General features: G+C 38.0%; 1 protein-coding gene and 2 long non-coding RNA genes across 3 annotated transcripts; 1 reads left to right on the forward strand and 2 right to left on the reverse strand.

Annotated features, from left to right (window-relative positions):
• Positions 1 to 17,309: 17,309 nt before the first annotated feature.
• LOC128137842 (uncharacterized) lies at positions 17,310 to 22,257 on the reverse strand. The gene is made up of 3 exons (XR_008233873.1): positions 22,203 to 22,257; positions 21,466 to 21,567; positions 17,310 to 20,157 (listed from the first exon to the last, which is right to left on the reverse strand). It is a non-coding gene; the product is annotated as an uncharacterized LOC128137842 (long non-coding RNA).
• Positions 22,258 to 22,617: 360 nt separating this feature from the next.
• Positions 22,618 to 228,084, forward strand: HCN1 (hyperpolarization activated cyclic nucleotide gated potassium channel 1). The gene is made up of 8 exons (XM_052777989.1): positions 22,618 to 23,227; positions 50,608 to 51,031; positions 134,464 to 134,625; positions 154,079 to 154,297; positions 180,760 to 180,906; positions 204,328 to 204,568; positions 222,497 to 222,661; positions 224,556 to 228,084. Exons 1-8 carry the CDS (start codon positions 22,845 to 22,847, stop codon positions 225,362 to 225,364), a joined length of 2,550 nt encoding a protein of 849 aa, XP_052633949.1. The 5' UTR covers positions 22,618 to 22,844; the 3' UTR covers positions 225,365 to 228,084.
• Positions 26,847 to 30,788, reverse strand: LOC128137230 (uncharacterized). Its single transcript, XR_008233618.1, has 2 exons — positions 30,749 to 30,788; positions 26,847 to 27,197 (listed from the first exon to the last, which is right to left on the reverse strand). It is a non-coding gene; the product is annotated as an uncharacterized LOC128137230 (long non-coding RNA).
• Positions 228,085 to 288,358: the final 60,274 nt, after the last annotated feature.

Raw genomic sequence — 288,358 nt, forward strand, 5'->3', positions numbered from 1 at the left:
AATGATTTTACATGACTAAGAATCCAATTAAGTAACAAAATGTAGTACTAAGAGTAAATTAATTAATCCCATATTTAAATGCATGAATGCCAGGTGCATGTCTATACTCTGATTTAGAAATACAGATTTAAAAATCAACATATAGACATTTAAATTAAAACCTCAGAACCTAGAACCCAAAAATAAGTCTTAAGTTTTATTAAATATCCCCATTTGTAAACTGACCTCTAAGTCATATTCACAACTTTGAATTTTGTAGTATTTCACCGATTTACACTTATCTTTGGGTCCTCATAAAGATCATGTTCAACATCTTCATTCTGCTAGCACAGTGGGGTGCGAGAAATAGACAGAGCTTGCCTTTTCAGAAGATAATTTACTCCCACAGACTGGCCCAAGACTATGGAGGAGACGACCACAGAAACTATGAACCGTCACAAACATCACCATTTCCTACTCCAACTGCAAAATGTGTTACCGCAATCTGGCTTTACATCAGATGGACTGACATATAGATCAGTCAGATTGATATATCTATTCGTGCACATCAATAGTACATAAAAATACAGAATACGCTTTCCAACTGCATGCGCTTCCCTCTCAGGGGAAAAAAATGAAAGAATAAGCATGTAAGAGATAGTAATCAATTTACTTAATGCATTACTTTAAGGCACTCAGGCTTAAGTGATAAGAATAGCAAGAGTGGATGAAGCCAGCATTAGCAGAGTGGGATATCAAAGCAAATAATTGGTAGAGGTGTTACCATCCCACTAACACCTTCTCATAAAGAATATTCATTTCTGTGAAATTACCATTCTGAGCTCATGCAGTAAAAAAGTCTGTCTGTTGGTTTGTATTCCTTAAGTTAATTTGGTTTTTCGTGAGTTATTTCACTAATAGCATTTGCTTGACTCAGTGAAGTTCTGGCCAGCTGTCATACAAGCAATTAAACATTTCCCTCAGTTCTAAGGTTCAATGCTCTAGACCTTAATTTGCTCACTATTGTAGTCTACCATAATAGTTTTTATGATTGGGTTATGTTTTTATCCTCAAGTTGTAAAATGCTGACTTGTCAGGTACTATTCCAGCAAGTGTTTCAAGACTGTTTATTAATGATCTGTTAAGAATACTACTGTCATGCACAATACTTTCTAAGCACAGAAGGCAGATGAGGTTCTCCCTCTGGAAATTTGGATAAGCAAGTTCACAAATTATAGAAGCCTGGATGGTGGATAGGGGGGAGGTATTACAACAGAAACACACACGCGCAGTTCATGATATTCTGTTGCATTTGATGAATAACCATTCAGTTAAAAGAAGCTGTCATTTATATATCTTACATCCAGCTTCTAGTAGAGAGAAAGGTGGCAGACGGTGAGCATACCTACAGATTCATCCTCCAGTGTTTTCAGGACTGCAGCATGGGCATGAAAAAATCAGAAAATACTATTTTTTGTTCATTTATGTAACATTGTACTTCTTAGATTTAGCCTTTTGAATATCAGGCAGAGACCCACCATGAAAATATTTAGTGCAAGCAGTGTGAATGCAATGGTCTGCACAAGCAGAAATAACTTATTTTTTATTAAGTATTAAATTATTATTAAGTAGTCTTGCAGTTTATTTAGCCTGAAAAACTAAGTTTTGTTATCTTACTGTAATAAAGATAGCAAACTGAAGCTGTCTGTGACAGTTCTAAATTGTATCTCTTAATCTGAAATGGATTTGTAGCTTTCTAGACAAAAAAAAGGAAAAAAAAAAAAAGAAGTTGGCTCAGACAGAACTTATCTAAACATACGTACGTAGCCCCAGACCTTAACCCAAAGCCACACTGAAAGTTATCAGGCAATAACTTTTTCAAGCCAAAGGCGGAAATTAAAGGGACATTAAGAAGGAAGCATGTTATTTGAAGTATTCCACAACAGATGTAATTCATAACTATATTTCAAAGAATCATTTCAACTAAGCTAAATCCTGTATGGTTAGTATTCAGGAAGTTGACAGCAAAAGCAAAGTGGAATTTTGTTTATCCACGGTAACAATTGATGCATTATTTAAGTACTAAAATGATCAGCTATGCAAGACAGACTTGTTTATGCAGTATTATATGCTATCACTGGGAATTTACTTGATGCTGGGAAATCTTTTTGAGCATCTACCAATTGCATTTCAAGATTATGGAACACCTAAGTTTCAACAGCATAATGAAAAGGTTATTCTGGCTGCTATGGAACTGTATGATGAGAAAATAAGTTCATATTGAACATGGGCATTTCCATTTATTTATTAATCATGACATTTTGCTTTCTGCATCCGGATACTCAGTTCCCACTTTGGCAAAGTAAACATCGAGCACACCTTGGTAAACATCTCAGTCCTACTCATGACCCTGAATACCTCACTACAATTTATAAAAAACCCAGAAGAGAGGTGGATGTCCAATCCAGCAATTACAAGAGTCATCGGTTTCAACACTTCTAACTGCTTTGATGATCCCAGACTCATTCAGGCATTGAAATCCCAGTGATTTCAGTAGAGGCTGAAGTGCATTCGAGGACCTCAGCCAGAGTGCAAAATATCAGTGCTAAATTTGCAGGCAACCTTCATTAACCAAAGGCCAGTAGACAAGTTGCCTTTAGTTATGTGCCTTTCTGGTCTTTTTAACAGACAGAAACATTTAATTTGTACTGATATATCTTGGCATAACAACTAATTCCCACCCTCATATCTTCAAGTCCAATCAATTACAGTAAACATAAAAATAGTGATTTTTTAATATTATCAAGTTCAAATCGTTTGTTAGCCTTTGCTTTTAAAGTGTAACCATGTCAGTGCTCGTAAGTGGGACAATTCCCATCTCTGGCCACTGGGAGGTAGCAGATGTACTATGCATTCATTATTTAGGGCTCTCTAGAACTGTGCTTGGTACATCACCTAATATATAACCCTGTTGATCCATGCTGCCTAAGGATGTTTCTGTTCTCCTTAGATTTACTTAGTTTTGTTGAAAATGGTACATTAGATGCAGTACAGTTAAAAAAGATCCTAAAATATTGTATATATAAAAACTTAGATATGGTGGTCAACATTTCTACAAGAAAGCTTTGAACAGCTATTACTGAAAATGTTAGTAAACAAGTTGCTTTTTGAATAAAAAACCAATACTGCTGTAACATTAATTACTGTTTACCAGGTGAATAAACACCTTAATCAGAGAAATTAGTCTAAACATATCACAAGAAAGGGCTACTGTAAACATTTCAACACTTCTTTGTTGTTCTGCAAATATCATGAGAATAGCTCTTTCTTTCATATTGTTCATTAAAATGTAAAAAAGCCCACTTGCACAAATGAATTATGGATAAGAACAGAAAAAATGTGTCATACTAAAAATGTAGCTGCGTTTTATTATCCCTTGAATAAGGTCATGTGAGCAGCTCCACTAACTTAATTTACTCTGTTCAGTAAGGACAGCAAGATGAACAAGGGATGCTACAACCTGACTGTAATTTAGGGTTATATCCTGAGCTGGTAATGCCCAAGACTTGAATTACACATTAATGTATAGGAGTAAGGGAGAGTTACAAATAAGAATGTGCAATTCTCTTTCAACATGCTAATTCTTATCAACTTAAAACAGCAACATAGCCTGTCTTTATAATTTCTCCTTTCCCCTAAGAAAATCTGTAATTATTTTCCCTACTCAATGTATTTTTTAAATAAATCTAAAGTTAATCACATGGTATATTTTACTATTCCTAACTTGTCCACAATATATATTGCTTCCCAAACAAAGCAAGGCTGGACAACAGCTGAGTAAAATGAAAGTTCACAGCAAAATTTTAGAAGGGCATTTCTTCCTGCTTGATTTTATATATATTCTCTCATTTCAAACTGAGCTTACAAGAAACTGGTTTTTGCTTCGAAAAAATACTTTGAAGTTCTGTTGTCCTCCTCCTACCAAGACTTTGGTGTGGTTCACATTGCACTTTGAGTTACCACTCACACTGTCGGTTGTTTAAGTGATTTCATTATTATTGTATGCAATTTGTTTTTATTGTATGCAATTGTTTCTAGTGTATGCAATATTGTTTTTATTGTATGCAATTTTGACTATCAACAAAATAGTGACCTTGAATTAAAATCTGCTTATGCTTACGCTGATACTCAGTAATAAAGACTGCACCAAAAGCCAAATACCTAGTCTGAATTTTAATCAGACTAGTTTTATTTGATTTCAGACACTACTACTTACAAATCTCATACTTCTTTATTGCTCAAATAGGTGTAAAGTTATTGTTCAACATAAACAAATGTTTTTAGAACAATATTACTTTGCTCAGCTAGATGCTTATGCACAATTTATTTAAATTTATCTAAAATGTTTTGGTGATGAGATAGAACTAGAATTACAGAATAATTTCAGAGATTCCTGAGTTCACAAAGAAACAACACAAAAATATAGTTCCAAAGTATTTTATGGATTTAATTTTGTAATTTCCATTTTCAATTCTAGGCAAACCTGGGAAACAAATAAACACAATATCTTCTAAGAGCTTTACTTTAGAGGTTTGATGATTATTTTTTAGTCTCATAATTTTAACTTAATCAGATTAAAAATGCAAAGTCTTGTTGTTTTAATAGACTCCAACACTGGGAAATGCTCTGGAAAATACTTCTCCCTCTGTAATTTGGCTCTCCCTTAACTCTTATTTTCACTTGATATTCTATTTTGAAGTGTTGAACTCTAAGTAATACCTCAGAAGTGTTCTGTATTCTTGGTGACAATCAGTCTTGCTATGATATCAGACAAAATACACGGCTATACAATACAATAAACCCCTTTACTTATTTTAGTAGTCTTTCTAAAGTCTATTTATTTATTTATTTACTTATTTTATTTAGGGGTGTGGAAATGTCAATAACAACACTGTTTAATAATGCCAAATTCTAAAAATCCAGAAATGTCAAATAGATTTCAGAAGTTCCTCTACAATTCTCAAATCAAAAGCTTCAACAGACTATATTCATTCTTGAAAAACAATCAGTTTTCATCAACCAATCTTTTTTCTAAGCATGGCTGGTTAGTAAATGTGCAATGTCCACTTTTTGTAATAAAATGAGATCGGAGTCAAATTATTTTCTTAGCTTGATGAGGTTTTTAACCCCTTAAGCTCTGCCACCTGCCTGGAAAGTAGGATAGCAGCACCTATTTTCCAAATAAGAAATTTAAGATTTGTTAAGCCAGAAGGCAGGAAGCTGGAGGTCAGTGATTAGGGCTGTCATTCCTGAAGGAGAAAAGAATTCTGTGTTCTATTATTATTCACAGAATTAGCCCTTTATTTCATTCACTGACCTTCTAGTATTTTACTTCCAAGAAGACCTCGCTAATTTTCCACTGAAGGGAAGTGACGAAGGTAAAGGGTGGAAGTGCAAGCCTTTCTTTAAATTCATTTAATCTCTGTATCATCAACTGTTTTATAACTACCTTGCCTGTGGATTTTTACAACTCAATTAATTTCATACCTAGGAAATCCAAAAAGCTTTCTTGACAGTAGTGCAAGATGTGCACAGAAATCACTTCATCATTGAAGATCTCATCACAGGGTGAAGTTGCCTTCAGTGAGGTAGTTCTGAGGACAATACCTTAATTAGGGCAATGACAGAGGAAGAGACTATTTGATTTGGGAAAAAGTAAGTAAGTCTTACTTTTTTTGGTGAACAGCTATGATGGTGAATTCAACCCTTCTGCAGAGGAATCTGTGGTAGAATGCAGATGACACTGCAATTTTGTTATGTTTCAAAAAATATTTGTGGTAATTATGCAATCAATATTGAAAACTTCTTGCCATAAGAAGAGTGCACGTTTTATTGAAAAATAGTATGTCTATAAATAATTTTTTTCTATACTTAGATTTTAGAAAGGTGCTGACATTCACTTTCTGTGAGTTTTATGATTTGCTTAAGATTTAGAAAGCAGTAATGCCAAAAAGGCTTTGAAAACAACCATCAGCATTATTTCTTATTGGTATAATCTTCAAATAGGAAATACTGGCAAGTGAGGACAAAGCAAGTAAATGAATTATTACTGTTATGTGGTGGACTTTTCTCACAGAGTTCTAGTGCTGAATTTCATTTATAATATATTTTTTGTTTGGCCCTATGAGACACCAAAACCACTCACTTTGATCTATTGATTTTTCAAATAATATGTTACATTATTTAGCCTAATACACTGTGTTTGAGAGAATTTGTCTCTCAGCTGTCTATAGAATGTGACACAATAATTTGAAAATTTGCTAGGAGATGATAAAACAGACTAGAAGATGTTAAAAAATACCAGGTAGTGTTTTATTAATTTCAGAATCTCGGTGCCAACTGGCACATCAGGTTCCATTTATCCTCAAGGAAATGTTTTGCAAGAGAGGCCCAGGAAAAGCTGAATGATTTATTCAGTCTATGAGAGTACCAAGCCACACAGCCCTGGTCAGTCCCTTTCAGAGTTCATTCTTAAGCCAATGCCCTCAGCTACATCCAGTTTTATTATGTTGAAGAGAAAGTTTGTGGAACATATAAAAAGCTGTTTTAAGGCTGTGAACTCTGTACCATGAGCCCTTTACCGATCCTGTAACAATCATACATATTCTGCTATCACTGATGTGAGGACAAGACACACACTGAGCTGTGATTTGACATTTACCAAACAGGACAGAAGAAAGATTTTAGGGGCATTTCTTCATACTTTGGCATAGCTTTACTCAAGTAGGAGTGAAAATTACAGTCTTGTTACAGAAACTTCCATGTGGCAACCCTAAAAGGAAGGTCTATTGATGCTACTGCAACTGAACCATACAGATGTTATCATTATCCATAACTCAAAAAATGCAGTGACATTTAAATTATTTTCTGGGGGGAAGGGGGAAAAGCAGCTTTTAATGTTATTAGAGAAGACTGAAACTCAAAGACCGCAATATTTCTCTAGATAATTTTTGGCAGTGCTATTCTGCCTAGATTGAATTCATTCTGCATGCAAGAGTACTAGCTCAAAGATTTTCATCCTCATAGTTTATATATAGAATTTACTATCCATTTGAATTTGACTCTGTACTTTGTAAAATTTAAGACATGTGCCTCAGAGACACAATGAAAATGTGTGTCAGAATTAGATTCTCCTGCCACTTTTATTGAAATGAGGCCATTAATTCAACTGATTTCAGTACAATAACTTCTGCTACATATATTTACATTTAAGACAAAACATTGCAGGTTTTATACTACAGACAGTGAAGAAGAAACCTCTGGATCTGTGGTTGATGTATTTAGCATAATCCTAAAGTCACACTTTACAGTACATAATTGTATGCAACCTTCAGATTAGCCAGTGTGGTGTGCTGAGTTAGTTGAGAAAAGTGGAAATTTAAAATCTCAACACTGAGTTAAAGAACTGATTGTTATCAACAGCTTTGGCAGCTTATTAGCTGCCTTTGGTAAGGTTACATGAGATGGGATATGTAACCTATATAGGTAACCCAGATCACCAAAGGGAATGTGCAATGTTCTTTTTCAAATATTTCTATCGGTCCTCTTAAAAAGTGGCTGGAATTTTATTTTATATAAAAATTGCAATTCAGCACACTTTGAAGGAAAGTTTGGAAAGAAAATGAAAGCAGAAGACCAAGGAGATGTCCATATAATGGGCATCAGGGTATACAAAGATGGTAACTATGATGAAAAGGCAAACGACTATATATTGATCTGAAATAACACTGAGATCAAATTCAGAAAACCGTAGCTCTCTTGTGCTGGAAAGCAGCTCTATGGAGAGTAGGATATTCTTCTGCTCATCATCCCATGTCTCAGTCTTCAGGAAAAAGAGTCTGAGGAACAGGAATGACTAGATGAATCCTCTGAACAATCAGAAAGGACAGACTGGCATTGGATATCCTGCTCAGATTTCACCATGTCCTTATGTGTCTCTAATCTACTGAAAAAGAGTACCTGAAAAATATTTTGGTTTGGTTTTCTTCCCTTTGTTGAATGGAAATTGTTAAACTGCCTTTTGGTATAATCTTTCTAAGATTAATTCTGTGCAGAAAAATATGCCAAAGTGTCTGTACTGAGAAGCCTAACCCAAATGCAAGATATATGTGGATGGATGCAATACTGTAGGATTAATATTTGGATCTCAGTTCCCCAAGTTATCGAGCTGTGTATCAAAACCTGAGCATGTGCACGCTCTCTGTGAAATCAACAAGACTACATAAGCTTAATCATTTTGCTGAATCACAGAGTAAATTACTAGAGGTAGGCAAAATTAAGTACATGATAGTCACCTAAAAATTTCAGGAAACAGCTTAGCAGTGCAGATAGATTAGGCTTTAATCATTTATTAGGCTGTAAATATTTGTTTTAAAATAACATGGATAAAATGTGCTTTATTGCTTATTTCTAAAAGTTACAGAAATAATCCTGCAAGCTCTGCAGTGTTACATGTTCCTGCTAGATGCCAATATAATATCTTTAAAAGTATGACCACAGTGACCTCCCTCTGAGGTTTGAATTGATTATCTTGTATAAGCAAGATAAATAATCTTGTGCAGTATGAGATTTTTTTTATTTTTGTTGCAGAACACTTTGTTTGATTTATGACTGAAAGTGAGGTGACCTGCATGACTGCATTCTCTTTCAGAGTTTCATGAAAAAAGATCACTTTTTATCTCAATGACCATGGATCAAGGCATTGTATGATAAAAGCTGAAGAACATTTACAATGTAAAAAGCACTACCAAACAGGTCAGTGGTCAAACAGTTGATTTGCTGCCCATCACACCCCACAAAGGCAATTTACATTCTGATGTGTTTGTCCTGTTGGATACTTGGGGTCAGGGAGCCATACAGATTTGCTTAGGAAAGATTAGCACATATGGAGGATTTAGACATGGTCTATCCTACAGAACTGAAACAAGTGGGATCTCACTTAAAGAGTAGAAATATATGAATTGCTATCATAACCGAATTCTTAAAGATGGTTAAAAGTGTTGCCAGGTTATTGTCCTTCATTAGATGACAGCCAGACCTGCTCTAACTTTTACAGTCAACCAAAGTCTTCACCTTGTTTACAGTGATCATTGGATCCCACAGGTAATACAGTGCAATGTCAACACTCAGTGCTTACACAACATAGCCTGCATGACTTCTGTATTAATAACATTCAGCCTTAAGGATTATCAATAGTCCATTTATCCATATTTACAAGTTAAAATAATGAATTTCTACTGTTTTCTGAGATACTAGCCGTTCACTCAGCATTTCTACATATGTAGTCTCAAACCAGCATCATTTCAAAATAAAAGCAGCATAGATGACTCACTGTACACGCAAGTATCCAAGCCTCTCTATGCAAAATGAAAAGACCTACATTTTTAAAGTCCCACTATTTTAAAGACAGCATTATATAAAATCCTTTAGGATGATTAACAGTAGAAGTACTGACCTGTTAGATTGCTTCTGTAGATTAAAATTCAAGCTGTGTATTTAACATTTGAACTCTAAAAGTCAGAAGAGAATTTTAATGAATGTTTTTTCCCTGTGAAAGATTTTTTCCACAGTCCTATGGGTATTGCTGGATTTCCACCAATGCTATTTGTATTTTCTCTTACAGTCTCCTTCTAAAAGTGTATGTTCCATGTTTTTCCTCCTCCTGTTTCCATGTGGTAGGCAAAGATATTCCATGACTCAAACAGCATTAGCAACTGAATGAGCCTTTGAGTGTACTGAGAAAAATGGAGAGATGGCAACAGCCACATTTCACAGCAGTAGAAAAAGTGCTTGTGTAGCATTCACTGGCATAGCTGAGCATATGCTCTCCATGGTTCTTTAGTCATTTGCTTGGAGTGGGCAGCACTGCTGAGGAAAAGACAATCTGTCTCTCTGTTAATGAAAAAGTATCTCTATAGAGTTGATTAGTATAAGGATAAACTGTTCAGTGACTCAGAAACAGAGAAACGTGAAGAAAAACGCACCATAACTGTAAAAATGTATTACCTTTTCCGCTTGAGCAGCTCAGATATTTATGGTATATGAAACACAAATACAGTAAAGCTTGTAGTACTTGAATACTTGAAGACAATACAAGAAATATAAAATATTTTTAACTAAGTACATTTGCAAAATTGAGCAAGTTATAATTTACTTAATTTCCTCTCAAGTATAATACCACCTCCTTTTAAAGTATGCCTGCAGTTCAGTACAGGGATGTACAAACCAAAAGAGATAGCAGAGGCAACGGGATAGGTCTAAAAGTGTTAGCACATAAGCTAGTCAACTCTTATTTCTCACCTGAAAACCTTGACTCACATAGGGCTCCATGCTGCTGCTACTAGATTGCTTCATATAAACAAGCTCAACTGTGCAGATAGCTTGACTATCTCTGTACTTTTCTGTTGGCTGCAGGGCAGGCATATTCCTTATATAGATCTGAAACGGCAGGTGGCTGAACAAATAAAAGTGAAGGTCCAATTCAGCAGTATTACCATCTTCTTTCTTACTTTTTTTTCTCACCAGAGAACATGCTGCTGGCATTTTATCAGACAACAATAGTGACAACATAATCACATTGTAGATGGGACTAACACCTCCTTCTTTTAATAAGATCCTCCAACAGTGAAATCCATTTGAATCACTGAAAAAAGGGGGGCAGAAATTGTGCCAGCTGCACAAACCCACAGATTTTAAATTTTATATTTTTCCTGTGCCAGGAATCTGCCTTAGGCTGAATTTTAGCAGATGGACAAAACAGCTCAGATATTTTTTTAAAACGGGTTAGACAAAACAAAGTATATTTCTCTTACATCCAGTTGTGGTAACTTTTTCTTTAGAATTTCCAAAATATCCAAGATTTTAAGAAAAATGTCACATTTGCTGAAGTGTCTTTTGAGCATGAAATAAGCCCTGGTCTTTATTTCAAATCCATATTCAATTTTTTCCAGTTTGAGTCCAGAGGCAGGAATGGAACCCACTGAACACACTGTTCTGTTGCCAGCAAATATTTATTAAATCCATTAGCAAAATACTTCTCCTTCCTGTCTAGCACCAACTCCACAGACGACACCAAGTTGGGAGGGAGGGTTGATCTGCTTGAGGGTAGGAAGGCTCTACAGAGGGATCTGGACAGGCTGGATCGATGGGCCGAGGCCAATTGTATGACGTTCTGTATGCCGGGTCCTGCACTTGGGTCACAGCAACCCCATGCAGCGCTACAGGCTTGGGGAAGAGTGGCTGGAAAGCTGCCCAGCAGAAAAGGACCTGGGGGTGCTGGTCGACAGCCGGCTGAATATGAGCCAGCAGTGTGCCCAGGTGGCCAAGAAGGCCAACGGCATCCTGGCCTGTATCAGAAATAGTGTGGCCAGCAGGAGCAGGGAGGTGGTTGTTCCCCTGTACTCGGCACTGGTGAGGCTGCACCTTGAGTACTGTGTTCAGTTTTGGGCCCCTCACTACAGGAAAGACATTGAGGTGCTGGAGTGTGTCCAGAGAAGGGCAACGAAGCTGGCGGAGGGTCTAGAGAATGAGTCTTATGAGGAGCGGCTGAGGGAGCTGGGTCTGTTTAGTCTGGAGAAAAGGAGGCTGAGGGGAGACCTTATCGCTCTCTACAACTACCCAGAAGGAGGTTGTAGTGAGGTGGATGCTGGTCTCCTCTCTCAGGTAACAAGTGATAGGACAGGAGGAAACATCCTGAAGTTGAGCCAGGGGAGGTTTAGATTGGATATTATGAAAAATTTCTTCACTGAAAGGGTTGTCAAGCATTAGGCCAGGCTGTCCAGGGAAGTGGTTGAGTCACCATCCCTAGAGGTATTTAAAAGATGTGTAGACGTGGCACTTCGGGACACGGTTTAGTGGGACTTGGCAGTACTAGGTTAACGGTTGGACTCAATGATCTTAAAGGGCTTTTCCATGATTCTACAAGTCTATGATTCTAACTCTACATAGGAGTTACCTCCCTCTCTTAGCTGGAGAGGTTTCAGAGTTACAGATGAACATAACTGTGAGGCAAAGAACAGAAAAGTGTTTGACTGAAAAAAACCCAACCCACATACTTCTACAAAACAACTGGCATTGTCAATCATGAATTTTAAAATTAGGGAGTGCCTAAAGTAATGTCTCCCATCCTCCTGTGTTTTTGTTAGTGAGATGTTTGCCACAGTTTTCAGACTACAAAGGATTATAGAGTACCTGAGTCCATCATTCCGAAACAGATCCTCATGGATGAATTCTTAGTATAAATATACATGGGTTTAAGATATTAGCTCATGTGTACTTTGATCATAGGCAATTTTTGAAATGTATACATATGAACAAACTCATGTCTACACTAAACACATCTCTCACAACACACAACATACAAAGCCTAGACAAAATCCTACATTTTGTTTATAAATGATGGCATAGTGTATTTTAAAGAATTATAGAGTGCTTACTGTGATTTTCAGAAGCCATAGTTCTTGCAAATTGCATGATGCTCTAGGAAGCCTCTCTCTCATGCAAACACAGATAAACATATCAGTGATACATGGACTTAAAATAATTCTATTAAGCTTATAATACTTAGAAGAATGAAACTCTGAACATAAAATATAAATTACAACATGATTTTAACTTCAATGTTTCAATGCATACAAGGTATCCATCACAAATGTCTAACAACTTTTAGATGGAGAAAGACAGACATGGGTAGCACTTTGGGGACTTTCTTATTCATGTTAAATAAAAAGTGCTCAAATACAGCAGTACTAAATAGCAGTAGAGAACTAAAAGAAGGGTTAGTGAATAGCCAATATGAATGAAGATATAGATTACAAATCTGTCCAAGTTGCTGAAAATACAGAATCCAAGAAGAAAATCTACCAAGACACTAACTTACAGAACGTTACAGATACTTCTTAAAGACAAGCAAAAAGGTGAGCCAGAAAACCAAACCCAAGTTTAGGACATAGTAACTCATCAGCAAAATCATTCATATCCTTTGCAACTTGCCACCTAGTGTTTAAAGACAGTTATTCAAGCATTTCAGAAAAAGCAAGTTTTAGATACACAGCTTTCCAGGCCTGTTTTCTATTGTTACCACTACCTAGTTTCAGGCTGTATTACAGTCTTCTACTTAGCAGATTTGACTTTGCAGCTTGAAATATTATACTCTGAAATTCCATGTCTTTCTTAAAAAAGGAACTGAGATAATGTTCTATCATCTAAGATCAACATCATCTACTATCTGTAGAGCATTACTGTCAGAGAAGGCTGTTGAGCTTTTTAATGCCATTACAAACAAGCAAGATAGGAGAACTCTCTATTAATAAAGTGTCAGATACCTGTTTCCTATGTTTATGTGTGATTGGTGCACAGGGCATGTATTTTCTCACAAGCTTTGTAAGTCTTTGAGGATATCCTTCGCCTTCAATTTATGCTCCTTCTATGTCACGTAGTATCTTGTTGCAACCACTTTGAAAGATCACATCTTGCACAGACTGCTTTCCCTACTTCTCTGAAGATATTTTCAATTTTTTATCCTTTTTATAATATCACGCTTCCCCTGATGCTTAACATTACCCGATAGATCTGTTAAAGTTCTTTTTAGTTCTTAAGTAAGATCCACAATTTTTCAGGTAAGGTTTGAAGGCAAATATGCATTCTTTCTTATTTTCCCCTTTTCTCTCTGTTGCATCATCTTGTTTTCAAATGGAGATTGTTCATTGTTGAAGATTTGCCCTCACCTTTCCCTACAAAAAACCCCCACACCCACACACAGAAAAAGCTGTATTACAATGTCCTCTGAGTTTTGCTAAAATAAATTAAATACTGTAGAAAGATTTCCCATGCAGTGTTTTTTTTTCTGGTTAACCTTTGAGTCCAATTCTTCCATCACTCACACAGATGAACACAGACACTTATACATGCACAACAATCTCCACTGTTCTGTGCATCAAACAAACACCTTTTCCTATCTCCATGTATGCATAAGCACAAAGATGAATGGTCGTCTGGCAATTCCATCCATAAGTGTTTGTGTCTATCTAACTTCTATGCAAGTAGTCTTTAGCAGTAATTTTTACTGGACTGAAAGTCACTTGGGAGAATGCAGTCATTTAAAAAAATTATTCTTAAAAAAAGAATAAATATCTAGAAAAGGCTATAGGAAATAAATACTGAAAGTGCCTTCATTTACTGAAACTTTATGTATACTTATCTTACTTTACTGTTGAGGATACCTTTCATAAAAGTTACAACTTCTATGCATTTTTCCACTTACGTTCCTTCTAAATTGACAAAATCTTCATATCTCTTCCTGATATCACTTAGAGGGAATGATCATATTCATCTTTCCCTGATTATTCCACAGTTGCGACCACTAGTTCAGCAATAGTTTGGTTACAAGTACATTTATAATTACTGCCAGGATTAAACTTTGAATTCCTCTGAGCTAGCTGGCATGTTATTGTGCTTAAGAACTCTTTACACTTCATGTTCCTAACACTTCCGTCACAACAGCCCTGAGGAAGTGACTTACATCACTCAGTTCATAAAGGTTAGGTTTTCTGTCCAGACTTACTCTTCCAGGAGACCTGAACATGCTACAGACACACATGGTCCCTTATAGCTCTGTGGAGTCTTGTGTCTGAAGGCTCCCATAGGCATGGAATTCACATCCAGTAGTTCATTTACAGGGCACCACAAAGACTGCCCGTGTTTCCTCTCCACAAGATTTATTGGCTATACAGCCATCTGTCACCAATCACCACAGTCCCACTATTATCAAAAAACAACTTCCCATCAGCTATCCAGCCATCTAATTATGGTGTATACCTAAGATCATGCATGTTTTCTCACAGCAGTGGCCCAGGGAAAGAAAAGAGCAACCACTTTTTATTTTCCATTCTTGCTGCTAATGATTTGCATTGTTGTTTTATTCATATTTCTCTTTAATAAAAGGACACTAAGCCTGTAACAGGCATGTCTCCATTATGGCACTTACCATTTCCTCATGTATTGATATCACAACTAGAAAAGGGAAAAATCATCTTAGAGATGGAACTTCATAATTAATTCACCTATTTTCCAAGTAGAAGTATGGGAATCTGCTTTTAAACCTAAACAGCCAGGATCTGCAGTAGCAGTACTTACCTCCAAGTATTTACGGCAATTCAGGTTACATTTGTTCAGCTGTGCATGTTGTACTGTTTGCTTCTGCCAGCTGTGATAGCTTACTCCCCTCCTCTGCAGCAGAGATGCCTTTAGCTGCAAGAAAGTTGCTGGTGTGAACTGGGGAACAGAAAGTCTGACAGCAAAAACTGGGACAATCCTTCTGGAGTTGTGTGTTCAGTGTCACCATTTAGACTGCATCTCTGAGGCACTGCAATCAACAGGGAATAGTGCTGTGTGTTTTTCTAATTACACACACTAGTAATTGAAATGCGCCTACCACCAGCACAGCTAGCTATGAGTAATATAAAGTACCTCTGAAAAATGATTACATAAATAGGTATCTCAAAGACAGCAAGTGAGATACAGCTCTAGATTAGTGCTGGGACTATCTCTGGGCTCCTCTGGACTCCTTTTTAGTTGCTGGTAAAACTGAAGATTTAAAGCAACATTGAAAAGATTTACACATTCACATTGTTTTCCCCAAAGTACTCATTAAAAGTACACACAATTTTCCACACTTTGAATTCAAAAAAATATTCTGGAAAATTGTAAAAAGCAGTGTAGATTTTAAGAATTATTTTGAAAGTCTTCAGTTTGTTTTTTGTTTTTTTTTTCTTTTTTTCCCATTGTTGGCTTAATAGCTGAAAGTTCTTGATTAGCAGTAACTTGAAGCTCTACCCACAACTTAGAAACAACTGGAGCAGGCCTTCTTTTTTGTAAACACTTAGCAACCATCAGCTTTCAAGATTTTAGGTTATTCCTTTAAGAAATATTCCAAGAATCTTTTCCAAAGCAGTATATTTAACTTCATGAATATTATACTGAAGACAGATGCTAGTCCTGCAAGCCATTGCTCTGTATAAGGAACTGAATACAAGACATACCCTATGCATATTGCTTGCCACTAGTGTCTACATCCATTAAAATATGATGGTGAGGTGATGGACCTTAAGTATGTAAACTGTCAATCAACACACAAGAGTAGGTTGCAGGATTAAAACTGACAACTACTAAAACCTTAACTAATGAACTTAAAGTCAACAAGATGGCGCTTTCCAGCTGTCTCTAAAAGCATCCTACCAGTTCTGATAACCTGAGCAAAGTTAGGATGAGGTGAACAAGATTGTTGATTTCTGGAAAATCAGGACTATGGAAAGAAAATTATTTAAAAGGTATGGCTTATGTCTGTCATAATACATGCATATTGCAGCCAAATATTTGACAACATATAGTTAGTCATTCTGTTTTATGCTGATATTCACACATTATTGAAATATACAAGTTTAATAAAGCATTTCTTTATTTGGTCCTGGAACTTCCAGAGGGAAGAGATTTTTAAATCACAAGAACTTGTTTTTGTGCAATGATTATACAATTATACAATTATGTAGGAACACTGTGTGCAACAGAAGGACAAAGCTATTGTTAATGTGAAGTTGCACTCCAGAGGAATTAAAGGTATTTGCATTTTTAGAGAAATGGTATATTTTTCTCATATTACAAAGAAGGGATCCAAGAAGCCTGAATATACCTGTTGCCCAGCATAGTATTTAGCACTCTCAATAGTATCATGGGACCTTTCACAGATGGATACACTAGTTTTAGAAATGTTCACAGGATTAGGCTTTGTATTAAACAGGTATGTTTTATATAGAAATTATTCAGAAATGTCTACATCTTTGTTGTGTCAAATTGTAGTTCTTCAAACCAATACAATCATAAGACAATCATTATCTTGAAGAAAGAGAAAAGTTTATATGGAGTCTACTTGCATATGAACTAAATAAAAAAAGAATTACTTTTAACATAGCAAAAATGTGAAGTACATCGTCAAAGCCATTTAGCTGGTCAGCTGAACACTTGTCAGGGAAAGTGATTTCTTAATGATTTCTAAAGCACTGCAAGCACCCAACAATGCAGACAGTAGCAAAGATTAATAAACAATTACCTATACACCTACAAATCCCCCCCCAAATCAAATTAGAATTTGTTTTCCAGCTTATACTTTCTTTTTGTAGCAGTGTTGTCTCCATAAAGATTGGATAAAGATCTGACAGGTTATTAAACATATAATGGACTATAGCATAGTATAGCATTAAGATACTGTTCTGCAAAAAAAGATAAGCACTCAGAGCATACAAATATTGTATCAAATTTAGAAGTGATTTGCATAAGTAAAAGACACGCCAGAGAGTTGGTAAAAAACAGTAGGAATTTTCTGTGCTTTAATTTCACCCTGGGACATGGGCAACAATAAAACCTTCCTGTCCCACCTTATCACTTGTTCCGAAGTACCACACACAGCTGCTGCAGTAGGGCTTCCAGCATTTAGCACCAGGCCAGAGTTCAACACCAAGATCTTCCAAGAGGTAAAATAAGGCTGTGGTACGTAGCAAATAAGTAAGCATGTATTTCTGTAGAGTAATTGTAAGCGAGTACACAACTTAGTTGATCTCAGTGCACTGTAATTATTCTTGGCTACCATATGACCCAGTAGATTATCCACAGGAAGACTATGCTTGTTCACACATACCATGGTGTGTTCCTACCTGTACACATGAGCATGTCTTGCACCCTAGGTCATGTCTCAGAGCCATTTCCTATTCACACCAGTGTTTACCCTAGTTTTTGTTCCACAGAACATAAATCACTGCCTGGAATTTCTTTTAAATCATGCTTTTAACTCCCTCTCTAAGAAATGTATTTCCCACAAAACATGTTACTGGAAAACATCAGATCACTACTTTTGAGAACTGGCTACAGGGAAGAAGCTGCCTTTCACACTTCAAAGCAAACTGAGGTGTCAGTTACCTGGTCAGGCAATTTTAGGACTTGAAAATTCTACAGGTTGAGCACATCTGCTCTTGTTGATCTTTACAGAAATCACCAAGATCATATTTACATCAGTCTTCACTGTGGATATTCAAACTTCACAACAGGGTAAAAAAATCACATAAATACATGGACGGCTACGACCTAACATACAAACTTGAAGGTGCCTTTGCCTTGTGATAGTTTTCTTCAAGAGATAGTAATGATTGCAAAACTAAGACTCTTCCTTCTTCATAAACACTACGCAATATAAAATTTATTGGCAAAGATTCGTTGCCAGTAAGTATGTATGGCTGAATATTCATGGAAAGTAACATAAGTAGGGTGGCACCAAATCAAAACTGTTTTATTATGAACATCAAGTGACTAGACACAGAAAACAGGACATATTATGAATTTGGATTAATCCTCAATTTAGCTCGCACAGCTAGTCCTATCATTATAACTATTATTTTCCTTCCTTGCTAATCCTGCTTTAGCATTTGACTGGATGGTGATCTTCTGTTGAGAAATAATCTTAAAAAAATCTCACAGGGCATGAAACTAAAATTTGAGAGACAAGAGCTTTTTTCCGCAGTCAGGTGCATCTTATTGTGTCATCTCATAGAAGTCCTGTTACTTCTCTGTGCCCCAGTTTCTTCACTGAACAAACTACATATGCTTCAATACATAGGCTGTTTTTTTTTTTTCATTTCTACAGTTGAGCTGTTCTGGGTATGTTCAGGTTTTATCAAAATGAGAAAATATGAGAAAATATGAGAAGTGGGACTGTATTTACTACAGGCATAAAAATTTGCTATGTTTGGCAAAAGAGAAGGAAATTCATTTTGAGGTATACATTAGTATTATAGTTATAGAGTTATATAAAGCACTGGAATTAATGATAATAGTTTGATGGAGTCCAGTAAGTATTCAAAATAATTCAATACAAATAAAAGAGTCTACTAAATTTTTAGTAGTGATGCATTAACCTAGGACATAGCAAAGAGATACAAAATGTTTTTTTTTTCTTGTTCTGCTAACACTGATTTCTTGGAAATTTCATTTATCAATTTCATTTTTTTCAGTGTCTCTCCTGACATAGTCACAAAATCAAAATCAAACTTAACAGAAAACAAGCTACATCTTTAGCTAAAGTAAGTCTGTGACCCTTCTGCCATATGTAGCCTTGGTGTGGTCTTCAGAAATATTCACACACACAATGCCCCATTACTTCTCTTTCTGTGAAACCAAAATTCCCTCAACTAAGCTAACATGTTGGCCTGTGCCTCCAGAGAGGTCAATTTCCTAGCTGAAAACAACCTAAGTTATTTTGACCTGGAGAAGAATCTATTTTCCCACATAAAAACTACAGATTATGAAAATCCTTTCTCATTCTTATGATCTCTGCATTACTATTAAAAATTGCAAGATGCTGAAATGTTGAGCCCATTTAGGCCACGCAAACATGTAAGACAAATAGCAATCGAACATGCACAAGTAAGCATACATTTCTTCTACATAGAATAAAAATTAAAATCTAGTATGTGATCACAGAAGCACAAAACACCAATTTTACAAAGACATTTGTACCTGTGTAATTTACACATATGCTGTGTTTGAGAAGCATGCAGACAACGTGTTACATATAATACAGGTTATTTTTTCTCATTAACAACTTCTCATAAATCATATGATATTTTGATGTAATAAACCACTTTCAGATCTATACAATGTCACCACAGGAAATAGTATATTTGCAGATTCTTGTACTGTAGAAAGAGGCAGAAGCTAGGGAGGGGCAGTCATTCTGGCAGGTCTGTAGCCCATGCTTAGTAAGGACAGAAAAGCATTGACAAGTGAGACAAATACAAGCAAAAGCAAAGTTTCATAAAATAAGAAATTGGATGTTCTTGCTGCGCACAGTTTTCAGCATCCAGAAATGAAGGACAATCACCATTATTAATTCAATGTTCACCGCTTCTCCAATTAAAGGAATGTACACCAGAATCTGCTCACTGCAGCTGTAAATGTCTCCATCCCACTGTTTTCATTTACTTCATTACAAGCCTATTTTCTCCTGTACATGACTAGTTGTTGTTTAGGTTATGCTGGGAGAGACCATTCAGGTCAAGGGCCGCATGCAAAAGTCCTCTGAAATGACAAGTGAAGAGGCAGGAAAATTGCCTGCTCTCAGAGAGAAAAGTTAAGGTTGCAATGTATACGTGATTGAAGTCTGGAAAGCGTCAGTTCCACTGACACTGATGTGGTAAACTCTGCGAGTATGGGGAACAGCACAGCATGATTTAGCCTTTTCATCCCTTGCCTTTGTGGGTTTCTGTCAAATATGATGTGAGCTAATTCTTTCACAAAGCTGCAAAACAGTAATAATTTCTTACTTTTTAATTATCATTTGGTCACAGCCATTGGATGAGGGAAGGAGGCGGACATCATCTGGGGATAAACCAGTAAGAGGGTTTTGTCTATCAGCAGCTGTGCATGAGCCATCAGCAGCTGTGCACACACTCTTCACTGTTTTAGGATAAAATCACACAGAAAAGTATCACTCCAGATGGGGAAGGTTTATGTATGTCAGCCCTTAACCAATCACACTGCAAGCATATTCCTTCCTATGCTAGTCACTGCCCAGCCTCCAGCAATCCATCCCAGTGCATCCACGCCTGCCATCTTCTTCCAGACTAACATCATGTTAATGTTAACATCGTCCACGCTTAACATGCTAACATCATCCAAACCTTGTGTGTTTGAGCGCACTAGGCATAAACATTCTGTTAGAGCTGGGATTGCTGAGAAAAGCCCTCAGATCCCGTTTTGAAACACAGCTCCCCAACACACCTGATTTGCACTGTGTGAATTGTGGTGTGCGGATTTGCACATCTGTTTCTCTGTCAGGTTTGTTTTAAGCATCTGTTTTGTAAAGGATGAAGTGGATAACAATATAGTGACAAATACCATTAAAAATACTGGCGCCAAGCTTGGGAGACTTTACTTACCCTTTCTTACGATATTTTTAATGTGCAAAATAAGAAGTGTGTTGAGAATGTGTGAAAAACAAACCTGTGTCAAGCCAAATGGAGTCTCAGGACCTATGCATATGTGCTGTAATATATGCCTTTATGCATTTGCAGGTACACATAATGCTATAGCTCCTGTGAAATCATCTGCAGGTACCGATTCTCCATCATTCTGTAACCCAAACAAACTCACCCCATTTAGGGGCAAATACCAGCACCTTTCAGTTTCCAGAGCAGAGACCAAGGCCTTCCTCCTCGCTCATGGCTTGTGAACAGCTGCTTACCATCGGCAGAACTGCTCTCTCATATCCCACCTCACCCCACAGCTCCTCAAATACTATACACAATCGTTAGGATAATGAGCAATATTATAGGCAATACATATTCCATTTCCTTTGAGTGTAATTAGATGGGGAGCTAGAAATACCTCCTGCTTCCTTGCTGTCCAACAGCCTTTTCTCTGTCTCCTGGAGGCCTCTTAACGGTAACTGACATACTTCAGCCTCAGGTGGAGCGAGCTGAACGCAGACTCCAGATCCTTGTTTACACACAAACAAAACCAAAATCACCTCTTGACATATGTGAAAAGCTTGTCTCCACACTTGGGTACACCTGCCATTTTACACCTCACAGTGAGACTGGCAGCACGGCCCTCCCGGCGGGCATCACACCCCGGCGCGCTCCAGCCGCGCGCGCAGCAGCCCACGCGTCACACACCCCTACGCTCGCACGCTCGGCCCCGTGTTGTCAGTCAGCGTAAGGCTCAGGAGCAGGGAATCAGCCGCTCGGAGGTAGCGAGATGCCATCTAACCCCAGCGAACTGTTTTGTGTGTGAAAACGAATGCCACTCAAAACCTGGCCTTCCCTCCTCACTCACACCCCCTCCTCCTTCCTCGCTGTCGCACATGCAGGGCAGCAGCGAAGAGCACGTTCTGACTTCATTTTCAGCAGTATGAACCCCGAACGCCTCTGCTACCTCCAGTGCTGTCACTCGGGTCCGTGACCGGGCAGACCCCCACCCCTTGCTCTCTTCCAGTCAGCCAGCTCCCCGAGACGCACCAGAGCGTCTTCGCAAGAGCCCGGCGAGCCTCTGGGACCCCCCCACAGCTTCCTGCCCTGGGGGTGGAGGCACGCCGCCGCCCCACGCCTCGCCCAAGGTGAAACCCAAACCCACTCGTGTTACTGGATGTCTGTCGGAAGCGCAGGCAGGGCCGCCGGGGAGCCCCGCTCTTCTCCCCCCCCACCTCTCCCCTCCCTTCCCCTCCGCCCGCCGCCTCAGGCCGCCCCGCGCGACAACCGCCGCCGCCATGTGGCCTCCGCCCGGCCCGCGCCCCCCGCCCCGCTCCGCTCCGCTCCGCTCCGCTCCACCCCGCCGGCCACCGCGACACGCGCTCCCCGCCCGCCGCCCCCCGTCTCGCCGCCGCCGGGCCCACGCGTGCCGCCGGCCCGAGAGCAGAGCAGAGCCCGCCTTCCCCCCGCCACCGCCCCGCCGGGTCCTTCCCTCCCCGCGGCCCGGGCGCCTCGGCCCCTCAAGGACTCCGGGGCGCTCAATGTCAGGCGGGCGGCGCGGCGCGGCCGCCGGCAGGGGGCGGGCGAGGGGAAGCGGTGCCAGCCCTGCGCGGAGCGCGGCTCAGAGTCGGCGGCGCTGGCCATGCCGGGCGGCGCGGCGGCGCGGAGCTGAGCCCAACCCAGCCCAGCCCAGCCCAGCCCAGGGCGGCCGAGCCCAGCCGCGCCGCTGAAGGGCACCGGCGGCGGCGAGGCTTCTCCGCGCTCTCTCCCGCGGCTGGGACGCGCCCGCCCCGCAGCATGGAGGCTGGGAAGCGCAGCTCCTCTGCCGGCAGCCGGGACGATGGCAGCGCTAACGCCTTCCCAGCCAAGCCGGCGGCCCCGGCGGAGAAAGCCCAGAGCAGCCCCGGCGGCGGGGGCAGCGGCGGCGTGAAGGAGCATGGCAACTCGGTGTGCTTCAAAGTGGACGGCAGCGGGGTCGAGGAGCCCGTGGTGGGCTTCGAGGATGCCGAGGGGCCCCGGCGGCAGTACGGCTTCATGCAGCGGCAGTTCACCTCCATGCTGCAGCCGGGGGTCAACAAATTCTCCCTCCGCATGTTCGGCAGCCAGAAGGCGGTGGAGAAGGAGCAGGAAAGGGTTAAAACTGCGGGGTTCTGGATCATCCACCCCTACAGCGACTTCAGGTGAGCGCGGGGCTCCCGCCGCCGCACGGTGGGGTGGCCCCGCCGCGGGAGGCAGGGCGGCTCTCCTGCCGCCTCGCACCTCGCCCGGCGCAAACTTCGGCGGGCTCCGGCCCGGGTTGGGGGGTGGTGGTGCTGGTGGAGAGGCGGGTGGGGAGGTCTCCTCGCCCCTTCCCTCCCTCTCTCCCTGCGGGCAGCCTCGCTGCCCCGCTCGGCGGCTAAAACTTTGCCTCTTCCCTTCCGCGTCCCCCACCCGGGCGGCGGGGAAGGAGCAGGAAACCGGCGCGGGGCGGCTGCCCTGCCTCTCTCCGCCGGCCGTGCGCCGTCGCTGGGCTGGCCGCGGGGCTTGGCCCGGCCCGGCGCTCTCCAGCGTGCTGCACCCGGGACGGACCCGCAGGCCCCGCTTCGGCCGGGCGCTGCCCGGAGGAGCAGCGCCCGGCCGAAGCGGGGCCTGCGGGTCCGTCCCGGGCCGGCCCCGCCGCGAAGGCCGCCGCGTTGGCCCTGCCCCGGGATGGGAAGAGTATTTGCAGCGGCAGCAACGTAAATAAAATCTCGGGGTCCGGGCTGGGCGCATGCCGGCCCCCTTCCTGAGCACCCGGCGTAAAGACTTGTTTGTTCAAGGGGTCGGGTGAAGGAAGCGCGTCTCGGTCAGAGTTGCAGGAAAATAACTTTATCCCAGCCAGCACTGTGTGGGAGACTGCGTTTTCGTAGGTAGGCAGGTAAACGTGATGCTAGATGAGCGTTGCTTTCACAATTAAGTTGAGCGTATGCAGAATTGGAATATTCATATGAAAAGCAGTGCAAATAAATCCCCGGGAAGAGATATTTCCCTTTAAAATTACATATTAAGTGAAGGATTATTTCATTGTATTCTCTATGCCAGCTGGCTGTACGCCTTTGTAAATTTAACACACTCTACAATATTTGCCGAAGAACTATTGGTGTCGTTATGCGTATTTAATCAATGGCTTGAATTGAACAGCCTGTGTCCATACAGTAAGTGAATTGCACCGGAGACCATGTTTAAAAAAGGAAAATCTAGAATGTTCAATAGTTACATGGATCTTCTAAAGAGAAAGTAGGTTGAATAGAACATGCTTCCTGTGGGAACAGGAGGAAATACTTGCAAAGTCCGAGTTTCTGCGGGACTATTCAGAGTGAGGTGTTACGCAGTGAGCTGTACTAGCACCTTGCGGTTGAGCCCAAGAGCAGTACAGCTACAAGAGCAGAGGAGCAGGTCAGCACTCAGTTATGACTCAAAATCATGTTTGAAATGCCTGCTTTTTTCCTGGCTCCCTGGAGGCAATAAGCTGCACTCGTTCTTTCCTGGAGTACCTTTTCCCCCTCGCATGCCAGCTCAGCTGCACTAGCAGGTGCATTAAGGGGGGAGAGAGCCAAGAGTCCACCTGCTCCCTTTCTGCCAGCCAGAGAGGGACATAGCAGGTCACATCTGGTGCTGTGGTAGCATGTATAGGGGATTGGGGGGGGTCTGGTAGCCTCTTACTTACCTGTGTGTGTACTTGGGTAACTTTATTCACGTGAGGATTCCACTAAAATGAATGACATTATTCTAGTGAGTAAATTCCCTTGTTTTGTTGTAAGTTTGGTTTCTCAATGAGGTGCGCAACCCAACGATGGTTTGGGCAATAGGAGGTTATGCACCATGTTGTGCAGCATGTAACTTTTTAAGCTGATATGTGAAGTAGGTGATAGGTATATTGGTCCTGTTTCATTACAGAAGTATCTTCTAATTCTGTCCTGATTCTTCCTGTGGGAAGGTTTAGAGATCGTAGCATTTGTTTACTTATTTTTGTCAGCATGAATAAACAATACTGCATCCTTTTCAGGCCTGTTGTCTGCATATTGTTAAATTAACTGTATTTTCTAGGGGTTTTATTATGTTTTTCTTTTATTAGAGTGGAGGTGTTTTTTAAATAAAGTTCATAGTCTTCCATTAGTCTTGGGATGATGTGGCCTGATCCGGACCCAATTTTTTAGCCAGTAGGACTGTTTCAGTGAGAAATATGAAATCTTTGTGTTGTTTCTACTGAAATAATTGCAACTGTATAATGGTACTACTCTTTTTGGGTGGCAGTGTTTATAGAAATGGGTGAAGAAGTTGTACGATGTAGTAGATTTATCTTCCTGTATGGGAATTGTGGCGATGCTAGTAAGTGCCTTCTAACAGGTCTCTGTACCAGAATAAATGCATATGTAAGGGTGGAATTGTTTTGATTTATTTTTGCATGTGATTTCATAACAATATAATGCTTGTATGTAGACAAGCCTTAAAGCATCCAAAGACACAGGGTTATTCTAATTTCACTGTGTTAATGTTGTTACCACCAAGGGAAAGAACTAAATTTTCTACCAAAATAACAAGAAAAAGGTTAAAAGCTGAGTATTTTATGGTATCCAAGTGAGAAGATTCAGAGTAAGTTTGTAAGTTTAGCTATTATTAGGGTGTTTGTGGCACATATGAAAACGGACATCACGGAGAGTTTTAAATATAGGCATACTTAGGAGAATACTGGGTTAACCACGTAAGACATGGGAAAATTCTGGTACAGGCTCCTGTGGATTCCCATTTATTTTTGCTTTTCTGGTTCTTGATGCTTGTATGCATTTGCTAGGATACTTTGATGCATTTGGTTACATTTCTTGACCTCATTCTCGCGATTTTTATAAAACTTTGTATGTTTATCTACACTGAACAATATCTTGCTGTGTGGTCTGGGGGGGTGGGCAGCATCCCTGTGCCCTCCTGCCCGCCTTTTTTGGTATGAACAGAGCGTGGAAGCTGTGTCTGTAAACTTGGTGCTCTGTGAATCAGTTACATCCTCACAGGGCTTGGTCTCTAGTTTTATGGTTCTCTGTCCTGCCTGTGTTTCAGGGAAGAATTGGCTTTTCATCAGGCAGATACACCCTTGGAGAATTAAATTCAATAAGTATTACATAATTTTTCCACAAGGGGACCATTTTGTTCCTAGTTGTCTTCTCCCAGTCTTCTGAGGTTAATGTCTAATTTGGAAGCTGTTATGTAAACCAAGCACCTAATGCACATCAAACCCAGCACAAGACCTCTGTTTATCTCCTCGCAGCTGTGATTACTGCATCTTAAACTTGGACAACAATTCTGTGTAGTTGTATGACTCACAAAAGTGAATTTATTGTCAGTGTTTTAGTTAGAGTTTATTGAAGTCCTGCACGCTTTCTGTGAGATACTGAGTGCTTCCAGCTGTCCCTGCTCACGTGCGGAAGAATGAGCCCATGGGAGAGCATCACCGGTCCAGCCCCGTGGCCCTGCAGCCGTCGTTTGAGAGCAGCATGAAGCCAGTGGGAGATGGGAGAAACTGCACATGGTTCTGCTGCTGCCATATGCGTTTCACTCATTTCATAGCAGACTTGTGGTGGGCTTTGGGTGACTTTTGTATGTTATGGCCTTCTGGCATTAGTGGAAATGTCTGTGGCTGATTTTTCAGATGATTAATTACTCGGTGTCCTTCAGCACGTCAGGAGTTTCTTTAATGCTCAGAAGGCTTGCTTGCATGCGCGCGGGCTGTTGGTCCAGCCCTGTAGGATCTCTGTCCCTGTCTATAGGTACACAGAGAAACTCACGCTGTCATGGAAATCTTGGTTTTATTACCATTTCAGCTGGGTCATCTGTAGTCAGCAATCTACAAAGAAAACAGAGTTACTACTTCCAGAGTCACACGGGAGAGGCATCTTTTGACCAGAAATAGCAACGTATGAGAAAGACCGAGAGGGAATAATACGTGTATGAGTAAACGTAGCCTTCACACTATGATGGTTACAGTTCTCAGTTTGATGTTTGGGAACAGCCTTTGACTGGAAGTGAGGACAAAAATTCTAACTGGCTTCAAGGTGAAGTGAAGTAAGATTGTGATGTGGAGTTGTCTGGCAGAGTAGTGGATAAGGAGGTGCAGTGCAGGCAGTGCTGAAGGTCTTTTTCCTGTGTAGATGAATACAAAGTATGAACTGATTTGCAACAATAGCAAAAAACTATTGACATTTTATGTGGCGAGAATCTCTCTGGGTAACTTCTCATCTATTCAAGGAGCGCAAAGCCTTATTTTCATGATAACAGAAAAGTAAAAGCAGAGTTTATTGTAAAACTTGAACAGAAAATTTCAGAGCATAGTGAATAGTAAAGGTATGCCAGATTTTTTTAACATGTGTGGCACTGCAGTTTCAAAACCCTTTTGTATACATATTTGAGGGTTATCATATAAATGTATGAAGTTTGTCATATAGATCTTTATAAATCATAGAAAGCTCTATTGACGCTACCTTGTAAGTAAAGTTAATGTCAGGTTTCAGTGGGTTTTAATCAGAGTGAAAGACACAATAATACTTGCACGTGTACATCTAGGTACTTACGGAAGAATATTTTTGTGTCTGTTGCTATTAAAAAACATTCTGTTACTTTGTGCAGTTTTATGCAACCCATCCATGTTGTCATGCACACGTGCAGCTTAATTTTTCAATTAAATATATGCCAAACTGTAAGTCGTAATTGCAATGTATTAGTGTGCCTCATGTTTTTTTATTATACTTCTCTCCATTTTGAACTTACATTTGCCTTATGAATCAATTTTCTTTTTAATTTGTACCTATCTTTTGGACCTGCCTTTGACCACCAGCAGTCACCCTAATGTGGTAGTCTGTGCATGTTATATATGCAGCTCACATACATATTTCTAAAATTTTTTTTATGTGCATGCATTGGTTTAAAACCTGTTCTTCTTTGGGACCGGTCTTCACTCTACATGTTATACCTATCATTTATATTTTAAGAAGCTTAGGGTAAGCACTTTGTCCCTCTCTTTTGTCACATGTCTCTAATGTCTCATTTGAAGCTAATGAGATTTATCTTTTTGTGAGCTGTTACATACTTAGGTTTATATAGAGCAGTGGAGTTGGAAGGTAATGCTGTATGGGATGAAGACAAAATGTGTTGAATCGTACCTAAATGTAATTGATATAGATAGAAGTATGCAAAATTAAGTATATAAATCATGTTGGTTTATATTAAATAGATCAGATAAAAATTAGTGTGGGTTTTAATGGATACATTATGTCACTGGTAGTGTTGGAGTATGAAATGTCTGTAGTTTTGGATTCTCAAGGTAGTAATTTCAGTCTTGTTGCTCAGGATTTGTCATGAGATTCTCTTACAGTGTTGAGACTTCTGAATTATTTGCTAATAAACTGATAATTAGGGATTTATAATTATGCTGTATACATTCCTTGCACAAAACATTTTTTTTTTTTTTAATTATTTTTTTATGACTTAAGCACAGTTTTAGCTAAGGCTATCTTTCATGTATCATTTTCAAATACTATTGTGGCAATTATAATTTTTATTTCTATTAAAGAAAAACTTCATACAGTTAAATTATTCCTATTACTTGAACATCTGCTCTTTGTACATGACTAAATTGAGAACTGTTTACTATTAAAAAGGTTATTAGTAGTGCTTGACTTTTTATTTGCGGCATTCCAGTAATTTTTGCATGTTACTTCTGTAAATGCCCCAGAGAATAAAATGACAAAATTGTAGCATTAATCTAAATAATGAATTTATAATGTCTGAAGATTCTTTCTGACAGTAAGTTACATATTAAGCTTTATAATAGTTCCCCAGGTAAAATGCAACTCCCATAAAGGTAGGCTGAAGAGAAGTATGATAACAGTCCTCAAATGCATAAATGGATATTATAAAGAGGAAAGAAATTACATAGAAGTAATGGGATGAAATGGCAGTAACAAATATCTAAATTAGACATTTAGGAAGCAGGACCAAAAATAAGCAACGAAATATTCTATTGGAAATGCTTTGATGTGGAATATGGGCCAGAAGTCCATTAGGTTGTTTTTCATCTTCAGTTCCTATTATTTTTAATATTGAATAGTGTCTTATCATTGGCTGTCACTGATTCATTTGTTATGAAATCTAGCTGACTAAAGCTAGCTATTGGCATTTCTTTTTGTATCAGTTGTAAGCATATATGAGTGAAAATGGATGTGTAGAGGTATATGTTGTGCTTTTGGGCTCATGAGGGCCATGTGCTCTTGCCCCTTTGAGATTTTCTTCAAGAACCACAAAAGCAAGCCAGCTGAGTCCACCTGAGTATGGTGCAGCAGCCACCCACCTTCTGGCCCTCTAGGGGATGTGGGAAGGATTATGCCTTTCTTTGTCCAAGGAAAGCAATCCATTTTATTGATAAGACATCCTTCTGTCTCTAGGTAATGTAGAACATTAATGCATAGTTTGAGCTCAGGTATATGCTGAACATTTCCCAATTTTCGTTATGTCCCTTCTAGTCCTGGAATAACAGTCCATTCATTGCATTTTCTTTCACACTTTTAACATGTTATATACTTGAACATAGAATAAAGTTTACAACAGAGAAAGAGCTCAATAAGTGTAACTCAAATAATTCCTCAGTGCTCTGAGGTACTTTTAATTTAGCTTGTGATGTTTTGAAGATCGCTGGCAGCACCTATGAAGAAGTACACAAGTACATTTTTTTTCTGCAAGATGCTGAATTTTAGAATACTCACCTTCTTCATAATCTAAATAAAGGCAAATATGTTCATCATGATTTTGAGATATGTTTAAAACCAAACCAAACCAAAATCAAACCAAAGTGTTACAGAATTCCTGTGAGTAATCTAAAAGATGATGTTCTGGAGAAGTTAAATGTGAGTCTTTAAACTTTGACCTGGGAGGCTCAATATCATGAGACTTCCTCTTCAGTTTTCTGATTTTTTGTTTTGACTGCAGTGAGAAAAAAAGCTCTTGATTAATATTTTATATATATATATACACTATCAAAATTTAAATCTTATAAGATCAGCATCATGCTTGGGCCTGTGGGGGAAAAAGTACTGATTCTGTTATTCCCATTGATTACTTTAGCAAGACTACACATTTTTGAATGTGTACTGGCACTTTATTTGTGAGGTCATCAAAATAAGCAATGCTTATAATTGAGTCAGTAAAAGTTTTTTTCTTTATATTAGGTTTCTTGGACTTGAGTATATGGAGGGAACTGTGAATTGGAATACTATGTAAAAGCGTGGAATAGTAAATAAAGGTCTGGATTTAGGATTTGGTTTGGCGGTTTTGGTGGCTACAAAGCTAAATAAAAAATGCATAACGTTTGTTAAGTTGCTTAGGCTTTTTTATGGTATATAATCAAGTTAAAATTTGAGTGGCTCAGTTTCTGATTGTTCAGCCTGGGGTAGCAGAAATAGAGATGTACGACATCAGGGGTCACTTAAAAAAGTATGAATCTTTACCTCTACGTTTCTGCCTACCTATCTAAGATCGGTGACATTGTAATATTTAATTAAGCTTTGTCAGCTTTTTTTTTCAGAGGCTCAGTTTGAAGGTACTAGAAGGCAAAATACTATTTTTAGAGAGGAGGATAGAATATGAAAATTAGTAGAGAAATTTACTTCATTTGGTTGTAAATAGGAGGTGTGCATTCTTACCTCTGCTTTCACTCAACAGCATGCCTGAGAGCTGTCTTCTATGTCAACATGCAATTTTTTTTGAGAGGAAACTTTTAACCTACTTTGCAATGTTTAATTTTTAACCTGACAGTACAGTTCTTGTTAATTGCTTGAAAGTCCTTTAGCTGTCTATTCCCCGATTCTTTCCCAGAGGCATGATTTAATTTTAAAAATCACAGTGTATTCAGCTCTAATTATTGGAGGGCTTGTTCTAGACACATAGTAAGGTATGTTAATGACCAAAAACTGTATCAGCTGGAGTCAATGTCAGTACTACCTCAAGGACACTGTCATTTAGCTTCCATAAAATCTCTGCTAATATCTTTTAATCTGATGATAGTCAGATTCAGGCAAGCTGCATGGTATTTTGCAATAATCTTATGGCCTTGGTTTGTAGTTCAACTGGAATAAGTCTGGAGTAGACTAGTGTTCAGAAAATGCTCATTTAATTACAAAAGAAATGCAGTCTGTTTCCATTATATATTTAAAAAAACTGAAAACAAACCCCAAACCCTTTTTTATTTATGCCAGTGAAGTTCCCACAACTGGAGTTGCATCATGTAGCTAAGAATAGGATTTTGTTCGTATTTTATTAACTTCTATGTTGTTTATGTGGATATCTTATCTAATGAAGCACGTTTTTTAACAAATAATTTGACACACTATTGGAATTTAGCATGCTGCTGATAATAAATTTTCTAACTCTAAAAATGTCATATTTATTAAAAACTCTTATTAATATATTTTGTTTTCAACTGAAAAAGCACAGGTTGCTTTATGCTCACAGTCAAAGCTAGGTGGGTTTTTTTTGTTTTGTTTTGGTTTTTTTTTGTTTGTTTGATTTGTTTTTCTAAATGATGTAATTTAAAATAGCCAATATACATAAAAATTGTTTTGACTGCAGGGTTATTTTTTCATCCAATTCTCAGTCTGAAATCCACTGAAGCTTACACTTGTGCCAAAGCTCCTGTATATAAAGAGCCCCACAGAAATAAAATGTACCCTCACAATATCAAATCTTCCAATTCTATATGTAGTGTACTCTGGTTGCGTCCAGTTTTTTTCTCTCCTGTCAGCAAAGTATGGAAGTATTGATGTTTCCTTGGCTGGTTCTGTTGTATCTTACAGTAACTTACCAGATCCTCCAAGAAGCACCTTTCTTTATGGCATGACTGCAGCAATAGGCAGTGTCATTCTGATATGATCAGAAGTTAAGCAAATCTGTCAACTGCAGTAAATTTAGGGTAGTATATCATAGGACCCTAATGATAAATGAGTATTCTAACTTGCTGTAGGTCAAAGCTATGGAAAATATACAGAACTTTTATAAGATACATAGAGTAAGATGTGTCCAACTCTACCCAGGAGATAGAATAAATGTATGGCTGCAAAACCATGGGGATGCAATCAAGCTTTCCCATGACTACTGAGAGGTTTTCCATCAGGCTCTTGAGTGACTTCTGTCCATCTGTTCACTCCAGGAGGACTTATGATTTCTGTCTGGTAGAGGAATTACTGTGAAACCAGTAGTAGGTAATACTACCCCCTAAAACATCATATTACTGCCTGACGGTACACACCTGCAAGCTTCTGGGTTTCCCAAACACATCCTAGGTTACAGGTTCCTTGGGGTGGCTGCATATGGCCTTGTTTGCACTTGATTTCTCAGTGAAGATAACAGCCAAGCTCGTCTGTCACTCTGGTTCACCTTGTCTTTAGTGCCAGACAAGCTCAGTAGTAACAAAGATTTCCTTTTCCCACTAGGGGTTAGTCTGCTAGACACAAACTTAAAATGTAAGTAGTAAAATAAATCAAGCATATACCTCAAGCTTCAGTTAATACTTGGGTACCTTTCTTGTTACCCACCTTACCAAGTATACTTCAGAGATGTCCTGTTTTTCAGAGCTGTGTGCCCAGTGATCATGGAAACTGTTATCTAGGTGACTCCCTAAATACTGAATCCTGCTTTTTCTGTCTTTTATTTGTAGCGTTTCTTACAGTCTAATTTTCAGGTAGTGAAATCCTGCTACAGACAACTTGCAGTTCTCATTTGAAAGTTAGCAAGAGCGCAGTGATGTAGACCCTGGCAGATTATTTTTTTTAAACAACGTCTCTTTTCCTCATTCTGTTTTTCTTTCTCCCTCCTGCATTTCTTCCTGAAGATATAATGAATTCCTTTATATAAATGGAAATGATGCATTGATTTTTATTATTTTAATTTGTTAGCTCTGCTATGTAGTTTTCCATTCTTACTGAGTCCGCTAGCTAGGAGATATTGAGCTGTTTGTTCAAACTAGCAGGGAGAAGTTAGCCTAGATATTCTTCATAGTGTCTTGGAGTTTGTAAATAAATATCTTGTAATAATTAAAATAAATATAATTGTATGCAAATTTTCTATTTCCCATGACTTGGGCAGGTTGACAGATCTCTGTTGAGAATTGCAACCTGATGCAATTGAACATGCTGTTACCATAGCCCTAGTAACAAGATACTTTGCTGAAATTGTCTCCTCAGCCCATTTGTTGCCAGCTTGGGAATTCTAGTGTTTCATACATCTATCACATTAAAGATATAATTATAAGAAACACACTTCTGTAATGCAAAGGGAATGTGGTATTAAGAGTACGCACTGCCAGATGGTAGGCAATCTAACCGAGCATTTAAAAAGGGTCAAAATCGAAAATGTCTGAAATCCAATGGCTTATTAAGCAATAGATGTTGCATGTGTGGGACAAGTGAGAGATAAGTAACCCAATTTAGGTGCCCACATGACCAAAACTGACTTTTAATTGCGTGCATTATGTCAGTAAATATCTGAAATACATGTTTTTACTAACTTAACGGTGTGTTGTGGTTTAACCCCAGGCAGCAACTAAGTACCACGCAGCTGCTTGCTCACTCCTCCCTGCTCCCAATGGGATGGGGAGGAGAATCAGAAAAAAACCCCCAAACTCATGGGTTGAGATAAGAACAGTTTAATAACTAAACTAAAATAAAATATAACAACAACAACAACAATAATAATAGTAGTAGTAATAATGAAAAGGAATATAACAAAAAGAGAGAGAAATGAAATCCCAGAAAAGACAAGTGATGCAAAATGCAGTTGCTTACCACCTGCTGACTGATGCCTGAGCAGCGATCCGCCCCTCCTGGCCAACTCCCCCCAGTTTTATATACTGAGCATGACATTCTATGGTATGGAATATCCCTTTGGCTAGTTTGGGTGAGCTGTCCTGGCCATGCTTCTTCCCAGCTTCTTGTGCACCTGCTCACTGGCAGATCATGGGAAACTGAAAAATCCTTAACTTAGGATAAGCTCTACTTAGCAACAACTAAAACATCAGTGTGTTATCAACATTGTTCTCACACTAAATCCAAAACATAGCACTGTACCAGCTACTGTAAGGAAGAAAATTAACTCTATCCCAGCTGAAACCAAGACAGTATCCACCCCTTGTTCTATACCATTTACATCATGCCCAGGTCCCACACTCTCCAGTACATCCCAATTAATCACCACCACCTTTCTTGTTTCTTAATCTATACCCACAGATATCATTCCCTCAGTCTATGGGCCATCCCTACAAAATGTTGAGTTCATTCAGTTCATGACTTTGGGCTTCATCTGGCATAAGTCTTTCTGGGCAGGAGGGATGATGCGAAGTCCACTCAGTTGGCAGAGCAGGATCAGGCTTTGGTGCGGTGTGGTGGGTGGGTGACATTGGATGCAGCAGAATGATGGCGGGTAGTGCGGGATTGTTGCATGCTGAAGTCAGTTTTGGTTCCATCGCTACTGCGCTTTGCTTGGTTTTATCAAAGTTCATTCTTCATTAATCTAAGTGATTCTTACTGTAATACCATTGATATAGCATATAACAATTGTAGTAATGATGACATACAGTGGCAGGGTTATATAGCAATTAACATCATACAATTTAATTTATTGGCTATTCTCACCTAAAATCAAACCCCCTTGAGGCACACATTGGAGTTCCCCATCCTTCCACAGCAGTCACCAAGTGCACCCAGGTCCTTGAGCAAACGTAATCGCATGAATGTGTTTGCCTCAGCCTGAGGCAGGAGTGACCCAGACTGTCTTCCCTAACATATTTTTTATGTGCACTACGGGGACTTTATCCCCTTCTACAGTAGGTAAAAGTTCTGACTGGGCAGGGCCACCCCGATTGTCAGGTCCTCTGGTGTTGACTAACCAGGGAGCTTTTGCTAAATGTGTATCCCAGTGTTCGAAGGTTCCACCCCCCATTGCTCTCAGTGTGGTCTTTAACAGTCCATTGTATCGTTCGATTTTCCTGGGGGCTGGTGCGTGATAGGGGATGTGATACACCCACTCAATGCCATGCTCTGTGGCCCAGGTGTCTATGAGGTTGTTTTGGAAATGAGTCCCGTTGTCCAACTCATTTCCTTCTGGGGTGCCGTGTCGCCACAAGACTTGCTTTTCAAGGCCCAGGATAGTGTTCCGGGCGGTGGCATGGGGCATGGGCTATGTTTCCAGCCACCCGGTGGAAATGTAGCGCTTGCCTTGGCGGCTTTGTGGGAGCGTGATATAATTGATTTGCCAGGCCTCGCCGTATTTATGTTTCAGCCATTGTCCTCCATACCACAGGAGCTTTAACTGCTTGGCTTGCTTGATTGCAGCATGTTTCACGTTCATGGATAACTTGTGCAACAGTGTCCATGGTCAAGTCCACCCCTCGATCACGAGTCCATCTATATGTTGCATCTCTTCCCTGATGGCCTGAGGTGTCATGGGCCCACCAAGCCATAAATAATTCACCCTTATGTTGCCAGTCCACATGCACCTGAGCCACTTCAATCTTAGTGGCCTGATCTACCTGCTGGTTGTTCTGATGTTCTTCAGTGGCCCAACTCTTGGGTACGTGAGCGTCTACGTGGCATACTTTTACAACCAGATTCTCTAGCCAGGACGCAATATCTTGCCACAGAGCGGCAGCCCAGATGGGTTTACCTGTGTGCTGCCAGTTGCTCTGCTTCCATTGCTGCAATCACCCCCACAGGGCACTTGCCACCATCCGTGAGTCAGTATAGAAATAGAGCGCTGGCCACTTTTCTCTTTCAGCAATGTCTAAAGCCAGCTGGATGGCTCTCACCTCTGCAAACTGACTTGATTCACCTTCTCCTTCAGCAGTTTCTGCAACTTGTTGTATAGGACTCCATACAGCAGGCTTCCACCTCTGATGTTTTCCCACAGTGCGACAGGACCTGTCAGTGAACAGAGCATATTGCCTCTCATTTTCTGGCAGGTTATTATACAGTCGGACCTCTTCAGCATGTGACACCTCCTCCTCTGGAGATATTCCAAAATCTTTGCCTTCTGGCAGTGATCACTTCCAAAATTCCTGGGCAATTGGGGTTTCCTGTGCAAGCCCGTTGTGTGAACAGTGCGACCCACTTACTCCACGTGGCATCAGTTGCACGATGTGTAGAGGAGACCCTCCCTTTGAACATCCAGCCCAGCACTGGCAGTCGGGGTGCTAAGAGGAGCTGTGTTTCAGTACCAACCACTTCTGAGGCAGCTTGAACTCCTTCATATGCTGCCAATATCTCTTTTTCAGTTGGGAGTACAGCGAGCCTCGGATCCTTGATATCCCCGACTCCAAAACCCCAGGGGTCGGCCTTGGGTCTCCCCGGGTGCTTTCTGCCAGAGGCTCCAGGTAGGGCCGTTCTCCCTGGCTGCGGTATAGAGCACATTTTTAACATCTTGTCCTGCCCAGGCTGGCCCAAGGGTTACTGCATGAACAATCTCCCATTTAATTTGTTCAAAGGCTTGTTGTTGCTCAGGACCCCATTTAAAATCATTCTTCTTCCAGGTCACTTGATAGAAAAAGCTTACAATCAAACTGTAATTTGGGATATGCATTCTCCAAAACCCCACAATGCCTAAGAAAGCCTGTATTTCCTTTTTATTAGTTGGTGGAGAAATAGCTGCTATTTTGTTGATCACAACCATTGGGATCTGACGACGTCCATCTTGCCATTTTATTCCTAAAAACTGGTTCCCCTGTGCAGGTCCCTGAACCTTATTTTGTTTTAACATGGTCTAGTCAGATCTGTTGTTATCTCAATGCTTTGGACCCCACATTGGGTGCCAAAAAAGACTATCGTGGTTTAACCACAGCCAGCAATTAAGTACCACATAGCCGTTTGCTCACTCCTCCTTGCTCCCAATGGGATGGGGAGGAGAATTGGATGAAAAAAATAAACTCATGGGTTGAGATAAGTACAGTTCAATAACTAAAATAAAATATAACAACAACAATAATAAAATACAATAATAATAGCAATAATAATAGGAATAATAATAATAATAATAATGATAACAACAACAACAACAATGAAGAAAAGAACTATAACAAGAAGAGAGAGAAATAAACCCCAAGAGAAGACAAGTGATGCACAGTGCAATTGCTCACCACCCACTGACCGATGCCTGAGCAGCGATCCGCCCCTCCTGGCCAACTCCCCCCAGTTTTATATACTGAGCATGACATTCTATGATGTGGAATAGCCCTTTGGCTAGTTTGGGTGAGCTGTCCTGGCCATGCTTCTTCCCAGCTTCTTGTGCACCTGCTCGCTGGCAGAGCATGGGAAACTGAAAAATCCTTAACTTAGGATAAGCTCTACTTAGCAACAACTAAAACATCAGTGTATTATCAACATTGTTCTCACACTAAATCCAAAACACAGCACTGTACCAGCTACTGTAAGGAAGAAAATTAACTCTATCCCAGCTGAAACCAGGACAAGGTGTTGTTTGAAATTTGGAACAGAATGTTAAATGCAGTGATATGCTGCTGGGTGTTGAAAAATTGAGTAGGATTTGTACATGTTCTTATTGTGTATTTATTGAAGTAGTGAATTTATTATGATGGCTGATCTCTCTGAAATGGAAGAAGAAATCTAAAAACAATTTGAAGGTTTTTGGTGTTGAAAAGAATTAAATCCAGGGCCTAATAATTGTATTATTTCATATGCATATTACTTAGCTAAATGTGAACTAAATATGACATAAATGATGACTGAATCCAATTAAATCTCCTTGGGTTTAGTTTGGTATTTAAAGGTATTAGCTATGAGTTTAAAATTCCTTGCTTCCCTTTAAACTGTCCTCTGTTCTTGTTTCCTGAAGATAGATTTTCCTGTAGTCCACCTGTATGCTGTGCTGTGTCATTCACATGCAGGCTAATTTTCTTCTGTCGAGAGATGATTCTCGTTAAGACAGGTCTGAGGAATGCTCCTTCAGTATGATATAACCTGTCAGTGTTCAGCAACTTCCACCACCACCCCCTTCATTCCCCAGGACTGTATGAACATTGCTTGATGTGACCATGGTTGTTTCTATCATTTCTAAGCTGCAGCCAACTTTACATTCTCCACAGGCTAGACCAAATTTATTTTTCTGTGGAAGGGATGGGAGAGCTCCAGTGAACTTCAACTCCCACACTTCTTCCTCACAGCATGACAGAGTTCAGACTTGCTTCAGGGAAGGAGAGCTAGCTTTATAGCCCAGGAATGCAGGTACCATGAATCCATGTAAAATGGTAGCAGATGTTCCTGCTGGGGCTACTGACTTGTAATTCCATAAAGTGTCACTGAATAGCAGCTCATCTTAACATTGAATATACATACTGATTTTATGCCATTGGCAAAATGAGCAAACGGAATATTATATTTAACTTGGTTTCATGCTTCCAGGACAAACTTTTCCATTTCTGGAATGGCTTTGAAAATGTCAGTTTTACCTAGTGCTCTGCACAGAGTGTGCAAATCTATAGGATGTTAGATGAAGATCTGAGATGGAAGTCAGGAGCGTATCTATATTTGGATTTCAGAATGAGCTAGGGACCTAGATACTTGTAAGCATCTGGACTCTGTGCCTGAACATCTTTCAGAATTCTAGGCATAAGGAACCATAAATGGTAAAACTGATTTTTAAAAAATGTCACCCATGGGTACTGTACATTTGCAGAACTAGTACATCAGAATAATATGAATATGCTTCATGTTCCATTTCTGCCATATTATATATTTTGATTTGCAGTTTACAGGTAAATATGTTTTCTAAGATTATGATGAAAAGTTCTATTAATTGTTTTCCACCCTCAATTTCTTGCTGTTCTCCACCAATGAATTATTAATATCTATTTGGCTGTTCTAATTATTACACATCTTTAGCTTAAACATGTTTGAATAGTTCACAACTCACTGTCCTCCAAAGATGAAACATAAATATTTGGCTAAATTAAATTTTGTCTTTCTGAGGAATATTGGCTTGTGGCTAAAACTTCTTCTGAGATCTCCAAAGTAAGATGTTTTCATTTGCTGAAAGCCAGAAACCTATTTATTATATTTAGACAACTTCATTTTGAGTGAATATGGATGGAAGATAAAGATGGACATCTGGTGTTTTATTCACCATGGTAAAGAGAAGCTCTTTTGTTTTGCTGTATGAGAGCAACAGTCTGTCTGTACATCTGTACATCTGTCTGTATGGGAGTAAATGGCTTCCTTGGTACTTTTGCTGTTGTTTATAGTTCAGGTCATAGGTCCCTGACCAAAGTTTCTTTGAGTGCTTATTTTAGAGCCGCTTATCAGTGGCTACGATTATAGGCAACTTTACTTGCAGGCAAACACTTTCCCCTGTCAACCTTAACATGTACTGTTTGGCTCATCTTGAGAGCAGCAAGGGGGCTGTGCCCCTGTTAAGGAATATGTCCTACTTTGTTCGAATGCCCAAAGATCGGAGAAAGAGCATTTTTGTACCAAGAGACTTCAAAGTCAATTGTGAAAAAACAAACACTCTACCAAAATATAAAGTGAAGTAGATTATTAAATAATTCCCTTTTATATTTTTTCTGATAAATATTATAGGTGAAGCATATAACAAAGGCTCCGGGTTAATTTGAATAAATTTTCAGATCTTGATATCTTTATCAATCTTTTATTTTTCAGGCTGAAAACTGACATGTTTTTCTGAAGCTTAAAGTGACTTCCCCTCTTTTTTTTTTAAAAGAAAATAAAGGCAACTGTGGAGGAAGAAACCTTTATCTAATATACATATTTTGTATAACAACTCTACTTTAGATGGTTCTGTCTCAATGAAGAGAGAATAGAATTTTAAATTAATCTATAATTGGTAATATCTTTCAGTGGCTCAACAACCGTTTCATATGACTAAATTAAAACAAAATTATTAACAAATGTATTTCAAGCCAATAATCTGCCATAATTCACTAAATACTTTCAACACATATTTTATAAATTTAATACATACTATTACTAGAAATGGATCTTGACCATCTGTTTCAGTGTTGTGTATTACCTGTGACAAAATGTAATGGAACTGCATATTTTAATTACAGCCAAGCGATGGATATGGCCTGCACTACTGCTGCTGGCAGAGGTGTACTGGAAGGAGAAAAGGCCTCATTGGATGTAAAGGCAATCTCTTGGAGTGCTTGATATTGCAGGTTATCTCCTGTTTTTCAGATCAAAAACCCCATTTTATAAATAAGTATATGTAGGTTGTTTTGTTGGTTTTTTTGGAAGGCATTTGATTGTTTGCTTTTTAAAGAATAACCAAAGCCATTTCATTGAAAAAACTTTCTTTGTTTCTTTATATTGAATTAAATTGCAAAAGGGCCATTCAGCAATCACATTCCATTACACTGACCAATGCTCATAAATGTCAGAGGCAGATTTTACATCCCCAGAAACTTGTTTTGTATTCCAAACTTCCACCTTTGCTGAGCTGGTTGCAATGGCAGTACATGAGGCTTTACTCAGGCCTGCTTGCCTGGAGCTTGCTGGAGCATTAGAGGGTAAAAAGACGATGAGGGGAGCAGAGGTAAAACTAACAAGATCACGGTTACTTAGGCCAATAACTAGAACATCTTTGAACATCATGTGTTCTCTTTCTTGTTTGCTTTGTTTGCTTTTCTGAGTTTTCCTTTTTGTTTTAAACAAGTGAATATCGGGTCTATCTGATCACTGCTCTGTCTAGCTACATAATTAGCTCATTTGTTTTGGCAATGCAGGCAGAACGCTATGCTGTCAAAAGGATGGCAAGACTGGAACGTGCAGTGTGTAAATTGGGAAATGTTAAAGAAATGTTAAAAATTACATTGCATCTGCTTAAATACTGTGGGAGGCAAATGGCTAGCAGAGAGATCTGGACGCAAGTTGAATAATGAAAAACATGGGGATTTCTGAATGTGGCTGGTACAAGGAGAGACCTGCAAGAGCTGCATTTTATTTCTGGTAGGGATAGGTGTTTTAGTGTGTGAATTATGAAATTATGGTAACGCTAATTTGTAAGTATGAAATAATGGTAAAACTGAATATTGAACTTCCTAGCTGAGCGTTCTCCTTCCTACCTGCTCATTAGTGCAGCGCTCCTAAGGTTCATCACCCTGTGAAAAGGGGTTCATATAAATACACATGGGGAAAGGTATAAGCAAGCTTGTGGAAGATTACTTCTTCCATTTTGTTTGCATTGCATTTTCAATTAGTTGATGTTTTAGATAAATTGATACAATGAATTCAGTGAATAGAAGTAATAAAATAACAATTCAATAATCATGCTAATACAATTTTCAGTGTGTATATTTGAGCATGTACCTGAACGTCTTCTGTATCTGCTCAGGAATCAAAACTGTTCAGCCCAGGTGTTGAAAGTGCAGAGTAATTTCTGTCCTCTGCTGGAGAGGATTTGAACTTGTACATTTACTTTGCATAGCACTTCTGGCATGGATATTTTCAATAACCATATCACCTCTCAGACTTGTTCTGCTTTGATGGAGCAAAAAAGTGAGAACACCTCTGCAGTCTAGTGGTTGCCTTCCCTGGGAGAAAGTTTTGGTTCCTGCTCTAGTTTATGTTTGTTTAGAGAAAGAGAACGTCAGCAGTGTACCTCACTTCAGAGACACAGTGTGGATTGGGGGTAACGAATTTCCCTGAGAGGCGGGAGATCCTGGGCTCAGCTGCCCACAGATATATGGCAGTCGAATGGATTTTCCAAGGCATTGGTGAGAGCTCTAGGTATTGAGCTGTTTTGCAAAAGGGGAATGCGCATGACATGACCCTAATTACTTACCATGTTGCTCAGTTGTGAATTTGATCTTTCTTTTTCCTTTGCTTTTCAAAAACTTTCTGAAATAGATTTTAATCCTTTTTCATCAAAGTATAAGTAAAAATGAAGAAAATGGTAATTTTGATTTGATTTGAACACCAATTCCTTAGTTTCTTATTTTCAGAATAAAAGTTACTAATATATGTTTCTAATACATAAATATTTTAATTAGATTTAATTATCTTTTGAAGCAAATTATTTACTGCAATGTGATATTCATGGATTACAATAAAACAACTTACTGATTCTTAAAATGGTACTTACAATTATATTAAAGGGGTTGAAATATCAGTACTATTTTTATATTTGAAGAAACAGGCTCTGGAGCCAAAGGTCAGCCATAAATAGTTGTAAAAGGGAATAATAATTTAATTTGATATATTTATGCTATCTCAATTACTTGTTCTTGAGTTAGAATCTTGTACATCTGTGTAGATACATAGGAGGTGTATAAATATTCAGTCATGTATATTTGTTTTCACTCATGGTGTAAGAGTACAAAGTTTACATGTATAATCCATCAGTTTGTTTCATACCCATCTATAGTTATTCTACACTTTTCTCATCTCTGATTTTTCCCTTCATGAATTTGAAGACTACCTCTTTTTTTTCAGTTTAAACATAGTGCCCAGTCTTGCCTTCAATGAACTTTTTCAAGAAATTATTCACCAAATTCTAATAAATGAAAATTTGTGTTTGAAGCTGCTTGTCCGAATGTACTGTATCTTTGTACAGTTATATTCACAAAGCCAGTTTTACCTCTCATTATCAGAATGAAATTGTTAGTAGTAGTATTTATGTCAAATACCACAAATCTCTGTGTCTTATGTGAACCAAGTTGACAGTCCTAGTCTTGGGTTTTTTGTCAGAGATGATAACTCACCTCAAAAAAGTAATTGTCCCAACTCATTTGGTGATCACAGGCCAGTCTCCTCACCAAACCCCATGACTGAGGTCTATCAATAGCTACTAAGCAATGTCTTCCCCATCATCTCCTTCTCTGAAAATAAGTAGAGAAAATGGACTTTTCCCCATGAGCAGACACTTTAAAGATTACACTGATAATTGAGAGATTGAATTGGTTAAAAAAATAAATCTATTGAAGAAGAATATTAGGTGATACTGTCTGGCTTTCTTGGTTTTGCCAGGGGATATGGGTTAAGTTACCTTCCTTTTCACATGACGCTTTCTTAAGAATTACAGAATGCTTCTCCCAATGTAAGCCTTTGAATTTTTACTTAGTATGGAGGCATCCTAAATGTCATGTTTCTAAATGGCACTCTTAAAATTACTGTCACTACAAAATTCTTAATTAAGGCAAGTGTTCCAACATGAGATATGAGATTATTTTGCAGCTGAAATATTTTTAGATCTGTCTCTTTCAAACTTTTTCTCATGCCTGTAGAGTGGTCATTTCTAATTTGAGAATGTGAATGGTATTTTATAGTGATCCACTACAGAAATTTGCTGACAGTTAAAGAATCAGTATGTGGCAATTTACAATTGGTTTAAGGGTTGGTAATATGAAACTGAAACAAATCAGTTGGAGTCCCTGCACAAAATGTTGCTTGACACTGAGAGGCTATGGTCTAACAGTTTGAACAGGGAGGGTGAATTTGAGGAAGGTATGTTACTTGTGTTTTGACGCATATTGATGCAGAAGCAGTCTTGATCTGAAATATATCTGTTTTGATCAGCATACAGGTCAGCATAGACAGATTCAACTTTTTCCAGGAGAAAACTCATTTGTGAGACCTGACTCTTCATCAGCTCTTCTTCCTAGCTGGTAGCTATTTGGACAGGAGCACTACCCTGCTTTTTCACCAAGGAATGGGGCTGAAGAAAGGAGGAACTGTGTAAAGATGGGGGATTGAAAAAGCAGCATCAAAACTCCAGTGACAGTGGTGCACTGTTCTTGCCCAAGATTGAGTGGAAGTCAGGCTTTAATTTTTTCTACTGTAGTTTAATATGTTTCTCTGGAGGAAAAGGCACTGCAAACATCAGATGTATTGAAGCACTTGCGGTAGGGGATTATTGGCTAAAACCAATGAGACTCATTATTAAATAATATTGCCATATTACATACATTTCTCTTTGTCCTCTCCTTCCTCCCCTCCCACATGCAATGAGGGCAACATTACTCCTGTACCTTTATTTCTCAGAAATCTGAGATTTAATTTATTAATGTGTGTAAAATACTATAAAAACTTTAGACAGAAGCTATTGCATGCACACCAAGAATTAAAAACCTTTTGATGAAATGTCCATTGCTTAAATATTAGTCAAATTTTTTGAAAATGTATATATTAGTGTAATGTTAATTAGTTAATTTTATAGTCGCTTTCTACGAACACTACTGTGATTTTCTTTTCTGGTAATCAAACCTTAGAAGCACTCAAGCTTTAAACCTAACCAAAGGCTGTAACCAAAGCCTTTTGAAAGTTGTAAATTGCTGATCATTGGCTTCACTAGACTCTGATCAGGTCTCCCAAGAGCTGCATTTATCTCATCATCTGCCTTGTGCATAGAATCACAACTGAGCAACAAATTGCAAATGTCCACTGCTAAGTGTGTTTAGTTATCAGATAAAACTCATGAAATCTGTTTGAAATTGTGCAAGTTTGTAATTTTTGGATAAGTTCTATGGCTATATGAAAAAGAAGACTCAGTATTGCTGAATTTTATTAATCTGTCTTTGAATTCCTTTTCTGCTACTAGGTAGGAAGTTGCATCAATATTTAAAAAATAACAGCAAGGCATATAAATTGGATCTGTAAGTATATATGGCTAACCTTGAAGTAAAGGATTTCAGTACTAGTCTGAAATCAAATGAAGATTTCTGGTGGTCTGAAAACTTCATTATTATTTTATTTTTTTGAATTGCTTTTAGTCTGAATCAGAATGAAACCGTAAAGCTGGAAGATTGCCAGGTCCAGCACTGCTCATAATTCAGGCAGGGGAACTGAGTTTTCAGAACACTAGCCTCTGCCTCATCCCAGACTGACCAGTCTCAGGTAGAGAATGCCTTTCTGCTGCTTCAGCAGGCTACCTGGCTAAGTCAATAAAAGTTCAATAAGCTTGATGTGTTTCAAATTAAAAAAGCATAGCAAATGTTGATGGAATTTTCACCTGAGAAGGTGTCACAGGCTTCTACTTAATAATACTTCTGCCCTTCAACCTCAGCACTTGAAGTATAGGAGATGCTGTTAGAACTCTACTGTAGTGTGTGCTTTACAATCAAAAGGGGTGAGCCATGAAAGGGACTCTCTTTCAGCCTTGCAAGATTCCTTGTTTGTGTTAACATAAGCTAAAAGCTGTCAGAGCAGAAATAGAAGAGAATAAAGAATATAAATCAACACTTTCAGGAGAACAGTTTGTCTTTTAAAAACAAACAACCAACCAAACCCAACCTTTTGTCTTCCTAAAGCTTTGCAAAATTAACTACATTCAGATGAGGAAAGCTTTATCCATGCAGAAGGACAACACAGCTGCAGAAGGAACCTGTTTGCTAGCGCAGAACTGGCTGATATAAAGAAGTGACACTTCACTAGTCATTTTAATGCATTTGTATTAATGTGATCTCACAGATAGGTTACAGCAAATTCTAAGTTTGGAAACTTTAAAGTAAAAAAATTGCTGCTGAGCCAACATCATGGAAGCACCCCACAAGAGATTTGCAACATTTAAACAGAATTTTTTCCATGGCAGATTTTTGAATGCAATATTTCTTGTTAAAATAGAAGAAGTTCATACTTAATTTGTGTGCCTTTTTCCCAGAAGCAGCATGTTTTCCTCTAGGTGTGTGTATGTTTAAGAGAGAGACAGACAGGCAGAATGAAAATGGATAGCTGGGCAGAAGGGAATATCCTCACTTTCAGGTTGTGGAAAAAAAAAAAAAAGGTGATGATTTCTGAGAAAGTTTTCAAGCACAGACACCTGTGCAGTCATGAAAAGAATTTGGTTCCCCTGAAGAAAACTCTCCCTTCTTCATGCTGCTGTTCTTACCAACACATCCCAGTAATTATCTGCAAGTTGCAGATGTTTTCAGGCATGTCTAGCTTTGCTCTCTCTTACTATAAGAATAATGTAGTTGCACAGTAAGAGAAATATGGCATGTCCTATGAGAATCGAATTCTGACATGGATAATATCAACTTCAGTGCTTGTTACAGTATGTTGTAGTAAAGTTTTAAGTTACTGTTATTTCTACTAAGATTGTTTTGTTCTGTATAGGACATTGATTTCTCTGTTAGGTGAACTGATGATCCATGAAAGCAAAAGAAATAAAGCTGTGTTTGAGGGTGAGATAAAAAAACAGTCAGTACTCATTTCATTGAGCATCTGCTAGTCAATCAAAATATTTAAGAAAAGAGGAGGTAAGTTTTCCATGGAAAGCTTGTGAAAATTTTTTACAGTTCTTGATCTCTGAATATGTAGAGTGAAATCATGTCTCTCATGCATCAGGCTTGGTTTGAAAGATACTTTACAAGCAATTTGGATGAATATCTTTTTCAAAGACCTTTCACTTTATAACATGACTGATGAGTATTTGTGACTGAATTTCATGAAGTTTTACTGGTATGTGTTGCTCTTTTTTATTAAATAATCAGACTTTTATGATCTTTCTGGAAACTTGGATAACTTAAGCAAAGCCCTGACTGCTCTGTAGCCTCAAGTTGCAGCACTCAGTGCCTTAGACATGCTGTTCACTCTGCCGTGTGGTTTGTGAGATCACTGACAACTTCTTCTGGGTCAATCTGGGTGTACCATAAGGATATTCATACACGAATACATATATAGTATATATATGCATATATATACTATATAATCAGTATATGTGAATATACTGATTCAAGGACATTGAGACTGCTGTGTCAATGGGCAGCAATCAGAAAATAATAAAGAAAGCAAATCTGAATGACTTTTTACACAGTTGTGTATACAGCAAATTATGCAGCAAATTAACTAACTTACAGCTGAAATTTCCTTCTTTAAGACTCAGTTTTCTGTGGGTTGGATATAGAAAGTGGAAAATAAAATGCCTGTTAGAATTCATAGTGCCTTCCTTACATTAAGCTTAGTACAAACATTGATTAATTAATACTAAGTAGTTTTTTATCGCTGCTTGAGTAGTCACTCATTTTGAACAGACTGTTCATCCTATCCAGGATAGCCTGTGGCAATAAATAAACCACCAAAGCTTCAGCACCATGTTCCAGAGCTGTAAAAAATACCTTGTTATTACCGTAAGTTTTGAAGTACAGATAAATTATGAGTGAAAAGATCACTGAAAGAGGGCTATGAATCCAACTAGTTTTATTTGACAATACCAAAGTAAAAATTAGAGTAATTTTTTTTGTTTCTGTATAAAATAATTCTTTAAAATTTAGAAAAAATATGCCTTAAAACTGATTTTTAAAACTTTTTTAATACTTGAAGACGTTTTTCACCTACAGATATTAAACCTCTGAGTCACTTTGAAGCATTTAAAAAGTTTCAGGAGTAGTTCAATGTGGTGTGGTGCTGATCTTTGTAGCTTCAGTTAAAGGCAACTAGGAGTAGCTGTATTGAGTTAGCTTCAGAGGAGCAGTAAGCTCTATAGGTGTTTGCTATGGGGCTAAGGTCAGGTCCTGCTTCTCATTATGAGCTCTCAAAGATCTCATTACCCCCAGGCTTTTATTTTTTTCTCCTCATTCTTGAAAAATTTGTGTCACAGGCCTATTTCTTCCTTGCTTTTTGTCAACATTTTATAATACCTTATGTAAATCTGGAACTCTGAGATTGTAAGTTTTCAATTTATAACCATCCTTGGGGGGGGTGGGGGAGGAAGTAGCAAAAAGAAATAAATAAGGCTAAAAATAGTTTGAAACAAAGGGCTATCTCTGTGTCTCAACAGCAGCTGCTTGCACTGTCTTGCGAAGCTTTTCAGCTCACTCTTGGTTACGTGAATAGTAGGATGTTCTGAACTGGTAGGCAAGGAACGCATTGTATTACTTTCAGTGCACAGGTCACAGAAGGGCAATGCAGGGAGTTGCATCTAGTTTTTCTCACCTGCAAGAAAAATATTGTGTAACATGGCCAACAGAATGGCTTTTGGAAACATTTTCCTAAAAGAAAATGGATGATTAATTTCTAAATAAAAAATAAATCATAATATAATAAGAGTTTTTCTTACTAACGAATCAGCTTATACTATATTGTGGGCTGAAATCAAAATACAAACCTGGTACAATCTCATAGTCCTTAGCATTCAATCTTATTTTATTACTGAAGCCCTAATGATACCACCTTTTCTGACATTCAACATCAGGAACTCTAGTGTGTTTTGCATCATTGCAGTACATAACGATCTTTGAAACTGTGGATTACTGTAGGATAAAAACACCTGGTTCTGTATTATATTTAATGTTGCCTGGTTGTTGTGCGGCTTTGGTTAGCCTTTGTTGCATAATTGCCCCCTGTGCTGGGGAATGTAAAGGTCAATCTGAAATCAAGCAATGCTTTGTTTAGGAGTGATCCACAAATATAAGTACACCTCTTGTGATTGTTTCTTAGTTGTTTTCCACACATTTTCAGGATTCCTTTGAGAGGTTTATTCTCCCAGAACAGTTTTGTGAGATATTTTGGTCAATAGCATTGTAAAAGTGTGTGTGGTAATTGTACCTGTAGATCATAGTAGCAGTGATATATGAATTTAGTGGTTCCTTCTGTGTAGTAATTCTAGATTATTGAAAAGGAATCTAGCACAGCAAGAAGCCTATTAGAGTAATTTAAAAAGATAAGAGAAATGGGGAAGTTTTTGCAGATAAGGTACAGATATGGTTAATACCATCACATGCTAAGCAAAAATACATACAGTCTGGATAAAACTGAATATTTATGGCACTTAATATTCACATTTATTATGAGATTGAAAAATATGTAAGACAACACATGTTGTGTTACACTGGGAATTACTTGTAAAGTCTATTTCATGCAATTTTTGAGTACCAGTTAAAGGTACTTTGCCATCTGCTCTCTCGGAAGATAGTCAAGCCTAATCTCTGTAGGTTTATCTATTCTTTATAAAGAATATTAAAACTGGGAATTCTCATGCCACTCTCAGTCCTATGCTACTCTTCCTTTAGTGTGTTCTACAGTTACAGTTAATTATTTATATTCTCAGATCAGCAATTTGTAAACTCAGAAGTATTTTCATGGAGAAATGTGAAACAAAGGGAATTTATAAACCTGGATCATTTGGCAAATACGAGAAGCCATCTCCAAAATCTAATGTAATCCATATGCTCTGTGCAAGTCTAGCAAAAACTAAACTCATGGTTCTGAAATGTTTTGTGGCCAGTTAAACTATTATTATTGTTGATCACCATGAACTTTTACTAAGATGAGGGTGTTTGTTGCATGCCAGGAGGCTGGTGCTAGTACAGAAGTGGCCTGGGAGTCAGTGCTGGAGTGGTGTGCTGGTGGCATGTCCATTATATGTCCACTGTGCAGTGCCCCACTGCGATGGAGGGCCAGAGCAGGGAGATAGTTGTGGAGCCATTGCTGCCTCTAGTCTTCTACGAAGTCTAATGAGTCCATGAGGAACTGTTGTTGACTGGTTTCTGTGGCTCTCCAAATCAAGTTTAGTTTAACAGATCATGTTCGCAAGCAGAACAAGAGGTCATGTATTGGGTTCAGGCTTTCTCAAGTTCAGTTTCAGTTCTTTTATTGAACAAGAATAACTTTCTTTGACAATTTAACATTTAGGAGTTACTGTAATTTTCTTAAAATCTGTTGGGTATATACTACCATCCCCTGGAAATCTTCCATCAGGATAGATGTATATTCTGTGTAACGGGTAGATTTACTCACCATTTCTATAATAGATACTGAAGCTATGAGTCTGGCTGTCTACCATTGGTATCAAGCACTGTTAGCAGCATTCTAACAGTGTGAAAGGGGAGCCTTTAGATGCTTCTGGAGCAAAATGGTGAAATGCAGTACCCATTTTATACTATGCAAATTGCAGCTATTATTGACCAGACTTCTTAGCTAGCTCTGAAAGAAGATAGACTATGAGATTATAAAAATGTATGAAAGTTCAAGTCAGGTTGTAGAAGTGGATGAAGGTTTTGATGTTATCTAATTTTTGTTTCTGTTTTTTGCTTCAGTGCTTTTTTTTCTCTTCCCGTAATTTTATTGCAGCACTGTAATGGTATGAGAACATTTGCAAAGAGGTACTTACATTTAATATGTTATCTGTTAGATATCTGGGTTTCCATTTGGACAGAAGCCTTAAAAAGCCATTGTGTTGCTGAAGCACTGCTGATTGGCACCAGACATCAGTTTTAGTTATATAAAGCCACTAATAAGTTTTGACAGGAGTCTGGATAAGTCTACTGAGTGCCACACATACACAGCTTTCAGATATGCCATGGAGTGATAAGCCATAGTACTGTCTTTATATTCCTGAGAAGGAAGGCACATAATGAAATGTATTAATTATTTTGTCTTCTTTACTGACTGTGAATATATTGAATGAGTTAAAACAATGAGAGTTTTCTTAGCATTAACAAAATGTTTAAGAATCTGGAGGTGAAGTTGGTGGCATGATAGAGACCATTTATCTAAGTGTGTTTTACCACATTACATCAACCATTCTGTTTCTTTCTTTTTTTTTTTAGGTTTTACTGGGACTTAATCATGCTCATAATGATGGTTGGAAACCTTGTCATTATACCAGTTGGAATCACATTCTTCACAGAACAAACAACAACACCATGGATTATTTTCAATGTGGCATCAGACACTGTTTTTCTATTGGACTTGATCATGAATTTTAGGACTGGGACTGTAAATGAAGACAGCTCTGAAATAATACTGGATCCTAAAATCATTAAGATGAATTACTTAAAAAGCTGGTTTGTGGTTGACTTCATCTCATCAATACCAGTGGATTATATCTTTCTCATTGTAGAAAAAGGAATGGATTCAGAAGTTTACAAGACAGCAAGAGCACTTCGTATTGTGAGATTTACAAAAATCCTCAGCCTGTTACGTTTATTACGCCTTTCAAGACTGATTAGATACATACACCAGTGGGAAGAGGTAAGATTTATACAGTTATAACATCATTCGTTAAGATCTTATTCCTACAAAAAACTAGTTGGGTCTCTCCGAAGAGCTACAGAAGAACCAGAATGGAATAAAGAGTTTTTACTCACAAATTAATGTAATTACATACAGGTGCTAGTAGAAAAGCCTTTCTGGAAAAAAAAGCATGGAGTAACTGTCTTCTCTCTGCTAACAACAGAGATCAAAAATATGTTTGGGACCGTCAGCACAATAAGCATGGATGGGCTCCTATTGAGAATATTAGAAATTTTAGCAACGACCAAAATCTGCATTTGAGTTTGGTGACTAGCACTTAAACTCATGAAGTTAATGCTCTTGTAATCACAGAGAACTTAAAATACCTGTTCATATTTTTCTATTTCAGGAGAAATTGAAACCATTTATAATTAAGTAGATTTCCTAGAATGCTCATTGTTTGAAGGTTCTATGTAGGCTGAATAAATACTGACCTTCTTTATAAAAATGGGTAGTTCAAGTTTTGAGTCATTGCCTTCTAAACTGTCAAGTCCACCATTTCCGGACGTGACCTTATGCTGCCTGCCAATTTGGCATGGTGACATTTCCAGGAAATTATGGCATTCCCCAATTTGGGATGCTCATGGCTAGGAAGTGTTTAATACTTTGGCACATACCACCATGATTCAGTCATTTCATTTCTTGCCTGTCCCCATTTCTGTAGTTCTAAATATCATAATATATTTTAAAAGGAAGTGCTAAAACCATGGGAAGAATAACTGCTGTTTTCTAAACCTTTCTTGCAGCAAGTGTAAAGAGAATTATCTTGTAAAGCATTTTCATGGAAGCACTATTAAAATAAGATTTGCATAATTTTATTTACCTACTTTGATAAAGATTTACTTAATTAAATGAATATTGAAGGATGATATGGTATGATTTCTGGTGCTTTTTTCTGCTGGTTATCTCCAGTATTACATTAACATTCCGGTTTAACAGAAACCTAAATGCAAAGCCATCTCACAAATAAAGTCAGAGTATATTTAAAAATGGCATGATGCTGGATGATACTAAGTATGAAGTATGATATTAAGTATGAATAGTCTAATAAATTTATAGTTGTTTCTCAAAAAGCTCCTGAAATAGGTCATTATTTTTTATTACTGTATTTTGTAAATTTTACTTCTTTTTGCCTCCCTGTAATGTGGTGTAACTATGTTTTTGACACAGAAAAAGAGCACTGCAGTTTTGTACTCAATTTCACTAAGGCAAATGATTAAGCATATTTTGCAGTTCTACCATAAAGCTGTGCTTTTGTCTTCTCTGTGCTTTACAGAGAGACAACCTTCTGAAATGCATTCAATGACATTATCTTCTGGCAGCTTCAGTTAATAGCTTGCTACTATAAAGCCCTACTAAGCAGAGAAATTAATAGCTTTTTTTTCTCCCTTTCCATCTGTTGTCAAAGATAAATCAGGTATTCTAAATCAAAAACTGTTGAATCGGCCACAGAGTGGGACTAGAAGTGACCAGAGGATGAGGTCCAAACCAGCAATAGCTGGTGTTTAATCTTTAGCTAGTGGCTGCTTGATTGCAACTTCACCTTTGATTCTACTAGTAAAACTTGTGAAATATTTCTTGTATGATACTTTATTTGACAAGTATTGAAAAATAAATGGAGTCCATCTTTTAGTGTTTGATAAGACATTATAGTCCTCCATGGATGTTGTCAGGAAGGTGAAAGAGGGTCTGAAGGGGCTTTTGGGGAGTTTTTTTTGAGCCTGCAATAAAGCAGCAAGAAGCTTGTTGGCTGCTTTTTAGAAAGATTTCTGATGACTGTGAAAACATGCAGGAACAGTGATAAATATGTACACTGAATCAGGTTCTGATAAATCCCCAAATGAAATGTGTGCAAGAAAAAAATGTTCAGGTTTTTTGGTTAGCATTTTACAGATACCAGAAATGAAGGCGGTCATGGATTTTCATATTTGGCTTTTGTTATCACAGTAGTTGATTATTACTTTAGGATGTAGTTTGTGAAACAGTTCTGCACAGTGATCCATTACCACTTTGGAGAAATTGTGTGTTACAGCATCGTAATGTTTTAAAACAAAAAAAACTGGATAGGGATGAACTTTGCTGAATTAGGAAACAATAGTTGGATGATCCCACAGGGGTAGTCAGTGAGACCTTTGCTGCAGATATTAATCTTTTCTGTATTGTGTGTGTTTGCACATGCACAACAGGGAGCAACTGGTAACTAATTTTTATGACACAGAACTGGAGCCTGTTTGTGTGTGGTCAAAAGGGTTTAATAGCTTTTGCATATGGGCTGACATGTTGGTTTTAAATGTAGTGCAGATAAATCTAAAACTCTATGTATTTGGATCCAGAATGATGAGCATTATGTCAGAAATATTGAGAGGACAGCCAGCAAATTCATTCTTCATAAACTGCCAAGAGGATACTTCACGGAAAACTGATCGATGAACAAACCAGGTTGTACAACAAGGCTGTTATCCCATTGAGGTATTTATAGGTCTTTCAACAGAAAAGGCAGGTTGAAATTGTTTGGCATTTTCCTCTTTTAGTATCACATACCTGGACTTCAGTTGGTCAGTATCCTGAACTTTAAGATGAGTAGGGAAAAATGTAAAAGATTTTTGTATGATACTGGTGAAACATGGTTTCTTTTCTTTATTTATTTCCACATCATTTAAATGAATTAAATCAAGATCAAGCTGCTAACAGCCACATAGAGTAATACTGAGATAAATAATGTATGCATTGCAGAAGCTTTCTCCTTAACTGTTAAGAGGGAATAGAGCTGTAGCCTGTGGTGCAATATATATGAAATCTGATTGATATATTCATATCAGTCTGATGTTAATAGCTTATCCAAATGAATGACTCCGTGGAAGTGGGAAGAAACACTTTAACAAAGGGACAGGAGATATGTTGGCAGGAATTAATTTACTGAATTTACAAATTCACACTGTCCTAAAACTGCTTTTTAGCTACAATATCTAATATTCTAGTCCTTTACAACTCAGATGTTGACAAATAGATCATATACTTACTTAAACAAAATTATATACTATAACGTGCAAGAAAAAATTTGTTATTTAAATTGGTGATTGCAGAAATTATACTTTTGCAGTAATTTCTGACACTGGGTTTGGATTTTTTTTTTTTTTTAGCATAGGTTCCTAAAAATACCAAACAGGACATACTGGATCTAATTCTTACTTACTTTAACTTATTCTATGAGACTGCCTAAGCTGCTGACCCCTGAACATTTTACATAGTTCGCATGCAACTAGTCAGTTATTCTTAGTTAAATATGGTCACAGATAACAGAACAATTAAAAATAAAAGATATGAACAATTATGAATAAATACATTGTTACAACATGTCAAATGATATGCCATGTGGCTTTACATTTATCTATGGTATAAATTTACTGATTCTTTCAAATAACCGTATTTACCAAAAGCTGCTTAAAAACCAGACTTTAACAGCTTTGATTACAGCTATTCTAACCACAGGACAAGGCCTAGTAGATGTATGAGTAAATAGAATTGGTACTTCTAAAACTGTAGCCTAAGACTTTCTCATTCTGAGTTGTCTGATTATGTAGAATTAGAACCAATTTTAAAGTTACTAAATGCTTATTGCAAGATGTGCAATAAAGGTTATGTTTTGCAACCAATCATCTAGTAAAATATGTGATAATTGTAAATTGCAGCGATGTCTTATTTTGGTTTGACTTGTGCTGAAATCTGGTTTTCAATTTGCCAAACCTTTTGAAGGTTCATAAACCTATGTTAAGTGTTTGTCACGACCCAGGCTGGACAGACCAGGGAGGGGTCATGGTGAATTCGGAATTCCCTCGGGCAGAACTTGCCCCACCACAATGTTTGAGACATTATCTCTTCCAATCTCTCACAGTGTTGATATCCATTCTAGCTGTTACTAAAGCTCAGGTGTTTAACAAAACATATTTTTAAGGATACCACACAGACATGTCTTATTCTACTTTTTACTGTTTTATTTCTAATAATCACAGTAATGATGTTGCAGAAAAGCTCATAAATACAAGCTTGCTTGAATGCTAAGTCTTACTAAAGTGCTTAAAAATTAAGTAAGTGTGTAAGAGCTTTGCTAAATGAGATCCTACATTAACAATTTTATCTGTTGCTTCCAAGCTACCAACCCTAATTATCACAGATCACCACTAGGTGTCCTCTCCTTGTTGTTCTCCTTGTTGCCAACAGTACAAAAATATGTATTATGTGTATATGATGTTGAGTCATTATTGTTGCGTAAATAAAAATACAGTAAAAGAACACTTGTGTTGTCCAGACAACAGAAGACAAATGTTACTTCAGTAGCTTGCTGTTTCTGTCGTAGGTATACAGATGACTTTTGTCCCCTATAGAAAATCAAACCATTTTTGCTATCCCCTACAGCCAGATGAGAAGTCAAGGGTTTTTGTCTCTCCTTTTGATGACTGACTGGGGAATTGTGTAGGAAGGGAGACATGATAAGTTAGGTGGGCATTTGGTAGTGCTGGATGAAAACACATATATTTACTGATTGGATTATTAATTTAATTTTATTTTAACAGGACCGTGTCTACAAGACATGGGGTTTTCCTGTCAATGATGGTATTATACAGTTTAACTTACTTTTTTAATTAATGGTCTTATAGAAATGGGAGGTGACATAATATATTTTACTTTCTTTTCATTCAGTTTTAATTCTTGTCCTCCAAGGAGGTAATTTAAAATATATTTTCTAGGCCCCATAAAGTTGTGTCAATTAATGAAGTACTGCACATAAGCATACCCGTATTGGTTGAGTGGCAATTTTGAAGTAAATTAGCTTAAAGTAGGACACACTTTTTTATGGCCTATTACAGATACATCAATCAAATATGAGTTGTCTACCTCACAGGGAGTGAGGCGAGGAAATATGTTAAATAACTCTGGGGGAAATAAGACATAGGAGAGTCCACCTTCTCTTACTGGCACAAAGTCTGTGAATTCTGCAACAAAGCCTCTGTATTGATGTTGCCTGCCTTCTTACCATTAAGAGATGGAAGTAGGACAAAATCCCTATTTCCTGCCAATTTCTACAGGAAGGAGACAAAAAAGCAAGTTGTGCATTCTTTTGGAAAGTCATGCTTGGAAAATGCCTGTTATGTATAAATTAGTGAATTTGTGTCCTCCCACAAAAAGTCTATGGCTGGGGTCGGGTTGTGTGGATCAATGAGAAATATCAAAAGCCCAAGCTGTTCAGCGCTTTTTTGTGGTTTTTTTTTTTTTTCCCCTAAGAAGTGTTCCCTAGCAGGACTAGGTAAATATGCAAACCATTGTGAATTATTCATATTTTTGTTTAGTGTGCAGATACTTGCTTGCGTATGTACACCTTACACAGCTGACCTCCATTTTGTGCTGGGCTGTATCTCAGACACCTGCGAGATTTGCTTGGGGCTTCCTCCTTGTTCTGCAGTCTTCCCTACAAGATGAAGCTGTTGTCATGTGTGCTTGACATGTGCTGACCAGCTCCACCTCTTGTGTCATCTAGAGAGGAAAAAAACGATGCTGTTTGCTTGCAGTTTGAATTACAAAATCTAAGAGGGCTCCTTGCTCAACATAGCTGTGGTAGAAGGTGAGCTCTCTAGGTTCATCAGAGCAGGGGGTTGCTCAGCCCAGTTCCCCGGAGGGAACGTGCCTGGGAGTTGTGCTGGCTGTCAGTTTGTGATTGGGTAGGACTCGCAGTGCTGGTATTTCTCCCTAACTCAACTGGGATGTTGGCTGATGGATAGTCTGTCTCTATGACAGCAGTTGAGAGCAAGGTATTTTATCTGCAGACTCTGATCCTATAGAGCCAGAACCTGAACTACCAGGCCTTTTCCTTCTCCACTTTAAAATTAGAGAGTATAAAGGCAGTTTCTTTGATACTGTTGAGGATGTCGATATTATGTCTTGATAGTGTAGTTCTAGTTTACTAAATATAATTTGCTTATATAGGTAGAACAGAAATGATAGATAAGATACATAAATAATACCTATTAAATTCCAAAATAAAGCATTATACAATATGAAAGAACATGTGAATTGAAACATTTTCTTAAGAGCAAAAATCAGTCTCATAATATAAACATATGCAAGCTCAGTGCTGTTAAATTTTTCTTTTCTGTCATGTAACTTACAAGCCTATTGTCCATTTTGCTAAACAGAGCACCTACTACAATCTTTACTAAATTGGCAGTGTTCCAAATGGGAAATTATAATGGATCTCATTTCATGTAAACCTTTTTGTTTACATGGAACTACCCATATTTTAACATTATATGGGTAAATTGTGCTCATTTGTGCCAGTGCTTTTTCATTTATTTCAATGAAAATTATTTATTTGAGAAAAGTATGGATCATTGCAGCTAAAGCATAAATCCATGAAATATCACTGACACAGATAATGGAGCATACTATCAAGTTTTTATTTTTCATTCTTTCAAATTCTGTACAACAGTAGCAAAATACACATAACCAATAGAGACGATTAGAAGGCATTATGATCCATGGTCTCCTAATAATAGAATACTAACTGCCCAAAAAGAACAGCACAGGCAATTACTGAAATGCAAGCAAGACATATTCTGTTTTTTAACTTCCTACTTTATGGTCTATGCATAATCACTTTCATGGAAAGAATAATCCATCCCCTACAGAGTAAATAGGAAGTGTTACAAGTGTAAAGTTTCTCGCTTCATCTCTTTACCCCCTTTTTAAGACTGTGCAAACTGAGCTGCCTTTCTTGTGTGCCTACGCCAAGAGAGTAATTGTGTGCCAATGATGTTTTCCCTGGGAGGTAAACCATGTAGAACAAAGCCTGAGATAAATTTCCCTGAACTCAAATGTTGGAAGGTAATGTTTTCTTCTTTATATGAGTTTTGTCTGGCTTCTATGGTAATAGGCCTGTTGCTGGGAGTCTTGGCTGCAGACCCAAGAAGGTGGGTTCACTCCTGCAGTAGCCTTTCTAGCTGATGCTAGTCAGTCAGTTTTGAAAATGATCAGAACTGCATCAGCCTTTGACATTGAAGTGTAACAGTTTTTTAGAAGAATTTTTAAAGTCTAATTTGTTGTTCATTATTTTTTAAGCCATTCTAGGGATAATTCCTTGTTTTGCACTTGCCAGAGCTTGCACACATTACTCCTGGCTGCAGATTTGGAAAAAAAGCCTCTTGTTCTTCCACCCTAAGCTTTTAACACAAGCAGAAAGGCCACATAGCTTTCACAGGGTAATGGCCCGATGGATACACCCCATGTCAGACAACTGGGGAGGTAGGGGATGTTCAGTCCTCTTGCGAGACATAGCTGCTGACTGCTCACCACGTCGTCCCGCTCCACCCTGGAGCTGAAGAGCCATCAGAGAAGGTGATGATGTCCAAAGAGCTGTTTGTGCAGCCCCTGGTCTGGATTGTGGTTCACCATTCAGATGCTGCGATACTGCAGAGTACTTACCCAGCAAGTGCATGTGTTAGAAGCTGCCTTTGGTTCCTGCAGTGATGAGACAGAAAGGGAACATGTGAATTGGATTTTCCATTTTTTTCCAATGTATTTTAACATGAATGACAATTTTAGGGTTTGTTCTTTGCAGGCTAATCACAATCCATTCAGGTATCTCTGCATTTTCAGCTTTGTATTAATAGTAACCAGTTCAGAACGACTGTTTACACTTCTAAATTACTCAGCAACAGCAATTTAACTAAAAGATATTCTCAGCTTGTCACTAATGTCTTGTAAGATCCTTCCCCTGTGTGTTTGTTTGCATAATACCAATAGATCTTTGCATGTAAAGAAGTCAGTTGAATAAATACCTTAGAATTGCACACAGATTTTAGTTTGTCTTGGTATTTTCTTTATGTAGCTGCTAGGGTGAGTGATCTCTAGAGATTGTTAGGGATATGTTATGGCCATTTTATGCTGTCTTAAATAGACTTACTTTTAAAATAAATTTTTAGAAGACAAATCTGAAGCTGTTTTGCTAGTCTACATGGTAAAATATGCTCAGTTATCAGTTGAAATGGGAGACTTTTAATCCGCTGTAATAAAATTTAATACATTATTTATTTATTTATTTATTAAAGAAAGCAACAAGATGTCCTTACAGGGCATCATTACTAATTGAAAGCTGAAGAACAAGTTATACAGGAAAAATAAATAAGAAAAGTGTATGGGTAGAAGCTGGATATGAACAATTTTAAACTTTTCCTAACATTTGACTACAAGGGGCATTTCATTTTTAAATTAAGTAATCATGTATTATAGGGTGGAAAGATAATTCATCAGATTTCAAATTGATATAATTCTGTGTTATACTTTAAGGAGAAAGTTGTCAGTTGCTGTGAACAGCTTTTTAAATAAAAAAAACCCAAGCCCACCACTGTATTCTCTTATTCTCTCATGTGGAGAACAGTGTGCTGGTGAATTTTGTGGGATTTTGTGGGAGAGCATTGCCTCAGTTATCTCAGAAGGGTCTGAGAGGTAGAAAAGGGAGATATCTGGAGAACGTGTGCTGGGCCGTGCTGGGTAGACCATCCATGGCGTTGTTGCCTTTATTTATTCTCCCAGTCTCATGTTCCTTAGCTCATCTGGGCATTTTATTGAATAAGACCAGGACTGAAATGATACAGAATTCACCACATGTCAGTGGGCTGAGGATCATGTTCTGATTTTGATCAAATTTGACTACCTTCTAATACAATAAAATACCTGGGACAATACTTGTTTAAGTAGGTTTCTCTTGTTATGGCTCCCATTGAGGACAATGGAATAAGTGGTTTAATAGTTAATTAGGAACAAGGTTCTGCTTTATAAGGATAAAATGTTCTGAATTAACCACTTAGGGAGTAAGATGCAACTGTATAAACCTATTTAGAGAGGGTCGAGGAACTGAGATGGCAGTGTAGAAATAGCTTTTCCAGCTGCAAGTTATATTTAATGAGTTATTTCTAACCTGAATCTCATGGAGTTTATTCCAAATAATCCTGACATTATCCCTCATGTGTAATGTACAATTTAAATAAAGTTGTGACCTGAAAAAACCAGAAAAACAACCTAATTCAGAGATTGTTGGAGCTGTGCTCCTTGCTTCCAAGCAGAAATGAACGCTGTGATTGAAGTGTTAGGCTCTCCTCACCATACTGCACTGGGAACATGCTCTATTTCTCACCATCTTCATTGTTCTTAATCCAGACATGTGCTTTGACATAGTCTTTCCACGTGTCTAGGCTCATAGTGTTTTCCTCTTTGTTACTTATGATCTTCTTGAAACAGCTCTTTTTTTCCAGCCTCTCTGCTTTGAGAACCAATAGCAACAAGGATAGCTACACCTTTACTTACCTTGGCAAGGTGCCTTGTAGTTGCTCTGGTTTTCTTTCCAGTAAATGTTGCAACTTGTTATTGATCTGGCAGGAGCTGCTGCCATGCAGTGTATTCAGTGTCATTTCAATCTTGGTTTTGTGTGACAAAATGGTATGCAAGATTGGAGATCCTGCTTTTCATCCAAGTGGGTGCTCGTAGGTGAGGAGCTGTGACAGTAGAGCCCTGTATAGCACATCTATATTTTCCCTGTATATGCATGGGAGAAACCATCTGTAAAATACTGAAAACAGCTGAATGGCTAATAACGGTGTAACTGCTGTAATCTTTGCCAGAGCCACTGGCCTTGTACAATTGGGCTGCCTGTAGAAGAGAGGAAAGATGTGACGGTCAAAAAAAAAAAAAAAAAAAAAAAGTAAGAAAATAACAGCAATTCAAACAAATATGCATGTACATATTTATATGAATATGTCTTCAAGTGTGAAGGTTCCTAACTGCATCTCTGTACCTCTGAATAGAAACCAAAGAAGATGGTCCTATCTACAATTTTTATCTCTCCAGGTTAATTCTTCATGCATCATATGCTCAGTTTACCTAAAGTGACTGGCAATATTCAAAGCCTCATGACAAACAATCCTTAATCTCCACTAGTTTCACTGCTGAGCTGATGCTTCTGCTCATACTTTTAAGATAGTGGCACACAAGATTTATGGCCAAAACCTGAACTTGGAGACCGAATATTGTTGTGTGTAATTTAAAATGAATCTGTTTTTAAGAGTACTTTCCTGTGGGATTTCCAAAGCACATTATTGAAAAAGGTGTAGTAGTTCTCTTGAGGATGATCAATTCTTCCCTCAACCAAAGACATGAATTACATCTTCATCTGTCTCAAAAATGGCTGGGCATCCCACCTGAGAATTGTTTTGCAGCTGGGGAAATTTAATGTCAGATATGGTTTAAGAAGGAAATGGGAAAAAAAAAGCAACTGAAATGTAATTTCAACAGGCAAGGGGTAACTTCTAGAACTGCTGTATTGTTTTGATCACGAAGAAGTTTTAAGATGTTGAACCCAAACAAGAAACTTACATTTTTCTTGCAGAGACTTTCTGATGAAGTAAGTGAAACACTGGTTTCCCTTCAGCATCAATCATATGAACACTCTTTTTTCCTATCACTTATTTATTTTGCCCATGACAAAACCCACCTATACCATACATGTGTTTTTCTCTCTGTCCTTTTTATTATGTGACAATTTTGGTAACTTAATACACTGCTTAGACCTATGTGGATTTTTATTTGTATTTCTGTTAATGTTTGCATATCACAAATATGTATATTTATTGATCTTCTAAAAATAGTTTAAAAAAAAAAATCAGTCTGTTTATTGGGGCTCTTAACTGGCATAGTAACTGCCAGGCACTGGAAATGAAAGCGTCAAAATACTTTGCATGAAGAACATTAATATCAACACTGTAACATTTTGTCAAAGTAAATCCATTAAGAGATAGCTTATTTTTAAAATAATTATAAAACAAATTCCAATAGAACTTTACATGCTTTCTTCCTTTTCATTTAACCTTCCATCGTTATTCCCATGGAAGCTAGTGAAAATAAAACTATCAGCACCAAGATTTTTACATATACTGTGTTTCTGTTTGTTAACATAATTGATTGACTCATTAGTTCTTGTCAGCTCTTATTTAATACTTAAGTAAGTTTATAACTGAGGTAGAAACACTTTTATTTTTACCTCAGGAGGGTGTTTAGGAGTGGTAGCATTTGACAGCAGCTATACTGGATGCTATCCTTGAGACACAGCAATTCCCATGCTGTCTGTTTCAGCCAATTACTCGTGCTCTGTAGGGTTAGAAAGTAAGTTTGACAACTTTGGATTTAGCTTTTGGGAAACTCTCTCTCCCCCTTTTTAGATGTGTATGGATCCTTTGTGTAAAGTGAATGTGGTCTGAAAACCAGCTGAAGACATGAACTCTTCAGCTACATTGTAATTTTAAAACTACATATGTTTGTGTTGAACAACCTAGTTAGAGCTAAGAAGTGAAAATTGTTGTGACAGTACACTAGCATAAAATTTGGGCATTATTTATAACAGATGTATGTGAACATCTTTTTGTTCGACCTCTCAGCTATTTTAAGATGCTTCATCTAGTGAAGCAGTTTCTTTCTCATATTTCTGAAGAGACGATGAAAGAAAGATGGCCAGTTAAATATTTGGTTTACAAATTCAGCACTAAAATGCAAAAGGAAGCATCTAAAATTAAGATTTTTAGTTCTTTATACATTCTGAGTACAGAATTTTGTTTCTCTCCTCATTTAAACAGCTTTGCATCTTACAGTCCCACATGAGTCATGACCATGGCCCTATGGATTTCCTTCCACTTTCTCTAAAAGTTTTTCTCTGATGTGAAGAATATCGTGATGCTCTTTAGAAGTAGTGATTATCTCATTCAGAATTAGAACATTTAGCCCAATAGTGAATTGTCATGTGAGCAGGCCAAAATAATTCTCCACCAATAAAAAACTATAAGTTTTTGCTAAGTCATGAAAGAGGTATAGCTTGAGATACTTAAAGCTTGAATTTCAGGATTATTATATATGTTTGAGGAGTCTCATTTTCCTTTAGTTCTCCTTTTTTTATCTTTTGACAGTAAGCTTTTTGCAGCAGCAGTGCACCTCTATCTCTATGTTCCAGTGCTAAATATACTCAAAAAATGTAATACTATATTAATCATTATACATGCTAAACCTAGGGGAGAGGAGAGGAGAGGAAGGGGGAGAAAAGAAAATCTGGCAAGAGAAGGGGCAAGCAACCTCATGCCCGTAAATGACTTTTTTTCTTTATAACTGGTGCTTCTTGTTAGCTGCTGCTGTCTAGAAAACCAGTATCAAAAAGTGCATGTGTGATATTTTCCTTGACTACTATCTTTTAGTTTAAGCTATGTGAAAATTATACAAGTGATACGGCTGGTGGTAACATAGACCTGTTTGAATCGTGTTCACTACCCTGACGTCCAGTTTGTGGCTGGAAGCTGAAAAAGCCATTCGTTTCTCCCCTGACTGTGTTCTTGTCATTGCAAATACCCATGAGAATCAGCCCGATGAAAAAGAAACAAGACTGGTGGCACCTCACAGGAAAGTGTCTCTCTGAATTCCCAAGAAAGAAAGTATATTCAATGTAACTTTTACTTAATCTGCTAAATAGTGCTTCTATTAATTTTATGTGTAAATATTTTTATTTTATTATATTTTCATATTTGTTGTTATGGAAAGAATGGCTGATCTTCACAGAAACCAGAACTATGTCTGGTCAGTTTAGCCAGTTTAGGACACTGAGGGAACTCATGTATGACAAGGCAATGTGCTCTCGCAGCCCAGAAAGCCAACCATATCCTGAGCTGCATCAAAAGAAGCATGACCAGCAGGTCGAGGGAGGTGATTCTACCCCTCTGCTCTGCTCTGCTCTGGTGAGACCCCACCTGGAGTACTGCATCCAGCTCTGGGGCCCCCAAAATAAGAAAGATGTGGACGTGCTGGAACGAGTCCAGAGGAGGGCCGCGAAGATGATCAGAGGGCTGGAGCATCTCTCCTGTGAAGACAGGCTGAGAGAGTTGGGGTTGTTCAGCCTGGAGAAGAGAAGGGTCCAGGCAGACCTTACAGCAGTCTTCTAGTACCTAACGAAGGCCTACAGGAAAGCCAGAGAAGGGCTTCTTAGAAGGGCATGTAGTGATAAGGCAAGGGGTAATGGCTTTAAACTGAAAGAGGGTAGATTTAGGTCAGATATTAGGAAGAGATTCTTTACTGTGAAGGCAGCGAGACCCTGGAACAGGTTGCCCAGGGTCGTTGTGGATGCCCCATCCCTGGAAGTGTTCAAGGCCAGGCTGGATGGGGCTTTGAGGAACCTGGTCAAGTGGAAGGTGTCCCTGCCCATGGCAGGGAGGTTAGAACTAGATGATCTTTAAGATCCTTTCCAACCCAAACCATTCTGTAATTCTATGATAATGCTGGAAATCACAATGAGTGGTATTCTCTCTCAAGACTTCTTGAAGACTTACTACCCTTCAACTAGCCTTAGCTTAGGTTTTTGTCCATTTTCTTTAGCAGTCACCATCTTGTAATCTGTGATTATGTTTTGGGACTCCAGTTTTGGCTGGCATGTCCAGGTTTTCAGTAATATTATTATCATGCAATAACTGAATTAATTAATAAATTACAAAGCAATATTCTTGCTGGTCATCAAGTGGGGTGAATTGCCTTGTTCTAATTCCTGGATGTCCATGGATCTTTGGTTGTCTGGGCTGCTTAGGGCAGCGTGGGACAGGTGTAGAAGCAAGTTTCTAGCTACCTAAGGAATTCAGTAAGGTCAGACACACGCAGACCCCATCAGGGCTAGGCAGCAGCTGAGCTGGACTGTTGTTAATCACTATACTTGGGACTGAAGTGTTGCAAGTGCAGTGTTTGCACCAGTTCCCCTCTCTGCGCGTATGTAACATTTTGCGTGTGCGGTTTTCCAGCTGGCTAGCAGAGTAGGTAGATACTATTTTGGGGCCTGACATTGTTCCTTCCACTGGATGATTTATACTTGAAAATCTGATTTAGGAATACAGAGATATAAATCTGTTAAATATTTTTTAGCATTTTGACATTTCTGATCTTTTACATGGATAAAGTTTATAAATCTGTAGTTTATTTTTAAACTGAGCTAAAATGTACTTGAGTGACCTCCAGGTGTTTTTTCACACTGAAAAATATGCCCCCAGACATTTATCCTCCAACGTCTTTTCAGTCCTCCACCTCTGCCTTTATGTTGTGTAAGTGTCTTGGGAAGACAGAAAGCCTGTGCTCTGTGCTCTGTGCTCACAGGCAGTGCTGTGGAAGGTCTCAGCCTGTTAACGAATCCGTAGCTCCAAGTCCCTCAAGTCTGTTTCCGTAGCTGAAGATGCAAAACACAAGAAGTTTTAGTGATAGTTTTTACTTAAACTAGTACAAATAAGCATACCAAGAAGACATATGCTTCAGTTTCTTTTCTTAGAGTTGGAAACAAAAGAGAGAAAACCAGTTTTCTAAACTTGTCATATTTGCTGAGTTAAATAGGGTATTTTTGCAAGCCATTCCAGATGAAAGCTACAGATTGTAGAGTTGTTCCAATCACCAAGTTTATTCCCCATTAAAAATTTTCCCCTAGAGTAGCAGTGCTTTATTTTATAAAAGGAAACAAAACCAAGAAAGTTGACCATATCGTCCACTAATGTCTTGAAGAAGGGGAGCAGGACACCAGGAATCCCTTTCCTCCTTGGTCTGAAGGGCTTCAGGCAGGATTGGCATAGGACAAGGATTGCATGTGATTCCTTGTGCCGAACCGAGCACCGAATGGAGCGCATGGCTCTGCCCTCATGGTGGGAGCACTTGTACTGATGGAGGGGCAGCGTGGGTATATATGGGTTTTGTGGAATGACTGTTTCATGACACACACAGGGCAATGCCTCAGCCCTGACATTTCCCATCGACTAGCTGTCAGCAGATCCGTGCTCCCCATTATGACTTTTAGCAGCACCATCTGAAGTGTCCATCTCTCTCCAAAAATTGGGCAGGGAGCCCAGACACCCATTAAGCACTGGAGAGCAAACACTTCAAAATATGCTACCTAGGGGCCTCCTTAGACTTGGCTATTAGAGCTACTCTCAAGCTCCTAGCCAGTGATAGCATTGAGAATTTACTTGTGTACGGAAGAAGTAAGGTGTGTGACCTGGAGAGAATGAAAAGGTGAAGCTCATTTAGTTTTGCCTTGTAATATTTTTAATTCAGTGATCCAGTCTGTTCATCTCAACTGAATGCGGTGAGGCTGCACCAGTGAAAATTAGAGAATTTTCCATGTTACTGATGCAAACTCTGGAGTCTCCTCAAGACTTACCTTGCTGACCCGTTTTGTTCATTTGCAAGAGGAAAAATAGATACATCTGCTGAAAAGCTCTTTTAAATGTGGAACAGTGGAACAAACCTAACCTTTTTGAACTTTTCAAGTTGCTCTTCAGTTCAAGTGTAAAGCATGTAACTGGCATAGTCTGTTCCAGTTCTCAGACTGTGCCAGAGCTTTGCAGGGATACTGCTAGCATTCAGTTACGTTAGATGATGTTCTCAGAATATTTCTCAAGTAGCAGGCAAAGAATGATTAAGTAGTATTCTACCTCTTTACAAAGTTTTCCATGGCAGATCAAGAGTTTGTACTTGAAAAGCAGAGTTCTTCTGTTTTGTGTGCTTTGAAAAAATTATCATAGATTTCTTGGATATGGAGAGAAGGGTTCATTATCCCACTAGTGTTAGTTGATGAACACTACTATGTAGGTAGAACAAAATCAATTATAATAACTCTTAAATGGATGGCGTTGTTTCAAAATCATCAGATCATTGGGCCCATGACTAGACTTTCAATCTTGTACTTACTATGTCTAGTTTAGAAAAAAATATTTCTACCAATGAAAAAAGCACATTCTAATAAGCCTTTTATCCTTAAGTGCTCAATGTGAAGTTTTATGATAATGCATAAAAAAGCATGTCTCTGTAGGAGCTTGGTGACTTAACCTACCTCCTGGTTGAAAGTGTGATGACATAAACTGCTAGTAACTGAAAAAATGATAAAAGGTAGTCTAACATTGACACAGATCTGCTGCCCCGATAACTAATCAGTATAAGAAGAAACAGTGAGCCAAAATGGCTCTGAAAAATGGAGTATTATATTAAAAAGGCTAAGGTAAAAATCTGAATACCTTCAGAACAATACCTGACATGGCATATCTTTTATTTTATTTAGAACATGTTTCTACCCTAAATAACAACTTTGTAATTCATAGTACTGTCTTTGCTGGCATGTAAAAATATTGTACTCTGCCTTTTAGTCATGTTAAGCACACCAGCATCAGTGCTATTCTGTTTTAAGTTAATGGTTCTTTCACTGTTCACAATTTCTTCCACTGAAATCCAGTTTCAAATGAAGTTTCTATAGCATTGGGATTACGCACTTATCCAATGACCTTGGGTGATTTTGCCTGTACCATGCACTATCAAAAACTTTTAAGGCTTTTTTTCCCCCCAAATGACATCTATTCAGGGCTCCCGATCTGCCACATCTTTCCTCATTCCTTGAAGGAGCGAGGTATGAGTTACCTCAAAGGGGGCTTCCAGATCTGAGATTCTTAACATCAGTAGGCAGCTGAAGATTCCCCTTCCTTCCCAGTTGCTTGTTTGCCATGGTGTCCTTGGCACATAAAAATGCATCGTAACGTACAAGGTTATATTGTTCCGTCTCAGCCAATTCCTAGACAGTCAGCACTTTTTAAATTGGGAACCAGTTGGGGTTTGGCATTCTCAGGGTAATGCAGATTGGCTTATAACCTTGACATAGTTGACAGCAATCCGGAATGATATTTAATATATACCAATGCTTACATTTAATTGTTGTCAGTGATTTCCCTGGTGCTATAGCAGCATTCTTCAACAGTGTGTTACAAATTTGCTTTATTCTATGCTTTTTAGGTATGCCATCGATAAGAGGTTGTGAGACTCAGCAGTGGCTAAAAAGGATTGCTAAAATGTTCTTTTTCTTTGTAGTGCAGATTAGCTATCACAGATGCTTGATCCATCAGTATTCACACGTCTGTATCCTTTTATCCTGTTTATTCCTGTAAGATCAATGGGGTTACAGCAATCTCTATACCTAACAGGGAGCAGGCCTTTAAGAACTTGAATAGGCTGTTAGAGATGAGCCCATTTTGATGCTCTGCTGGTCTCGCTCCCTTGTGCCCATGCCAAGCCCAGTGTTAAATGTACCCCGCATCTACTATGGATTTGAGATTGCTGCACTTCTTAGGTGAGTACATTTATACCCTGTTGCATTTGAGTGCATCTGGTAGGGAACTGCTGTATGCCTTGCAGATCACCTATTCCTTTCTATTAATGTTTCTGTAAGTTTCTCAAGCTACTTAGAACTGATTTCTTTGATTTTTTTTTTCTCCAGAAGTAGTATGTAACATGAATTGTCTTATTTTCTTATGGGTTCTTATTATTTGTTAAAAACTTTTTAAAGAAATGCAAGTTTTAGTGATGTGGAACAGTCAGTTCTGCTGGGGAGCATTGTTGTTTCCTACAGTCTTCATTTGACAGACTTTTAGGTTTCAGGGCTGAAATGTGGAACACTTTGAAGACAGTTGGAAGGCTTGATTTTGAATATAGCAAATTCTAAAGAGAAGATAGGCTTCATGTGCTTTTAATAACCTGTATTTCTGAGGAGACATATCACCCACCATTTACTATTTCAAAAGAGCTTTTTCAGAGTTTTCCAACACAACTGAAGTTTTTTTGGGTCTGAGTTCTTTTTTTCTTCATAGTATCTTAAATTCAGTGTTTCTCTATATTCAAGATACAATTATGAGGGAATCCCGTGAATAAGTGTATAGGGAAACTCCCAGCAGGTCTGCCTGTGGTAACACCTCCCACTAGAATCAGGGAACTCCAGGATTTCCTTGAAGATGCTTCATGATATGAATTTTTCTTTTCAATTCCATAAGTGATATTAAAAAAAAAAGAAAAATACAACTGTGCTGGGTGGCTATAAAGCCAATGAGCTTCAGTTTCTTGGAAAAAGCATACTCAAAATTAATAATATTTTCAGTCTGTTGTGAATGGCATGTTCCCCATATATAACTTGTTCAGGCCTGGATGTTATTTTGTCCACCTTTTTATTTTCTTTGGGAGAAGGCAGTTGGGAGTTTACTGTAATCAATGAAAGGAAAATTCCACTGTTAGACTGTTAAATATTCCTTACCCATTAGTAGGGATTTTCTTTTCTTGTTCTGCTATTTTTATGTACCACAGACAATTCTAGTAACAGCAGTAGCAATGTCTGACCTTGTGTTGTAACACACCCAAGTGGCATGCCAATCTTGCCTTCATTTTGGCAGTGACAAGTTAAGGCTCTAGAATAATTAGAGCTGGCATTTTCTGCAAATGTGAGCATTCACATGAGGATGCCAATTCATGGCATCAACAGAGGATGCCAATTCATGGTTGCCAAAAATAATAATAATAACTTTAAAAAAAGAAAGTGTGATGCTACCCATGACAGCTCTTTAGTGAGGAAAAAACTCAGAACTGAATACTTTTCATCAAAGCAGGCGGAGGGGGTGGGGCATGGAGATAGAGAGATGCCCAAAAGAATGATGTTCAGTAAATGAGATAAGTCATTTAGAGCACAGGAGAATCATATAAAGTCTGTACCTGGCTATGCTCCTATACTCCCTAGTAAGTGGTCCAAATAATCGGATGACTATCTACTCCCTTTTTGATCTGTTGAAGCAGTTCCATTTTGTTCACTAGGCAACTACTTAGGAAATAATTCATCTATTCCTTATCTCAGATAAACGGTCTGGCCTCTAGGCTGTGCAGTAAGAAATGCCTCCCTATTTGGTTTTTTTATATTGCAAAAATGTCTTGGGCTTGTTACAGTACACATAGAAATGTCTGTGTTTGTTTGATGTTGTAGAGGCTTTTGGGATAAGGAGAATCTTTCCTGCTCATTCCTAAAGATAAGCAGATGTTATGTCTGCATCTTATTCCAAAATTACAGTATCAAATTGAAACTAGTATGTTTTCTGCAATGGCATTTCCATCTTATTTCCATTGAAAATTAACTTTTCTCCATTTGCCTTACTGAGCCTTTCCAGTGGTCACATTACACTAACGTGTTTATAACCACCAGTGACAGAAAAGGTGGAAGCAGTTGAAGTAGTTGCTTTTAAAGTGTCAGCGCTGGCAGCGTATGAAAAGATAATATTAACAGTGCTACAAAATAGCTGCTCATTGCTGAGAAAATGGTCAATTGCAATGCACTGTAATAATTCTGTTTCTCTCTATTATTAGTGAAGTCTGTAAAGTGACCAGGCTTTTTGACATATGTTGTAATGGAATGTTTGCTTACTAATAGCCCTTCATATCTATGCAAATTGATGTCCAGATAAATTTAATTATGGTATTTTCAGAAGTGTTCTCAGTCCCATTGAGCTTGATATTATTTGATTGCTGGTACAAAAGAGATATAGAGTATATCTGTAACTTTGAAAAGTCAGAAAAGAGTCCATCTGCTTTCTTCAGCCTGCAGCTAGAAAAAAGAATTAGAGACTTGCTTCAAGTGCTATTATGGGGAAATATGTCTTTTGTCATAAAAATAACAGGACACAGAACTACCATTCTTACATCAGCTTTGACTGTTCTGTTTTCCTTTTTCTCCCCCCCTCCACTTTCCACCTATTGCCTTCTTTTCTCCCCCCGCACCCCCCCCCCAATAGGAGGCAATGTTACTTTGTTAGCTCAAAGCTGATTTTTGTCATTTATGTGCTCAAAGATCATTTTGTTAGCTTGGAAAAATAAATTAGTGGAATTTATTTATCTTCATTTATCTACACATAAGATGCCTATATGTGTGTATGTTCATGTAGATCTAGAGTGCAATCTAACCATGAGGAAAGACAATATAGGAGCATTTATTTATGACTCTTTAATAGTGTTTGATTTCCCACTGCAGATTTGTGATTATTTATTAGTTCAGTACACTCTGAAGTTACTCACTTTCACTTCTCAAAGCCATTGTTTTTTTTTATTTAGAGGATGATGGCAAAGAAACCTCAGTGAATGTAGGACCATAATTTTATATGTTCAGGATGTGACTTTAAGAAACAGCAGCTACTGTTCAATGACAATCTCTTGTTCAGCAATTCTGTTTTGTGAAGGATTTTATGATTTTGACATCTTTCTTTGCTTCAGTAAAGAACAAAATATGCTAATGACAAGTTTACTAACAGGAAGAATCAAGAAGAATATTCTTCAATTAAGCTAGAATATTTTAGCTTGACAAAATAAAAACATTTGATTTCACCTTTAGTTTTTATTTGCATTATTATATATATAGTTGTTACAATTTTAGTTTTAATTGAGAGACAGGCTATTTCAACATTGTCAACTCCTTAACTTCCTCCTCGTTCCTCTTCCTCCTTCCAAAATGTTGGAAGAAGTAGTGTTTTTTCATTTCCAAAGAAATGTGTTTCCCAATATGAAAATTTTTTTTAATTTTTTGTCAGATCCACTACTGAGTCACATAAAACCATAACAGATTTTTATGCAAACTAAGATTGGTGACCATGCATTTACTGAAATACAATGACTTGTTTTCAGGAATGGATAAAACCATTATACTGCCTGGAACACTTGCAATGCTGTCTGGCTTTTACTTTTCAATTACAGCATACATTATTTAATACTTTTTTCATCTTAAGGTCTATGTACCTTCTCTGCTTTTTGCAACAATAAAAAGCTAATAACATGGAAAGCACAAAAATTACCATGGAAATTATATTTAGGGAGAACTCATGGTACCTAATATTTATGCCATTAATTGTGCCAAGGAATTTGTTTCAGAACAGGATTCAAAACCATCCTAAAAGCTGTACCACCAAATGCATACATTCGCCTTGACCCAGATGAGATGTGGTTGGGTAAATAATATAAAACACAGAGGCCCCACTAGTGTAGGATTCTGCCATTCAATACAGTCCGTACCGTGGTGGTTCAGGCATACGTCCTGTGGGACAGAGGCAGGTCTTTCAGCATGAAACAGGGGCCCACCTCCATCATCATAAAGTAATCAATTTACTAAACTATTATATAAAAGCTAGTTGTATTGTTATTAAAACTAGTGCCACTAATGGTCTCTTATTAAATTTGTGAGGCATTGACTCCCAATGGTTTGTATTAGGCTGCTTTGAGAAGACCTAACAAAGTGGCCTTCAGAGAATTAGGAGAAGAAATGGATAGCATTTATTTAAAATACTCAAACGGTTTCAAGTTGAAAGTCAGCATTAAGCTGTATGGGCTGACGCAAAACATAACATATCTTGATGTTTTATTATCACCTTCAAAGAACTTAAGGAAATAGGCAGCAGCTTTGGTGGGACTTTATCCATCATAAATTTATACGGCAGTTTAGGTTTTATATCATGTCCGTAACCACACTGAATTTTATTTCATTTAAAGTGACAACAACCCTGCTACCCCATGACTGTGTGGTATTTCTGGAGTATGCTGGAGCCTGCTTTCTGCTCTGTTGTTAGTTTTGACTTGATGGCAAATAACACTGAAAATGATGTAAAGATGGAAAACTTCAGTATGTGTTTAGTTAAGGTTAAATTACGTATTTATTAACCCACCATGCTTTAAATTCAGTCAGTTTCTACTTTCCCGTGTTCTGCTTGACACTAGATATCATCATCTAGGTATTATTTTAGATTGTCCTTTAAATGGCATTTGAGTACACTTTATTTGCGTGGAACAGGAGGTCACACTATTGTGTGAGCAAAGTACGATTGTGTGGGAACTAAACTGGCTGGAAAAAAAAAGGCCTTAGGACATAAGTAGAGCTTCAGAGATGTACATACATAACCAGAGGTATTCCACAGGATCCTGTCCTGGGTCTATCCAGGTCAGGTAAATGCTGTAGGTGTAGATAATCCTACCTTCAGACAGTCTGATCTCTTGGAGTGCTTCCAGTCCATGCTTCCAGTGGTGTAATGAGAATTGTATCCTCAGCCTGAGCTTTCATTTTATGTCTTTATCTCTCTCTCTGCTGTTAATCCAAGGTTGGTTTTGCATCTTCATGCTTTTACTGTTTTAGATTTCGTTGTTTCATTATTATAGCAGGAATAAGAATTTTAGTTTAATTTAATTTAATTTAATTTATGCCATGCTGGTTTTTTTTCCATTTTCCTTTGTTCTCTCTACTCCTGTGTTCACTTTCACTGGGATGTCCATTGCATTGGAAGGTAGGAGCTACTGTTGGCTCATCTTCAGGCTATATTTTGCACAAGCTGTGCTGATGTGACATCTCTCTGCCGTTGGGCTGTGGGACAGTGTGGAAGCGTATGATCTTTGGCTTACAATTTATAAGAGTCAGTGAGAGAGCATAAGCCTATTTGTAACTGTAAAGAGTTTTTGTAAAATGGACCAGTTACTGGTTATAAGATCTTTTTTTAGTAGTTCAATATTCATTTAACATTGAGCTTCATTCACTTCTCTATTAAGCTGCTAAACTAATCCTGAAATGCAGTAACTAAAGATTGATATTTTCTAATTAATAAAATGGAGGCTGTTCATGAAGATAGCAACATGAAAGCTTTGGGGAAAATACGTTGTCCTGATTTCTCCACAGTAAGCAATTTGGTATTGTTAGACATTTGATATATAAGGCCAAATTTTGTCACATCCATTACTTGAGTTCATCATTGAACTTCATCATTCATAAATTTTCCAATAAATGGAATGAAATCTATATGTTTTGATCTTGTGGAGGAGCAAGTGAAATGGATATGAATAAACTGAACATACTCATCAGTATTTTCATAGAAGTAACTAAAAAAGTTACGTTAGCTCATTAAGAGACATTGGAGAGAATCATATTATGCAGTTTCACTATTGCCTGATTCAAACAGTTAAACAAAATCTAAGCCCCCAAATGATGATATTCTAGTCTAATAATTTATTTAAATACAGTATCACAAGACTGCAAGATGAAAAAACCTAATATCACAAGCAGTACAGTTAAATTGCAAGAGCAGGCAACAAAGCCTTGCTTCAGTTTTTGTATTATAATGGATAATGCAATCTATGCCCTTGTCTTGGCTAAGTAGGACACAGACTCACATGTTACACAATCCATTGACAAGTTCTTAAGAAATCTTGCATCAAATGGTGTTCTATATTTATTCATTAATTGCACTATAGCGCTACCTCAAATAATTCATCTGATGGTGGAAGTCACATTGTTTTCAGATGCAGCAGGAGTCTGCCCAAGGTTGTTAGCTGCGAGAGAGGCAAATGGAGGGTATCCTATTGGCCTGTTTAGTTCACTGAAAAGGAGTTTTTCAATACATCCAAACTTTTCCCCTAATATACTGATGATATTTCTATTTATATACAGTATTACAAGCTAGACTGAATGTATTCGGTCCAATAAAAAATACTAATTACAAGCAAAACTAAATAAACCAAGCATAATTATAAAGCAGTACAGAACAATTAACAGAAAACATATCCCAGTGTAGCATCAGCTGAAATACATGCTTCCTGATAATTTTACTTGTAGAGTCAATGGAATGGCACTGATAAGGCTTACTGCCTCTCAGTGGAAATAGAGAAATTATGTACTAATTGTATGTACATTTTTAATAAGGAATAAGAAACACAAGGTCAGGTTCTGGCAACAACTTTGAAGGAGCAGCACCAGTAATTTACTCTGTGTCAGAGTTATTTTTTTCCACCAATATTCTGCTCCACTAGCATGTCAAAAAAATGTAGACTTCTGTTCTTCTAGACTAACAACAGAAGAAACAGAAGGAATATGACTGTGACTGTTCACTTATTTTTAAGCCAGGAACTACTGTGGTTTTCTTAGAAGAGAGAAGAAAAGGGAAAAGTATCATTCTGTAGGCAAAAGATTTTTGTTAGATTAGTCTGACACATATCTAACCTATGGCACATTAGAATTTGCAAAATTAAGCTGCTGTTATTTTTTGTAACTTTTCAAATAGTATAAGCTCCATTTAGAATGCATAAATACATAAATTTTCTCTCGGAATTTTGCTGAATGCTCTCACTTTTTGCAGTGTATGCGCTGAGTTTGCGTTTAGTAATTAATAACTTCGAATCACATGTGAACTTAGACTATTGGTGTTTATTTTGCACTTACTACTTGCAAAGTTTTTGAACAACAAATATATGACTCTAAAATGCACACTATTCTATTCTGAGAAAGGATACTTGTTTTTATGATTTTGAAAATAGCCATAGGTAATTTTCTAAACAATGCTGAGTTTAACATTAAAAAAGACGAGGAATATACTTGTACATGTCATGGGAAAAAGCTGTACAAGATGTGGAGAGAGCCTCGTGGGGTGTCCATCTGCTTTCTTCTGCCTGAGACAAGCCAAGACTCCTCTGCCAGCCATACTTAGAGCATTCACAGTACCTTAGCAGCAGCAGTATAGATTTCAAGGTTACAGAGCTGGAAATTACTTTTCATCCCTACTGTTGTGTTGTTATATCATAGTCTGTTATTACCTTGGATACATGTTATTAGAAACTCTCTTTTCATGTAGAATGATTCATGGGTTCTTTATTGCTTCCTCAAGTAAATGTAGCTGATTGTAGAAATGCTAATTTCCTCATCTATAAATGATTCCAGAAATGCTACTTTCCTTATTTAATGCCTGACTGTACTTGCTTACACTACAGTGCAAATTTGGAGTTACTGAGATACTCAACTAATATACGAGATAAGACGTGCTGCTATTTGAACAATCTCGTTACAGTGTAAGCATGTCTGCTTGCTTAATGATTCTGACACAGAGATTAGTCGATTTTTCCTCTAGATTAATAATAAGCAGTCAAAAGTAATCTTCCCTGTTCACTATTTATGTGGCATTTTTCCAAATTTATTGAGTAGAAACTGTTTTCTGGATTATTTCTGAAAGCAATTATTCATCTGCTGGAATGGAGAGTGAAGCTGATCTTCAAATTTCAGCTGATTTTGACTGAACAAACGGGTCATGTGCTTTGTGTTCCCTGGCCAGAAAAAAATTAGTCATCTTTCTGGTACAAGTATTCCCGGCTATAAATAACAATTCTGTTTTCTAGTGTTCTCTAGTATGAAATTAAAATGCCCTGCTTTGGCAAATTATTCCTGCAATGCAAAGAGATGGCTGTGAATAGAAGTGAAATGGATTTGACGGAAAAGCAATGTTAATATTCCCTGAAATTATTTGTCACTATTCACCTGCTTATAGACATAATGTTCTTCCTGCAGCCATTCATTTGTACTTGTCTTTTTAATCCCTGTGACACCACATTAATGTAGTCACTTCACTAACCTTTTCAGAACCACTTCAGTTTTTGAAATAGTGAATAAAAAAATAAAACCTGCTTCCAATATCCCTATGCTGATGCCTCCTTCCCAAGGCGCTCTTTGAGGATGGTACTTAGAGGAATGCTATCACAATCCTTGCTTCTCTTGCTGCAGCATTGTGCCCTGAAAGCATGCAGGCTGTGGCACCGAGGAGGTTGTTGCAAGAATGTCACAAGGCAGTTGGGGCAAAACAAAGGCAATCTGTAAATCGAAGACTACTGGCACTACCAGAGGGCACCCAGGTTTTCAGGAACAGGATATTTCCTATCTTTTATTCTGGTTTGACTCCATTTCCCTGACAGTTTTCTTTTCTTTCTGATTCGTTTATGCAAGTAGAAACCTGAGTGTCCACTCACTCTGCTAAACTTCATGTTTTATTGCTGACTTATCATTCTGGCTCACCTTCGATCCAGCAAGTCTAGTTTGGCCATTTATTCTGCCTTGTCTAAATTTTGGATCTTGAATTCTATGGAGCAGGGACTGTTTTCTTTTGCTTTCTGTAAAATACCAGCACAGTTGTGTACTGGTGTTCAGCTGGGGTTTGCAGGGACTGCCATAATATAATTAATAACTGCTATTAATAACTTGATCTGCATTCCAATAGCTCACTCGCTGACATATCACTCCAAGGTTAGTAGTTGTTACTATTTATTTTCTATTTCTCTTAGTGCTTAGAGACTCAAGCCAAGATCAAAGTTGTATGGACACATGGAATGAAATTCATCTGATGAAATGTAAATGTCTACTTCTGGGAAACCTTCAGCATTCTGTAAAATTATCATAGGAAAATGATTGAGATTTTGCTGTTTGCCCATTGTCAAAGTCAGTCCTGTGCATCTACTGTGTGTTTTGGTTTTTTTAAAGCATAACTTTTATCTGCTTTTCTAAGAACATTTGCTTTAATTTAGTTATTTCTGAAAGAAAACTAATGAAGTTGCTATTTGAAATGGAAAATGGGAGTAGTGTAATCACTGAGCTTTTAAGGTAAAGATATTCTGTTTCAAAGCAATTTTTCATTGAAACTGTTATATTTAATTTTTTTCCTGTGTTGCTAATAGCAATCCAGTATTTTGTTTAGCAAGTCTGACTCTTCTGATTATGAATAACAGTGGACAACAGATGTTAGAAAGCAACTCTTGCTGAGTGCTGAGTACTCTGTCTCCAATGTAGGTAAAAATTTCTATTCAAGATGCAAGAAAGCCACAGGTTATACCACAGCACAGTAATTTTTAATTTGGTCTCTATTTCCTTCTCAATAACTTCCAACATATGATTTACTTTTTTGACCAGAGCTGAGCATTAAGCTGTTCTTTTCAAGGGACTATCATCAGCCAAGATCTTGCTCCTGATATAATGGTTAGCTCAGTGGTCATCCTGGGTATGAAATTAAGGGTGTTTTTTAACCTTGTGTGTTGCTTTACACTTAAATAGAAATTCTTCTGTCATTTTATTGCTCATTTCTATGTCTTTCTGCAGTTCTTCTCAACCAGTCCTTGGCCATATTAACATAACTAATTATTATCAGCAAACATAGTTACTCCCTTTTCAGGCTGTTCATGAGTATGGGGACCAGCACAGTCCCATCAGAGGCGGTGGCCCTTCTCCACTGTGAGAATTGAGCATTTCTCACAAGAACGGGCTGGTGTGGTGGGCAGTCCCCTCCTGACCCAGGGACTGTGCTTAAAATTAAGCATGTGAATTAGTTCCGTTCAGCTTCAAGGCACTGAAGCAAAAGCTGGGCATGCATATTAAGCGTTGGGTTACTTAGATGTTAGGTTTGGGCTTGATCCTGCAAAAACTTGTGTTTTGTTAAGATAAGACCATATAGCACTTTGAAGAGCAGAGCTAAATGTTAAAAGCATGGTGTAAACTGTTGTCTTGTTTTTCATACCAGTATGCTTTTTTCCTGTTAAGAGATGTTAAACATGCAAACTGCAGAAATAATCTGCAGTAGAATTCAGCAAGTACGTATTGCTTTGCATAAGCAGATCTTCAGTGTTGCTTAATTTTGATCTTACCTGTTCAGTGCACACTTAGATTCAGCCAACAGCAGTCAGAATTAAGTAATTGTTTATATTCTTTCAACATTGCCTCAGGGTTTATGAAGAACATAATACTGTAGTTACACATGCCTTAATGTTTTAGAAGACAAGCCATTAATGGCATACTTATGAAAGTGCTTGTCAAACCACAACCAATATTTTTACAGGACAAGTAAAGAGATTTGTTTAATCTGCCCTATTTTTAAAATCATACTGTCATGTGACATAGGGTATTATTGTTAGAGAACTAGATAAACACATTAGAGTAATTAACCTTCCTGGAAAGAGTGAGCTTCTGAAACTTAAACCTACTGTTCTAAAAAACAGTCACTGTTGAATTATCAACATCTGCTGGATAAAGACTAATGATCTCATTATCATTTCTTTTAAGAATATTGGACTGATTTCATTTGGAGGCAAGTGAATTGAACTCAGATGAAATCAAGGGAGCTGAGTCAGTCTTTTTACACCAGGACTTGATTTGGAACATTTTTTCCTTCCTGTACCTTTTATTAGCTCCATTACGAAGCAATAAGCTGTGAACAACTGAGTGTCAGAATTCAGTCTCAGACCTCTTAGCAAAAGGATAACATTGTGCAGTTAAGTTGTGATACTACATGTGTGACATTTCTGCTTTTTTATTTAATATAATAATATAGCTCTTTACAGCTTTTCTGGCTCAAGAATGCCTTGACATGAAATGGTTAACATGAAATGCTTTTATGATTGTTCCAGTGTCACCTTTCCCCAAAGCAATTGATTTGAAGCAATGTTGTTCTTGATGCCCATCAAAAGAATAAATATTGTTCTGCATATGAGTTTTATTTGGAATGTGACACAGTTAACAAGTATTTCAATAATTAAACTGAAGCATTTCCCTCTCATTTTTTGAGCGTGCTATACTTTACTTGAAGAGGTACCAGTCAGACAGAGTTTAAAGTAGTCTCTCTCAGCACACTCTCCAGTTCCTTAGAAAGTTGCTCAGTGGCTGCAGAGATTTTCCAGCTTCAGTGTCTCATTAATATACATCTCCGTCAAGGCTAAGTGAGCTTCTGATGAAAACTGAACTTGAAACTTGCTAATGTGACCACACTGCTGCTTATCTGGGTGTGAGTGCCACTATTCTGTTAAAACTGTGCCTGTAAAAACTAGCTGAGTGGGAAGTAACCTTTCCAAGAAAAGTGGAAAAAGAGCTCAACATCAGGTTGCATTTGATGGACTGATAGGGTTTTTTCCAAATAAAAAATAATATATTAAATTCATGTTTATTAATTCAGTTTTTGGAGGGATTTTTGGAGGGTTTTTTGGTAATTTTTGTATGATGAAGAATAATACCATGATATTATTTTAAGTTTGAGGAGCTGTCGTAGATTTTATAGAGATGAAATATAATTTTGTAGACTATTGATAAGCCAGAATGACCTTTTTTAAGCTGTCACCACAGCAAAACAGCTAGGTACTTTTTGAAATGCATGAATATTAATTGCTAAAATTGCTAATAATGGAGATATCCTGGGTTTTTTTAGTCTTGGAAACACCTGATAAAATGCGTCATCATAAACCTGAAAGTTTCCCAGAGTATATACAAACACTCCCTTTCCTTATCCAAGATTTAAGTGAAAAATAAAGATTCAAAAGGAGTTGATAAAAAATGGTGAGTCTTCCTTCCCAAATCATATGGAGATAGAGACTTTGTTCATATTTTATTTTGCATATGCAAATACATTCAAATAGATGAATGAACATTTTAATCATCCTTGCTTTGAATCTGTCAAATGAATGACACCTTCAAATGCAAAATGACTGCAATAATTTAATTGAAATTATTTCAGTTTTGGCTGCATGATTTACAGTAATAACAAGCATGAGGAAGATCCTAAGTATGAACTCATACGTTTCTCAGCAATGTGTTAAGGATATTACAGTTAGGCTTAAAGCACATTCCAGATGGTGATTACAGCTGATTCTTTTTGGCAATGAATTGGTATTAGACTCAGGCTTGACAGGAAAATATTTAAGGCTTTTGACCTAACATGTAGTACACCGTGTTCTGTCTATGTTACCATGGAGAAAATACATGCAAAAAAGTAAACATCACTTCAGGCATATTTGGAAGTAATTTTGCCATCCTTTGCTCAAAAAATATTTCCAGAACTTTTTATCTCAGTAAAGGGAGGACATGGCTGGAGTTTTTCTTGAATATGGGCAAGAGCAATTCTTTTCTACTTCCAGTCCAAACTTAGAATTAAGACAAATCTTGTACCCAGTCCAATTCAAGGTGTCACTGTAAAATTATGGCAAACCATTCCTCTCTGGCTGTCTGGCAGTTTGCCTCTGAACACGGTCTTGGAGACACACAGCAAGCTCCAGAGGGTCATTTGCCTGCTGGGTCTCATAACAGCTGGTACATTCTGAATAGTTAACATGCAAGTGTTTTACAAATGTAAAAGTAAAGGATGCCAGGAATAAAGGATGTACTCCCTCAATGTGTTCATTTAGGTAAACAAACCTGAAAACAATAAACCCTCAGCCATTCTGCTGAGTCTCGTGCTAGTCAGATTCTTCTCCCAACCCATGGCTGAGGACCACAGCTGGCAGTCATAGCTTCAAGAAGAGTGTTCTCTGTAAAAGGGGTTAATTGAGCACAAATGTTTGCTCTGTTTTACTCTTGGCACTTGCTTCATCAGCTCATAGGAGTAAATATTTGCTCTCCCCATTTATTGATCTTTGCTTCACTTCTCTCCAAAAATAACTTTCTTTTCAGTTGGGTCTGTTCATAAGCTGCAGTTTCACCTCTAATATTTTTAGTTGCCAATGCTGATACAGTTCTGATCTTTCAACTGCTGAATCTGTTAATTTTGAAATGGGGTGCTCCTCTGTTGAAAGTGTCTTTACGCATTGCACGATGTTCTCCCTCAGCTGTTTAATCTTGCCATTTAGAAGACACATGTTAATGCAATGATACCTAATTTTTCCCTGGTATTGCTAGGAAAAGTCCATGCTGGGCACTGCCTGTCTGGGCAGCAGCTCTGCAGAAATGGCCCTGAGGGACGTTGAGCTGCATGTGAGCCACCCTGGGGCTGGCAGCAGTGAAAGCCAGCAGCATCCGTCCCTGTAGGAGCAGGGGCACAACTAGGAGATGGAGGGAAGTAATACTTCTCCTCTATTTGACACCTGTGAGAGTGGATCTGGGGTGCTGGGTCCAATCTGGGGCTCCCCAGTAGCAGACAGACATTTACGTAGCGGGAGCAAGAGCAGAGGATAGCCATCAGGATGCTTGATGGTGTAGAGCACAGGATGTAAAAGAAGCAGGTGAGAGACCAGGGCTTATTTAAGGCTTTTTGGGGACCTTATTACTGTCTACAAGTGCCTAACTTTAGGTGGTCTTTGGGAAGATGGAGCTAGACCTTTCTCAGAGGTGCCAAATGAGAGGAGGTTTAGTGGACACAAATTGCAATAACAAACTTGGATTACGTATCACAGAATCATTTAGGTTGGAAAAGGCCCTTAAGATCATCAAGTCCAACCGTAAACCATAAACCTTGGTTTAAGTGCAAGTCCAGTTACTTAAACCTTACAGTTTCCTCCAGGGAGGGAAGATACATTGCTTTCAAAGGTATGGGACAAATGCTTAAGCAAAGCATGATATCCTGACAGCAGAACAAGGAAGGAAATCTAGGTGCCCTGATGTCCTGTATCTGTCTCCCCTGGTAACAAAATACTAATACACTGTAGAGAGGTTCATAGCAATAAGATCCACAATGGAATGGAGGTGCTTCTCAGAGGTCACATGCTTGATATATCTGTTTTTTACTGTGAGACTGGTGAAATACTGGGACAGGGGCCCAGGGAACTTGTGACATCTCCATCCCGGAGGTATTCAGAACTTTACCGGATGTGGACCTGAGTAACCTTATGGAGGGTGACCTTTCTTTGAGCAAGAAGTTGGACCGGATGACATCTAGAGGTACCTTCCAACTGACGTGATTTTATGAACTTTATTTTTCTAGTTTGTTTTTCATTTATAAGCCATTAGTACATTCTCACAGTTTCACCCCGTTACTGTCTTAGTATCCTGTTAAATTTGTCCTGGCAAGATACTTGCTTATACATCTTTGTCCAATTTAAATTTAAAAAATGTTTTGTGCTGTCAGACTGATAGCAATTTATCTTTACTAATGCAATGGATAACATTATGGCAGATGATGTAATTTGGACTTCTTGTCCCTGCTTGCAAATTCACAAAGCAGTGTTATTTGTTCCCGTTCTTGCATCTTTTCATGTAAGATAAGCATCGGGTTTTTTATACTGCGTTGGTTGCCACAACTGTGTATGCAGTTGTGTTGTTTTGGGTAGATTTCAGTTTTGGATTCCAGAGGCCTTTGTCTCTTGTTCTTTTGGACTCTTTAAAATGTGTATTTATGTCAGAACACTGCCCACACATCATAAGCCTCCTCTGCCCTACTCCCTCAAAAATATGCTGGACTTCTTCTTCAGCTTTTAACCAATCATAAACTCCTTTATGTTCCCATTCTTTTTGCATTCTCTTTTAAAGAGTGTATTGATCACATTTCATTTTTATGCTGAGTGCAGTGTATCTCAAATGTCTCCTTTATATTGGCTTGATATTGACCTCTTCTTCCCGAGTTAACTTAAAATTATAAAACGCATTATGCTCAGAAGTGGCTACTGAGAAATACTTTTCTGCATGTGTTACCTTCTGCTGGTATCTGTTGCAGTCAATTGTACTTTTAAAGATAAATTGTTTAGATAATTTTCTGAAGTCAGTGTTGAAGATGGATACAGCTCAAAATGGCTAACTCATCTGGTATCCATTACATTATTTATTTGCGTGTAGGTCTCTTGAGCTGCATGGACTCAGTTGTTTCTTTGTTATCACACAATAGATAGAAGAAGAATAGTGCTAGGATAATTAAACATTTCCTCAATATGCAGATACATGAAATAATGAAGAACAGTATATTAAAAGCTAAGTATATTTAAATAGAACTGTAACGGAAAGATGATGAAAACTGTTATTTTTGTTTGCAAGCTTCAGCTTAAACCCAGTCTTTCATACACCAATTGACTAACCTGATATTGGGCTGTTAATATTCCAGCCTCACGTACTCTCTCTGTTTGTATTTTCTTTTCAAAGTTTGTTGTGGTTTTTGTTGTTGTTTTTTTTTTTTTCTACAAAAGGTATAATTTTTCTTTCAAAGTAAAATGAAAATATTTTTTCAAATCTCAACATTTCTCATTAGATGTAATACTCTTCGTCATTGTTTCTGGCCAGACCAGATCTAGTCCATGCTATACCTCCTATTCAAGAATTAATCACTTTAACACAGTGTTTAATAAATTATCTTCAGACTTCCTGTTTCTGAGAGGATTGTACCAGATCTGAGTTCACATACCGGTTCATGTCTAGTGAATGATAAACTTTTTTTTGCATGTCCTTCCCACTTCTTTCATTATAGAAAAGTCAGGCTTAGTAGTCTGAAATAGCTTACAATGTTTAGTTCTGTAAGTTTAGTTCTGTTATGTTATGGAGTAATGTTCCTTGAGAGAAATGACAGTTGTGGCATTGTTAATGTCATTTCAACAGGCTACCAAAAAAACCTCAAATCAAGTCAACAAATGTTAATTAGCAAAGAAAAGGTCTTCACCATGAGTACGTTTTATTTTTCCACATTTCAGGCTTCTATTTGAAGGTGTTAACATCATGACAGCAAGCAAGCTTGAAACTTGGATGAAAGTTATTAATAAGCAGTAGCGTGCATTAAAGAGAAGATTTTTTTTTCCCTGACTATGATAAAAAATTTATATATGTCAGATTCATGTTGCAATAAAGGATTTACAACTATAAATAACTAGTTACTTGAGACCAGAACATGTGTAGCAAAGAAGAGTGTATGGTATATGATATGTCACTTTTGAACATGTCCAGTGTTTGGATACCTTCATTATGTTTCATTTTAAGCTGTGGCAAAAGATAATCATTGCAAACTGATACCTGTAAGATATTTCCACAACAGCAATTTAGCATTGGTATGCAGAACAGTCAGTACTCCCCCTGAACTCAGCTTTTTATACAAGTAGGACTTTGTTACTGTGGTGATGCCACAGCATTACTTTTGACTAAAACCAGAACTGATTAGACTGCATTATATTACCCATTCATATTTTACTACCACTGAGCAATATATTTCTTGAATTTCAGCAGCCACAAATCTTAATATTTAATGGGACAAGTTCTTTGTAAAGGTTGGCTGCAGAAAAAGAGAAGCCAATCTGTTTGTATCTTTTTTTGCTCTTCATTTTGTGCTCATTCAGTATATTTTGAACCCATGCTTTTCTAAAATAATTTAATATTCCATCTTTGTTAATTTCTGCTGTTCAAATAGATGTGCAACTGTCACCCTTACTGGCAGTTTGTCTGCCCTCTGTCTCTCATTCGCCATCCTGTATTTGTCCACTTCATTACTTTACCTAAGTCCTAGCAATTAAGAATTACCTTGTATTCACTGAGTGCGTCTAAGTGCCCACCCACTCCACATCCTTTCTATACCAAGATACTGTATATCAGGGAGGGGGACCCTTATTCTGTCAGTACCTCATTTGATCAGCCTGTGGTTCAGCATTTCTTAACTATGGTGACACGGGGCTTTAGGGAAGTAAAGATCCACTGAATTAGGTTTTCTATGGCAAAATACAGACCCATTAAAGCTATGTTATTAAATTCTGTACAGGGTTTGTTCTTTAAGACCATTTTCAACCACTTTAACTAAACAAGATAGAATTTAAGTTAATTATGGTAGCAGCTATGTGGTACTGGTCCAGATGTAGTGAATTGGAGAATATAATAATTAAAAATTATCTGCAATCAAGATAATATTATTTTAATAATTGATTAATATGAATAATATTATTTTAAAAATTGTTTTCAAGTGTTATTCCATTGTCATTCTTCATATAAGAATGTTCTGGGGACAAATAAGCATTAATTGTTTCAGAGACATGTCTACTGATTCCTTTCTGTTAATCTTCAGCTGTATTCTTTCATGCTTTTTATCGCATTTCACCATTTCAGAGTTTTAGTTTATACATTGCATGATTTTCTAAAATGAATTCCCTTTTTCTACAGTTATCATATAAAAAGTTCTTGAGCCTCCTGACACTACTTTGACCATTTAAAATGAAATATATTTACAAATCTGCAGTAACACTTCCAGTTGACAGTTGAAAGAAGTATCTAAACATCAAAGCACTGCAGTTTTGAGATGGGACTGCAATTAGAGTATCAGCTTTTCATACTGTAATAGATTCATGCATATACTATATCACTAAATTATATTCTTTCCTTATAGGAAGTTTTCTTGAGTCTGAAAAGCTCTGTGTATTTCATAAAAAACACATAAATATGTAGAAGAACTGCACTGAGAAATAGAGGATGATGATGGTCTTGGTGCTCATGAAGAAAAGATTAATTATTGAACAGTTACTCTTTCAGTTTTGATGCTATGAGAAAAGAAATGTCACTTAAGCTAGGCTTGGAGAAGGATTTTAGGGCTTTTCTCTAATTTTTTATGTTGCTACAAGTAACTGGGAAAAAAAAGTGAGCAGAATTTTGTATTTGCTCCTGGAAAGAAGCGCATCTGTGTCCTCAATCTGTAAGCTTCAGCTTTTGAGTATCAGGATGAGATAGCACTTTTCCTAAAATCCGTGCTGTTAACACGGTGCCCAGCCTCACTTAGGTACAGAAATTGTATGTTTGGTTGAGGACTAGCACCAAATGAAGTATCAAATAGAAATACCTGCCTTTAGCAGGATTTTTCAGAGCTGTGAAATTCCTCTTCCCTTATCCGCTGTTCTAGGAAAGAAATAGCAGAGGAAATGGCAAAGCAATCCACAACTGTTTTCCTTGCCTCCCATGAGTAGTTGCTTCAGAGACTTCTCATTCAGGATGCCTTCCTCCCCATTATCTCCCTCTGCGTTTGAGGGGTGTTGGAGACAGGACATCATCCACGAACAGCCAGCTGATGCAGCTTAGGTATTTCTTCATATGAGCACAAAATGTCCCTTTGAATTTTCAGGGATGTTCCCAGATGGGCTCTCATACAGTGCATAACAGTCATGGATCTGTATGTCCTCCCAGTTTTTCTTGCTTATTCAGCCTGAAGGAAGGGTCAATGAATTAGGGGCATTTTTTGCCCTTTGTTACTCTTGTAACTTGCATTTCACTTTTTCTACACAACACAGACTGTCTTTTCTTCAACTTTCTTCTGTGTAAAATACTGCTTAAGGGAAGGAAGGCTACTGTGTGTGTGAACTAATGCCTGAAGCACTAGGCTGTATTATCATACTGCCATTAAGATGCCAAAGCATAGTTTCACAATCTTACTAATGCCTATATATCTTAGTAATGTGGGAATCACATTTTTAAAAATGCAATTAATTAAAGGTTTGCATTCAGACTTATTGCTGATGAACTTTACTAGACTATGTTCTTTACCTGAACTCTCAAAATGAAATAACTAAGATAATTTATTCCACAAAGAAGAGAAAATAGCACATATACAGTACAAAAAAATTAAACATTTTAGTTAATTTTTTAATGAACTTATGACTTCTAAATTTACATTTCAAGTAAAATTGCATGTAAAATGTCTCCCAGCTGCAATGTACATTGAAGTTAACAAAAGCCGAACTGTTGATTTTAATGGACCCAGACGCAAACTGTATAGTTGACTGAAGGTTAATAAGAGCAGAAGATTGTTGGTTACTCTGACAGTAGAGCTCCTGCTGCTTCCTTTTTACTTTAACATTTTCTGTCTAGACCAGATAGAATAACCAAGTTTGAGAAATTAGAATAATTGTGGTATGGAATGATCCCTCCTTGCTATCTGAAACCACAAAGGGGAGATAGGACATGAATCAGGTTAGTGGACTGAATGGCATATTCTGAAGGAAAATAGATGTAAATTAGAAAGCAAGCTATACTTTTATACAGTAACAATCAGCAGATAATTCATGTCCAATATCTGAATACTGTAAAAAGTGCTTGTATTGTGAATGTAAAAAGCTGAAAGAATTTATATTTTCATTAATATTGTATTTTAACACTGAATGCTGTTGGCTTGAAATTTCCTAATGAATGTAGTGAAAGGATTTTAGTATTCTCCTAGAGTTCAGGATGGAAGCTGTTTCCTTCAAAATAAGAATAAGACTCTATGTTCTTTTAAATTGAGGTCAGAAGAGACTGGTCAGTGGCCAGTACTTTTGAGCAATAGCCTAGTGGTTGGAGATCTCACCTGGAATCAAGAAGACGAAACTTAAGGTCTGAAGAGGTTCATGTTGATGACTATCACTTCTCAAAACACTATTCACCTGGCCTACTGATGACTCGGGTATGAAGTACCGGCTATCAATTCTGCCTGATGCTCAATTTGATTTATTTTTTTGTTAGGTGGTTAACTTTTGGAATTCAAATCTGAAAATAATGACCATCACAATTTCTATGCCTGTCACTCACTGCTGGATAGTATAGGGAAACTGTAAGGTTTTTTATGAAAAAATTATTAAGTTCTCTGAGACTGCATCTGGATTTTTATATCATCCTCAATACCAAAGTATTTAAAATCTCTGTCTTCATATGCATGGCTGGGGTTGATTGGGGTTTGTCTTGTTTTTCTCAAGTACCAATTAACCCTTTCCACCACTGGTTTTTCTTTAAATAAGGTAATTTAGGTTAATTAAGTTTTCATTTTGTGAATGCTTATGTTAGGAGTGAGCATATGTCAAAATGCCATGAAATTTCTTCTCCATCCTCTCATGAGTATCACTTGCAGTTGGAGCTGATCCAGAATTGCAGAGCACTAAAATTTCACATTTTCTTGCTGCTTGTACACTGTTTTCCAACCATGAGTATCAGCAACATATTGTGCAATTGAAATCCTCAGAAGTGCTGCAAAATTTATCCATTGATTGCTCAGTTCTTTGGTTAGGCAGTATAAAAAGGTATCTATTTAGGATATTTGAGTACTTAAAAACCTCTAGATGCAGTATATGAAGGCTATTTGAAATGAAGGATAAAAGTGATAAGCAAAATGGTTCTGAACTGGGGATAGGCAAAGCTATTAGGAAATAATTAGCAAACAGTAGAATAACTGTTAGAGTGCCTTTTTATCTCTGCTTTTGTATTTGCACAGGATCTTACATTTGTGCTAATTAGCAGATCAAATATCTTTGTAAGTAGAGGTGTCTCTGGTCAGGATAATACCTTTCACCAGCTTCTGTCCCCATATTGCCACAAAATACCTCAAGCCCATTGGTAATTACTTACTTCTTTCCGATATACAGTATTAATTTAAGCTCTTATAAAAAGCTTTAAAAAGCATCCTCTTTTGAAAATACATCATAAATAAATAAGATGGGATTGAAAGAGTAGCTGATCCTCACTGATCCGATACAGATGCTGAAATACGTGAAAGTAGAGCTGACTTAAAACACTATTTGTTACAAAACATGAACTAATTTGTTAGTTGCATCCTTGCCAGGCTGCCCTCTGTAATCTTTCTCTCATTTTTGTCTTTTGTTCATCACTCTTAGAGGTTCCTTTGCACAAGTATTTACAGGATCTGCTTTAAATAATAATTTGTCATTGGTATTAACCTTTCTTGAGTTGGTTTGTTGCAAGATAGATGCTTTTCTGCTTTTCAGGCTTCTGAACTGCCACCGTTGTCTCGGCACAGAGCCAGCTTCTCCCCAACAGCCTGGAAAGCCTTGCCCCCAGCCGTTCTTTCTCATGCTGTTCCCTCTGGCTGGCACGACACATATCCATCATATAAAAGAGCATGCAACTTCAGTTTCTTTGGTCAGCAAGCGCTGTGCTCTCAAATACATTTCAGCCATATGCCAACGCCTGGTTCTTTATAGTTTGAATGCTACTTTTTCCACTAATAGACCCTTCTTTTAACTAGAAACATTCTGTAGTTATGGCTTCATTTTTTTTTCAGCTGTCAAGGATGCCAAATAAAAACTTAAAAATTCTGCAACTACAAAAAGTCATTGAGTATTGGGAATCTTCTGTCCTCCCCCTACCCCTAGCTTGAGGGCTGATTACTGTTTTGTAGCAGTCCATTAAAAAAAGCAACAACCCTCCTCTGATTTTTGAAAGCTTTACATGCTAGGTCATCTGATAGGTTTGACCTCATCAGTTCCAATTTTTAAATGTGTTGAAAAATTATTTGCTTTCATACATTCATATTTACAATGGTGAGAAAAGAGCTCTCTTTGTAGTATAATGTCATTTCTCAGGTAATTTAACAGAGTATGCATATGCATGTGCATGGCATGGAAAAGGCTATACTTGGAGGGTTTCACCTAATTACTTGCCTTACTCAAAGTTTTGTTTTATTTTCAATCAGGTTTTCGAGCTGGATTATAACATGCTGCTTAAAATGGAAAGCAGTAAATATATTTTGTGTTTATAAACAAATGTCTTAACAAACAAAGATGATTTCGCCCCCTTCTGCCCTCCTTATGCAAAACCATTTCAAAATGAGAATAAAGTATTCTAGGATATTACTTTTTTACCTATACTGCTTATCTAAATGTGGTAGAATTGAGATAAGATTGCAATAGATCATAACTTCTCTAGACTTGTTACAGTAAGTTAATGTATTTATTTTTATATACTGCCTTCCGCTAAAGAGTAAACTTGAAGATGACTACTATTGCATACATATACCATTAAAGTGTCAATCACTGCATCTGAGAGAGTGAAAGCAGGAGCGGACAGAAGTGATGACTTGCTGAGCCCAGAACTGAAATCGCTCTTCTCAGAAAGTCCCCACTGGTCTGTCAGTTATAACAGAAATCTTGTTCAAAATCACAAGAATTGAAATATTTGAATAGTTATAGTATTGTACGTGTACATTGTACAAAGTCTTACACATGATTGTGCTGAAACATAGTTCCACCAGAAGACTGAGGAGAGCAGTTTGTAGGTGAAATGATACAAATACCCCTGCATCTTTAAGATCCTTGAAAAAATTCTACAGTTCTTCAATATTCTTAAAACAAAAATAATTTTTTTGCTGTTTTTTTTTAGTATGATGGGAAGGGGTCATGTGACTGCTTTATAATTCAAAACTCTGTCAGTGCCAAAGATGCAAATCTCGAAGATGTAACTGAGGATATTTTAGCAAGCAGTCTACCATAAATCAAAGATCATTCAAGAGTGCCAGTGGAAGTGAGCAGTATTGCAGCACTGATAGTATTTCATAATTTCTAGCAAAATAACTTGAGATAAAGGAAAATATAATGTAGCCTGAATTGGAAATTAAACTGATTTAAGCTTTAATGAAATTTAGCTTTGTATGAGAATCCTGATGGAAAAAAATGCAACACATCCCCAGCTTGCATTTAGGCTGACCCTCAAATGTATTTGGAAAATGAGACTACACAACTAGGACAGATAGACTGATACTATATAAGCTGCTTTTGTGATAGGATCTTCTCTGAAAGAAGAAAGTTTTTATACTGTGCATTATATCTTACTTTATAGGGTAATTCTATCTGCACTGGGAACTCCACTATCTAATATTCAGCTGCCTTTTGATGTGCTATTTTCTTCCCTTGTGTTTTCAAGTAATGACACCAAGGGACAAGCTGGACTGCTCTTTGATCAATGTCTGGGCCAGGGGGGAAAGCATATTGACAGAAAAATTACTCAGGACCATATTGTAGAAGGTATTTAACAGTTTCTTATACATAGGAGAAAACCCAAATGTAGTTATAAAGGTAGTTTTAAAAGTCCTCTAGTCCCCACAAATCCATACAACTTTCTGGGTTGTCCTTTATTTTCCAAGAGTCTAACAGCAGCTTTAAGTGAACCTGCCACCTGTCCCATGTTTATTCAATACCAGGTCATCCTTTATTTCTTCTCTTGTGTTTCTTGCCCCAGATTAAATAATGTCCTACGTGTCTTATTTTAAAAGCAGAGTGGCTTTTGTAACCTTAGTATTTTCCAGAATTTTGAGAATGCACATTAATTTTCCTTATTCTTTGTGCAGCATACCGTGCATATACTGCTTAGATGATAACTAAAAAAGATCAAAGAATTTTGATTCCTTTTTAGATTGTCACTCAGTCTTGCAGACTGTCATTTTATGACACATACAAAGCGTATCACTATAATTTGATTAGAAATTGCTACATTTTCTTTTCATTTAAAATATTTATTAGTCTTTGTGTAAATTGGAGTGATTGGTTTAGACTTGGGCTCTTTTGTCCAGTGGTTATGGATATATGCATACACATGCACATAAAGAAAAACCAACATTTTCTAGTAACAACTGTTTATTTGAAGCTCATTCTGTTTAAAAATTTCTACTTTATAAAGGCTTCATAGTGGGGTTAATGAATTCTTGAATATTTCTTACCCTGTGTTGACATAATATAATTAACTCCCTAAAGTTCAAGCACTGTGAATCACTTGGCATATTCTTTATTTTTTTTTTTTAATGTGAGATTGTTACAGTCTAAAACTGAAGAATGCCACTGTTTTCCTCCTCGCTTGAATGCCCTTGTTACACTTCTCACCTCAGTTTTAAATTTGTATTCCTGTAGTGAAATTCTGGTCCTGCTGGAGTCAGTGGGTATTCTGCCAATGACTGATGAAGCCACGATGCAACCTTTTTTCTCCTGGGCGAGTATTCAGTCCCCCCTCAAGCCCCTGAAGCTATAAAATGACTTAGTGTTAATTACTTTTTACATTCCTTTACACAATGCCAACATAAATTCAGTTGCTAAACATGCAACTGTATAAAGATTTTTATAACTAATGATTAATTTAAAAACATATCCCAACTGATGCATGCATTTTCATTTTAAGCAATATTTATTGAAGCATCTTGAACAGTTGATGCTTGGATAAAATGCTAGTCTGATGTCAAACACTGTAGTCTAGCAATTCTATTAATGAGTTTTTACAAAAATAATATTCACGCTCCTTCCTAATGCCAAATATTTGTTTGGATTTATTTTGTGATAGTTGTCAAAATTAGTTAATAGAAAGAAATTTTGACAGGGGAGTATGTTGCATAGTTAGGACTGACAAATTTAAGGCCCTGATCCTGTCAGGCTGAGACATGTACAGCTTGAGTATGGATTTGGCTTCTTTCAGGTCCAACCTTTTAAATTATAATAGAGAAAATAAGACCAACAGTTTAGTGCTGAAGATGTGATATTGTCCTAAACTCTTCCACAAATGAAACATATGTTTCCTAGTGGATTTAATGGATCTCAATATGCAAACAAACTTACTAATTTAGTACTAACAACTAAACATGAAGAATAAAATCACAGCTCCACAGATGTTGCAAGTGACTTTGCTAATGATTTCAGTGAGGTCAGAATATAATTCAAGATTGAAAATGCAAGTGCAACAAGCACCATTAGACAACACAAATTTACAGATTAAAAACTTGCTCAACCAAGATTAAGGAAAGTTTATGGTCTAAATTCGTCAGAAGCTCAAAGATAAGAAATCAACATACGAAAAATGCTGAAGCAGCTAAAAAATTTTCCAACTGAGAAACACCATCACCATACCCCGTATTTGCCCATTTTATTCCTGCATGAATCATCTGTAGTCACTAGCTTGCTTCTCTAGAAAGTAGAAAAGTGAAGGAGGCATCTTGTGATTCATATCAGAAGAGGGAAAGTGAAAACAGCACTTTCTCCTGCTCTGCATTAGAAGAGCAGTGGTGTGGTGTCATGGAATTTCTTGTCATTCTCATTCTTTCATGGTTTGCTTATCCAAAGATAAATTATGCAAGAATTAGAATTTATGCATGCCCTGAAGAAAGGAAATGGAATAATCTTTGTCAGTCAAGTTCAAATCCTTATTTTAGACTCCCTAAAAATACAAAGTTTTGGAACAACAGGAGTTAAGATGGATTTCTTTGACCCAGCTGACCAATTTAAATTAAGTTTTAAGTTAACATTAAAATTTCTCAAACTTTAAGGTTGTCATACCTAGAATTTGTTCTAAGTGCAGTAGATATGTGGCAGTAAGATACTGGTTTGGTGATTTACAGGAAGGTAATTGAGAAGCATTTCCAAAATCTTAATTGATACGGAATTAATAACCTTTAAAGAGGATTTGTAAGAGTAAAGAATTACTAGTGTACCATTTTTATTACTTGAGTATTTTGGTAAGAATAAAATGACTCAATAATTCAATGATAAGAACTGTTCCACAACAGAATTAGGCATAATTTCAATTATTGTTGGAATGCATTCCAATACAGATTCAAAAACTGTTAGAAAATGCTGTAACGGTGCTGGTGAGATATCACGATAGGAATTTTTGGCTGAGAATTTGGGGGTTTTTTTGGTGTGGATTTTTTTGTTTTGCTTTTTAATTTTTTAACTTGCATGTTGTTTAATGTAAAGATCCCTGACTATTGATTTCTGATTTCTTCTATACTGTCTTCATCCTGCCTCAAACAAATTTCTCAGGGCACTAAACTTTTTTGTGTTTTTCAAATACAAATACTTCAAGACCAGGAATTTCCTGACCACATCTTTACTCCAGACTGAACCACACTATTTTCATCGCCAAAAACATAATAAAAGGAGTTTTCAGTGTAGCCACTTCTATAAGAAGTTTGAAACATGCAAAGGCCTCTTAGCCACTCCACAAGTTAATTTGGGTAACTTTGAAACAAACCTAATACTCGTATAGGACAGAGAAGTTAGCCAAATGAGACTGTCACTGACAGAAGTTGAAAAGTGAGGATGAAAGAAGTCTGTGCCAAAACAATGTACAAAATGGTTATAAAAAGAAGAAGGAGGTGGTAAGGGCCACAGAAGATTGTTGTCTCAGGGCTCTGGTCTATGTTAACAACTCGCATTTCTGAGATTGTGAGCTTGCATAGCAAAGACAACTTTTTCAGTGTTTTGTATTACTGTTGATGACTTTTGTTATCATAACAGTAGCACATAGCCATGCCAGTCCAAGAAATATGCCACGGGTTGACAAATAGTGAGGAAGACTGTCTAGGACCATCTCAGTTTGCAGTCTGCAAACTGAAGACTAGCAGAGGATAGAGACTAAAATGTTTCTGTACACTGAGCAGCATCTTAAACATTGCTGAAAGCAGTACTCAAAAAATAAAAATTCAGGCAACTGTCTGTTAACTAGACTTTCTGACCTAAAGGTTACATGGCCTGACCATGCTGCTCCCTGCCAGTGTGAGATACTGTAGCCAACTTCTATAGGAAGGGATAAAGCACAAAGACGAAAAGAAGATAAGCGCTAAAAAGTGAAGATTATCATTTTAGCCCAATGTCTATACAACAGTGGAGAACAGAATAGATACAACAAAACTGAAAAAAGCCCCAGACCTTTTTGCTGTCAGGGGCCAGAAGTGTCGTTTTATGTCTGGCTAAGTTATATGCTGATCTATACATTATAGTAAAGCTTTTCTAGAATTGGGATTTTAGGTCAGCCCAGGTCTCCTGGAGAAGGCAAGCAACACAGAGAGTAAAACCTTGGAAGATTAAAGGAAGATGAAAGTTTTAAACTTTAATTTCAGTGGAAAGCATCTGTTCACTGTAAGAGGATCTGACTACTTCAGAAGTCTGAAGTTTCTTTTTTTATGCTATTGAACAGGACAAACGGTTACTTCTCTGTGTGTAATGCCAGCATAATTATGTAAACATCTTTTTTTCTCCACTTTGTTCACAGAAAGACAGACAGTAAGTCAAGGACAGTTTAGAAAGCAAGTCACTGTTCCTTCAATGTGGGTTTATGTATTTGAAACCACGTTTTTTTCTCTAAGCATTGACAATTTGGCTGAATATATTCTCAAAGTGCTTGTATTTGTAAGTATATGGAAATACTGAGGAATTTGTCAGTATAAAATGGTGAAAAAGGAATTCCTTCTAAAATCAGTTAGAACTCCAAAATGGTAAATTAATCGACCTATGCTTTATATAGCTTGTGTATAAAGAGAAATATGTTTACAAATATTTGGGACCAGCTCAGCTACTTTAGTGATGATACCAAGGAAGTAGGCAGATTTCTATATCTGTATCTATATCTTCTGCTGACAGCTGTAGGCTGTTAAAATGCAAATCAATAAGAACAATGCTATGGAGAGCTGTTAGCATTAAAATCTGGTCTTGAAATGCACAGGTTGCATATCAGAGTTATTAACAGAGGCATGTGGCAAGATGGATGGTTTCTCCTTCTGCTTCTGGCTGGGTAGCATAATAGCAGTGAAAAAACCAACCTTGAACCTATGTTCCTCTCCTGAATGATTATGGTGCTTGTGGGGTAGGGAGAGTACTTAAAGGGAATACAGATTTCCTCCCCTGCCACTAAATGTCTTCTGCCTTGAGGCTGGACAAGGGAAATGCTGTGGGCAGCATCTCCGTTCTTAAATCTGTCATGAATCCAAATAATCCAGCAGGGGTTGTGATTTGGAGACCCCTCGTTATGGTAATGTTCTGAGTGGTCTCTACGTGTGTAGCTCTGGTGTGAAAAGTAAGACCTGGTTCATTACTCTTACTTGAGCTAGTAGACTCCTCCTGCAGAGACACGAATGAGCTTGATCAGTGAGGGTTCAAGCAAAAAGGAAAGTTCTGTGAACGATTTAAGAACAGATCAAGAGAGGAATAGATAACTGGGTCATGATGTAATGGAATTCTAGGGAAAATGCCTGAAGTGATAGGCCATCTTTGTAGTAAACTGCTGTAATGCCTGCAGCTTCTGCATCCATGGAAGACAAATATATTGAGGGCTGTGTAATTTTAACTGCAAGTATTTTGTACACTTTGGAAAGACTGGAGTAAGAGAGAGTTAGCTGATTTTTTTGCCTGCTTACAAAACTAACAAATTGTTAAATGGAGTGCTTGAAACAAAATACTTGGAAGCTTTCTGATGCTCAGGACATAGCCATATGGAGAAGTGGAAAGATCATTTACCGACACAGTCTCTTTCATTACTGGTTTGGTGGCAGATATAATAGTCTGTTCATCTGCAGACATAAAATATAAAATTGAGTATTCCTCTTTCATTTCTTTAAGGAAGACATAAAGAGAAAATAAAATTCCATTTTAGAAGAAGTCCTTATTTGTTCATTGTTGCTTCTGCTTAGCACTGTTATACATTCTTCATGGAGGGAAAGTGAGAAATAAAGAAAGCAACACCATATTTGAAAGTGTGCAGCACAGAATAATGTAGGACAAAAAAATTGGTAACATAGCTGCATTTATAAACTGGTGAATAGAAGTAAAAATGCATGGAAAAAATTATTGCAGATAAACAGGTCCTAAAACAGGCAGGGCAACTGGATACAATAATGTGAGCAAAGGTGCATCCTGATTTTAGAAGCAGCAACAAAATTTTACAGCTGGTTACCTTGCCTAAAACTGAGAACATTCAAGGCAGTAGTAACTGGTCTGTATTTCACTCTTTCTGTCTTGGATACCTGTCATTGGGGGCTGAGTTTGTAAATCCTTCTATACGCCATGCAAGTATCTCATGGAAGCCAATATGACTGCATGGCTCAACACACAGAAAGAAGTATTGGCAGGAGCTCAAAATTCAGGAGTTATGTCCCTCAGAGATCATGATATTTTCCTTGAGAAAAAATGGTTGTGTTTAGATTTTGAGCCTCTGAGACTGGTATTTTTAAAAGTTTTCCTAATCTTTATAGAAACAGAGACACTAAAAATGAGACACTTCCAGGGCATGCTGCTAGGATATGAGGTTTAAAAGGGCAGGAACCGTTAGACGCACAATGACTTTGTGAATTCTTGCAATGCAAAGGTTCCTTGGAAGAAGGTCTGCAGAATCAGGCCCTTAACAAGCTCGATGAACTTCACTAGTCTTGTTTTGAAAAGGCTCACCGTCTACTGAAGAGCAGTAAACTGCTGAAGTAACATGTTAGCATTAAGAATATAATAAAATTTAAACTTTGAATTAAAAAAATCTCTATCCCCTTGTTAAAACAAAGCCTATTTTGCTGAAAATCTAGGGTTCATGAAGTCCAGGATACTCTTATACAATGTTACATCTGTTAAATCCAAGTTGATAGTATTCCTTTAAGTCTCTTGTGGACAGCATTTGTATTGTCTGCAAGGTAAAGTAGCAGATCTGAGATAGAAGAGAGGAATTGTGCCACAGCTGGATATAATGGAGATGTCAGGTTTAATAATTTGACTTTGCAGGCTGAGAACGTGATAGATTTTGCGGGACTTATTTATAGAATCCAGTCTCACTGACGCAGAGTTGGGAGGGTTTCGGACATATTTTCCTTGGCAAGCAGGTTTTCTTTTGCATAGGAAGACTGCTAAGACTGTGAGCCTCAGGAGACACTAATTAAATTGAGGAAGAAATGTCAAAGAAAGGGGAATTAAACTCAAAATGAATGTCTTCTTATTTGATTTGGTAATCGCTTTTTCTTCTTTGCAGTCTCCCTTCTAGCTCCCTTCCCTTAAAGCATAAAACCTGCTTTATGGTTTTATGTGCCATCTCTTGAATAGTGTCAAATTTGGGAAAAAGCGTGGGGAGAAGGCAAATTTAGCAAGTCTCCACATTAAATATTGGCTGCTTTCTGATTTGTTTTCCATTTGAAATCTAAAAGACAAGCAGCTGTTAGCAAGCTTTTCAGAGTAAGCCTGAAGAGACGTTAGTTACAGCTTAAATCTGTAGTGGCCAACTTTCCTAATCATCTTTGAGTTACTGAATGGTACCAAAAGAAAATATAATTGTCAGTAATGTGCATTATGGCAGAGAATTATGCCATAAGAGCAAAAGAAGTGTGCTTTAGCAATCAGACTTAATGTTTCCTCATTTTGAGAGTACAAATAAATATTGATATTCATTTACCGAAGAAGAGTTCGGAGGCCTAGTTAAGCTTTTAAGGAAGGAGGTTTCAGTTTCTTGTTCTAATGGAAAATAAACAGTGATTTTTGAAGCCTTGTGGGAAAGACATATTTCATTACTACCTGTTCTGGGTGGTTGGGGGTACAAAGCATTATACTTGAACACCCTGACTAAACAAGTTCAACACTGAAGTCTAGATCTTTATTCTTACAAAGTCAATTGTAATTCCAGTTTATGTACCAAGGATTATCACCTGTTTGATTTAGTAGGTAGAGGTGAGTTATTTTTCAAAACTGTGGTTGTGATGGCAGTTAATAAACTCAGAGGAGCAGCAGCTTGTCTTTGTGTTCTGAGCCAAATTTTCACTTGGATTGATCCGATCCACCTCACATGGGTTGATGTTGGCTGAACTGAAATTCCACATCCTCTTAGGGTCCAAACCACTAAAATTTTTAGTTGGATTTTTGTTCCTGAAGAGTTGCTTTATACTATTCTCATCAAAATACCAAATTGGAATCTATCAGAAAATAAATGTCTTCTATCTCAGACTTAGCGATGAAAAAAGAAGGCTCCATGCACAGCTAGGTGCTGCAGATATTCATAACACAGTAACCTAATAATCTCAAACTCATCAGGTTACTCCAGAGTAAATAGCATATATTAATCTGTAGTTAGTCACTGATGTTGAATCTATAATCAATAGATCAGGTTGCCCAGAGAGGCAATGGTGTCTTCATCCTTGAAGATGCTGAAAACCTGATTGGACACAGCCCTGAGCAACCTGCTGTAGGTGACCCTGCTTTGAGCAAGGGGTTGACCTAGATGATCTCCAGAGGTGCCATCCCACCTTAGTGATTTTCTGATTAATACATAATCCAAGAAAACCCTCTCAGAAGTCAGAATAACTGTCTCAGACCAGAAAGTCCTGTGTGAAAAAACAGGTGAAACCCAATGTTGGACATTGTTCTGAACAGTGAATCATGGAAGCTGAAAAACAGCCACTGTGCAGATTGCAGTGATTATCATTTAGCTGTATTTTCCATACACAAATGAGATGATCAGATTTAGGCCTGTATGAGACTAGTCTTCCAAAACATGCTGTCACTATACTGAGCAGGACTATGCGTTTAAGTTAGGCTAAGTCTTACCAAAAACCAAAAAACTGTTCAAGGACATCCTCGGGAATGCCCAGAAAGCCATGGAGCCACATTTATTCAGGCCTGAACTGGTCAGAAACCATCCAGCTCAAAAGGAGATATGAAGTCAGTGATACATGTATATTTCTAATAAGTATGTAAATGAAAGGAAAATGGGAAGACATTGAATAAAAATGTCAAGTCAGGTAGCTGGGAACTGATAAGAAGGGCTAAAGAAACCAAGCTAATAGGGCTAAATATATTGAATACACACTGAAAATTAAGAAAAAGAAAACCAATATAACAGAAAATTAGCAGGTTATTAGAAGAATCTGCTCATTGTCCAGTGCTCCTTCATATATTTATCAGCAACTTCAATGAAAATATAAAACTTTTGCTTATAAAACTTAATCTTGAAAGAAAACTGATTAGTCATTTTAATCCAGCAGTAGGGAACACAACAGACCTGGAGACAAAGAGCACAGGCTATACCTCTGCATTATGGAAGGACTCCTTCTCAAAAGCTGTAGGTGACGGTGTAGTTCAGAGAATATGCTATGTTAGAAAAACTAGTCTGAAGTGCCTGTCTTGACCTCTTTTACCTGAATTCACCCTTTTTGTTGCACCAGTGTGGGTGTTTGTCAGGTCACTGTGTAAAGCAGATCAGGGAGAAGATGTAAGCTCAAAACCAAAATAGACTTTTTATCATTTTTTTTAACCCAATCATTTCCCCAATTCATTCTATGGCAATGCCTATCAGTTGTCTTGAAAAAAACTGCAGGAACATGTAAGTACTGTAAACAGCCCTCCACTTACTGTGTACAGCCCAGGACAGGAAAGGATGGGGAGACTCCATGAGCTATTGGGAAGTGTTTGGCTAATAGTGTACCTTTGCAATTATGTATGTCTTTCCTCCAATTTTTACTTAAACCCCATTATGTTCAGGGTAAAAGCATCTATAATACCTCTTTCTGACATATTTTTTTCTGACTCTGGTCGGAAAACATCCAGGTCAAATGGAGATATGAAATCAGTGATACATGTATATTAATCATAAGTATGTAAATGATAGGAAAAAAAGGGAAGGCATTGAATAAAGATGTCAAGTCAGATAGCTGTGAACTGATAAGAAGGTCTAAAGAAATCAGGTTTGATATGATAGATGGGTATTTTCTTGATATCAGCCTCATTTGTAGATAGTTGCATCATCTGTAATTTTTGTCTTATCCCATTATCTATGAACCACATTTCTTTCAGGACTCCAGGATCAGTCTCTCATTTTATTATTATATTTTGCCTTCTCAGACTTGGGAGTTTAGAATAATGTGATCGTGAGTTTCTTTGTGTATATATACATAACACAGAAATTATTTATAAGTAGAACAATCACAAAGGCAGCAATTTGTGCGAGTCAAAAGTGCAAGAGAGTCTCAAAATAGAAACATGATGCCACAGCCCTTTTCTAGGAGTATGTGAAATTGTGGTCAATTAGGCCTAACAAGGGAATATTTGTAACTAACAGTAGGGGAAAATGATGAACGGAATTACACAAGCTATACATTGTGCACAAAAAGGAAAAAAACCACAACTACTCCCCCAACAACTGTTAATCTGAATGGATTCACTGTTTTGTCTGGAGCTACTAAAATGCACTTTTTTTCTGGCACAATGCAAGAATATATATGTTTTGTACTCTTCTGGAAAGATTTCTGTATGTTCACGGACACTTAGTTCTGCTTCAGTGCAAGTCAGCAAGCTGTCTCAGCAGTTTGTATTTCAGTCTAGCCTCAAAGTAGAACCAGGCTACCAACACTCTTGCTGTTTAAATTTTGTACACTTTAGCTCTTTGTGCTTATGTACAGCATGTTCTGCATCTCAGTGAAACTTCTTTCCCTATAGCAGAGGGAAAGTATCGCTGGCACACTTTAACTTAGAATAAGAAATTACAGCATTATGAGGAGCAGTAGGGTCTCAGGTTGCAGAAGCTCCCTTGCCCTTTTTGGAATTGCTTATCACAGCATGAATTCAGTGAACAGGAGCAGATTGATTGGCCAACACAGATGCCTGGTTTTCTCCCCTGTTCATTCACAATGCAGTTACATCCAGCTTTTAACCACTCCTTTAATGTGTCTTTGAGGTATAATACTTTTCTGAGTTCTTAATGTAAACCTCCAAATCAGAGCTACAGGGCCACAAGACAACTTTTTTTGCTGCTGTTTCTGTGTCACTGTCACCTAAGTGACATTCATCCCAAAACACCTCCATAAAAAAGCAGCAGTGTCCATGCTAGCTGCCAGCTTGAAACAGAACAGCCTCACTCCTGAACCCTCTCCTTTTTCTCATTTTACAAGGCTGGTTTATTGCAAAAGCGTTAAGATTCACTGAGGTTGGGATTAAGGAAAACAAATGTTACAAAAAACTTGCTTCAACATATAAATATATAACTGTCCAAAAGAGAAGGCACCACAATATTCATGTCTTATGGTCAGGGAGAAAGAAACAGTTCGGGTACAAGCATCTCCCTGAAGTGGGGAGAGAGGAGTGTTGAAGGATACTCATCAAAGTCCCTGAAGAGCAAAGGCATATACAGACTGCTGTCGTGCCCCCATTGCTGTGGTTTAGGAGCAGTCCTTTAGGAGGTAAAGGGAGTGGTTGGTAATTTCTGTGCTGAGAGAGTTTGTATTTACAAACTTACATGTGAAACTTCTTACTGTGAGCTCACCACTAGCGGCTGTTTTCATACCCGTCTCACCTATCCTGATTGCAAGGCTATCAAATTGCACAGAGCCATGTTGGAATTAGTTTTGCTGAGGACAGTGATACAGAGGTGTCTGAGCTGGCTTTTCGCCTGCATCCATCAATGTGTCCCATGCCCCCTAGGCAACCACCCCCCTCAGTCAAAAGCTGTGGTAGTGTTGACTTGGCTCCATGTGTTTCATGCCTGGACATGGGGGCCGAGGCTCTTCTGGGGCAGCCCTGGCAGCAGCCTGGCAAGCCTGGCAAGGTATTATTTGGGCTTCTCCACCTCCATATCTCCCTCTCCCCCTACCCCGCCTTTGTCTCTCTGTGCTCCTTTGAGGTTGTACACTGTGCAGCTTTTATCACAGAACCTGACAGATAAGCCTTATAGGGATGTATGACGTTGGGTGCAGCATCACACAAACCTGTGTTGCTTCCAGATGTAAGCTTCTGTATTTGCATAACACAGCTCAGCATTGTGTGAATTCACTGGCTTGAGTCAATGCTACTGTGGAGATCTTTGCCACTGTGCCTTTATTAAGGTCTGTAGAAGAGTACCTTTAAAGAAACAGAAACTTTAAGGAGAGCAGTTTGCATCGCAGTATGTAATTTTTATGGTTTCTAAAGAAAATCTGACATTTTCTGTGAAATGAGAACGTTGCTCTTACTGCTTCTCTGTCCCTGAAATTGCACATAAAATTAATTTGTGTGTGGTCTCTTAATTCCCAACAATTATGATGTTTAAAAATTAATTTCATGCCTCTTGTTTGTTCAATTTATACTTTTTTTTTTTTTTTTGTGGAAACTGTCTAGTTCTGTTGAATAAAGGAGCAAATTCCTTACAGCTCAGCAAAGTGCATTTGCAACCTGCTGTCATTAAACAGCTAAAGCTGAAACATCATGGGGACTTAGCTGTCCCAGTCTCTGTCACTATTCTCTTATTCTGCAGCTACAAAGAGCATATTGTTACATAACTAACATAATTTTTAGTGTCACAGCAGGCAGCTAGCAAAATGGAAACTGAGAACTGGGTTATTTTAGTTAGGAAAGAAAAGGAATATATGAGATTATTCAGATCCACTTTATTTACAAATAGAAAATTTCCGTATTTCGAAGAGCTCTGAAGAGAAGTTGTTCTCAGCAGCAAAATTCTCATCAGCTCCCTTTGGGCAATAGGAAGTGTCACAGCTCAGGTGTCTCTGTTTAAACTCTTGTGCAGCTGTGAGTTCATTTGCAGATTACAATCTTTGTCTAAAAACTCTGTGGTAGAACTTTTGGTTATAGCTTTTAAACACGGATGCTCAAAGTGGTTCTGGTATAGTCACATGCCCACACCTAAGTAGAAATGGCCTGATTTGCAGAGGTGTGATCAATTCTAGGTCCTATTGAAATCAATGGGAACTGATGAGTGCTCAGTTCTTTTGAAAACCAGGCCATTTATATATAGGTGCCTAAATATGGCACCCAATTTTGAAAAGCCTGGCTTTAAGATCATATACCATCTTCCTCCTTTTGATATCTGGGTCCCTGCTGCAAGAAAGGGTAGGAAGGGTAATGAAGAAACAATTGTAATGCAAAGAAGACTTGCCAGAGCACCCAGGAATATTTCTGTGTAGTTAGTACCCTGTGACTATAAAAATACTTTTTAAAATCACTAAAAGCAAGTTTCCACTGGGTAAAATTTCAACTCCTGTATTTCCTCTGCTTTGTATTGAGAAGACAAAGCAAAGCAAATGACTACTCCTGTACATCACTGTCTGGTAATTATATTTGTTACAAAATAAAATTCAGATAGAAGATACAAACACAAAAAAACCCTTGATGCCAGAACAATCCCTTTGTACAGATCTATTTTTTCCTTCTCATTTCCAACAGAAAAATAGATGCTGAAATGCATTGGTGTACAAACATCCACTCACTGACTCTCCTACTTTCCACAGTATCATGAAATCAACTTTCCTTAAAAAATAGTTCAATTTTCCACCATTTTTTACAGAAGGTATAGCATTTTTACATTTTTCACTCAATATGCTGCAAAACAGAAAAGAATTATGATCTGTTATCACAATAAAAGCTCTGCCAGATAATATGGTTAGAGGCTTTTGTAAAGCTCACAGCATCCTGAGGAACTGATTTCAGCCATGCCATTAGCATCCTCCAGAGGAAAGTATTCAGAGCCTTCAGGACAGATTTTACTCACGGTTACACAACTGTATGAAACCACATATAACTGATTCAAGAAATGGAATACAAGCTGAAGCATTAGAAACAATTATTTTTCATGTTGTGATCATAAGATTACAAAAAGAAACTGTTTGGGGTTTATGTCAGGTTTATGAGTTCTCATGTTCTGCATTTCTGAGCTTCTCAGGGCAATCATGAGAGTGAGTGACTTGCATTTTTCAGGTTGTAGATTGGGAAATGGTGGTATTTATTAGCCTGTCTTCCTCTGGCTTTGTTCCATGTGGATCCTCCTACATTTAATAAGGTGTAATCTCTGAAACTCTTTTTGGGTGAGGACTTCTCCTTTATGGATTTGCTAGTATCTAATAATGTTTGAACTGACTTTGCGGCCTTCCTTTTGGATGGGGAGGAGACATGGTAGAGAAAAGGAGAACTCTCTTCTCTTTCCAGCTAGCTATTTTCCTGAAAGTTGTAGGAAAGGGATATACTAAAACATGCCCTTTTGTTCCCTTCTGTTGGATCTCATTTAAAAGTGTATTGACAAAGGGGCATTAGGAGATTCACAGAAAAAAAATACTCCCTTTTTTCCCTTAAGAAACCAAGCTAAAGTAAAATTTGATTATTATATTATCACACATTTCTTGAGTTGATGTTCTGAGAAAAAATGTTAAAACTAGATGAAGTTTTGGGCAAGGATGGAGAATGTTCCTTTCAAAGGCAGAAGTAATTTTTTTTTTCCTTATATGGCAGGAGTCAAATTTTGAGACTGAATCCCAAATCTTTTGTGAGCAGAATCAGTACTATCTATTTAAAGCTGAGCCTACGTGTAGGTCAGGTTAGTATGGGCTTACTTGCGACAGCGAAGTTGGATCATCTAATTAATGTCTCTGAAGTGCACTCAGATCTGAAACGAAACCTTTTCTCAGTTTAAGCAGCCCTTTGAAGTAAGGTCTAAAAGACAGCAATGAGGTTCACCTTAGTTTAAGGTGACAAATATTTTACTTTTGTCAGTGGTTGTGTCATGTTCAGTAATGTAAATGCATTTTAACCATGGCATCCCTTCTTTGACTGGTATAAATTTAGGAACTTCAATGAAGTAAATGGAAATTCTCTAGAAGTAAAGGCATGATTTGTTGTCCTTCAATATACTTTGGAACCTGGGAATATTCAGACACTATTTTAGGTATTTTTAATGGGTTACATGTTTTAATGGGTAAAATACAGAATACTTTCTAGAGAAGGTAAAGCCAACAGGGATAATTAATGTAAATTATGAATAATGAAACAATTAGGTAATAAATTTCACATAACCTACCTGGATTGTATTCAAAGACCTCAACATCTCCAAAGACTCTGGTGTTCCCAATAGCTGAGGGCTGTTCATGGAAGATGATGGGCTGTTACTCAATAAACTGAGTAGGTACATAAACTCTTTGCCTGTTTGAGACATATTTCCCCCTCCTCCTGCCCAAATCTTCTTGTTCTGAGCAAACGCTCCTTACTTATACAGAGCAGTAAGTGACCTTGTCATTTCAGTGACGAGAGGTGCTGATCTCGGTACAGACCCGCTAAGCAGATCTCGGCAGGTGGCGGGATGCTGCCACCCAAGCCCCGCTTTGGAGGGAGAAGTCTGGGGGATGCTGCCCCTGGGAAGGTAACAGCGGGCAGCCTGGGAAGTGAAGTAAGTGCCCTTGGGGGGGCCAGGTGGAGCTTAGAAATGCAATTGATTCAAGAACTGTCAACCGCACCGCTTCCATAATAAGGTCCTTTAGTTGGCAATTTTACTTACCTGTATGGAATTATCTTTTATTCACTAAGGTCAAGCAGCAGATCCACCGGCATAACAGTAAGTGGAATCGGGATAGAGACATTGGCACTTCTGCTCATTTAATGTAATCTCACTTACTGCTGCGATACACTGGTATCCCAAATCCTTTTTTGTGGGGTTAACTGAGAGAAAGGGAAGTATCTGCACAGTTGGGAGACCTTGGCAGTGGAGATTAATCTTAGGACATGTAACCATTTTTAGATTTAGAGATTGGTAATGGGGATTTATTGTCATTCCATAAAATCCTTCCAGACCACACAGATACTCAGTTCCTTTGGCTTTCTTGCAGAAAATCTGTCCTCTGTGCTTAGCATTCCTAAACATCTCTGTTGCTGCCATTGTCTTCAGCTGTAATACTGGCCACTGAACGCAATTAGTTTCCATGTCACATTGACAGCTTTACACGTTTAAGTATGTATTACCTGGAGAAGCAGGCTCTCTGTGCAGATAATAATTCTTTTAAGAATTACAAAAATACGTAATGACAGAACCACGTCCAAAAGGTTGTGCACCTTCTCAGCTGTATCAGATAGTCTGCAAGCCTACTAGTTCTTGTATCATTGTATGTTGTAGCACAGCTACAGCAACAGACATATTAAGCTCTCTTAATTCAATTGCAGTAGTGTGTAATACTGTTTTGAGAATCTGTATATGTGTCAGTGATGTTTATTAGAAATTGCCAAATCTGGTAGCCCAAAAAAGCCAAGGCTGTTGCAACTCCATGTACCCAGGTCCAGCCAGTAGCGACACTGAACATATTCCCAGTAGTTACGCATGCACACAATACATATACATATGCATATAGCCAGCCACACAGATCAACCCAGGCAGAAAACATAGTACTCAGACAAACACAAACGGCCCATTCCCATTTCTTGCAAAGCATACACATATATAAATATACCCATATACAACGTGGATCCCACCAGCAGCTGGGCTCAGACACTCAGTAGGCCTAGTAGCTGTCCCTAGGTCCTTGGTCTCCCCACTTGCTGACACCTGCACCTACAAACCCTGGGACCTACCGCCCTACACACACGCACACATGCAGACACACACAGACATACACACGCATGTGCAATGGTTCCCTGCACGAACTGGGCTTAGAAACTCTGTCTGCCCAGTAGCTGCCCCTGGATCTCCACCTCCTGGTTACCTTGTGCACAGACACGGAGATACATGCACATGTTTGCCCAGTAGCTGGTCCAGGCATATGACCTTACCACTAGCCAAAACCCAGACTCCATAGTGTCTCCAGTAGCTGGCTTGGAATGCTGGCACCTCCAGGAGCCAGCTGACAGACCCTCTGCTCTCTCCAGTGTCCAGCCCAGACTTATGGCTCTATTGATACTGGGCTCCCCAGCCTCTTATCCTGCTCACCGGCTGTTCCAGCTTGGTGTTTGCTAGCGATGACACACCAACATATGCACACACGCTGGCTCTCCTATTGCTGGTGCCATGGACACACCTGTGTTCCCACTCCAGTCGCTGGCACTTAGACCACCACACACACACATACACACATGCCTCTGAAGCCACTTACAAAAATTAGACATGTAGTTTAAAGAAACGAGTAGCTGGTTAGCAGTAGTGAAAGATTTATTCTTTCATAAAACTGCCACTGGTTTCCAAAAAATTATTTGGAATTTCCAACAGTAGTGGGAGAATCTTTACCTGCTTTCTCTCTTGGCCTCTTGGGACAAGACAGTGGGAAATTGCAAGAGTGAAACAGATTTCTCTACCCTCTTCACTTACCCTTGTGGTCACTCAATTATGAGAATGCTGCTTCCTTTTTCTCGCTTTACCCTCACAGTTACGTTTTCCACAAATACACAAATCCGAATGAAATGTGCCTGCGTGTGGCCTCATCGTCATGGTGTCCTCTGGAGCTTTCACAAGGATGGTAATGAATGGGGTGTCAAGAGGAATCTTCTTATCCTCTGGTCTGATGACTGAAAAGAGGAAGCAGGAGGTTGTGTAACTGAACTGAAAAATGCCAAGTAGCCACAGGGACACCCCCCCCCCCCCCCCCCCCCGCCTTGAAATACTCAACATTATTCATATGGTTGTTCCTGAGAAATTGGACTCCATTAGTTAATACCTTAATGTCAAGCATGAATAAATTACAGTCAAATTTTAGTGAAAAATTATCTCTCATGCACAAAAAGATGATAGCAATGTAACCATTTTGGTACCTTAACATGAGCTGATTGTGAATTCAGAATAATGAGACATCATAAAAAGTGTCTTTTTCAACTTTTGGAGGGAATTTAGAGGAAGGCAGAACATAAAATATCAGGCAGTGATTGTTCAAGTGAGAGTAATGGTGTATGTGATCTTGAATGCCATATAAACATTAACAAAATTTAGTATGTTTTACTATTTTTTTAAAATCTGAATTCCATTTTCCTGACAGTCTTAATTTCTGTAGGTTGGAATGCATATTCTCCTATCCTAGAAATGAACTTTACCCTGTAACTACAGCTTCTGATCCAGAAAATATGAGAGTCTAAAAAGTACCAGCAGATGTATAGGAATGTCTTAACCCAATCCCATCTCAAATGAGTTTGCTCTGCTGTGTCAGATGCATATGAATTTGCTTAAAAGCCATTAGCCATTAGGCTATTTTATAGCATCACAGTTATGAAAGGTGAGAAATAGGTCCAAAGGTCATTTTGTGCATAGCCCTGCCTGAAAAGCATTTTCTAGTGTCTCGCAGTCGTAGTACATCGTGTGAGAAGACACAGGCATGCACGCATACCCTCCATTGTAAGCTCTGTTGTGTTTCAGGGTGTGTGTTGGTATAGCTGCACCTTATAGCTGGAGCATACATGGTGAGTACAAGTTACCTAACATTTCATGTAGGTTTCTCTGCTGCCTCCCCCAATTTGCTCTTCTTCTCTCCTCCTTTTGGTTTGTTTGCTCACAGGAGAGCAGTAGACAGCACTGCTGCCTGCATGACTTGGCTGGGGATAGATTTGAGGGATTCTCTTGCTGGCAACTATTTCTCTGCATGATAAGAAAAGTCCTATTTTTGTCTCTGTTCTCCGCTCTAAAGATATTGTTTGTCCTGTCAAAGGATAAACCTTCTGGATCAAGAGTTTATTCTGATTAATGTATCGCAGTGGGGTTCTGTGATAATACAGATTGTAACAGCATCCTGTTTCAGTGAAACAGTGCTGATATCTTGTTTTCCATATTAGCAAAGGGAAAGTGAGGAGTGAATGAAGTATGCGATGAGCAACTTAGTAAGGTAATTTAGAATCTTATTGTGTTCTGTGAAAAATTTTATGTTTCCAAGTGCAAACTAAAAGTCTGTTTGAAAGATTTATGCTGGGGTTACAGTTGAGAAATATCCTTTTCTTTTTAGCTCTGTGTCTTGCAGCTGGAGTTTGAATTGCTTGGAGTCTACTAATCGGCTTTACTGGTAGACCTGCTGAGAAAGCACTGCAGTCGTCCAGGCAAGGCATAAGACAGAAACGCATGGATTAGATTTCTGAATAAGTTTTGGACACAGACAGTATGAATCTGTGAGGAATGTTTCATAAGCATTGACAGACAAATATAACTGTAGCAGTAATGAGCTAAGAACCAAAAGAAGTCAATTATTTTTCTTTTCCTATTTATTCTGAGATTTGTACTTTGTTAATTATCTTAGACCTGGATAGGAGGAACATCCACTATCATCTTCCACCATCTAATATCAGGGGTTGATATGTGAACTTAGCTGTACTGTATTTTCATGTGAAAACCTGCCAGAGCCTCCGTTGGATAGGTTCACCTTGGTGTGTTCACGTAAGCGTGTATGAGACCGTTCCATTAAAACCCTCAGGTGACCTACAAGTCCAAATTGAAGTGTCAAGGCTGTGTTAGATACTTTATTTGAAGTATAACTGATGGCAAAGCATTTGCCCTGGGTTTGAAAATGGAGCTGAGAATTGCAGTTCGCCGTGTATTTCAGATGTACCAGGAGCTTCTGCACAGGAGCATGGAGGTGAAGTGCTGGTCTGCAGTCCTGTTTCCTCTCCGTCTGGGGCTGGGTGAACTGGTGGTGGGAGGAGAGGAGCTGGCTTCTGGTGCCTTTCACTGTGTGAAAGAAGGGGACTCCTTGTAGCTTGCCAAGAGTGTGCGAAGTCCTTATTCTGTGTTGTGGCTGGCCAGGGACTGCCTGGATCTCTAAATGAGATATAGAAAAGCAGTATTTGGCTGAAACTTGGTGCTAGAGCTGTTATTTTGGACAGAGAATCCTAAAATTGTTACAGCTGGCTTCATGAAATAGCAAAATAGGCCTTTAGCTGCATATCAAATATGAAGTATTTTCACTTGCTCTGCTGTTACATCTCAGCAGATGACTAGGTACCTCTGGAGCAGTGAATCTAGATCTGGGATGTTGGCTGGCTCTCGGGTGGGACAATGTCCTGTTTTCAGCGCAGCTGGTAACAAAGCACCATGCAGCTGCTTGGTCACTCACCCCCCCCAGCCACGGTGGGATGAGGAGAAATACAAAGGCAGGCTCATGGGTCGAGACAAGGACTAGGAGGGATCACTCCCCACTTATGGTCATGGGCAAAAGACAGGCTCAACTTGGGGAAGAAAGAAAACCAGTTGAATTTAGTACCAATCAAATCAAAACAAGGAACATGGGAAGTAAAACCAATCCTCAGAACACCTTCCCCCCACCCCTCCCTCCTTCCCGCCTCAACTCCACTCCCGGTCCTCTCTCCCTCCTCCCCCGGCAGTGCAGGGGGACGGGGAATGGGGGTTGGGGTCAGTTCATCACACGTTGTCTCTGCCGCTCCTTCCTCCTCAGGGGAGGACTCCTCACTCAGCCTCTGCTCCAGCGTGGGGTCCCTCCCACAGAAGACAGTCCTTCACGAACTTCTCCAACATGGGTCCTTCCCACGGGCCGCAGTTCTTCACAAACTGCTTCAGCGTGGGTCCTTTCCGCGGTCCGCAATCCTTCAGGCACAGACTGCTCCAGCGTGGGCTCTCCCATGGAGTCATGGCCATCTTTGGGGGCATCCCCCTGCTCCGGCGCAGAGTCCTCCCCAGGCTGCAGGTGGGCATCTGCTCCCCCGCTCCCCTCTATGGGCTGGGGGGGGACAGCCTGCCGTCTCACCACGGGCTGCAGGGGCATCCGCCTCCTCTGGCACACCTCCTCCCCTCCTTCTTCACTGACCTCGGTATCTGCAGAGGGGTTCCTCTCACATCCCAATCTCCTGTTCCTCTCACATCCCAATCTCCTCCCCCGCTGCAGGTTTCCCCTCTTAACTCTGTTCTCCCAGAGGCGCTACCACCGTCACTGATGGGCTCGGCCTGGGCCAGCGGCAGGTCCGACTTGGAGCCAGGGGAGCTTCTAGCAGCTTCTTAAGGAGCCACCCCTGCAGCCCCTCCTCCCGCTACCAAAACCCAGCCACACAAATCCATAACAGACAACTTGCTCACTAACTCTTCATGTGCTCTGCAGGAAGAATTAAGAAAACCTTTGTTTATTTCTGTCCTCTCCTACTCCCTTTCCCAATCAGAATGTGTACTGATACTACTAAATGCCCCTGCCTACTATCACCAGTCCTTCAAAATCTTATTTGGAGGGGCTTATCTTGACTCCTCACATGTTTTACCCCATTCTGTCTTACTGTACTGGTGTTTTTACTAGGTTCTCCACAGTTGTTATTTATAGGCATTTGTTGGTTAGTCCATGCTGATTTGCAAGATTCAGACTCTAACTTTTGCCTTGCCTTCTGCTGGTTCTCAATTTGGTCGGAGTGTGGATCCCCTCGAGAGAGATAAGAGTTCATATACAAGAAAGCCCACAAAGCTTCTAAGAAAGTGGGTTTTTTCCTGGTTCTATGCAGAAGGAGAAATTCCAGTTTGAATTTCTGGTGTGATCAGCGCCATGTGGTCTCAGACGACAGGCGCTGAAGAACGAAACACATAAATGCATAAAGTGTCTCACATAATAGTCAAAAGGAAAAGCAAGGTGGCTAAAAGCACCGCTTCAGAAACCATTACTTGGTGTACTATGTTGCCTGTACAGAGCAGAAGGGCCAAACAGTGTACAAAGCAGATCTACCACAGAACACGGGATTTAACTGGGACCGTTTTATAACTTTCTGGGCAGACTGAAAAACATAACAGTTTGGGAATGTGGTGGAGATAGACTGGTGTAGTGTTGTGGTTTAACCCAGCCAGCAACTAAGCACCACACAGCTGCTCGCTCACTCCCCCCACACCAGTGGGATGGGTGGGAGAATAAAAAAAAAAAAAAAGTAAAACTTGTGGGTTGAGATAAAACCAGTTTAATAGGACAGAAAATGAAGGGAAAAAAATAAAAATTGTAATAATAGAATATGCAAAACAAGTGATGCACAATACAGTTGCTCACCACCTACTGAACAATGCCCAGCCAATCCCTGAGCCGTGGTGCCCCCCGGCCAACTCCCCCCCAGTTTATATACTGGGCATGACATCATATGGCATGGAATACTGCTTTGGGTTGTTTGGGACAGCTGTTCCAGCTGTGTCCCCTCCCAGCGTCTTGTGCACCCCCAGCCTCCACTGGCAGGGCAGTATGAAAAGCTGAAAAGTCCTTGACTTAGTGTAAGCACTACTTAGCAACAGCTAAAACATCAGTATGTTACCAACATTATTCTCATCCTAAGTCCAAAACACAGCCCTATACCAGCTACTAGGAAGAAAATAAACTTTATTCTAGACGAAACCAGGACACCTAGATTGTCCCTGACTCATAAAAAATTTCACTTTGGGTAAATGAAGGCAGTAATTCATAAGGGAAAAAAACCAACAACCTCTAAACACTTTTTTTGTAAAAACAAGAAAGTCAATAAGCAGTGTATCAAGGAGAGGTAATTGTTTGTTTTGTATTTTTAGGCCTTTCTGTAACTCAGAGAGGTCAGCTCAACAAACTCTTAGTTATTGAACATAATTTCAAATGTAATTTTCCCTTTATCACTTAGAGTAATTTTAATTGTCCATAACTGTTCTCTTTCCATGCGGGAAACAACAGAATACAGCAGACAAGGGTTATTTCCAAATAGATGATTAAACCATTCCACTAGAAAATCAAATTAGATTGGAATGAAATGCAATATGGAAATGGTATTACTTTGGTGATTGTATGCAAGGACCCCTATACAAGGGTGTAATAGCATTTGCAGGATCTAGGTGCAGCAGTACCAACTTCAGAGGAGAGGAATAATGTAATTGAGGAAGCTCTCAAGTCTGGTAGATGATGTAAAACAAATAGTCCTCCACTAGAATGTAACAGAGTGAGCTAAAACCAGAATGGATCTATGTTTTGACCGGTGACAAGGTAACTTTCCAGTGATGCCAGCTTAACTCTAAAGTTAAAAAGATGGACAGACCCCTGTTTGGTTGGGTTTAGGTTTTTTCCCATTGAGTCAAGACAACTGCTAATATGCTTAAAATAAGGTACTTGCTAAGTGCTTTCCTGGATTGGGACCAGGGAACCCACCCAGCATTTTGCAGGATTGATCTCCCATATTGCCAGGGACCATCAGTTTGCTACACTTTTTTTTTCTTTTCAGCATTATTGTGATTAATAGAATTTTGTTGCATTAATGTTGTTGTATCATCTGAATGCTTAATAATAGAATATGAAGATTCAACAGTCCACATATGCATTGACATTAGTGCTTTAAAGTAAGACTTAAATCCTCTCTCTTGTGCTTATATTTCTAGTTCCTGCAGATTTTAAGGGAAATGTTGAACAACTTCTTTGGAAAAATCCATTATAATACAGTGTTTCTGAACAGTGCTTTCTAAATAATCCATACAATTTCACAGATTCTTCAAACCTCACAGACGTTCTGGTAACATCTTTGAATTACTTGAGTGTGGAGATGAGTGGGTGTACTTGATAGAGGAGGAAGCTGTGAAAAAAAACCCTGCTAGGTGGAACATAGATGCTTTGTTAAATAACTTGTCTGGTTTTCTTACAGTTTGCAATGAATAGACTCTGCCACTTCTGCACTTAGGTGGTGGATTTTTTAGGGTATATGCAGTAAAACTGAATGATTACAATGACACTGTGATCCAATATGACTGAAAAATCAGGTACACTGAAAGTCAATGATAAATTAATTCAGAATATTAAAACCAGCCTTTCTTGCTCCTGTGGTATTTGTGAAAGTGATATCAGCGTATTTCGTAGGGGCTGTGGCAGGTTGGACCAAGAGCGGCACTGCACTGTTTGGTGTCTGACAAAAGAGGCAGGGTTGAGAGAGACCAATAACTGCACACTTTCCAGTAAAGCCAACCTTCCTGTACAAAGTTAAAATGATGGACAGACCTCTGTTTTGTTGGTTAATTTTTTCCCACTGAATCAAGACAACTGCTCATGTGCTTAAAATAGGGTACTTGCTAAGTGCTTTGCTGGGTTAGGCAGAAAAAGCTCATGCCGCATCACCTGCAAATGCATATTTTGATATTAAACAAGTTAATATATGAAGTTCTGGCCTGGTGAAGTGCTGGGGTACTGTTGTGGGGTGGGTCCATACCATGTTCACAGTAGGTGGTTAGGCATTTCCATTGCTAAGGCAGCCTGATTCAAATGTTTTCCCAAGTGTGGTCAGTTTGGTCATTCTGAGTTTGCCATGAAAAACAATAGCAAGGATTCGTCCTCTGCCTATATTCTATTTGCCGTAGTATTTTCTGTACGAAATCTGCCTGAAAAATGAAGCAATCTTTATCTGTAATCAGTACGGTACGTTCAAGGCTCCTTTTGGTGGCAGTGCACTTTTGATCAATTAACTATGTGTGTCTGAAAATATTCTCTAATAGATTAATCCACTTTTCTACCCACAGTCTTTCCCGAGTAACACCAATATATCCCTCATTGACAAAAACTAACCAGCAGGGGGGAAGACAAAACAAAAGAAAACAAAACAACCCAAGAAATAAAAACTGGAGTGAGTAAGCAGATGCTGTGGCTGACTTCCCTGTCGGCTTCACACCACTGCCGAGGAATCCTCCCACCTGGCTCATGTTTTGTTGGACTGGAGGAAATAAATGCAAACTCAAGCATGTGAAATGGAGTTTCACACATCTGATACAGCCAATTAATGTGCTGCTTAATTTTCCACTGTTTTGGTAAGGTGGGAGTTTGGAGGCAGGAGAAGAAGGGGCTTTTTTCCTGATCATTCATTTCCTTCTAATATACAGATTATTTATTTTGTAATTTTCTGTGAGAGCCAGGTAGTTTAGAGTTACTGGCTGAAACAGAGAAAAAGCTTAATTTCGTGCTGTTTCTGGAGTTAGCATATGCCCTACTGTCAGGCTGGCAAAACTAAATTGCATAAAACTCCTTTAATACATATTTTTATTCCTAGGAATGCAGTTATGAATAATAAACCTAATTCAGAATATCTGAGCTGTCAAAAATTCAAATTCATAAGCTTATGAATACCCCTAGGTGGCACTATATGCTTTTTTTGTTCAAAAGTAATCAAATACTTTATATGTAAATAAAAGCAAACTCATAACAACTTAATACATATGATGATCTCTAAAATGTCAATTGTATAATAGATTCCATATTTTCTCTAATAAAGGTGGCTCACAAGTCTTTTTATAACTCACAGAATAAAATAATTCTTGTGTGAGGATTGCCTGATATTATACTAGAGTTTATTCAGAATTTTGTTGTGAAAAATATGTACAAGGACTTGAATACAGATTTTCCTTTAAAAAAGTATAAACACTTCACTAAAATTTGTTTGTGTTTTTTATTTAGATTTTAACATGTTTAAAATTTTCCCAGTAAAGCCATGCCAACAACGAGAGACAGGACAAACAAGAGTGGACTGGGTCTGAGTGGTTGACCTGTTTGATAGGAATACAGGCTCTACAATAAAACTCAGATACAACGAATTGAAAAAGTTATACAGAAATATTGGTTTTTTTCTACATCAGGTGACAGCCATGTGTCTCAAGACACTAATGATTTAACACATTCAGCAGGATTTGAAGAAATTTAGACTTTTTAAAGGTAGCCAACAGGAGTTATGTAAGACAAGGTTAGTCATACTGCATTAAAATCAATAGGAAATCGGCAAACCCTTAAACTGTTAATCTAGAATAAATTATCCCAGTTTTGTTTTTATTTGCTTATGTATTACTTTACATCCATATTTAGGCTTTTTTGATGGAAATTAGCACATCGTATGTGGATTAATCCTTTCTGGTGACCAGTTAGGGTTGCAGTATGGTAATTATTATATTCTTCTTTTTCATCTGTTGACAACTTTTAGTGAGTAACTATCCTAAAATACAAAATCTGGGCAAGACTGCCCCGTGGGTTTCTGTAGAGATAGATGAGTGCCACGAGCCTGCATCAGCTTTTCATGCAGTGCAAACACAGGGCAGTGCAGCACTGGGGCATCACTGCGTGAGTACCCGGGCTGGCTCATCACTCCCATCCTCGTTGCATAGAGTCTAGGTGTCAGAAGAGTCTGTCAAGGGAGCACAGGAGCTACATATGTTATTTCCTACCCTCTTCATCCCCCACAACCAGGAAGAAATGCCCTTGCAGGTTGATCCAGCCATCTTCCAAGTTTCTTACTCCAGGGAACAAAGATCTTGCTGGCCCTTGGAGAGCAGAGAGCAATAAGCCCAACTACTGCAGTAAAATAACCTAGAAAAACCTCTGTAAGGCTATTTAGGTGCTAAGATTAGAATGGAGTCTTCTCAGGTGTCTTTTAAATTCAGTGGAACAGAGAGACTCTTCCAGAGGGCAGTTTCCATCATGCCAGTTTCCTTCTCTGGCAACACTGGAAGATTTTTCCATTGAGGGTGCCCAGCTGGCTCATTCAGTGAGAAAGACAGGAGGCTTAGGGTTGGTCTGCATGTGTGGTACGAGAGGAGAAACAGATGAGAGAGGTCTTCTCTGCTTCTTTCTCTTGGCTTTTTATACAGAAGTGTCCTCCATGTGAATCACCATTATCGCTGTGCTCCAACTGGTAAATGATATATACAGGTATAGGTCTGTATATATTTACATGTAGACTTTTCAGTGTGATCACAAATATCAACTATATTAATAAGCCTCAAAAGGTAAAGCGTGACAGCTGAGCTGCTAGTGATACCAAAGAGGAGTCTCTGTGATAGCATTTCTTAGCAGTCATTAGTAGTGGTGACACCTGGGCCATTGCTGAAGTAGCACTGGGGAAGGTGGCTTCAGTCCTGTTGTCTTGGGGACAATCCTTTCTGTGACATCTTGTGTAGAAGAACTGAAGTAACCAAAGCTGAAAAACACAGAAAACCTTTAACTGTGTCCTGAAATGGTTAATATTAGTCACAAGGCACTTTTACAACTAATGCAGTGTTTCAAAATGGTGTATGTGGGACCTTTGTCACACCAAATGCAGTAATGGAAAAATAAGTCCGAAAGCTGAAGTGATTGGGGAAAAAAAAATAAAAAAAGGCATCCAGCAGCCTAGTGGCTTAAAATGAAATAGGCTATGTGTTGGAGAAGAACAAAATGTTCAGACATCCTGGGTATTCATTTTATACATTAAGCTGCATGGCATTTTTTCTGAATCATTAATTAGCCAGGTCTAGGTGATGTTGCAAGTCACTTAGCAGGGCAGGTTTTTTACCTTTTTTAAAGCTGGTGTAAAATGAGTAATAATAATAATAGGAATAGCAAGGAAACTTTGTAATAGGGTTGTGCATGTTCTCCGTGCTGGTTTTCGGTGTTTCATGATTTGGGCTGTAGTTTGTATTTCTGTACACAAATTTAACAGACAGTGATGTCCCTTTCCTTTCAGTTTCCTGCTAAATAGTGTTTAAGTCCACAGCACATATAAAACAGTATCAGTCTATTTTCTCTTAAGTCATCAGGTGAAGATACAAGAGTGGTAAATACCCATAAGACAGTAGTCTTCAGTTGGTTAGATAAGATTCAGTCTCCATATGAATCCTCTGTAAACTGCAAAAGATGCAAAATCTAGTAATTTGTCTCTAGCTTGCTTTTGAGAAAAGAGCGTGTTCATCATCATGGCCAATTTTACTGCTACAGATAAATGCAAGAACATGTAATACAGACTGGTATAATGTTGCTGTTTGTTGATAAAGACACGTGCATGTTCTCAGTGCCAGGAGTACAGAGACACAAACAAAACTTGAACTTATATTTATTTTGATGTAGAAGATATATGAGGAAATATTAATGGAGACTTTTGCTATTTCAGGCATAAACATAAAACGTGCAACGTGATAAAACAGGGAATAATACTTGAAACGAACTGAAATCCATATGAGCCGCACCTCTTATGTTTCTGCTGTCTTTACCACACAGTTGTCTCTCCCCCTTGGCTGCTGGATTCATGCCTCCCAAATCCTTTCTCATTTTATGGTTGGGACATACTAACTCTGTTTAATTTAATTCAGCCACAAGAAGACAGGGAAAATTCAGTGAAATGCTGGATCCACTGAAGGCAATACCAAACTCCTACTGACTTGCGGGAGAAAAGGATTTTCCCTAGGATACTTGAAGGTATATATATCCTCCAAAGGACCTCTGTACATTCTTAAGTAAAGAGCTTTTTGAAAGTGAAGAAGAAATGGGGCAGGTGGAAAAGAACTGTGAGTTGAGCATGGCATCTGTTGGTGGAGAGTGTGGCTAAGGTAGAATATGGGGTTTTGATTGCTTAAGAGCTTTAGGCATGTATCAAAAGCCCAGTGTTGCTTCTGCATATATCACTGTCATGTGTCATGTATGTATATTTATGTATGCATATATATATAGACACATATACAGTTGATATCACATATATGTTAGTACATTATATCCAGCATCAGAAAACAAATTGTACACTTTTTCCCATTATAACAGTTGTACTTGAATGAATAGAAAAGATCTAACAGTACACTAACAGAATAACATTCTGCTTGTAGCTGACAGAGAAATACTGAGAGAGCAGATAATTGTTTTATAATTGTGCTCCTTCAGAAGGGAAGAATCAATAATCACTGAAGTGCAAAGGGAAGACATATCACTTGAGAGGAAAACTAAAAAGTTTGAAAGGAAGATGTTGGAGAGACCTGACTGATTTAAAAAGGACTTAGTCTGTGATTATAAAACCTTTTCCATCTTTTGAAAATAATGATGTACTTTGTTAGTTGTTTTGTTTTGACTTTCAGAGCTAACATTCACTTTGTTGTTACCATGATGCAATGAACTCGTTGGTTCATGAAAAAAAAAAGAGTGTAATTAATTATTTAAGCTGTTTTAAATATAAATAATATTTATCACCGTTTCTGCTCATGGAGATACACTGAGTGCTCTCACTCCATAATCTCAGGGGAGTAAAGGGGATGAGCATTGTATGTGTGAAATTATATGTGGGAAATAGATGACCTCTTTGTGCTGGGTGCACAAGAAAGGGTGTAGCATCCCCAGAGAGGTCATCTGTCTGCTGTGCAGCCGCTCTTCATCCAGATGGGTGGTAGGGAGCCAGGGACAAGCCGTGGTATCCGTGTCTCCTGCTTCTGAACAATAAGCCATTCTGCAGTTAGTATTGTAAAGATGCGCAAGTAAGCAGAGTAAATGGAGGTCTTGTGCGGAGCACAGTTTGAATATCGACCCTGAGGTGTGTTAAAAAAGTAAGACAACCTCTTTATTTAGCATTTTTATTCCAGAAATAAAAGTCAGATGGTAGCAGGTCAAACTGTAAAGGATTTCCCAGAATGATTGTGGGTTGGTTTCTTTTTTCCTTCTTCTATTTAGCAGTGAAAATTATGACATTTTATTGTCTAGAAAACATGTGGGTGACCCAGGAATGACTATTACTTGTTCTGGCTATCAGACAGGGAAGAAAAAACTGTATTTGGCAGGTTGATTTATAAAAAATGGCAGTTGTTTATTGTTGCTTCTGGGGCTGGGAATATTAGAGGAAGTTCCAGGCAGATGGACTAGCCAAGTGACAGGGTCATTTGGGCAGGTGATAAATTGTCCAGAGTAATTTCAGAATTGTACTTCAGGGAATACTGCCTGGTAGAGAATTGAGTAAGTGCTACTCCACATTCAGCAGTCTTTCAGAAAGCTCCCTGAAGCCTGTTTTCGTTGCTTATAGCCTGTCTCTGCAGGGCAAGGACAGGGTAGGCAAATAGTTTTCACAGTTCTGTAAAACAACAGCTTCTCCTTCCTCCTCTCCTGCCCTTTTCCCTTCCTTGAGTTGATGCCACACGCACGCACTCCCCACAGGCACACAACAGTCATGCAGCTGGAAAAGTATTCAGAGATAAAACAGTATCTGGCTTGTGGGATGGGTTGCTTTAGAGCTCCTCATATTTTATTTTCACCGCCTCATTAGAAATAAGAGGGGCTGATAATTAAGAGGGTCTGCCACCATCCCCACACAAATGCTTCAGGACACCCTGACTCCCTCTGTAAAGGGCTCAGCTTACATGCCCGATCGTGGCATGTGGGCAAACCTAGGCAACTGGAAAAAAATGACAAAAACTGAATGTCCTGGCATTATTACCATATTAGACGTTGTCAGAAGAAGTGGATGGGGAAGGGGCAGGCTGCAGCCCCAACGGCAGCAGGCCGGTGCTCCTCCCAGCACTCACCACCTTTGTTGCTCAGGGCTGCGCTTCAGTGCTGCTGGTTTTTCCATCCTTGTTGACCATGTGTGAGAGGCTGTCACTCAGTGCTTCTGATGGCACTACCTGAACAGTGTGCAATCTTACTGACCCCATTTCCATGCATGCTGAGTTGATTTTTGCGCGTACTGGTTACAGTTACCCTCCTCCCTCTCGCCACCTCTGTGTTTTTTATTGTTCTCTTCCTGGGCTATTAGGTCTACCATGTGCAAACTAGGCCTTTTGAAACACTCGAAGCACCTAGTGCTTGGCTGGTGCTGCCAAACTCAATGATAAAAATAACTGTCCATTTCACCATCGCTCTGCAATTGCGTAAATACTGTTCTTGCTATTCAGTCTCCGTCACAGCACTGTCCCAGAGATGCAAACTGCAGCACTGAGAGCACACAGGATAAACATTTCCAGGATTTAGCCTTCTGGAAACAAAGGATTTCTGTAATTTAGGCCTAAGTTAGTAACAGTAGGATGATTGAAATATCATTGCAAACTTGCAAACTCTTCCAGTTTTATCGTAGGCCTTAGAGTATTGCTTTTCTCTCTATGTCCCAGTTCCTGGAGTTGTGTGATTTTGTAAATGTCTCAGATTTATTACTGTTTTCTTTTTTTATAGCTATTTTTAGCCTCCCACCAATTTCTGAGGGAAAGGCAGATAGGCCTTGATAGGCACGCAAATAGGAACAACCCAAAGCATATTTTAAAATTAATCTCAAGTTTTGTGGCGTCACCTAAACCACCATTACATTGGCTTGGAGTTGGCAATATTGCCACGATGTGGTAGTTGAAATACTAACCTTTTAATGGCAGCCATTGGATACAATCACTCTGAAAAAGGATGGACAGAGTTACTTGTTCTAAATCAGAGAACCTTTTCTGGATGTTTTTTGGATGCTATGTTCATGTTCTCTGTGGGAGTGTATGAAAAAAATGAAAAACAAAAGAGGCTATGACACAGGAACAGGATATAGAAAAGTTAGAACATTTGGGATGGATGGACTGAAAATCTGCTGCAGGGATGCTCTGGGGCACAAGAGTAAGAGAAAGCACAGAAACCGGAGAGAAATTCTGGTCTACTTACTGAAAGTAAATACTTTTCTTCTAGGTGTTTAGTAATAGAAGAGCCTACCTTTAAAAATACAAGTGAGTCAAAATCTCAACACCGATTTGGAATTGCTTATAATCCACAAAGAGAAAGTAAGGATGCTCTTTTCTTTAAAAAAATGTACATGATACTATAGCAATCTTTTGCTTTAAACGTGAACTACATATAGAAAGCAGAAAAGGAAAATATCAGGAGGTTAGAGCTGTACAAAATAAGGGCTGGAGAGGAACAGACTGATGGAGAAGGAAAGCAGTAGGTTGCAGCCTGTATTGTAGAGGAATGCACTCAAACAGCAACAAGAAAAATCTCCATCTTTTAACAGCGATGTAAAGGGAATGGAAGATAAAACTATTAAATATCCCAAAGGAAATGTCCCAAAGTTTTCCTTCTGTTCAAAGAAGAATTAAAAAAGGCAGGTGTACCTGGGTTAATTCAAAGAAGAGCATGTTTGCTTCAAGTTCGTAGCCTCAAGTTTTGCTTCACTATGTGTCCTGTTCATTGGCTGTCAGATATGAGTTATGTTGTTGCTCAATAGCCAGTTTGATTCCAGCTGGACAGTGGTGTCAGCTTCAGTGTCAGCACACAGAGAAAGCAGAAACAGGAGACTGGAAAAAGACTGTGTGGGGGCTAGTGTATACTAAACCCACTCAGAAGCCAACAAGTGAATGCTGTCTGTTCATAATAAAATGTGAAACGAGATGTTTTTGCTTTGCACTGTTGACAAACGTATTGCTGTGTTATGCATTATTGCAACACAGCATTGAACCATAGTCTGTGATGTCAAAAAGGTAATGCTAGCACCCGCCTGCACTGACTAATGTACTGTAAGAGTGCTTTAATTGCTGGTGTGCTTGTTAACTCGTAGGGTCTAGAGATGGGAGTCAGGCAGTAAAAGGCTGCATGAAGTGCTCTTGAGAACAGACAAAATTCTGTCACTTCTGCTTTTGTAAATAATAAGCTGTAAGGAAACAACCTAAATTACTGAGCCTTTAGCAATGTGGTCTGAGAGTAGGATATTGCCTAGAAAAGCTCACTGCTGGTTGCTAAACCTGTAATTAAGGCCCTTTGCAGAACACAGGATGGATTAGCTCTGTGGAGCAACATGCAGTTGATTTTTTTTACATACATTTGCATCCATAGGAAAAGGCTGCAGACAATCCCACAGGCAAAACCCTGGCAGTAAATCAGTGCAAGACTGCAAGGAATGAACACACAGAAGATTGTTCCTGTTACCAGGTACAGGATGGACTGAGATACTGCTCTGAAGGAGATCTGGCAATAGCATCTAACTAGCAGAAATGTTGATGCACTAAACTAAAATACATGAGGAAAGAGGCTTTCCTGGGACAAATAAGGAGATATATTGTCTACCACAACATGAATGGCCAATTGAGAGCACACACAGAAATAGAAGTAATTGTGCAAAAGGTGTTTACTTGTATAGTGTTCAACAACAGATCACTCAAGAATCAATAGTCTCATAAAATCTGAATGTGATCATAAAATTTCAAGCTCAAACCTCTGAAGGCAGACCACAGATGATCACCTGGGGTGACTCCAATGTGAGCAAGAGCTGCAGTAGGGAACCAGAGCTAGCCTTTGCAAAGTGCAACCTGGTGGATATTCAGTACTTAGAAAATGGGGCAAAATATTATGCAGCAAAGTTTAAGTGATTTATAGCTGAAGGGCTATTTGAAAACAAGACATGTTCATCAGATCAGCTAGGAAAACAGTAGAATGCCACTGCTAAGACATCCAGGAAAGTAAAGGCAGGGAAAGTAAAGGCTGGGCCATCACCCCTCAGCAGGAATAAACCTGATGCGATGATTGCTAAGATGGGGGCAACCTCCCCAGGAGAGATGGTGTGCTGCGGCCCAACAGAGACACTGGGCAAGGCTGGTTCAGTGAGCAGCTCACTGTGCAAATGGGCCAGGACGAGGAGCGTGCAGGAGCTCCTCTGTGCGCAGCGGTCAAGCGGCGTGGAACACATTGACCAAATTAATGTGTGGGAGAGCATGAGGCGAGAGGAGGGGTGTCACGCTGGGGTGGCCAGGGGCTTGGTGCACATCCTGCACTTCTCTTACCAGTGTGCTAGAAAAAGTGCAAGAATGATACAAAAGAAAGCCAAAAACCCTGGGGGTAGGAATGTAAGAATGTTTAATTTAGAGTAAAAAGTAATTACATGGTATTGTTATTTTTCAGTGCAGCTTTCTGTGTTCAGATGGTGAACTACAGCTAGACATTGTGTTTAACGAGGTACTAGTTAAAAAAAAACCCAATTACTAAATGTAAACTCTTCTTGGAGAGAACATATAATAGTAAGTACTGTGAGTGATACCATGATTTTACACATTAGGCTTGCTGTGCACTGACAGTTTTCTTTTTCAAAATACCTTAGCGTAGTAAAATAACCATGTTAAAATATAATTAATTAATTAATTAGTTAATATTAATTTATTTGCTAAAAAAAGGGGGAGGGGGAACAGTCCAGGCACAATGTCCCCTTATCAGCTCTTCGTCATTATAACTGATAGCATTAAAGCACAAAGTCTAAATAGATCATGTATTGAATCCTGACAAATTTTACCCATCAGAAGCAAGAGTTATTTAAATAATATTTTGGAAGTAAGCAAAAACCAAAGAATCCAAATAGGACCATAAAAGAACACTTCCTTCTTCTTACTGTAGTTCCTCTTTTCTGATATTACTTGTATGCCTTTTTTTATCTTTTTTTTCAATATCTCACTTTTTCATAGACTATCCTTAGAGATCTGTAGAGATTTTTGAGTATCCAGAACTGTATGCAAATAGTGTTTGTGGGTATGCAAGCATACACTCACCTTTTATAATAATGATAGTGATTTATTTACCAAATGTTGAACACGGTTACTAAAATAGAATAATTTACTGTCTGAAATTTCTGCTTAAGGTAGTTTTATGTAATAAACCAAGTAAACATAATACTTTACAAGAGAGGGTATTGTATGCAAATCTCCAGAGTAATTTCTTTAAACTGGTAATATTTTTCTTCCTGCATTAAGTTTTTATCAAGCAACTGAATTCTTAATTTCTGCTGGCAATTTTTGAGGCAAATTATTAAGACTACAATTCTGGCATGTTCTTTCTACATGCCCAGGCATCAGTTCTTTTTTGGTATTTAACTTTTAAAACCCCAAAAGGGTTTATATGATTTTGAATGACAGTAAAATTTTAACTGTAGACTTCATTTGCACTTTCCAGAAAAAAGTCTTCTATAATGCAATTCAATTAGCCATATAATTTTAAAAATCATTTGTCAATATTGTGAAACATTGACTTAGACCTCAAATCATTTTTTTATATATATATATATATATATATGTATGTATGTATGTATATTAGGACAATAATTTATTCACATCTATACTTTTAGATGCTATTTCTTTGATTTTTATGTGCATGTGTGATTCTGAAATATGAGTGACTTTATCATATTTGCTATTACCAAGATTTTCAAAGGAATAAATGGATTTTCTGTGTTTTGGGCTTTAAGCATCCAGCTGATGATGAGTTCTGGCTTTCACACAGTGTTGTGCACTAATCATGTGCCTTGACTTCTACTGATGGTCTTGGTTTTTTTATAAGGATTGGCCTACGAACTCTTCTTTTAGATTACTATAAAAAGCAAAATTTACATTCTAATACAGTATGGAATTTTACATATTTTATTCACAGCTTATATTTAATCTTAACAACCCAAATATATAAACATTAAAATGTAACAATTGTGCCTCATAAAACAACATTTGGGGGCTTTTTGAAATGAAGGTATCACATGCTATTAAAAGAAAGCATTGTGAATCAGTTTGGTCTCAGAACTTTTATTCCACAGGAAATTTAACATAATGACTTTCATTGTCAATTTCTTGCCCATTATTTCCATCTTTGGAAGATTAACCTCAACAGCTTCGGTAAGACACCAACTTAAATTCCCCAGGAGAAATATTCCTCATTATTTCAGTTGTTTGCTGTTAGATCATTGTGTTGTTGTATTATACTTAGGACAATTAGTTTGAACCTCAGATATGCAGCAGTGTGGTAGTAGGGGTAGGCATCATGTAAAAAGAACTGGTGATTTAATAACGTTAATGAACCATCCCCTTAAATCTCAAACTGTTTCTTTTGGGGGTGTAGGATGATGAAAGAGAAAACTTTTCCTTATTCACACACTTTCATTTGCTTTCTGAGCCTTGGTCTGGCTAAGACAAGAGAAGCTCCTTGAAGTATTTTCAGCCTGTCATGACATAATAATCTAGTGAAAAGAAAAAAACCACCAAGATAATTGTTTTACAGAAACAATAGTTTCAGATACAATTTTTTAAACATGCAAACTTTCAAGTTTCTGTGTACATGCAATTTTGTAGCGCTTCTCCTACTATCAGAAAAGATCTGATTTTATTTCTTACTCACAGAGGTTGGAAGTTAAAGCATGACTGCCTTAAAAAAAAAAAAAAAGGATGAAGTTTAGGAAAATGCTGAGGTTGAAAGATTGGTTACATGTGTCCTGTTTCTAAAATGTTGATTGTAAAGATATATTGTTCTGGGATATGCCGTTACTTTCTATGTATTTATAAATACTTCCTGCAGTGTATCCACTTTGTGTTTATTCGTTTTTATTGACTTTCACTGTTGGATCCGGGAGTCTGTCGTGTCCTGCTGTTTTCAATGGCAAGTGAAGCCAGGGCACTGCCCTGTTCCTCTCTTTTAAATACATGGCTCAGAGAAAAAGATCTAGCATGCCGGGGGTAGAGTGTGATTATCTCCAAACTTATGCTTTAAAAATGGAAATCAAAAGGGTTCAGGGTTTGTGAGACTTGAGTGATCAATAAAGTTGTAAAATAATTTTATCAGGCATGGCACTTTCTGTGACGACTTTGGTACTTCTTAAGGTTCTCCCTAAATTGTCTCAGCATTTTTGACATATTTTATGGCAGATTTCTTTACAAATATATGTCTGGTACTTACTGGTTTGGTTCACATTCATTACGGATGAAAACTGCCTGTGTATGTATATGAAAACTGGGGAACATAGGCTTCAAAAGCTGATATTAATTGCTAAAAATGCAGACAGGTATCTGACTTTATGCCTTTATGTTTGAAATGTTGTAGGCAGTGATACTTTTTAGGATTCGTGTTGCTTGCTCTGCTGCCCTTTTCAGTGCTGTGGGAGTCCCTGCCTTGGCCTTTCTGTGGGCAGATGAGTGATGGTGAATAACTTATTTCTTTTCTCTTGTTGCCATCAGAGTACATCTGCACATTAATATGAGAAACAGTTTGTCTCACTCAGCTAGTAAGAAAAATCATAAATTTCAGGCTGTTTAGAGACTGGCTGTATCTTCAAGCTGCCTTCTTTGTAAGATATAAATAATTGTAAAAGATAATAAATGAAATGTTCCTTCTAGCTCAGGCCTACTCACAAAGGTCTCCAGCTTGATTTCAGTGATGCTGTCACTTGAGATACTTGGCCCATCAAGAAGCTTGAGCTGAAGGTCAGGCAATGCTGATGCTTGAAGTAATGCTGAAATGGGAACAGAGCTATACTTCAAGCTGACAAAACCCTCAATCTCTGTGCTCATGTGCATACAGTTCAAGTATTTTTTGCCATATGGTCACTCTCAGTTTGGTACTATGACTTAAGGAGAAGAGCTTCAACTAAATTTTGTCACAGAGGCAGGCTGTTAGCATTGCATGTTTGTGTCTTTCTGACAGCTGTGAAATGTTTTTTGTTTGTTTGTTTTTACTTTGCTTCAGTTAATGAAGATAAAAGCTTAGTCTAATAAGGTACTTTCTGTCATCTATATAAGTGATGAATGAGACCTCCACCTCTGTAACAGTGAACATTAGCACTGTATTTTTTATTTCAGGATCGTGAGGTTTGTCATTCTTGGCTTGGTTTTTTTCACTGTAGAACTAAAGTGACTCTCTATTTAGATGTCCAGACAGGTCATACACATTAATCACAACAGGATAACAAAAAAACCACATTTTGGCAGTGAAGTCATGCCCTCTGTGTGAGAGGTAATATTATGGCATTGGCCAATTTACAGTAGAAAATACATATTGTGGAATTTATATATAGTAAATAAATTTTGCTTCCTGGTTATATGTGACCTTTCCAAGGCTTGCTTCAGTCTTCCTTCAGCAAAGTAGTTTTATTAATGCTTTCAGATTTAACCTGGACGTAGTGCACCGTCACATTTATATGTTGTTGTGCTGTTCTTTTTGCTCCACAGAAGCTGGTTTCCATTTGTACATGCCTTGAATTGGAATAAATGGGACTTCTATTGTAAAACCTAATGTCAGGTTGACTCCATCTAGAAAATAACAATTTTTAAAGGTCACATAAAATAAGCCATTCTCAACTCTTTTTTCTGGTTTTGTTTGATTAAAAATAGTTTGTTCTGTTCATTAAATCACTGATGTTTTCCCTTCAGGGCCAACTAAAGAAGAAGCAGATCTTTGCGTTTCTCATCAGCTTAAGGTCACAAATACAACTAGATTAAATAGTGCTATATACCTTTCCCCACTACTGAATTATCAATGACGAATTATTTATCATAAAACTAAGCACACACATCAGGAGTCAGTTGAGTGCAAAATGTTACCCTGAGGGCATAACCAGGCATTTCAGTCAACGTGTGTTTACATCTATTTGTGCAGATGTATTTTCAGTGTAGACAGTAGTAACTTGCAGTTGGCTTTGGTAGGAGTTGGATCAGACCCATGGTATCCCAAGTGATATTTACGAAGAATGTTTTCTGAAATCGATTTGTAGAATATGAAATGGCTAAACAAAAAACCATGATTGCATTTCATTGTTTAAAGTAGATTGAGAGATGGATGCTCAAAAAGAGGCATTGTGCTCTCATCCCCTTTTTATGTTTATTTCCTGGGGAGCTTTGTTACAACCACTATCTTAAAAGTGAACATTTGGGTCTAGCAGGAAAATTTGGATCCTGTGGTTTATAATCTCTGTCTAGTTGGTGCTCTGAGGGATAAACGTAATAATTCTGGACTGACCCAGAGATTGAACCAAACCCACCTTGTCATTTTTATAACTGTTATTTTGCCCTGCAGTCTAGCGTGAAGCTCCAGTATTGCCCTTGGTACAGCTTTCAACATGCTTTCCAGAACCTCCATGCAAGTGTGCAGCTCTTTCTGTCTCCCCACTTGTGGCTATTTAATATTCCAGACTCCACACAGCTCACTTAGTATGAGTGTCATTTCATATTGCCCGAGGTGTGATGCAAATCCTCATATGAAGATTAAACCCAAGCTAGTTTTGTGATACTGAGCACCTTTAATACTTCTGAGGGGTGGAAGAGAAGAGGCGTCTGGATGAACTCAGTGATGTGAGATTTGAATAAATTTTCTAGGAAGTCCTAATACTTACTTTTTTATTTTATTTTTAATTCAGAATTAAATTCTGATAATTTATATAAATCAATTTTTATATAAACTGAACCTCAAACTGAACTACAAATCACAACTGAACAAATATTACATGCCCATTATCAGAAGGCAGAATAGGTAACGTATGCATTCCACGACAACAGTTAGCAGATTTTGTGTTCGTTTAGTTAAACTGTATGTGCACTGTTAACTTACTATGACAGCCCTCAAATACTATTAAGCAAGTGGGTTGGCAACACTGCAACAGTTTTTCTGTCTCAGGCTTAGAAATCAGAGTTAGCAGGACCAATTTAAAGTATACAGTCCATTATAAATGTGAGGAAGGAATAGTCTGCTTCCTGCTTCACACATGGGAATAAAAAGAGTCATTATTAAAGTGTGAGTAAAAACTGGGATAAAACATGAACTCTGACTTCTTCAGCAATTTCTTATTCTCTGTGATCAATATTTTGCCAAAATATTAGAAACGGTTAATCTGTGGTTACATTTCAGCCATTGTCAGAGGCATTGGCAGCTCTTCAGGAAAAATTCAAGGTTTCCAGGGTATTGAGAAAAGTTTATGAAAATACTATAGGAAGAAATTATGAGTTCTCAGAAGTAAGTTCATAAACTAAATTTATTATTAAACATGATTTGGAAGTATATAGAAACTATGAAAAATGACAGTATTGTAGCCACCCCACCCCCCCAAACAAACATGATAATAATAAAAAGTATCATTGAAATTGAAATGAAACTGAGTAGTAAGCAAAAAGGAGAGATATCTATTAAATCTTTCCTATTATGTGAAATAAAAATGTGGAAAGAGTTAGTTCTCAAAGGAATTTTTATTTTTTCTCAGTTGCAGTAATTTCATGTCACTCTAGTAATTTTTTTTTTAATGCGTTGTCCAAAATTTGCACCTCTTGCTGGTTAAGCTGAATAATTAGGTATGAAATTAGGAGTCTAAATAAAGTCACCAGATTTTCAAATGTGTTTGCAGCTGCAATTCCTGCTTATTTGAATGACATTTGCGCATAGTAATTGTTTAATGATAAACAGGCGATTTATATTTAACTACCTGAGTAACGGGTTTAGGAGCCGAACTTTAGCTGTGTGCAAGCGTGCAAGTGTTTGTATTATTTTTGTTATGAGTATTATCTTGATAAGACATGCATTCAAACAGAGAGATTTGACCACACATCTGTGCTGCAAAATCAAGGTAAATTGATTTGTGGTCTTCCTATATTTCTTCCTTTCCCACCAGAGGACCGGCCAATGGGCAAGCCACCATCTGCTGAAATTTGCCTTCTGTGCTCCAGTTCATCTCTTAACAAACTACATTTCACACATCTCCTAGGAGTTTTAATAAGGTTTAGTTCATTAATACAGGAACTGTACTTTGTGCAAAAAGGCAATGCTATAAAAATATGACTTCTCTTACTGCTCTTGTTTCAATGTATCACAATCAGTTCCTGAATGGAAGAACACAAAATATTAAACATGCAATATATGACTTGCGTCCACAGGGTAGTTAAGCTATTAGTTTAAAAAAAAAAACCTTCCAAATGCAAATATGTCAATATCTGTGCTATGAACAAATATTGTTCACTTACAATGTATGCTTTGGGTATTTAAATGTTTTTTTCCAACCAAGCACACCTTTCCATGACAAGTTCCTTTTAGGAGAAAAAACCTCAGCTTTTATTTCTGGAGAGAGATTATGCAGAGATGTTTAGAAGGTTTTTTCAACATTTGCTTCAGATTTTTCGTATGACGTTATTGTCTTTAATACAGGGTTATCACAGTTATTAGAATAGGCTGCACAAATATTAGACTATATAAGCAAAAGATGAGCGATAAAAGTATGGTTTGGTTGAAATGCTGATACAATGTTACCATGTTAAGCAATCCAGATAATATCCAGAATATATTTGTGCATTTTTAATAATACTGACCCTGAATGCTAAGCTCCACAGGGGCTATTTCTGGAGTGAAATGTTTCAGAAGTGATGGAAGGTTGCAGTGTCATATACAGACTGTTGCAGTCATTTCCTTTGCTGGATTTGGTTTCACATATAATTTTCAACGTTATTGTTCTTGCAGTATGTGACCGTTTCTGCAAAGGCATGCTACTAATGAAGAGGCTTTGAAGAACAGTAGTTACACAGTCATACCACTGTGACAAGACAGAATAGTCCTTGCAGAGCTCAAACCCAACAGCAGACATCTTTGGTTCAGCAAGGCCCTTTAGTTCCAGCTCACTGCTCCAGCTGTTTGGCTTGAATTTTAGTCTCCCTTTGTAATATCTCCTTCTGTGTCTCGGTTCTACTGGCTCATTTGGGAAGCCTTACTGAGCCATCACATAGTCTCATGGGGTAGGCAGGAGCAATGCACCCGTAAAAGCTAGGCAAGATCTCAGAAATGCTGAAATAAATACCTTGGCAAATCTATCCACTGCCTTTTTTTTTTTTTCTTTTTTTTCAGTACACATTACCCAATTATATAATTTTAAAATTTGAAATGAGAATGTACCAGCACAAAATGCTCTAAAATCTTGGAAATTCTGTGTCAAAGTAGGAGGGTTGCAGACCATCTCTGTAATGTGAATTGATGCCCCAAAATGGGCTCCATCCTAGTGAAAGAGCTGTATAATTTTTATGCAGCTATGATCACAGGATACATGCACAATCTGTCACGGTGCCTGAGCCCATAGTTGCAGAGGCAGGATAAAGATTCAGGAGGCTTGGGTATATGCAAGTGCTGTTTTTTGGACTCTGGAAAGTTTGGGAGAACCCCATCTTCCCCTGTGTATCACATACACCTAGGTACATGTTTTCAGAAAAGTTCTCTTTCTAACTACAGAAATGAAGATGTTTGTGCTCAGTTTGGCTCTGTCATATTTATGACCCATTTTTTAAAAAATACTCAGTATCCAATACAGTGAATTATTCTGAAAATCTAGTCTCTTACAGTAAAGCCTAATGGGAAGCTTGCGGAGGTATGAAAACAGCATGGGTGGAACTTTGATTTTCGTCCAGCCATAGTGTAAAGTTGTGATAAATTTCTTTTCTGGAGCAATAGAAAATTCCAGGGAAAGATGTGATCTCTGTGTAAAATATGTATTGTTTCTGTCTGATGTGCTGCACTTTTTCAGACAAATATTCTAGGGGAAATCCTGCTTTCTCTGACAAAACTTCTGCAACTTTTCATGTGATCAGGGATTCATCTGCACTTTGCAGTTGTAGTATAATAACCACATGGATAAAGTGTAACCTGAATGAGTGTTAGTGTTCCAAAGCAGTAGTAATCCTGCTATTTTTTCCAGTTCTTTAAAATAAAATTATTTCACTTAGTTCATATCATGTGATTGAAACTGTAGCTATTGAAATTGCTGTAATGTAAATACATTTCTTAACAAGACGAATGTGTAATGGTGACACTTTTCTGTTTATTTGCATTTACAGTATCTCCTAAATATCAGTGTCATTGCCTCAATTTTGACAGGAGCTCGATTGTGTTTGGATAAGACATGACATTTTGAATAATGTTACAAGCATCTGTTTCCAATGTGTGTCAAACTGGGATTTGGAATATATTCTCTTAAAATGCCCTAGATTGAAAAAATGTTTTGCCCATAAAGTTAATGTCTGAGGTATGTTTCTACTATGCAGGTTTTGCATTTTGGGACTCAAAACGTACACCATCATTTTCAAACAAAACCAAACTCCCACTAACAGAAAATGATGTTGATAAACACCGTAACACGCTCTCCATATTTGCACTTGTAGTCTTTTACAGTGTGGGTACTTAATTTCTTCTTTTAGTTTAGATATGTGAAAGTTAGGATACAAACGTTCTCTCTTCTTTCATATGTGAATTCCTTTATTTACAAAAGCTAAATGTCATGTGCCAATATGCCTGTATACCTCTGGCAATCTAGTGTTTTCAGCACTAGCCTCTGATTTCTATGTTTATCTGTAAAATTAAATAATATTTTCTACTTAAAATTCCATGAAACACCAGGTGGCCATTTTTCATCTTCTAAATGGAACTCCTGCATAGTGATAATTATGCATATGAAAATGTCACATATTTATCTTGAGTTGACTGAATTGTGTAATAAGTATTTGTAGTTAGGAAGTGCTTTAAAACCAGTATAGCAGAAAAGTGCTAAATGAGTGATTTTCTCCACACTATTTGGCAGCTGACTGCTGCTGTTCATGCTAATTCTGTCCAACAAATTTGCCCTGAAACCTGAAAAAGTCTGTGTTGTTTTTAAGAGGATACGTGTGATTTGCTGTAAGACACTTTTCAGATGCAAACTTTTTTTGTCTAAGAATGGAGGAATATATTGAAATCTAAGTGGTTATATAAGTTTGATATAAACTTAGCTACTACAGATGTAGTAGCCACTGGATTGTCAGGATTTTAGGAAAACTGCTAATGATTAAAAGCGATGAACTACCTTTTTGTCATTTTGCTTGGTGAACTGGAATGTGCAAATTGGATTAATAGTATAGAAACAGAAGTCCAAAAATATGTAAAATTACTTATATTGTTTCCTCACTCAGATTTTGGTTCTTTTAAGAAGGTAAGAAATGTGAAGGTGAATCTTTTCTGAACAGGTCATTGAATTTGTATTTCCCACAACTTTGTGAGTGTTTAGACACCAGGTTCACAGCCATGTAATGGTCTCACTACCTTTACCAGGCTTTTTTAATTTGTGACACTTGCTTCAATGGAAAGGAGTTGTAGGCTTCAACACTTTAGTTGGTGACTTCTTATCCAAAATATGCCTTTTGCAGCAGCTTATATAACACTGGTGTGCAGCCAAGAGTCAGGTGTGTGAGCACAGCTCTCTGCCCAAATTAATGTGCCCAAATTAATGGTCCTTGCTGAGAAATCTCAGCTTTTTTAGAACTTCAGGATGATACTTCCTTTCCTTTAACTTGCCCTATGAGAATTAAATGGTTTGCATTTCTGATTTGCATCATGTACATCACCTGTAATTTTTGCCCCTAGATTTTCCACATGACGTACGATCTGGCCAGTGCTGTGGTGAGAATCTTTAATCTAATCGGAATGATGCTGCTGCTGTGCCACTGGGATGGTTGTCTGCAGTTTTTAGTACCATTACTCCAGGATTTCCCACCAGATTGCTGGGTGTCCCTAAACGGTATGGTTGTAAGTATTGTTCATTTTTCATTGTGCTTTCTAAACATTATTTTTTTAAACAGTTAGTTTCAGACCTAGTTGTAAAAACATGTACCTAGTAATACAGTGCCCTGCAATTTACTCAAGGTTACTTTTGGGTTTTGTTGGCTGGCTTGTTAATGAACTAAAGTTTGTTTTGTAGCCCTCATCACCAATAAAATGATATTGACTCATTGTCACTAAATGAGCCAGAAAATGCTTTCAGTTTTAAGGTCATTCTAATTTATTAATGCTCATTCCCTCAAAAAAGCCACCAAAAGAAATTTGGAAACACTCAGTTCACCAATGCTTTCAATTTAGGCTCTAGTTTCAGTATGCTCCTGAAGATACATTATTGATGTTTGTTTCATCTAATGTTGTCCTCAGTTTGTTTTGTAAATAACTTCTGGGTCATCTCATGATCCCTTTACCAAGTTGTTCCCAACTTAACAGTCGACGTGAGTTTTTCTAAGTAAAAAAAGAGAAATAGATTTACTTCTATGATACTTTTGTGTCTTTGTGTTCAAGGATGGAATGTGGCTGTTCCTTCTTTATAAGGAAGGGTAATGATGTTCTGCTTGCTTGGCATGTGCCTTGAAGATCAATGGCTGTGAAAAATTAAGTAGTTTTTATCAAGTCAGATAATGAGGTAATAGACAGAACATTTTCTTAGGAAATACACTGAAAAAGTTGTTGAAATGTGCCTATACCAAAAAACCCCAAGAAACTCTCTCATTGGCCATTTACAATTTTAGAATCAATGAAACGGCACCTTTACTGTAGATGGGCATCTTGCTCAGTCCCACGTATTTCTGTTGTAGAAACATAACAGTGTTTGTTCCTTTAGGAATGTGATATTGCGCATTACAGTGGGAGCTGGTTGACTAAGATTGTCAGTCATACAGACAAGTATTTGCAGTCATCAAGCAACATCTTTAATGATAAACAACATGTTTTCTGACACCTCATTGTGCAGCTTTGCTAAAAAAATAGTGACTATCTTTAAAAATGGGATTGCTACAATAAAAGTAGGTCACCAGGATGCTGACTGGCATGTCTTTGCATTCCGCTGCATTCTGGGTTTTGCTTTGTAACATCTTCCATTCACATTTACAAAGGGTACATTTTCTACCAGCTTGTTAAAGGTCTGGATGAAAACCATGCTAGTGAGTGAAAGGAAGCCTTGGATTACACTTAATTGAAGTATTTAACTTTTAAAGAACACTGAGCTATTAAATTCTCTCTCTTCCATAAGAAGAGCTACATTTAATCTAAGAAGGCTGTGCACATTGTGCACATGCTCAGGGAGACCCTTCTTTCTCCCTGCCCACACTCAGGTTTTTTTTTATGGAAACAATACTCTCTCCTTACTGGCCACATACTCTTGGAAAGATCCTTTTTGAAAGTTGCACATTTTTTTTTCTTTTCTTTTTTTTTTTTTCTTGTCTGGCAACTGAATCTGTTGCTGTTGAATAGACATTGTGGGGAGATCTGAAAATTGAGCAAGATTATGTTCAAGCGTAGGTAGTCTTTTAGTCCTATGGCAAGAGAAAGAGTTGTGGACTGCCAGCCTGGAATCAAGCGCATATCTAAGGCCATTGGTGGGGGAAACAACCAGACCTTTCTTCTGACCTTGTCATGATGTTACGAGACATTTCCTGATTGCTTTCCAGGCTCTGGAAGTGATTTCTTTAGCACTGAATACAGACAGAGAAGCCATCATGAAGTATCAGTCCTCTGAATTTATAGAGGGAATAGATGGATGATGATGATGGTGGTGATGATGGTTACATGCTTTGCTGGTGTATTCAGAACCTCATCAACTGCTGACTTTGGAATTTGGAAAGGCTTCATGTTCCTCATACTGTAAGAGCTTTGGGAAGAGGGGTACCTTACTTGCCCGGTATACTGTAGCATATAAAAATTTCATCTGCTCTGAATTTTAAAACATTTGTTACTGCAATGACTGCACCTGATACTGGGGTTTGGACTCAAATGCTGTTGAGACAGATATCTGACTAGATAAGAATCTTAAGGCCTTTGTCTGTGAACTGGTAGTGAAGGCCATGGCAAAAGGCCAATGTTGTCAGGAAAAGGAGGTCTTTCCCAGTGCCAGCTAATGCACCTTTCTGTCAAAGTATTCCCTTCTGCTCAGATTTTAGTCAGAGATTTTAGTAGGTTAGTAGGTAAAGATAACTCCTTGCATGTGCACACTTTTGGAGTTTTGTTCACATTTCTGAGTCAAATAATTCTGAAATACAACCGCTCTAAGACAGACAAAATTGCCCCTCTTTGAATTTCAATCTTTTTTAGAGTAGGGGAGTGTTTGTGTGAGCATTTCCTGGGTTTCAGACTGTGGCTCCAATGTACATTCTTCAAAATGACATTGTTACTAGGGCTAACCTCAGGCTAATACACCAATTTTGCTTTGAAGTAAAATTTTAACACTTACACGTTGTGATCATTGGCTTGAAGACTTATTCAAGCCAATGTGTGCTCAGCCAGAAAAAGTTAGTTTTCCAATATGCAAGTCCGTTGCAAGCCAGAGCAATTGCTGATAACCTGATGCTAAAGAAAGTAAGGGTGCCATAAGGATGACATGCTGTCTCCTCAATAGACACGGCCTAGCATACTCTTCCAGCACATAGTTCCCTTCTGTCTTGTACATTAGTTGCTTTAGGCTGCAGAGTGCAAGAACAACTTCTAAAAGCCTTCTCCTGAAAGCTATTTCTTCTGTACTAGCTGGTACATGAAAGTATTCAAATTCCACAGGCATGCTCACAGTTTTACTTCATAAATACTGTTAAGAAGCATAACATAGGTTAAATTTAATGTCAAAAACAAATGAAACCAAGCTGCATTTTGCTTATTGCCTCTCTGAACAATGCAGCTGAATGCAATTAAAGCAAAACAAATAGGTTGGATTTTTTTCTTTGAAAGTATGATAAAAATGTCATAGTGCATCATGAAGTAGACTATGAAATGAAATGGAAAGCCTTCTCTGTAAAAGGGAATAAGATCACTACTGGTTTTAACTGCACCAACCTCCAGCCTAAGTGGTTCAACAAAAATGTTCAGATCATATTGGGATATTATCTTCAATAATAATAATAATGAACCCATATTGTATCTGTACTCTCAAATTGGCATTCTTGGCTAGTTCCTAACATTGGCCTTCATGTTGCTATGAAATGAAAGCCAGAGCTGGCATCTTCCTTTAATTTTTCTAAATGTGATCCCACTTGCCCACTTCTTTATCTTTACTGCCATTTGATTCCACTGACTTTATTAATGCTAAGTTACTATTGACAGGCAGGATATTGTGCTTTTCCAGAATATCAATGCACTTCTCTTTAAAAATAAGAAACCCAGTAAATACAATATAAAAGTAAGCAGCAGCTCTTTATTTCTGCTCACTTTAAGTCCTGTTCCAACCAATCCATTACAGACAAAATAACAGTCAATTACTTCTGCGAGGGTATATGGCTCTCTGATGCCATTCCTATTTTTTTTTAACACTGAGATTTTAAGTTTCATTCCTAAAAAAGGTCTTTTCTGAAGAAGTTTTACAGACTTTCCTACTGATGCTGCTGCTTAATTTCTCCTTGGCTCAGAAAGCCTATTATCTGCAGTTCTTTGTGTGATTTATCCTCAGCTTTCTGGTCTGCGTTGCTTCAGACTAGTGTAGTTCCATGATGACTCATAGACCAAACATCTTCGTCAAACCTAGAGTTTGAGCCAATAGTTCTTTAGAAAATTAGGAGTAAAACTTGCAGCTGAAACCAGGGGAGGCACAAGAACAGAAAAGCACAGTGGTCCTCTTCTATAGTCAGTCTGTGCAAACTGAGATTCCGCATTTTGCATTCAGTTTCAGCTGCAGTGAATTACAAAAACATAGTGTGTAAATAAGTCCCAACTGATGAACAGTTATAGCCAGGTCTTCTATGGGACAGAGTTTCTAGGCAAGTAGAGATGAGAGATGGCATTTTTGCCACTGATGCCATCTGGCCATCTAAGCATGACTGCCTGCAATAAGGCATCCCTTCCAGTAGATGATTAGTTTTTGTTGTACTGGAAGTTTGCTCTGGCTTTTCGTATCACCTGTGGCAAAGACTCAAAGGCACTTTAGCCCTTGAAGTAACAGTATCTGAAGATGCCCAACCTATATTTTCCTGTCTATATTTGCAATAATTGGTTGTATGGTTAGGAAAACATATAGTCCTTTAAGCAAGGTATTTACCTGGAATTTCCATATTTTTCACATATAATATTCCCTGAGTGAGATAAAAATCTAGCAGAGAAGTATGGAATTTAACTTGAAGGGTCAGTTTTTCAAAAGCCAAAAAGGATTGTAAAGCTTTTGGAAAGGGCTTGCTTTGCTGGCATTTCTCATGGCACTCAGCTGAAGTTTGCTCAGGAAGAACCTTCAGGTACTCTGGGTTATTTGTTTTGGCTTTTTCTTGCTGTCCTTGCAGTTGGATTTTTTGCAGCTCTTGGGGGTTTTAGGTTTTGGATTTGGTGAAGTGGATTTTGCATTATATTAACTCCTTTTTGTGTCACATCACTCCCTCAGGGGCAAAGGAAATCAGATGTTAGATTTCAGATCTTCATCTCTGACAGTATCAGCATTGCTAGGAAAAGAATATGGGAATTTCTGCTGTAGAGTCTGAAAGTCTCTCTCACTATAAAATGAATGACTTAAATAAATACTTGATAGGGAAATTCAGAAATGCAGGAGATGGTGAGTATTTATTATGCTCTAAGAACTGTGCTAACATATATATATAATATGCACAAAAACTTTAGTAATAACACACAGAACTTTAATTCTAAACATTGCTTAGTAATGAACACCATTTTCAGTTACACAATCATATGTTTTTTTCAATAAGATCTCTGCTTTACTGAATGGAGCTAAAGGAGTGCATTATAGTCGTTTGATGTTATTCAGCATTGGGTTTTCTCCTTTTTGATAATGCATCAGCTTAACACCTTTTTCCCTATAGCTGGCCATTAGAGCAGCTAATTTTCTCATGAGATTTTTCTGCATTTGGTCATTATGTGATTATCATCATTTAGAGCTTCACAAATCTTTTTGAGTACCTTTTTATTATATGACAAGATATTGTAGAGCAGCATTTAAAGCATTAGATGCCTCTGACTTCATTTGCAGTGTTGAGCAATAAATGGTTCTGTAAATCAAATCCCACAATCTTAAATTGGGTGCTTAGAAAATATGGAACATATGGGAATCATCTGATTACTAGAGGCACTGAGTATGTCATGAGGTATACTACTACTCTAACATATTTTATACTCATGTATTTATATTTATGTATGTCTATTTAGTTATAGCAATGCTTCTAGGAACAGATAAAAGATTGAAATTACCTATCAGAGATGGACTGTGATGAAGGTAAGGGGAATTGCCCAACTCAGATAAGTGCTGTATATACAACACAATTTGGAAATATGGTAATACCAATAACAACAATATGTAACTGACATTCTTAGGACTAAGGCACCCATATTTTGGGAACCTACAGGGAATAATAATATCCCTTCTAGTACGTGCCGCTGTTCAGAATTCAGTTACTGCTCTCTTTTGCACACAGCACTGACCTAGTCACTGAGGTCAGTCCATTTCCCCCTGCATCAAGATGATGAAGTAGTGACCTCTTTCAGTGGGTTGGGATCAAGTGTTAGGCCTAAAAATATATTATCTCAGAAGAATATATTAGTGCATGTGATTTGACACTATAAGAAACTGCAGAGGAACATTTTGTAGATGTGCAGTGCTAAATGACAAAGTATGTTTAAGGCAGAGTGAGGTCATGTGTTAACTGCAATACCAAAGTTTTATGCCAAGCTAGTGAGGACCAGAGAAATGGGGTAGCTGAGGACACTGTTGATTTAGCTCACTGTATCGTGATCAATGAAGAGGAAAACAAACCAAGTTCTCATTTTTACGACAATCGCAGAGGCTTTAGGAAGACCGCATAGGTTTTGGCTTATGCTTTTTTCTGTTCTCTGACAGGTTAGCAGGTCATCTGCTTTTGCAGGGCTAGAAGGGGAAGTAGTAATAACTTTTCCTTCCTACCTTCTTGCCTTTGGTGTAACATTCTGTATAATTTTGCTGATGTCTCCTGTACTTTTGGACTGTGTATTTTTGACAGTAGATTTCTGATGGGCTTACATAAAAACAGTTATTAGATTTCCTGTATCTCTTATTTATTGAAGACATTTCATTATTTACATTTTTTTCTGTGTATTGATTTCTGCCAACAGGAAACTGATTCCAAATAAGGAAATTCCTTTAATCAAACCCAGCATCTATACAATATGCTTTAAAAGTTATTTCTATCGTGGCTGCCTTTTCTTGTCCTAAAAATTGTATTCATTTGTTCCATACTATTTTCTTACTGTTTCTTTTATGTTTTCTGGTTGAGATTGTATTATTTGTCTCTTTCAAGCCATGAAACACTGGTGCAGATCAGTGTTTTTCTTCTTTCTAAAAATCTGAAATATAGCAGAAACTGTTTTCGATTCTGTGAAAGTCAGGCCTCACTGGTTCCCTAACCTAAACCAATGACAAAGGCATTCATCTTCATGACTTACTACCATTGATGTGTTCTTAGGTTGTCATTTTGAGCTCATTGTGTTAATACCGTGAGCTAATTGAGACGTAGAACCTTCAAAGTTGAAAAATAAAGGTGCAAAATAATTTACACAGAGCTTTAAAACTTCCTAAAAGTTTAACAGTAGAGAAAGTATTCATGTTACCCGTGAATATTTGGATTACAACTGAGACAAAAGTGAAAACAGTCCTTCAAAGAAGGTATTCCCAGTTGTAATCCCACAACTCTGCCAACTTTGGAAATTTTTTAGGATTATGAACTATTGTCATGAGCCCTGCTGCCATACTTTACTCTCACTAAAATACTTTAAACTCAATGTTGTAGTATTGATATAATTATTTAGTGCTGATGGTGATAGTTATTTCAGTAGATACTGGTGCTCAGTGCTACAGAGAAAGGATCTAAATTAGGACACCCGTGTTTGTAAGTGTTGATTGTAGCACTGTGTTGCTGATGTGATAATAGGTGCTGAAGAGGATGACTTCTGTAATGAATTAGTTGGCTGCCTTGCATGCTTCTGTTTCTTTCAGGTAGAAAGCTGGTCTTCCTTATATCAGATAAGAATAATGAAACAGTTAGAGGAAGCATGCAAAAGCAAATTGATGTACCTAATAGATACTAACTTATTTCCACACTTTTTCTTCATTATCGTAAGAGCTAGTGGGAAATTATCAAGATGTGGATGCAAGGAGGGACTTGCCCATTTATCATCAAAATTTAATTTCCATGTATCCCCCTCGAGAATCAACCCAACTCATAAATGCTTATACTGCAGTATATTGTGAAGGGATTTCTGGTAACTGTAAATTACAAAATTATTTATGTAAGCCTTAAACTTGAAAGATTACAAGAAACTTCCCATAATATGTTTAAGTCTAATGTTGTGTTTGATAGACACTCTAGGGAAAAATAACAGACATCATAAAGCATGCCTTAAGCCATTTCTTTAATAAAAAATGTGAACTAAAGCAGAAACATAAGTTAGACCTGTCATATTTTAGAACCTTGTATCCCTCATTTGCCTTAAAATGAATATTCAGGAGGAGTTATAAGCACCTCATGGCCAAATGCGGCTTCTGTGTTGTAGAAGAGTGTTCCCTTTGTTCTGGGGGAGCTGGATCAGTCTCTTTTGCTGTCTCTATAAATTTAATGGTAAGTGTTTATCTGCTTGTGGTGGTATTCCAGGTTGAACTGGGATATCAATGTAGAACAATTATTCTGAAGTAGCTTTCCATGAGTGGCCTTTTCTCCTGTGATTGGAATATCCCAAAACTGAACCCTTGGAATATTTGTGCCAGAGCAGGTTTCCCAGAATAAATTGAGCTTAAGATACATCCAGATGAATACCATTCCTATACAGTTGTTCTTCAGCAAATCTTTCTCTTTTTCATTGCAAACATATATTAATATGCACAGGCTAATTCTTGATCTGTATTCTGTAAGACTGTATAAAGATAATTGGCTTTGCACAAGCTGCATATTATTGCCAAGGGATCATTATAAACCATATCATAATCAGGTTTTCTCAAAAGCACTGATTTTACTGCTTTTAACTGCGGGGTTTTGCTATACGAAATTTGAACTTCCTACACATGGCTATTCAGCACCTGACTCATCCTAATATTTAAAGTACATCTGGAGAGAAGTATCTATTGAGATGCAGTTAGACATAAAAATTGGCCACCTGAAATTGTGTATTTAGAATGCTTATATTTCACATTAGAAAAAATCAAAGCAAGATACTTTGTTCTGGGTAATGTAATTCTGAACTGAGGCACTTCCATCCATCAGACACTTGAGACATTTTTGTTTCCATTGACCTGTGTCCACCAGACCTACATCAGTAGTCTATAGGGTCTGTAATCTGGATTCCCAAAATCCCAGAGAGAGGCAAGAGGTTATTATAACAATGTTTTTAAATGTGGTTATTTCTGAACTTCTCCTTCCATGGAAATTTTAATATGTCATGTTTTCACTTTAATTCACAATGAAGCTAAAAGCTAAACAAGGAAAATTCCATGTAGAACTGGAAGTCTCAATTTGCATCCGGTTCTGGTTACCAAAACATGAGGAAAGCAGGAAATATATGGCATTACTGTTTTCTTTCATTTGTTTTAATCTACTGATTTTCCTTAATAACTGAACTGGTTTTGCTCATACTTTTTAGACATATAAGCCAGGGATGTACACAACTCATTTGGATTTAGGCTGCACATATTTTGCCTGTTTTAAAAGAGTAGGATAATTTTAATGTTGCTCCCTTCCTGTCCCTTTCCTGCTCTTCCTGCTTTCTGCATGTACACTTATTTGAGCAGACTCAACCTGAAGTAATTCACATAGAGGTATAAAACTTTCAGAAAATGATGTAATTTAATAGAAATTATGGAAAGGATTTTCTATAGGAGAGATACAGTAATAGTCCACAAATTTTACATTATCCGAAATGTGCAGCATCTTATTTAACATTATTATTCATAACTAAATTTTGAAGAATATCTTCTATGTAATCTGTGTACAAATGTCTACGTATTACTTGTATGAGCAAGCAGTATGCACTTTCTTATATCAATTACTTAAACATTAAATGCCTCTTAAATATATTTTGAATTTGTTTTGCTATCTGGATTTTTATGTCTGTTTCATTTATGTCTGTTTAGAAGATGCTATTGATAATATAAGGAAAAGAACAAAGCCCTGTGGTGAGACTTTCTCTGGTCTGTATATCACTTTTAATAATTTGCAGTGGGGTTTTTTTCTCATGTGGGAGGAATAGCAATCTTAGCATTAAAAAATTGCTGAGTATCTATTTAAAGAAACTGGTATAAATCATTTACTAATCTATTTAACCTAGCTGTAAAAATAAGGACAGTTTTCCCTAAATTTAAAAAAAAAAAAACATTATTGACATTATGTCTAGACATCATTTTGTGGGTGGTGTTTAGGCTGCTAAATAATTTTTGCTTTATATTATTTCATTACCTTGAAAGTCTTGCAGACTCTGGTAAGCACCTGCAGTCTTAGGGCATCTGAATTCAAGAACAGGTCCTCAGCAAAACTCAGATGAGTTCTGAGAAAAAGAAAAGCCTCTGACCTAGATCCAGCCTACTTGCTTTGACACCGAGGTTTGTTCTTTTCGTAGAGCCAAAACAGTATTTCAGGTGCAAAACTCCTTTGCTTCCTACTATCACTGCCTAATAAAATAATGCACAGCTTTTTGTAGGACATAGTATTTGATGAAGGACTGTGATTTACCAAAAAAGCAGACCAGCCTCTTGAGGGCTCAGGTATTTAGTAAGTTAATTTCCTGAAGAACTGTAAACTAACCAGATGTAGCCTTAAGTCTCAAAGGCATCAGGTTAAGAAATAAATTGAAAAACTGACAAGAAAAGTGTTGCCTTCAGTACCAGCTAAGTGAAGAAGAATGCTTAAAACCAGCACTGAACCTCTGCCTTAAAAATTACGTTACTTAAAGAGAAGACAAAACATAATAAAAATTACATCTTTAGATTAAGGAGAAAATTATTTGAATTTGCCTATGTGGTACCAAGGATCACCTTACCAGGGAAAGAACCTCTTTTTTAAAGCACTGGAACTCCTGAATCCCAGTCCCAGCCCTTACGCTGATTCTCTGTGTGAAACTAGCATTGGTTCACCTTGATTCATTTTTAAGCAGATTAAAACATATTCAGACCCTATGTAGATACATTTGCCTTTATGAGTAGATTATATTAGACTGTTTTAATCTACTGTAATCCACTCCCCCCCCCCCCCCAAGGACACATTCCTACAAATACTTACAAAGAAAATATATTTTGCTAGACTATGTATGTATATAGAACGAGGGTGAAAGTATTTCTTGGAAAATCAGGCTTTGAATGTTTTCAGATGTTCTTAGTGAGAAAGCATCGTTTTACTATGATTTTGTGCATGTCTGTCTGTGTATCTTTCAATTTATGTATCAAATTTTCCTAGCCTTTTCCTAATAATAGCTTTTTCTACGACTTGCTAAGTTAGTTGTTTCCTTCCTTGTTTTTATGTAGCTTCAAAATCACTTTGACTCAGAGAGAATGGTGATAGCACTCAGAAAGCTAAATGTCCACTGCCAAAAACTTATCACTTTTATTTGGCATTTTATTTGGGATCAGGTGCTTCACATAATTTGCTGTCTAGTCTGAGTTGTTTACAGAATACAGAGATGAAGTTCCTTCTGCTGAGTTCCCTTTTCTAAATTGGTTGCAAATATTGTCTGTGATGGTGGAGATTCTTCCTAACAGTTTTCAGTAAAGCAGTACACTGTAGAGTCACGAGTCGGGTTTATGTCACTTCACTCCTTCAGCTGTCTCCCAGAACTGTACTATATTAAGCCCACATTATCATCTGCCTGTTCTTGACTATCAGATAGCTACTGTTGAAAATTCAAAGCTTTTCTTCGTGGTTGCATTATAAAAGCATTTCATAAATGGTTTGATTCAATGCTTGAGGCTTGTTAAATAAGCTGTTTTGCATCACATCCAGCTTCTTTCACCAACTGAAAAGAGCAGGAAAAAAGATACAGTGTCTTTAATGCACTCTGATTTTTTACTTCTCCTGAACAGTGCTATTTCATGAACTTCAGTTTCGCATCGAAAATGCTTCCTTGCAATGTTTATGTATTCTCTTATTAGACATGCCATTGTTTTGACTTTTTTTTTTCTTTCCTTGTAGGAAAGTGTTTCTCTCTGGGATGCTTTGTTTGCCCACTGAAATTATGTTCACTAAAAACCTGTAGATGTACTTACTTGTTAAAATCACTTATTGTGACCACACAATACTTACTGTGTACTTACTGTGATTGCAACATATTTTCCCTTTGGCAGACAATGGGTGTCTGTTCCAGTTGGTCCCTTGTAAACAATGTCACTTAAGTTTATTTCAGGATCAAAAACCAGTGTGATTTGAACTTCATCAAACTTCGAGTGTGCTATGAGAGAGGAGAACAAAGGCCAAATGTCTTCATCAGATTTTTAGATTATTTGATAAATTTCAGTAAAAGGACCTCAAAAGAACAAAGTTCAGCATAGAATGGCCTGGTAACATCTGCAGTTTCAGTGATATGCATTTGTAAAAACTTTATTTTTTTGTATATATTTTGTGATAATGAAATCGATTTAAAAGGAGGGGAGAAGGAATGCTCTCCAGTGGTAGTAAATGTTACTAAAGATGATGCCACCTAATAAGTTTGAAAACAGATGTATAAGAAAATAGTACAACTGGTAGGCAAAGTCTAGAGCCCCCCAATGTCCCCCTTGCAGAAGCAGTTCACATCCTGTGAGAATTCTTCAAGGAACTGAAACACAAACCCTTTAAAAACACCTGACTGCTTCACTGTATTCTGATCTTGCTTTTCCAGCAGATAAGCATGCAATGAAGCAACAGGTACATTTTGGAAATTCCTTCACCAGTATTCATCCCTTAGTTTGTCACTGACTGATTGACATGGAGGCTGTATTAATATTGGTAGATTAAACATGCCCAGATCTGGCATGTTTTCTCTCCTGGAAGTCAATTGCTTCCACAGCCTGCTTCCATACAGCTGGACTTCTTAGTTACCAAGGCAAGGTGGCCTCAAGTGAACCTGTCCTAACTCTCAGACTGTGTTCAGGAGTTGTTTTGGAGAGTCTTAATTGGCCCAAGCCAAAGCCACTGCTTTCTGAAAAATTACAGGTACAGACAATCAAATTCCACAGTGGGAGAATGTTTCCTAGCACTGTTAAATTTTTACATGGGAAAAATAGACATAGTCTGTACTTTTAACATTTTACTCTAAACTTTATAAAAGCTTTGTAACAGCTTTGTAAACTGTAATTTCTTAAAAATTCTTACAAAAATAATCCTTTGGAATGGAATGTTATTTTAAATGGGATTCATGCATTGCAAACTTTCTTTAGTCTTCTGCATTCAGTTAAGAGAGCACAGTGACCAAGGATGAGTCAGACCAGGCTGATTCATAGGCAAAAGTATAGGAAAAGTATTTTTCCCATAACCTTTAATTTATTATTTTGTAGCTTTGTATATACAGCTGCAGGAATTCATGATTGTATCTCTGATTGGGTACAGACACACAGAACAAAGAGCAGTACTGAGTAGTGTACAGGGAAGCCTCCCCTATGAGATTCTGAACATATCTTCTTATGTGAACCAACCTTTTGAATGCAATGGCCCTATTCATGTGAACATAATAACTCAAATATATGTGAAAGACCAGGCTGTGTGCATAAGCCCAATATCTGCACTTCTGTTGCTGTTTTTGAATTGCCACGCTGATTCTAAAATGAAAATGATTCATCCTTTCCATGAAAAGGTGATCACAGGTAGATATTCCTGCTGCTTGCTTTTAATGGGGAAATGTAATAGCAGATAATATTCAATATTTTCTGCATCAGGAAAAATAATCAAGAGAAAAAGAAAGATCTGTTATGCTACATTGTTTTTATTTGATGGCTAGTGCCAAAGTCATAGCACCAAAACATGAATAAGTTGTAATGACAGCAAAGTCGTGTAATGACTCTGAACAAAGTAAATATATTTAGTCATTGCTCCTCCAGTCAAGCCTCTTTTCCTGTGGAATGCAATGCCAAACACTTTCTAAAATTTTTCTGCCAGTATTGGTCTTGAAAGTATATGCTGAGTCATTTGCACCATCTGTTGTCTGTGCATGTATCAGCAGAGAGAAATGTTGAGAAGTTTCTGAAGACATCTGCTTATTCCACTGAGCTTACCAATTCAGGTTTTTTCCTTAAATCATATGTACTTACACACTTCCTAAAATATACTTTTCCTTGAGCTTCTGAAGATTTTTAGAATAACAGCAGAATTTTTAGTCTTCCAAGTCTGATGCCACCTTGCCTTTGTTTACTAGCTTTAGAAAACAGGAGATTCTTAGTAATAATAGCTGTGATAAGAAGTAGGGTTTTTGCATGATAGTACATTCACCACTGCATAAGTTTTGAAACAGTAAATATTGCACAACTTTCCCATTGGCCAACTTGGTTATTCATTGTGGTATTCAAACAACTTCTTCGAAAGTTGAAATGCTGAGATGGTATTTTGCTGTAATTTCCTGTCTGAAATTTTAACTAAACTAATATGCCATTCTAAGGTACTGTATGAAGCCAGAGGCAGTAAATTACACAACTGACTGATGGACAAGCATGTAAGCTATGTATCTATATCAAAATGTATATATAGGTTACTATTGAAATGATAGATTTCGTATAGAGGCCAAATTCTAGTCTCGTATCAGTGTTACGTGCATATAACTAGTTAACACAGAGAAATTACTGCCAGTGGATATAACTTGTCTTCTGAAATATGAAAGCAGAGCCAGGATTTGAAGACATGTAGACGCCAAATCCAAGCATGAGAAACTTTTGAGGACAATAAAACTTTTATGGAAATTTAAAAGTGTAACAGTTGGGAGGATCTGGCCATTGAACCTAGATGATGCAGGATTTGGTAAGAAAGAGAACTTTTTTTTGAGTTCTGTCTGACATACCTGTTAGAAATGTCATTAGCATGCAGGTATAGCCTTTTCTCAGAAGGTCTTTTTGATAAATTATATTTTATATAATTCTTAAATTTAAGAAGTCTTTAAGAAACTGTTGGAAATAATGGCTTGCAAATAAATATATACAAATAACTCATATTATGGTTATACACGACACAAATAACAGTTTAATTGAATTCCCGTTGGAAAAGACTGTAATTTTTACAGTAACTTTGACCAGCAGTGGCTCATGTCCTCCAGAATTTAGGCAGTGTTTGGGGTCACTACTGCGTTACAGTATGTGCTACCATGAAAGCAAGGATGCTTTGTGCTTTCTTCGACCTTTGAGCCCCACCCTGAACTTTACATTTGTTTTGTGCAATACCTTTCTGTGACAACACTAAAACCAGAGGGCTTACTTATGGACTGTCTAGCTGCCTTCATGCTCATAAATTAAAAGTGCCACTTTTAATGGGCACTGGGGTAGGACTGAGATAGGCGCTGCCTACTGTGTCCATAGTATTAATCTTGTTTGGGTTTCAGCACAGGACAAGCTCATGCCAGCTGCCTAGAAGGAATGGTTCCTCACCCACACCAGCTCCAAAATAGACCTGCTATTGCTTGGGAGAGTGCTACATAGCCAGTGCCACACCAGGGGTGTTTTTAACAGTATACCCATGTGAACCAAGTTCTAGAGCTTGGAAATGCTTTCTGGTAGTAGGATAGTCACAAACAATCTATATCGTGTCAAGATTTGTATCCATCTTTGCTCCTTCAGATAACACTTATTGTCGCAACAACCTAAAGGCAATGGTAGGCATGAATAGCTGTGTGTGATTGATTGATTACAAGGCAAGCTCTTTGGGGTAGGGACAGGCTACTTCCCCACTCCTACTGCAGTTTTGAAAAGGAGAATCAGAGGGTGAGTTCAAGATGCTTGTAGAAACCATTTCACTTAATTCCTAAGTCAGTCTTTGCTCCATGATTGTAAAGCGTGCCCTTGCAAACTGAGAGGACCATTTCTGTGACACACACAGTGACCGTGATGTGAAATGAAAAAGGAACTGAGTCAAAAATTTGGAAACCACTACTGTCTGTGCAATAGTCTGCTTGTTACAAGATTTCTAAATCAATTTGTATCTCAGTGCAAGGGTATGGCTGAGGGAAGATAAGCTGTGCCTGAGGGAGTGACTACAATACGGGAGTGGAATTGATTTGCCGATGACAACAAAATCTCCTGGTGAAAACCTCCATAGATTTCAGTAAATGTGACCTCTCTGTGATTTATTTCTTATGAGCTGAAAAGTTAATATTACAAAAATATATTTGTAGCAAGTACATGTGAAATTATGAGACAAAGCATAGCATCCTAAGGTGAAGGAAGAAGCCTGGAAACAGACTTAAAAATCAGAAGTGTCCTGTGATTAATGTATTCTTCAGGATAACTGCTAAGTTAATGTATATACTTACAGAACTAATTGCAAATGATCAGTGATCATTCCTTTCACAAATGTGAGGATTTCCTAATGTCATCAAGCTAGATTATGTAATCAATCCTTGGATAAACAGCTTTGGTATTTCTCACAATTTGAGTCTTTAATAGTTTTTCCAAATTAATGTCATTTCATTTAAAATATTTTAAACTGATTACTGCTAATCTGGAAACAGTGATCAACCCATTGTCAACTAAGAAATGAAATGCCCTTTTTTACTGATTGGTAGGAGATTTTTTCAGCTCATAGAGGCTTGTGGTTTTGAGGGTTTCTTTAAATCTATAAATTAAAAACAGAATGTGACCATTTAAGGAAACATTTAACATGTATTGATATAAATATTAGTATGTAAAAATTATATTAAAGAAAAGCTGACTGTGTAAACACAGGATTCTTTATTTCATAGAATAGGCTTTTGTTAATTCAGGGATATTATCTGTGAATGTGTTATGTAAAAATCTCCTTATGATGTAAGTGCAAAAATGCTTCTTATTAAAAAAACCCACCTCTATAGGCTAGTAGCAGAGGAATGGCCCTCACTTTTGTACAGCAAAAAGCAGCACATTGGAATGGGGTTGTGGAAAATTCCAACCTCTCACACTGAAACAAAGTTAGAGTTGCTCCTGCCACAAACCCTTATGTTATACAATTCAAGTAGGAAAATAATTAAATAATAATTATTATTATTTCTTATACTAACGTTGGTACTAGCATACATGATTCATAGGATTTTACATTAGAACCAGTGTTCTTTTTAAGTGGTTTATATGTGGATAAATCATTGAAGAGCACAAGTAACTGTAGTGAAATTTGTACCCTCCACTATGGTATTTGTTCAGCATCATCTTTGAAAAAATCCCCATAGAAACTAAAAAGACCAGTGTTTGCAGCTGATTGTACAAGAACTGATTGATTATTAAGGAAAAGAAACAAATAAAAAAGCATTGGCAAGTATTTTCAGCAACAAAGTCCTCAGGCAAATCCAAGTTGAATTCAAATGTTTTGTCAGGCTTTTCTACCAGATCTTTTTCTCCTTCTTCTAAACCCTTTCTACCCATTTGAGGACCAGCTGCTCAGGACCATCCATTCACAAGTATCTCAAATGTGCCTAGCCTGTAACAAGGTCTATCACAAGCTACATAGTAGTATCTAATGCCACTTTTATAACAAAATGGCCATTTGAGATGGCCTTGACCTCCAGCCTGGATTCAGATGCAATCATGACTGAGGTGTTGGATCCTACCTTGATTTATATATAAAGGTAGATACATGATTAAACATATACGTGTTTATTTTGTTGTACATTTTTAGTTACTTCTTTTCTGTCATTATAGCTCACTTATTCTCTCATGGTACTGCTTCTCAAGTAGTAGTTAATTTATTTTTCACTCCCCTGTTACACACTTAGTAGAAAGTCCTCCTTGTATTTTGTTTCTTCTTGCTTCTCCTCACTTCCATTTTCTTATTCTTTCTTACAGACAATGATATCTTACTTAAAACTGTAATTCACAGACTTGGAAAGGATCTCAGTCAAGAAATAAAATCAACCAGTGTTTGGATTAATTCAAGGTCTTTGATGTAAAAATATCATTTTACTGGAAGAATTTTAATTGAGGTTTATCACACCAAGGATATGACAGAAAAGGTTCATAGACAAGGTCAAGATCAGCTTTTATTGTTATTTAATATTTATAGTAGTTATGCTAAAAAATACTGTTTAGGAGCAAGATCCACTGTATGGAGCCCTGCAAGAACTGAGGTTTTGATCTTACAACCTCTTGAATACTGTGGCTTTAATAGTGCTACTTATAGCCTTAAAAAACAGATACATTTTTTCCAGCAAGCGGTTTATTGTTTTCCCCAGTATAGTCTATATAAAGCTGCAACTGCTAAAGAATTTGATATGGGTCTCTAATAATTCTCTTATTATTTATTTCCAACCAAAGGAGATTGATACCAGCTGGAAGGAAAGTCCTTCAAAACAGGCCGTGCCTTGATTGCTGTAAATTGCTTTCCTGAGAGACAGGGAACTTGCATTAAAATACCTGCACTGACTTAGATAGCAAGGAGTTTCTGTGCTCAAGCTGAGTATTTGAATCCTGAACTGGAGATTTTTCAGGGAAGCTTCTTCAGTTCTTCCATTTTTTGAGTATTTTTTAAAGCCCCAAAACAAAAGGAAACTTACTTCTTTGTAACTCAATGAAACCCACCTGATTCCCAGCAGTCTAAGATAATCCTCTTTGTTTTTTTTTTAAGTACAGACATTGAAAACCTTTTCCTTAGCGGTATTTACAATACAAAATTTTCACTTGTGAAGACAGAACCAGCTCACAAATCTGAAAAGCTTTAACTTAGAAAGTGAAACAAGTGTATATTCAGAGGAACCATTAATTTGTAAATTATTATATTAGTGAATAAATAGTAACTTTCTCATCTGCAATTCAAGAATTATTAGCTTATTTCCTGTTATGAGTTATTTTAGCTAATAGAGGGTCTAGAAAAAGCATTTTATTCGATGAAAAGCACAAGAGTAGTTAGTAACCTTGGCATTTAAATGGCAAAAGAGCAAGCCTGAAGCTCTTTGAGCAACAAGAGCATTTGAGCAAAGCTTGTATGGGTGGAAGAGAGACACAAATATTGACATTTCATATGTAAATTTTATATAGAAGTGCTACTGCTGATTTGGAGACTGGTTTATGTTAACAGGATTATTATTTTTGGTCCTGTATATTAGACACTGTATTGGATAACTGCCTAATCTTACTAATGTCATCCCAGTTCTTCCTTCTTCACTTCTTCGTTTCTGAAATTATTCTCAGTGCTTTGTGGTAAATACTGTGTTTTCTCATGTACGCTGCGTGCCTCCAAGCACAATTTGTTTTCCTGTTCTCATTTAATTCCTTTGGCAAGGAAAATAGAAAAATCTGACAAGGAGTCTCAGGGCTTTTTGGAATGTGTAAAAGTGTCTGCTTTTCTCTGGGAACAGCCCCTTTGACTGTCTCTATGTAAAGCTAAAGGGAAGATGCTGACAACACCTTTGCAATTTTAAAAGCTTGTGAGTGAGCTGTCGGGTCCTTCTAATCTTCTAGAGAGAATGGAAAGGTGTAGCTACAGATCAGAAATGCAGGACCCAGGTATTCACCTTTTCTTTTGAGCTGTGTTTCACAGACTGTGGCTATGAACATGGGTTTGCTATGATTGCAGAATAAACAGGCTTCTTTTGAATTGAGATGCTTCTGGTATAAACACAATATTACAAGAAAAAACAAGATAAGCAGACATTACAACAAATAACACTTTTTTTTTCTGTCTTTGGAAGGTGAAACAGCTGACAAGATGAAATGTGGTTTTGTGTTAAAATAGACAACTCTGAAAAGAAAGAAATGGGGCCACAGGAGTATGTTCATGCATATTAAAACAAAGTACTACCTTCTTGCACTTGATAAGTCTGTGTGCTCAGCTCTTCCTAATCTGTCTGCCATGGACTGTAAAATAAAATTGACCTTTAGTCTCCTTGTAATTAGGTTAACAACCACGTTTAAGAATACAATCATGTATCAAAAAATAGTCAATTTTATTTCATCTCACTGTGCTACGTATTATCTGGCAGAATCAGTGACGCTTTATCTAACAATTAATTTAGAAGGAATATCTCTTCTCATGCACAGAGGATACATATACCAGACTGCTCTTTCAGAGCCAGTAATCTATGATCTCAGTATACAGGTACAAACGTATTTTTCCCTTCAGCTGCTTTGTGGCTCAGTCACTTTCCTCTTTTCTTGCAGAACGACTCCTGGGGAAAGCAGTACTCATACGCACTCTTCAAAGCCATGAGCCATATGCTCTGCATTGGCTATGGAGCCCGCGCCCCCGTCAGCATGTCTGACCTCTGGATTACCATGTTGAGTATGATCGTGGGGGCAACTTGTTATGCCATGTTTGTTGGTCATGCCACTGCCCTCATTCAGTCTCTGGATTCCTCACGGCGACAATATCAAGAAAAGGTAACTCATTTTCATGTAACTCCTGAAGTTTTGAAATAGATTAATGGGATGTTTTAACTGTGGAAAAGGCCATATGAGTTTACGTGACATAAGCTAGCAGCATCTGAATCCTGCGGCAGATTTCATTGAACACAAAGGAATTCAGAACGCTCCATGAGCTCAACATATTCCTGCATGAACTCACTTTCCTTAGGGAGCAGAAGGTTCTGCGTGTCACATGCACTGAATGAAATCTTGGATGTGAAACTTGCTTTAAACTCTTCTGTGAAAACTCCATCCCCTGGTTCAGACTGTTCTTTGTACCCCTGTGCTACACTCTGTAGGTACTTGATCTAGGTAGCTTGAACAAGGGCCTTGAGCTCAGTAGTTTGGGCACATCTATACAATTTCCTGTTATTCCTTTGAATTGCAGGTTAGGGATAAACTTGAAGATGTCAAAAGAATGGCCTTTAAATGAGGACCAGACCAAATCAATTAGTTTTGTTTGGAACTACCTCAGAGAAGTGCTCAGAAGAGATCTTTGTTTGCTTTACAATAGTATTGTTTGCAGGCTAATCCATGACCTGTTAGGTCCTCTCCAAGGACAAAAGAAATGGTGGCCAAAGGGTAGAAAAGTAGAGAGGGTTTAGTGGGAAGAAAGGGAGTTCTTTATGAAACAGGAAGAAAAAGGTTGTTTGAGTCCTTGTAGGTATGATTGGAATTAAAAAGACATAAATGGGTACCGAGTGGGAACTTTCTGGAATGAGTATTAATTGTCAATTGTGTAATAAAAGTCAGAGGCAAGTGCGGGTGAAGCTATGACACTAGGAGATGAGGCTAGGTATGGTGGCATAAGGAAGAAGGGATCAGAATGAACCTTGGCAAGGGACAATAAGGTTGTGCAGAGTTACTAAGGTGCTTAAAAGAAGTCAAAATCAGTTATTATAGTAAGCAGGGAACTGGAGAGGCCATGCCAGGAGAGAGGTCAGCTGAGCAAAGTAGTGAAATCAGAGAGTTCACATCAGCAAATAAGAAACACAGCCTGAGCAGTAGTATTTGGCATATGTCCATAAGAAAGTCCAGAAAGGCAAATTGGACAGCAATCCCAGTGTGATGTAACACAAGCCTGGGAAGAAACCTGGCAGAGAGTAAATAGAGAGGGTGACCCTGGCATCTGCTGAAGATGAGGAGGAACAGCCTGAGTTTGCTCAGGGCAAGAAAAAGGGAGAAGTCCAAAAAAGATTTGAGTAGGAAGGACTGGGGTGTTTTCTTTACAAGTAGGCAAAGAGGGAGGAAATGAGTGTATGTGGGAGGAAAAGAGTTTACATTTAGTTTTGTTAAGCTTGAGTCACAGAAAGACCATGGGAGAAATAAGGAATGAGCTATAAGTCCAGTAACACAAAATTTAGCCAATGGCTGACACTTCAATCTCACAGCTGTTTAAAACAGAAGTTTGCAAGCAAGAGAGCCCACACGGTGTTATCTTGAAACTAAGTGAGAATGAGAGGTTTAGAAGGAGAGGATGAGTGAGCATTAAAACCTCTAAAAATCTGAGCTCTGTCAGTGACCATGTGAAACTGCCTAATCCATTTCAGTATAAAGTCACGGAGCTAATCCTGGTAGGTCATGTAACCCAAACTAACTGGCTTGCTGGGTCTGTTCTGCCAGCTGAAAGGGAAGTAATTTTATCAATTTATACTTCTAGGGAGCTGTGGGACAGAAACATCTTAACCATGGACATGAAGGAAGACAAGAGAAGGAAACCCTAAACCTAGTATAACTGCAGTTTCATTAGAGGTTAGGGTCAACATATATATACACACATGCACAGATGTATGAAATCAGCAGAAATGTCACCATCCACCTGAAACCCCATCTTAATCATTATCCTCAGATCTTGCTGGCTGCAGCATAATATCACAGTGTTTTGAGCATCAGAAATATAGTGCATGTGTAAAGATACTCATATATTTTAAACTGTTGAGTAAAGCCAGTTTCATTTGTGGTTTTGGTGTAAGTTAAAACCCAGCAGCAGTCAAATGGTATTGATTTCTCATGTTTTCACATAACAGCAAACAAAGCTTTTTTTCCCCCCTCTGTTTTTTATGCACACACTTTATTAAACATTAGCATAGAAATGTCTGGCATTTTCCAGTTCCTGCAGTTCTCAATATTTTCATTCTTCTTTTTGTTTTTACTTCTTATTTGTTTCCTGACATCAGAGGCAAAAGCATAGCATGGGAGTGACAAACAAGAATGAAAGAAATGAGCCAGAAATTGCATGTTTCTATGCTTTAGAAAAATGTTTCTCTTTTTCTGGCAGCTATTAGTATGCCAGTTATTATGGGCTAAAGAATGTCTTAATTAAAGAATTTTTTTCTATTGATTTCTGAGACCCTGAAGTCATATGTATATTATCAGCTATACCAACTATACTGACATGTTTGTATGTTCGTGCACATTGCTTTATCATAGTTTAATCATATATTTTGTAATAAATCTTTGATTATGGCCTAAGAATTATAAACTATTACTATATACTGCTAATGAATATTGTATATTTTTCTTTACTCTGTAAACTAGATAAATGGGTGTTTCAAAGACCAGTTTGTGCTACCCATTTTGTCAGCATATTTTCTAAAGTACTGGCAGATAAAAATAGCTTATATTTCACTTAACTGAGACTTGAGAAGAAGGTAAATCAAATCTCCAGCCACAGGTTTCAGAGTTTTAATATATATACTGCAGTGTCTATTTTTGCCTAGTGCATTGCTTTTTTTTCTCTGGGAATTAAAAAATTGGAAAAATCAGGAGACTGTGACTTGTTTTGATTTTTTGGGCTTAAATGCTAGGATCAACTTCTTTTTTTAGTTTTAGGTATATAGGATTGTGTATTTCTTGGCTCCATTGTTTTCTTTGTAAGAGTTACAGAAAATAATGTAATTAACATGAATTGCTAGGCAACATAGAATGATAGTGGAGGTGAAGAAAGAGGTTGTTCTTTAGTTCTTCTCTGGGTAACGTCATGCCAAAATCTTGTCCCCCTTTTTTTTCAACTGTTTTTTACTGCTGTAGCTAAAATAATATTCCATAAATATATCTGTGGAATGCAACTAATGGAAGGAGAGTTCTGGTTCTTCTCACACTGAAAGCAGCTAGAACGGACATATTTGCTGAAATAACCATATCTTCCTCATTCACATCCTTCCGAAGCTCAGGGTGTGCAAAACTAGAACAGTCGTAATTCAAAATGGGGAAGAAATAAACATAGGAAGACAAGAGATAGCTATCATTAAGCCAGATACATCAAACACCATCTAAGAGCACCAGCTAAGAATGTGACCTGTGCCAAGCATTGCATGCTGAGAGAAATCAAAATATGGTAAGAAAGCAAATATTGCTCCACGTGTTTACTCTTATGGGCCAAAACCATAATTTATCAGAGGAAATTAACAGTGCTTTTAAGCTGTCAAATGTAGAAGGTGGACAATAAAATCACATACCAAGAAATTCTACAAAAAAGGGTGCATTGGTACATTCTGGTCACTTTGAGGAAGTTCAGATGTTTTTCTGCTGAAGTGAGCGGGACAGTTCTCAGAGAAAAAAATACCTCTCAGATTGAATATGTACGTTAGATCTTGGTATCAATGAGTGAAGGCTGATAACCCGAAAAAGGAGAAAGACATGTCCAAGAAAGGTATACTCAATCCATATTCCCCTTTCAGTAAGAAAGTCTGACAGACCATTCTACCTTATAAAAGGACTGAATAAATCAATAAATCAATGGCATATTAGCACTCTCCTTCCTGTCTTTGGTATCAGTCAAAGATAATGCAGTAGTAAATAAAAGTAATATTTTAAGTGATAACACCTTTGACATTTTCTAGTATCTAGGAAGTCACCACATCTCAAAGACGTTTGCCTTTGCAAAGGCAACATTTCATATGCAGAACTTGTTAACAAACTAGTGTGAAACAAAGCAGCCAAATGATCAGTCACTTGACAAGGAGGTGAAGATCATTAGTTAAATACTTCTTCCTTTAGATGTTGGCAGTTTTTAATAGGAAGATGTTCACCTAATGCTGTGGATGTCGTTGAATAATCTTGATTGAAGACAGGTTAATATTTCCTCTGTTCCAGTCTGTTGCATAAAATGTCCACGAACAAAGTCACAACAACCCAATAGAGGCAAGTTTGGTAGTAGCATACAGATTGTCTCATAGTGTAAAGATTTTTAAATTGCTTTGATAAAATGACAGCTATTAGATCCATTTTCATTATGCTATCATTTTGTATATTTAGATTTTTCTCTATTGGTAAGCAACTCAAACAACCGCACAAGGTTTCAAAAATAGAAAAAACAATCTAAGCAATTTTACCAATTGCAAGTAGTAAAGAGGCATAAAATATATTTGATTCAACCATATAGATATCAGAGGAAATGGAAAAAAAGACAGCTATTTCCATATAGTAGATGCTGTCCCAGTCATGGGAAGATATGTTAAATCATTATGAAAGCTGTGAAAGAATTCTGGGCTTGACATCAACTTCATATGTCCCGAAGGACATCTCCTAACCCTATACTCTGCTTTTATCTGATCTCTTAATTTATGTTCTTTTAGAACATCTTCAGTTAAATCAGTTTAGTTCAAAGGGAGAAAAGGACCTAAATGTACTTTTCTGCAGAGAAAAAGTAATAATTGCATATAAAGAAAATTTAAAAGCAACTTACTAATTGGCATTGTGTATTTTTACATAGACAGCATTGGGATTTGAAGATCAGATTGCTCATTTTTCATTTCTTAAGCATCCAAAGAAATGTTTACAAATGAATAACAGAGTTAGGACAGGAGGACAGCTTTAGATTTTGTAACACGAGGCCTTGCACAAGCTTTTTGAGTCTGTCCCTCACAGCTCCAGTTTGTATATCTAAATTGTCCATGTAGTCCATGGGGAGACACTGGACATGCACTTGCAAGAGGCAGCAAGCTCTCAGGGGCAGATTTGGGGCAGCAGTGGCCGAAGCGTGTTTCCATTTCCCTTCCCCTCCACAAGGCTGTGGTACGTACTGGACCATCTTGTGCAGTGAGACATCTGAGGACCTCCCTTTGAAAACTGGGAAGGGGGACCACCTCTTTGTGCTTCTTTCTCTGAGCGGTTATTTTAGGGTGTGGTGGAGGGGCTCTGCCATAGAGTGAATCAAGACTTGGTAGCCACTCGTTCAGCCAGTGATGCCTCTGCGTTTTCTTAAGAGGATCAGAAGGCAGCTCTTCCATGTTTTCCTAAGTTTCAAGCACGTCGTGGTTAAACTGAAGGTGGAACAAGGCAGATAGATAGCAAGTTCTCGGCATGCTGGTTAGTACTGCTTTGGTGCCTAGGAGACTTTTCTGGAAAACGTTAGATATTTGTAAGCCTCTCATCTGTAAGTATCAGGGACTTATGTATTTCCACAGGAGTCTAGGAAATAGCAATTCTGGTCATGATGCTCATGCATAGGAAAGGAAGAGCTATGGCAAACTCAGGACCACTTGGCATGTACCAGCTTTTGCTATATTATTGAACTAAATATAAATATCCATATAGATGTAAATGTAAATATAATTTTTTGTCAGCTTGCCCTTGGCCAGAGTCCAGGGTCAGATGAGGTAGAGTGATGCAGTTGAAGAAGAGTTTCTGTTGCCTACATATTATATATACTGTTCATAAAAATCTTTGAAAATCTAACTGTTCTGGCTTTTTTTGCTTAAACTGGACAGATGTTCAAAATACAAACTGCAGAACTTGAATTTTGGACACCCAGCTGAACTTACAATACTGGAGTTTTGGCATCTAATTCCTGGATCTGCTCTGATCTGAGCAGCAAAGTTTCTCATGATTTCTAAGTTCAGTAGCTTTTCATGGCGTTCACATTTGCTTTTCTGATGCTGCTAGTGGTTTTTAGAAAACCTGAAAACAGTGTGACACAAAAATGTTCTGTGAGTGGTCTCAACTCCTTCACTTAACAAATGTCCGTTTTCACTTATACAGCATAATTTTAGCAGTAGGTCATGTCACGTTCAGATTGCTGGTGAAGGTGAGCCACTTGGCAGATAAATCTTATCTTTTCTGTGCAGTTGTGCTACAGTATACATGGCACCCCAAAGGAATTACTTATTTTGGAGAATAAGGAATGGTTTAGCTTATCCTGTAGTTATATCTACTTGCAAGAAAAAAAAAGGGAAATAAAGCAAAACCTTGTCACTGACTGCCAGCCTGTAGTTTTGCAAGTTTTTATAAAAATCTCATCAGCTTGCACAGATATATATCCTATTTAGCTTTGCCACAGTGCAGTATTTTAAATAGTAAACAATTTTTGAAGTGTGTTATGAATGATCAGGTACAAGAGTTGCTAAAAGTTTTGTACAGTCTCAGACCTTCGAGACCGAATATTGACTGTGCCAAAAGCATTACAGTCATTGTAGCATTGTGAAGTAGAAAATTCATTAGTCCCTAAATATTTAGGTGTAACTAAGAGTCATTGCCTGAGACAGTATCTGTGGATTCTTTCAGGTAGTCATAATTCTTGGTTTTGTGATTTTATTTGGAAGTCCGGAGTGTATTATACTTAGAAAAGGGTCTGTAAGTCTTGAGTTTTGGATTATTTCTGAATCATCTTATCATCTTAAGCTGTTTTGGCAAACATCAGGTGACAGGCTGCTAAATGGATAGATGTAGTATTCCTGTCTTCTGTGAGCCTTATTGATCCTCGTAGAAGGCACTGAGATTTCTTAGAATAAAGCAAGTTATTAAAAGATATTTGGTATAGCTGAATTACAAAACATTCTGAAAGGGAAAAAACACATGGCTGCAGCTCAGAAAAAACTTTTCAGATATTCAGTTTCACAGGGTGCATACTGTTATTTAAAAGAACATGCACATGAAGGAACTTGTAGATATGTTAATTATTTTATTTGTGTGCATGCTTTTAAATATTTTGATGCATAATTAAGAGTATTGTGAACTCAACCATCTGACATATAAATGCATAGGTAAATACAGCCACGACAGCCAGTGGAGGCTGCACAGACAGAGACTTATTCACTGAACATGAAAATATTTGTTGTGTCAGGATAGGGCTTCTACTGGCATCACTTGCTTTCTCTTTCTGTAAGCTAATCTTTATCAGTTTGTGTTTATTATAGTTACCTGAATTTTTGCTGCACATAGTTGTGGTATTTAATTTGACCTTGATCTTATCAAGTTTTGAAATGGGAAAGAACAACAGATACTATTGCAACAACTAAGGACGAAAACTATTCCCCCTCTCCTGCTAATCAAAAATCAGAAGTTACTCACCTTTAACTATACAGTGATAACAAAATAAATGAGTTAGTTTGTTACTTTTCAAGTGGAACTGAATTGTATGCTCAGTTCAAGGGTAAGGCTTTAGGAGAGGAATGTAAATCAGTCAGAATGTTCTCACTATACTGCTCTCCTCTTTTGTCCTGATACTTCCTTATTGTGTTTCAGCTTCTTGTTATGGTCAGTCTTGCTGGGGTAATCAGGCTGGTTATTTTTGCCTTGCATCTCTAAAAAGGTGATTGGTTCCTCCCAGTAGCAGGTAGTGTGCAAGCCAAGTGCTATCCACCCGGCTGCATCATACCTGTGCCAAAATGTAATAGACTCCCACTGCTTCTAAAATGACAGATGGGACTTTGATTTATTGCTGTGTTGTGGGTAATTTACCTATAAAGTGTTCCGCTGTCTTGCATTATGGATTAGGTTTCTAACAGTTTTCCATATGAAATTGCAAAGCAAGCTCATTATAATTTCAGCCATGTTCGTAATGACTATATAAAATTAGCTGTGAAGGCATGAAGTTCCACCAGAACCAGATTTTACACACAATCGGCTTTCTTTTCACAGTAATTATCATAGGGTTACACTTTAAATAGTTTTTTTTTAAAGGGATACAAACAAGGAACTAACTTTTGTTTTTCAAAGTCTCTGTTCACATATAGTGCAAGTTACCTTTTAGCAAGAGAAAAACTCTGTGATTCACACCAGATAGATATAACTGGCAGCAATTATCCCAGTTACACTAGAATGATTTGGCTTGTGTCCTATATGTGTAGAAGGAAATAGCACTCAATATTATCTAATATAATATTATGAGTGAGAAAATAATCCTTGCTGTGCAGATTCTTTTTTTTCCTTTGCCTTGTTAGGGAGGAAGGGAAGAAAGAAGGATTGATTATTTTTATCTTGACTTTTAAATCATAATTCTCTCCTGACCTCACCCTGTTTCTTGAGGTTTGAGTAATTAAAGCATGTCTGCCTTGAAAACATAATAATTTGTACAACTAAGATATGCAATGTAGATTTATAAAGGCTTTGGAATGCAGAGGATAGCAGTAGGACTGAAACCTTTTTTCTGCAAAAGAAAGTTTTTAACAGTCCTTTGTATTCTATTGTATGCTAAATTAACAGTTTTGTCCAAGTGGTTACTAACCTTGAAAAAATACTATAACACTAATTCAAGAAACCTGTATTAGAAGAGAGACTCAGTAATGAACAGAGAAGTAAAATGTTTTTATCATCTCCATGTGTTTTCATAAAGTGCACTAGACTTACCTTTTCCAGGAGAATTCTGCAAAGAAAAAAAAAAATCAACAAAACCTTTAGAACATTTTTCTAAACACTAAATATATGCTAAAAGCATAATGAAAGTAGATCTTTTCATAAAAATGCACAATGCTATGGGCCTGCATTGTACAGTTTGGGATTAGGAATATGTCATTTTCACACAAGCATCTATATGATCTTCTAGACAAAATATTTGTTCATCAGATGCCTTTTATTAGGGGCAGTGCTGGATGCCTCTATATATGCAGGCAGGGCTGGCTGAAGTTGTTTCTTCACTGAAGAATTTGATGTGAATGTAAATATAATTTTATATGGTTTTGAAGAGAACACTGAGCAATTTTTAAATGAAAAGTGAAGGCAGGTCTTTGAGTGTTTGTTATTAGACATTTGATAGGAGCTGGTAACCAGAGTTTAATGGAGTTAATTCCCTTAATTAAGAAACCTCCCTATCCTTTCTCCTTTTTCAACTTTTTTTTTTTTTTTTTTGGCATAGGCCTTTCTTTTCCCCTGACTTTTTAGAGAATGTAAGCAAGTGAGAGGAGCGGGCGATCGCCTGGCGGAAGAGTCTAGCTCTCTTGTTGCTTCACTCCTGCACAGCATCAGGAGTTTTTCAGCTCCTGTTTGGGCAACATTAGAAGATGAACATGGACTCACCTCAGCCAGGAATATCACCAACACCAGAGGCAGCCCAAAAGGCTAATGCAAAGGAAAATTGAGGCAGAGAGCCCCGAAAGGTGACTGATCAGTGTAACAGAGCTAGTAGAAAGGCATCTGTGACTTCTTCCTATGGTATGCCTGCGAGGAAGAAAGCAGCTGGAAGTAGCAGGAGCCAAAGGATATGTGAAGTGAGAGGCAGGGAAGGATGAAGAGAGGAAAGAACTGGGACTGCACCAGGGGGAGAGGCTGTCAGCTTGTTTTAGGGAGGAACTGTGATAGACATAGGAGCTTATAGTGAGGGATTTGTTGATGGCCCTTGAATTTATCTGCTGAGAAGAGCCTCCCATTGGGCAGTACATGACCATATCTGGATGAAATTCGGAAATGATTTGGCATGCCCTCTGATTCTTGGGCAACGGGATAGAGATGAGCCTTTTATTTCCACCTGCATTTCCCCCACTTACTTTGAGCATCAGCAGCTTCTATAAGTGGACAGTGCAAACAAAATAACAGAAGACACCCAAAGTGAGAACCATCAATGGTAATAATTACCTGGACACCATCTCACATCACCCAGTCAGCCAGCCACGAGGTTTTGGGTTGCATGGGCAGAGATAGGATAGCAGCTGATAATCCCTGCTCCATCAGGTGCACCTGTAAGGCAGACAACATTATTTACTGTTCAAACAGTTTTGCTAGGAAAAAATTCTGAAAAGGTGTAAGTGAACTGCTATAAAAAGGGAAAAAGAGATTAAAACTCTAATGGACTATATTGGGCCATTGATTTTAAGGCAAAACTATAAAAATCAGTGAGTAACTCTGACTGAAAAGCAATGGCACAATAAAACCACTAGTGTATGTAACTCAGTTTATGAAAATATAATTCTTTATTGCTGAAAGATTGTGTCTTAAATTTCTGTTTGCAAAATATTTAAGAAACTGGCTCTTGCTCTGTAAGAGTTCATGATTTGGGGAAGGTAGCAAAGAACAGTGTAACCTTGCCAAACAGTGCCAAACCCAGAAATTATTTGGGACAGGCATAAACCTTAACTCTTCCTTGTTTTTACCTCAGCTTTATTTTCTTTCATATTTTCTCAGTCTACCAGTCTGCCCCCCAATCCTTATGCCCGTGTCCAAGGCATCTGGCAGAGAACATGGCCTCTTTTTCTTCAAAACTCTCCTCATCTAAACCTTCCACCAGTCTTGCCATGGCAGGAGAACGCTTTCATTTTATGAAGGATGCTGTGCCACTTATGCCAACAAAGTGAGAGCTTCCCAAGACAGGGTGCAGTGGTGTAATTACACAGAATAATGTGACAAAGCAAGAAAAAGGAGAAAAAAGACTAATGAAAGCATTGTTCTGTGGTATATCCATCAATATTAGGTGTATGCCCCATTGCATGTGACATTTAAATTTGCAGTACAGTTACGAACAGGGTAGGGAACAATCCTGTGGCAGGCTGAGAAAATAAGCTGTCTCTATCTGCAGTGGCTTAAGGCGATTCCTCAGTGGGGTGGCCTGGGTTTCTATGTCACACCAGGGCTAAAGGCACAAAATTGCTCGAAACAGAGTTTAACTTTATAATTTACATTATATGCAATTTCTGACATACTTTGCCTGTGTGTCAGAGAGGGCTTCTGTGCTGGCCATCACTTTGAGAAAATGTCAGTATTGCATGTGAAAAACCGAAGAAAATGCCAGCTTATAGTTGATATAGCTGGTGCTTTAGCCCTTAAAATCATTTGGTGTTTAGAGTACTAGTTCAGAATAAAAGTGGACTTAGATTATCAATGGCACATGTGAAACAACAGCCAGCGGAGGCTATCATACTCACAGCCAGCGGTACTAGAGTGCAAATTGCTTCTCTTGCCATGGAAACAAAGGCTCCTTTATTCAACTCTAAAACTAAGGCCAATTTTGCTAAAATTTCAGAGTGCTCCTAAAAATACTTAAGACAGGAAGAAATAAGTCAAAGAAAATGTAAGTAATCCTTAGGTCTTTTTAATTTAGAATTGTCTGTAGACTTTTTTAAGAACCCTTTGCTAGCCTTTCACTACTTTCATGTCTTTTCATAGGATCTTATAGATGTTTTGCCCACTTCTCCAAAGCTCTCTGTATTTCTCCTTCTTGTTATGGAAGAAGGAAAAAAAGAAAATAAAGATATTATTTGACAGAAGTTCCATTATTTCTCTTTAGCAGTTACAGCTTTGTGACTTTACCTTTGGGTGAACCGAGCTATATTGAATAAAACACTTTCCCTGAGTGTTTCTGCAGAAATCATCAGCACAGAAATACAGTATCATCATTTGAGAGTTAAATCTCCATAGAGATGTGGGTAGTAATCCACTATTACTAAGAACTTTTTGTGTGTCTTTTTGGAGAATAAAAAATAAGACTTACTCTTTATGTAAGATTTGATACATTTGGGTGATTGAAAGCTTGATGCATTGAACTATTTCTTTATTTACAACTAGAAATATCACAAGGATTGTTAGTCTATTTGTTTGAAGAAAGCTATAAATTGCCTTAAAAAACGTTCTTTCCAGAATGTGCTCCATTGGCTTTTCTATCCCTGATAGGGTCTCTAGCTCTCTTATTTCTCATTTTATTCTAATTAAAGAACTATCTTTAAGTCTTAAGTTCATTCGCTACCTAGTAAGTAAGTTCCATAATTCTGAAATAAAAGAGGATACATCTTGTCGCTCACAGGCGTTCCTCTAGAACCATCAGGTCTATAAAGATGCTTTTCAAGGGAGTACAAAAGGTTGCTTGGAGTATTACTTTACTGCCATGGCTGTCATTTATCAGCAAAGCCTTCAGGTGCCATAAATTAATTTCCCTAAGAATGTCTCTGAAGTATTTATACTTCAAGACTAGATAAAGAAAAGGTAAGGAGAAACAGAAGATGAGATTACAGATGTTTTGTCAGAGTGAATGAAACACAATGGCTGGGAATGTGAAGAGGAGCAGTTTGTAGGACTGTTGCAGTTGTTGCTGCGGAAGGCTTGGGATCTTGAATATTGTGTGATATCATGTGTTAACCTCAGTGATTCAGGTGAAGCTGGAGACTTGAACAGTCTGACAAACAATTTTAGGTTATCTAAAAAAAAAAATTATAATCTCCAAGTCTCCTTTGTAAGTGGAAAGGCTCTTTGCATCATGCAGTAACAAACTGTATGCTCAAATAAAATATGCAGGAAGGTTTCAGACTGTATATGTTAAACAATACATCATAAAGTAATAATAGTAATAATGAGGTTACCTGCTCAGAGCAGGTTTTCTGGTGTCCTCTAAGCTCCTGTGGTTTGTAAAAAAAAATCTTAGTATTGCAGCTGTCTGACACTGACACAGGTGTTTACACGTGAAATGCCTGCAAGGAGGTGGATTAATTGCAGCCAATGGCCCTGTGCAGACCCTTCTTTCCCATGAGTTGCATCTGCAAGGGATGAGTCTCTGTCAGTTTTTCCCACCACCTTGATTCTGTGTAAGTGATTATACTCTATTGGAAAAGCAAGGTGAAATGTGATCATCTACATCGCTATTTCTATCCCTATGAAGAACAAGAGAACTTTCTGTCTCTCTCTGCCTTGATATGTGCTTATTAGGCAAAGCAGAAAAGACACTGAGAGATGCCCAGCCTAGAAGAACCATTTCCTCATCATTAGGACACTGTCAGGTCTTTGATCAGAGGTCAAGAAAAGCAATACATCCTATAACTGAGGAACTGGACCATCTTTGTTTACTGAAGAATCTTCTCTCCCTTTAGCTTTGGACAGACCTTCCCATGCATGATAAACTTACTGCCAGGCAAGTGTCTTTGAAATGGATCCATTTAAAAAGCAAGTTATTTTTCATGAATCAGCATTTTCCACTAATTAATACAAATAGAACTGGCAAGCCATAATTAGGTCTTACCATAGCCAGAATTTCCAAGATCAGCAGCTGTATCATGCCAGTGTTTCTGTCTTGCTTGTTCTGGTGCTGCTAGTAGCATAGCTGTTGGCACAGCACCAAGAGATGTAACAATTACAGTGCTAATAAAACTTTTTTTTTCTTCTTTTCATTACAACTATTAAACAATAGAGATAAAGTTACCTAATATCAACCTAATTATACCTTTTTCTATATTTCTTTTCTAAATTACTACTTCAGATTGCTTCTTGAAATAACTGCATTTCCTGTGTGTGAGATGCTAACAACTAAGCACGCCCATTTAGCTAAAGGCGTTGTAGCACGTGCTGAATTTAGCATTATGCAATGTTTCTGTATTGCAGGGTCAATGGAGTGAGGTGAGGCCTATGCCATGGGAAACCACTGCTCCTGATAGGCAGACCCAACATGCATCTTTCAAAAAATTCCATTCAAATGAAAATAGGTGATTGACACTTGTCACCCCGTGTCCAGGGTCAGCATCAAAGGTAGCTGCAGCATGCATTCAGTGCCTAGGGACAGATGTCCTCATTACAGGTCCTTCAGCTGCACAAACTGCTGCTCATGCCGAGAGCTGAACTGAAGGAGTGACTGAGCAGAGACGAGCTCATCTCCCTCACCCCCTTCTTCCCCCAGAGTGTATGTGGGCAATAACTCCTTGTGCCTCCTCTCCCTCCACTCCAGGCACTTCTTTTAATGTATATTCTTTTTACTGGCACAGGCAAATTGAAAAGAAAAAAAATTGAATCCAAAACATTCAAAAGAGAAGGAAAATTGTACAAAATGACTGGATAGGTATTAAATTTCACTTTGAAACTGGCAATTTTAAGGAGACCATTACAGCATATCTGACATTTTTTAATAAACTGTCATCTGTACAGTATTTTCCGCATTAAAAAAGAAAATAATCCTGCCTTAGACTTGATACAGTTTTACCTATAGTAGCATGGGGAAGAGATGCTTTTCTTTTCATGTCTTGGGGCTTTGATAGTTTTTTCATTAAATCAGAGTTCTGTCATTGCCTCTGTGAAGAGAGGAACTAGCCTGGTTTTCATGCTCCTTCCCTTCCCTCCCCTTTTTAAAACAGTAAAAAGCAAATTTGTGCAAGATAAAGAACAGACTAAGAAAACAAATCCTATTCAGAAAATTCCCCATAACTTACTTAATTTCTCAATTACACTAATTGAAAAGAACCATAAGAGATTTTGTGTTTTGTGGCAATTGAAAGGAAATGTTTAATTATTGCATGTAAGTAAAATGACAGGTTAAAGCATTCTTGGAAGCAACAGTGCTCTTTGGGAGGTACTTAGTGAAAAATAGATAGTAAACAGATGATAGTTTTTAGGCTAAACAAATCACTTCAGTTCCAGCTCATGATAAAGAACTATAAAAGTGAACCTGTCATACCAGTCAGCAGGAAACTTACTTTTTATTTTGATCTATGGTTGATTATAAACTAGTTTTTTTCCTTCTGTGAAAATCCCTGTATACTAAGCAGAGTAGCAGTGAAGAAAGCAGATTGTAGAAATATCCCTGGATTCATAGTGTGTTCAGCCATTCAACAACTGTGGGATGGACAGGTGAGCTTACTACTTTGCCCCTGCTGAAATAAGATAACCAAATGATTGATTGGCAGGTTCACTGTTTGGTGTCTTTTCTGAACACAACCAGATCTCTGGTCATTTGAGAACCATCTGTGCTTACTCATTTTTGGTATATACGGTTGTCATCACAGGTAATCATCCTATAAGTAAATGTTAAGGCTAGCGCTAACTTCAAGTTTGACCAAATATTTGGTTAGAGATTGTCCTTTGGTGCCTCGACAGTCAGATCAAAAGTTCAGCTGGCTCATTAAATAACCTGCCATTGTAGACCAGAGGACTATGCATAAATGAGCGGTGTTTGTGAAATGGAAGTCGTTCCTTTTTCCAGTGTGGTTGGGGGAACACATACGAGAGAGGGACAGGGATTTGAGTCTTGTCCCCATTTGAAACATGGAGATATTTCGGCATGCAAAACCTTTCTTTCTTTTCCTAATAATCCCAGTAAAAGCTAGGATGAAAAGGATTTTAAAAGGATGAACTGCACAAGCACCAGACATACAGTAACCCTTGCAAGGGGTGCAGCAATGTTTCTTGACTCGTGGTTGAATTTCCAGTGGAGGACAAGAGTCCCCTTTGGCCAAGCACATGGAAACCAGCTGCAGCCCTCCAGTGAGTATGGAGCAGGAGCCTAAAGAGATTATTTTTAATATTGGGACAGAAGCAATGAGTCCACTCCTATACAGGTAAAAAAACCTGTTGTCATATGGAAGAGAATGAGTGCTGCAAATACCAAATACATCGTAGCAGCTACTGAAGATAATGCTTTTAAATATTGGGTGAGACTGAACAGAAGTTGAGCTTAAATACTTTAGGAATATTTATCCAGAATTCTTTATAGCTTGGGAAGGTGTTTTTGACATTTCTCTCCTTTCTGTCCTCTGGTAATCTAAAAACCATTCAGGTTGTCAACTAAGGGCAGTAGGTAAAAGCTTAGACCTATGCTGTGTTTGCATAACATGAGGGCTTTGCAATAATGAGGGATACTCATTAGTGAGGTAGGATTCCCTTACTGTAGAAGAGAGCTGATTGGTGATCATGTTCTCCACTCTGTTGTAGCTGCCGGTAGCTGAAGCTCCAGGCAAGGGGCATCAGCGCAGCTAATACAGAGCAGCAGACCCACTATATTATTGTTTGGTTCTGTAACTGTGAATTGAGGCACACAAACAGTTGGTGAATGGATTGTATGACTGACAACTGCAGAGAAGAGATAATAACTTCAGAGACCTTTTATCACCCAGCTGACAGGTTCATTAAATAGCACTGTTTGCAGTCTGAGATGGAAAAGATGCATGTAACAGTATCCTGCAGTATCTACATGCCCTGCCCAGACTCCCACAGTCAAACAATGGCTGGGCCAAAAATAGGGGTTCCCCATCTTTTGGGAGCAGGAATACTGGTTTTACTTCATTTACACCACTGTGTGTCAGGAGTAATGCTTGCAGCAGGTGACACGCTAAGGAGTTAAAGAAGAGAAAAATACAAGGTTCTTGGAATAAATGTGACAAGAGAAATTTGAGTTGAAAATCTGTTAAATAGCCATTAATAAATATAAGCTATACAATTCTTCTCATTCCTTTCCCACTAATCTGTAACTTAATGTCTTTTATTATTATTTTAACATAGAAGCCACTTACAAAGTTAGACTGGAAGTTCTTGCAAAAGGAAGAAAAATGTAGCCTGCTGTCTATGATTGTCTGATGTTATTCAAATTCTTCCTGGGAGAATTGAGCCTCAGGGACTTTTTTCAGACATTATTTTTATTTATACAAATTAGATTATTCATTCAGCAAACAGAAGCAATATCATGTGATATCTAGACATACAACCACGCAGCTCAGCTAGTGAGTTGGAACTATTAAATTTTGGGTTAAGAGATCATTTTAAAAGCTTGTAAACAATCTATTATCTAATTTCTCAAATGAGTGAAAAAAGCAAATTAATTTATTGCTTCCTATGAGAGGGAGATAGGTATCATAAAAATGGGGAAATGTGCCATATGAAATTGCACATTCTGTTTTTTGGCGGGGGGGAACGACATGTAATTTGTACATACTATTTTAATAGTGTTGCGTAATAGAATATATTGAATTTAATTGAAACAGCTTATAAAGTGTTTTAGCAAAGTGGCTGTCTAAAATACTCAATGTTTTCATTCAAAATAGTGCCTTTAAATGGAAGTTATGTATTTTCATTTTGTGGTCTTTGCACAGAATTTTGCAAATCTTATCCCTTTAATCTTAAAAAGTATATTTTGCTGAAAGATTGTTTTTAAAAAGTGATGTTACTCCTTTTTCAGAAGGCGAAAAACTGTTCCCCTTCATATTCTTTCAGTACTCATTCACTGCACTTGCAGTTATCCTTCTGCTGCAGAATGAAATCTCAACAAATGAAATAAAGATATATTGCTTAAAAATTAATCACCTGTGAATTTTTGGTCAGATGAAACTTCAGTTGGCATTTTTTACATTCCCTCTTCAATGTAATTTGAGTGATAAGTCAACATTCAGTTGAATACTAAATTTAAGCATAGTAGACATTACAGATACTTCTGTGAATTGTAAACCAGAATGTTATTTTGATAGGTTTCATTTTTAACCAGGAATTGAAGTTCCCTGCATAGTTAATAGTTTGTGTAATTCCATGATTATTTGCTTTCCAAGTCCACTTAGGCATTTGAATAATTTTGAGAAAGAGGCAATAAAACCTCTTGTGTAGTTAATGTGGCAAAGCCTCTACCCAGCTGCAGTTCGTTGCAAATGTGTGATCATCGTTCAGTTCTGTCCATGTCCATACAGCTTTTGTTACCTCCAGAGCTATGTATTAGCACTGCTTGAGGGGGAAGTGGATATTTCTAATACCAAACACACTTTCCACAAAGCAAAATTTTCCACCAAAACTATTAACCTTTCCACACTCCAAGAAAATTATATCCATTTTCCTTTTTAAAAAATAAACAGCACCAAAATCAATGAAACAAACAAACAAAAAACCCCAAATACATAATTTTGTTTTAGCTTAAAACATTTTACATTTTGTTTTGGATAGCTTCCATGTTAAACTGTATTTGCTTAAACAACCATTGCAAATGGCATCCCTCGCATTCTGTATCTCAGGATCCCTGTTGAACCTCCCCTCTTTTCCTGCAATGTCGTCTGTCTGGTACCTCCTGCATAGAAGTGAGGGGCCTAGAACTCCATGAATAAGCAAATTAATGTCAATGTTTACATGCTTTGAAACAATTCCCTCTCTCCCCCGCCCCCTGCCCTGAACTACATCAGAAAGTTTTTCACCCTTTTCTTCACTGAAAAAAAAAAAAAAATTCTGTAGGTAGAAAATAAAATCTTGTGCCCAACAAAGTGAAGGACAAGAGAAGAGACAAAGCTCCTTGTTTCCTTCAGCTCATTTCAAGGCCTTAACAGCACAATAGCACAGAGAAAAAGGATTTTGACATCAATGATACCTGCTTATATTTCGTGGGAAGTGCAGGAATTACATTTCAACCCCTGAGGTGTAAACCCAATGAACTTTCACAGGGATTGAAAAATACTGGAAAATTGTTTCATAACATTGTAAGCTGAGTGTTTATAGAAATTCTCTACCAAGAAAAAGCTATTTGGATCATATGAAAATATTTGGGCTTTGCCTTTTTATTCAACACTTACTTGAAAACCTATTCAGATGAGCTGGTTTTTGAAATGGCATATGCTCTGCCAGATAAGATAACTGACAGTCACCTGAATCATGTGTCTAGTCACTACTAAAAAGTTAGTCAGGGGAGAAATTTTATAATTATATTGCTTTATTAGAATTAAATCCTTTATACATCAGACCGTTTTGTAGTTCAGTGCATTTTGTCAGTTGTTATTCAGTGATGTGTTGGCATACTAACGGCCTTTCCCTTTTAACCAGATAGTACCTCATTTATTGCACTTCCAATGTAGAGGACCCATGTGCTTTTTTCCATAAGTCTGAAACACAAATATAAAATCCTCACCTGGCATTTGATAACTAAAGATTCATCAGTGTCTCCCTGTAGCATTCACTTTCTTCTTTTGAAAACTAAATTTATTAAATTTCTTCCTTTAAGTCTAAAATTTTAGAAGCACAGTTATAAGGGCAAATGAACTTGAAAGTAATCCTTTAGTATTTTCCTATTGGATCGGATGCTGTATATATATGTGTATCACAATAGAAAGGTTCATATTTTAGAATCTTTAAATAAATCATTATTTTAAAATACATGCTTACAGTTGATATTTAGCTAATTTGTCAGTGCTAGTCACTTAGACCTCCCCTAGGGTCAATGGAGAGAGAGAGAGAAGGATGACAAAGGTGACTTTATGCCATGTATGCGAGACATGAATTTTAGAATGAGATTAATTGCCCCTTGTTATATCTATCTCTGGTTATGAGAGAGAGAGTCAGGGTAACTGGTTTAAATTATACACTTGACTTTTAGAAAGCTGAACTAAGGTATCGCACTAAAAACTTTCCATTCTTTTTTGTCAGTTCACATTTTTCAAGACTATTTAGCACAGAAAGAGAGCAGTCTTAATTTTGTAATTCTAAAAGTTTCTGTTCAAAGTCCAATTTTGGTGATAGTCAAATTTGCTGCCTTTTGATTTGCTTGATTTTTTGAAAGTAGCCATAGATGAAAATTTACAAATATGAAAATCATTTAAGTATTGGGATGTATAAGGAGTTTCTGGGATCTGTTCTATGTGACACTTTCTATGTAGACCATAATGTGTCATGTACACAAAACTGATTTGCTTTAGGGTATGTAGACCTCCTCCTGCTCTCACAAGCAAAGCTAGTGTAAGACAGCAATTTTCTTTGCTTTCACATGTACTGCTGCTGGTCCTTCCCCCAGTTTGGTTGTGGGCCCGTTGCAAGTTTTCCAGATATCAAGCTGGAACAAGCCTAGTAGAAAAATACCTAAAGGCACGATACTGTCACTAGGCTTGCATAATACCTTCAGGAGTGTGCTGATGAGTTCAATGATGATATGAACCTTAGGACAGTATAAGGCTTCAGATGCTAATATTATAGAAAGATCAAGATACTTTATAGAAAGATTGAGTTGAGTTTTGAGAGGCGAAATAATAAGATGAAATTCAGAATTTAAAAATCAAAGGACTCAGGTACTAGTACAAGCTGCTGCTCTAAACTGGAAGATTAGGAGCACAGGAATTGCAAGTGGCGAGGAGAAAATGAGGAATCTGAGTGATGAAGCTGCTCGTAGAATGACTGAAAACAACCATTTCAATGCATCTTGGTTTTCCACTAGATGGGAAAGAAATAGTAGTATGAATTATGAATTGGTGAGACTTCCTCTAAAATATTATGTACAGTTCTAGTAATTGCAGTTGGAGAAAGATGAACTGAAGTCAGAATGGATGAAAAAGATGAAGGCCAGTATGCTGTCTTCTGAACAAAAAGTAGAATATACTACTTGGACGAGGCTGAGAAGAGACATGATTCCCATCTATAAACACTCCAGAGAGAAATACCAAGGAACACAAGCTTTTGGAGCTGCTAGATAATTTTGTACTAAGCATTAATTAATTTAAACTGCATCTGCGTACATTTAGACTGAAATTTAAAATAAGGTTCAGAACTATATAGAAGACCAGTGAGCTTCTTGAAACAATATTCTTAAAGGATTGATGGAGAGAGAAAGTCTAACTGTTTTTGAGATGGCTTGATTTGTTTATAAGGCGTTATGTGATCTGAGGTTTTGCAATATCAGGGGAATAAATTCAATAACTCAGGGGAGCTATTTTTCCTAATGTAGTTTAGAAACCATGCAGAATTTTGATGGTTCTTTGCTTGATGTTCATTATTTAGAAAGGCTTCAATCTTGATCAAATTGCCTCCTCTCACCTTTCTGCTCCTTCTCAGTGAGTTAAATCTGTGTATTGCAATGCTGCTTAAATTCTTATTTTATACATGGCAGGCAAGCAATTTCAAACCATTTTAAGAATACTGATGAGTTTATTGCATCTAAATTGTGGGACTGAACTTCCTTAATTCAGCAGAAGGATTTTACAAATTATTTCTGCTTTCTTTTTACATTTGTAATCAGTATATAGGATTTTTTTTTTTACATCACATTGAAAAGTTTGTATTCGTAAGACTGTGGCTTTGACTGGATATAAACCTCCAGTAAAGTGCTACTTCCTCTTTTTTTCCTAGCCTGTCTGTATGTGATTAATTTTATATTAACATCTTGTACAGTATGTTAAAAACACAATTAAAATGTTTTATTAATGTACTATAAGGGTCAGGATTACACTTGTGGTAAAAGGAAAGAGAACCTGAACATAAACATTTTTACAGATGCTTACAGTTTTTTGGGGGGGAGTTTTCATAGAAGTGAGTCTCTGTTGCCAAGGACAAAATCATTGTACGAAGTGCAAAAGGCATATCATTCAAGCTGGATTTTCAAGTGGTGGTACAGGGACATAGGTCATTTAAAAAAAGCTAGTCAGTTATCAATGTAGTTGAGTGCTGACATTTTGGAAGAATCTGACATTGGCACTTGTTGTATTCAGATAGTTTGGGTGTGACCAGGTCCAGGTACAATAAGAGAATGTCATTAGTTTCATGGTTTTTAACTGATACTTTTCATGTATTTCATATGTTTATGTGGTTTATTGTATCAAGGACTGAATGTTAAGCTGTAAAGATTATTAGGACTCTCAGAATTTTTTCAGCTAAAAAAGGCAACTTGATAGTTATGAAATATTATGAGGAAAGGACCTAGTAGGCTCAACTTATGTACTAAAATATCTTGTGAGAGATCAACATTCAGGTTTCCATTTTACTGGTTTCATTGGGATATTGCCTGTATTGGTCTACTGTCTTATTTTAAAATATTTTCCCTGCTTCAGTTGGAAATTGTTATGAAAAAGACCTCACTCCTCTCCTTTGTCTTTTTCCATTCCTATTTTTTTAAGGATAACTGTAGTTTCCTAACCAACTCTACTGAGGACCTCATGTGATCAATGTCATACTACTCACCTTTTGTGGAGGAACATAGTAGCAGAACTTTGCTACATACAAGAAGCCCATGAATAAGATTATGGCTGAAACAACAAGAAGCAGTTATTACTGGATGATGCTTTGCAGTAAAAATCTGTGAAATATCTAACTTTGAAATCCACTTAGCTCTCACCTATTTCAGCAATTTTATTTGTTTATTTGTGTAGCATTTATGGGTATTTTCATTTCAGTGATGAATATAAAACACTGGGATAGAAATTACTGAAATTATGGCAGTGCAATATATAAACCACATACATTAATATACATACTCATTTTAGGACAAACAATTCAATATTCACCTGGAAAAAGAGATAGGCATGGAACAGTCAGCAACACAGTATTTCTTCCATTCAGTGAGTTATTGAATAGACCAGGAATACATAGTTGTACTGGGTATGAAAAACAGCATCAGCATTCAAAAATACTGTTTACTTCTATGAAAATATAAGACAACATGTAATGAATTTGAGAGAGAGGAAGATTAAAGTGCAAAGAGAATATATACTTTGTACAGGCCAAAAACAGAGTAGATAGTATAGAGGCACAGCAGGATACAAAAATAGGTATTTGTATGAATAATAAAAGCATTTTAAATGGCATCAAGTAGGATCAGAAGGCTTGTGATCTCCATATTTCAGAGTATAAGCCAGCTGATCCAGGGAAAGAAAGAAAGTTGACAATCTTTTTATTTAATTGCAGTCAGCTACATCAGTATGCATTAAGAAGTTTTTTAAAGCAGTCTGAAAGCATTTGATTACCAGAAAACATATTGAGGTTAACTGGACCATGTTTAGGGTTTTATGGAAATAAAGTCACTTGTGTGTAGTAACATTAGACAAAACAACAATGTTCTCATTTTAAAACGTTTATCTTAGCTTTCCTTTGTCTTGCCATGTCTTCATCCAGCGCAGGCTCTGCTGAATAGCCTGGATGCCTCTTTCTCCCCTCAGAACCCTGGAATCAGAGTTAGTTTTCTGTTGCCTTTAGAGGCCTCTGACATCCCTTTAGATGTGCACGCATGGAGTCCCTTACTAAACAGTCCTCCCTGGAAAATGAAGTGCTCCTTGTGTCAGGCAGGAGCAAGGATGGAAAGGCAATTTAAAATTAAAAAGAGAGTTTTAACACAGTCATTTAGATTTTGAATGTAGTTTGGTGCTTCCCATGTGGCATAAGAAAAGGGAAAAAAAAAAGTAAAAGAAATTAAAGTCAGTTTTGAGGGAACTTGCTGTGGCTCTGAAAATTATTTCATACAGATGTAAGCACCAAAGGTGCTTTAGTGAATGTGGACTTAAGCCATCTCTTTTCTGAATAAAGCAAAACAAACAAGAAAACAAACAAACAAACAAACCCCTAAAACTAAACCAAAACAAAACAAAAAAACCCATGCAAACCAAAATTTTCAACCTGGAAGGGAAGAGATACAGGATACAGTGTAATGAGAAGAGTTAGAGAGAAATTATTCCACTCATATAAAGATGCAGGTTCAAGTGTCAGGTCTGATGGATGACTCAGGATCAGTTACAGCTCTTTTAAATATGATTAAAATACAAAGTTTTGACGAAATTTAACTTCACTGACAATTTTATCAACTTCATATGTAAAATCGCACTTAGAAAAATCAGGGGAAGAAGCTACTGAATTTTCATTTTTATTCAAGGGATTCACGGTGCTAATGAGAATTTTTAAACCTTTTTGACATGTTTTTTTTTCCCAGAAAATAGTTCAGTTCTCTTTAAGTTATTTGCATTTTTTTCATGAGTAAAAAACCCCAACAAAATTCATTATAATTATTTAAAAGTGAAAAACATCTCCATCTCTAACCATTATTGATATCTGTGATACCCATAGAGAAAATATTCTTCAGAACTAACTTGGAAAAATTAGTGTTTTATTACATGAAATGAGCAAGACCATATTAATTTTGCTCCTTTGCATCTTCATTTTAGCACAGTTTTTTGCAACTGGCATGTGACACACCACAGTGACATAACATATAGCACGCTGAAAAAATAAACTTGCTTTTCTGAGAAATAAAACAGCAATCATTACTTGGACTGAGTTAGTGGAAGATATCAGCTGCTGAAGAAAAGAGTGTTAGAAGTTTTGAGGGAACACTTCACGTGAATGCTATGACAGAATGTCAAGAAGGGAGCAGTAGTAACGTGAATGATACAGAATATGAGTGAAAATAACACCGAGAAAGTTTAAGAAAAGATTTATTACAGGGTGATAGTGATAGTATACTGTACACTCACAGGGTCAGATAATTTGACATAGGAAGAGACCTTGATAGTATTTTAGATGGTTAAATATTTCTTGGAATTGTGGGAGACTTTAACTTCCTTCTTGTAGATTTTTTAAAGAAAATGTTGCTAATATGCAGCTGTCCCTATTATTCTGTGTGTTACTAATTTGGAAACATTTTAAGATACACCAGTGATAAGCACTACCTTCCTACTAGTTTTATTTTTTCTGTTTCCCTAAAATTCTCATGTGTAAGCATAAACCCTGGTATAGAAAAGAACTCGGGTGTGTGGGAGAAAGCACCTATTCAAATAACAGCACTAATGAAAGGGAGCACTGTAAATTGCTGGCAAAGCAAATTGCTTTTAGCATTAATGTTCTCTTATTCAAGGTCATTCTGGTATAAAAGTCCTTTGCAGCTCTCTTACAATATACATCTCAATGAATGTCTATTTTTTATTAACAAGGATTACTCCTCATTAGTGTTGCTCAAGCATATTTGTATGCAAATAAGATTGGGTAGAGGGGTGCAGCCCCCGTGCTAGGGAGCACAGTGAAGTCCCTTCCCTGCCCATGTGTACTACAACACAACACACGTTACACATCCTTACATGGGGCCACAGCAATGGAAGGCTGGACACAGACACGAAGGGGACATTGCGCAGTGCATCTTCTCCTTGGCTTTGCTGCAGAAAAGCTGGAGCGCTGCACAGCAGCTAGGGCTATGTGACCACCTTGGTGAGGTATGTAGAGCACTGGGCAATCTCTTGTCCTTTCCCTCTAAGTAAATCTGTGCCTAGATTAGCTGCGACTGATTAGTAGGGTAATTTTAGAAGCAATAATTTGTTTATGCTAGAACATGTCTGTCTTCTGGTGACCCAAAACTCTGACTCAAACCCACAATGTGTGGATAAATTTCTCCATATCAGAACAGAAACTGATGATGAGCATGCAAATTTAAATCTCGCTTCTAAAGGATGGGGGTGAAGAATTCTTGCTTCAGAGGTGCAAAATAGCTGTGCAGAGGTTAAATCAGACTTACATATTCATCATACATTGTTTAATAGTCCCATGCAAAATTACTTTCCTCTTATTTGTGGAATGCATGTTGTGCACATGGCCTCATCTGATCTTATGCCACTTTGCAAAGCAAAAACTAATTTCAGTTCCAGAAGATGGAGCAGCCTTCAGTTATACAAGTTAAAGGATATGTGCTGCAGTTCGTAAGGAGTGCATGTACATTATAAATTCATGTAATTGCTCTACAGAGATGCTGATCCTAATTAAGACTTCATTGGCTTTTTCACTGAAAACAGTTAAAATGGCCTAATTAAACATGAAAAAATGAATAAAAAAATTAAAGGAAGACTCTTTACAGAAGTAAACCAAGTTTCTGCCAAGTTTTAACTCACCTATAAGCCTGGGAGGGGTTTCATCCTCTTCAACTCAGACAAGGAAGGGAGTTCTGAGGGGCAAAAGTCTTGGTCAGGTGGTACTTGTCCATTTGTGGTATAGGCAACTTCTCCATTTTGTGGGTCTGAGATGTATCACATAGTTTAGTACAGTACAACTCTGAGTATGTTAGTTTGGGACTTTCTTTTCTGAAAACGATGCTATCCAAAAAGGCTTCTGAAGAAGGGATGCAAACAAAGCAGAAGACAGGACAGAGGACTAGTAGAAACAAGGAAACCAAATGCGCAAGGTAAATGAAGTGAGATCCTATCAGTCTCCTGGGTCTTGGCATCTCTCTCTTCCCCCACTTTCTATTTCCTCATGTCATGTTTATTTTTCCAGTTCACTTCTCTCTTCTCTTCATTCCTCCTGAGGAATGCTTTCTACTTCATTATTTCCACAGATTTTAACTTTGTTCTTCAGTCACTTTATAAGCATACACAACATTAATATGTTGCATATTAATACAGCATAGCCAGTTTCTGAAATTTCATACCTTAAACTCTCTCCGAATGCAGCACTAGAGACGTAGATGGACACTGTGTACAGTTTCCCTGTCTGCTGCATGGAATGAGCTAAAAATGGTGTTGATGTACTTTCACAACTTCTGTATAGCTGGGAATTTAGGGAACAAAGTGTGACAAGTGTGAGGGTTTGGCTACTAAAACTTACATATTGATGTGGATATTAGCATCACCACTAAAGACAGTTTCTGTAATTTCTAGTTGTGCTGTCACGTGAGTAATACTAAATTAACTAATATCTGTGTGAGGGTTCTCTGACATATGAATAAAATGTTGTCTTTATGAAATATGTAAAGCTTAAGTGGATACATGAATAAATTTTCATTTCGTAGGTGCCTTTAGATAGTAAAAAAGTAGGGGTTTTTTTTCTGATTCTTCCTTTTATTGTCCTGACAGTACAAACAAGTGGAACAGTACATGTCATTCCACAAGTTACCTGCTGAAATGCGCCAGAAGATCCATGATTACTATGAGCACCGCTACCAAGGCAAGATCTTCGATGAAGAAAACATTTTGAATGAGCTCAATGATCCCCTCAGGGAGGTAAGATTAAAGTATTTGAGTAGTTCTTCATGGTACAGAAAACTTTCCTGTCTTTGCTGTTTCTGTGTTGAAATGCTCTTTCTGATTCTATTATGTAACATTTAATCTCATTTGACCTAGTCAATGAATGACCAGGAGAATGAATTTTGTATTAGATTGACACAAATAAGCAGGTTTACACTCTATTCTGAACCGGTCTGTCAGAGTTACTGCCACACAAGGATGTCAAAGAGTAAAATCCCATCATTAATTGTTAAGAGAAACTCATGGTTTTCTGCCATTCTTTAGAACAGAGAGGCACTGGACTAGAATAGTCCTGGATGAAAGTTTTTTCTGCTCTCCCTACTTGCTAACCACTCATCTGTGCAGATGAAACCACTGAAAGCCACCAGTGAAGGGAGAACTGCTTTGTTTGATTCTGTGAAGTAGCATCATTGGTTAAGATGGTCTTTACTTGAGATGGGGAAGCTGGAATATGATATACAAGCCATTAAAAATCTCTTTTCTTAAAACTGTAGTCTGTATTCCAGTTTGGGGGTTTATGTCATGTCATGTCATGTCTGGAAGCAAGGTGCTTGTGTGGGAGGAAGGTAGCATTCGTCTTGTTGTAATAGAGGTAGCTGCTTAATGGGAATATAAATCTGACTGTCTTCTGTTGGGTGGTGCTCATGCCTGACCTGCTCAAGGATGTTTGTGTTATCAGTTGGCCGATACCCTCTACTGAAAGGAGGGAAAAAAAAACAGAGAAGAATGAAGTTGAATAATTTAGAGAAGAAAGCATAAACAGGAAAAAGAGAAAAGAAACAAGAAAAGGGGACAATAAAGGAGGAGCAATCTGATAGGTGATGAAACCTGTGTAATTTTCAGTGATACCAAGTAATGCTTTTTAGTATCCTCTGCTATGGGACGACTGGTGCTGAATATATGCCTGTGTGTACATATATATTTTTATATATATATATATATATATATATAAAACCCACCCAACAGAGCACAGGATGACATCTGTACTTTTGGAAAGATATGTCAAGGTTGGGGGTTTTTTTTAGCAAGTTTCATGGCATGAGAAGAGCATAGGTCTGTGATGTGTTCTCTGTATCATTGAATCCTGCTTTTTGTTGTGAAGGGAAAACATGTCATACAATCCATTGCCAAAATCAGTCAAGCTCCATATTTAAAACAGTTATAAGAAACAATGCCTTGCGCATTCACGGGCTCTGAGGGCAGCTGGCACAGTTTTGCCATGTCTGTGTTATCAAAGTCCAATAGTGGCCTTCCTTCTTAGAAACTGCCAGCTGGGAACGGTGAACAGTGCCCCAAATTGCTGGGTCATTGCTAGATGGTTCAAGTCAAAATCAGGTCAAACCATGATTGTTCTAACAATTTAACAGTACAGCTGACTGAATTCCAGTGCTGGGCCAATTAATTCCCTAACAAAAATGTAGCCAGAGTCCTTTCATTACATTGTGAATTTGTAAGTGTTTTGGAGGGCAGGTGGAGGGCTCTGGCTTCCGCCCTGCCTCTGCCAGTTTACCCTGTGGCTCCCCTCGGTAGCTTTTGACATGTCACAAGGAGAATGTACTATAAAAAACTATCATGTAGGACAGGAAAAGTGTGGGAGTTATCCCTAGAGAACAGTGACAGTCAGAACATGAAACTCGACCAGTATGGAGCTTTTGTTTTGTTAAAGGAACAGAAGCATGTACAGACACATCAGTCACTGACATCAGAAACAGTTTCATCTATTTCCGCTTTTAAGGAAAGCATTTCTCCATAAATGAAGTCTACTACCCTTCCATTGCAAAATCTTCTTTTACTAACAACAATTTGCAGTTATGGCATGCTAATTACCCATCTTTTCCTCCTTCCCTCCTTGTTTCCTCCCTCCCTCTCAGCCTCCCTCCCTCCACTAGTTCTATCCCCTTTCCTTCCTTTTTTCTTATTGCTTAAGAGCAGCAAGGCAAATCTGGTCAAGCATAAAAAACAAAAAGCACTTCTGGGGAGAGATCAAGCATGGAAAATTTCAAAAATTAATGAGCCACTAAAAACAAGAACAGAATTTCATGGAAGGAGTGGCTTCTGATTTTGCTATGATCATGCTGTACTTAGTATGTCTTCTTTGTTCTCTGTATTATATAAGAAGAATGTATTTACTCAGCTACAATCAGTTGCACACTGCCCTGATGACAACATAGTTGTTCCAGAAAAAGATCCAAAAAAAAAGAAAGTAAGAACTGGACAGTGGCAATGCCAGAACAGGTTTCCCAACAAATCTGTCCAAATTCTGGCAGCAGTTCATGCAGTGTGCCCTGAAAACACTACTTGGGTTTTTGCTTAGATTAGCAGTTTCAAATTCTGTTTTAGCTGCCACTTCAGTATGTGCAGTTTGGTAGTGCAGGTAGTGGCTTTTTGATGTTACTAATGGATGATAAATTAGAGCCTTTTAAAGGCAGAACACAATTGTTCCTATGTTGGATGAGATACTCCATCTTACGTGCCAATAACCGGACAAGGCTATAACATCCAAGTGATAGCAGAGATACCCTAGCCGCATCATTCAAGAATAAATATTTACTGCATTTCTTAAGTTTTTAATGAATCCTGCATTTTATTATACTTTGAGTTTAGCATAAGGTAAGAATTAAACATTGAGAATCTCCACGGGGCACACTTAGCTTGATGAAAGTAGCTTCTGATGAAGACATTCAACTGAAACCATTATTTCCTCACTTACAGTAAGCAGAACAAAACAAAACACACAAAGTACTGCATAATTATAGCATGAATATAATCAAATATTGTAAAAAAAGGTGCAGTGTTTTCAGTTCTCCTTGTTCTCAGCCATTCGTTTACTGTATGAGCTGAAATTTTCTACAGCTAGACTCTCTTTGGGAGTGATGACCTTTTCTTGGTCCATGTTTTAAAATTTTGGCTCACTCTTTTTTAGCAGAAAAGTAATTATGCATTATATAAATATGATCATTCAACCATTAAAAATAGCTAAAGGACATAGAATTAGCAGTAAAAATCAGGGTAAAATTAATTCTTACATGATAAATACTACTAATAAAGCTGTATATGCTCATAGTAGAGGTAAGACTTTTTTGATAAAAAAAGGATGGATGTTAATTTTACTGAGCTTCTGAAAATTATGTATGGAACTTTCCTAGTAGATTGGATGATTAAAATAATGAAAAGCTAAGAAAAGTTTTGATGCATATGTGTGAGTAGCTAACTTTGTTGGGTGACAGAAATAGAATCATGTTTATTGTGGGGAATTAACAAAGGCTTCATAAAAAAAGGAAAAAGAGAATCCTGACCATTTTTAAATTTTACAAGGCTCTCTCTAGGTGCTTCATAGCTAAGTAAAGCAACTGGTAGCTGACCTGTATCATTCAAGGTTAAGCTTAAATTAATAGATTCCCGTCAATGACTGGGAACTAAGGTAGACACTTATTAGAAAATGGGACTTAAAAACTTTATATTGTCCCCGGTTAAGTCAGTTGCACAATTTGGGTATATTAGTCCTGCGGTAATGTAGTTAATTGGATATCCTCAGCTCTATGCACTCAAACTGAATTAACCATGCATTGCCATATGCAGTGTGCTACTACCTACTCATAAGGAAAGGTGCTCTCTGATAAAAGCAAAGAATTAAAGGTTTCTTTTCATTAAATTCAGAAATTTCACCCTTACTGAAAGGCATATCCCCTTTTTCACAGTTAGACTTATCTGATAATAACTGTCCAGCCTTCTTGAGAATCAGATAGTCAGGACAGTTACAATTTCGGTAGAGATGGAAGATTTTAAATTGCTTCTTCCAGGCCATGCAGGGTTGGATTTATCAAACCTATCTGTAGTTCCATACAAGTTCTGCAGCAAGTCTGAGCTAATCATCAGGCTCTCTCTGCACATACCACGCCCTCGCCCCCGCAAAGAAAACTTAGCTGACTAACTCAGAAAAAAGGCTACATCTTCAAACAGCAGTTGATGTGTGAAATAAATTCTGCCTTTAACAGCATTTGCAATTAACTATCTCCCTCCCTCATTTCTTGAGGTAGTAATTAGCAATCAGTAGCAATTAGCATGTTTCCCTTGTATAGATATCATCTCTGGTTCTTCAGCAGACGGGGATACTTGTGAAGTTCTCTAAAGTTTACATTTTTTAACTCAGAGTTCTTGACACCTATATGCTTAAACATCATTTGGCATCAGAAAGCCGTAGTCCCAAAAGTGGTCTTTATAATTGTCATGACACGAAATGGAGATAATACAGACAACAAGGAAAAAAAAAACCAAACACCCCCCCCCCCAAAGTCCCCACAACTAAGAGAAATCTATTCCAAAAGGACACCTGAATTACAAAAGTTTAAAGGCATATACATAAGCAGTTTCATCTAAGAACAGAGTGTAAGAAAGGTCAAAGTGGCTCAGCTCTGGCATTTGTCTAAGCCACCAGCCTCACCAGCAGTGGCTGTAGGTGGACGACCATAGAAGAATAAGAACAGGGCAAGTATGGTATTTCCCTTAATGACTCTCCTAGACTCCCAATATTTTCAGTTCAAGGGTTTCTCTGAGATTGATGTGATTTGTCTACTGGGTAATCCTTAATACATATCTCTTCCAATTACTTATTTACACTCCCATTGAATCAACGTACACTCTCTCTGCAACCACAACATCCTTTGGCCAGGAGCACAGACCTGTACCCTGCTGCACAGGGAACCACTTCCGCATTTTGGGACTGAACCTGGCTCCTACTGTTTTTTCGTTTTGATGGCCATTAATTCCTGTAGCAAAAGTGATAGTACAGTCAATTCCTACCCACCCTCCACATGCCAGTTATGATTTTATAGACTTCTATGATAACATCCTTAAACTGTATATTTTTTAAGGTAAAGAGACCTATTCTACTTCATTCTTTCTTGCATGGAAGCCAGCTCACCCTCATGATCATCCTTCTTGCGATTCTCAAAACTTTTTCCTGGCTCTACTACAGCCTTTTAGAGATGAGAGCACCAGATCTGCAGGTAGCATACTGATTTTATAATAATACAAATAATTCCTTTCCTAATAATTCCTAACATTAATTTGCTTTTTTAATCACTGCCAACTATTGAGTTTACTTTTTAAAAATTGTAACTGTGAGCTAACTCCTAGGAGGTAATGGATACGTTATTTTATGTATTTGTCCAGGTGTATCACTTAACATTGCTCTCCATCAGTAATTTCCAACCAGCCCATAAGAAGCTGCTTTTAGTTTCTTTTTAACAAGATTCTTCATCTTTACACAGTGCTGTTTCTGGAATTGAGCAGAACTGTGTGAAGTTCTTGGCCTTTGTTGTTCCCATAGGGGTACTGAATATAAGTACATTATGATACCTATTACAGCCTAATGAGTCAGGTGTAAGATTCTGAAGAAAATCCTGCAGAGTGCTTAGTGTTGCATCAGGGATGGCATTTTGTGACAGTTCTTGTAAGGGAGGTACTGTCACAACAAAATAATGGAAAGCCTCCATTACTAGATTTATAATTGATAATAGCAATTACATCTAAGTGAAAACAGGACTAAAACCAGATCAGTTTGTTACATGTAGACAAATTGAGTATATTTTCAGAGAAACTATTTGGTCCTTTCAAAATCAATTTTAAAATTATTGATTTGGTAACCTCACTATTTTTTTCCCAGTTGTTAACCTTCTCCTTTTCCCAGTTAAAACTTACTTCCTTATGTAATCTTTTCTTCTATTTAATATTTATCTTTAGAAATCACAAACCATTATATTCTCATTTAGACTATACTATAATCCTATGCACAAAGGATGAAACATCTCCAGAGTTAATAGTATGAGGCCAAAACAAGGTGTGATTGGACCATAGTAAGCTTCAATCCTTTTTAATAGTGTAGTCATTATGATTTTTGGATACAGGCCATCAAACATTAAAATAATGGTAGAAAATCAAATGAGTTTATTAAAAAACAATAAAGTATCAGAGTCAATATTAAATTACTAGACATTCCAAGTATTTTGCTTCCATAACAACTTACATCCATAAATTTAGCTCATGGAAGACAGAGAGGTAATTCTTTCATTATAATCCACTGTACTTTTATGCATTTTTATATGCAGTGAACCTTGGTACGAAGGTTAAAGGGGGTAACTAGGGAAAATGCATTAGAATTATAGATGTATTAATACTGGAACTCATTTAAGTATCTTTTTATATAGCTATATGGAGAGAGGGAACACCTCTTTATCTAGTGCATTAAAGGTTTTTTTCACATAGGCATAGATGAAATATAACTTTAGTTCATACTCTGGAGTACTGAAGTCATGAATGAATTATGCAGCATGTCAGTCATGCAGAATAAATGCTGATATACCCAGCATTATTTATTTGACAAATGCTGGGGAAAAAAAGTATTGGTATTTTTGGAAGATCTGTGTAGGTATGCCTAAATAGTAGTCTAAGTATACAAGGCTTAAGCAAAGCCTTGAAAACCTCTTACAAAGGACTATAATTAAGTATTTTAAATTAAAAATAGTAACAGATGGGCCATTTTAATGTTGGAAATGAGCAGACAATCACCAGGTGATTGGATTATTGTGTTTTAAGATGCTTTGCCTGAGTGGGTGTGACATGGTAACAAACTGTGCACACTCAAATCTGTTTCCCTGAGACCTAAGACAATGTAGTTTGATTTCCTGAACTGGGGGCGGGGGGGGGGGGGGGGGGGGGTTGCACCTTGATGTATGCACATACACAAGTGTACATGCTGCAGTTGAGACACAGCCTTTGAATTGTCAACCACTTTCATTGCTGTTGCACATATTCAAGAAACTTTGATCACAGTCCCTTCTGTGTTTGAGAGGCTTTGTTAGGAATTCCATCCTGAGCTGAGACATGCTTTGGTAAATCCAAGATCTAACTGCTTCCAATAATACAGATAATAACGCACCAGCAGTTCTCAGTAGTTATGATTTTGAACAGTCTTGTTACTGCACCTACGGGATTCCTGTGTCATAATTGTTTAATAAATATTTCAGACATGGCAGTTCTTTCATGAGCTCTTCAAGTATAACCCAAATCAAATCCCCAAATCTTAGTGCAGTAGTTGTCTTTCATGGAAAGGTAAGTTGTTTGAGAAAAGTACCAGACTATTTAGATGCAAACTAAACACTGTGAGAACAGCAGCTAATGCAACAGGAGTGCTGTCCCGCAGAGGAGCATTTCACACTATTGCCTTATTCAGTCCGAGATCATGCTTCCAAGTGTCTGTCATGTCTCAGTTTTTAATGGACTGAAGCATTGTTCAGCTGGCTGATACCCAGGTAGTGCTAGGGGCAGTGGATCAAAAGAGTCAAGCACTTTTTTTTTCCCTTCATGCATTTTCTACTTAAAGCCAGGAAAGGTTACTAGATATTGGACAATGCTTACCACAGCATGTTCATTCCTATTAGGTCTGAATATGCTATTGCAATTACAGATGGCATTGCTGATTTTTAGGAGGTTAAAAATAATAACAAAGTACTTCAGATGACTTCTGAGTTAGTTCTCCTTATGTAAACACATTCTTCTAACATTGTGCTTGCTTTGGCTTAGCTAGTGTCCTCTCTAGAAGGATTTGGAAAGTTTTGGTTTATTTAGCTAAAACAGAATGATCTTTTGCCCAAATCCCTGAATTGTGACTGTGAGTCTATTACGTTAAAACAGCAGAAGTTAACGTGGGTACCTTTGTACCCTATAATTGAAGATAAATGAAAAATAAATAAATGAAAATTCTTGATGCAGGGTTGGAAACTACATGGTTTGTTTTAATTCGAGATTAGGAGATGCAGGATCGTGCTACAGAAAAGCAATCTGATGCCTGCCAGGGCTCTCCATTTTCCCATCATGGGCTTCTGCAGTAAAAAGTCATGGCACTTGCATAAGGGGAGTGTGGGAAGGGGAAGGGGGAAAGCAGAGGGCAGGAGGCTGCCCTGATCCCAGTAGAAAATGTTGTGCAGGCAAGACAGGGATGCACAGTATGGACGTGCCCACATCCCTTTCCTGTAAATCTCATCCTTGGATATGGTGAGAGGGATCATCTTCTCCTTCAGTTTTCACTGTGGAATTTAAATTTTAGATCCAGAAGCAGGCTAAAGTATTTTGAAGCATATTTGTTTGGAATTGGTAATAGTGCTGGGGGGGGGGACGGACATGTAATACAAAAGTTTCTGTGTTGAGTGGGCACCCTTTAAATGTGCCAGTTTCCATGAAAGTCACCACAAATAAAGATTAGAGTTGTGACTCACCACCAGCAAGAGGAAATAAATACATCATGAACTGCCTAATGCAGAAGCAAAAACATGTGCCTGTTTTTATGCACTCAGTTGCACATTAGGATTATGGTAGTAACAGCGTACAGAACGGTACACAGCATTTCCGATGCATAAATTTGGAGTTGCCTTTTAAAAGCATGTGATCTCACAGGCAAAGACAAGGAGAACAAAAAACAACAGAGCACAAAATCTGTTCTGAATGCACATTTATGAACTTAATTTCCAGTTGGTACACTGGTGATTTAAGAAGGTAAATCTCGTTAACGCTGTGGGAGATATCCAAGTTAAACTCTGCACATCATGGCAATGATAGATCATTATTTTGCTTTTTTCCTAGTGCCACTTGAACAAAAAAATTGTTCATTATTTTGAAACCTGCACAAAAGTCTGTCTAAGGTGTAGTTTTGGACTTCTGCTGTTACCTAGCAAACACAATAAGCAAATACTTACAATCTTTTCTCCAAAAATTGTCTTGCAGGTAAGCCAAAAGTGAAATACTGATTTTTTTTTGTAAAGACTTAGTGTTATCAGTTAATATGTATAATATGATTGAAATAACCAGGGAACTGCTAAAGTCCTCTATACTGCTCCCATCAGTTAATATTTAAAGTAGGGAAACAATAACTAGACATGATTTAGGGTTTAGGAACTAACTATTAGACAATGGGGTTTTATGTTTATGTCAGAAAAGATAATGGATTGTGGTCTGATCAACAAACCTTGAAGAACAGCTTGGAACTGCCAAGACAGAGTAAGAAGAATGTAAAAGGTAATTCCTACAGGGGGAGATCGCGACCACCGACTCATTGACCACCTACTCAGATGACACCACCTACTCAAAAGAAGACAATGAAAGAAGAAGACAGAGTCTGCGCACTAATTTACATGAGAGGGGAAGAAGAAAGAATCCATCATTAAGGGAAATAATAATGAATATGTATTACTTAAGTACATAAATGTGGGAATTTTTGAGACAAAGGTGTGCTGTCTTGAGACAGGCAGCCATTCATGTGCATCAATGAAATTAATTTGAAAATACCTTGACTCTGTGTGTTATTGGCTTGCACACCATGTAAACGAACCCCATTTGAGGGACAACATTAGTACCTGAAAAATCAGGGGTCTCCTCCTCAGTTGCAAAATAATCTTTTGAAAATGTAGTGTCTTTTGATGAAGAGTCTTTATATAAGAGGTTAAATGGAATTGGGAATTGTAAAAAAAAAATTTTGGAGTTACTTATAAATGGACAGATAAAAAAATTTAGTATAGATATGGATGCACAAGGTATTCAGTTACACTTGTTTAATTTAAAGATAAATGTCTAACACTGAAGGAACTTAGCGTCTGATATTTTTAGTGATTAACAAGAGTCTTCCTCCCCTTGGGACTAAACTACTCTGATACAAGATTGTTGGAGGTGAGTGGAGTTAAAAGCTGGTGCAAAATGTGGAGTCTGACACTGTGAGTACAGGTACAGACTTCCCAGTAGCTCCTGGGCTGAGTTCAAGGCAATGTTTTTTATCCGTTGTCTCTGTCTCTTTCATGATACCTTCACACAGTCCTGCTCAGTGGTAGCGCTGGGTCCTAAGCCAGCCTCGGTAGGAGTAGAGCACTGACTGGCAAGGAGTTCCCCTAAGAGGATTTTAATCTCCCAGCTTGTTCTGTGGAGTCTATGTTTGTTAATTTTCTTCTGAATAAATCCATTTTTCTTTCCCTCATTTGTTAAAAGCAAAAACTCTGTGGTTGGTTGAGAGAATACCAACAAGGTGCCCTGAAGCACATAGAGTTGCAAGTTTTATGAGCTGATCATTGCATGTTTGAGCACTCTGATCACTACAGTACCTTTAAAGCGATGGATGGTGCCTTGCTAGAAGGCTAAACTTTTTTGTAGATAAAATAAATATCTGTGTGGTAATATATATTTTAAAAAAAAGCCACATTCTTTGTAATTAACAGTTCTCATTTTAGCCTGGATTGCAGTCATTAGTTAACTGTGCAACTGAAAACTATTATTTATTTCTGTGTTCTCATGAATGTCACTTACATGTATTAAAAATAAGTTTATTTCATAGTGAGGAGTTTTTCCTTGTACTAAACTGAAAATCAGGAAGAAAAGATGGGTCTGTGTCTATTAAAAAAAGTAAGAAAAGAGTAGAACTACTGAGAATCATTTGAAAAATATACCTGATGAGAGCATTTTGCTGTGGGAGTTGTAACAGATTATTTGGGAAATACAGTGGCTAGTACAGACACCCACAGTCCCTGAAACAAAAATCTAGCTACTCATTATACCACTCATTGCCACACATAGTATAAACACTTGTGTGTTTATGAAAATACGAGTTTTCATAATCATCCACATTTCACCAAGACTAGAAAGTCTCCCATCAGTAGCAGTTGGAAATTAAATAGCTCATGCTTTTTAGCATCTGGCACAAACCAGATTCACTCCTGAGAGGAAGAGAATGCTGTCAATATTATGTGTGGATGGCTTAATATATAACAGACCTTGAAAGGAATTAAAAGGCAATGACATCTGTAGAGAAGCAGTAATGGAGGTGTATGTAGCTTGCTTTGTCATTCTCTAACACCAGATATGTTCTTCATAATATTGATACTTAAAGCAATGGGACAAACTTAGAATGTGAGAAAGAGGTTAATACCCTTCCTGAGCCATTATTTAAAGTTCATGGGTGGCCTATTTTTAGGCCACCATGTGAGAAGATGTTCGCTGAAAATAGATACAGATCATGTGTCCTTGCAGAATATAGAACATCGGGACATTTCATTTCCAAAGACCATAATTGGGACTGGAAGCAGAATCTTCTTTCCTCTCACCTTTTTGCTTGTAGATTATAACTTCAGTTATACAAGCACACACTCTTACATGAGTTATATTAACCTCTAAATATTTAACTAAATCTAATTTGAAATATAGTTCTAATGGGATGCATTAATTAGTTAAACTTTGATTTTTTTACATTAAATATACAAATATGTACATTTGTATACATATAAATATGTCCATGTACACATATAAGTATATGTGTGGGAGAGCATATATATGCATATATATACACACATACATGGACTTTCAGGCACATACATGCAAACAGGTGTGTCCAAGACGTATGTGTGAGAAGAATACTATATAATACTTGTTGATATCTTTGCATAGTACTAAGTACGTACATAGCATTATTACTCCAGTATGGTGTCCTGGTTTCAGCTGGAATAGAGTTAATTGTCTTCCTAGTAGCTGGTACAGTGCTATGTTTTGAGTTCAGTATGCCAAGAATGTTGATAACACACTGATGTTTTCACTTTTTGCTAAGTAATGTTTAGTCTGAAGTCAAGGATTTTTCAGCTTCTCATGCCCAGCCAGCAAGAAAGCTGGAGGGGCACAAGAAGTTGGCACAGGACAGAGCCAGGGCAGCTGACCCAAAGTGGCCAGCGGGGTATTCCATGCCATGTGACGTCACATCTAATATATAAACTGGGGGGGAGTGGAGGCGGGGGATCGCCGCTTGGGGACTAGCTGGGTGTCGGTCGGCGGGTGGTGAGCAATTGCACTGCGCATCATTTGTACATTCCAATCCTTTCATTATTGCTGTTGTCATTTTATTAGTGTTATCATTATCATTATTAGTTTCTTCTTTTCTGTTCTATTAAACCATTCTTATCTCAACCCACGAGTTTTACTTCTTTTACCGATTTTCTCCCCCATCCCACTGGGTGTGGCAGGGAGTGAGTGAGCGTGGTGCTTAGTTGCTGGCTGGGGTTAAACCACAACATATGGTCTTTATGTTTCTCACTGTTACAGTATATCTCAACACATATTTCCTATGCCACCAGTCTATGTTTATAATATATTATATTAAAATGATCTGTAATGACAAGGGTTTTAAGGGCTGTCCTATGATTTAAAATCAATATAGATAAATTTGTTCATAAAAGTAGAGATTAAGATGTAGTCTTAAGATCATTTGAAAATCTTTCTGGATAAATTATAGGAACATAGTTCTTATGGCAATAATCCTCAGTCTGTATTTAATTCATGAAGTGAGTAATGTAATTACACTTAAATGCTATTAATGGTTAAATAAATTTAAAACTTTGGGCAAGCAGATGAACTGAAATTGTTTTGAAAAAGAATATTTAACTGATGTAAAGAACATGGCACTGACTATGCACCTGCATTCTGTGGCTGCTGAGTCTCATGCACAGATGCTAATGGCAGTTCCTGAGTGCCCTGCTGTCATCAGGCCCCCTTGCTTTTAGTGCATGTCTAGTCCTAGAGAGAAAGCACAAGCACAAATCCTTAAGGCCTTAGTGATTGCTTGCAGAGAGCAAGCACAGCATAATTACTAAATGTAGATGGCAGAAGGCTACAGGTATCTCCCTTGGTTTCTTGTTTATTATTTACATAGCCACTTGCTCTCCATGCTCCCTAGAACAAAAATTTTCAGGATGTGCAAATGCTGAGGATGTCCTATGCATCCTTGCTCTGTCAAGTCTTGACCATGATTTGGCTCCTACTTGTAATGTGACTCTTTCTTTGTTACTCTGATACCATGTCATTATTAAGTGTGTCTGCCTACTCGATGTTTAAAGAGCCTAATGCATTACTTTTACTCTAGCTGTTATTACTAATTCACATCGACTGCTCTACTCCTGCCAGTTTGCCTTCTCTTTCCTCCACATGAACTGCTATTGAGGCTGTTCTTGCTGTCACCATGCCTACTTACACTCCTCAGAATTTCTTCCACTCTTTACACCACCCATGCCATTTATGCACCTCTTTCCCCTGCAGCTACCAATATTAGCCAAAGTGGCACTCTCAAGCAAATTCTAACTTTAGGGCTGTCTAGCTGTCACTCTACTAAGCTATTCCCAGAGACTTCATCTTAATTTTTACCATCCCATGATATCTCTTCTGGAGCCAGCTCTCCATGTCTCACCCTTACAACTGAGCATCATCCTCATGTTTCACTGTAAAACTGGGCCTCTAGAATCAGTGCTTTCAGTATTTTTCTACTTCTGCATGCTTGAGCTGAAGTGCAGCAGCCTGAATGTGGGTCATGAGTTCCTTACGCTCGTGTTGCAGGTTGCTGCTCGCAACATAACAACACTGAGCCCTTGCGCCTGATCCCACTCCAGCACCCTTTTCAGTAGTTTCCTTTAGAAGGCAAATTCAAATGGTCCCATAATTAGCTGGTCCTAGTTCATGTAGCAAAGCAATGACGAAGGCTGATTCAGAATTAGAAAGGGACTGTGCATCCTTCTTATCTTTCTTTTTCTATCCTTCTGTTATATATAGATGTGTACATCTATAGCTGACATGGTAAATATTCTAGCACGTACACACACAGGCATTCAGGGTTCTGTCACACATTTGTCTAAGAAAGCTAAATAAATCTTCTCGTTGTTTAGAAATGCTCTTTTTCACCACTTCAAGATGCAGTCTATACATAATGTAGCAATGTTTAGATTTTGTGGGTTAGATAAAGTTAAGAGTTTGCTGTTTCTCCCATATCATAATATAGAGTAGGCCTTCATTGAATAGTTACAAATCAAATTAGATGCAAATAGAAATGTACTTAAAAACTCTAAACATAATTTCAGTGTGGATATTTCAAGCTCAGCGAACTGGGATTTATCCAGTATAATCAGTAAGATTTAATTTAAGCCACTTACTAATTTTATAGTGAGAGGCTTTGAACCAATAGGCTTTTAATTCATAATAAGAAGTAAGTGTTAACCTAGCAATTAACAAGATAACAGTATTTCTGATCCAGAGCTCTTGGAGAGCTTTAAAATAACTCAGTGAACAAATCACCACTGATTTTTAAATAACTGTTTTCCTGGTTGTTGTTACTGTGTCAGCTAAACCATACACACAGTGTGTGGATAAAGCACATTTTCTTGAGAACTACCTCCTTGGTGACTCAGTTGTTTTGGCCATTTGGGTTGCAGTACACAGGGGGGGTGGGATGGCAGAAGGAATTTCTTGCCTGTTGCAGAGCTCACAATAAACTCTCCATGGAAGCATTCCTAGCTTCAATTTCTGATCTTGATCAAACAAGTACAAATCAGAATTAAGTCAACACGAAAATTTATATCCAAGCCACAGCTTTCTATTTCTCCTAAGGCATGTTGATTTTTTCCTGCCACCTAGTTCTTTGCTTTGGTACTTTTTTTTAGCCCCCAGTCTGCCCCCGCTAGCTTCAAACACAGATTTTTTCCTCCCTGCTCTCATCCACAAGTTATTCTCTTCATGGCCTTCCCTTTCTTCAGCAAGAGAAACTGTATTGTTCAGGCATCACATGCTGTTCTGCATTCTGACTGACATATTTAACACAACAAAGCATCCAAATCAATATATTTTACCTAGTAAGTCACACAAGTGTAACTCAGGCTGCCTTTGTGGAACTCCACTGTCTCTTCCTCTTTTTCTTTCTCTCACGCACAACTACTCTTCCTTGCAATCAGGTGAATCAATGTCCTGAGAAAAGTAGCACTCTTTCCAGCACTATTCTAAAACAAAACCATTTTTTTTCTGGCAATCAGGTCAAATCTCACTGACTTTGGTGAATATAATAAGTACTCTTCATTCAGAAAAGCTTTAAGTAGCATTTGAGGGGGTTTTTGGAAGGTTATAGAAAAGAAAAAAAAAATAGTAGCTGCCACACAGTTCCCATACAAGGTCAAACACAAATTGATTGGTGTTAGCGAGTAGTACTACTGGAGTTTCAGTACAACTGCACAAAAATGAATATAGGTTCCAGAGTCATCAGATTACCAGGTAGAGGAGGTGACTGGAAGCTCCAAAGGCAGTAGAAAAGCAATGCTACAATAGATATTAACCTGTGAGCAAGCAGACTAGACAAAGTTTTGTAATTATTAGCAAAACCAACTTTCTCCTGTTTCTTAATCACTGTTTTAGAAAAAATGAGGTGTGCTTCATTCATTTGTACAACAAACATGATTACTAATCCACGCCACTGTTCCACGTACTAACACAAGTTTCTGATATAGATACCAGTAGACTATGGATACTGGTAGGATTTTGTGAACTTCACATCTCTTTAGGATGCACCTTTCTGCCACAAATTGACAATACATGTGTTTAAATCTGTAGTCTCATTGGCATAATGGGACAACTTCAATATTTCAAATGCCTTACTAAACCAAGATTTCAGTCTTAAGTGCCCCCTGCCCAAGATGCTATTTAGTAAATACTATAGTATTAATAAGTATAACACACAAACATAGACACACACAAATGGAAATGAAGATATTTGGTTACTCAGGGGTAGAAAATTGAAATAGTGATTGTTAAATACATTTGCAAATCACACTTTATTTATTCGGTTAATAAAAAGGAACAGTCTCTGCAGCAACTGCTGTATCATATGGCACTAATTCCATATTACCTTCTGTAATGATCTATGGGTGTTCTTTTACTAAGAGCATTCAGGAAATTTGTTCAGCAGTAGGGTTCAGAAGGGAAGACTTGCAAGAAGTAGAGATTGGTCAACTGGCCCAAACTGTAAGTACTTGTCTGGTTTATCATGACTTCTCAGGCTTTTGAAGTTAGACTGGCTATCTCACAATTACAGACTGCCCTAAAACATTGCCTGTGTTGCTGTTCTCATTTTGATGCTTCTCATCCTTTTCCCAGCTGGAAACCAAACTTAAGAGGCATAGAACATTTCAGAATATTGAAGAAGATGAAAGGTAAAATCCCTTTAAAAATAGCCCAGTTAAGGAATGGCTGGACAGTTAGTGCATGAAAGGGTGGATAGATAGTGTCTTTTTTGTTTCTTTCCTTCTTTCTTTTGCTCTTTTTTAATCTTGTAAATATAATGGAACATCCAGAGAAGAGAAGCATGAGATGCACAGCATGCTCTCCCTTAATCTCCATTAAATTAATTAACAACCTGGGAGAAAGATGGATATCCTTCATCAGACTAACTTTATTGGTGGTTTGGTTGAACCATATATCCTCAAAAGGATTATCCTGTCTGCATTTGAATTTAATGCAATAATAATTCTGAAGCATAAAAATGCATATAAGGCATTGAATAGAAAATTCTGATCAAGTAGGGAATGATAGAAAAGTATGCAGAAGGCCAACATTTAATCAACAAAGCCAAGAAAATATAATTGGTCAAATCTATATCCCTTCTGCTTTCAAATGCATAGAAAAGATCACTTTCTCTTAGGAGACAGCAATACTAGCTACCATATGCTCTCTTTAAGGCTGACTTGTCTTAAACTAAGTTGAACAGGGCTAGGCAGAAAAAAACCCCCTGCTTCGACTCAGTCCTGGTAGAATCCAAGCAGGGGATTTCATTCATTGTTTGGCTGGAAAGCCTATATATTCCTCCCTTCCTTTTCCCTGCCTAAGCTTATTTCACCACTAACTGGGAAATTTTCTGCATCTGGGCACCCTGTACGCAGGTGTGCTGGAGGTCTTGGGGACCTCAGTGCTTCGAAAATGTAAATACACAGGCTGGCCACTGGTTTTCAAGGCAACTGAAAAGACACGGACTGTCTTTGCCTTAGATATCCGAGTTTTTTCAGGTTTTGTGCTTTGTCTGTAGGTCAAACATGTAGGTTACCTCAGATCAGAGCATTCTTGGGCTTTAAAATATATAGCCAAAGGGGCTAGACAGTGAGGTTTTCTAAAACACATACACCAGCAATATCCAGCTATGTTAACAGAATGGCAAAATATCAAAGTCCTGAAGAAAAAAGAATTGTGTTTCTCGATGCACGTCTAGACATAAATTATGGTATCCAAGAGTTACCCTATTTTTACGTAAAACTTAAGCAGAGTCTCTGTGTTAAAACTGATCAGTGTAATGTAGAGAAATTCCATGCAGGGACAGACGACGGCACACCAATATGATGATCAAAGTCGCCAGTTTATTGAGCGTAGCAGATAATTCTTATACAATTCTCTAAGTTCCTCAAAAGCTCTGATTGGTTGCTGCGTGCAAGCATACAGTGTCCACGCGCATAAACATAAAACATAATTGGTTATACTACTCTGTACACGCGCATAAACATAAAACATAATTGGTTATACTACTCTGTACACGCGCATAAACATAAGGCATAATTGGTTATATCAATCAAAACATGCGAAACTTGTCTCAATCTAATTGGTCAAGATAAACTGCCGAATTGAGGTTGTTTGTGCCAAGTTCCCTTTATCGTGGAATGTGCACCTGTGTTCTTCTAATTGGTAACTTTCTTTTTTTGTCTTCTTGTTTACCCTGTTCAAGGCCTTCTAAAGGCATCTGGAATGCTCTCGTGTACTCTACTTTCAGACCCAGTCACTAAGTTCCATATAATTGACTCCTACAGTGTAATTGAAAAATGGAAAATGATGGAAATCCCATTCAAAGAGAAAAATGTACATAGTCGTTATTACTTATATGAAAGCCTCTGAGCAAAAATTATTTTTAAGTCATACGCTCTGTATAGATAACTAAACAGAATGTGTCAAAGAAATTTGAACAATTTCGGTTGCACCAGAAATGAAGAATATTGCATCCGTTTGCCACATGTAGATTTTCTGGCATTAAACAAGTTGTGAGCTAATGATGTAGTCATTCCCTCAGTGGGGTACTAATCCTAGTCCTCCTGATTGCCTGCTGTCATAAAACCTATGGGAACTTAATATCAGTGAGATGCCTCCTTTCTGCCAAAGTTGACTATAATTGACCAATGGGTTAAAAAATTATAGGAAATCAGGAAATCATGAATCACATACAGTATGTGACTCCTTAAAACCCAGTTTAAATATATTTAACCTGCTCATACAGCCCCAAATCCCTAAATATCATGCTTTTTCCTATAGTTCTCTCTTAATCACTTGCTCAGTAATTTTTCTTCTGTGAGTTATTTCTAAGACAAAAAATAGCTTTCTCAATAAATTGATTTCTTCTTTCAATGGCCAGGAAATTAAAACTGATTTAGTTTCTCATCCATTGAAAGCAGAGTGTAAAGGAGGAAGAGCCAGAAAAAAAATTTGCACTGTTAAAGTTATGCACTAGATTTTTACAATAGCATATAGAAGTGACCTAATGAAACTAAGCTATTTTTTTATGTAGTCATAAACAGACTTTGGTGGCCTAAACATAAGAAGGACATAGTTTGCAGATGGAAGTAGTACCTTTTTTTAGCTCAATTGGATTAGTGGGAAAAAACAAAGAACCTTTCAGGCATACAGGTCTTTCAAGAACTTTGCTTTTTTCTAGCAACAGCTTTTTCCAGTCAGTCTAACTAAAAGCACTACTTCTATCTAAAAATCTTCTCCTGGAGAAAAGGTCCTAAAAACTCTTAACAGATGCCATCAGAGAAGTTGGCCACTGCCATGCCCCAGTCACAGCTAGGACAGCCTGGCAGCTGCCTCTGTAAATGTGACATCTTGAGATGCATCGGAGCAGTCATCCAGTAGTACTGAACCCATGCAAAATGATAGTATCTGATGCTTCAATATTAGTTTGAAAAAATACCCAGAAGGGCCAAGATGAGTAATAAAACCAGTACACCATAAAGTAGCAGGAACCAGTGTAATTACCTAACCAATCTATTGTATAAAGCAGACCACTGCACCTCCAACTTAGTTCTTGTGTAACAGAGACCAATACTTGAACCAGATCAACACTTACTCCATGTAGGTCTGAATCACTCTTGCCCTGTAGCCATTTCAGCTATATAATACACTCCTAATCCTTTCCTCAGGCATCACTTGCTATTTTCTTCATGTAGAGGTGAGACAAAATCACTATTATATATATAATTATAATATATGTGATATATGTAGTGTATATATATACACTATATATATATTATATTTTCATTATTTTATTAAGATATCACATTGGGCAGCATAATCTGGTTCCAGTCTGGCTCCAAAGAATTAACTCAAATAAAATACAGGTGAAAGATTTTTCTCTGCACAAGATGTCAGCTTTTAATGTGGCAGTTTGTTCTTTTGTTACCTTTCTTTTAAAACACAGAACTATTTCTCCTAGTACTTTCTGAGTTACATAAAACACATTCATAATCTTTACTGTTTCTTTCTCCCCGAGATGATCTTTAAAGTAATACACAAGAACCTGAAATTGCAGCACTGCCTGTGATTAAGGCTCAGGGAAATGTTTTTTACTTGCTTTGAATGATCTCATATTTAAATAAAAGAACACTTTAAAGAAAAACAAAGCACTTTAAAATGACACATTTCTTTCTCCCTCAGTAATTTTCCACCTTCTAATGTCTTAAATAAGGAAAGTTTGTACTTAGCATAAACTTTTATAGAAAACTAATCAACAAAATGAATGCATTACTAGGATATAATGGCTGAAATTACCACAGCAGTGGTTTTGTAGCTATGTTGGTGGCTTCATTAGGCAACTCAGACTGAGCAGGTAGCATGTGTGTATACACGGGTATATTCAGATATAGATTACATATCGAGAGAGAAAGGTGGGCAGAAGATAGAGCCACAAGAGGACATGAGGTGCCAAGGGTGAAAATCCTATGACAAGGGTGTGTGTTGTTGGGATTCCCAAGATGAGATGAATTCCTTTCTGGTTGGGCTGGACTGGCTCTGCACAGAGGAGTCATGCAGGTCTGAAATCTCCCCTCTGTCTGTATCATGCTCTCCTATGGTGCTATTAAGATACATCACTAATCGCTTGTCTTTATTTTTCCAATTTCCCTTTTGTTTACTTCATCTTCCCTACTTCTCAGCTTTCACTCCAGACACCTTTCCTCCAGGTTTTGTGCTCCTGTGCTCTCACTTTTTCAGGAATTTCAGTTTCTCAATCTCTTTTTAAAGTCAACCTTCCTGCCTTCTTTTTTCCCTTTCTTCTAGGTTTTTCTGTTCCTTCTTTTTGTTTTCCTCCCATTCTCTCTTTCTTAATACTACTCCACCTAGGTCTGTTTTACTCTTTCTTCCTGATCATGACTGGAGTTGAACTTTCCACTCTCCCAGCCTTTTCTGTGCTTCCCCACCGGCTTCTATATAATTTCCAGTCAATTTTTGCTTTCTTTAGTAATTTCCTTTCTCTGCCTCCTGGGCATTCAGGACAAGCTATTCACTTTCAAAAACCAAAACCAAGCAGCAAGTCTACTGAAAAGTCCCCGAGCAAGGCAAGACAATTAATAGTTATTGCCAGCTTTCCAGCATCAGCGGAGGCTGCAGTACGGCAGTCTCATAAGGAGCTGAGGATGTAGTCTGGAACTCCTCGTGTGATGCCACCATACTGCGAGCATGGGAGCAGAGAATAACTTTCCCTTGGGAGGTAGGTGGTGGCTGAAATTTTACTGAGAAATGGAGTATTTAGAGAAGGAAAACAGGCTTTCCCTCATCCTTTAGAAAGACAGTCAGCTGGAATCTCTTTATAGTATTTATTCCCTTATACAGAATGTACTTGAAGGAGTAGCCTGTGATTACTCCTGTTGACTTAATGACTCAGCAGGATTCACTGATCTTGAATGCCAGTGACACCTATCCGGTAGTTCACACCTTGCAGTGCTGTTGCTTGAGATAATTTTTGGCTTCAGGCAAAGAGCACACATCTTGCATCAAATTTTCCATGTGATTTTACAAGCAAGACTAGTTTGTGGAATTTTTTTAAGCTCTGATTCTGGTGTCATGTGTGTAGATAATATTGTCCCATAGTGTTGCACCAGTAGTATCCACGTCTTTGCCTGTGCTGGGTGGGAGTCATAGCCAGACTGCACTTCCTTTCTGTAAGTAGGAGACTCCCAGTCGTTACAAATCTCGGTGCTCTTTTCCTCACATTTTTCTGTTTCTGTTCCTGCCATGTATTCCTGTACATTTCAAGTTTCATGCAACCGTGAAGAAGTCTGCTCTTGTTGTTGGATCTGTCTCCTCGTGTCTTAATCCAGCCCATTTATGCTTAGCCATGGAGTCCACACATGATGCAGTGTTTCAGGCCTACCAAAACACTCATAAGAAATGAAAGTTATGGCAATCAGAGATGGTGAGGGAGAGTGAGGCAGTACAGTGAAAAGTGATGGAAGAGGACTGTTGTTCTATTTCCATCACTTAAATAATTCTTATAAATAACACTTATAAATAACAGATAAAATGTTCTTGGTGGAATCATATCCCCACTGAATTCAGTTGGAGTTTAGTGACTGACTTCAAAGATGTAGCCATCTTACTCTTCATTCACTCTATCTTTAACCCAATAATTCTGGAATTAAATCTGCATTAAATTATAATTATATAAAATTATATATATTTTTGTATCTCCTTGGCTCATTCCAGAGGAAAAAACAGAGGAGGGGGAAAAGGCTTATATAGTGTTTATCTAAGTATATAGATGTGATGCTATTGAGACTAGGGTTAAAGAGAATCACTGTACTGCCCTTTGTTAAGAATCAATGTTCATTTCTGCTTAGAGACACTTCTATTTCCACCTTGCCATTATATAATGACATTTTCTTGCAGGATTGTCAGAAGATATCATAAGTCTATCCTAGGAGTAGCACTAGGAAATAATTTTGCCCTGTATTTTCTTTCTCTAATGGAAAATGAGACAATGCTGGAGATAACAGCTTTCTGCTTCCCAGGTGCCTGGTGAGACATTTTGTTTCACATTATTTTTCCAAGTTCCACTGGATTTATTTTGAAAGGATGTAATTTCTCAGGGAAAGGTGATGGTTTCTTCACTCTTAGATCATGCCCATGCTTCTTAATTGCCTCAGTAGCCAATGCCCTTCAAAGGGAGATTCCCACCTCCTTCCCAGATGCAACGGGACTGAGTTGAAGAACCCATTATGGTTTTATTGCTCATACTGTGGACTTAGCTGAACTCCCCCATCATGTCTGCAAGCAGGATACCACATGGTGGGGTGTGGGAGGAGAAGAAAGGAATTTGTCTGAACTGTGGACAAATGTATCTGAGCTTGCTGCTCAGATTGCCGGCTGCATGGGATATATGAGATGTGCAAGTATGAGACAGCAGATGCATGGGAGGTTGAAAAAGCAAATTCCAGCAGAAGTGCAATGAAATTATATTCAGTTTTACAAAGCAGTTAGGTGACTGCTGGTTGTATTTTTCTTTTATTTGCTCTGTGTGCTTTTATATACAGATGATCATATATGCTTTTCCTGTCATGTTTGAGTTGCTAACTCAGTAGATGTTGCCTGCCTGAGCCCCTCTCCATGTGTAATACTGATTAGTCTCAGCTCTTCAATACACTGCTAAATCTGTATGACAACTGACTGTGTTAATTTTCCCAAGACAAAGTAAGGTCTGCAAGAATGAGCTTGAAACTCCTTCAGAAATTGTTCATTTTTTTTTCTTTAAAGCAAGTAGGACATTTATAGCTTTTTGGTATAATACTTTCATGTAGATGTGGTCATAGCTGGCTCTGTAAATATAAATATTCTTGGTGGGAGATACCCTTAAGGCCTGTAGCAGTCTTAGGAAGATAGCAGTGCTTTCTGCATATAAGGGTCTACTATATGTGCATTTCTTTGAAGGGCAGGAATATATGCCTCTCTGTTTATAAAATGAATTAAATTCTGGGAAGGAAATTTTCCTGTTGATTTCAGCTAGCCCTGCAGCTAACTGTAATGTACATTTATATTACCACTGATATGTTTCTGATCAGAAAGATGTTACTGGTGTAATATTTGAAAACAGAGGGCTTGCATAACTTTAGCACTTAATACAGTTATTGCAACAGCTAATCTTGTTGTCAGGCAGTGTAACTCCTATTTAATTTTCATCTTTCTGTCAGATTTTTCCCCTTAAAATCCAAGGAGAATAATAAATAATGTGAAAAATCCCCTGAAGAAGACAACCTTTCACCTCAAAAATACAAATCATACTGCACTGCTGTTTCAATCACTTCACTAGAAACAGATAAAAATACAATGAAAAGATTAAAAAATTAGGCACAGAAAGAAACACAGAAAAGTCCAATATGAGCATAAAGAAATTCTTTGTGAAGAAAGCCGAGAGTCTTTTTCAATGCCCATCATATTGTATATACTTGCTGACCTTTATTATCATTATGATTCCTTCCTGTTTAGGAGATTGTCAACTTCAACTGTCGGAAGCTGGTTGCTACAATGCCTCTTTTTGCTAATGCAGACCCAAATTTTGTGACTGCCATGCTAAGCAAACTGCGATTTGAGGTGTTCCAACCTGGAGATTATATTATCCGAGAAGGGGCTGTAGGTAAAAAGATGTATTTCATTCAGCACGGTGTTGCTGGTGTCATCACCAAATCCAACAAGGAGCTGAAGCTGACAGATGGCTCTTACTTTGGAGGTGAGTAGGAAAAAATGAATGATAACATTGGAATGAATGCACTAGAACAAAACATGTTGAGATATCAGACACAAGAGACATCACAGTAAGTCTACTGAGTGTCTTTTGCCTAGACAATTCCAACTGCAGTGAAGAGTATGCAAAATATTTCTGAATGTTGTCTGCATATCCTCACAACAGTTATTAAAGAAAAAAATTTGCATAGTAATTTTATAGCTATTTAAAGGTAAAATAAACAGGATTCATCTTCTTTGAAAACGGATACAATTTTTGAGTCATAAATGTAAAGTACTTCTAAAAGGTAAAAATCACTGTAAGAATTACAAAATTAGGCAGTGGATAAAAGACCATTATTTATATGGGGTATTTTGGCATACATGAATATTTCAAGCTATTATTAGTGCTTTTTCACTGAATTTTAGCACACAGCAATGTTTATGCTTCCAGTATATACTACAAGAAACTGGATTCCCTACCTGACTAGATCGCTCTCTAACAGATGTATGTTAATAAAAGCCAGACATGGGTTTTAATCCAAATTAAATTAATCTGGTAATCCTAATGAAAAATAGGCTTTCGTTTAGATGAAGGCATCTGAATATTTATATTTGGATGAAAGCAATCTCTTTTTTTAGATATAATAATTGACCGGTATGAAAACATTGTTCCTTGTGACTGTAAATTGTCTTTGTGCAAAAGAATAGGTGTCTGCTTCTGCAAGTAGCAGCAAGGCTGGTTGCCAGAAGCTGATTGAACATTTGTGTGTACCACTGCTGCCTGTGACAGTTACAGTTAGTTGGTTATTGTATTAATTTTCTGTTGAATCTCATGAATCATCCCAGAACTGAGTCAAAAGCCTTTCAGAAAATGTTCAATTGAAAGCCTAATCAGTGGCATTTAGCTGGTATACAGAACTGGGAAGCTTAGAAAAGTGAATTGGGCTCAGTGTTTGAATGGGGCTATAGAGTTACTTAACTAATCCCATTTTAGAATAATATGCTACTGCTCTGGCCAGCAGGCCTTGTCACTCTGCAGTAGCCTCTGCAAGGTGATTTGTACCAGTATTTGTAGAAGCACTTTGGTAAAGAGGTCTTGTGCTTATCCCATGGGCTTAAACTGTAGATGCTGAAGACAGGAGATTAAGAAGAAAGAAAAGGTAAATGCTGAGGATGAAGAAACAGAGCAACCTTGGTCTTGGTCTTCTTTATGCTTAGCAGTGCCCCAGTTTATGAAAATGAGTTTGCAAGAGCCTGCGTGCTGGATCTGACCATAATACTCCTCTGAACCAGCAGAGGATCAGAGGAGATTGCACATGAAAGTATTTTACATAACTGTCAGCCTGTTGTTGCAGTGAGAACAACTGCTTAGCTCATCCTGTTCATCCGCTACCCGTAGCAAGAATGCAGACAAAAAATAAGCTATTTGCAATATCCAGACACCACAAGAACTTATTACACTGCATACCAAGCAGTTTTGCTCATCCAAACTGCAGCTAGGATGAGACAAAGGGTGCAAAAATGGGGGCAAATGCATCCAAAGCTGGCAGCTGTTGGGGCAAATGGGAGATAATAGCTGCTGCTTGGTGTGGCCTGGAGAGTAGAGGTGGGGAGAGGAGAGGAGAGGCGAGGAGATGCAAGGCAAGGAGAAGAGGGAGAGGAGAGGAAGGGCAAGCACACAGGGAAAGAGAACCTGAGAAAGGAAGTGCCCTAAGATCCAAAGTGGTGTGATTCAGATCTGTTTTAACAAATACTATATAGCATTTTGAATTCCCAGAGGGGGATTTCAAACCCTGGAGAAGAAAGACCTGTTTGCTGCTGAAAAGAGAGGAAACAAGCTGCACATCAGATAACTGTGATTTGAAAAGATTTGGTTTGTCAAAGCAGAAAAAAAACCCCATTTCTAATATTCTCGTCTCTCTGGAGAAGACACTGTTTCCCTGAAATGTGTATCAGAATCTGAGAGGAGAAGAACCAAAGCAGTGTCATGAGTATTTGGGAAAGGCTTGAATGGAGACTGTTGGGAGAGTGAGAGCCTGGAAAACCAAAAATTGCAGTAATAAAGAGAGGACATATCTGAAGGTTTGAAGACTGAGATGCTGTTGAACATTTAAATTCCCTTGGCTGATCTTTGTTCTTAGTTTAAAAAAAGGCTTCCCTATGGATCTGGGTGTTCTAAGTCTCACATGAAACTAGATAAACCTTACAATTGCTTGGAAATTCTTCTCAAAAAGAATGTGCTTCACCTCTGCTTTACGTTCTCTGTTGATTTTTGAGGGAGGTGCAGAGTGGTGACTCTAGAGAGCCATACATAGATCTGAGCTTGATTACCGTCAGCCTCTTTCCTCATCTGTGTTTGGTGGTTTCTCCTTTCTGGAGGGAAGGAGTAAGTCCAAGACAGTAATCATGGAGACTTTGTGGTTTGTTGTTGGTATTCCTGTGGGAAGAGCATCCTATCCCTTAACCTTCATGTGTGTTCATAAATCTAACCTCCTTGAACTTTGTGTGCAGGAGCATTACTTAGCCCAGCAGCTTGTAGGATGCTAATTTTCATCCCAGTAAGTTTTGATCAGACTGTTGATTGAAGGGTATGATCATCCTTCCTATCTACTCCAAGTGCTAGTAGGAATTTGAAAGTAATTTCTGGTACTGTCTTTTTCAATAGGCCATGTAACCCCTTCCCTCGCCCCCACTCCCCCTTTGACGGAATACACAAAATGGGTAGGTGAGTGCATGAGAAATACTGACCAGACTACACTCCCTCAGATCTGCAGTCAACATACCAAAAAACAATATCCCCCAATTATGAGATGGTAAATACAGTCAGAAGAAAGTGTGAGTTGAGATTGACTATGTTCTTTCAAACCTTTCAGTAATGACCACAGAAGAAATGTTTTAAAGAGAGTGCCATAAATTATGTCTTGAACAGACATGGATCAGTGGAAGGATTGTTTCATAAAGATTCAGGACAATCCATTTTCCTTTGCCTTTTACTGGCATTTAAAGAAAACAGTAACTTTTTATTGTCTGACCTTAGAATCTTTGTCCTCACAGGGTGTGCTTGGGTGAGTTTTTATAAAAGGGACAGGAAATAGGCAATGAAGAATACAAGCTAATTTTCACTATATTGCGCAGTTACATAGTAATTTCTACACCAGTGAAATGACGTAAGCCACAGTTACCAGTGGAGAATTCCAGGATTTTAATACTCTATAGCTGCTTTAATTGAATTCTTCAGGGCCATATCTTGTTATTTTTGAGGAAATATAGCAATACTAATTTTTCCTAAACATCTGCAGATTTTTTTTATATCTTCCTTCACTTTTTCCCTCTGTTTTGTAAAATGTCTCCCAGTTCCTTGTTATTAGGAATGGGATTGCTGCTACTTTCAGCAAAGCAGTAAATGCATCTTTTCTCTTTACAAATAAAAGAGAAACTTCTCCCACTGAGACTGACAAAGTTTTCCTATGAGGGGAAACAAGGTTGCCCTCAATGGAAATTATTACCTTCTCCTTTTAACTGTTTCTGTAAGGAGAGTAAAATGTGAATGAAGAAGGTCAGGAGAGAGTGGGGATGGTCATGGCTATGTTAACACATAGGACAAAACCATAAGGGAGGTCAGAGGACTGTGGGGAGCCAGACAGAGATCAACAGAGAGAGGACTGTGTGGGTAGGAGTCAGGTTGTGAGTAGTGCAAAGAAATATGAGATAGAGGAACTGTGAGTGCAGGGGAATGTTGTGGGCATGAGATTGATGGGAAAGGGAAGAAAATGCAAATGGAAAAGGCATGTCTGAACAAGACAAAAGCAACCTTCAGAAACTGGAAAGGAGTGGGAAGGTGCTTAGACCTATCCCTTTTGAACAGCAAGTAGGAGAATCTGACTGCATGTGTGTTTGCAGCTAAGTTGAATTGCAAGCTTGACATGAACACACTTGAATTCAGCCTTCCTGGGATGGAGAATAAGAATCAGAAGGCGGGTGAAAAATGTAAGCAATTGTATTTTGAGGTTGTTGTGATGGCTAAATTATTTAATTTTTTGTCATCTTGTGTTGCGGGTGGAGTGACGCACTTTACTCGTAAGAGAGAAGTAGCAATATGTTTATTGATATAAAACAGCAATTTAACAAAGTTTTATAGTAAATGCATCAGTGGTTTAACAAGATTTGATGGCAAGGTTCACTTGATATTTACTGCACAGAGGTCAGGGTCAGACAAAACTGTCAGGGACCCTCCTGTTGAGTCACGGGGTTCAGAATGGACCCCCTTGCTTTCTAAACTCCTTCTCAGAGGGGAGTCTAGGTGCGGCTGGATGCACTCCTAGTCCCAGACTTGGTCAACGGTTTATGTCTAAAGGATTATATATATGCAATCAATCTTTAGCTAAGATTTCAAAGTTTAGCATGCTATTAATCACTTACCAAGAATCTGTTGTGTCAAGGAATCTCTCAACCTTGAGGAGTAACCTTCAGAGGCATCCCTAGTCAAGGGGAGATCCTGGTGTGCAGCCCACTGCCAGGCAGGAGAGCTCAATGGGCCTTGGGCTGTCCACTATTTATGGAGTAAGATAATTGGCTTATATTTACATACCAACTACAGGTGTTAGCTTTTTCCAAATTCGGCTTGAGTCGGACATTGACGAGCACTGTGGTTGGGTGGGAACAATGTTCAAATTAGCCCTTGACTATTGTGTTGTTATCAGTCTCCCCTGAATCCACTTTGAGCTGGATGCAGACATCACAACCAGACGTGTCCATTACGACCACCACTGGTGGCTGTCACTTGAGCACTGTTATGGGAAATACAGCTCAGGTGGAGTGGGGGGAGCACACCATCACATCTTGTCTGTGGTTTTGAGTATCTGCAGTTTACAATACTGAAAATGTAAAGTCTGTGTTAAGTACACAGCAGTGGAAAATGAGAGCTCCCCAATTTTTTTTCTGTCTCAGTGCATATTTGTGTTTCTCTTCTCTAATACCTTGATAGTTCAAACTCATTTGTGCTATAATTCCAGCATTAAATGGTAGCGAGGAAATTGCCAAGTTTCAATCCCATTGAACCTTTTCCTCTGAGTACCAGGTGATTGTATTAGAAATTTCTTAAAGGCTTCTTGTGATAGGAGGAATTACTGAACAGATTGCTTATTAATTCTTCACTAGACACATAAAATTGATAAAATGCAAAGATTTTGAAGTCTTTACAGATGAAGCACAACAATGTGAGTCCTTTGCTTATAGAGAAGCATTGTTCATCATTTACTGAGGCTTTACAGAGCAGAAATAATAATGTATCTAAGGAGCCTAATACTAATCTAATTTACATTATACCAATATATGTTGGTATAAATTGGTGTAATACCACTGCTATAAGGCAATTCTGATTATATATGTTGGTGACTCAAAATGTCTCATGTTTAATTACAACAAAAAACATGCAGGAGTGCAATAAACTAAAGAGAAGTTTGCGTTAGTAAAAGAACTCCTTTCCAACAATTTCCTTCCTCTTAGTTGGCTCCACATGTGGCTCTAAGGGCGGCTTTAGTCATCACAGTAAGATCTGGCTCTGAAATTTCTCCTTCCCTTCTGGAAAGGCCTTTTGTTCCCTGACGCCTTGTGACCCTCCACTTCTCTGCATACCGCTAACCCCAGCCCCAGTCTGCTGGTGTTCACGTGCACTCAGCTATGGACTGGAAGCCCCTGCTTGGGCAACAAAGAAAAAAAGCAGCTTTTTGGCATTTTTATTACTTGCCTCAGATCGTTACACCTGCAAACACAAAAGTTAAAGGTGTCCCAGAGCCACCGCAGAGCATGTTGATGAGCAGGAGTGGTTTCATGATGTCCTGTTCCCCTCCAGCTGCCAGCCCTGTGGAGTCGGAGTACTCCAGATGTGCAGTCCTGATTCAGCTAAGCATGTGCTGAACTGCCTTTGTGCTTAACTGGTGTGTTAGAGTGGGGCTGACATGCCTACAAAGAGAAAAAGAAAATAAATCCAGCACTACCCAACCAGTAAGGCTCAGTGCAACTTACTAAAGGGAGGATTTCTGGGAACATGTTGAGGACACTGCTGTTACTTCATTTGCTTTCCTGCTGGTGGACAGAGGACTGATTGTTCACTGTGGTCTCGTCCTGCTCTTGCTGTAGTCACTGGCAAAATTCCTGTCAACCTCAAAGGACACAAGATAAGACTTTTCTCCCTGCGATCTTTTCTTTTCTCCATCTGTTTTCCCACCTGTGTTTACACAGGCTTTCCTTCATTCAGCAACCCAGTCATATGTTCCAGGAAATTATAACCCATTTTCCTGTTCTTACTAGAGACTGTGTTAGAGCTGAAGGAATGCCGACATTGCTGGGGAAATCCAAACTGAGTGAGTAGGAAGTGTAGGTATATTTTTATGAATTAAGTCTGGGGGCCTCATGGAGGTTTCATTGTGTTTGCAGTTGGAGGGAGTTTCCTAGTACCAGTAGGTAAGTGTGCAATAATTCATGGTACCCAATTTGTGATGTGTCCATTGCAGTTCCCCCTCCCCATTGTTTTTTCTGCTTTTTTCCCCCATTGAGAATCCCAATGGTATCATGCCACTTGGAGGCATTCAGTAAAACAATTTGTAGACTAACTAAAACTCATATTACTTAAAAATAATTTTTTCTATGAGCTTCCAGGTATGTTGAACATGAAGAAGTGCACGTGATATTTTAAAACTCTTTTTATGATACGAGAGTTACTGTGTATGAATATGAATATGAAAGTGTAATGGTCTACCTTTTGCGTTGTAATAAGAGACAAATACATGTTTTATTTTACTTGTTCAAAGGCAGATATCACTAACTGTGCTGAATATCATCATTCATCTGGCAAAATTATATATAAAACAGATTCCTTTACCCATCTTCCCAGAATATGTCCGAGAGACATATTATGTATGGCATCTTTTCTTTTTTGGTTTATTTTTTACAACATGTAGTTCATGGCATACTTTAGATTTTAAATGTTTTATTTCACTTAAATTATTTAATACTGTTTTAACAGTTATCCTTCTACACTTGAAATTCTAATAAATTGTATCTTGCATTTGCTTCAGCTTGTAGAAGGCCAATTAGACAGAACTTCTTTGACCTACCTATTATTTATGGAGCTTTTCCCCATTTCGGAACAGCAGCTGTCAGTATATTTTAGACCAGTGCAGTGGAAAATAATACCATGGGAAATGTTGAGTCACTTTAGATTATATTTTGCCACTTACTTTTTTCTGGGTACACTCTAAGTACTTCCTTTTGATAGACTACTTTTAATGATTTGCAGTATAATACTGATTATAAATAGGTAGAAAATGCTGTTAAAGTGCTTAACTGCTCACTGCTTTACACCTGGACAACATGATATGACATATAGTTTTACATTTTGCAAAAATACTGCATATGGCTACTCTGTGGTGAATTAAGTCTCTCAGTATTCATACTCCAATCCAAATAATTAATTATAAGTAGACTCCCTGGGGTGTGATTATTCACATTCTTAATGGCAAGTACACAATTAAATGCTTTAAAGGAGCAGGATCTCCAGATTTCCATACCAACTCATTTGTAAAATACTTTTCAGGTGAACAGTATAGAATATTTTTCTAAAAGTACTGTCTGCAAGAGGTTCTAAAAATGAAATGTCTTTGGCACAGACTAGTCTGCCATTTTGAGGATACATTTCCTCATGATATAGCATAATCTCTTGTTCTGCATTGTGGCATTCTTTTGACGCAATATTTTATACAGAAAATACTATGCAGTCAGAAGGACTTCTTGCTTTTCAGACAGATTATTATTTTTAAAAGTCTAGGAGACTTTCTAAGAAGATAGAATGAAAATAACTTACTCTGTGATGCTAAAAGGTAGAACTGGGTTTGGTTTTAGGAGTTTTATTAATTAGCAAATGTAAATATAAATTTAACAATATTAATAATAATAATAATGCTAGTAATAATTCTCCCTATCTAAATAACATAGTCTTCAAACCAAATTATAATCCTAATTCTGCAAATTCATGAACAGTATAAGTTTCTAATTTAGAGTTTATACATAAAAGAACAAGACACAAGCAAAATACAACACCAGCATAGCTTGGAAGTCTGAGGTGGCCAACACAGATAAACCAGAAGATGATTTTGCAAGTACCTTCAATTTTACACAGTAGAATTTAAACTAAATATTTGAGTTTAGATTAAATATTTAATCTAAATATTTAATTCAGAACTGACAGTCTCTGATCATTTGTTTAATAATTTAATGGAAAAAAATGAAGTGAAATATTTTTACAATCCACTTAAATTCAAGTTGAATAGTTTAATTTGCAACTGTTATTGTTTGCCAAACTCAGGACAACAAGAGCTTAACATTGAATACATAGGGACTTAGTGGCTTTTTACAACAGGGAATAGGCATCCATCTGACCAAAAGTAGGCATAAATTAATTACACAAAATCACTTTTGGCCTTTGACCCAGCCAGTATGAAAGCTAAATCTGTACTTAAGCACATTATCTTGGAGTCTAAGCTTGTTTATTTTTTTTTAAAGAAAATAAAATTAATATCGGTCAAATTATGAGCATTTACAAGATAATAAATAGACTATCTCAGTCTCACTTGGTAGAAAGAACATTTCATTAAAGTAGAATAAAAATGTATGGATGCTGTGTTGTAAGTAACATTGAAGATAAAATAAGGACTTGCATTTCTATTTTATATAATGATCCTAAGCTTCTGTTCTATCAAACAGAGCTTTCTCAGAAGAATTTGAGTTAACAACAGAAAATAGGCACAATGTAAGAAATGTTACTGGCCTCTGTTTGCTCTAGTCATGAAAACTTGGCCCCAGCTATTTTCAGTACCTTCAGATAGAAAAAAGAGAGGTCAGGAAGGAACATAAAATGTCTCTGGTCAGATAACTTGCCACTTTTTATAAAGGTAATTGTATTCTAACCATGGATATTTGGCTGTCTTTCTTGATGTAAAAGTAATTATGACTAACAACCTTTCTGAAAAGAATTAAATTATACTGTCAACATATATTAAGCATATTACAATGAAATATGCTTAATAGTTTATCAGCATTAACTTTACAGGAAATATGAGAACTTAAAAACATCCAGTTATATATCAGTCTTGTCAAAAAATTACAAAAGTCATTAGAGAATGGCTAAAATGGACTGGCTTATTGCATCCAAATGTGCCTTGAAAATTAATATATGCCCAAAATGTCTTTTTCTGTATCAACATTTACTTATATCCCAGTAGATAATATTTAAAGGCTCTGCCAAGTTTAATGGAATTCACACAGAAATAATAAGAGGCCAGCTCTGAGTAAGTCTCAAAACATCCAAATTAGTAGCAGGTTATCACACTGCTTTTCTCAGAGCTGCTCTAAAGTAGTGTATTAAGCCTTATTCAATGAAATGGACTGGTAAGAATAAAAGTTGTTTCAAGAAACAGGCTTCTCATAGGTGGGTGGCATAAAACACAAACTTGGGGCAAAGTAAAGAAAGGAGCATACTTTCAGGCTTGTTGACAAAACCTAAATAAATACGAAATGTTTTTTAAAATATTATTCCTCTATAAATCCTATCAAACTTTGGGTCAATGAAAGTTAGGCAATTCTTTTTGGAAGAGTAATTGTTCCCCCAGGAAATTTGTGCTATCTCCAATGAAATTAATGTACCTGTCTGCCAATGTCATGGTTTAATCCTGGCCAGCAACTAGGGACTACACAGCCGCTTGCTCATTCTTCCCTGCTCCCAGTGGGGTGGGAAGGAGAATTGAAAAAAAGAAGTAAAACTCGTGGGTTGAGATAAGAATGGTTTAATAACTAAAGTAAATAAAATATAACAAAAACTACTACTACTACTGCTGCTGCTGCTGCTGCTACTACTACTACTACTACTACTACTATTATTATTATTATTATTATAACAAAAAAAAGATAAATAAAACCCAAGAAAAGACAAGTGATGCACAATGTAATTGCTCACCACCCTCTCACCAATGCCGAGCAGCAATCTGCACCTCCCAGCCAACTCCCCCCAGTTTATATACTGAGCGTGATGCTCTATGGGATGGAATATCCCTTTGGCTAGTTCAGGTCAGCTGTCCTGGCCATGCTCCCTCCCAGCTTCTTGTGTACCTGCTTGCTGGCAGAGCAGCGGAAACTGAAAAGTCCGTGACTTGGGATAAGTGCTACTTAGCAACAAATAAAACATCAGTGTGATATCAACATTATTCTCATACTAAATCCAAAACACACTGTACCAGATACTAAGAAGAAAATTAACTCTATCCCAGCCAAAACCAGGACAGCCATTTAGAAATACTGTTAGGGGGGGAAAAAAAAAAAAAAAAAATAATAGAACCTCTTTAATTAGACCACTTACTGTACTAAACATTTTTCATACATATACAAATGCTAAGCGAAGGAAGGCTTGGGAGGGAGACCTTTAGGGAATAGAGTAATGGACAAAAATATAGCAAAAGAACTAATCATCTTTCACCTGTATTTTAGATCAGGAAAATGGTTATAAAATGCCCATCATGGATATCTGTCTCCAGCTGCTTCTAACTCATCCGTTTTGAAGGTTCCTTCTTGCCTTGGAGTGGCTTTGGAGACAAAACCTCCTTTTTCCAAATGTTGGGAATGTGTCCCAAGGGTAACATTCTGGATGAAAAGGACTGGTAAAATACTGTTTGGGGGGGGTGCTGATAACCCTTATCATCTACTTGTTTTTCTTGCTGACCATTTCCTGCCTTAAGAAAACTGAAACCCCTATTACTACTATTGGCTATTACACCACAGGATCATGTCATCCTCAAACATAAAAGAAAATATTCTTTTCAGTCCCCATTGCATTCTCTTCCTCTCCTCAGATATATGACATTATACATATGGGACATCTTCAGGATGGAGAAATTATCTCAGCTGGTAGGGGTGCTGGCAAGAAGGGACAGGTATTTGCAAACAAGAATCATGTTCCTAACTTGCAATGAGGGGAGAATTCCACAAGTCAGTAAGCCTGAGTCTCTAGCTTACTGAACAAAATACATTTTTGCATTTTTAATTGCTATATTAAGAGAGGTGTAATTAATCTTTTTCTGTTTAAAAAATTGACAATTTCAACCTTGCTGGTTAGGGCACATTTTCTATTTCTTTTATTTGTTCTGTTAAATTAAATAAAATCAGAAAAAATTAAGCAATGAACATGCTGAGAACTCACTTGTCAGAGTCTTCAGAGCCAGAAATTTCAAATTACGACAAACAGGCAATAAAAATGTGAAATAAACTAACCTGTTAGGCTTTTTTAATAGTTTTTTTAATAGGATGACTATATAAGGGCAACAGCTAACACAAATAGATACATTCAAATTAGGTTTAGGTAAATAGTTCAAAAAGTGACAGAAGAGTGCAACTGAGGCATTAAGGAAGTTGTTTTGGACCCTTAATTGTAATTGGCCATTTTCAGTCCTCTTCAAAATAGTAACTGCTCAGCACTGTATCCAGGCCTCCTTCATGAACTCTCTGTCTGGTTGATGAACCCAGATATCTGAAATCAACTTTACAGACAATCGTTGTTGGCATTTTTTAAATGAAGAGGTCATGCAAGCAGTGTCTGATATTTCTCACTTTGACAAACTCAAACTGTCTTGTCTTCAATTCCATATTTAGTGTAAATGAGGTGGGAAATGGTGTAGGTTTTGCTTAGCTTTCTTTTGGACAGTTAAGATTACAAACCTGGCTGTAAAAGGCAGTAAATGTCTCCATTTTCCTTCCTCCTTAAGTTCTCTCCTTTGCTGCAGGAATGTTCCTGTTGAGCAGTGATTATATTTTAAGGTTTCTTAAATATAGGACTGAATTCAGAGCTAAATGTTACCTGAGCCTTTTCATTTCCATCCACTCCATAGATCTGGATTTGGGGCGTTATCACTTCCTTTTTTTTTTCCTCCACAGTCATGACTAATGTGAATGTAAATACTGTTTTGCAAAACAACTGCAAAATAAAATCTCCATCGCTATGTGGCGTAGCATTTAATCTTTTTTTTTTAGAAAATAGATTACTGAAACTCATTTAATTGCTGTCAGCTACATTCTGACTAATCATAAGACCTGATGCTAGTCATTTTAGTGTCTATAGCAAAAAGCAGCATATCCCTGGATTTTCCATTTTGTGCACTAGTGATAATACATTGAAAGATAAAAAGAATACATTAAAAAGTTAGAAAAAAAATGATAAGCAGGTGCATTTGATGTTTTCCAAAGTTTAATAAAGAAAAAGGAGACAGAAGTGCAGAAGTATGTGTTAAAGCAATCACATTTTTATCATATGAAACAGCTTCGCCCTGTTTTCTGTATTAGAGATGGTTAAGTCAACATGGAACTGGGAAATCACTCCATTCTGAAAGAATGGGGTGTCTAGAAGCTTACTGGTTTGTTTTTTTAATTGCTTGAAGTTTATATAGTCCTTTCCTAAAGAGAAAAACATCACTCACATTACCTGTTGTAAAGCTGGGAGCACAGTGCCCTGAGCTGAGGGTACCTTCCTGTGACTGGCACACCAAGAAAGTGCTCATTAGCTAGTTTCTGGTCAGTGGACAACTTCAGTAGCTTGAAGGAAATCAAGAGCTATTGATTTTTGCAACATGCCAGAAAGTTGCTGTTACGTAGGGTTACGTTAGAAAAGAATAACCTAAACCTGGTAGTTCTGGGAAACTTGCTCTGAAGACTTACAAGATGGGTGGATGGAAAGAGCTTTTATACATCTAAGTTTTGTCTATAATAGTTTAGTAACTCATTGCTCCTTATAAAATAAACAAGATTCTAATCCACTGTCCTGTTCTCATAAAACATTCCCAAATATGTTAGACTGACTGACCCAAGCCTTTGAATTGCTTTGATTTTCCATCTTTCTTCTGCTGCTGAAGGTAACCAGATGGTCTGAATAACTGCTTGCCCATTTGCACAGCAATGTATATGCCTGCTACAAGATGAAACAAGTTTCCTGCTGAGGAACTGAAGCAATAGTCATCTGTCCTCAGCTGGAAGGACACTTCATTAGATCCTGTAATGTTAAATCTGACAGATGATGGGAAACCTGTTACAGCTTTGGAAGGGGACAGAGCACTTAATAAGCTGCTGTAGTTCAGAAATGCATGGAAACTGCTAATTATTTTTACTTATTTTTAATATGGAGAGTACTATATGACTAAAACACTAGTTAACTCATTTATTCATTACTACAAAAAATTAATTCCTGCACCTAGTAAAGTGAACTTTTGCTTTAATTCTGGTCTTTGTGTCCTTGCAAAACAAAGCTGTGCATATGATAATAATTAATTAAATTAATTTTCCACATATTACTATATACCATCTTAAGCTAAGAAATATGTTCCATGGAGACAGGACTGGTTTAGTGTCCTTTAAGGAACCAGCTAACTCCTGGACTCATAACTGTTTCCTTTATCAACACAAGTTTATCAGTTGGTGGACGAATTTCATCTGCAAGGCAACTTTATATTGTGATTTTGATTTTTGAAGTTTTTCAATCTCTACTCAAATGTTAATGTGGCATAGAAATTAGAGTAATTACATCCGGAGTATAATTTATATGGAAAATGAACTGACGGTTAATGGATAGGTGCCAGACTGTCAGATAAACTGTACAGCTTCCGGGAGTAAAAAAGAGTTTTTCCTAGGTCTATGCAAAGTGGAAACAGGAATTTATTGCTAGCATAGCTAATCTATGTACCCATCCAGCAAAAACTAAGAAGGAAATGCAACATCACAAATGGTGCTAGAGGTGAACTGCTCCCACATCCCCAGCAGTTATTTTCTTGAAGAAAAAAATGTTTTGGAATCACATAGCAACAAGGGAGGAGAAAATTATTACCTACAGTGGCATATCAATACAATCCACAAGAACAATGAACTTGATCTCAGTTGGAACCAAAACTGTAGCCCTTACAAAAGGCCTACTAATCCTAATTCTTTAAAGGTCATCCTATGGGTTGTGTCATTCACTTTAACTCATTCAGGTTTTCCCAAAATCAATCTTCCTTAGTGCTGTCTTTCAGGTATGTAAAACTTCCTATCCAGAGTGTTCTGCCACACTAATGCAATAATAAAATATGATCTACACATTCAGTGTTTTACAAGATACAGATATGGGCAAGCTTCTTTAGAAATTCATGGTGTTCCAAAAACTGAACCTGGTGCTCTTGCTGAAATACTGCCATAGAGTCGTAGAATCATAGAATCGTTTAGGTTGGAAAAGAGCTTTAAGATCATCGAGTCCAACCGCTAACATAACACTGCCAAGTCCACCACTAAACCATGTCCCATTTATATGTGCAACTGATATATTGGTGATCAGTTTTGATTATTACAGTTACAAACTTCAGCCTTAAACTTTTATCATTGCGCTTTTTAGTCAATGTCTTGACAGCAGAAAGTACATTGTATTTGAACCCTTGTCCATGTTCTTTTGAGAGCTGCATTGTTCTGTGGGAAAGATCTGATGCTAGGAGAACACAAATTGTGATTTTCACAGCCAAATTAATTACATTTGTATTAAATATGGACTGTAAGAACAAATGAATGTTTTTAACTCAGACTCAGTCATTTTTCATTAGTGCAGTGATTGACATTTGTTTCAGAATGTTCTAGGGAACAGTTGTCTAAAGACATTAAATAGTTAAAGTAAAATTTGCGTTAAGAGTTGAATTACAGGTTCATTGTAGCCTAATACATAATTATTAATTGGAATTGAAGACATTCTTTTGTTTGGAAAGGAAAGATAGAAGTATTTGACACTTTGAAAGTGTCAGCATGAAGGCAATGCACCATGTCAACCACAGATGGGAATATTAGTGAATAATATGCCGACACTGCTTTCTTTTTATGCTAATAGAGAACCTTGTTTGTTCAAGCTGTTTGAAAATAGTCTGTGCCCTTTGTGTTTTACTGCACGCTCCTGTGCTATTGTTTGTATTTCATAGTCTGTTTAAATGAATTGAAGGAGAGCATAATTGTTGAGGGCACCTGGGGTACTTGATGCCACTAAGACTCATTTTAAATATGTTCTTTTCATGAAGTCTATTGTTTATTTATTTGTTAAAAAACAAAACAAAACAAAACAACTTTGATTTATTTAGAAGAACACAAATGTTTGATGGGAACACATTTTGACATTCTGTGTTCTTCCTGTCCGGTCCAAGTAAATGAGATTTCGTATATTATGTCTTACTATGTTTGAGAGTTTGTTCCAAACAAATAGGCAATAGATGTCATGAACTTAAATGCAGAACACATACAATTAAAAAGCACATTAGTCTTGTCACCACAGTAAAAATGATGCTGTTGATATGTATAACAAAGCAATATAGATGATGTATCAGTGACTGTAATACAACTCCAATCAGTCAAGAAACATTGCTGGAAATGCATTACATGGGTATTCATCACATGCTACTTTTTCTGTCAGAAGGCTGTAGTTCATCTTTTGAATGAGACCATTCAACTGGAGCTGAGAACATGAAGCTTTCCCTGCTTCCTGAGCAGGCAGGCTCCACGGTGGCACTCCCTGATCAGTTTCTAAGTGCTGGGAGATTTGGCATACCTTTTCTGATCCATCCTTTATTATCTTATCTAACTAAAAGACTCTATTATGGTTATTAAGAGCCTTCCAAAAAGGTGTTCAACCAGAAGTTGTGGACTGACAAGGTTTGCAGAATAAAATGTATAGTTTTCAGTGATTCTTTCCATTCCCCTTACTTGACAAGAATAATAGAAGATGAAAGAAGGGGAAAAAATAATTATATTTATTGCAGTAATATCCATGAATTCCATGGTCCCATTGTCCTGTGATGAAGTCTAACATTGTCTCTTTTGGTTTCTTCCCATCGTTCTTTTTGAAGTAACCTAAAAACAGTGTTATAGATTAATAATGATGAACACAGTACTTCCTCCATTTTTTCTTAACACTTTTCAGAATGGTTGGGATCCATAGTCAACATTTGTTTTGTTTTGGGCATGTGATGTTTTCTAAACTCAAGTACTCAATGAGATTTCCTGAGTGTAGCAGAAGACACCTCCTTATGTCTCTAGTATTATTTGCAGCAATTTTAAGTGAAGAAAGCTGCAAATCAAGAGGTGCTCATTAGTCACCCAGATTTTCCAGCTAGTTAAGTTATCTCTAAATTCAGCTATGTATTGTAAAACTTTATTCTGTGTGAGATCTAAAGAATATTTTAGGAAGTGGAGCAGGCATTCACTGCATTTAACTGCTCTCTCTGGGCAAAATGTCTTTCTCACTCTTGTAACTAAAATGCAGTGGGTTCAATAAAAGGAGAAGGGGTCAGGGTGAGCTAGGGGATAGAAGAGGAAAGGACTGACTTCTCTTTGACCTGGCTGGCTCTTTACAGTAAACTGTCATTACTTCATGGGCATCAAGTTTTGTAAGGGACATTAGGTCAAGACTCTTTCCATATCCATTAGTTGCTATAAATTCTCCCCAAAGCTGTTGGAGTTTAAGTACATTTTGTGCTAGTACTGGCCCCACATTAATTTACTTTGATTTATCCACTATTATTTAAGCATCTTAGCCCCTAAGCCTTCAGGGTTAGGTGGCATGTGGAAATTCTTCACCAAGAAGTATGAGACGAAAAACCATCAAGGCTCTTTACATTCTAGATCAATAAAAAAATTATTTTGTTAAAGACATACAAAAAAAGAAGGAACTATGCTAGCACTTTATAGATCTGATACAAAGCCTGCTGAATTCTTTATTTTTGTTAATGAAGAATATTTGTTTTTCCACACTTGAGAATGATAATTTGATTGAGATTGAGAATGATTGTGATAGACACACAAGCAGAGTAGGAGACAGTTTCCTAGCTAGTACTTAAATATGAACAAATATGAACTTACTGCTCTTGACTGCTAGAACTGGGTAGGGAAACTATCTCTCACCCTGGCTGAGCCCAAGAATTGTTGATATCTCTAAGATATTTCTTATTCCCCAGCTTGATTTCCCCAGAAAATGGAGCCAACTCAAGCACTTCTTTTTGCAATGGACTTTTTAATTTTTTGTATTTTGAAATAAATAAATAAATATTCTTCCCCATGTGTTTTGCTGTTACTAGCCTTGGACATTGGCTTTGGCATTTATCCAGTAACCCTCTTCCTGTGGATTCAAGAATCAGCAGTTGGAAGTTTGGGACTGTTTCTTGAGACTCTGCATATGGCTTTGGTCTCCTCTGTTCCAGAATGATGAATTCCTGCTGGAGGCACTTGCAGAGAAAGGCTACTAGACTAATCAAATAGAGTAAGCAGAGGTTAAAAGGGTTCTGGGTTTTAGCCCAATGAGAAAAAAAGTCTAAAATCATGTTTACTCTCCCAAAATCCCTAGGACATAAACCCCAAAGAAACAGAAGGCATTTTCATGCTTGAAGCATTTTTTCCTAGAACAGCTCTTATATTCAAATATCATTATATCATGTATTAAGTTAGTTGAGTAAATCTGGTGAATGATTAAAGGAATTGGTCCTTTATGTCAGCTGGATATTTTTAAAAAATCAATAGAATCACTTGGGTTAATTGAGTCAGCAAGCTGTGTTTGACAGCTGATGAATCCTTTCTTACAACTTGAAGAATTTTTTTTAAAAAGGCTTGACAAAATCAGAGTCCAGACTGAGAAAACCTATAAGCAGGGGTCTTAAAGGACATTAGTTACTTTTTCGGAGTAGCAAAAATGGAATCAAACACCTTCAGAATTGTCCCTGCAACAGAAAAATTACTGCTGAGTACTGAATTAATACTTATTAGCACTGAGTCACTTCTTAGCTTTTAACTTTCACATGGTTCACTAACTTCTTTGTTTTCTGTGTGTGTTGAATCTTTCTCTCCCCAGAGATTTGCCTTTTGACCAAGGGCCGTCGAACTGCCAGTGTACGAGCAGACACGTACTGTCGCCTGTATTCCCTCTCAGTGGACAATTTCAACGAGGTTCTGGAAGAGTACCCCATGATGAGAAGGGCCTTTGAAACGGTGGCAATTGATAGACTTGACAGGATAGGTATAATTTTTTTTCCCATATTAGGAATTTTTAAAGTCTTTCTACCTTTTCTTTTCCTTGAGTTGCAGGACAAAATGCCTCGAATAAACCCTTCTTAAAAGTTTTGTGTCTGTTACACTGCAGTAAATGTTCTGTTGATCTATGAATAAGACGTGTCCAGACAAGAAATTCTGCAATCTGACTTTTAAATAATAAAAACCTTTGAGTTTTAGAAAGCTCTCATACTCCTCTGAGGATTATTTTATATACTTTAATTATCATTAGTATTATTTATTAATCCTGTATATTTCTTCTGCTGCCCTCAGCATTTGATAGGGCTTTTGCTGTTTCATGAGCAGTCGATGACGTTTTCCTACATAAGTTGTTTACAGATGACATCTATAATGCTGGGAAGAGCTGAAGCCTCTCAGCACTCATAAAACCCGTGTTTGTTGAAGTGAATTAATCCTTTGCAACAGGGCTCTCATTTTCCTCGCAACATGGGCACTGCTAGCATTGATGGCTGCATACTGGCATTACTCAGATCTGCTTGCAATCAGAAAAGCAGGCCAACAATATCCAAGTGAAAGGCAGAAGGATATGGCAGATTATCAAAACAGGGTGTGCGAAGTCTGCTGTTCTGCATCCAGACATTTGGACCTCTCAAATAGGACATACTAGATAAAATACATGGTCTTTGGTTGGGAGAATTGCACTCTGATCATCATTATTGACACTGGTTTTAAAATGCAGCTGTGCATAAAAAAATCATTTATCCTGTTTGGTGGTGTTTCCTCAACTTCACAAGAAAACTCCAATGTAAAGGATTTCTCCACATCACTCTTTCTCAATACAGTTATGTCTGCAGTTTCTTCAAAGCGAATACAGGAAGAATTGCAGGGCAGTGTTGTTGTGCTGTCTATTCTAAGCTGAAGATGTGATTTGGAAGAAAGCATGTTTTCTTTCATATAGCAAAAGTAAAGAAATGAAATACAGGTATAGACCTGTTTTAGTATTCTGCAGATTGTGAGCACCCAGTGCGTTAATCTATATTATCAAGTCTTTTAAAACTCTTACAGTTTGTCTCTCAAGACTCTCAGGAAATGTAGTCCACCTCTAAGTAATGTGTGCTTAAATCATATTAGTAGTAAAGTGCAGTCTGCTCTTGGAGCAGCAATCCCGTCTGAAGTGCTGTGTTTTCTCAAAACCAGAAACAATTGAGTGCAATTGTGTTCCTGTGTGTCTGATAACACAGAATAGTGTCTCTGCCTTGCAGATGCTGAGAGTTCAAGCAGGCATCAGGACACAGTGTAAGCAGGTGTCACATTATCTGTGAGTTCATATTAGTTCACAAACATTTAAAAAGATGATTTCTTGCAAGCTAGTGGTCACTGGTTACTAGTGTCTAATAATTAGTTCCAGGTAGTGTGCTAAATGGCAGGTGTATTTATAACTTATGAAACAGTTTGGTGGAAATTAGGACAGTTTTGCAATGAGAGAGAAAGACGTTATACGTGCAGAGGCCAATGGCTTTTTCCACCCCGTTCTTGCGTAAATGACCGTGGTTACGTTTCCAGAGCAACTGTAGTAACAGCAGTACACTACAAGTGAAGGGGCACAGAAAGACGAGGTGCCTTAGAGCGCAGTGGTGTTGCGAAAGCCCGCCGTGCTGGTGCAGAGAGGGGGGCGACTGGCTGTGTGCGGAGGCCAGCCGTCGGGAGCGGCCTGCCAGCCTGAGCCGCTGTGGCGGTGCCCGGTGTGGGCCTCACCGCCGAGCTGCGGCCCCTGCTCAGCCCAGTGTTTGCTGAGGCTTTCACGATGCATGGCCCTCGGTGACGGGTGCTGAAACACAAAGTCAGAGCGGGGGTCTGCCCCTGCGTGTCAGGCTCGCTAACCCTTCTGCCTCTCTGTGAAGGGAAGAAGAACTCGATCCTCCTGCAGAAGTTCCAGAAGGACCTCAACACCGGGGTTTTCAACAACCAGGAGAATGAGATCCTGAAGCAGATCGTGAAGCACGACAGGGAGATGGTGCAGACCATCGCCCCGGTGAGCTTGCAGCAGGTGCCCGCTCTGAACTCCAGCACCTCGGCCTCGTCGTCGCGCGTCAGGACGCAGTCCCCTCCCGTCTACACCACCAGCAGCCTGTCCCACGGAAACCTGCACTCCCCCTCGCCCAGCACGCAGACAGCCCAGCAGGCCGCCATCCTCTCGCCCTGCTCCTACACCACTGCTGTCTGCAGCCCACCCGTACAGAGCCCTCTGGCCGGCCGAACTTTCCAGTATGCCTCGCCGACCGCCTCGCAGCTCTCCCTCATGCAGCAGCAGCCACAGGTGCCCCAGCAGCCCCCGGGGGCCGCGCAGAAGAGCGAGGTCCACAAGAGCACCCAGGCCCTCCACAACACCAACCTGACGCGGGAGGTGCGGCCCCTCTCCGCCTCGCAGCCGTCCCTGCCCCACGAGATCTCCACCCTGATCGCCAGGCCTCACCCCACCGTGGGGGAGTCCCTCGCCTCCCTCCCGCAGCCCGCCCCTGGCCCCAGCGTGCCCCCGGCCGGCCGGGCCACCGTCCCCCAGCGGGTCTCGCTTTTCCGACAGATGTCCTCGGGAGCCATCCCCCCGAACCGGGGGGCCGCGCCGCCCCCGGCCCCCCTGCCAAGGGATTCTTCTACAGTCTTAAGCACAGAGCCCGAGGGAGACAAACCGCGGTTTGCGTCAAACTTATGATCCCTGGTAACTGTGAGCAACAGACTTGTAACGAACTGAGCACCGTCCCCGGAACTGTTTTAGCCTGTTTCCTAATGTACCCCAGCAGTCTACTATGAGAAAAATTCGTTAGACAGCTTTGCCCTATGTAACGAATGTAAAAATTATATATATATATATATATATAAAAAAACATATATATATATAAAAAAAAAAAAGGAATTTAAAAAACTTGTTTGAATTCATATCTTCCTTTCCTGAAACCATTAAAGAAGTCTAAATTCAGCTGTAATATTAATTACTTTTAACATGTCGACTTTAAAATCAGTCTGACAGATTTCTCTCTTTATGAGGTTTGCTATTTTCATGGGAAAATTATCAACACAATAACAAACTTCAAACAAGTGTATTAAAAAAAAAAAAAAAAGAGAAGTTTCAATCTAACACATAGCACTGACCGAGTGATGTTCTGAAACCTTTGTTATTTCATTTATTGCATACACGTTGTTAATTTCTCGTGAAGAGTTCAGTTGTTATTTCCCATTGCATTTCATATGTTAGCACTTTCTGTTGGGAATTAGATTGGAAAATAAGTTGCAAACACCTGCAGTCAAAAGGCTGGCACTAGCACTCCTCTGGATAGGTTGTAACCTCACAACATGTCAACCCTTCTGTTGTTTCAGAAAACTGGGTGGACTTCAATCTTCACATTGCTAAAGACTTTTACAAAGACTATAAATATTGCCATTGTAAATAACTTTTTAGACCCAAACAAAAATAGCTGCTGTGTGGTGTACCATTGCAAGGTCTTTGTTTAGGAATTTAGGTTCTGCTCTTCACTTCAAAAGTTACAGTTTTAAAATTTGTTAAAGCTAAGTGCAACACAACTGTTAAATTGTAATGCAATGGCTTAAAACCTACAATGTTACTTTTACATGCAATGTTTTATGCAAAATTGTACGCTTGATCCTGCAAACCGCTTGTACTTCACCAATACCATCACTTTTCTTCTCCTTGCCCTCAATAGCATCTGAGAATATTCCATGCATGCTTTGGGAAAAAAAAAAAAAAAAAAAAAAAAAAGACGACTAAAAATAGGTTCAGTCAGCCATTGTAGGAAAAGACTTTATGGTATCTTAGAAAATAATAACCATTCGTTAATTGTGTCTACCTTAAAATTCCTATAATGCTGACTTTGAATCTCTGGTTTAAGTCTAGAAGTGAGGTTTTTCATTTAAAAGATTATTTGTAAACCACAGCTTGATTTAGGCTTTCAGGTGCTTTCTGTGTCTTCACTGTAGTTTTGTAGTTGACTGTGGTGTTAATTTACAAAAATAAATATAATATAGCATCAAGTCTGTCTGGAAATGCACGATTTGCTCTGTGTATATTGTAATTAAATGGTTAGTATATCCTAAGGCATGTAGTGTCAAACATAGCCCATAGGTATGAGGTTTATTATTTTTTATGTCTTCAAAACAGAAAGGAAATGGTGACAGAAAGCAGGGTTAAAGCATACTGTTTTGTGAATGTTTTGTTTTGTTTGCTCAAACCTTCACGTTATCTTATCCACAAAAAAAAAAAGTTCTTTCGTAATCATTAGTGCCTGATTTGTCACATTAAATAGAGACTGAAACTAAATGTGTCATAATTTAACTCATTGAAAAATCAGCATTATGGATATGATACAAGCATATATTCTGTTCCTTAAAACCCAGCTGACTCATGTTAAGGAAGTGAATGCAAAGGAGTTCTTCTTTTCCCATTAATGCTGAGTTTAATGATGCATGGAAAAATTAAATAACATCACAAACTACATAATGCAGTGAATCCAGATGTACTTGAGAGCCAAGTAAATATTCTAAAGTTAACAGAGCTTGAACCCATGCTGCCTGTTATGCCTTTTACTAAAGTGGTACATCAAATAAAAATTTTAAAAAACCTTCCAGTTTTTGCTGACTCCCACTCACCGGTAAAAATCAATGTAATTAACCCATTAACACGCTGTTGCCATTAATTTTAGTGGCCCAGAGTAGTATATGGGGAAGTGATTGTTTAAAAGTGTTTAGAACGTTATGGATACGCTGCAAGACCATTTATTTATCAGTACAATACCCCTTATATTATTTTAATACTAACAAATTCTGTCAGTTAATTAAGATCATATACTGATCTTTCAAACTGTTTAAGGTTTACATTTGATAGGAGAAATGGGGTTAGTAGCGAAATATTTTTATATATATTTTTATTTTATTTTAAGCACTATAAAGAAATATTAATTCACATGGTCTTTCAGTGAAACCATAAATAATTTTTAATGACTTTGTAATAGAGTGGACAATATCTAGGATTTGTATGTTAATTTAAAAAAATGGTACAGGGTATAAAATTATATACGTATATATATATATATGTATGTATGAATGTACATATACTTAGATTAAGAAACAAATGACTCACATTCCTGTAATATAAAGGTCCATTGCTAGTTTCAGAACTGACCTATTTTCTCTGTACATAAGTAAGCCCATAAGTATGAAATCTCATGTCTGTACAGGATGAAATGTATTAATGAAAAAGGTTGGATCTTACTGATGCTGGGAAGACTGTAGAGCTGATTCTTACAATAACTGTATGATCAGGGATGAGTTAGATTTTTTCTTTTGTCTTTGCTCAAAGCCATAAATAAATATATATAAAAGATTATTAATAAATTGAAAAAAATATATAAAAAAATAAAACCATGAATATCTTTTGGTTCCAATATCTTTATAACTGAGCAAGTTTTGCTTTACCATGAAAGAAGAACTGTTTGCTTTTCTCTTTAATTTGTTCTGAGCCCAGAATTGATATGCACTAAGTATGGGGAGGTGGGGAAAAAGCTGCCTGAGTAATAATGTGCACTGTAGGAAAAAGAGGGCTTAGAAATTCGAGGATACTACCTGATTTACTCAACCAATTCCTAAGCTATATTTCCTCTGTAGATTAGAGGAATTCATTATGCTAAAAACATTTTCCCCACATAACTCTCATTTAAGCCATTACCACTAACCTGTAATATTTCTTGAGTACAAATATTTAAACCTGAAGTTTACTTACATATAAAATTTTAAATATCCTGGGAGAGAATCCCAAGTAGTTGTTAGTGTAACTTAAGGAAACTGTATCCTATCATATCTTCAGTTTATCTTACTATGTGTGCCAATCCCAGATGACGTACCCCTGAACTTGTGTATAATAGTTGAGATTTCAAGGAGGCATTGATTTGCAAGTAGTGTTCATTTTCAGTGACTTTTCAGGTCATTGTAAATGAAAAAGCATAGTCCATTCAAACCATAAGCAGATAATTTTTTGCATTAACTTCAGTAGTATCAATATAATCCTAGATTGACAAACTCTGATTGTAAGCAAGCATGAGTAGTTGTATTTTCAAATTGCATCGTAAAGTGTACTGTGAATTATTCTCAGTGGTATTTAGTTATTCTTTTTTATTTTGCATTACTATGATATAGCTCCATTCCAGCTGTAGTCAATGAAATGATTTCCAGAAGGACCAGCATTGTACTAGAAAATTCTTGTTTAGCAGCAAAATTCAGTTGTCCTGTCTACATTTGACCACTGCACAGGGTCAAATACTTTGATACTTGGTACAGTCTTGTTATTTCATACATGTTTGTGTACAGAACCAGAAGAAACAAAGGGTTGTTTTTAAGTGATATTTCATATCACTACATGTGATATCAATATGTGCCTACACACCAATGTATATATTTTTAAATCTGTCCGTTTCTACTATCTATATTTACCTTAGCTTACTTCCTATCTTACCTTAATTTTAATTTAAAAAGCAGCAGCAGAACTGGAACCAAAGTAAATTTTATTTTAAACAGCAAACTTTCATGTCTTGGTGCATGTCATTAAGAGTTAAGCTTAATATTTCTATTTTCAAAATTTACTCACAAGCTCTCACACTGACTTCAGTATTCCTATCCATGAGTTCTTTTCTACTTTATAGGTGACATTGTTCAGGGAAGAAAAATGTTTTGTTTTAAAAATAAGATGTTTTATTTTTAAACAAAGCTGCAATTCAACTGCTCTGGGAATATACAGTGACATTAGTAATTTCTGCTGTTCCAAAGTCCTCTGTTCACACAAAAAATGTTACAAAATAGGAACAGAAAGTGTTTGTTTAGAAATCATGGGTCTGTGCTACAAGCATTATCTGGTACAGTCTAGAACATGCTATAAGAATTGGGTGTGCAAATGTATTTGTTTAGTGAATTTGGCCTTTCCCTCCCTTCTTTTTTTTAAGCAGGGAAGAGTAAAAGCATTAAAATTGGCCTAGGCCATATCCTCTGAGAAACACAAGTTGTGAATCTTGAATCTATACAATTTTACCAACAATCAGTACTCAGTGCTCCTTTGCATACTTAGCAATTTGAATCACCTTCTTGATTGGTGTAGTGGGTCATAGAGGCAGATGGCTTAATTTCTGGTCCATGGTTATATTTCCCTCACCTCTGTGAAGACATGCAGTATCTTAAGAACTTATGGTAGCACTGAATTTTTCAGGTCAAGATATGGGAACATTAGAAAGACAAACACAGTGATAGAGACAGGAAGAGTATCCAACTAAATGAATTTATTTTAAATCTACCTGTGTATCTTCCATATATATTTTAAAATACTGCTACATGTATGTGCACCCAGTTTAAAAAGATACATGTTGTGAGAATGAAAACCGCATTTACTAACTCCATTAGATGATTTAAGATGTACATCATGGCTCAGGTAATCCTTGGCCTATGAATTGATAGGCTCAAGCACACATTTGAACTGAAACTAAACTTTGCCCCATCCTTCATATTTTTTACCATCCTCCAATTTTACATGTCAGATTTGCAGTGTGGTTCCCCCTACGGTCTGCTTTGAAGACAGTGTGCAGTGCTGAGTTAGTTCTTGCTGAAAGATCATGGACAAATTTGGGTCGAGTAGAACCATGGACCAAAAGAGAAGAGAAGGTGCCAAATGCTAAGTCTACAATCAGTCCAAACTATCCTGGTCACAACAGGGAAGCAGGTACTTGAACCATTTCTCTGGAAAGTCAGCAGACACCTGCAGGGACGCTGATACTGAACGATGGGTCTTAACAAACCCAGGGTCCAATCTCAAAATGCATGTCCAATGTCAGCTACTTCTGGACTCCACAGTTGCTGAAAAGTTTACATAGACACAGGCAATAGTTTCTGTAGCATTAGCAAAGCATCTTACGTGTGTTCTATTTAATGAATACTCTACTCTTTATAGGTTCCATGTTGCAGTTGACATCACAAAATCTGACATGTTCTCTGGGTGATACACTGAGTGTGACCATTGCTCATGGATTTACTTACACCTTTTCTTCAGGAAGGAATATGTGTGCAGTCTTGGATCCTGTTCTGTCACTGCAGCGTAGAGTTTTTAAATGGAGAGATCTGGTTTTGAAGTAAGAAAAGTTCTTGTGTATCAGAGGACAATAACTGCTGACCTCAGTCTTCATTGTAGACAGTTAGGCATTTTGGCTTTCTAGACCAGGCTCTTTTTGAATTGGATTTTTTATTACTCTGCAAAGTCAACATAAAAAACGGGTTTCCTCTGCTTGTTACACCAGAAGTGTAGTCTGTAGATGTGTTGAGGAGATGACTGCAGCATTTTATATTAATTAGTTTTTTCTAAGTGCTGGAGGATTTACATCCAGTTATATCAGTTCCTCTACTCCAGCCAAGAGGCAGTGTGAGCAGTAACTGATGCCAGGTCATTGACCACCGCAACAGGCAATCTTCTAGGTAAGGAGAGAAGATGGCCAACAATATCAGAGGTGCTCTTACAAAGAACCATAAGTGCTCCTAAATATGACCTGGACTGATCAATTCACACCTGAATCCTCTATGATAAAGTAGATTATATTGTCATTGCAAACTTTGCTTTTTTTTTAATCTGCCAATCAATACTCTTTCTGCTTATGATTTTTTTTCATCCTGTGCTAAATCATCTTGGCAACAGAAATGTGTACCGATATTTGGAGGCAGTGCTGTATCTCACCTGTATTTCAATCGAGCTGATACCTGTATGTTGATATTCAAAAAAGATTAAGAAATATCTTTTTTTAAAAAAAGATAAAGGAAGTTGCATTGTGTGCATTTTACCAACTGGTATTGTGCTAACGTCTTCCTCCAGTAAGGGCCCAAGTAATTTTAATGTTTCACTTGGACCTTTTGTATTTTATCACAAATAATGGTGCCCTGGGCAGAAATGGTGAATGCCATGGAAAAATCCAAGAGAATGGTTTGGACATCTCCTTTCTTTTTCTCCAGTAGCAAGAAGTTGTTCATCAGATCCACCAGACAAATCAGATTCTAGATAGGACAGCTCAAGGCTTTTGCTTTTGTTTGTGTCTGCATTGCAATACAAAAGTTGTGGACACAGTTCAGAACTCCTAGTCAAAATCTTGACTGAACTCATGCACATAGAGAAATAAAATTCCTTTATAGAGCATATGATAATCTTATGTCAACTGGCACATAACATCAGAAAGCAAGCTTTTAGTCTGTGGAAGAAAATTCATTTGTTCACCACTGTATACGTGACTGAAGATGGTACATGCCCCTAAACACTGTGTAGTCTACTGTGGAGGTTAGATCAAAGATAACCTCTGAGCCAGAAAGTGAGAAACTGTGTCTTTGGGCTTTTACTCTCCTGTTTTATTTGTATACATTTAAATCTCCCAGAGTAACAAATCCAAATACCAAAAAAAAGATCTCTGACTTTACGAATCCCTTAGGTTTTGATCCTCTATAAGTAAGCATTACAGTTGTGTTCCTGGTTTCTGAGAAAGCTGAATTAATCTGAATGAAAAGGTCTCACGTAAGACATCTCTCAGATTTGGAGTTTGAGAAGATGAATACTTTATAGCCTTTATTTTCTTGCTTGGGTCTTGGATGGTCAAGTGTTCTGTGAAAGAGTAGACATGTTTTTCACTGGTCTTTTGCCATTTATTTTACAGCTTGCTGAGAACAAGGATTGGCATTGTTAATAGCTGGCAAAAACTGACATATCTGGGGTGAACTTCCATAGTGTAGACAGTGTTATTACAGAAGATAGCAATGAGCACAGAGCACCATATGTCATGGTCCCGGTTATGCTGGCTAAATCCATGATTGTCAGTGAGGTCACATATCGTTTATTGCTGCACTCTTCTGGGTCACTTTTTGCTCTCTTATCCTGTCCCTAATAGCCCTGTGCAAGACAGAGATACTGAACATCTGGAACATACAGAAATTCTTCAGTCTTCTAGAACAGCTTTTTCATAATTTCAGCTGTGATAGGTGATAAAATACATTGTGTCAAGTGGAATGATTGTTCTTTGGCTTTTGTTCTTTTTTTTCTCAGATGTTTGGGGGAGCTTTTCAATAGTAATGGGACATACTGATGTCATTGCCAGAGAGCAGTGAAAAGAGCAAAAGTGACAACAACAATGAGTAGAAGAAAGGCAAAGGGAAGTGCCAGAGGCAGAAAAATTTTATTTCCTTGAAATAAGGCATTTGTGTTGAGATTCCCTGAAGGACATGAAAGGGATAGGGGAGGAAAGATGACAACATGTCATGTCCTATTTAAGGCTGCCAAGCAGCTCTGTCATGAGGGTAGCGATAAAGCAGAGAGAGCAGGAGAAATCAATCTCTCTTGTTTCCATCACAAATACAGGACTTCTTTTAGGTAATTTATTTCATTTATTTTGAGAACTGAAAGCAAATAGACCCACTTTGCTTCTGTTGATATCAGAGCTGGGCCTGCTAGAAGAGTGTAAGAGAGAGCATCTGGAAAATCACAAAACTGGTGGGTATTCTGGGCACTTTTTGTCACTGATCCCATGCACCCTTTTAGCACTTTTTATATATTGAAAAATGGTATAGTAATTCTTTTGTCTTGTTATAATAGCATTGCACTCTGTGTCTAACAATTACTTTTATGAACATTGGAAAACATGCACAAGATTTGTCAACATTGCTAATTAAACTTCATAATAGGCTGAAGCAAGCTTACTATGAGTTGGTCCAAATAACTTAGATGGAAACCACAAGAAATACTACTATATCAGGACTTGGTGGAAGCTGCGACACAGCATAACCAGCATACAAGATTTCCAAAGGTGTTTCTTCCAGAGTTCTAACTTAGACCAAATCTTACCCTCCCACACATTCTCCTATCTTCCTTATTTGCTGTGGCCGATTTGCTGTGGCTTATCTCCCATTTCTTTTTTTGCACATCCTGTAAGGCATTTGTTGGTTTCTGGGAGTGAAGCCAGAGCGTCACTGTACTGGTGGTGAAAGGCAACAAATCATGACAGTACCCTGCAAAAGTATGATAAACCTGTCTTTGGCAGCCACAGACTATAATCAGAAAAGGTTACTTGTTTGCTTCATAGTATGTCCTGCAAACATTAGGGGCGTAAACAGAGCCATGCATTATTTTGAAATCCATCTAGAAGAAAATATCCAGAATATGATTGAATTCTATCTATTTGTACATTAAGTTTTGTTTAAACACTACAGCTGGGAGAAGGTGAGCTCGTTATAGATAGTAACAGCAAGTCTAGGATAAGTAAATATACTACCTAGTGACTATGCTTACCACCCTACAATAAATGAGTATTGGAAGGAAAAGAGGTGTAACTCATTTAACCATTAACATCTAAGAACACTCATACAAATTGCATTTTGTGATGGAACATCTTATCTCAATACACATGATGTAAATTTGTTAAAAGTTTATTGGTATTAGCATTTTGAAGATATGCCTTTACAGCAAAATGATGGAAAGCTATTCAGTAATGCATAAAGAAAAAAATTAAACAAAATTATAAAAAATATAACAAATCTGAAACATATTCAGTTATCTACATATTTCTAAATCTCCTGCATGGGCTTTTATGCAGATGGCAGTGCAGCCCAGCCTTTTACACCTTGAATCCAAAGCATACATGCTGGATGTTAAGTTGGCTACTACCATCTGTGATCTCCAGCTGTTGCTAAGTGGATGCAATACCATTCTCAGTAGCTGATGGGACAGTTTTTCAGCCAGCAGAAGAATGTTGGGAATCAAATCTATTGCTTTCAAACTTTAGGTGGGGAGAAATGTTTTAGCCAAAATTATTTCCTAATCTTAAACTGTTAACCAGTTATGAAAATATTAAATGTATTACTTCAGACATTTTATTTTAGATTTTTTTAGCAAGTAGTACCTAGAACCCTCATTTGTGTCATATATTAAGATTATACCATATACTAAGATCAAAGTTCCATTGGTAGGCATGTTTTGATTATTACCTTTATTTCTTATATTTCCTGTTGGTGCTTGAGAATAGTGTTTGAATGCAACAACAAAAAAACCCCTAACCCAATAGAAATGAACAGAAGGATTTCTTTAAGGGCCAGAGTAAAGAAGCGTCACACTCTACCAAGCACTATGAAAAAAAAAATTCTTCAGCTCTGCACCCACAGTTTCACTGCAGTACCAGCCCTTCAGCTTCAGTGCATCTGTTCTGCACAGGATTATTCATTTAGTAGTTGATCCACTAGCCTTTTTTTAGTCTTCCCAAGTCCAGCTTGAATTTTCACTCTCTTCTCCAGGACAAACACAACCCATTTACAGTGATTACCTGCCTTTTAAGGCTGTTTAAATGGTGCGTACACCCATTGCATGGGTTGTGGGACTGGTGCACAGTCCAGCTGGCAGTCTGTAACTAGCAGCATCCCTCTGGGATCACTATTCAGGCCAATACTGCTTAATGTCTTCATTAACACTGATGGTGGGACAAAGTGCACGCTCAGCAAGTTTGCCAACACCCCCAACTGATGGGGGGAGGGAGGGGGAGCAATTAATATGCTGGAGGACAAAGGTGTTCAATGGGCCCTCAACAGGCTGGAGAAATGGGCTGACATTGATCTCATGAAGGTCAACAAAACCAAGTGCAAAGTCTTGCATCTGGCATGAAACAACCTTATTCAACATTCCAGGCTGGGGGATGGCTGTGTAGAAAACAGCTTTGCAGAAGAGCTGGGGGACCAGGGGATCCTGTGAACTACAAAGTGAACATGAGCCAAGGTTGCACTCTGGCAGCAAAGGCAGCAATCCGCATGCCATTCTGTATTAGCAAGGCAGCAGTGGGCTGAGGGAAGTGATCCTTCCCCTCAATTCAGCACTTGTGGGACTGAATCAGGAGTATTGTGTCCAGCTTTGGGCTCCCCAAGGCAAGAAAAACATTGACCAACTGGAGCAAATCCAGCGAAGGATCAGCAAGATATCTGGGGGCTGCAGCAAGTGAGGTATAAGCAAAGGCTGAGCAAGCTGGGCTTGTTTAGCCTTAGAGATGAAGTGGAGGGGCTTGGGAAGGACTTACTGCTGTCTGTGAATTCCTGGTCAGAGGATACAGATGAGGTGGAGCCAGATTCTTCTTGCTGGTGCACAGCAATAGGTTGAGAGGTGCTGAGCATAAGTTGGAACATAGGAAGTTCCTATTAGATATACAGGAAAAAATGTTTTTTACTAATAAGATAGACAAACACTGGAACAGGAGCCAAATGAGGCTGTAGGATCACCATCCTTGGAGGTGTTCAAGACTCAGCTGGGCATGGCCCTGAGCACCCTGATCTAGTTAGACCTGTTTTGTACCGGATAGACCCCAGAGATCACTTCCAACCTAAATTATTCTATGATTGTATGACCCCAGTGCCACCATCCCCCCAGTGCCACCATCCGTGCCCACCACTCCTGCTCCCTCAGCACCAGCCACTTGGTTTGAACAAGCTTGGATCCAATGGCTTGTGTAACAAGTCACAGCCACCGCTTCTTTGTTGTTAATACTGAGCCTTTTCGTGGCATGGATGTTGTAGAGCAGCCCTTGTACCAGGAGATTTAGAAGTTGAGTTTCATGAAATCCCTCCTCTAGTTAAAAGAAAGGGATAAAGAGAAGAATGCTTAAATAAAACTGCCAATTCTTTCCTCAGACAGTGTTATTTCTGCATACACTCAATCCTCTTCTGTTCACTCAACTGACAAGTATCTTTACTATCTCTTGTACTTAACACTATGGTGCCAGCAGGCTGGGCTGCACTCCCTTCTGTCTCCTGCTATAAGCCAGAACAAAAACTGTCAGCAAACTTGTGGTTATACAGCCAAAACTCAGTCTTCATTAGTGGCAGCAGTGCAACAGGCAAAATTAAAGCTGATATAAGCATCTTTCTTATGCTTCTGTGTGGATTATAGCCCAGCATCCTCATCTGTAATACAGAAACCAGGGTATACTTATTTTGTATGCATTGTCACTGTTTGCACACAAGCTGAACATGGCCCTGTGTGTTCACTCTGTATTGAAGGGAATTAACTATTTTGTTCAGCTACAAATCAAATTGATTTTATGTGTGTGCAATGATTGTTTATGGCCCAATAATACTGAAAGATTAAAAGTAGGAAGCTGAGCTAATACCTGTAAATGCTGTTCTATGAGGAGACAAGTCTTCAGCTGATAGTGTGCTTCTTCCAGACATGCCTGGATTGTGTTACAGCCATTGCTCTTCATTCAGGCAGTGACTTCAATTAGGCTTCAAAAAGCTGGTTATCAACTTTGTTTCATTTTTGAGGATAAAAGGTTCTTTCTGGTTAAAACCTGAGCAGTAGACAGGCCTCTCTGGCTTTGCTGGGTGAGTGGCATCCTAGAGGTTTCTACAGGCCAAAGCAGTCTTAGTGATTGAGATTGCTTTCTCATTTCAGAGGACAGACTCATGGCATTTTGAAACATTTCCTTCCAGTCCTCAGACCTTGCAGCCAGAAGCATGGGGCAGGTAACATCTGAGCGGGCTAAGAACCCCAGAGAGTAACCGCTGCCCAATGCAGTCATGGATTGCTCTTGGTAGTATCTTATTTAATTAGGAGATTAAATATTAACATGAAGCAGTGGTATACTGCATGCTGCTGCAAGTTTATTATGTATCTCAAGTTTGGTGGTAGTCTCTCTACATCAAAGGAGGCTTTAGTCATTTTTAGGTACATGCCAAAAAATTCAAGGCTATATGCTCAGTTAGTTCCTGAGCAGATAACCATGGTGATTATATGACCTTTGTAACACTAGCTTTCAGCAAATCTAGTTAGCTAGGTGAGGTGCTCCACTACCATTCAGAGTCAGTTCTGAGTCATTGCGCCATATCTAAAGATTTCTGCAAGTAGTCATTATTACAAGAAATTTCTGCTTCTTCCTTTTTGGCTCACTTATCATACTCAGAAATATGAATTCAAATGAATCATCTTTCTGAGCATGATGAATAAGCCAAAAGGAACGCAGCAGAAGTTTCTTATCCCAAGGGAAGCCTTCTGGCCATGTTTTTGGAAGAGAAAAAAACAACTTGTGCTTTGAACAAATGTGATTTACAGCCATTGAGACACAGAAGATGCAGAGGCTTACACAGCTGAGTTTTTACAGTCACTTTTTTAGAGTGAAACTACTTTTCCAAGAATAATGGTTTTGTCCAGTTAGTTACATCTTGGACTGCATGGAACCTGTATTTATCATAGGACATAAAAAATTGCAAAACACTGCATTACATTCTCTAGCCCCAGGTAGGAATTCTTCATTTCATAGATTCCACAGTGGTCATCTTCCTTTATTCTGAGCAATAAAAAATATAATAAAATCTGAAAATTAAAATACTAACATATGTGTCTGCCACTGCCAGCCTCTTATTTAAGATGTCTTTTTCCATGCTCCCTTGGCCTGTCATCCTTGCATTAATTTCTTTCTGCATTGTGTAAGTTAGTAAAAATGTCCCCTTTTATTGCTTTTAATTGCTTTATTTTGTTGTAAACCTGTGCTTTTGGTTACTAAGTTCTCTTTTTTTTAACAGTTAATGAATGATTTGATTTACTTAAGGCTAGCCTTACATCTGTAAAGATAATTTGCAAGCCATTGTAATTAATTAAAGTGTAAAGTCAATCTGTCAATTTTGTTCATTGCCATCAGGTTTACTAATTCTACTTAAATACATTGCCAGAGCACTGATGCTGGAACAGAGACATCTTAATAGCTCTGTTGGCCCATGTGCAGACAATCAGAGTCTATACCCAACTTCAAGAAGAAAAGCCAATTGCATTAACTGATGATGTGCAGGAAACAATTTGTCCTGTGATGTGAGAGATGCCTTGCAACTTTTGCTTCTCTAGTTTCTATCATATGCAATGTGATTAAAGAAAGTCCTATGGATTATACTGATGTAGGGACTGAGACTGTTGTTTTTTCCTATAGTAAGACCATGAGACCACCATCAGTTCCTAAAACTGAAAGAGGCAATAGGAAATGTATGACTAATGCCACTTTTTTCTAACACAAATGTGAGTGGATGCTGTCTATGTCTGCACTGAAATGTAAATGGGGTTGCCCAGGTAAGTGCTCTAAGTAGGAAAGATAGAGTTTCAGTCTATACAGTCTGCAGAGTGTTCATCCTACAAATGAAATGAGCAACACTGCTATTAGTAGAGTTTTGCTGATCAATTTTTTGACCAGGAGGGATCCTGCAGCTTAGGGACTCTTACGTATCCTTGTTGCAGCTGCATCAGCAGAATCCTGTAATGCAAGCTCAAGAAACAAATGTTATATGCAACTTTAGTGACTGCATTTAAATTTGCAGAGTCAACCATTTGAACAAACTTCCCAGCAGAAAATATTTCCTGAGCTAATCTGTGATCTGAAGATGTGCATAGTCTGTTTCCAAAAAAAGTGTCAAGCTTTATTTTTCTCTGGCCGGGAAATCTTTGTTGTAAGAATCGTATACAGTCTTGTAAAGAAAGGGAAATAATGATATAAAACAAACTTACAGTGTTGGTGATAGTGGTTGTGTTCATTCTAGGTGAAATAGAAGTCAAGCAGTGACTTAATTACATATCAGGCACAGTTCATATCGGTGACAGAATAGTTCAGTGTTGAAAAGGCGGCGTCAGCTAAGACCTGTTAGTGTAATGGAAACTGAGAAGTTGGGTGTGATTAGCCAGAAAAGATTGCTGTCCTTTCTCTTAATTGCCCTCTCTGTGAATTGCATATGGATCATATCTTCAAAGATTTGTGTAGCATCATTAAAGTCTTGTTACAGGAGCAAGTATGGGCACTGGCTTTAGTGATATGACAGACAGCATTTAGATTTGGGGTTTCTAAAACTGAGAAGAGCTGAGTTGAAATGAGATACTTGAATTTATTTTCAGTTCTTAGTAAATTTTTTTTTCCTCTGTAAAATAGTAACAGAAGAACAAAGTTGATTAGGAACTCTTTATGACTAAAACGCTTATCTTCTGATACAATCTCCAGCTTGCCTCACCTAAGAAAACTCCAGGAAGTTGTACAAATTTTCTTTTATTCACATTAGGGTCACTCCTTTTTCACAACACATGTAACTGCTGCTTTAAGGAGCTTACAACAGTGCCAAAAGCATGCACTGTGCACTGTGGTTTCTATAAGACATTTCTTTACATTGAGAAAATATTTTATTATCTAATTAGCTTAAAATTAATCAGGGTTCTTTTCAGGGATATACAGCCAGCTGTCTTGAAATACAGTTTTTTAAAAATGCACAGAAAAGTATAATGTATTCATTACACAGTCCTAGAAATTTGAGGGGAAGAGTGCTGATGAAATACTTGCATTTTTTTACATGCTAAGAAGAAGTTGAAGGAGATGTTCCTTACCCATCGGATCAGTTTTCTACTGAATCTCTTTACTAGTTAGGGAATTTTATCCTTAACTTGTCCTAGTGAAAGAACATTGTACAGCATCACATATCTGATGCTTAAACTAACCCCATCTAACGTTTATCCCACAGTTCTTTCTAGACAGTTTGTATTTTGTAAATGTTCTCTTTGTCTTACAGGTAACTTTTAATATTTTCCTAGCTAGTCAACATAACAAAGAGATTAACAATTTCTAACCAGTTCTCAGAATAATCTGGGAGACAAGGAAATGTCATAATCGTCAATTTACAGATGGGGAACAGAGTAACAGGACTAGAAATTATTGCCAGAGTCAGGAGTCAAACCATATCTTTGCTTTTAAGAGGCTCCCAAGTTCACTTTGCCTCAGACAGTGCATGCGGCTTTTACTCTAAGTCTTTCTAACCGTTATCACACACCTCCACTGAATTCAGGCTGTTATCCAAAACAAAGGAAGTCCAAGTGGTGTAACTCCTGAATATTGTTCTGCCTATAGCCCCAGACGTGCAAAATAAGAATAAAGTTGGAGTCTCTCACAAAGAATTAATTCATTTGAGGAGCGAAGAAACAGCTTTGTAAGCCACTTGAATTTGAAGTCACCAGGCTCCAATATAACTCACTGCAAGGAAGAATAACTCACTGCATGTGCATACACTATGAACAGCAATAAAGAACTAAATTTCCAGTGCCTGTTAGAGCACATGTGCTTAAATGCAGCCAGAATTATCTTCAAGGGTGTGGCTGTACACCCCTAATCAAACTGAAGTTCATGTAACTAGGCAGTTTATATTGAAAATTCAGACTGATGTCAGCTGGGTGCAATTTGTGCCCTCTATTTCGTGGAGAAATGCTAAGTGGAAGGAATATCTTTTAATGTTTCTCCCAGAATACACGGGCCTGCTTGAAACAGTAAAACAAACTCCTCAGGCCCAGGTGCCCCTCAGGATTTAGATACTGGACTCCAGTCAAAATCAGGTCAAGAAGCAAAAGGTGTAGAAGAGAAGAGAACTAGGAGGTAGTATTTTATTTACTATGAAATTAACTGACTGCTGACCAAGGTCTCTTTTACAGGGATTCCTTGTTAACCAGAGAATATATCAACCATGTCTGAGATCTAGCAACATGAAAGAAAAGCACATGAACAAAGCATAGGGAAAATATCTCCTTGCCTTTCGGCTGCTTGTGTCACTTCACACCAGTGCTCTGCTGTGTCACTTGTTGGTTGTGTGCCTCTGCCGTGGTGCTAGGCTACCTGCCGAGCATGCAGACAAAAGAATTGCTCACAGGCTTAAAATGGTATGTCAAAACTATTAGCAGCAACCAGGCATATGTTACTTCCCTTCTGCGTCTTGGTTTTACAGTTAGGTCACACTGTGGAAGGCTTTTTGGCAAAGAGTAAGGTAAAAAGTATTGTTTCAACATGGGAATAAGTAGCTGCTCAGAAAATTGTTAAGTAATTACTTAAGAAAAAAACCCAACAAACAACAAACTTTTATACTCAATCAAAACCTTTTTTGTGTCTTGAATCTTCCCAGAAAATTAAAGTCAACTGAATATGCCTTGGTTTTGTACCTAAATGGATCCCTTTTTAATTCAAACAATCTAAAAGGATGCGAAGCACATAGCTAATGGCAGTTCTTATAAAATTTTTATACAAACAACAATGCCCAGTAGTGTTTGTTATAGTTGTCTTGTTATGATACAATGTTACCAGTCCTCATGACGTGCGGAAACAGACTCTACAATCAGTGAGATTGTAAAGTAGGTATGTTTATTCAGCGCTGGGCAGCACGGGGGGTAGTCCCACCAAAGTTGTGCGCACCTGACGCGGCAACTTACTTCAAATTTAAACAGTCAAGTGTTACATATACATAAGATTTCCCAATACGCCTATACATATGCATGACCTTTCCCTGCTTCATATTAAAATTAGTCCCAAGAAGTCATTTCCCTAAGTCCCTCCTAACTGAGCCTGCGCAATGCCTCCTTGTGGTGGTCGTAAAGATGAAGGCTGTATGTCTTCCTCGCGATGAACTCTTTACCTCTTGCTTCTGCACAGGCGCAGTCCTCCTTTGGCTTCTGTTCAAACTGTGTGGCCAATCTTGGCTAGTTCTTGGGGTCGACTCTTGCTTCTCATCAGGAACTATCTCTTGCTTCAGTTGGTTACAACAACATATACATTAATCATTGTCCCTCATCCCTTTGAACTATGTCTATTGCCATTGAAACTTTATTATAAGTTAGATAATCATTAAACAGCTCCTACCCAAATCCATTCTTTACCATAATCATTAAAACCCTTACCTATATCTAAAATAAGTAACCATGCTGATATGTTTCTCCTAAAATTTCTAGCCCCCCCATCTCACTCACCAGTTTACTGTGAGTCTTCTGGTATTTCATACTTTTTTTAACAGCCCCAAAACTAGATTAATGAACATATCAGTATGTCAGTTTCAGTAAAAGAAAAACAAACTAAATCTTACTGCTCTATAGCCCAGCTGAAAATATGTTCAGGATGTGGGGTAAACAAAAAAAGGAGCCCTGAGTGTGTTACAGGGAGAGTTTCACTATTATTTAGCTCTAATGCATGATTTTTAAAAGCCTGAGTTTGCCCCTGTCACTCTTCTTTCAATGCAACAAAGGCAAAGCCTGACAGAGACCCCAGCACCCAGTCATTCCCTGGCTGCAATGTGACTCGTGCAAGCATGGAGGGCCAAAAGCCATTTTGGCTTTCACCTTGCTACCTGACTGCTTCATTTGGGGCAGCAGCCTGTCCCCAACATGGTGCATCCTAAGAATCATTGCCAGTCCACTATTTTGCAGTACTCAGGAGTGCTAGTACTATCTGATTCATTACACACCAGCTGTGGTCAGATAAAAGGTTGGTTACATTTTTATACTATCTTGGGCTCAGTATTCAACCAGTTGCTACTTTTGCACTAACTTGATTAAATGTGAATTACTACAGTGAGAGAAAATTCAACGTTATTGATGGATGACAGAGAAACTCTTTAATTGCTTACTGTAGCAAATCTGCAGCTGATAAGGATGTAAATATCTATCACATTTTAAATTCAAATCATTTTAATAGTCTATGGAAGCAGCATTTATGAAAAGTAAAAATAGCTTTTAAAGATATTCAATACATTAATTTGATTTGTATTTACTTTTCAGTGAGGTAAATCTGATCTGTATTACCACTGGATAAATAACATGGGATCTGAACAGAAACCTAGTTTACAGAGTTTTTACATACACATTGTACACATTATGAAATAATGAAAGTTTTTATACCATGACTTACTATTTTGACATTATTTCCTTAAACTTTTTTAAGAAAAAATCAACAACTTACAAGGCAATATTAAATATTTATTGATAGCTGTGTTCTAAGTTATTCATGCAAGGTAGGCCAGGGCTCTAATTGCTGTGCTCTGTTCTAATACACAGGGCTCATCAAGTGTTGACTGAACTGACAAGGCTAACTCTCCATTAATTCAGTGAATGCTAAACTGAGTCTACAAAAAGCAAGATGCGTTTCTTTACAATACAGAAAGAAAAAGGATTTACACGGCCTGTATTTCATGAGCTTTGGGAAAAGACCAAAATTATGTGTTTGCACATATACACACATATATAGACATGTATCCACTCCTTACCTATTTCTCCAGACCTTTATTCCTCTGGTCCGCTTCAGAAATTAATTCCTTATCCCTAGAGATAAATGAAGTAAAGATGTTAAGGACAAAGAGATTTGTTCCCTCACAGGTTTCAGGCTAGTTTTTTACTGCATGTTCTGGAAGGGTACAACCATTTCTGTCTCGGCTGTCTGTGGTTTAGACTGTGCCTATGTTAGTATTTTGGTTCAGAGCAGTTGTAGTTTTCAAGCAAATCCCCCAATCATCCACCATGTTGGTTCTGGTTGCAGAAGGGTTCAGTTGCCTTTTGCAGACTCAGTTCTGGGCCTCAGCACCAGCTGTTTCAACCTACTAATCTGCTCCTATCATAGCAAATTACTTGTTGGTGTAGATACAACCTTTGAGGTGAAAAGGGTTGGGTGGCTTTTTCAGTCGTTTCTCCTTGGGCATATTACATTTGGTCATACTGACATGAATACTCCTGCTCTTTGGTCTTGGAAGTTAAGGAGTTCTAGACTGTTTAATGCATGTTTAGGATACTACCTAAAAGTACAAAGTTTTGTAGGAGTAAATCAAAGTCTCTGAACACCAGACCACAGAAATTGAAACTTGTGTTGGAAGACTCCGTTTGTCCCCACCAACCAGCTGCATTGATGGAGGTATATAAAGATTTACATAGTAGAGGACCTGATCAAATGCTGGATTTTTACCACTTTATTCATCTAATACTTTGCCCTTCCTTGAACACGAGATACAGCCTCCCTCCAATACTGAGACCAATCCTGTTTAACATTCTTCATAAATGACCTGGATAGTAAGGCAGTGTGACCCTCAGCAAGTTTACAGATGATACAAAGTTGGAAGGAGTGGCTGACATACATACACCAGCTGGTTGTGCCACTATTCAAAGGGATCTTAGAAGGCTGGAGATATGGGCCAACAGGAAACTCATATTGTTCAACAAGAGGAAATGCAAAATACTGCACCTGGGGAGGAGTAACCCCTAGCATCAGTAAATGCTGAGCTCTAACTGGCTAGAAAGCAGATTTGCAGAGAAGGATCTGGGGGTCCTGGTAGACAATGAGATGTCCATGAGCCAGCAATAGGCCTTTGTGGTAAAGAAGGCCAATAACATCTGGGGCAACATTAGGACTGTTGCCAGGAGGTTGAGCAAAGTGATCCATCCATACCCAGCACTGGTGAGACACATCTAGAGTGCTGGGCCCGGTGCTGGGTTCCCAGTACAAGAAAGATGTGGACATACTAGATAGAGTCCACCAAAGAGCCACTAAGATGACTGAGGGCTTGGAGGACCAGATGTACCAGGAAAGACTGAGAGAGCTGATATTGTTTGTTCTGGAGAAGGGAAAGCTCAGGGGAAATCTTATCAATGTGTAAATGCCTGATGATGGGAGGTAGTAAAGAAGATGAAGCCACACCCTTCTCAGTGGTCCCCAGTGATAGGACAAGAAGAGGTAAGCAAAAATTGAAATTCCACTTGAACATATGAAGGAATTTTTTTTGCTGTTCTGGTGATCAAACACTGGATCAGGTTGCCCAGAGAGGGGTGTGGACTTTCCATCCTTGGAGATACTCAAAACTTGACTGGACACAACTCTGAGCAACCTGCCATAGGTGACCCTCCTTTGAGGAAGGGGGTTGGACTAGGTTTTCTCCAGATGTACCGTCTAACCTCAGCTATTCTGCAAGTCTGTGATCTTGATGTGGAAAAGGTACTTCAGGCTTCCTCTACCGGCTCTGGAGTTGAGATGCCATCTTTTTATGGTCAAGGGGGCCGATATGTTAATGACTATTTCATCATGAGCAGACATATCAAATCTATTTTCACTGTCAGATGCCACTCTAGTATTGCAACCATGGAATAAAATACACCTCTGCCTGTACCTCACTCACAATAAATGGAAATTGTTCATCAACTTTTAATTCCAAAATGTCCTAGTAACAACCTTTTTCTGACTCAGAGCATCACTTTTTCATCACAAGCTGTGAAATCTTTTTAGCTCTGGATTACATGTCTTGTGTGTTTACATTCTCCCTGTGATCTGTTGAGACTTACAAATGCTTTCCTGCTCATGCATCTCTGAGGAGCTGAAGGGGAGTGCCAGGAGAGCTGCCCTCAGTCTGGGTAGCTGCCAAGGTGGAGGGGAGACCCGAGAGATGCTGTTCCTGCAGAGACAGAACAGGCTGCAGCCATTTGAAAAGCAGCCAGTCATAGTGGAGTAACTGCCTTAATACTGGAGCACAGGCTGCTGCAGAGTTCACAGCCTTATGAGGCCTTTCTGAGAACTGTAGTAGATTTTTCTTGATGGATTTTAAAGGCACAATGTAGGAAATAATTTATAGGACTATACTGACAAGCCGAGGGCCTGCAAGGTGCCCCACTGTTCCTTGGAAGACAGACCAGCAAGCACCTCAGGGAGCCAAACCCAAACATTGCTTCCAGAGGCTGTTGTACACTTCCCCCCTAACATTTGGAGACACTGAGGGACTGTGGCTTGGCAAAGGGCTCCTAAAGTTAATTTACATTAATTTCAGAAATTTCTATGTTAAAGGTGGTAAACGCATGACTTTTCCTCAGAAATACCCACATTTTAGGAAATGCCCTGTCCCAACACCAGACTGTTTCTCTTAAGTCTACTACCTGTGCCTCAGGCAGTGCCTTACTTTTCATTTTGCTAGCAACATTCATCTCTCAGATGGAAGCCATTCCTGAGGACATGTTTGAAAAGCCCAATACCATTCCCAGAAGTGCAGCTGATGTAAATCTGCAGTAAAAGTATCAGTAAGCTGTGTGTTGCCTTCGCAGATGCAAATTAGTCACTGTTTTATGGACCAAGTCTGTACTCAGGCTCTGTCACGCATACAGCAATGCAAGCCCATGATGGAGGACCACCTCAATAATGCTGATGCAACATGGGCATGGCCACAGCTACAAGTCACTGCAGTGGGGTCAGGGTGTGAGTATGCAGTGTCAGCAGCTCTGTGCTAACTTAATCTCACCCTTTGGTGAAGTCAAAGGCATGTCCTCCGCCATGAAAAATGGGAGACTATCCCTCACCATAGAGTAGGAGCGTGCCCAAAGACATCGCTGAGACAGTGCCGATTCACATCTAGCATACACTCATGACAGCATGTTTGCATGCTTTTTTCCCACATTGCTGCTTGCACTGCAGAGACATACATCCTGGAGTGTCTTGCTTGTTTCCATCATCTGGCCCATTTGTAAGTGTACATGTAGGCATGCTGTACCAGTTTAACCAAAGAATCACTTTCTAATATTTTAGTTACATACAGCTTCACATGAAAATACTCTGTGCTGGCTTAAACCAGGTCTTTGCCACCAGCATGCCTCAGTAACATATGGGGTGCCAGGAAAGTGCATAAAAAGGAAGGGGGCAGGCATATCAGTGTCTCTGTTTCTGTAATTCATATCTAAATGCATATATGGTGTTGCTATAAAATAATTAATATCAACTCAAATTTAATCATTGTTTATGAGTGTCATATTAACAAGTAGTTATGAAACTGTTACCTGTTGCACACTTAACAACATTTTCTAAAAAGCTCAGCATGCTGAGCTCTGTATTACAGAAAAAAATGTCAAGTACATAAAAACCAGAGGTGGCTGCTTAAAAAAAAAAAAAAAAGAGGAAATAAAAAAGGTCTGTCTTTGGCATTCAAGTAAATTTATTTGAAAATCTAGCCAGGAACACTCTGAAAATCTGAATCTTACAATAAAGAAGGCTGCATGATCTTATTCTAGTATGGTGAATTTATGTATTTAAGTTAGAACAATAAAGGGTATATGTCCACACTGGGATCCTAAGTGAAACTCTGCTGACTTTGACACATATTAGTTTGTATAAAATATTATTCAGGTGTCAATTTTTTACAGTAGAGGTTCATTTTTCACTGCAGTAACAATGGCTGTTTGCTATTACTGGTTTTCAACATCTATGTGCTTTATGAGAAAAGAAATATATGCTGTTGGAAGCTGTATTGATTTAATGGAGGAAAGTTGATTAAAGGACAAAAAATGATTCAAAGGGTTGGCAGCAGGTAGACCTGTTGGATCCAGCGGGGAGTTTTCTGGGCAAAAATGAATTGCTAATTAATATTTTAAAATAAAATGTGGCTGCTTTAAAGTTGGTGAAATCATAAATAAACCGACAAGAATGGCCTTCTTTAATATGAAGATTGGAAAACTGTAGCAAGTAACAGCGAGGAGATGGCTTTCAGGACAGTACTGGAGGGAGGCACTGGGAAGGTAGTGAGTTACCAGCTTTCCTGGTGGCCAAGACGCTGCTTACCTTGGGCTTGGTCCACAGTCAAAGGGAAATTTCCACTGACTTCAATAGACTGCACATCCGGTCCCCTTTTAACAAGCTATTGGTTTTTTTAATTCACCATATGGCTCTTAATAACCAGATCACTACTAATAAAGCTCAGAAATTATATTAGGAATTCAACCGCGAAATGAGATGCAACCAGCTAAGTCAGAAATAGAACAACAATAACAAAATATTGGTAAATGTAAATCTTGGAGAATCTTGTAATAACTTTATACACTGCCAAGAGCACAGGATCTTCATTTCTTTTTATTAAATGTCTCTTGTGGTAAACAATTAAACAGCACCAACAATTCCTTTACTCCAGCTGTCATTCTGATGACATGAATACTTGGGCAACTGACATCTAATTTCACTGTCATCCAACTGTAAACAAATTGTGAAGCCTTTGTGCCTATGCGGTAATATATAGTCATCTCTATGCAGGCACATAAGCAGATTGTGTGAGTCTCACCCTTTAAAACTAATATGGTTTCAGCCAGAAAAAGAAGAGTGTGGGAAAAAATAGCTTTCAAGAAATTTGAAATTATTTTTCAGTGTTTCTTTTTGGGGCAGTAATAACAGCTTAGAGTTCTGGGTGTCAGAGTGAGAATAATAAAGCTGATTCCCAGCATTCAGGCTTCTTGTTTGCTGCCTTTTTTTCCCCATTTCACTCAGCTTGAACAAGGAAAACAGATTGGGCAGCTTTGTCATATACAAATGCAAAACTACAGGTACAAGTAAAAATTAGCTTTATTAATTTCTAATGTCCATTCAAGGTTGTGTATTAATTTTGCATGAGGAATTCTTGAAACTTCTGTTGCCTTTGTTCCTTACTCAGCCATTAATATTCTGTATGTCAGTTAGAATTACAGGTTTTGAAACAAATGTTTTATTTCTATCACATGTGATTGTTACACAGCTACAACTTTTTAGTGTCTTCTGATGTCTGAATAGTTGCCTACTTAAGAGATTCTGGTGTTTTTGAAACTACTTTCCCCCAGCAGTCTAAAAGTCATATTTAAATACCCAAATAAATAAACGTCTAACTAATGAAAGGCTATTTACAGGGGGTGAATTGGTCAAATTTAGATTCTACGTCCCTAATAGAAATATTTCACACACATTTTTTAATATCCATTGTCTTTATTTACACTTGGAAACCATGCCTTAGGTAGGCTGAGAAAATGTGATATTCATTGGCATTCATTTCATTAGCAATGTAAATCACTTTGGATGACATATTTTGGCAATGTCTCTTGAAAAATGCTGCTGATAACTGAGAAAGAAGCAAGCACTGTAAACTACCGAATTTTTAGACTGTCCTTCACACTATTCACCCTGACAGGGCTCCCTGGTACAATACATGTGACAAGTTAGGTGCCTAGAAATAGGCTTATGACTGAGCAGGGGGAGGCCTGACCCAGAAACAAAATTTCAAGGAAAAAAGAAAGCCAAGAGAGCCAAAGGTCTCCTTGGAGGAAGTGATGCTGGCCTACATACTTCTTTCTAGGCCAAAGAGAAGCATTTTTCTCCATCCAGGATTCAAATCTGAGAACCCTCATCTGGTGCCTAAACAAAGCCAGGCCTTCATTTCTGGCTGAAAGCTAGGGATTTTTGCCAGATAAATGAATAAAAAATCATCTGGGATATAAAAGAACTGCAGCTCAAACACCCACTCTCTAACTGGGTAGTGATGTTACAGAGGTGTCCTAAGCACCTCAGTCACCAGGGTATTGCATAGGGAAGTTTTCTTAACACTTCCAGTTGAAAGTGGTCCAGTGTGTTTAACTCACAGCCTGCCTAATAAGGCATTTTCCAAGGAGGTGCACAGTCTGGATTAAAATTTCTGTTCAAAGCAAGCACAGAGCCTATCCACATCCCAGGTGTGCCACCACAGTGCAGACCTCTCAGGGATTTAGTATGAATTAGATGCACAGCCCAGCTGTTAGGTCGCAGTTCATATTAGGTATAGGCTTTCCCATCACCAGGAATTCATTCATTCATGGGGGGACTGTGAAGGGGAATAGGTGAAGGAGAAGAGTCTAGAAACCATAGGCACCTGTTTAATAGCTGATGGGCTCACAGTTTAATAGCAGGACTGCTGGGAATACTGTCAACTTCTATGTATAGGACCTGGGCACCTATAAGTCTCCCGGGGGATCCAACTGCATCTTCTTCAGTCATAGCTCAGAAGTCAGAATTAATTTTAATACATTTTCTTCTGCATATATCATTATCAGTTCATTACGTTTTAGCCCTGTACTTCTTTGTGTGGTCTCTGATCAGCCATTGTCCATCTACAAGTGCAGCAATGTCTCTTAGTGGATGACAGGCTCTTCAATACTGATTCTTTTTTAGTTTTCCATTTTGCATGTCCCATTTTCTGTGGCAAAAATGCATTTTAACATGCTGATGCTGCAAATACTTGATCCAAAGTGACAGTTGTCAAAAAGCAGGCAATTTTTCTAATTCGAAGGCTTCAATTAAGTGCATTAAAGGTAAATTATTACTTCATCAGGCATTCAAAGGTGTCGCCCTCCTTGGCTATGTAACTTAATATGCTTGAACAGGACTTGCACTCTATTTTTTATTATCACATAGCTGAGCCAACCATTGCTGGTTGCTTTTGATGCAGGGTAACTTACAGATTTCAATGATGGAAAAGCTATATCCCCTCTGTTTGGGGTTGTTTTTTGTTTTTTTTTTCTGTTTTCTACTAGTCCCTGATAATTTCCTGCTCATTTGTGATTTGCTGGATTTTTACATCACCCCCCCCTTTATTTTTGTCAGGTTTTGTGTGTTCTGCATGAACAGGCTTTGCATGGAAAGTTTTCCAGGTTTTAATAGCTCTAAATATCCAGTGTTAAAAGTTGACTGCTGTGTGTTATCACATTATTTATATTTGATACCCCTGAAACTATAAAAGCCAACATCTTCTTTAACAGAAAAATAGCTTGTCTCCCTTTAGTTGTTTTGCTGAATGCTGCTGGGTGGAAGTGTTTCTTTCAGTTACACTTATTTAACTAGTCCTCAAAATAAGACAAACTGCAGGAGAGAAGAAAGAACATAACTTTCATTTCTTTCCTTGACTGGTTTGGTGGTGTCTCTTCACCATAGTCCAACCTATTTAAAGCCTGTGTTTCAATCTTCTGGCAGCTAATAAGCCATTGAAAGCCATAAACTGAATCGGTGAAATGATTCTTTGTAGTAGGGAACGTTGCTGTTTGTTACAATAAAAGCATACTTATAGAGCAGTGCTTCCCCCAAGGCATTTCATGCAGCAAGATTTCTAGCTGAAACATAAGAAATGCCTGTTACTGAATCAGATTTGGAGACTTGCTCCAGATGAGCATCTAAGAGTTTGCTGCGTAATCCCTTCATCAGTCTGAAGACCCAGTTCCCAAGCAGTGAGACACACTTCACTGATAATGTGTCCCAACATGAAGTACAGTTCAGTTAGGTTTATTAGCTAGGGCTTTATAACGGTGCTGAAGCACCTGAGGGGGGAGCAAGGGTGGCCTTGCTTGCTTGTGGCAGCTTTGAGGGTGTGAGGACACAAAGTCCACCTGCAGTGCTACATAAGACTGTTGAGCACCCAGAAGCTCTGAATGAATGACCTTCATGTGGGCTGGCATAGACAGCAGTGCACAGGGAGGCAGAAGCTTGCACACTGCCTTGGCACCCCGGGCTGGCCAGGACCCAGAGTGCAGTGGACAAATGTCAGCTGTACTGACAGGGTGCATGGGCTTGGGCTGGGAAATATGTGTGTTAGCCAGGGGTGGTCATTTGCACAGTGCAACTAGCATGTGTATGGCCATCTCATGAGCTTGCAGTGCTCAGTTTATCAGCCTCCCCTTCCCAGAGCTTCTGGGGACTGTAGCCCATGGACTATGCTATGTGTCAGTAACAAAACCCCAGATTCTTTAGGGACAAGCTCTGTTGAAGATAAAATACTAATCTGACACAGTCTATTTTTCTTGCTCACTCATGCATGGGAGCAGTATCTATTTATCTTTCAGGGATGTTTTCTAAGTTTTGAGGAAAACTTAGCACTTATACAATGCTTAACGGTGTTGATTCTTAAAAACGTGTTCTAATTCTTATCTACTTTTTCTGCAGCCCTGATTTTTGTCTTACCTTTCTTGCATAAACGTATCAACTTTTCACTCTCAGATATTTGAAGTTATTTTTCTTCAGATTTTTTCCACCATCTTGATAGAGAAATTTGTTCAGTAAGAGAAAGAAAGTATTGTCATATATATATGCAAATAATTTGAATAAAATGACATGTTCTTACTGATAGTGTTTATGACTCATTTTATCCAGTTATTCCTGATGTTTTATAAAAAGCTATTCTATTCATGACATGTCCACAGAAAATGGGCATGTACTCTTTCCAATGTGTATGTATAAAGCTTTGCAAGATGTTCTTGAAATTTCTATTTTCTCTTCTTATAAAATCTTCCATCATTATATCAGAGAAAAACCATAACAAATTCAGATGGCAAGTATTTACTAGAAAACAAAGGGACCCAACAAAGTAACCTTTTTTTTATTATTTGATGATGAAGTTTCCTTTGAATTTCCTTGATCTTTCCTTGATTCTTTTTCCAGAAGTTTTCCTGATTTACTACCAGCAGAACTGATGTGACTAAGGGTAGCTGGCATAGCTTTAACTTTCTCACTGTTGGTGTCTGTTCTAAGTCCACATTAACTTAACAGACCACTGAAGGTCCTAAACGCAGTTTTTATGTTGCCTAAGTGATGACCACACAAAACGTCAAGAAGCTACATTTATGTATTGCCTTTCCTCAGATGTAATCTTAGGAATGTAACACCTTTGTTTTTACACAATTTTAAATTAAGTGAGAACTATGTCTACCTGAAGCAGGACAGCATCCAAATACTTCTAATTGAAGGACTTGACTTGGGAATATTAAAAAAAGTAATCATCTTTATTTTCTTATACAGTAACACTCTAGTCATGTCATTAAACTGTTCACAATTAATGACAACAACAAGATTAAATGGAATAGTGAAAGGTGGAAAAACAAATGTCAATCCTACTTTCAAAAAGGGCAAAAAGGAGGATCCAGGGAACTACAGGCCCCTCAGCCTCACCTTGATACGTGGAGAGGTGATGGAGCAGCTAATCCTGGAAACACTTGGCAGGCACATGAAGGACAATAAAGTTATCAAGAGTAATTAACATGGATTTATGGAAGGGGAGTCATGCTTGACCAACCTGATAACCTACTATGAAATGACTCTTTGTAGATATAGGGAGAGCAGTGGATATTGTCTACCTGGATTCCCAAAGTACCATCAAAGGGTGAACACATACATTTTCACGATGCTCTATAACATCAAACTCTAAGAGTAGCTTCAACTACCTTTATAAAACCAAGTTACAGTTCATCAGAGATGAAAAGTAAGAATGGAATTTGGATTTTTTTTCAAAAGGAAAAAGAGTCTTAGCTTTTAAATTCCATTGCTGAACACATGATGGTTCATAATACAGTCCTAAAAAAACAAAGGGATTCATAGATTTCAGAAAAGTTACAAGTCAGGAAAATACCACAATTTATTTTTTTTTAATTTTATTTCAATATATTCACTAGGATTTTAATTATCCAGTGTTGGTTATCTCAGTAAAAATTGCACCTCTGTCTTAGCCAACAAGAGGCCCAAGAGAAAATTGCACATTAAGTAGGGTCTAAGTGAAGTTTAAAACTTAATTTTAGTATAAAAAGTGAAATTTCTGAAAATTATCTGAAAAATTCTTCTTTCCTTACCTGGATTAATGAAGAATTATGGTAGAGATAATGTGCAGTATTAGATGTAGTTAACTCATTCTTCTAAAAGAAATAAAGACCAGGAAATGGAAAAACTATGCCTCCACTCAAGCTTTTGTGAGTCTTTGCCATTGATAGGTTTTTTCTTCTCATGAGTGTTCTTTACTAAACATGAACTACATGTTTCACAGGTTCTGTATTTTTTGTGTATTCTTTATGTATAACATCTTTAGGCTACTGCAATCTATCACTCTCTGACAGAAATGGCATGAGGTAGGTTTTCTTCAATGTGCAAAATAGTTTTTCTTTTGTTCATGAACAAATTCCTTGTCTGACAACCAAGCTACAATAAAATCATGTACAAAGTCATCAACAGAATAGAAAGGATTTATTTCTTCTGCAGGAATGTTCTGCCTGTGGAAATGTGTAGTCCTCTTTAGGAATATACATAATAAACAGAAATCTTTTGTCTTAGTACAGTCTAAAAATAGAATTTGGTTTTAATGATTAAATGGTTTTAGTGATATAAATAATATTTATCTATGTCTGTTTAACTAGTGTTGAATCCAGTTAACAGATTCCAAAACTTATAAGCATTGAAAAAAACATATATTTATACTTTAATTATACAATATTTCATTTCCTGTATGTGTCCCAATATTTCTAAATATTTCCAAGTTCTGTATTTTCAAAGATACATCTTTTGATCTTGATGGTTTTGGCTTCCAGTTGCATCTCCTCTTCACTTCTTTGAGCATAATTTACCTCTGTACGTGTTCAGACAAGGTAAGTTTTAGCATTTGTGCACATCCCTTTATTTAACAGCACAGAAGTGGACAAACTGCTTGTTGCAGTAGAATCTGTATTTTCTATGTTGTTTAGTGTGCTGTTGCTGCAGAGCACAGGCACCTTGTAGCTCAGGGCAATGCAGACTGAAAACAGTGTCTACAGCACTGCACAGTCAGTGTGGTGTGCCAGTGCCCAGGACCTGCTGTCTCCAGGCATGGACAAGTCTCAAAGAAAAGACAACAATACCGGGCAACTACTGAGTGCATCGGTACAGGAGGAAATTTAGATGAAGGCATGACCAATGTATGCACACAAATCTTTCTCACTAGGTAAATCAACATAAGGGCAGACTAACCGGATTGTGAGTTTTTCCTTCTTTGTCTACTGTGTTTACTAGATTTCTGTGTGTTTGCCCCTGTTTGCTCTATTAGTCTGCTTCTTATTGTGAAGCTAATCTCTACCTCCAGACATGCTGTGGGGAGAGGTGAGCAGCCTGAGGAACACCTCCCTGGGAACATATTTTCAACTGTTCAGCAGTGGTGAAAGCCATTTGGTGACACTGTTATTATAAGTCCTATTGACCTCCTTTCCCCTCTGTTGGTTTTTTTACATCTCTCCCTTCCAACAGCTTCCACAAGCTTTAGGAATTTATCATACAAGAGAATTAAGATGAACCTGAGCCAAGCATGGGGAGGAAGGAGGGAGAGGAGTGGCAGGGAAGGGAAAGTTACTCCAAACTGCTACTATAACTAGTAAAGATTCCTTCAATTTCTTCTCATTCTTACAAAGACAAGATTTTTTAGTGACCAGGAAGTTTGTAGAATGATGCCTAAAAGCCTACATCAAAAATCTGTTCTTTGTCTTTTTGTCTTGGTGTTGCTAAATACATTTTAATTAGTCTTAAAAACTGTCTATGGTGAAAGATATGAACAGCTCAGCTGATCTTCAGCTTCACTGAAGACATTCCTGTAATATCTGATTTAGCTACCCTCAGGTTTTTCAGCTTAAAATAGAACACAAATGTAATAAGTTAATAACTAGATGTCCTTATCCAGGAAGCACTCAGAAACATGAACAATTTCAGTGCAAGAGCTTAAAAAGATTGGGGCTAAAGCCACATATTTTACATATCACATGATCTGGCTCAAGAAAGAAGATGACCTAAAATAGTAACAGTATTGAGGACTAGGTCTGGTTTAGTAATTACTTCTATCTTTCTATAAGAATTTACAGGCATGTATCCTTCCCCACCTCCTACAGTGATGGGTATTAATAAAAAAGCTCTGCAGACAATGTGGCAGCTTTCACATTACAATCCAACCCTCAAATGAGCCACCCAAATAGTCTTTTCCTGAGCATCTGGTTCATCCCTAAGATTAACAAAATAGTTAAATTTGTTTGAACAAGTGATTCCATAGAATTTTATTCAAACAACTCCAATTTTAAGCCTTTGCATTTTTCTTCCCTGCAGCCTGGGAAGTATTGAAAATGTTTGTGTACTTACAAAAAAAATTATTAATGATAAAAAAAGTTACAGGGTAGTTAACAATTTTTTTGTCCAGCTTCTGCATGCACCTGCCTTTGATATTGTACTAAGAGTCAGCAGAAAAAACTGCAATGCTGCAAATATATTTTAGCACGTAGAACGACACATTTGGGACAGCACACACCAGTGTGAAGTATCAAATGCTGTGAGACTCCCAAACAGCAGTACTTGCAAAACTAGAAATAGAAATAGGCTAAGATCGTTAAACAGCAAAATTCTCCTAAAATAGTTACAGAGGTAGGGAAACATTACTTTTTTTGCTCACTGGGCAGTTATTCATTAGTTTATTATGCTTTTTTAAGTACATTCATTAACCTTTCGCTAGCATTTCTGGGAATGAGTTGGGTTTTTGGTCTCTAAACTGAAGATTGTACTTATTCGGAAAAAAAAATCAAAATACAGTGGGTTTTTTTCAATTTCTAAGTCTAAATCATTCCTCTTAAATCTTACTGTGTGCTTTGGCCATCTATGCATGACCCTGTGCTGGTCACACATACACCCTAGAGGGAATGCTCAGCTATTAGGTGGTGCAACATGGCATTGAAAAACATCAAGCCTCCTTACTAGAGGTTGTACTACGTATTTAATCCATGCATAATCCAACTAGCATTAGCACTATTTCTAATTAATTGAAATTAAATGCACAGATGTAAGAAAAGATTCATGCTGCTTAAACACATGGTAACACAAATACGTTCATAGACTGAGAAAAGCATACACATTAATGATTACCTTCAATTTTAGAAGGTCATGGTACACTGTGCCTTCCTCCTCTGTGACCATCCAAACTAAGAAGGAGCAGAATGGGTGTGTTTTCACTTCCCTGAAGTGCTGTGCAGGGAATATGAGTCCCCTGGCTGGTGCAGCATTCTGCTTTGAAGTAAATTCCCATTAAACACAAAGACAAGAGATGACCAGCTGTACAATCCCTTTTCTTGGAGAGTGCTCAGTGTAACCGTTGGGACTATATCAGCAGTAACAGCAGCAAGTTTGTTGACCCTGCATTCATTTCAGAGGACTAAAAGAATAATTGTATGTTTGTGCCTCCCCTAATCTCTGGTAGGTACAGTGGGACAATTCTGCCCTCTGAGTGGAGAATCTGCATGCCTGACCCTCATACAATTTCCAGAAATATTTTCAGTAGTCTGCTAATAACATATCACCACACACAAGCAAAGACACCCAGCACTCATATCTCATAAGTCAAAAATGCCTGGCATAAAATAAGAGACGGTATAATTATGAGGTTTACAAAAGTAAATAACACCTCTACCCAGAATCCATGAGCAGTTCTGCAAATTCTCATGAAAGATTAGTGAGATGTGCTTCAATGTGCTTGGTATTTCAACAGTGACCTGCTCCACCTGGTCTGAGACTTACTAACCCACCTGCTTGTGGAATATATTTCCTTGAGCTGTGCTAGATGGATTAATCTGTTCACTTGGTTAACCTCCCCACTGAAAATTTTACAAAAGCAAACAAGAAATCTTGTCATAGAAGTTCAGCTAATACCTTGTCCTTGTGAAGGGGCACAAGCTCTGAAGTGGACAGTTTGAATTGATTAATTATGTTACTCTCACTGACTTGGACTACCAACATATAGTGTATATAATGGCTCATCCCCAGGTTATGTCTAGACCAGGAAACAGATTATCTGTTGAAGTATGTTAGCTCATGGATTTCACAAAATACATTTTCAGAAGGATTTTACACTAAGTGTGTTTAACACAACCTATGTGGTCTTTATAATAAGCCTCATTCAGAGAGGTACCTCTCTCACTTGTTGAATAGTCTCTGCCTTGCCTGTAGTGCCTTGTTCCTGATTTCATTCTCTTACTCAGCTAGGACTTAATTGGTTGAGGCAAACCTACAAGCAAGTTTATAAAGCTATAAATGGATCTGCAACAAAGATCAGTAATGGCAAAGCCCATTAGCTCTAGATGGTTAAAGCAGTGAAGAAAACTGTCTGCTTCCATTTCATTTGCCTTTACTGACAAATTATAAATTGTGTCAATTACACTAGAGCAAACAAATGTTTTAGACTTTTAAAAATGTTCTCTGTGTAGCAATATTTGGTTTAAAGTTATGCTACTGGCATCCTTCCAAATACATTTGTAGTTACTGTAGGCAGAAAAGCCAAATTTATTACATTTTGTTTGAGCAGAGGTCATTGCAACATTGGTGTTATGTATTCTGAAAGTCTTTTAAGCTCTTCAAATACTAAATGGAGTTTCAGCGAGCTGGAACCACATACTGAATCTTATTACAATTCAATCAGTATTGCTTCTAGCTTTTACATATCTAACAGGGTCAAAAGTACATACTGTATGTCAACACAATTGTTTCTTTAAATTATTTTCCAAATTAAAATTTCATTTCTATTTTTCACACCTAAAGCAGAAATATTCTTGCAGATGGTCCAAACTGATTATACTGAGCATGGATATTACGTACTGTAGCAAGAATGCTGCACTTCATGCAAAGTTCTCATCAGCATGTGAGCTGCAAGTCCCAGGACTGTACAGAGAACACAGACTGCAGCTTTCTGACTGGCCAAAGAGGGTGACAGGTTGTTGAAGAGAGTGTGGAATAAGTTGCTTCTTCCCCTAGAATCAGTAAGTTTTCAAGGTGCTGTTCATTATTTGGTCTGCTGAGGGCATTGAATTACAAAAACACTGACTGCGGTGATACTATCTGCTTCTGAAGAGATCTGCTCATACTTCCATCCTAGTGCCTTGTGTAGTTTCATAAGAACTGACAGTAGGATAATGTCTCTGATTTCAATTCTGGAAAGAGTAGCAAAAGGTCTTTTTTGAGCAATTATACTGGAATTTGTAATGCTGTGGATGCAAGATCTGTGTTAAATTTTGCCTCTGTCATTTTAATGATTTCATTTTTTCATTTATTTGGAGATATTTAGCCACAATGGGTCTTTGAGATTGAGAAGCTGAGCTTCAAATGCAGCTTATTTCACCACACCTTATTAATTCATTTATTTGATTTACCACTTCTTTCTCCCTTTTGCTAACATCTCCAAAACATACCTGAGCAAAGGGTGTATCTGTTTTCTACTGAATGCTCATTCTTTCCAGGGGAGCTAGAGATGAAAAATATACATGAGAGAAACATTTTAACTGGGTTTATTTAAAGAAAAAGATCGCTCCTCCTGTCCAGTTTCTAGCATTTTCTCCAGTTTCTTAGTGCACAGTAATAGTCAGAAAAGTGTGGGCAAAATGCTGCCATCGTGTGGCTTTGTATTTATGGTCTCATATTTTTTCATTTGTCTCAGTAAGTTTTACGCATCTTTTCTCTCCTCTCTCCCACCTCCATCTCATTTTTTTGAGCAGGAGCTCCCAACGTGAGTGAGCGTTGTTACAAGCTAGGTCAGCAATCTCATCTTCTTCTTGAAAGATGTGACAGTCATTACATGCTAAATAATGAAGCAAATTGCCCTGTATCTAGCCACTGAAGAAACTATGAATATGCAGACATCAAAAACTAGACTATGCAAACATGGGCAGTGCCCAAGCCTTCCTTCTAAGCCTAAGAGCTCTGACTACAAAAAAAATAATAATAATGCAAAGAGTAAGGGATTGATATGCTCACAGCTGTATGTCTGGTTGCCCAGAGGGAAAAGTGGCAAGTCACCACAGAAAAAGAATTACAAAAAGGCAGCCAAGAAAATGCAAAGTGAAGAATTAGAAACATGTCTCTGGGAGAAGACAGAGAGGTAGAGCTTTTGTCTGAGTGCTAGCTGGAAGGCCTTTTGGATCATTTAGCAAAGCAGTGCCTTCCCACAGCTCAATCCCTGCCATTTTCTAAGAGCCGTAGGGCTGGGAAAACGGTGCAGGTTGGAGCTGCAAGTGTCTTGGTCTGGTCCCGTACTCCAAGTCAAGATCACCTATTCCTAAAGCAGTCCTCACAGAGGTTTATTTTAACAGGGTCTTAAAAAACATGTGGAGATAGCTGTCTGCCAAGCAGTCATTTTCCAACTCTATGGTACCTAACTCTCCCTGACTTTTTGTAATTTCCACCCTAAACTTCCCTTGGTGTAATTTAAAAATATTGTCCTGTTCCCAAGAAATGTAGAATATTTATTCCCTTAGTTTCATTCTCACTTTTGTTTGATCACCTCTTCTCTTCCCAAACTACTCCAGCGTCTTCAGCCTTGTCTTGTAGGTCATGTTGTGTAAACTTTTTTACTCTCCTATTGTAGAATTATGGTCCCTTTACAGGCAGTGTGTTGTGTATAGTCAGGTTAAATAGACAGTTGTGTTAATATGTGATATCCACATCAATATTTTCGCCTAACATATCTGAAGGACCAAATATTGCTATTCTATTTGCCCTCAGGCCAACATTTTCCCTTAGCCAACATTTTCTAGAGGGTATAGTTGATGGCAAATTTAGTATCGTTCACAGCAGACACAGGAATGTATGATATAAAAGGCTGAGTACACATTCATGATTCAAAAGACCTTCTAATCTCCAGTGCAAGTCAATGTGCAGAAGAGATCATTTTCTGCTCATACTGGGAAAGCTGGAGGAACTGAAAAATATCAGTAACGTATTGCATTTCCAGTCCAGTTATACAATAGCCAACCTATTATCTAGTTCAGAGAAATTTTGATATCGCTTAATCCTTTGGCTGTTTTTTAATTTTCATAAAAGCTCAGTGTTTGTTTTTTTCATCTGACTCTCAGTGTAAGACTGCTGTGATTGTCAGTGGATTGACCCTGGGGAAACCCTGATTAGAAACAGGAAAAGAAAGAAAAAAATCCTGAGGTCCTCTTCTATATTTTCCTCAAAATCTTAAGTGTAATCAAGAATATAATCTGTTGCACTATCTTATCCATTCTGCAGGTATAGATGCATGAAAGTATTACTGTAAAGTAAGCTGTGGTGTGAGTTTTTAATCAGCTATTCCACATTACTGGGCTATGTTCAGTCTCTTCCCTCTTTGTCAAATGTAAGGTCTTCTCCCACTCAATAGGTGAGAACTAGGGTACCTTGTACTTAGTGAAGCTGCGTGTGCATGTGTGCTTACCAGGTGCTGCATGGATTTAATGCTGTACTTTTGCCAGTAATTTATAACTCTGTATTGCATTTGCATTCAGCACTTGATTCGTCATCCTTTTGAGTAAAGGGGTGTACCTTATTGGGTCCTGGCCTTGACCTTGAGTGCACTGCTATTACACATCTTTCTTCTGGTGATTCTCTCAAGCGAGCCTGGATGATAGCCAGGCAGTTTCAAAACTATATACAGGTTTTGCTTTAGAGCCTTAAATGTAATCTCTGATTAAACTTTTCAGTTTTCTATTTAGATTCTATCATTATAAATTGATATGTATGAGACTGTTTTGGGAGGCTGTAGAATTTCTGTCACTGAAGGATTTTAAGGACAAGTTAGAGAAACATCTGTCAGGACTGGTTAGGTATAGTTGATGTAACCTGGAAGTAAAATAGGTGACTTTCTTAGTCCATTTTTCCTCTTTTTCTTTGATTTTATAATTGGCCACTGAGAATACAGTTGGAAAGGCAGTCACTTTATTCTTCAGTATGAAATCTTCCTAAACTAAACTCAAATGCCATTGTTCATTTGTTTGGTTTTTTTCTATATGGGTAATTTGGAGTGTCAGGATATTTTGTTCCAGCAGTTTTCAACTAAAAACTTCACCTGGGATTTTTTTGGCACAGTCAACCTTTTCCAAGGTGTCGTCCAGCCCTTATGTAATATGGGCAGAACCAGTTTCTACACATTATTCTTTTGCAAAACACTGCATAAAAGGAGGGCATTTCCTCTGCTGCTACCTTACCTGGTCCCTGCTGGATCTCTTCTACATTACAGAAGTGGAAATAAAATTAGAAGAAAAAAGCAATTAAAGCAAACTGAACTCTTGCTCGGCACAGGCTAAATACCAAAGCAGAAAGGACATGCAAATAACCTAAAGTAAAAATTACTGCTGCCTTCAATGCACCAAAGAGAGTTTATTTTTATGTATGGAAACTTGATCTGCTCTGTGCACACCAGCTTTAGGGTTATCTGAGATCAAAGTAACATGTAATTTAAGGAGACTTCAGTGTCTTTGCCTCAAACCTAGGTTTTTATAAATTATCTTACGGAACAAGGAAGAAGACTACCCCTTGGTAAGGATTTCAGGACTGGAAAATGTGCATAAAGTATCTGACTGGGATATTATGAAGGACCTTTTGAATTAAGAACAGACTGTGCTTATTTTATTCATACCATGACAACATTCAGGAACATTCAGTGGGTTTCTTCCCAGATGAGACACAAATGCTCTGATTGGTCCAGCTGATATGTTGAAAATATCTTGAACTACCATTTATAAAGTAGTTCTTACATAAGGACCAGGCATCTTATTACTACAAACAAATTAAGTTATTATGACTATAGCTGAGGATTTCAGGGAAAGTTTTGCTCTTTGTGATGAGTCCCTAATTTATTTGCCTACAATTTTCCATTTAACTGAGCACATTGAAACCACCAATTGCTTTCAGTGTCTTAAAGTCAGGCTTTCCTGCTATATTTATACTAGAAAAAAGGTCACTTTTTAAATGGAGAAAACTGAGTCTTCCTGCTGAAAAGCTTTATATCAAAAGTTTCAAAACAAATCTCCTCTGCCTGCTGCCTGTTCCTTTTCCCTTGATGCTAGCTCAGTACCTTTCCCTGGCTTCCCTGATTGCCTGAAACTGCACAGTTCTCTCTGGGTCACTAGGGAAAGGTGGGATTTGGAGTGCTTTGTGTTTTGTTTTGTGGGGTTTTTTCCCCCTCCTCTCATGAGCTTGCAGGCATACCTGTTCCTGCAGCTCAGGCAGACTCAAAGTGGCCTCAGCTCTTCCCAGCACCAAACCCCTTCCCACCAGCTTCTGCACTCCTGCCCAGCATGCAGCCCTTGGGAGCAGCTGGATAGGCAGCCTTGTGACCCCTAATACTAATAACCAATAAAACAGATGTGATATATTAGGTTGTTTTTATTTTTTCTTTTTTTTTTTCCAGGCAGTTTCACTTACATTCCCATTTATGTGGCTTCTCATATTGCAGAACAGAAGTGAGAAAGATGCTTCTCCTTGAAGGACATCCCAGGTTCTCCTTGAAAGTGAATCAATAATTATCTGCAGCATCTGCTTTGCCATTCAACACACTTCTAGTTTAAAGAGAAACATAAATTCAGATTGCAAAAGTATTTTTAAAGGGTCATTTGCGTGTCATAGGAATTATCATTTCCTATGACATGATAACGATAAATTGTAGGAAATGTTTCATATAAAGGAGCACATCAAGTATCAAGTATGAAATTAGAAATCAGAAGACAATCTCAACACTGGAAGATTTTGTGTGTCCTATTCTTACCAGGTCATGTAATCATTCATTCCAGTGTTATCCAAAGAAATACATTTAAGAATCTGCCAGAATTTCATACAAATTTATCTTTATGTAATCTAATTCATGCCAATTAACAATGTAACTCCTGATGGCCTTGATAAACTTTTTTATTTAACAGAACTAAGAAGAGTCTCTTAACCAAGAAAAATAAGCATCTCCAGAGTCTCGCTAAAGTAAGTGCCTAAAATAGATAGAATGAGTCACTGCTTGGACATGTTTTTCTCTATTGATGAGGGAGGGAGCTTAAACCAATTGCACAGGTTTAGGCATCTTTAGACATTTCATGTTAGTTGAGAAGAATCTTATTCTAGGTGTTTCCATCAAACAAAGATACAATTTCAGGTTTGATTTTTCTGGGTGGAATGTTACTGTCATTCTTCACATAAGGATGTCTGAGCTGGAGGGCTGAAAGACCACACTAGAGGTGACATTTACAGTGTAAATACAAAGCAAAAAACCAAACACACACACACAAAGCAAAATTATTGCTTTTTTAGTTGCAGAACCATGTTTTTCAGATAGAAAAAAAACAGTGTGAAAGTGTACGGTGTGAAACAAAGGAGAGAAAGAACAGGCAGACATTCTAAATTTATGCATTTCCAGCTTGCCTTGATTCATATTATGTATGAGGCTTCTGTGAGTTGAAGAAGACATCAGAAAAAGCCAGACAAACAAATAAAACCACCTTTGAACAAAATACGAGAAAATGCCAGAGATGACAATATGGTGCCCCAGGACACAGCAGGAGAGACATGAAGCTTGTGGCTTTGAGTTTGGGGCAGGAAAAATTAGCAATTGCTAAAAAAATCCTGGGATTCTGGGGTCAGATCTTAACAACTTCTCTATTTTGGTTGCTAGGATTTTTTTATCAATCATAGGTCAAGCACTCAGAGTTCAGCGCAGTGTGCTTGCTATTGATCTTAGAAAAATCTAGCCAGTTAGCCAGAATCTTTGTGGAAGCATATTTTAATACATTTTCAACATTAGCATCCATGCCCCTGGCCAGGGAGGAAGATATGACAACCACCAGAGGCAAGAGTAGAACAAGGTCAGCATTTATAACTTCTGTAATGAATTCTGGACCTCGTACCCAGAAATCTTTAACCTAGGGGCAATCATAAATTAAGGGAGTTAAAACTTGACCATAACTTCTGTCTTGCAAAAAGGCTCTTTATAGCTTGATTCATCTTTAGGGAACACAGAGACTGTTACATAACAGCAGACTAAGATGTTAAAAGAAAGTTTTCCCAAACTAATTTTCCTATAGTCCAGCAATCTGATAGCTTTCATTCCGATCATCAGTCTAAAACTCCCCTTAAGAACTGGTATAATTTATAGGGTGTTGAGCAGTTATGTGAATACAGAACTTTGACAAAACTGTATGAATCAAGTGTTGCATTTCCTTTTACTCTGGGGGAAAAACAAACCGAAACCAAAACAAAACCCAACAACTAAACATTTTAGATGTATGCTTATTGAGACAGTACCAGAAGAATGTAAAAACTGAAGAGAGTTTCCGACCAAGGGAACACATTATTCCAGGATTTGAGGCAGAACATTCAGAAAGATCCAGAATTTGCCTTTCACAAAGTAATTAAATCTGGCAAGTGAGGGAATTTGCTTCATCTGGTCTGATGTTTATAGGGATAGATAGTGGTTCTGCAGTTTGGACATGTGAGAGAATATAAAATGAGAAAGAAAAGAGACCTGGGGGATAAAGTTGTGTACTGTTCAAACTCAGAATCGACAAAACCAGTACAAGTTGTTGTTCATGCTGTAGCATAAAGTGCATGATAAAATGGTGCCCAGAAGCAATACAGTAAAATGGCTTATCTACCACAGTACTTGCTAAAACAGTCACAATATATTCAAATGGAGAACTAGGCTTTGGTCCTTGGGCACTGGCATAAATAATTTTCATGTCTTTGCATATAGGAGGTCAATATTTGCTAAATAAGAAACACCCCCATAGCTAAGAGAAGCTTAGCCAAGAAAGAAAACCCTCCAAGGAATTTAATGCTTGTTTGTTTTCAGAAGCAATTATATGATTTGCAGATTGGGTACAAACTTGGGAGAGATTTGTTTGTTCCTGATGCACTTTCTGGAGCCACTTACAAATACAAAGCAAGATAAAGCCAACGGTTTGCATATGTGGTGGGGAAGAGATCACATTTGCTCTCAGTGATTCCTCTGGCTGCTGGGTAGGGCAGGCAGAGAGCAAGAGGTCCCCAGAATCGCAGTGCAGCCATTCGGTCAAAGGCTGGAAGAGTTCCCAGCAAGACACAGAGCAGTTGCATAGCCAAGTGCCAGATGAGATGGTAAGGAGAAATCTCAAGGGGTCCATAGGGAACTGTACTGATTTTTCTAACTACCAGTTACTCTGAAGGAAGGGAGCTGTCCCTGCAATAAATCCTTTAATTTTCATCTATTTAACCCTGGTTTTTCCTGTTTAAGGACTTAGTTATTCTGGAGTGAGTTCTGAAAAATCTCTAGATTTTTTGATTCCAAAAGTCTTGGGAGGCTTATGCTGTATTCTCTTAGGGAAAATGATGCAGGCAGCTCTGCCTGCACAGAGTCCCATCACAGCATGCCAATCCGTTTAAAAAAGAAAAAACAAAACCTGCCTTTCCAATACTGAAGGGAAAGCAGATTGTCATTGCCCCCAAACCACTATTAATAATAAGACACAGCAAAAAAATTATTAAGAGTATTTGGAGAGTGTAATCATAGCCTTTACTGTCTTTCTGAGAGACAGCTGCCAGGCCTAACTGGGATTTTGCTTAAACACATCTGTGTGGTGCTTTCTAAAATATAACAAAGAGATGTTTAATGAAATTACACAAAGATTATTTAGGGGCAGAAAATTATGAAAGATGGGGAAGATGGCTTATGCAGGTCTCAAATATGCTGGGATATTGAGAAATCTTCACAAAACCTAACCCGACTATAAAATCAGTGATGAGTTCACACACAAGACTGGATTAACTGGAATCAAATAAAGTATTTGTTCAAGACATTCATACAATTTCCCTGATTTTTATTGATGAGGTAGTACTCAACACCTTACTGTTGCTATTATACTTAGTTTCATAAGGTAAGCCTTTAATTTTTATGTTTGATAACAAATCACATGCATGACTTTAAGAAGCTCATAGTAAGACTGGACATAAATATATATGGCAAGTCCCAGCTATGTCAAGTGATCCAAGAACCTTGTGGAAAACAATAATGCAGCCTCTGCCACTGCGTCAACATGTGGCCCTGTCTCCCAACTTTCCGTTCTCTTTTCTGTCAAAAATTGACAATAAGACTTGCTAGCACCACTGTTACCTAACAGGAGGTCCACTGAGGACTTGCAGATGTAAAAGAAAACTGAAAAATCTTCCAATTTATTGCCTGGAGCTGGCAAAACTTCCTAAGAGAAGACACTGTTCATATTTCTGTAATGGGAAAGAATGTCACAGCCCCCTGTGATAAGGAAAGCAAAAGTCTTTCTTTCCACATAGAGACAAATGGAGAAAAGGGCAACATCTTCTCTCAATGCAATAAAAGCAGAAGAACAGAGAGACGCCTGAGTTGTCTGTTTTGCCTGCCGAGGTTGAAGCCAGAAGCAGCTCCAGCAGCTTGAAATAGCTGAGCCTCAGGGAATGCCACGACCAGAGATGGTAGCCCAACTGCTCCTGGGCAGCTGATGTGCTGACCACCTTGGAAAGCCTCTCTGCACTGTGGAACAGCACGGGCACTTAATAAGTACTCCCAGTTCTTGTACTCAAGAAGTTATCAATAGGTACCCAGTTTTAAATTCTGTACTTTGCTAGTTGTGTTTTAGTTCTGCTAAGCTGGGAAAACCTGATAAAGAAAATAGCATATTTGAGAAGTTCTGGTATGAGCTATTTGGCATTGAGGTCACGAACAGCACAGACTACAAAGTCCCCAGTTTTTTAAGAACATCTTAAAGATATTATTATATTTTTGTATCAGATATATCTTATATCTTTCTCATAACCTCTTTAAGTAACACTGTGGAAATGTAGACTCCATCCAGAGCTGATGATGTAAATTCCTGATGAGTGCACTGAAATCCAACTTGTGTCAGCACAGCTGCATTTGTGAGATAATTAGGCAGGATGTGGTAGTCTGCAAACTGAACAGAGCCAGGGCAAGGGTTCAAGCTCTGGCCTTCAGTTATCCATTTTGCTTAATAGTCTTGGTGAGGTGAACAGGTCAGAGACTGTTCTCATTAGTCAGTACGGACGAGGCCGCTCTGTACAGGGATTCACAAGGTGTGCCAAGATGCTCAACCTTAGGCTGGCCACCTTCCCTGGTGAGGTTATCTGCCTTGTGTCTACTATGCCCATGACTGCACAGCCATGAGATCCGTGTTAAAAAGCTGATATAGCATTCTGAAAAGGTCTGTAGCTCTCCAAAAGGATGTTGATGTTGGCTGCTGCCTGGTTCCAAAACTTCCCACCCAGGATCTTCCTTCTTCCCACACATCCCCAGCAACTAATGAATTTAGTCTCATCCCGCGTTGTTTTATCCACATGTATTGACACCATAAATCTCACTGTCTCATCAGATTTATGCTATCATATTTGTTACTGTAATGAGTCAATGATGACCACTCTTAGATTGCATATATTAACTGCCAGATAAAACATTTGAGCAATTTTTTTCAACGAGACTCTTGTTTTGAGGCCAGGGTAACAATGGATCGGAAGCGCAAGCTTTGCCAAAACACTCTAAAGCTACATTATTACACAATGGTGATAAAGCATTTATGGAATGATTTTAAATTATGATGATCATCATCTACTTTGTTCAACACATTTATTAGAATTGCTATTCAACCATTAAGTAGCTGGGTCTCCTGGACAGAAAGAAAAAGACTCATTTAAACATTAAAATGTTGGAATGATGCCATAATGATCGAGGAGGAAGCAAAATCCTATACCTGCTCAAACCATGGTGATGAGAAATATCTGAACCCACAGGGTTATTAAGACATCAAATAGGTGATTGCTTTTCAGCTGTGCTTTCATTTATTGTGTATTAATGGGCTTGCTTAATATTTATCTTTATTCATGAAGTTCAAGGACAATCATCTGGAAATAGTAATTTTTCCTTGGATTGTTTACCAACTTTTAAGTAGTTTAGAATCTAATGTAGGGTTATCTGTTTCCTCCAAGTTCCTGCTGCTCATTACCATTTACTAGGTAGCAGAGGATATAATTATTACTAGAGAGTGCTTGAATGACTTCTGGCAATTGGAATTTCAATAAACCTTGCCAGGTCATCTAGTAATATTAAGGAGACATCTGAGTCATCAGTCTCTTGACAATCAGCTGACTTTTTTTCAGATGGTGAAGTCAGTAGATGAGTTTACATGTTTTTTCGTGCAGTGGTAGGGATATCTTATTTGAAATGCTTGAGGTGCTTACTATTTCATGCTCCTATGACTGTTAATGCATACAGCAGCCCCACAAACCCTGTAAGAGACTTGAAAATATTTGGTTATTGCTACCTTACCTATCTTTTCTGGTGTCTATGCAAATGTAAGTTATAGTGTAAAGGAAGTCTTTTTACAAACACAGTTATCAAGACAAATACCTTTTTTTTTTCAAGTTTGCTATTAAAACAAACACAACTCCATCCTTATGTGGCCTAAGGGACTCTCACTTGGGGCATTATGTGGTTCCCTGTTAGCATGGCCTCATCTCAGTTCTGTTACACACTTTCATAGCTCATGCTATATTGCCATGGGTGGTGGTAGCTCAGGCTCCCTGGCTTAATTCCATGGTCCTGACATCATGTAACCCCTCCAGCCGCTCTTCCACTTGACTATTCAGTGAGATACCCAGGCCCATGGGGAAACTAGTGTGGCAGTGCTTTCCAGTCATTCCTACAGAGAACCTGTCTGTATTAAAGGTATGTCTACACATCAAAATAGAGGTGCAATTGTGGCAAGAATGAGGTGGATCTAGCTTTATAGCACAGAGATGGTGTGGCTTCAGTGTGACACAGTCTCTGGGGACCATGGGTACATGTTCCTATGTCCACTCTAGGTTTAGAAGCATGCTGCAATTTTTTTATACTGGGATCATTATCTCATCTACCAAGATTAAAATTAGCACCATTATTTTAACTCAGTTTAAATACCATAGTCTCACCTTCATTTTGTGGCCTATGAAAGAGGAAGGAAAAAGTCTTTGTGCCGTTCATTCATAGCTAAGTTCATTCAGATAACTATTTCCAGTAATCCTGATTCCCTTTAAGCTTTATCAAAAGTGTAATGGCTCTTTAAAAAAGGAAAGATATTTGAAAAGGGAAAGCTTTCAACATTTATCTTAATCTCTACATTGTGCTGCTATGGTCTGAGAGTGCATTTCTCTACATTTTGCTCCCAGTCACTTAGGTCAACCTTCCTGTGGATGGGAGCTAAGAAAACCCACACTGGTAAATGTTTCAGCAATACAGGAGCCACAGGAATCCTAAAGAAACCTCAAGTTTAATGTATTATCCATTTTCTGATCATATTGTTTGTATGCTGTGTTCTTGCATGTATCCTATATATGCAGTGTGTATGTCAAAATATATCAAAGTAAATAATTTGTAAGTGCTGACACAAATATATAGCACCTTTCTATACCATAGAAACATGGTGTGTGTATATAAAGGATATTTGTAACAAACACAGTAAGGGTGGATAATTTAATTTTTAATATTCCCTGCCAGTGAAAGCATCAGGCTAAACTTCTTATGATCTGCGAGTGACTACAGATGGTGTAGCTCTTTATTTTTTAAATTAAGCCAATTATGTTTAAAGGTAATTGATTAATTGTGCCTAAATTCTATTTTATTGTTATTCCATGGCTTATTTCAGCTGGCTAGGATAACAAAAGTGTCTTAGCCAGTGTAATATGTAGGCCTATTACAGCTTACAAACAAAACCAGTTCCCCTTTGGAAGCGTTTTTTTCTTATTCATGTTGCATAGATGTGGAGTGGTCACTTACAACTGCATTTGGCAGCATGAGGGAGAAGATCTTAGGATCTGATCTCTCTCTTCTAAGATATTTGTTTTCTTCTTCCCCTCTGATCAGTAGTTTGCTCTCCTAGGACAGCTGGAACAGCAACACTGAAACTATGGCATTGGTAGTAGAAAGCAAACTATAATAAATAGAATTTAGAGTGAAAAGGGAGGGGTTTGTTTGATTTTTGCTCAGAAAATTATCCTATGTACTTCAGCACCTGCCTGAAGTGTCTGGCCTGTATTGGGTGCAGCTAAGTAAGTGACAGCAAGGCAGCTCCCCATTCCCTGACCCTAAACCTCTACATTTGCCTCAGTGGAAATTACAGCAACGTAGGGCTGCTCTGAATTAATGATTAACTTGGCTCTGGTCCCATAGGAGCCATCTGGGTGGACCTAAAGCAGAGCAGCTCCTGGCTGGCAGGAGCCTGTGAAGGAAAAGACATGGGAGACAGCTGTGTAAGTAGACAGTAACCTGGGATTTGGGGGATCTCGTTGACCAGGGCTTCATGGATACTATGGTAGTACGTAAGGAACTCTAATCTTAGGTTACTTGCTTGATTTAAAAATCTGACTACTCTCTGTTGGGCTTTTCCTAATTTTTCAGTCCTCTAGTCATGTGATTTCTCTTTCGGAGGTAGCAGGTGAGCTGTGTCCCAGCATTATTTGGCTTTCTCTTTGTGAGGAGAGTGGGCAAAGGGATTTTTATTCTTCATTGCAAATGTCGTTACTTTGAAGAACAAGGGGAGCAGTGAGACCTGGCTAAGATACAAATATACCATGGAGGAAAAACCTCATTTATTGTGGAAATAGATAGTTGCATAGGAAATTTCCATAAAAATGAAAAATTATTATTTTGAAGCCTTTGGGCTGTTTTAAACTAAGATGTTGGATGAAGAAAGCAACTGAAAAGTAAAGGGACATTTTCACAATAAGTTTGAAAAAATATTTGAGAAATAAGCATTATATTTAAATGAAAGAAAAATACACTACAGAAGTGCCAGTAGCAGATTAGAAAAAAAGAGATGCACCTTTAAGGAAAAAAATCTTCTTTGTGCTTTAGGTATTCATCATAACCTGATCCTAGATAATTAGTCGAGTTGTCCTGAAAAGATGTTGTCCTTTTTGTAAGTAGTTTTTATTATTTGGTTTTACTCTGTTGCTAATGTCTACTTTTCTAATTCCCTCAGGTAACACTTACAGCACTTCAGGAAGCTGAATGATGATCTTAGTATCTAAGTTTGCTGTTAATTATGTGTAGTAATGTTTGAAGCTTTCGTGACATTGACATCACAATAATGCTAAACTTTTCTGACAAGAAATCGCTGATGTTTTATGTGGCTAGAAGCAGCTGTCCCCTGGCCCCCTCTTCCTAGCTTCCAACCAACATGAGCTTGCTGTGGGTACAGCATCTTACCCAAGGTATCTTCAGTAGCTTTTCTCACTTCTATAGTTTTGCTCCAAATAATGACATGAGACAAGTTCAGGGCCTCCTGTTTAAAGAGGTATAGTGAGATATGAGAGCTTTCCATCCTCCAGAAACCTTGCTTTGGGATGGGTACTGGCAGATCCTTCCCAGGTGTTATATTTACATACAGGAGACATGCTGTGAGAAGGCAGCTGTTCCTGATGCAGTGGGAATGTGACTGACTGATGCTCCAAACATGCCCCAGAGGCTTGCAGCATGGTTGAGGAGACCCACCTTTGTGTTGTGCTCTTTGTGAACCACGTAACAAAGCAGAACAAATGCAGTCTCACAGGGTGACTTACTTGGGAGCTAGAAACTGTCTGCTTAGGTCCACCAACTTGCCCAATCCTTGTTACAAAGACTTTAATGAAAGGCAGATTGTGCTCTTGTTCACTACAAGCATTTAGGTCATTATGTCCCTGGAACCAGAAGTCCTTATGTCCTTGGATCAAGTCTTCAACCAGCTGATTAAAGCCAGATGCTGCAAATGCATGAGAATTTAAGCGTTGGGCCCCAGTAAATATGATGAGATATTCTCAGAAGGAAAAACACTGCTTATTGTTTCCAGAACTATTTTTCAAGCCACATCCTTTCATTAAGGCACTGAAGTCCAAACCATTAATACTGAGCTGTTATCAAGGCTTAGCCCTTAGATTTTTTACCCCATGCAATATACTCAACTGGAAATGAACCAGGTCTCTGGAAGGCCCTGGGTAAGTGGTGAGACTCCCCATTCATTCAGAAGCTTAAGTTATCAAAAATCAAATCCAGAGGAAAAAAATAAAGTGAATATCTGCCTCTCTGAGCCAGGACATTACTCCTGCTCTATGAACTTTGTCAGTGCGAACTTTCACTGGGCTTTCAGGCACAGTTGAACAGGATGAAGTGGTGGATATTTGGGCAAAGGATGCTCATATGTTTTTCTCTTGCTGGAATTTATATCCATAATATAACATGTTTTGATCACATCCTCCTAATTTGTGACTTAGGTGAGAGAACTATTTTGAGTGTGTTTCAGCATTTAATAACAGCACCTCTTAAGCTAAATGATGAATGTTTGTGATTGATTACTTTGCATTTGGATTAGCTCCTCAGTCCAGTTCACCCTATAACTTCATGAATGCTCATGCAAGCATCACACAGAGATAGAAAAGAGGTCAGAGAAGCAGAGGGAAGGTGCGCCAATTAGAACCTGTACAGCTACCAGGGAGTTGTTCGAGAAATTGGCTTTGGGGTTTGGACAAGAGGTATTTCTTATCTGTGTTTGCACTTCATTTTCCAGTGCTCATTGGTAGAAATATAGGATGTTAACTATACTTTATACAGGAATCCAACATGACAGGTTAGGTGGCAGAGGCATTTAGTTTCCAAAGTCACATTCATAGCTCAGGTTGTCTGAATTCAAACAGAAGATTAAGGTAAAATTAATGTAAATGCCTAGCCATATCCCCAGATACTTGATATATGTCACTGCATTGCTCTTCTCATAGCAGCAAAACGTTAATTCTCATCATCTTTTTAATCACTGTGAGTAGTCACCTCATTGCTAGTTTTCATTTGACTATTTATATTTATATTAAATCCTGATGTATTGAAGTTATGTTGTGAGGGCTAATATCTGCTGCTGAATCAGTGGTAGAGTCGCAACAACACACAAGCTTTCTAGTCTTTAAACCTTCTGTATGTTAGAAACAGAATTAGCAAGGTGCAACCTAAGATGAGAATGAGAACAATTTTGCTTAGAATTTAATTTAATTATATTCATTTACTCTTTTAGAATTTAAGCAGAGCTTTGCTTGTTAGCCTGCAGATGAGTCCTGGCAAACTAGAGAGTAAGAGCGTGGCCTTGTTGCCACGGACAATGAATAACTATGCCTGTCAGGGATACAAGGAGGGGTTGCACAGCAAGAACTGTCTGTGCACCCTTAAAAAACACAGTATTTGACTATACAGCTATACATTTTCCTACATGTGCAAAGGCATTGTGTGGACATGTGATGTAGGACCCCAGAAGGATTGGCAAACTTCAGGGGCCTGGGTTACAGCCATTTGAATTTACTTTTAGCATTTTAACCCTAATTAAACAAGAGGCAGATGAAGACATGGAGCAAGAGCATTTAAAACATTTCATAAAAATACTTCATTAATATCTCATAAAGTATTTCATATTATAAATGTCTTTACTGGAACTTTCAAGAAAACTATCTGAATTTGAATGCGGCTGATAACTTCTGTGTGAGTAATGAAGCAAGAATTCTTAATGTTTTTATCAGGTACCTGCAAAAATGGCTTTCAATGAGCTTCACTGATCATGACAGAAAAACTGTATCAGCTAAATATTCATCTTAACAGACATGTGCACAATGAAGCATTTAGATCTTTAACTTATCTTTTTATTAGATGATGTGCCTACAAAGTATGGTGCTTTCAAGCCCAGAAGCCATCGTTTTAGTATACTGCAGTAGATGTACTACTACTCAGCAGCCATCACACAGTTGAACAAGCGTAGTTTTTTCAGACTAGGTAGCAGACAAAGTCTATTTTAGGTTGCTTCTGTTGCCCATGCTGGCTCAGGCACAATCCCTCCCTGCCTGTAAGTACAGACAGGGCACGTGAGCATCAACACTCAAGAGTACATTGTGTCCCAAAGAAATAGGAAACTAAATCTTGAAAGTTACCACTTTTCTAGCACCGAATATGCCATGTTCAGTCAGCCTTCCTAGAAGAGAAATGGGATACATTACATGATTGTTCTGTGAAATGTAAAATGGGATCTTTTATGCATAATTCTGACCTTTCCAACACATTAGCAAACTGAAAGTGCTCTGGTGGGTGCTTATTAAGTGTGGGGTAAATATATGGAATTTGGGGGGGAAAAATAAGCTGCAGCTGATAAATATGCTTTTTTTGTTTCTTCTCCCCTCCAACTTTTAAGAGAATAAATGTCAAGCTTTCAGAAAGTGCTGACAGCTTTTGAAAGGAGAGATCCTTCGGGATGTGGCATGATGAATTGCACAAAAGCATATGACAGGAATAAAGGAGCCTTGGTTTCAACGTGAGTGGACAGGTTCTGGAACTTAAAAGTCAGATCCTTACCTAGTGCATGTCAGCCGAAGTCCAATGTCTTCAGCACAGCTATAGTAATTAATACCAGCCTCTTATCAGCAATTAATGTTAATATTACTATTTGACAAATACAAACCACAAAAGATTGAAAAAGAAAGACAAAAATCTCCCGCACACGCCTCAGATTCTACTATGGGTCTAAGGTCATGTTTTTCAATGGCCTAGCAGTAACTTTTTGCATTTAAAAACTGCACAGTTTTGACTCAGACCAGTTTTCACTATCCTACAGAAATCTAGCACTCTTTTCCACAAGAGTTTTGTATTTCATAAGACTGAAGGAACCAGTGGCAGAGATGCAGATTTGTTACTTTCAGTGCAATTGATTAAATCAGTATTAATATCTAAGGAATTTCTTTTGTAATAGGCTGTATCAAATACCTAGAAATAGAGTGATTGGATAGCAATTAATCTCATGGTTGGCTTGAGCAACAAAATGAGGGAAAACATTATCTTAACAGTCTATTCTGTTGGTATATGAGATTTTGTGCAGAAATAAAAGGAAAACTTCAACTCTGTGGAAGCCACGGGTCCAAGTAAGAGCGAATGAAGTCTGAGAGCAATGGGTGTTAGACGTTTATGTTTGGGGCAGTGAGGGAGCACACACACACATCACCAGCTCTCAGTTCAGTCTCCATCTCAGATAGCAGGTGATCAAACTGTATGAAGCACAAGCAAGACCTGAATTTGGCTTGTTATTCCTAAGGATACTTTCATAAGATAGTGGTGAAGAATGACTACACACTTCACAAATGATCCTTGTGACCCAGCACACATCTCTCAAAGCTTTGTATCAAGCTCTCAGGATGATGCCTTTATTGTGCTTCCTCTTTTCAAGTGGTCTGTAAGTCCTGAATACAGATGGATAGATGGGCTTTCTCCAACTAATTAAAATGAGTGTCTTGGCTAGTCTCCTCTTTTCTTCTTTTTCTTTTTCTAATTCAGGTAAAACCACTTCTGTTTAGCCACAACATTGACATCTTCCCAGTCCAAATTTCATGTAAGTGCCTTTAAATCTCTGGATAACCCAGGCAGATTTTAGACAAGGGCATTAAGTGAGCTGAAGCTTTGTCTGTCCATCTTACTTAGTTTGAAATCAGCCTAGTGCCAGGAGCCAAAACATTATTTCCAGAAAGCTGAATACATGCCAACATTTACTGAGGTTCCTTGCCCAGGAACAGGCTTTATTTAACACAAGAATCTCCACTTCTGCACTGAAAATGAGCTTTGCACCTAGCACAATATGTGATTCTTACTGTTACGAACGAGTTGTCTCCCTCGAGATCTCAGAGGAAGAAGGAGTCCTGGAAATCCTCCACAGGTCAAAACAGATATGGGCCTTGGGTCTTACTCTTTTGTTTACAAGAAACTCTCTGCTGTGTTGCCTGGCAAGTAAAGTCAAAACACATTCGGATCTGAAAAAATGCCCGTAGCTGGTTGGCTGTATTCCTAGGTACAGCATATTAATCAAAATTTGTCTTTTACTAAAAAATAATAGATATAAAAAATTTTAACTGTTAGTGGATTTGCTCCTGCTGGTGGTGCCTTTATTCTGGCAAACTTGTCAAGTTTAATAAGAGTTTAAATACTTAAGTAAAAACCCTACTTGAAGTTGCTTGACATTTGGCTCTAAAAAATCTGTGGTCCTGGAGAAGTAATTGCCCATCAACTAACCAAAAGAAAAATAGAGTAATGAAACCAGATAGAGAAGGATTGGAGTTTATGTACTGCTTTTCTCCTTTAAGGCACAAGTGAAAATGGGTTTTACCTTGAACAGTTTTCATTCCAACTTAAGGAATGTACAAATCCTACAATGTAGGATGAGAAAAAGTAAGTTTCCCTTAAGCAATTGTATTGGGTCTGGCTGAGATGGAGTTAATACTCCCCATAGCAGCCCTCATAGCACTGTGCTCTGCATCAGTAGCTAGAAAGGTGTTGATAACACACCAGTGTTTTGGCTACTGCTGAGCAGTGCTGGCACAGCATCAAGGCTGTCTCTCCAACATTTTTGCCCCCCCCTCAACGGCAGGCTGGGGCAGGGCGAGATCTCGGGAGGGGACATAACCAGGACAGCTGACCTAAACTAACCAAACAGATATTCCATACCATATGACGTCAGCTCAGATATAAAAGCTAAGTAAAGGGAGACGGAAGGGGGGCATTTTTTGTCTTCAGGAGCAACCACTACGCGTACTGAAGCCCTGCTTCCCAGGAAGTGGCTAGACATCGCCTGCTGATGGGAAGTAGAGAATAATATCATTTGTTTTTCTTTGCTTTCGCGCGCGACCTTGGCTTTCAGTTTATTAAACTGTCCTTATCTTGACCCACGAGCCTTTGGTTATATTTTCTTCCCCCTGTCCAGTTAAGAAGGGGGAGTGATAGAGCGGCTTTGGTGGGCACCTGGCATCCAGCCAGGGTCAACCCACTACAGCAATACAACTATGACTTGACCAAACCCAGAGTGACACAGAATGAAATCTTTAACATAACAAGGAGAGTAGAAGGACCACAGCTCCAAAATATTGTCTTTCAGTCCATCTGTTCTATTTAGCAAGAAGGCAGAGATATGCTGAGGTAGAAATTCTGGGTTTTTTACCCACAAGCTCCTTAAGAGTGCAGCTACTGATATTCAGTACTAATATTTTTTTATTTTCTTCTGCTTTTATTTTTTTAGTAGATAATACATACAGGTATTAGTTTCATTATGCCAGAAGACTGTGCTCATATGTAAACTTACACAATGACATATACTGAAAATGGGAGAACAGTTTGAACACTCATGTCAAGAGACTTTATGCACAGCATGTGAATATTTTTTTTATAAATTTAAAAAAAAAATTCAAAAGCTAGGAATATGAACTTGTTTGGAGCACAGGTAAACATATAAGCAGCAAGATGGAGCATTTTCCTCCCTCAGCTGCTTCAAAAATCCAGGACTCCTTGAGAGTTTTACTTTGCAACCTCACCTCTCTTGGACATTAAGATGACTCCAGCCTTAATCCTAGCATTGTCCATAAACTATGCACATACAGCAGTCACAAAATTCAGGATTGGACTTTGAAACTAAAGATAGCAGCTTTGTACCAGCAAGTCATAGTGGATGAAGCCAAATTAGGGTACCTCCTTTTTCTCTACCAGAGACTGTATGTATCTGAAACTGATATATGTCTCATTCAAAACATTTGAATTTGTGCTCCTAATTGTTTGGTTTGGGTTGTTTTATTTCTCTTGAGATGTCCAAATGTTCTTTTCTTTGAGATAAGACATGACCTTGTGATCTACGTGATACAGTCAGGAGACTCAGCCCTGTGTATTTTGTGGCTCATTTACTTTTCAGGCTATTTTTGATAATATGGTCTTTGGGGGATGAGTCCCTCCATACTTCATCTTCCTGACTCTGCAGTGGGTAAAGAGAATTGTCCATCATGGCCAAGTGGTTGGAGAAGGCTTTCAAGATGTGTTATGCCCTCTCCATAGTATAATATGGTTACTACACAGAGCTTCCTTATGCTGAAGGTCTGTGCTATAATGAACCGGGTTCAGAGGTTGTAGGTGTGCTAAACTGGAGTTGTCTGGGGATTGTCTTGATGTCAAGATTGAATTTGCCTGTCAGGCCATCCAGTGAATCTAGATCTTGGTCAGTAAATTGTGGGACATGCAACGTGTGTGCGCTGTTTCCCACTGTTTTTGTTCTCTCAAGTCAAGCGATCTGTGGTGAAAGCCTGTGTTCCTCTACACAGCCTTGCTTGTCACTGTCTCACAACTTCATGCAGCTACAAATCATGTGCGCATGAATGGTTCTGCAAACATCAAGAAGTGTAAGATGCGGAGGATGTGTATGTAAATGTATTACCTATGTTCAGGAACAGTGTTGAAAGCATTTCCAAAAACCTCGATACAGTCATCAAGCAGACATGAAGGTCTTGTTGCTCCAAAACTGTGCAGTCAGGTAGTAAATAGGGATGACTTTGAAGCACCAGGGTGCCTAATGATGCTGTAGACTTTAAAAGACAAAGCTTGCATGAGTGGCCACTGAGAAACTCAATACAAGACAGTAGACTAATGTTTGAGACCTAAACTTATCTCTGTCTTAGAACATGTTCAGGAAAAAACTTAACTCTTCAGATCCTGGTCTCAGAGACCACATGCCTGTTCCACCATCACCTTTAACCACAGATTAAACACCTCCAGGCTCCTGCAATTTTGTGATTAGACATTGCAATCAGCTGATACACACATTCAGGCTACCACCAAAGGGCAATGGAGCTCAATTCTGCAACTGAGTGATCACAACCCTCATCTTAAACCCCGCTCAAGCATTGATCGTACCTTAGACAACCAGTAACACTCAAAAGTCAGCATAAGGCATTTAAACCTCTTTATTAAGGAATGTCAACAATCTTGCTTAACAGCCGTATAGTGTTAGAAATATTGGTGTGTGTGCATGCACATGTGCATATCCATGTTCTTCCAAACTGGCCATGGATCAACCAGTAACTACAAAAGGCCAGGTATAATTAGTGGCATTAAAATTTGCAGTATTTATAAAAATTATTTTTAAAAAAACTCAGATACTGTCTGAAAGTGTGGGGTTTGTATGAGTTTGCATGCTGATGGAAGGCTATGGGAAACATAGTGAAGGCTGTATAAGAGCTTAAATTCTAGGTATTAAGATTTTTCTAGATGGAGAATACTTATAAAATTATCTTTCTCACTGTGTATGTGTAGACATAACAATATATGTGTGTGAAAAATAGAGCTCAGTTTTTTACAATTTTTTTTTCATGAGCTGGCTGATGTGAACTAGACCTGTAAATAGATCCCAAATTAGGTAAACCCTTGGCTTTGCACAACAGAACAAAATTCCTAGAAGCTCCTGTAGTCATGAGCTCAGATTGATCAGAGTATTGCCCCAGATTCTTCTATGATTCTCTGAGAGTAAAAATCTTCTTGGTTTATTTTCATGTGGCTTCAGTTTCATAATAACATGACTTTCTATCTTCACCCAAATCTCCAAAGGCGATTTCAGCACATGTGTAAGATTAAAAAAAAAAAACAAAACTAACATCTGTTCCTGCGTGAACTCATAATAGAGGAATAATCAATAGCTACACAGAGTTATAAATGTCACAGCTCCACACTCACAGAATTCAGACTCGTAACGGGGGAGCTTGCAAAGATCAAGTCTTTTCATGCTCCAACTGGGATTATACTGCTGGTGTTGCCAAAAATATTGAACAGGCAATTCCAGTGTTGTTGTAAAAGGCTTTCATTGATTTGTCAAGTCATTATTTGTGCTTGGTGGTTAAAAAATGAGTAGATTATTCTAGATACTTTTCCTTGAAAATACTAATCAAATTGAAGCTGTTCCCTGAAGTACCTTCCAGCATTTCTGTGATTAGGGAGTATGCTAAACTACATTAATAGGGATTAAGCTTTTAAAATTACTAGGTCCGGATAATTTGAGGTTAGACATTCTAATAGTATTGAAGACAGCACTAAGTTGTTAATTTTTTTTTTTAATTTTTTTTTTTAAGTAGTGGAAATGCCAGAAGGTTGGAACAATGCTTGTTTTACCATAAAGCAACAGGATGATCCTGTAGGCCAGTTAAGGGAAATTTGTCATAGGCAACGTAAATGACAAAGCTGGTAGCGGATTCATTTAATAAAGAATTAAAGGTGAAGAATGTAATTAATGTCAATTAACGTTATTTTTTTGACATAGAAATCTAATTCTCCAAAGAGACAGGAAATCAGGTTAATAAATGTAACTATGTAGATACAATATACTTAAGAATTTATATGTGAGAAGGTAATATCATAACTAAAAATTCTGCACATTTAATGAAAAACCAGCTAACTGACAAATCTTAGAAAATAATTGTCAATAAAAACCAATAATTAAAGTGGAATATTTCAAATCGAATTTGTCAGAGATCAGAAGTCTATGCTAGAAAACAGTTTTGTCATGGTTTAGGAAAAAATGTAACACTAAAAATAGTTGAAATTCTGTCTTAGAAATTCTGCATTAGAAAATGCAGTTACCTTCAAGAGAATGAAATAGCCTCTTCAGTCGCACCTAACTGCAGGTCTCAGGTAAGCTAAACTTGGTCCAAGGAATTTCGAAGCAAAAATAAGACACATAATTTTAAGAGAGCAGATGAACAATCATTAGAGCAACCAGTGATAAAAAGGATAATTTTTCAACCAAAACCCCCTTTTACTTTACATGAATTTACAACTTACTGGATTCAATATAAGAGTGTGTTCAATATTAATTAACTGTGATTTACAGAAATCCAGGCTAATAGTTGTTATGGTCCTTTTGGCTTCAGAATCCATAACTCTAGTCATCTGTTTTCTGTCTATATCCAGAGGCAGCCTTTTTTTTTTTTTTAAAGATGTTTGAATTATTTTATTTTACATCTTTTTTCCCTCACTCTGGAAATTAAGATCTCAGAAGGCTTCTTGGAAGGCATGGAAGACTTCTTTTTATTCATTTGCAAAATAGACAAAGAGGGGACATCTCATTTTGCAGACACAAGGTCACACCATGCAGAAAAAAGGACAATATAATGGAATCAGTTTCATTCAGTGGCAAGAGGACCTACATAATGGTCATTCTTCTCACAAAACTGAAATATTTACAGTGTTTTCTGTAACCTAACCTCAGTTCAACTTTGCTGTTGATTGCACTTCATATAATTTGTGAGTATCTGTTTCCAGAAAAATTCAAAAGCTATAACAACAAAAAGGAAAAAAAATACCCACATTAATTGGAATAGCTGCTTTTTAGCTCTAGAAAAAGAAAACATGAATAAAGGTACTACAAAGTGTATTTTACTCTTAGATCCTCTGATCTTTTATAATCAGTTGCTATGATCATGAACACCTACTGTACCTTTCCTGCTCGTAGAAATTACAAGGAAGTGTCAAGAAAGTTGAGAAATGTGGAAAAACATATGCATGCCCATGTGACTTTTCTTGTAAAGAGCTACATTGTGACAGTTGGTGTCCGTAATAATATTTATGTCGGTGTGGAGCAATCCAGGATCAAAGTCTGTGAAGAGATTATGCATATAACCATTGCAAAATCATTACAATCCTTAGTAAAAATATTTCCTCAAAGCTTGCCAAGAAAAGCTACATGCATATATTAGAACTTCTTCCAACACTCTTTCCCTTCCTAATTCCCTTCCCTCTTTCCTACTTCCATCTTTTCATTATCAATACATAAATTATATAACAGTAGAAGAACTTATGTCCTCTATTAAGAGAAGTATTTATATGCACATATTCAGTATATTTTAATTCAGTATTATTTGCTGAATATTTAAGTTAATCAGGAAATATCCCAACATTAAAGTTAACAGTGATGAGATGAATAACATATAAACAGGTCTGAAGAAGTCATCAGACAATATTGTCTTCAACTCAACATCATGAAGCATGCTAGACTCATTTAATCTACACTTAAATATAGTGTTAAGATGAACACTAGTCCTTCTGCAGCTCCCTGAAGCCATCACACAAGAAGCCGAAACCTAGTAGTTAGTTATAGACTTAGTGCAACCTTTGCCGTAACCACTGGAATGGGAACCTCTCTTTACCTAGGAGTCACAGAACAAACCATTCACTAAGAGATCAGCTTGCTTTAATTTTTCAAAAGAATGAAATAACAATAGCTTATTTTCATTTGTTCATGGCTTTTGGATAGTTAGGCAAAACATTTGGTGACAGGTTTTTTTATATTTTAGGAATTTCAGTTTCCTTTGTTATTGTATGCATGCCTTTCATTTACTATGGGTGTTTATTGGTTTTCTTTAAATATAGATACTAGTAGCATGAAATAGAAAGCAGTCAGACTAGGGGTTCTTTGGAGTGCAATTCATTTCTTCTTCTCTGCATGTGGTGTTTGCAGACTAGATTGGGACTGAAGGGCTCCAGAGCATCATTTTTTCAGTTGGCTGGACACCGAACGCTGGAAAAATAATATAATTTCTTTGAGTTGCAACCCACTTAGATTGGCCACAAATACAAAATGTTTTTTTTTATGGTTACCCCTCCTGCAAGCAGCACATTTTAACTAGCCCGGCACAAGTTAGTAGTAAGTAGTGAACAACCTAGGAAACAGACCCTTGTTCTTATCAGTTTCCATATGGTAAGGCTGATCCCTGTCTTCCTAGTGCCTACACCTCTCACCCTGAAATTTCTCGCTTTTAGCTATTGAAAATATATATGCCTAAGGAAGAAAAGAAAGCATGCTAGCCTGGGCCACAGTCTCCCACTGTTGACTCAGGAGCCCCTGGATTGCCTCTCTTATGCCCACTCACCAGTTGTATTTTATGGGCTATCATCCACCAGAAGGAGGTAGAGCATTCATGGAAAAAATCAAAGTAGACAGAGCAGAATATTATGTCCAGCAGCAAGTGCAGGACTAATTTTGATCAGACCTCAGCATTCAGCTGAGATGAACACAATCTGTACAATTCACTTCTGTGAAAAGCCTTTCTTATCTGTCCCTCTTTAGACAGAAGTGCAGCTGGTTTACTGTCTAAAATATAATTTCTGTTCTTGGCAATCTGTGATGGATTGCAATGTCTTTTTCTCTAGACATACACTGATGAACAGTGAATAATGTTTTTCCTTTACAAAAGAGGTCTTCAAAAAAACACCTCTTAAACTATCAGTATATTAGTTACTATGTGAGCCTGCAGCATCTGATAAATCCATTTCTAGGTATTTTCTCCCAAGGACTCCTGCTACATATATTCTATAAAGGGTACAGGATTGTAATTGGTTGATCGTATGGGAAATTTAGGACTAAAGTCCTCTCTATGACTGAAGTTTAGGAGAAAAGCAACAATGATGTTTCAGAAAAAAAATTTAAGACAATTAAAATGAAATTTATTATGAATATCTGCTAAAATCTAAATGAATTTAGATTTTTCAGGGTCAGCCTGTGAGTTGGAACTGGAAAGAGAAATGCTACTTAAAACTGCTTAGGAATGGTGAAAATTTTGTGGATAACATATCGTAAAACAACACAGAACTGGCCTAAGAGTATGAGCTGAGTAATCCAGTTATTAATTAAGTTTGCAACTAATTGTACTCATCATAATAAACATAAATAAAATGTTTACCACCTCCATCACCATTAGTGCTCCACCACTATGCTCATCACACAGACGTTTTGACATATGCAGTGTTACTCCAAGCACTTCTACAGGTAACAGATTACTGCTGTAACTTAGAGATTTTGAAAATAAAACCTCCTTTTTAGTTTCTTCATTACTTCACCCTTGGGATGTTTTCTCATCTCAGGGCTCAGGAAAGATAGGCACTTCAGAAAGGAGCTATTGAGCAGGAAAGGATCGTGTGCTGACAAACAAGAAATATGGAGGAAAGGGTGTGTTTTGAAATCCCGTGTCTCAGTGGAGCTGGGATGCTTGATCCAGAACTATGGGGATGCGCCTCTCTATCTGTCTGGGACTCCCAGCCTACAGCTGTGTGCTAAAGGTGTAACCTCCAAACATTCTTTTGAAGAACAGAGCAAATCTGCTTTCTTTTAACAATGCTAATAAAGGAGGCTGCCTGCCTTTCAACACTACAACCAAATGGATAGAGGAATTACCTGGAGAGGAAAAAACCTCTGTTAGCCAGAGGCTAAACCCACAGCTCTAATGTGGTAGAAGAGTGCCATACAACTAAGTGACTGGCTGCTCTGGGCAGGACACATATTCTCATAAAATTGTGCTATGCTGAAAAAAGGATAATTCAAAATTCATGGGAACAGAGAGAGGGAGAGCAAAAGAAACCATGCTGCCTCTGCAGCCTGATGGTTAGTGCATTCAGCTGGAAGACGTGTTGAGTTTCTACAGGATATTAAAATATATAGCAGAAAGGTCATAAAGTATATTTCTAAAAAGAAAAGAAAATATGTTTCAAAAGTAGCAGTTTTATTTTTACAATGCTAAAAATTCTGTATGTCATTTTTGGTCTTAAAACTATGCATTTTGGGGTGAGGAGGGCTTATGTTACATTATCATTGAGAAAGAAAATAATGCGATATAATAGTTGAAGTGATACAATGAAAATGCAAAAAAACAGCCTAGACAGTTACGGGTTTAGGTTCAGTTCTTACCATTTCACTACTTTAGGGCAAGAATCAGGTTCAGCTGAACCTATTATTTATGTATCAGCTATCAGTAGAGATTTAATCACATATCTGCAGAAAGGAAGCTATAAATCTTATCAGCCCAATTGAAAGTCACTGCTTGTACATCTGGTGGGCTTAGTAGGTTACATTTTCTGTGCAGCAGACAAACCATGCAAAATCCACTGTTTGTTGGTTTACATTGGTAAGCTGCTGAGCAGTCGGTGTGTTTTCTTGCTACAAGCAGGTGTGATTCAATAGCAGGAAGGAAATTCAAAGTGAAAACATGGTGGGGTGGGGGAAAGACATCTGTTGCTTCTGAAATCTAAAACCTACCAGTGTTTTATTTTTGGCGCCGAGCTTTGGAGCCAGGCAAGCTGGCTTGTAGTAGAAGTTCATGAGTTTGGGTGTTTTTTTGTTGTGTCTTATAGAAGAGGCAAAGTCCTAGTCCTACCTCTACTGATGCTCATGTCATGACTTGGCTGGTGCAGAAGGTGCAAGACTTGATCACAAAAGCAGAGAAGTGATGAATATCTTCAACTAGTATTGAGATTTAATTGCTGAAAAATCTTAAAATACAGCTCAGGGAACCTTCATTTTGTTTTAAAGGGGTGCATGGTGTGGGCTTCAGAATAGTAATTCTCCATGTGTCATGTATCATATATTAGTTGCATGTGTTTTCTTCACATTAAAAAACATAATTCTAAAGGCTAGTTACTTTTGCATCTAGCCCGTCATCAGCCTGAGAGGTGTACTCCTCCAGAGGGAGGAGACTTTCTACTGTAAACACGTAGCACCAGCCACTGTTCCTATGAGAGGATGAGAATGTTTGTTAGTAAAACTCTGTGCAGGATTTTGAAAGTGTAAGTATATGGTTAGGTGTCCAGTGCTTCTGTTGGTTAAAACGATTATAGTTTGCTTTTTAACCGAACTGTTGCCTCTGTTTTTCATAACTGATCGGTATTGTTTTGCTGCAAATGCATCAAGATGGATAAGATGCAATAAATATGTAGGAAAACATGATGTTGATTTATGTCTAGATTGAATAGGTCACCATTTGGGTCTATTTATATTTTTAATTGGGTGCGTGACTTTGTCAGGTAAGGATACCCCTTGTCCTTGCTATGATTTAACTGAGCCTTAAGCATTTTGTCTGAATGAAAAATGTTTATTTACAAATGGTTTTCAGAGGACTCATGGGATTTGCATGTACAAAAAGAAAGCCTTTTTTCTCCTGCTAACAAGCATGACTAGGCATTGTAGAATGAGATTAATTAACATGTGTCCTGGAATTACCCGGTAATGTTTAGCAGAAGAAAATCTAACCTATTTTTAAAACTCTGAAAACCCAAGCTTCATAAAAATGACACAAAAGCCCTCTACAAACTACATTTTTAAAAACTACAAACCACATTTTAAAAAACTACTGCTTTACACTTAATACTGGTACTTCTTCAGATGTCTATTAATATTAAGACATAACTTTGCTACCATTTAAAATGAAACTTTTTTAAAATGCCTATTTCTGATTGTATTGGCTTTGTGTGGCAAGGTTTTGGTAGTGGGGGGGGTTACAGGGGTGGCTTCTGTAAGAAGCTGCTGGAAGCTTCCCCTGTGTCCGAGAGAGCCTATACCAGCCGGCTCTAAGACGGACCCGCCACCGGCCAAGGCTGAGCCAATCAGCAATAGTGGTAACGCCACTGTGATAACATTTTTAAGAAGGAAAAAAAGTTGGGACAGATGTAAATGGCAGCCGGAGAGAGGAGTGAGAACATGTAAGAGAAACAACCCTGCGGACACCAAGGTCAGTGAAGAAGGAGGGGGAGGAGATGCTCCAGGCGCCGGAGCAGAGATTCCCCTGCGGCCCGTGGTGAAGACCACGGTGAGGCAGGCTGTCCCCCTGCAGTCCATGGAGGTCCACGGTGGAGCAGATATCCACCTGCAGCCCGTGGAGGACCCCACGCTGGAGCAGGTGCGTTCCCGAAGGAGGCTGTGACCCCGTGGGAACCCCGCGCTGGAGCAGGCTCCTGGCAGGACCTGCGGATCTGTGGAGAGAGGAGCCCACGGAGCAGGTTTTCTGGCAGGACTTGTGACCCCATGGGGGACCCACGCTGGAGCAGTCTGTGCCTGAAGGACTGCACACCGTGGAAAGGACCCACGCTGGAGCAGTTCGTGAAGAACTGCAGCCTGTGGGAAGGACCCATGTTGGAGAAGTTCATGGAGGACTGTCTCCCGTGGGTGGGACCCCACGCTGGAGCAGGGGAAGAGTGTGAGGAGTCCTCCCCCTGAGGAGGATGAAGCGGCAGAAGACAATGTGTGATGACCTGACCATAAACCCCATCCCCGTCCCCCTGTGCCGCTGGGGGGTTGGTAGAGAAACCAGGAGTGAAGTTGTGCCCGGGAAGAAGGGAGGGGTGGAGGGAAGGTGTTCTGAGATTTGGTTTTACTTCTCTTTACCCTACTCTGGTTGATTTGTAATAAATTGAGTTAATTTTCCCCAAGCTGAGTCTGTTTTGCCCATGACAGTAATTGGTGAGTGATCTCTCCTGTCCTTATCTCGACCCACAAGCTCTTTGTTATATTTTCTCTCCCCTGTCCAGCTGAGAAGGAGGGGGAGTGATAGAATGGCTCTGGTGGGCACCTGGCGTCCAGCCAGGGTCAACCCATCACACTGATACCAGTAGAAATAGATTACATATTGAAATTAAGAGACAGATAAGTCACTTAAATATGTATTCATAAGATTCAATTATGCAGTAATACTGGTATTCTCTGTTTAGCTTGCTATTGTCTTCACCCATCATATATATATTTTTCTTTAATGTTATGCAGAATGGAAAAATACATATACTTTCAGCATTGCAAAACAAAAGCAGAAAATAGTATGAGAATGATAATTTCTGTATCTTAATGGAAACTCTTTTCTGT

The sequence above is a fragment of the Harpia harpyja genome, chromosome Z (assembly GCF_026419915.1).
Source record: "Harpia harpyja isolate bHarHar1 chromosome Z, bHarHar1 primary haplotype, whole genome shotgun sequence".
Lineage (NCBI taxonomy): Eukaryota > Metazoa > Chordata > Aves > Accipitriformes > Accipitridae > Harpia > Harpia harpyja.

Coding starts and splice junctions, on each gene's coding strand:
- HCN1 (XM_052777989.1), top strand. CDS start 22,845: ATGGAGGCTGGGAAGCGCAGCTCCTCTGCCGGCAGCCGGGACGATGGC. Junction 134,626..154,078: donor TGTCCCTAAACGGTATGGTT/GTAAGTATTGTT, acceptor CTTTTCTTGCAG/AACGACTCCTGGGGAAAGCA. Junction 222,662..224,555: donor TGATAGACTTGACAGGATAG/GTATAATTTTTT, acceptor CTCTCTGTGAAG/GGAAGAAGAACTCGATCCTC.